At 40.2% G+C, this 286,946-nt stretch overlaps 4 protein-coding genes across 16 annotated transcripts; 1 reads left to right on the forward strand and 3 right to left on the reverse strand.

The window, feature by feature from the left end:
- Nucleotides 1-207: 207 nt before the first annotated feature.
- Nucleotides 208-35,587, reverse strand: CCN4 (cellular communication network factor 4). 2 transcript variants are annotated; one of them, XM_068155498.1, is made up of 5 exons: nt 35,329-35,587; nt 5,825-6,104; nt 3,173-3,430; nt 1,224-1,417; nt 208-720 (listed from the first exon to the last, which is right to left on the reverse strand). In XM_068155498.1, exons 1-5 carry the CDS (start codon nt 35,374-35,376, stop codon nt 421-423), a joined length of 1,080 nt encoding a protein of 359 aa, XP_068011599.1. In that variant the 5' UTR covers nt 35,377-35,587; the 3' UTR covers nt 208-420. The 2 variants fall into 2 exon arrangements, with proteins under 2 accessions (XP_068011599.1, XP_068011600.1); XM_068155499.1 differs by lacking the exon at nt 35,329-35,587 and having other exon boundaries at nt 209-720; nt 5,848-6,056.
- Nucleotides 35,588-77,680: 42,093 nt separating this feature from the next.
- On the reverse strand, nt 77,681-216,104 carry TG (thyroglobulin). The gene is made up of 48 exons (XM_068155500.1): nt 216,017-216,104; nt 214,334-214,442; nt 213,436-213,533; nt 212,818-213,021; nt 212,318-212,477; nt 208,740-208,846; nt 207,497-207,640; nt 205,614-205,799; nt 201,759-202,805; nt 199,588-200,175; nt 198,186-198,428; nt 197,712-197,849; nt 197,354-197,431; nt 196,786-196,898; nt 196,308-196,419; nt 194,558-194,758; nt 190,429-190,638; nt 188,133-188,287; nt 187,205-187,361; nt 184,932-185,156; nt 182,039-182,188; nt 180,391-180,561; nt 177,072-177,194; nt 175,292-175,407; nt 174,269-174,377; nt 172,838-173,035; nt 171,048-171,215; nt 170,444-170,509; nt 169,697-169,777; nt 168,448-168,585; nt 167,171-167,347; nt 166,093-166,204; nt 165,480-165,559; nt 161,662-161,805; nt 158,750-158,815; nt 152,787-152,921; nt 151,481-151,645; nt 149,546-149,768; nt 145,216-145,309; nt 140,549-140,708; nt 134,714-134,913; nt 102,446-102,610; nt 101,569-101,736; nt 96,923-97,104; nt 93,451-93,558; nt 82,982-83,122; nt 82,047-82,241; nt 77,681-78,016 (listed from the first exon to the last, which is right to left on the reverse strand). The coding sequence occupies exons 1-48, from the start codon at nt 216,102-216,104 to the stop codon at nt 77,911-77,913; spliced, it is 8,304 nt and encodes a 2,767-aa protein (XP_068011601.1). The 3' UTR covers nt 77,681-77,910.
- Nucleotides 112,125-133,358, forward strand: SLA (Src like adaptor). Of its 2 annotated transcripts, none has more exons than XM_068155501.1 (8): nt 112,125-112,226; nt 117,073-117,166; nt 122,331-122,430; nt 125,689-125,775; nt 127,049-127,191; nt 128,468-128,599; nt 130,429-130,558; nt 131,506-133,358. In XM_068155501.1, the coding sequence occupies exons 2-8, from the start codon at nt 117,106-117,108 to the stop codon at nt 131,723-131,725; spliced, it is 873 nt and encodes a 290-aa protein (XP_068011602.1). In that variant the 5' UTR covers nt 112,125-112,226; nt 117,073-117,105; the 3' UTR covers nt 131,726-133,358. The 2 variants fall into 2 exon arrangements, with proteins under 2 accessions (XP_068011602.1, XP_068011603.1); XM_068155502.1 differs by having other exon boundaries at nt 127,088-127,191.
- Nucleotides 216,105-227,956: 11,852 nt separating the features above from the next.
- PHF20L1 (PHD finger protein 20 like 1) lies at nt 227,957-276,415 on the reverse strand. 11 transcript variants are annotated; one of them, XM_068155512.1, is made up of 23 exons: nt 276,309-276,415; nt 274,824-274,929; nt 266,925-267,096; nt 266,676-266,760; nt 265,829-265,917; nt 263,381-263,443; nt 259,496-259,703; nt 258,722-258,850; nt 254,474-254,556; nt 250,504-250,756; nt 248,314-248,499; nt 247,908-248,114; nt 241,690-241,908; nt 241,440-241,496; nt 240,003-240,107; nt 237,491-237,655; nt 236,920-237,101; nt 235,071-235,170; nt 233,632-233,718; nt 232,491-232,686; nt 231,914-232,283; nt 228,916-229,081; nt 227,957-228,128 (listed from the first exon to the last, which is right to left on the reverse strand). In XM_068155512.1, the coding sequence occupies exons 2-23, from the start codon at nt 274,904-274,906 to the stop codon at nt 227,986-227,988; spliced, it is 3,348 nt and encodes a 1,115-aa protein (XP_068011613.1). In that variant the 5' UTR covers nt 274,907-274,929; nt 276,309-276,415; the 3' UTR covers nt 227,957-227,985. The 11 variants fall into 11 exon arrangements, with proteins under 11 accessions (XP_068011613.1, XP_068011607.1, XP_068011615.1 ...); XM_068155506.1 differs by lacking the exon at nt 276,309-276,415 and adding an exon at nt 275,912-276,103 and having other exon boundaries at nt 228,916-229,078; XM_068155514.1 differs by lacking the exon at nt 276,309-276,415 and adding an exon at nt 275,912-276,102 and having other exon boundaries at nt 228,916-229,078; nt 258,722-258,847.
- Between the last annotated feature and the right edge of the window lie 10,531 nt (nt 276,416-286,946).

The following is a 286,946-nucleotide window of genomic DNA, read 5'->3' on the forward strand; positions in this document are numbered from 1 at the left end:
AAAGACAGAAGTCTAATGTTGACAAAAACAAACATATATGCCAATGATAATGTTCCAGCTTATAACAAATAATAAAGAAATGAAAGTAATGATGTCTGAATCTCATGTCTAAGCTACTGACAGCCATCGTTTTGCTATCACACTAGTGTGCTACTCTTTCTTTGGGGCAGTTAAAATACTGACCTAATAGACAACAGTGCCAACAGGACTGTTATTTAAGTCCTGGAATCTGTGCATGAAAGAATTTCTGGCTGCTGTTAATAGATGGGGGATTATTAGAATTGAAAATCTTGCTGTTCAAGGCATCTCCAAAAACCCAAACAAACAACAAATGGTACACTTGCAATGGATGAGATTCTCCTTTTATTTTAAAACCTCTGTAAAATCAGAGCAATGGGTCAATTCCAGCATTCAGCCAATCTAATTAGCGATTTCAGAGTAATCATGGTAATGAGCCAAGTCGGCAAAGATGTCATTTGGGTTCTTGCAGTTCAGGTTGCAAAAACAAGCATTGATCCACATGATTTTCCAGGAAAGCTCAGTTCCATCTGGGCACTGAAATCTCACTTCAATAGTTTTGGACTTGTATGGTGTGCAGCACCTGTCGTCTGTGCAGACACCACAGTATTTAGGTCTATAAGGACTTTTGCTCACACATCCTGAGATGGTGTAGTTCATTGGTTCATTGGCCCTATAGACAGCCAAGCACTTCTTCCCAGGCTAAAACAGAGAACACAATAAAAGAATGGTTAATATTATTGATGACACAAGCAGGACATACAAACTGCCTTTCTGATATTTAAACAGTTTTGAAGCCATAACTAAGAGTTTTGCAATCCTGATCTACAGGGCATGACAAATGTACACTTTTAGACAGATAAAGCCAGAAGCTGCAAGTAGAGTACTTGCAAAATACAGTTCACAGCCACGAGCAGTCATGGATCATCACTTTTCTGCTAGCTAAGTCACAGTCTGTCCAAACCAGCAGCAAGCACAGCTGACTTGGCTTGCTTTTCCTTGCAAGGACCTTTTGTCTGGAATTAAAACTCTCAGGGGAAGGTTTTCATACCAGCATGTGGAAGCACAGGGAGGACACATTCTTGTCCTTTCTGCAGCACAGTAAATCCATGTAAAAGCACAACCCTTAGAGGCCTGAATGATGCCAAAGGCTGACCCCCAGATCCAGGCAAAGCTGAAGGCATGCATGAAGAAACCGTCCCCACCTTAATGTGCTTGGTTATATCCACCTCACAGGGCCGCATGTTGCACAGCCGGCTTTCCTTCAGGAGCCGGCACTGGTCGTTGTCATTGGAAATCCTGGTGGAGATCCCTAGCCCACACGTCTTTGAGCAGGGACTCCAGGATGAGGTGTGAACAATGCAGTTCTTCTGCCAGGCTTCATCCTCTCCCTCGTATGCTGCAGAGACCAGATTAACCCCACATTATTCAGATGGGGCAGCTTTCCATATTAAACACTCTCTCCCCAGCTCATTAAACATTCAGGCCACTAACTCAAATAATCAAATCGCAGCAAAGTGGCTCAGCATTCCTGTGAACCTCCTCATCCCACCCCCTTTGCTGCTGACCTACTTGTGTCAGACCCTCCAGTGTTGTGAGTGCCTGGGGCCAGGGCTCATTTCTTTATTTCCCTTCACAGCCTTGCACAACGGGGCCCTTGTGTGGGCCCCCAGGTGCTGCCACAATACAAACACTTAATTACAGAAGCCTGCGCCAGCCGGTGCAGAAAAGGGATGAGATCTGATCTCACCATGGAGGTTTATTTCTGAGCCCATTCAATTGATTCCCTGCAGCAGAAAGCGGTCAACAGTCTTTGCTGGATGGCTGAAGGGCTTGGGAAGCAGCCACAGCCTTTCACTGGGAGGAAGAGCTGCTTGAATAGCTCTCAGGGAGACCAGCAGCCACTTGAAGAAAGTGTGGGCTCTGTTTTGAAAGCAGCCGACGACCCCAGTTCAGGTTCCTTCACAGTCTTGGCCAAAGACCCTACTGGCCTGCAATTTACAGGACACCCCAAAGGCAAAACTCTGACAGAAACCCTGCTGCACTGAGCTTGTGCACTATAATATTTATTATCATATTAATTATTGTATTAAATGCAACAAATGCTGGTCTCACTTCTATAAGCAAACACCATGCAAGCAAAGCTGTGTTATGCCCATTTTGGAACATAGGCCATGAAGCCATAAGGCAAATTTCAGTATCAGATGTTTCTACTATGGATCTGCTTCACAGCACAAAGCTACCAGGAACAGAAGTGAGGGCTAAACTCTGGTAAACTTAGCCCACAAGACAGAAGCTTTGTTTTGTGCAGCATTAATACAGATCAAGGACTGGAGAAACACCCCTTACCAATAAGGGGAAAAAAAATAATAATCCTGATTTACAACAAAAATCTTATGCCTCTTTGAGCTCTGCTTTTGTGAGATAATCTAGAATATGCAGATAGTGTAGCTAACACGACATCACAAGGTGTTAAAAGCATACATTTAAGACATATAGCAATGTGAACCCTTCTTAAGCATTTAGGACCATAGTTGAGGCAATTGGTACCGCCTCTGTGCACTGGGCTTTATTGAACTTCTCATGAGTGTGGGGAGAGAAGATAATTTATGTGATACGTAAAAAAGGTAGTTCAATTATGTCATCAGTCCAGAACTGCTAAAAAAATATACTAAAACAAAGACAATTTAACCTAATTGGCAGTGAACTTTGACCACAATAACTGTTTTCAAGGTCTTATGTAAGTTTGGGGCTAAGATACAGGGGCTTTAAAATCATGCTAGCAATGCAATATAACTCAGACAGAAAAAGTCAGTCCTGAATTAACCTAAGCCAGTTCTGTTTTCCAGAGGGCTCAGACTGAAAAAGCAAATGATAAAGTAAAAAGGAGTTGTGACATCTTCAAAGTGCCCACTGATGTATGTTTCAAAAGGGCTTTGTCACGCAAGAATGTTTAATGAGTCTCATACTGCTGCTAAGGAGTTCAAGCACAGTGCTGGTGTTTGCATGTCTTGCCCTTCACCATGTGTTGTGCAGGAGTCTCTGTGATACGATCACACAAAGATCACACACCTGCTAGCTATGGCAGTACTTTGTAGCCTTTAAATGCAGTTGCTCAATGACAAAGGAGAGGTCCACCTCACTCCCACTATACCTGCAGAGGAGATGTGGCGTGGAGATGTCTTCCTGATTTTCTTGGAGTCATCACAAATCCACTGCTCGCAGCACTTCCCTGCCATCTTAATCAACTTTGGGTTTGGGCACCATACAAGGGGAGGACGTGAGTTTGTGCACATGGGAATACAGCCCACAGCCCCATTAATGCATGTGCAGTTGTATTTGCAGTTGGGCTGAAATGTGTCCCCATTGTTATACCTGACTCCATTGAGGACACATCCTACACCAACAATCTCTGAAAGGAAAGAAAAAGAGAGTAAGACACACAGAGGACCATTAAAACCATAACATGGAGATGCAGCAGTGCTGAGGGGAGATGTGTTCTGTGTGATGTTGAGGCAAATGTGGTCACACCTTCTAGGAAAGGGCTTTCACAGAATCACAGAATTATTGAGGCTGAAGTCACAGCAAAAATAAGAATCTTTTAATGCTTCATGGGAAAAAGGGATTAGAAAATAAAACAAGTTTTATCCACAAATGCTCAAGTAAAAAATCATTCCATGTCATGCTGTTAAACATTATCAGAAGTTGGAACAATCACAGTAATCATCACAGATATTAAGCAAAATTTGAGGTTTTCAGAGGCATATGAGAGGACTACAGATGCAATTACGACACAACTCTTCACAACACCTGAACCCATCTGAAGCAGAAGGAGGATAGGCAAGGTAGTAAAAGGAGCACCTAAAATGGCACCGAATTTCTGTATTTGGGCAACTAGATCCCACCCAGTTTATCACAGAACAATTGTCTCAGAAAATGAAGTAACACATTTTAAAGCCAAAAAAAATTAGTATTTGATGTATACTTTTAACTAAAACACCAAAAACTCAAGCATTTTGGTTGCCCATGAGCAGGAATCACATTGTTTCCAGAAGTAGTAACTCTTGGTTTTTTTTCTTTCTTTCTTTTCCAAAGTCATGAAGATTTATTTGGAACCAGCAGCAGAAATCTTCTAATGGCAAATTCAAGCAAGTTTCTTGTTCAGTCACACGGAGGCAGTGAGTACACACTGAATAGGCCTGGTCAGAAATGGAGCTGCAATGTGGCTGTTTCAGGGCCAACACAAATTGAAAATCCTGCCAATGGTTCCTATTTTTAGAATGGGCTGAGTGAAAACATCAAAACCAAATCCCTTCTTCTGCACAAAAATCAAAGTTGTTGGAATTTGAAGCACAGATCCAGATCTCCAGATCATTCTCAGCTCCAATTTTAATAATGCTTCAGCCTGTGTTGAAGAGACATCACACAGTGCTGGAGCCAGAGCTGGGAAATCAGTTGAAATTCTAGATGTGCACATCATGAGAACATCCCCAAACACAAATAAAGGGGCAGTTGAACACCTTCATGCAGAATCTGCATCTACATTGACAAATTTAGGAGCATATCCTTGTTCCTGACCCCATGCGCACAATGCCAGCCTCCCCATCCGAGCATGTGCTCAGTGCTTCAGTGCAGAGGAAAACCAACAACAAAAGTAGAGCTGACTTCCAGGCAGGTTTCTCTCCAATGTCCAGGTGGTCAGATCCTGGGGCACACCTCAACATGCCAGTCTAGATACAGCCTGAATTTACCACAATTTCACACCATTCCCTTTTCCATCACTGGTTCCTCGCTCTTTCCAGACCTTTATTTTCCACAAATGATATTGTTTCTCTAGTCCTGCCTGCACAAGATTCTCTAGACTTAGCTTTTGGCATCCATCTGCCAAGTACATTCCTCACAGAAGTTAATCCCCAACCAACACCCAGCATTGGAGTCTCACTCTTGCCTTCACTCACCCTGTGGATAGAGCAATAGCTGATGTACTTAGAGGGGAGTGAGGTAGCCTGTATGTGACAGATCGTGTTGTGTGCATCTGTCTGGATACTGAAAGCCAGGGAAAGGCTACAGCTTTCTGTAGCAGCCAGAGTCAAGTCACTTCATAACTGTGGAGAGACCTACTGCTCATACCCCTCAGCTGTGCACACCACAATGCCAGTTGCTGTACAACCATAAATGTCATATAATAGTGATGTGAAAGTGCAGACTGGGAATCCTTCCAGATGTCACTGGGGAAGCTGGGGATCAATATTCCTATATCAGAGTGCCGTTGCCACAGGCATGTTGAATGCCTATGATGTATGGGGAGGGCTAAAAATTTAAAAAAAAAAAACAATTATCCAAGTAAGAAAGCCAGTACTGAAATGAATAAACATCCTATCCTTCCTAGGGATTCGCTACTAGAAATAATCAAAAGCACCTCCTTAATATCATGGTTTTCATGTAGACACCCACATCGCTTGTCTTTAAAGCCGGCTGCATGCCTATCCTTCCTTCATCCCCACTCCATTACAGCATCTCCTCCTGTTATGGGAGATACAGAATCATCTGCTTGCAAATTTGAAGACCGTCAAATATTTTTTCCTCATTCTTGGCTGCAGCCAGCTCAAAGGGAAAGAATACAGATGCCATTCCTCATCCAGCCAGCTGTCCTGAGAATGAAGACCGTTACAAGGAAATGGCAGATGATGGAGAGGTTGATGTGCATACAGCCACAAATCTGATGAGATAAATCTCAACCTTTTCTCAGACTGAGGGAAGCTGCCAATGTATATCTAAGTCAAGAATATATATGTACGTCACTTACGTGCACATACTCCTATTTCGTACCTAGGTCTGTCTCCGCTGTAGTCACAGTACAAGCCCCTGTGGAAATCACAGGTGTCGGCCTCAGTGCAACTTTCTCCACGCTGCTTGGCACAGGTCTTGCAGCACTCGCAGCCATCTGTGACCAGGCTGACACCTACCGAGCACCGAGGTGGGGACTTCGGACACTCGCATGGCCACTTACAGTACTGAGTCCGCGTGTAGGCCTCTGTTGTGGCAGGGATGGTGGGGGTCATGGTGGTGGAGCTCTGGGCAGTGGCCTACAAACAAAGAAACACAGCTTGGAGAGCATTCCAGAAGAAAGGGGGTTGTAAAGCCTGTGGTGATAGATCTCAATTAAAATCCCCTCAGGTCTAAAGAGACTGCAAGAAAAAAAAAACAACAAAACAATAATAAATGCACGAGAACTATGGAAAGGGAGCAGCCATTGCTCTCTTGTAAACCTCTTCAGATACCACCCAAAGGCAAATGCTCTGCAGCTTGAACTAGCTTCCAAACTGCGTAGCATAAGCCTGCTGGTACTCAGCCTTCCTTAGAACACTCCTCTCGAAACAGAGGTCCCTCTGTAGGAACATGTCAAAACCTCTCCAATACATGAGAAGAAAGTGTGAAATGTCCAGCCCATGTCACTCAGTGGTGCTTGGCTCTGGAAGAGGATTGTGTCATCCCATAACTGTTGTACCTGTTGATTGCTAGATGGCTGAAGAGCCTCTTGGTGATTCAAAGGCTTCCTTGTACAGCAGTCACTGTGCTTCAGATCACCGAGCAAGATAAAGGTCTCCATGTTGCAGTGTGAAAACACATGCAGCCCTGTTTGGCCTCATCTTCCTCAAGCTTATCTGTAATTGTGTGGGTCTTGCAACCAAAACAAAGGATCCCATAAATTCATGAGAGGATCAGGAGCAGTCCTGTGAGCCTATCACCCTTGGAGACACCCAGTCATGAACCTCTGTGTTGCAAGAGCAGTCTGAAGGCCATAGGTCTAACACGCCATCATGGACCTCCTGAAGATACTTGGACATTTCATTTCTTCTTGCAATACCACTAATACCACAATAATTGCCACCTTATAATGTCCTAGAACTTTGACTTAAACAGAGATGAGGTTAGAGAAAGGAAAAGATAACCTCTGAAACTAAGAATGTGGCTAGCTGCCTCTGAAAGTTATGATGCACAAGTTCACTCAAATTCACTCACCTCTGCTTGAAAAACATTTTGCTTGTTTCCATTCCTACAACAGAACTCACATGCAGTTCAGCTCTCTGGCAGAACCCAAGTCCTAAGTGATGAAGCTACACTATGGCTATAACATTTTAAGAACATTTTAAAATAGTATTTTTGTTTTTTAAAGTGCCATGTATTTCCCCTAAGCACCCACCCTTATCCATTCTTTGCAGTGTCCAGATTATCATATTCAGTAGAAATGCTTTCTGTGAATCCTAAATGAGTTATAAGGTTCTTAGGTCTGTGATGGGCTTTTCCAGGTTTCACACTATGGTTCCCACGATATTACCCTGGCCCACATCAATCAAACATCTGGAATATTTCTGCAGTGTGCCTTTTGTCACATTTTTTGTTGTACTTGAAGTCACCATAGGGCCTTCAAATCAGATGAGTGTAAATGAAGATTCATGATGTTAGCACTTTTCTCATTAACAGTGGACAAATATTTGCCAGCACGGTGATAAAGGGAGGAAAACTGTAATAGCATAGCATAGCATAGCATAGCATAGCATAGCATAGCATAGCATAACATAGAATAGAATAGAATAGAATAGAATAGAATAGAATAGAATAGAATAGAATAGAATAGAATAGAATAGACCAGACCAGGTTGGAAGAGATCTTCAAGATCATCACATCCAACCCATCCTCCAACACCATCTAATCAACTAAACCATGGCACAAAGGATCCATCAAGTCTCCTAAACACCTCCAGTGATGGCAACTCCACCACCTCCCCAGGCAGTCCATTCCAATGGGCAATCATTCTCTCTATGAAGAATTTCTTCCTAACATCCAGTCTAAACCTCCCCTGGCGCAGCTTGAGACTGCTAGGTTGCCTGGGAGAAGAGATCTACCCTCACCTGGCTACAATCTCCCTTCAGGGAGTTGTAGAAAGCAATAAGGTCTCCCCTGAGCCTCCTCTTCTCCAGGCTAAGCAACCCCAGCTCCCTCAGCCTCTCCTCATAGGACTTGTGCTCCAAACCCCTCAGCAACTTTGTTGCCCTTCTCTGGACTCGTTCCAGCAAGTCAACATCTTTCCTAAACTGAGGGGCCCAGAACTGGACACAATACTCAAGGTGTGACCTAACCAGTGCTGAGTACAGGGCAGAATGACATCCCTGCTCCTGCTGGCCACATTGTTCCTGATCCTGGCCAGGATGTCATTTGCCTTCTTGGCTGCCTGGGCACACTGCAGGCTCATGTTCAGTCTACTGTCAACCAGTACCCCCAGGTCCCTCTCTGCCTGGCTGCTCTCCAGCCACTCTGACCCCAGCCTGTAGCACTGCCAAGTTTCCATTTTCTGATCTCAATTTTCTTGGCAAATACAGGAAAAACAAACAACAACCTCATAAATCAATTAAAAAAAAAATCTGATCAAGGTATATCAGGGTAGAAAAGGGATTTCATTTAACACAATGATGCTCAGGTCACTATCTCTGAAATAATGAATTGCTGGGGTACTAGCAAAACCCATAGAGAGCAGAGGTTCATTGCCTTCATTGCATTCACCAGTCCCTGCAGAACAAATTCTGGATCACATTTAATACCAGCTATGCTTGTGGTGCAGGAAGAATGCAAATCAGCCCAGTGACAAAGAGAAGATGAGTTTTCTGCCAGGATCACTGCACAGAAAACCTGAGCTGCACATGAGGATCAGTCAAGGCACAGTACCTCATGCATAGCTATAAACAGGGTTATTGACAGGCTGTCACCAGCCACAACATGACCCTGCTTGAGCATATGTGGTCCAGAAGCCCTTTCTGGTGACAAGATGTGAGATGCAAAGAATAAGTGTGTAACCCTACAAAGTTTAGTCAAGGAAAGATAAGGTCTAGAAATGACTAAAATAATCCCATCCATTCCTGGCTACCTTGTACCATGTTTGGTCCTCTTTACAGCTTCAGATGTCTCAAATGAAAGACTTTCCATCACCTCTCCATTGAGAAAATGTCTCAATCTAAGTCTTTGTAAGGAAAAGCATTCACAAGAATTGTGGTTCCATAGCCAATGAGCTATTCATCAGGATACTTCTGAAAAGCCCTTTTACTGTCTTCTACAGCTTCTTTCTTTGTAAATTCAAATTTTATCAAAATACATTTCTAAACCTGCTACTGCTGTACCTGGAAGTGTATCTAAGTATCTTTGTAATTAGTTACCCTGTTCTTAGAACATTAAATTGTTAACACATTGATAATCACTGCCAAATAGACAATGTGTTTGTTCTGGTCATAATTCCCAATTCCATTAAGTCCCCTTTACAAACTCTTTTCCTTAAAGTTGGATTAAAATCACCTTTAAAGTCATGTTTAAGCTAAAACATACCAATATATTTTGCTTTCACTTTTAAGGCTCCTTGATGTTGCCAGAGTTGTTAACAGGGGAACATTGAGATCAGTGCAAAGCCCTGGGCTTTTAATAGCAGTATTTTTCATTCCACTCACAATAATTTGAGTAGGTGCAATAATCTGTCACCTGAGAAGAGAGGCCTCTTCAAGTGCAATATACCTATTTACTTTGTTGCTGATCATTAAAAAAGGTGCTTAACAGTCAAATCCAGATACACAGACAGAAGTCACACAACTATTTAAAGACCTCATTGCCATGACCCAACCCTGTAAGTAAATCCCTTTGCAATCCCATGTTTCTATTGTCAACGTGAGCAAACAAAAAGTTTCTACCGTGTGTAGATTTAAATGTGTGAACCAACGCACGTAGCAGGGAGGAATACTGCTAGTCTTACAGTTTAAGTTAATGTGTGAAGGACTGAGGCTGAATTAAGAAGGACTGGGTGGTTGGGAGTCATTTGGGGCCTTGTGATAGACAGGAATTTAGAGTAAATTCCTTAAGAGCATTCTTCTAGGTCTAAAGCCTGAGCTGGCCAAGGAAGATTTTCAAGTGTCCTTATAGCGACTAGTTGTTGTAGTTCTTGGGTGTGCAGGCTGAAATGTGTGGTGGTATGGCTTAGAGAGGACACAGTGTGGATACTATGACTCCCATATTTTACAAATAGGGAATGCATGGAGAGATGGAAGCAGCATTATGTTCTAAGTTTCCTTGCTACCCAACAAAAAGCCCAGCCTTTGGAAACTAGGTTGGATTCTAGAGTCCACTAGAAGTGCACAACCTGTACAGCTTCCAGGCCCTTCTTCTTTGCCTCCTAAGTTCCTCAGACTTTTGCTATGGGAGCAGCAATTCTCTAGATATATAAAATTCTTGACTTTCCATTTCCATGGTCAGCTGCCATCACTGGAATATCTAAATACCTTTGGAAAATTCATCCAGTCCTATCACTTAAACGTCCCAGAACACTCTGGGATATATACATAGACTTTATTATTCATAGCTATGAGGGTTAAGACATCATGAATAATGCTTTATAAATACTACAACAAAACCAGCTCTTTCCACAGGTGCTACAACAGGAAATCACACTCTAATGGTCTTCATCAATGGCCATCCTTAACTAGAAACAAACAAATAATGAAAAAGCCCTCATGTAAATAAAGGTTCAGGAATAATGTCTTAAGTCTTAATGTCTTAAGTCTTAAGTCTTAATGTCTTTCTACACTATAAGTGTAGAAGAGTGATAGCTTGGTAAGAAATCCAAAATGAAAGTGAAGACAAACTTAACACCAAAAAGAACAGTGGTGAGGATTTGGTAAGTTTCTTTTAAAATGTCAGAAAGATAAAAGAATGTGCCTGTTAGGAAACTAGTTTTCCCAAGTACTGTTAGTTGTTTAATACAATTACTCTTTGGTCTTGGGGTCTGTGGATTTGTTGTATTAGAAAATAGTCCACCACAAGTTATTAATTAGCTCTAATTTTGCTACTTTGGGATGTACAACCCAATCTCATTAAACCAAGTTGAAGGCTTTCTCACTCTGCCATGGCTGATAAGTCTTTACTAAAGTTGCTCCTGATTTACGCTTGGCAAACTCCAAAACTTACTTCCTTTTGGCATCTACAGAGAATAGTGTTTTGCTGCAACACTTTCCAGCTAATTTCTGTGGTCACATTGAAGAGAAAGAGAAAATAAAAAATTGCTCACTGCCTGCCATGGCCATGAACTCAATAGTTTTAAAACCCATGGGGTTTACTATGAAAGCCTTAAAGATATGAAATGGACAGAAGCATTCTGGCAGCATGCTCTGTCTATTCACAAAGTATATTTTCAAATTAATGGGAAAAATACTGTAATTGTAAGTTTATTTTAGTTTTAAAAACTGGAAAGACCAAGCTATGTATACAGTTCCAGGTAAAGAGTCCCATTATGAAAGGGTATTTCTCCACCATCCATGGTGTATTTTGATAACTGTAGGTTATAGTATTGTATGAGATCTATTTAACAGAGGATATAGATGAGACGCATAAAGATCAGTAGTATCCTTAGGGCCAATCGAAGATGCCAGACTTTTCCATGCTCTTGGAGGGCCTGATGCTAATTCAGTGTCTGACTGCAGAACATTAGGACCCATTTTGAAATATGCTGTGTTTTCTTACACTTGGCCAGAAAAAAAAACCATGGCAAAAAGCCTCTTACAGCATCTGAAATGAGTCATCTCTACGTGTGCAGAGAGATCAGTAAAGCAACATTTGTACATCAATATTTGTCACAATCTAGTTATCTGATCTGGCTATAGCTTGGCCATACTTCTGTGAGGGAAGCAACTTTTCCTCACAGAATTATGGAATCTTAATGTTCACCTAGAAACTGGAAAGACCAAGCTATGTATACAGTTTAAATTGCAAGCCAGGCAGATATACAGCAGCACTTTCCCACAATACATAATGAAATCTCTAGGTTTGTTTTTAGCAGCAAAGCCCTACATGTATGGCAATGTATTCCTTTGCTCATCTTTTTGTACAGGTGTTTAAAAAGAAATTAATATATATTGATTTTGCTGTTTCGGTGCTGCAAGATTTTACTGTTGAAGTGTTTTTCTTTCAAGTATTTTCCTAATTATGAGAAAGTAGGGAAAAGCTATCCATTCTCCTCCTCTCCCATTTACTGATGGGGGGGAAAAAAAAAAAGTCTGAAAGAATAACAACTTATAAAGTCAATTTTTCTGGCTGTTGGCAGATCTGGAAATCTGCTGGAATATGTCCAGAGAAGAGCAACAAAGTTGGTGAGGGGTTTGGAACACAAGCCCTATGAGGAGAGACTGAGGGAGCTGAGGTTGCTTAGCCTGGAGAAGAGGACACTCAGGGGTGACCTTATTGCTCTCTACAACTACCTGAAGGGAGGTTGTAGACAGGCAGAGGTTGGTCTTTTCTCCCAGGCAGCCAGCACCAGAACAAGAGGACACAGTCTCAGGCTGTGTCAGGGGAGGTTTAGACTGGAGGTTAGGAGGATGTTCTACACAGAGGGAGTGATTGCCCATTGGAATGGGCTGCCCAGGGAGGTGGTGGAGTCACCATCACTGGAGGTGTTCAGGAGGACACTTGATAGGGTGCTTGGTAGCATGGTTTAGTTGACTAGGTGGTGTTGGATGATAGGTTGGACACGATGATCTTGAAGGTCTCTTCCAACCTGGTCTATTCTATTCTATTCTATTCTATTCTATTCTATTCTATTCTATTCTATTCTATTCTATTCTATTCTATTCTATTCTATTCTATTCTATTCTATTCTTATGAGAAGGTGGTGGATAGAGGTCTGCTGAACCAGTAGTAGCTTATCACCTCCTGCAGTTTTCCCATTGGTGGTAATTTGCTCTAAAACAAGGACCTTTGAGCTCACTTTCCGCTCCAAAAGCTGTGTTTTTCAGGGCACATGCCATTGAGTGGACATCTTTTAATTTCCCACAGTAGAAAGTATTAAAAGGCATATTTTTAACCTGCATTTGTGATATTTCCTTTCTGAGCAAAAGCCAGATGTCATTGATGGAGGGATGCAACGTGATCTGGATTATCCTCTGCTCTCCATCTCTGACATAGTTGCAAGAGAAATCAGTCAGTGTGGAACTCTTTTTTAAAATGTCCTCCTTACTATGTGATCAAATCAGCTGATTTGCAGAATGACCAAAACATCCTCACCAGTGGGAGTTCCTACACCGAGGCCTTACAGTATCAGACTGCCACTGTTTAGAAATATCTCCAGATTTTGCAGTTTGGCTGTCCTAAACAGGGACGTCTACGTGAAAAACACAACTTCAAGCGAATGCCTCGGGGCTGTGCATTTGTACTCTCTGCCAGATGACACTTCTGCTTTCTCCTGGTTCCACCTACTGGCTGAACTAGCTAGACAGCACAAGCAGAAATGTAGAGCCAGTTCCCACACTATGTGCCACCTTAATGCTCCCATTAACCAAATTTATTTTAAAAGGCATTGAGGAGACTCACATCTGCATTCACAGAGTTGCAAACATCCTAATATTAACCAACATTGCATATTTCTCAAGGGAACACCATGTGTGGACTTTAATAAAGCAAAAATGAAACTAAAATCAAATATGAATGACCTATTGCATAAAGCCACATGTCTTTCCACCCTTCAGCTGCATCTCCGGGCTGGCATAGAGATTGCTTAATTTCATCCCAGATCAGGCAGTGGTTAACAACTCATAATGCATGTCAGAAACGGGCACATTAGCAATGAAAAGCCAGGTCCTCAGGGTGGAAGTTTTGTTTCTTACTCTTGATCAGTTGGATCTTCTGAGCTGAATATTGCTGAATATTTGCATTTTTATTGTATCCAAAGCAGACAATTGACCAAAAGTCAGCTCTTACAGCAAAATCAGCAGTGATCAGGACTTTCTATTAGACTCTTGATACAGATCCCGAAGTCCCCACGAATGTTCATAACGCAACACAAGGTAATAATAGCGACAAATGAGCTAGCATCAAGACAGAGACATCAAGACAGAGTCTACAGGACATGCAATGATAAGAGGGAAATATGACTATTTAGGGCTCAGCTTCTCCAGAGCACAAAGGAGTGCCTAGGTGCGTCATTAAAATTGATCCCAGACACGAAATCTCCAGAACGTATTGCAAAATAACAGACTCTGAACCTAGAAAAGATAACATAGTTTTATAGATATCAGATGCCAGCTGAATTTATTCTTGCTGTGTACTGTAGGCTGAGCAGAAACAAACATTCTGCATGAAGCATAACATGAGGGAGCTGGGATTGCTCAGCCTGGAAAAGAGGAGACTCAGGGGTGAGCTTATCACTCTCTACAGCTACCTGAAGGGAAGTTGTAGACAGGCGGATGATGGTCTCTTCTCCCAGGCAGCCAGTACCAGAACAAGGGGACACAGTCTCAGGCTGTGCCAGGGAAGGTTCAGGCTGGATGTTAGGAAGAAGTTCTATACAGAAAGAGTGATTGCCCATTGGAATGGGCTGCCCAAGGAGGTGGTGGAGTCACCATCATTGGAGGTGTTCAGGAGGAGACTTGATGGGGTGCTTGGTGCCATGGGTTAGCTGTTTGGGTGGGTTGGATTGGTTAATGGGTTGGACACGATGATCTTGAAGGTGTCTTCCAACCTGGTTTGGTTTATTCTAAATAAATGGTTTATTCAATAGCGTAAGAAAATGAAATATCCCCAGTAAGCCAGCCATTATTATTTGTGTGGATCTATGAGTGATGAATAATCATCTTCCCATAAATTTATTTTGGGAAATGTATCTGTGGGAAGAATGCAGGCAGATGTTTGGAACAGTCTGTTTTAAGTTTAGACAATTACAGAGTAAAGATTACATACATTCACCTCTGCCAAAAGATTGCATATACTGGCAAACTCAGTGAAACCTAACATTTTCTTCATATTTTTCCATGGAGCATTCAGAGCATTCAGAGGGAAAGAACTTCCCTGTTAGAAAGAAACTTGATGTTTCGTAAGTGTTGCCCCAGCTACAGTAGCACCTGCTTAGAATAGGTCAACCTAAAAATGTTTGGACATCATTAACAAAATGACAGTGCAGCCACACTCTCCACTAACTGGGATATTAAACAGCATAGTTGCTCTGCTCTAAGAACATTTTAATGTCTTGTGTTTCTCGTGTTTGGTTTGTGCAGCTAATGAGCTCATCCAGTGAAACTAGCTTGAAAAGTAACAGGGAACATCTGGAGGAGCAAAGAGAAAAGTCTCCAGAAGGGGCAAGCAGACAGACATCAGTTTTAAGGAAGTGGAAAGTGCATTTGGGCCATCCAAGGTCACAGAGTTGCAAATCATCTTAAAACTGTAGAGGACAAGATGTTGACATATGAGCCATGAGTTGGGTAACAAGAGCAGTGTCACAGTCCCAGCTCTCAGACAAGAGTAGATTGTTTTGGCAGAGATTTTGCTTTTCAATTAGTCATGCTCTGCATTTGCTTATCTCTTATTTTTCAGTTATGGCCTTGAAATCAAAAGGAAGAAGCCTTCTGTCCTCTTACTCCCTTGGGAACACACTGTCCCAAGCTGGGCAAAAGAAGTCAAGTAAGTAAAATTAAGAGGCTCCACTTATTTATTTATTTATTTCCATCACAAGTATAGCACAGATTTCATGGAGATTTTCAAAATAATCCTAATTCTCATGATTTTTCTAATAAATAAAAAAGTCTGCATTTTCAGGTATCAACAAGTTTCTGTCCTGAGGCAGAGCATTTTGACTTAAAATGGCTTTAATTTTTAAATTTCACTGTTATTTAAAATTTTCAAATTTGAACTGTTTGCTTGACCTGTCCTTCCATAGAGCTGCTGGTGAAGTAACTTATCCTTATGTCCTTTAAACAGTAATTTCCCTCCCATGTCAAGTTCCCACTGCTATTTCCCCCTGCCTTGCCTTTCTTAACTGATCACTTTATTTTCCAGCTGTCAAAGTGTCTTCCTTCTTGAACTCAGTACTAAGAGCTAGTCCCTTGAGAGTATACAACAGTTTGTTTAGACAGAATTTGGAAAAGAACCTGGTCTTGGTGAGGTCTCGATAGACTAATTTGCTTCCTGGACTGCAATTTTGAACCCTCAGTTTAAGTGAGATATCAAGGAATTGGCAGTCCAGAGGATGGCAACCAAGATGGTCAGAGGCATAAAGGCCACGACCCAGAACAAGATGCTGAGGGAGCTGAACTTGGGTATTTTGGGAGAGGTTAAAGGATGATCTAGTATCTGTTCATTCTTCTCAGTGGTAGCAGAGGGTATATTAATGGGCAGCAGCTACAAAACATAGTTGAGAGATTTAACCTCAACACTAGGAAGTCAACTTCTTCACTAGCAGAGTGGGGCAGTAAGGAGGCAGGTCACCCAGGGAGGTTCTGAATTCTCCATCCTCAATTGTTGGATTAAAGACCTGCAGGGGGCGTTGAAAACCAGTGTTTCTGGAGGCTTGTGAATGTCAAAACCACAAGTGGAATACGCCCATAAACCCAAATGACCAAGGAGATGTCTTCATCAGTTCAGTTTAGTCCTGCATTGTGCAACCTAAAGTCTGGCTCTGGCACAGAGAAATAAAAAATAATCATTTTGTTAAATGATGCATTAAATGCAGACAAAATAATTCTGCTTTCCAGGTCCATCCCATCTCATATCACAAGCACAGCCAGAAATGTTATTTGGCAGCTAATTATTATTTTATCTGATAACAGGAAACCTACCAGGAGTCTGGGTTTGTAGCTGGAAGATTTCAAAAGAGAAGGAATGAAAAATTGCTGCTAATGATACTTTAATGGCCCCTTTGGAACACACGGCATGCATGGCTTCATCTGAAAAGACATAACTGGCGTATAATATAGTGCTGTATCATTATATCAAAGTCACCTCAAGACTCTCAATGAAAGATGAGCAGTAAGACTTACTGCTATAGCCCCATGATTAAGTAAAAACCAGATGGAGCCTACAACTTGTCTGAATGAACAGCAACAGTTCCAGGTAAAGAGTCCCATTATGAAAGGTTATTTCTCCACCATCCATGGTATATTTTGATGACTGTAGGTTATAGTGTTGTATAAGATCTATTTAACAGAGAATGTAAATGAGACACATAAAGGTCAGTAGCATCCTTAGGGCCAACCGAAGACGCCAGACTTTTCCATACTCTTGGAGGGCCTGAAGCTAATTCAGTGTCTGACTGCAGAACATTAGGACCCATTTTGGATTATGATGTGTTACACTTTGACAGAAAAAAACATGGCAAAAAGTCTCTTACAGCATCTGAAATGATTCAGCTGTATGTGTGCAGAGAGATCAGTAAACCTACATTTGAAGCAAAGGCTGTACATCAATGTTTGTCACAATCTGGTTATCTGATCTGGCTATGGCCTGGCCATACTTCTGTGAGGGAAGCAGTTTTTCCTCACAGAATTATGGAATCCTAATGTTCAGCCAGAAACTGACTAGTGCCTGAGGCTGTTTCTAGAAAACCAAATCAGGAAACCACTGAAACCCAGAGAGGGAGAGGGCTATCATCAGACTGAATCTGACACTGAGCAGTGGAAAAGAATAATGGTAATACTGCAGTGCTAAGTACTGGCGATGCCAAACCCCGTCCATGTGATCGCTGTGTGTGCCTGTACAGACAAGTCTTGCACTTTGGTCTCCGCCACTCTGCATGGCCCAGCTTAGCTCTCTGCTTGCTCCTGCCTCCATCCTCTCTTTAGTGTCCCACTCAGAGACAGCCTGAAGGTGTGGGGACAGCATTTCTGCTTTGACACTGAGGATGTGGAGATATCACTGTTGCCTCTTTCTTTTCCCTGGACTGAAACACTTAGTTATGTTCCCAGCCAATTGCCAAGGCAGAGCTGCAGAATATAGAGTTCACAAATTATGAGAGGATATTAAAGGAGATCTTTTGCTCCAAAATAAATGAAATTATTATCAGGAAGGGGAATAACCTTCAGGATTCAGAACTAGGTAAAATCTTGATCAAGTACCATTCAAATCAGACAGATTGGCATCAAGAGACTGAATTAAGGATGAGACATGCAGAAAGAACCTCCCTCAGAGCCTCTAGAAATCACACTAACCCTTGTTCAACATGTACAATAATATTACTGTACTTGGAGGTGTTATCATACGTTCATATCTACATGGTGAAAAATGCAGCTGATATCACCCACCACAAGATCCCCTGTGAATAAAGAAAAAAAAATTTAACATCTAAAGATCACAGATCAATGCTTATTGCACTGAACTTTCCATACCCAGAAACATCTGTGCAAACATCTGCTAAAACATTGGCGACCACTGCGTGCAGATAGAGAGCAGCACACATTGTACCACACAGTGGAAAACTAACTTGGACAGATATAGGGAAGGCTGAAGAGATGGCAAGAGCTGCACCCCTCACTAGCAACTGTGCACACTGTACAAAATCTGGCTGAAGAAAACTCAAAGGCATAAAGGAAATATTTATGGTGCTAAGAGCTTGTTGAGCTAGGAACAGTACTATTTAAATTAAGGAGGGGAAATGGGAGACAATGGGATGCATCCAAACAGCAGGTTGGGCTGATGCTGGAATCTCTGAAAATAGGACTGTAGGGGTGCAAATATACATAGGAAGCAAATGAGTGTCGTTATCACACTGGGGGTGCAAAAGTAAGAGACACACATAGTCAGGAGACAAACTGCAAAACCTCCCTGGAACATAAAATCACATGAAATGAGTAAGAAGGGTGAGGGATGAACTACTGACATGAAATAACCATGAAATAACCACCCCTGTGAACACAAAGAGGAAAAAGAAACAGAACACCTTCTACCTCCTCCCCCTTCAAATTCTACGAGCATCTCATCACATCAGCAGTGGGACAGCAACAGAGCCATGGCCTGAGCTACTTTCAAAATTTCTGTCATCACTGTTATGAAAGTCCCTTCTGCCTCTTTCAAAATCCCAGATAATGTTCCCATTATATTTCTTTGAGTGCTAGAAACTAATTCACAAAAATAGATGCACATCCAAATAACCTACGTGAGGCTGAGCAATCTGAAGGAAAGTATAAAATGATGCACAGCACAGAGCAGATGATACTTTAAATCACTTCCTCAAGGACCTGAAGTATTGAATTCCCTGGGGACACATTATCTTCCTAATCTGTTTTCCTCCTAAAGATGATACCATGCTTTTAGTCATATCACAGGGTACTAGTGTCAAGCAACTTCCTCTTAAGATCCCCCAACAGATTCAATTAGGCATGGTGTCACTATGACCCTGAAGTCCTTTGCAACTTGAGAAGCAAGCAGCAGGATAAGCACACACTTCTGATCATTATTATTCTTCTAACTTAGAAAGCAAAAATCCACAGAACTAAAACACACACACACAGAGTCCTAAAGACTTCTACACAAAATCAGTAAATTCAATAGCATTGTAGCTGCAACTCTGGATGAGTCCACAACATGGCTGGAAGGAAGTCTGTGTCCATGTACACAAAGTATACAAGAAGTCAGAGCATAATGACCCATAAACTAGAGAAATGATGAATTACTGCAAGTATATATTAGAAGTTAATGTGAAATCAGCTTAAATGACCTTGAGAAAATTTTGGTGAGGTTATTTAGCAGAAGTATGATGATTAACTAGAGGCCTCCTTTCCCCAGGAAAGAAGAACAGCCTAACTGGAGTAATTTATTAGCTCAACATGTGAAGCAGAGACATCACTTGCCAAAACATACACAAAGCTCCTTCACACAGATGATATCAGAGACCTTGAAGGCTACAGCTTCAAGGATGGAAGAAGCTGGAATTTGGTAGCTTTTCTGTATTACAGTCAAGACCCTAAAGTACCGAACTTGTAAGTAGAAAGGAGGAGACTCTAAACTGGCTACACTGAATATACTCATTATGAGATACATCAGGTCCAGGACACTCTTGTTCTGAGTTTTTTTATGATCTGTTATGAGAGAAAAGCTTCCCTACATAGTTTATAGTCTTCCAAAAGGAGAATTGTGGAATGAAGCTTCATTTTGATATCTGGGAAACTGAGATTTAGTGATATTCTTACCCAGCCTCTCAGCTCAATCTCAGGGTTAGTCAGGTGTGCAATTTCGTACAGTATCTGAGCCTAAGTGATACATAAAAATACACCAAAATTCCACAAACTGAACACCATCCAGTATGAAACTAATGCTTTAAACCTGGCAACAATCTGAGATGAATAAGTCCTTCACAAGAGACTGTAACCTATTTGAGGACCACATTAAAAATCAACACCAGCGCTGGTTTTAGTCAAGTGAAAAAATAGTAAAACAATTCCAAAGAGAGCATCTAATAAGACATGGAAATCAATGAAGTCTTTTTACAGTACTGTTAATTTTCTGAATTAACTTCACCTGAGCTACAGGCCTACCAACCAACCATTCTGCACTTCTTTTTTTTTTTATCTAGGAACATAGCTGGAGAGAGGAAGATAATGAGAGATTTTGATTGGGACCTGGAGTTGTCAATGCAGTAAGCTGTATTTACAAATAAGAGCGCTTAAAGGAGCCAGAGTAGCAGTTTGCTTTTAATAACAGTTGCTTAAGAGACGGGAAAAGAAGTTCCTTTCTAACCTAGACCACATAGCCACATAGTTATTTTACATGGATTCATCTTGTTCACTTGTCATAGTCACTGTAAGGGATACATGGCAGCCAAAAGAGTTTGACTAATATATGAATGCCTTAGAAGAATATTGATGCTCATGAAACTCAGTTGGTTTGCGGTCAAATTAATTTAGAGCCAGTCAGTATGTAAAACCCACTGTGGAACAGGGGACATAATGTTTCTTTTGCTACGAGAAACACTTACTCAAGATTGTTCTCACCCTTCCAGTCCACAGAGGAACATGATGCTACTATCAAGAGAGATGGCAGACAGAGAATAAGGGCAAGGGAGATCCCAAGATAGCTTCTCTGTGAAGATGTCAGTATGGATAGAGAGAGGTAGGAAAGCCAGAGCTGCCAAAAGTACTATAGGCCTGTGACTATTCTAATGATGTTCCTGGGAAGAACAGATTTCTATCCCTGCAACCACAGAAATATCAGTATTCATCTTGTAGCATATAAATTTTGCTGAATGTGACTTTCAGAGGTGTCTGAAGGGCTTCAGATACAGAGGAACAGCACAGCTGAGTACTTTCCACTCAGCTACTTCAGGAAAAAGATAAGGTTTCTCCATTTTGTTCACATAAGAGGAACAATTGCAGCATATTCCTCAGCCTGAATATATTTTTAGCTCCACACCAGCAGCAGAAAGGTTTCACTCAGGATGCCACAGCCAAATGCAGCCAAGTCCCCACCAATAGGTGTGATACCATCAATGGCGTCAATTAAATCACCATAAAACATTAGAATGAAACCAGACACTGATGTGATGGAGATTTTCTACTGGTGTGGAAGGCTGAATACACTTAGCATGTAATCTATCCCAGTTGAAGGTCAGTAGACACTTTCTCATCTCACACAATAAAAGTTCTCTTTACAGAATTTTGGTACATAGGTCTGCTGATGCCATTGCCAGAGGACTTACTGCTTGAATTTTAATTACTGTGAATTGAGCTTAGAAGTTATAATTAATTTCTCCTCCACAGATACACCACCAGAAAGCAAAGGTTGCAAAGGAGAAAAGTGTTTTCACCAAAAGCAAGAGGAAATCCTGTACTTTTTGAATAAAGTGTTAAACCACAACAGGATGTGAAATATGTGGGGATGTGCAATAAAAAGGGGAAAAATATAAGCCTGCTTCAGACAGAGAAAAGAGGAAAAATTTGCTTTAAGGAGAGAAATCAGTGATACTGAAACAATAGAATTGCACAGTTCCAAGGGTTAAACTGTGTGTTTACTGAGCCATCAGGAGGAAATACAGCTGTATCAATAGGAAAGTGGAACCTGGAGTCAGAAGTGCATTTTTTTAACTTGCCCTTTTCTTCCTCAAATCTACTCAGCAGATTATCAGTGAGATTTAATAAAAAATAAATTAAAAGGAAAAAAAAAAATAGGCCTTGACCATGCAAGTTCTACTGCAACAAAGTCCAGAGAGAGGAGAGAGCAGGCTCCACTGTGCTGGCAGCTGGATGGCCCTTATTTGCAGTAGCAACCACTTTGCAGGCCACCACAACCAAATAAGCCTATTTAAGGTTCAAGAAAATCTCAAGCCATGGGAATTTACTGGCTTGAGGATGATTGCCTGGCCCTAAAGTGAGGCTGAGCCAGAAGTAAACAAATTGCTGTGGACCAGACCTTCACATGACTGTCCATGTCTCAACATACACCTGCATATCTTGCCAGGTCTCCCACTGTCCTTGGCTGAATAACCTCACGAAGTTACTGTTTTGATTTCCCATTTCTCCATTTCCTTATCCAAGCTTTCAGCCTCAGAAGAGTGTCCCAGTCTCATTGGTTTCAAAGTGGATTCAAATACAAAGTATATAAAAATAAAGTGACATTTGAATACTGTCATGGATTTGGTCTGAGGTTTCTTACCCTATACAGAGCTCCCCTTATGTTTCCAAGGAAGCAGTTGAGTTGTAACACACAAAGGCTTTTCTACGCTCCCCACCGCCTGGTTTCTGTTACAGAAACTGTTAATGTACTGTGTAAGCCTGGGACAATGTTCATTGTCTGAAGCACCTCTAGCTCATCAGAACAATAGAAAAAAAAAAAGACAGGAAATGTATTTGGTTTCAGCAGAAAGTGAGAAAAAAAATGTGAATTTTGTTTCTGATATGGCGCTTGGGATATCCTTCCTCCTTAGTCCCTTTTACTAGGAAGAACAAAACACAGAAACACAAGCAAGAAAACCTTTAACAAAGAGACTGATTCAAAATGAGACAGAACATTTTTCTCCCAGACACACTCATTTTGTAAGCCTATAACTAAGAATTTCAAGCCTGCTACAAACTGTGCTCTGTTTGAGGAGAGCTTAAGGTTGACTTCTGAGGACCAGGGTCTCAAACCCCATATTCACAGAGCCCACAAACATTAGCTCCCCAAACCAGAAGGGAAGATACACTGCCTTCTTTTTTTTAGTGGCTTTTCAGAAGAAAATGCCTGGAGTTTACATTCTTTCTGCTACATTTTTCCTTTACTGTTTATCTTTAAGAGTGATTTATATCCACATAAATCCATCCATATACATCCATCCTGTGTTCTTTTTCAGGTGATTATCTGTTTCAGGGTAAATGTTGATTCATCATTTCATGCAGCAGATCTTAGTAGCATCAGATAATCCATATAGGTAGCAGTTTGGCAAAAAAGAGTGAAAATTGTAGGTAGTGTACATCACTTGAAATTTAATAGCAGTAAAAGGAAATAAGATGGCTACAAAATCTTATGAGATTAAAAGATATTAAAATATGCACTGAGGCTGCTGAGAGGCAGCATGTACATTTGTAACACTGAGATCATTCAGAATGACTACTACTCAAATACCTCATCTAGATTTATGCAACATTAGTGAGAGGGAACAAAAGAATGATTGTGTCTGAAACAGTTCTTCAGCACTTAGCTGGGGTTCATCAGGAATTTCCCATCCAAAATTTCCTTTGCAGCTCCAAATTTAAGAGAAGGCCTTTTCTTCTTCTTCTATTATTATCATTAATAGTTTGGCTACTTGATAGCATTCTTTAAAAACAAAACAAAACAAAAAACAACACTCCTTGAATACAGATGTAAAATATTCACCCTGACGTTCTTCCACAATTGTCTTTTCCTTATCTTGTCAGGGACAATTTCTCTACATATTGTCTGGATTTCCATGGAGTGCCATATTTAAATTGCTATGGTCCTGAAATGGAAAGGATCCTTCTTTTGTCTGCTAGCTCATGTCTAGGAACATATTTTTTTTCCTTTCCTGAAAATCAGCAGAGCTCAAAATATTTGGGCAGCAACACTTGGATAAAGTCAGTGTAAGTACACATGGCTATCGCAGCAGGAATTTGCCCATCTCCTACTCTGGGGCCCCACTATGATGAGAAGGTCACCTGAGGATGGGGGTGCATGGACACCCAGTCACCAGTCTAACTGCTTTGGGCAGCCTCACTGCATAGCTGCAGGAAGCAGTGTGTCCTGACAGGATAACACGAGCTCCTCTCACTCACATTTTGGCTGCCTGTAACAGTAACTGAACAAAGTCTGAGGAGCCAGCAGGATCACAGGGAAAGACAGCCAAAGGGAGCTTGGAAGAAAGACCATGCTTGTAAGACTCCCATGCAAAGCTGCATCAATGGACTGATCCAAATGACTTTTCTAAATGTCACTTGCTTTTTTAGCAAGAATTGGTACAGGACAGCAGACAGCAAAGTGATAACTGCATCACTTTCATTTGCTGTGAAAAAGGAGAAGGGAGGTGATGAGTCCCTGAAGAGCAGGAACAGACTATTCCTGAAGAGCTGGAGCAGAAACAGCAAAACCAGCAAATTCAGGCAATGGGAAGTAGGGGGCTCAGAAGAGGTTGGAGACAGCTCTCAAGAAAAGATTGGGGGTTGCACTACAAATACTATTCCAGTTATACTTGGATCTCAGATTCTGTTTAAATATATAAGAGAAAGACCCCAAAAACACCTACACCTTCCTCTTCATCCCAAATGAAGCTGACACATTGCAAATGTGAAAGGAAGGAAAAAAATAAGAGAGAGGCCAGTAGATTTTCCCTTGGATTTTACAAGACTTTGGGGACAAAATCATTGCTTTCAAATTAAATACAGTGGAAACTACAAGTGAGGAAATGAAAACACGGTCTGGCACAAATTCATGAAGAAAAAAGAAAAGAAGTGAAGTTATTAGTATAGGAAAATTATGTATGGTGCTGGAGAATGAATCTTCCTGCCCCTGAAGTCAGCGGAAACAGAACTGAGATTCAGGGCTTTGGTAAAATGATGCCAGAAAATGAACTAAAATAACTGGTCTGAGCAGTGAATGTGAAGGCTTGAAGGTATCAGCTCTCTATGTGGGAATACACACGCAACACTTGCACAAGAAGGCAAAGCATCCCATGTTCTCCTTCCAGGAGGAACTGCTCATGGTGCAAAGCAGCACCTTTCAGAAGGATGAAATCAGTGAGCAACCCTGTTTTGATCTTTGGCCCGAGAGATTAAATGATTGTCCCAAAGCAAGCAGGATGTCTGTGGCAGAGCCAAAAATAGCAGTTAGGTTTCATGTTCCTACGCTGTAACCACATCATGATCCTTCCTACACACAGCTAATGAGCTATATTGTTTAGTTCTTACTGGATGTAAAAAAAAAAAAAGTAATAAATAAATGGTTCCACTGAGCTGGTTCTCAGATCCTGTCACTTCAGCAAAGTCAGCTGCTCAGTGTTTTATCTGTCAACCATCACATGTACCTTGTGCCTGCAAAAGGGCAAGACACTTTCAACTCTTCAATATCTTCAAAGTCAGCAAATCAAGGGTGATCAGCACTTTATAACTTGATGTATCTGTGCAAAGTGAAGAAACGAGTCCTGCACACAATTCACTTTTGCTTGAATGCAGCTATGATACCTGCTGGGGCTCAAGTAAAATAAAATAAAATAAAATAAAATAAAATAAAATAAAATAAAATAAAATAAAATAAAATAAAATAAAACAAAATTAAATTAAATTAAATAAATCAGAGCTTCACCACAACCTACTGATCTGGGGATTCCTGCACCCTAGCACTGAAGTGCTTTGGCAGGTCACAAGAAACTTGCTTGAACTTCATGTCCATGAGATCTATAAGCCCTCCCAAAAACCATACCATGTACAATACTACTACTTTCCATACTAAACAACCCCAGCTGGAAAGTGGCAACATCTCAGCCCTTAAACAGTTAATGCTGCTGTTTTCATAGACAGAGGAGGATATCAGATATATGTTTTGTCTCCAGAAGGATCAAGATGAATATCTACTTATATATGTACTAACATTTTTGCTGTCTTTGAATAACTGGTGTTGGCTGCCTCTAGTTCACAGCAAGCCAAGCAGGAGCAGGAGCCTGCACACAGGCATAGGTTTGGTCTCTGCGATGCAGGACACGCGAGGGCAGTGTTGGTGCACAAATGACAAGGGTGTGGTGCTCCCCAGCAGCCCTTCACAGCACCTTGCTTCCTCTGAGCATCCTCCTGGGCCAAGGCTGCCCACAGACACGATTTGTGCCAGAAAAAACACATTTGGTAAGCGCATGGGGAGGGAGGTGCTAAATATATCTATACATGCACAGCTCCAGCCCTTAAAGCAGTTTTTCTGAGAAAGCATTCCCTGTATTTTACAGGGTGAACAATAAAAAACGTATCGACACCTTTATGGTCCTAGAGTCATGTGGGAATGAGGCAAGTGCAAATATTTAATTATTCCTCTATTTAATGGTACAACCAGCTAGGGTGCAGAATTTTTAAAGGGATCTCAACTGTGCTGCTGTAGTATCCATTTATTCCTCTAATCAGTATTCCAGCTTTCCATACAATACTCTGTAAACCAATTTAATATTGCTGGGAGCAGGAGGGAGAAACAGTTAAATATATGGTGCAAACACCTCCTAGAATGCAAACAGATTGCTTATATGACATGTATGGAAAGATTGAAAGAAAACATAAAAATATAAAGGAGATGTGGGCATATTCATATGTGTATTACATAGAAACATGTGCAAAACAGACAGAACTAAGCATATTATCTTAAAAAAAAAAAAAAAAATTAAAAAATCAGAAGCATCCTATCTGAGCCTGAAGCCAGGCACATAGTGCATTGTTCTACCACAAGCTCGGGAGTTCACCCACACTTGAGCAGCTCTGATGGGTGAGGAATTTGCCAGCCTTTATGAGCACAGACATATCACTTGAATAGAATAGAATAGAATAGAATAGAATAGAATAGAATAGAATAGACACCTCATCAAGTCTCCTCCTAAACACCTCCAGTGATGGTGACTCCACCACCTCCCTGGGCAGCACATTGCAATGGGAAATCACTCTCTCTATGAAGAATTTCTTCCTAACACCCAGTCTAAACCTCCCCTGGTGCAGCTTGAGACTGTGTCCTCTTGTTCTGGTGCTGGTTGCCTGGGAGAAAAGACCAACCTCTGCCTGTTTTTGGGGAACTCCAGTGCACTGAGGAATCACAGTACAGGCTTGAATGTAAAACACAGAGAAATAAGGCAAGTGACTCCCCAAAATCCACTACTTCATAGGCACAAGCTTGCAGCTCCTCTGACCCACATGTATGTTACAAATGTAGTTTTAAAATGTATGCTTGGCACTCTAATGAAAGACTGAAAATGAATGGTGAATGTTCTCCATAAGTGGATTGCAGTGTTAAATAACAGGGGTGTCGTTGCATATTTAGCTACAGTAATTGCAATGTCTAGGGTCAAATGTAGAAGAAAAACTCACAGGAAGAAGCCAACTAAATTTACCCACATTCTGGGTATCAGCCCACACACAGATGCTATGGGTATGAAGTAGTCTTCCAAGACCAAGATCCAGGAGGAAATACTGCTGGTAGTGCTTATAAATAAATCACCTGCTGAACAGCCCAAACTAGTTAATGGAACCTGGATACTTTCCTAATTATTTTCCCAGCCTTTTTTTCCACATAAAAAAAGTAACTGAAGAGTTTTGTAGTGTAATCCACTTGCAGATTCTCAGCACAAGCTGCAGATTTTGTGGTTTGGTCTTTCCTTGCTAAACAGCTAAAATGACCCAGCTGTTACCCTGAAAGCAGGGACTCAATAGCCTGCGGACAGCCAAGTGTATGTGGCAGCCACTTGGATGAGCACTTAATTCCCTACACATGGATTTTGAATGTCTCTGTCTTCTTATCAGCCCAGATATAGGGGATTCTTTTTGTCACAGCAGATATAACCTAGCAATAATAAATGTGAATCATAGTCTGCTTGGTCATCATACACATCAGGATTTTGGTGGATTTTAAAACCCGCAAAGGAGGATCCACAGGGTCAAGAAACACAGGTGAAAAGTGACATCTTACACTACAAATATGATAGTGTCATGGTCACCACTTACCAGGCATAGCAGTGAAATGACACCAGTGTTTAAAGCACAGCCAGGAGATACTTTAACATAGTGATGGCACCTCTTGGTGAAGTTATCGGTCCATCTGCAGAGCCTTGATTCATTAGTTGTCTGCATAGTACAAGAAGTCTGGCCCCTTCATAGAATACAAGTTCACCAGAGTCACTGCTTCAAGTGATTACTCATCCACAAAATGCAACAAATTTGGTTTCAGAGAAGCCATTCTCCCTTCTTTTCTGTATAATCATCTTTCACAAGCCAAATGTATGTATATGGAAATGAGGAAACTTCAGCAGAATGAAACAATCTGCACACATCTTGCTGTCTTTTGTTACTCTAAGAGCTTCAGTAGGAAAACACCAAAAATGATGTAAAAAATCTCTGAGTCATCTAGAATAAATCTGCTCAAAGTTCTGAAATCTCCATGAATTACACAGTTCTTGGTAGCACATACTGAGTTTTTTGTCAGATACTGTACAGAAAGACAAAATTGCTTACTGCTACTGACTTTACTGCCTTCTTTCTGCTATATACAGATACTACATATAGTAGTTCCGTGTTTCTAAATTAATTAACTCAGTCAGACTAGACAATTGCATGACAGAGATGTAATAATAAAACCAATGTTTCATATCTATCTGGAAGCCTTTCAGTGGAGATGATTTCAGTATGCCATGAAGGGAAAGGATGGGCTCATCTTAAGCTGAGCAGATTGTTTCAGCTCTAAGAAAAACATGTAAAAACAGTCAAAGCATTGCAGGCATTGCAAGTTCTGCTCATCTGCGTTGTCAATGATGATGGACCAAGTGACCTTGTTATGCTAACCTGTCAACAAGCATGAGATATTTCTTCTTATAACTCCTTTTGAATCTTCAAGGTGAGTTCTTAGGAGAAGGTCCTTTTGCAGGGCTGGAATTGCTCCATGACAGTAAAGACCAAACTGCGTACCTGTCCAGCAACATCAGGATCCAGGTGACTCACAACCCTTCATGGATGATGTATGAACCCACAGTTATTTCTGAGATACCACTCAGGTTTCGCTTTAGGCTCATGGCACACCATCCTGGAGTTCATGAAACTTGGCCTTCCAACTTGCTCATCTCTCATTTGCTTTATAGGTTAAGTAGAATGACAGATGCAGACTAATAAAACAGAAGAACAACATGGGAGCTATTGAGGAAGAGGAACACAGGGATGACCACAGAGTCCTGGAATGCATTACCAAACCAAGCTATTAGAAATTCTTTATTTGAGTTGTGCTGCAAAGCTTAGCTTAAGTGTTATCTTCTTCCACAGCTGTTTCAGCCTAAAGGCTCCCCTTTCCTTCCTCATCCACAAGAAGAATTACTTGTAGAGCAGAACCAGATGTTGGCACCCACAGAGGTGCCTTTCTCCCTTCTACTTTCCCACACATAGCCCAAATGCAAAGATTACAACTCAAAGCCCAGCAGCAGGCTATTAGAAAGCACAAGGGATTAAGAGGACTCTAGGAGGTTCACCCAGGATGTCAGAATAAGTAGCAGAGGGAAACATAAGGTTTTGGTATGGACTCAATAAATAGTAGAGGCACCAATAAAGATACCTCCCAGAGCTAGGAGACCACCAGAGTACAGGAGATCCAGCTAGAAATCCCAGAGCAACACTGGAGAAAATCTACACAGAGCTTCTAAAGCAGTAAAATCAGAGTTTCTTGACCCAGAAACACATCTGTGAAAATAAATCCGTGTGATTCCCCTGCCAACCTGCATCAATGGGAGGCTGAAGTTAACTCATGTCAGGATATGGCAGACCCTGGGTGGGGCAAAACTTGGAAGAGGGCGTGATGAGGAAACTAAGCACTGTAAACCCACTTCAAAATCCTGGGTCTGAATCCTTGGTGGACATCAGAACATAGAAAAAAAACAGATGGGTAGGCTTTGGACTCATCACTGCCAAGCTGACAGCTATCAGCCAAAGCTTCTATTTAACAGAAACAGAAAAGTCTACTTTTAACATAAACTCCCTAAGAGTTGAGTTATACCATGAGAAAGCAAAGAGGAAATCAGGAGAAGCATTTTAATACCTAGTGCCTACCTGCACCTCATTATGACAAACTTAAAGCTGAAAGAGTGAGGAAACTTTACCCTGCTTTTTTGGGTCACAATGTGAGACACTGTCAGGTTTGATATTTAAATATATCTTCAGTTGAAGCTGTGGGTATTCAACTTCTGCCAGGACACAGTTGCCAATGCTCATATACATGGTGTTTTTGTTTAAAAAAAACCCACCTTCATTTCCACCCATGTATGAGAGCCAGCACTGTCCAGGCAGGAATGCTCAAGACCCCCCTGAGACCCAGAGGCCATCCAAAAAGGCAAGTTCTCAGTAAGCTAAGTGTTGGCAAGATGCTAAAGCAACTCTTAACATCCCCAAAACGGAGTCTAGAGTTTCTGAAAAAAGTCAGACATCCCATGTAGGCATGGACGGCTCCTGAAATTTTTGACTGATGCCTTTTCATAGCACCTGGAGAAGTTAGGAGCAGTTAAACCTGCATGAGTCTTTCAAATAATAGGCTTCCAGCATCATCATGTAAACCTCACACTTTTCCTAAATCTCCAACTATGATTTCTAATACCATTCCCAGGAGAATTCCCACAAGCACTCGAGCTGCAGGCAGGACTGCTGAGTGTGAAATGTGGACAGAACCAGGGGCAGGGGAGGCACAAAGAAGCTGTGGCATAACTGTGAGATGGGTGAGGAAGACAATTCCTGCCCCAGCTCTGTATTAGTTAACTCTGGCAAAGAGATAATTGCACACTGGCAGATGATGGCTATTAAAGAAAATTCAGACACTGATAGGAGAAGTTATGAAGAAAATGCATAAAAGCCTGCTGCTCTCAGCAAAAGCTCTGTGTGTGTGTGTACTTTGGAGGAATCTTCATCAGAAACAGACTTGAGTCTGGAGCTCTGATCTATATGAAGCACATTCAGTGATACCTCCAGGATGTTGCCTTGGCAATGATCTTCTTGAAGGGACTGCCAAATAAAAGATCAAATTTGGGAAAGCCCCACTTATAATGCAGCCATACCTACAGGGATTTTGTCTACCAGCTTCAAGTCACAAGGTAGTCATTTGCATAGGTGAATCTCCAGTGGCTCTAACCAGAGTACTTTTAATTGACATCAACAATTTATGGAAGTGGAGCATATGAGCCCTTCCAAATAGAAGTATTTCAAGCCTGGCTCTGGTAAACAAACACTATCAAGAAACAGGAAATGCTGAGGCAGAGGGATAAAATACATCAACTTTGAACCTATGCTGCCTGTCTGTAGCCTTCCATTAAGAAGCACTCAACAGATAAACCTCCCCTGCCCTCGAGAGCCACAGGATTTTTGCAGGCAAGAATAAAGATGTCTGGGACCTCTAGTATTAGACTACATATGAGGTGGTAGCAAAGCAAATAGATAAATTAATCAGTTCATAGCTTGCTTGTTTGTTTTGTTCACATTGGTTTTGCTTGGAAGAATCCAAAGAAATTTGATCATTTTTTTCCCTCCATCAAATCCAAACATTTTACAAATTAAATTCTTGGCCTAATATCTGTGCCAATAAATCTTCATAGAATCATAGAATCAATAAGGTTGGAAGAGACCTAAAAGATTATCAAGTCCAACTTGTTACCCAAGACCTCATGACTAAACCATGGCACTAAGTGCCATGTCCAGTCCCCTCTTGAACACCGCCAGGGACAGTGACTCCACCACCTCCCTGGGCAGCACATTCCAATGGCTAACAACTCTCTCTGTGAGGAACTTTCTCCTCACCTCAAGTCTAAACTTCCCCTGGTACAGCTTGAGACTGCCCTCTGTTTTTGGTGTGTTTGGTGGGGTTTTTTTGTTTGTTTGTTTGTTTGTTTTGGGTTTTGGTGGGGTTTTTTGTTCTGGTCCCTCCTTATAAGAGGGTGGAAAAAAAGCCCTGCAACTCTGGTTCTTGAAACACTTTCCACACAGCCTGAGGCAGCCCTGAATGTGTGTAATTCTTGGAAACTACCTAGTGAAATCAATGATCACAAGGAGATGGTGTATAGACACTGTTTTTTGAACATCTCTCTCCCACCTCCTACCCATAAAGCCTGATGTTTGTATGCCATGACTGCTCTCACATCCAAGTGTCAATAACTGCTTACTACTTGATGTGATGAAGAACGAATCGATTCTTTGCTATTTGACCTGCTGCTCACCAGTACCATCAAAGGAGAAGTCTGCAGGTTTGCATTCATCTCCTTTGTATTATTTATTTTAGATTTTTATACTCACACACTACCCATTCCTCCACTTCTAACATTTTAGAAACCTCCAGTGCTGTTCTTTTCCCTATATTATGTCCTTTACTAACTTTCTACAAAGTGCAGTATTACTTTTCTAGTCATCATCGTGGATCAGGATATTTCATCCCATCTGAACAGGGGGGCTCAATCCATTGAGTCATCAGGACTAGAGCGTGAAAACCATGGCTGTGATTCCTCAGTATGCAGCATCCAGCCTTAAGGTCTGTACTGACTCAAGCTCTGAGAAATCTCAGCCTAGCTGATAGGACTTGGGCTTCCACTGTCTCTGTCCTTATATTTATGAAAAACAAACCAAAACAATATTTTAAGCAATCACCTTTTGATTGTGCAGTTGTGTCCTAGCAAAAAAAAAACCTGTTGATAAAACTGTTTAGGAGCTCAGTAATTGCCTGTAACTCAGCACAGTACTTGGGGGCAAGGCACGCTCCCACAGAATCTGATAGCTGCCTTCTGAAACACCCTTTGAGATGTGTCTGGCCTTCCCATACCAACTCCTCTTTCTTCATGGAACACATATGTATATTCCAGTTATATTCCACATAGTCATCCCTCCTCTTCCCCAGTGAAACATCTCTGTCCATATTTTTTCAGACATGTGAAAAGTATTAAGTTTTCAGGGAAACCGTGGGGCTTTGTTTGTGCACAGTGTGCACAGCCTTACACTGTCACTCTGCGGATTCACAATATCTCATACCATTTGCAATATTCCCTGCTCCTTCAGACACCCTTCCCTTAATCAGACCAAACTAAGCCTTCTCTTGCCCCAAAAGTCCTTTAAATAATAGATAGACTAATGCTCCCTCTCATCTGCTCTCCTCAGCCCCTCTCATTTTTTCCTTCCCTCCCTTAGGTACACCAGCGAGAAAACTGCCCTCCATCACCCTACCAAAACTGCATCACACATTCCAGTTCAGGTGTGGAGAAGACTTACAGAAAACCTGTTCATTACTGGAGAGAAATGATCCCTACTCAATTATTTCTAATCACAATCTTCTAAGGTCCAACTCTACAGGTGTGATCAGGAGGAGACAGTGCCCCTGGGATGTTCCAGATAGATACAGCTTCACCTGTTCCATTCAAAGGAGAGCTTGAACTGAAACAGTCAAGACCCAGAATTCTTTTCAAGCTATTTTAATACTTTTATGAGCAGTTTTTTCAGATACTCTCAGACCAAATATGCTGCCTGCAGTATTTGGATTGCACTTAGTCACTCACTCCCACAGCAGGCACATGTGTCTGCATGCATTCATGTGTCTTCATGCACTCATACTTACTTTCATGCTATTAAAAACAAGCAAACAAACAAAATAAACCCCACCATTTTTGATACCAAGAGAACCCAGAACAACCACAGTAAAATTTACAAGGCTCACACTAGTAACACTGTCTGGGGAGGGCCCTTCCCTCCCTTTATGTGACTTTTTTCTTGCTCAACAAAAATCAACTGAGGTAAAAATCAACTTACTTCAGAGAACCCAAGAGGAGCTTTTTGTTTGTTTCTTTTAGTTTTGTGTTGATTGTTGGGTTGTGAGTGGGTTTTTTGGTTTTGTTTTTCTTTTTTGTTGGTTTTGTCTTTTTTCTAGAAAAGGCACTATTATCAACCCATCTCTCATGTGCTTATCGCTTTGCCACCTGCCTTCACACAGGTGTGTCTGGTGCACCACAACACGCATGCTAGTTTCTTACTTTAAGCTCCCCTTTATCTCGCCACACACAAGCCAACCTCTGCTGCCAGAAGCCCTGCAAAAGCAAACCCCTTCTGTGCAAAGCAGATGCTGTTACCCCGCACGGAGGGAGCAGAAGCGATGCTCAGACACATCTTCACACGTGTCTGGTTCACGGAAAGCCCCAGCTTCAAGCCGAGCAGCCCAAGTGCAGCCCCGGATCCACCCTCTTGTATCTCTCCTTCGGGGTCCCCTAGGCTCCCCATGCCCCGAGTCCAGCGCTGTCTCTGGGAACGAGGGTGAAGACGAGGGACATTGCAGGTCCCGATGCTGACACTCAACCGTTCGCCCATGGGGGACAGGCGCTGCCCGCCCCCGCCGCCTCATTGCCGTGATCCTTCACCTTCCCAAACCCAGCACTCTCCCGCGAGGCTTTTACACAAGCTGGCAGCACGCACAGGGGGAAGGAAGGCAGAACGCAAACATTTTCGGAAAGGAAAGGTTTTCCCACAGAGTTTTTCTCAAAGAGGAGGGGAGGGAGAGGAGCTGCTGCCTGCGTGGAGCGCTGGCAGCTACAGAGGTCGGAACAGGGAGAAGCAAACCCCTCCTCCTCTGCTGGCCCCGAGGCAGCGGCCGCAACGGCACACCTGCAGGGAGCGCCCGGCGGCACGGTCCCCGGCCCGAGCCCCGGCCCGAGCCCCGGCCCGAGCCCCGGCTCTTCGCCGGCCCAGGAGCTGCTTCGGTCCCGGCCCGCTTTGGGCACCGCCGCCCGTCCGGGACCTGCCCCGTCCCCTATAATCCCTTCCCCTAACAGCTTCACCCGGGCTGTTCCGGGCAGGAATGGATGATCTTTTCCTCCTTCTTTTCCTCCACGATACAAATAGTGTCAATGAAAAGGAGAAAAAGAAAAGGAAAAAAAAAAAAAAAAAAAGGGGGGGGGGGGGAAGAAAAAAAGAAAAAAAAAAAAAAGGGTGGGTGAGGTGTGGGGAGGAAAGAGAAAAGGCAAAAAGGCAAGGTAATCATTAAAGAACCCCAGATCTCAGAGCTTACTCTATAGATTCACCTGGATGATAAGCAGAGGATGAACTCGAGACACTTCTGCATCTCTTCTCTCCCCTTTCCTCTCCCCTTTCCTCTCCCCTTTCCTTTCCCTTTTCCTTTCCCCTTTCCTTTCCCCTTTCCTCTCTTCTTCCATTTCCTCTCCTTTCCCTCCCCCTCACTCACATCTCCCACCTCCCCAAAGCTCACTGCTGCCCACCCTCTCACATGCGCCACAATCGACTCTCTCAACTCACCGTGCATTAAAGCTCGGTGTGTTTGCAGAAGATGAGTCTCTCCTGCAGTTTCCAAACTCACCTGCAAAATGCTGCTTGTTGCTAGAATCCAGGGCAAAAGCCACCTCATCCCTGGAAGCCAGGATTAAATACATTGATTGAACCCAGATTTATAGCCGTTTTGAACAAAAACACCACTTTGGGGAATGCAGAGCAATCCTGTACTGGCAGCCCAGCCTAGGCACTCTGCCTTTTTCTCTTGGCTCTTTAGGGATTTTATTAAAGACAGATCTGACGTCAGGATGAAGGACAAGCCCTGCATTTTTCCTCTGGAGAAACTTTTCCTGCCTTCACTTCTTCATTTTTGTGAGTGGTGTTGTCCCACCTCCTGCATTTCAGTGCATCGCCGTTAGCCAAAGGGCTCTTAAAGGGAAAGCTGCAGTACTGGGGTCCATCCTGCTGTGATTTTAGCAGGGACCAAAATGCTCAGAGCTTACCCCTCACACTGTTCACGATATTCAGAGTCTTACAACTTAGCTAGCACGGCAAGAAACGTTTACTCTGTCTTTACTGACTGTGATTACTCACCTGATGTGTGCAAATACACACATATTTATTTGATCTTTAAAACGGAGTGGCTTCACTTGAAGTGCAGAAGGACACTTGTCCTTTGACGCACCCTGCGACAGGCTGTCTGCTGGCTCTCTCGGGACCCCTGATTACAAAGCAACCCACAAAGGAGAGAAAAGGAAGGGCACACTATCCCCTGCCATGGTTTTGGTGGTGCGTATCATGGCATGAATCAGCTCCTGGGTCTGATACTATTTCTATCCTTTGCCAGCAGTGGGTATAACAAATCCTGCCCAGCTACCTGGAAGTGCAGATCCCACCCTGAGCAGAGCTAAACTCTCTGATCACCTAGATGTCTGTTTGTCATGATTTTAGATGGGTCATCTCTGATGTGTTTTCCTCCACTTACCTAGGCATGGGTGCAGTACTTTCCCTCACTCTTCTAAATCTGAATTTAAAAGAGCTTAAAATCTTAGATCTGTTTGGTTGGTTTTTAAATTGAAAATGAGAGCTTGCAATAGGAAGAAAAAAATTTATTGAACAGGTTTTAAATTCAAGAAAGAGTCAAGACCTGGGCTAAAATAGGTGTCAAGGTAAATGTAAATGTAGTCACAACCTCCTGTTTGATGTGGCAGACTGGGCAGTGATGGGCAGGTGAACACTCTGACAGCCAAACTGCTGAGCTTTGCCTGCCTTCTGTAATGCAGGTGTGCCAGGTTGGATGGGGGAAAGCCCTCTCCAGCCCCCTCAGCAGCCATCTGAGCCCTCCACGGTAGCTGGCACTGTGGTGGAGTTGTTCCCTAGACCCAGCATATATGAGTGCTCAATGTTGCAGCTGATGCCAGGTGAGAGGAGGCTGGGGGAGCTGTATTCCATATTCTTGCAGCTACATTCATCCCATCATGTTGTGTAATGTAACATGGTCATTTTAAAGATTTTTACACCAGCTGGACCAGGGAGCTCTAAAAGGACCTGACTTTTGTGTGATAGTCTGGACATGCAGAGGACCTGGGAAAAGATTCAGATGCAGCCTGGCTCCAAACTAGAGGAAGTGCCACCTTCTGTCTTCCTCTTCCAGCACCTTCACCTGTACCACAGCCCTTTCCCAGGACATACCACACTGAAAACCATGCTGGGGATTGTATTTTCTGTCAGATTCATCCAGGACTGTTTCTGTTCTCTTTCTTCAATATCATGCCTTCTCTTTCTGCACTTCATTTTATGTTCATTTGTTCCACCTTTCTCTGTTGCCATATTTCTCTCTCATCCTCCTCTGTCATCAGTACAGATCCTTCTACGTACACCAGCAACATTCAGTCACAGAAACATTCTTTTTCTGATGAGGAATCTAGAAGGAAGGCTGCTATCTTCATGTCACCCTGGTAGTGGTCATCTGCACATGACTTCCACTCAGTGCCTGACTTTGAGATCCGCATCCCTGAATACTTTGTGAAGTGGAAGGAGCATTTTGAGAGTGCAATTCCTCTGACCTAGGTGAGATGGTTTCTCAAATAAGAGGTGAAACTAGATGGATTAATCTAACGTGATTAGCTCAGATGTAAAGTAGGTGGTGTAGCAGATGTAAAAGGTGCCTTGTACAAGTCATATTTGCTGGCTTGGACCCATGCTAGCAATCCCAGAAAAAGTAGTACTGCAAATGGAAGAGGAACAATAGTTCAATGCTCCTCTGTTATTGGATTATAAAATCAGGGTTAAGAACACTTCATAAATGACAAGACAAATGGCAAAGTGTTGGATTTTTCCCCCACAATGTTAATTTATAATCTCATGCTCTTTTGGCTATTTGCCCTGCATATTTCATTCCCACCAGTGAATTCGTTAGATAATGCTGTGGTCAAGTGTGTCAGCAAGGATGGAGGCTTTGAGATGTGGACATCTGGCTGCTTGCAGCTCCACAGCTCATCTTATGTTGATTATGGGAGTTTGTCATGTGGCATTCACAGCTTGCATGAGACAGAGATCAGGGAGTGGGCCCACAGCTCCAGGGCAGGGGTGCTGAGACATCCAGATGCGCCAGTCACCTTTCTGAGTGATACCTGTGGATATGGCACATTGGTGCACATAGAGGAATAGAGGGGTGTAAAGTTGCTTCATTAAGTTTCAAATGAGATGGGCATTGTTTAACTCAACAGTGGCAGCAGCCTGCATCTTGGCTTCTTCTAGGGGCAATCAGTTCCCTCTAACAATGACAATGCTAAAAGAGAATATTCCAATCCTGTATCATCCTGGTTTAATCCTGGGGAGTCTTGTACTGGGTCCCAGTAAATAGAGGCTCTAAAGACACTGCTCTGTCTAGTTCAAAGACTTCAATTTAAGATCTTCAAATGATGGAAAATCCACTTCATGTTTTGGTGAGTTCAGTTATACTAGCTATTAAAAATTTGTGTGGTATTTTCAGTCTGAGTTTTCTAGTTTCATCTTTCTGCCAATGTCTGCCTGGCTGATGAGAATTCAGTACCTTCTTCCAGTGTGTAAACATACAGGGGTTTAGTAAATCATTGCTCTCTCTTCAATAAAACAAGGAAGCCACATTGCTTTTAAGTCTGTGTCTAACTGGTTTTCTGCACCCTGAAGCAATTTTCTAGCTTAAATGACTTCTGCCTCTTTACCTTTCACCTTCCATGGACATTACGTCTGCAAATGCAACGTAAATGCATTCATTACTTCTCAGTCACACTATCCACAGTGAACTGGAAACAGGTAGCACACCCCAATGCAAACTAGCTCTGCTTCTCTTAGCCTAGCACATTAATATCAGTCCTTCCTCAATGTGTCCCTTAGGCCTCTCGAACACATAAACAGGTTTTTGCAAGTTGACTACATTTTACTGTTTTTAAGACTAAATAAACTGGGAAATGGATTGATTCATTTTATGGTGTTTGGTGTATCTGACATTTTTACTGAAGACTGTAACTAGCCAAAGAACACAGTGACTGCTAAGAACAGAAAGAAAGTTTACGGAGGATGGATGCTGCTCCTGTTTGCAAATGTGTGGCAGGAATAGCTCCTGCCTATAACAGATTTATCTTGTAATAAGTGAGATCAGAGTCTACCTACAAGTCCAAGGGAAAAAAAGAGCACTTGGAATTTCCTGACTCATAAAAGGTAAAGGCTGAGCCATAAATCTGGCTTTTACAAAAGCCAAAGAAGTAACTATGCTAATTTTTTACCAGGTTGCACTTTTTTTGTGCCTTTGTCCATGCCAGGGTGATGGAGGAGACACCTCTTCCATGAAAGACTTGCCTCATCAATAGTGGGGTCCCTGCTGGGCCTACAATCAACAGGAAGGCTGGGAATCTCACCTGCTTCAGAAGGCATGTACTGGAATGAGAATAGAGGTGGGGAAGTCAAAGTGCATCATCTGTTATTGTTGTTGTTATTACTTAGGTAATGGGAAAGAGAGTTACATCAGCCTGGTCCTTTGAAATACCAAAGAAGATTTAGAAACAAGAGTATGAAAACGTCTGTTTTAACTCACTCTTGATAAAGTCAAGCATCTGAGCACTCTGCTAGCCCTTCAACACAGTTGAATATCTCATTTCCAAAATTTACTGGCCTTTGCAGATGAGACTTGACACCACAGAGTGTAAGAAGCCACAGTTTAGCAGGGAGACTCACTCTTGCTGCCTACATAATCTTTCTAAAGAAGCTGATGGACAAGAATCACAATATAGATAGACAAAAGTTTCTTTACTCTTCTTCAGACTTGTGTCCTTGATAGCATGATGTAGAAGGTTCTAGTGAGGAGCTAATGTGGTAAATTCATCACTGGATTCAATCAGTTTCTTAAAAAATACCAAGTGAGGAGAGGTACCTTGAGATGTTATTCAACCCAGGTTTCCATTACTGAGTAAGTACAGACAGTGCTGTATGGTTTCTACTCCTTGTGTTGGCATACTTGTAAGGCTGACAATATACCCAACAATACAAAGCTGGGTCAGATAAACCAGTTTGATGATCAGGACTCCAATGAGCTGGTAGAATTAGATCTACCAATACAGGTGAAGCTGCAGCTAAGTTTAAAAAATGGAACCTTCACTATTTAATTCATTCACACAGCCAAAACAACTTACTGCCTTTGGGAAGACATTACTGTGATTTCACCCCCCAGAAAAAGATCCAGATTTATTAGGACAGGTCTTCAGCTGATGTCAGTGTGTGTCTGCTCATTTCAGCAGTACTAATCTGATTGACAGTGGCTGAGCTTTTCCACTCTGAACAAAACCATGAGGGTTTGAATGACAGTGGCCAAACCCTAAGCCACTAAAACACTAGTTTCTTTAAGTTCTCATTAAAAACAAACAAGCAAGCACATAAAATCAAATAACAAACAACCAAACACCCTCCCCCAAACAAAACAAAACAAAACAACAACAACAAACTGAAAGAACTTTGTATCAATTTACAAATGTAAGTAATATCATATTTTCAATTATTGACATCAGTAACCTCAGATAATGTCTTTTCTCCATTGGCTTCAAAAGCAATGGCATGACTGTGGTGTTCATCTATTCTAAAATTGGACATTTCTATGGTCATTATGTGGGCAAAAAGATATTTTAGTGGTTTTGAACTGGTACTACGCATTCATGACAATGGCAACCGCACTCTGGTGTATCCAGTGTTCTTCCTGAGAAATTGTTTGTCTCAGTATCTGTTCTCAAAAAAACATCATTTTCTTAATGAAAGCTTTCAAACAGAACTTAGAATACAAAAGAAAAAAAAAAAAGAATCAAAGCACTCCCAAACCAACAAATGACCACACAAGCAAGATGCCAACATAATTAATAACCAAAATGAACAGGCCACAGAAATCAGGAGTCTGCCAAACACATGAACAAGCTCTGATAAAGTCTTGCTGTAGAAAATTTGTCTTCTGGAAATAAAGACTTGAATAAGATTTACTAACCAAAAAAAGAACCTGGATTAGTAACACATATTGAGTCTGAGCCTCAGATGCTAGAAAAATGAATTCCTTGGAGTTCCATTGATTTGTGTTATTCGTGGATGTAATTAATTATTCATAAATATTAGTTCAACTACTTGAACAAATGCACAAAGTGCAGGGCAGGAATTAACCTTTGGGTTTGCCTCCTGAAGATGTTTTTCTTGAGAAAGGAAAATGTATTGATTAACAAACCATGAAAGGATGAAGAATCCCAAAAATATTGCACACCCTCTTGGAGAGGCACATTCTGCTGCCTTCATAGGTTGGCCTGCTTCATATCATGGTCTCCTTGACAAGTAATTTTGTCACATGCTCTAAAAAAATTACTTCACCCACTGCAGATAATGGGAACACTCTGGTGTTTCTACTTTCTAGATAATTTGCCACAAAATTACACAACTATTTGTTCATCTGTACCTTTTCTTCTTCTGTTAGTGCAGTAACACTGTCCAGTCTGTGAGATGGAGCTGGGAAACCTTCTCTCTTCTGCTAGAAATTCACTCTGACCAGTGTTGTTACTGCCAGTTAGGTAAGACTGGAATCAGATCTGACTTTTCAATCACATACTGATGCTTCCTACCACTGTAAATATGACAGTCAGTTTCCAATATTGAGTTAGATTGCACATATCTTTGGAGAATATCTGAAATTGTGGTAAATGTAAAAGAATAAAGGCTATCTCAGATGAGCTTGTTTACCTGTTGAAAACCAAGACTATCCTTATAGCCCACATCATAAAAATATTTCGTTAAAAAATGCAGATAAAACTTTTTCCTTTCTTTTTTTCCACCACCCTAAAGAAAATAGGAAAGGAACCTTACAAGATGTTTTAAAAAGTTATGAATAGAGCCCTAAGAAATCAAACCTGTTTGAAACATGAAATATTCAAGGACCGGTTTTCCATGGCCAGAGTATCCAGATTCTATGTTCTAACTCTGGTAACATTTTATTCAAAGTTTCCTTTGGTATTTGGTTAATAAACGTTTCTCTTTCAACAGAGCTGCTTTCAGTCTCTGTTTCCTGGGGAAATGGAGCTTATGCAATCACTTTGTATGTGTTCATGTCTGTCTGTCTCTGTCCCTTTGCAGTAACATTTGAGCCTCTTGGGCAAAACCAAGCCAAATTTGATGGAGAAAGAAAGGTATCCTACCAATTATCACATTCCTGTTCATTCTGTGAAAGAGGGCATGGAGGAAGAAGAAGAAAGCGGCCAAAAGGAGTACCAAACCTTTGGGAAACATAATGTTTACTCATGCACTATTAGATGCCAGAGAAGCCACGCAGCTGAGACCTCTCGGATGGCCAGCCGCAGGAAAACAACTTCATCTGAAGTTTGCAGTCAGCCATCAGACACAAATCTGTGGGGAAAGTGGCTTCATTGCTACTGTGCTCACGAAAATACTGCCACTCTAGACCCACATACTCCATGTGATGTCAGTTTTAATTTAGTTTCACATTTCTTTCAAGCAGCATTTTAAGCTTCCATTTTTTCCAACCCACGCCAATATTTTTCCCAACCTATGCAAATATTTTTCCTTAATTTATTCTTAGTTATAAAAGCAAAAAGTGTGAAAACAAAGATAATCATCTGCACACTACCACCTTAGCAAGTAAAATATTAAGTTTATCATAAATTCTTCTCTGGACTCATTCAAAGTGAAAAGATATACAAACACCTTCCAGTAGGTATAGAATGGTTCTGCCCCAAGTAAAGAATTTGAGGGTCTCATGTGGGCTGTTCTAGAAATCTGAGTAGAAGGAGGTCTCACCTATGGAAAGCAACCAGGATATGCATGTTTTTGTTACCATTGATAATTGCATCTGAAGCATTGAAAAAAAAAGAAAATTATAAGGAAGAAACCACTCTAATTTTTCATGTCCTGGAGGGTGCCCACTATGCTATGCCTGCTGGTGTTTGTTACCCTCAGAAGCATTATGATTTTGTTTGGCGATTTTATTTGGAGCACTGTGGTTTGCCAACCCAAAAGACAGCCCTGAGGCAAAGAAAGGGAACAGGGCACAGGAAGTCATGTATCACACTTGAAGTGCCAGAGCAGATCACTGACCTGCAGATCTGCTGTTTGTGGTTAGTATCCACCTTGCTCCATCCCTGCCTAGTGCAGTAAAACTTTCCACCCTCTTCAGTGCTGTAGGAACCACACATAGTAATCACTATTCCCTTCTAGGATTATTTTTCCTTCCTCATCCTCTCATCAGACTTCTGGAACATGTGGGATGATTCAGAATTGTATTCAACCTGAGGGAAAATGAGAGGAACAGGCTGGAACAAAGACCTGAGCCCACATGGCCAAGGGAAAGGTTGGTGCAGTTGACTACCTTCATTCATCAAATGTTCTTCTTCATCAAGTAATGAAATGGTTTCGCAGGTCCTGGAACAGCTTCTTTCCCTTTAACATATCTTAAATCCATCTCCCTTTAATCATGTCTGAAATTGAGAAGAGAAGAGAAGAGAAGAGAAGAGAAGAGAAGAGAAGAGAAGAGAAGAGAAGAGAAGAGAGAGAAGAGGAAGAGAAGAGAAGAAGAGAAGAGAAGAGAAGAGAAGAGAAGAGAAGAGAAGAGAAGAGAAGAGAAGAGAAGAGAAGAGAAGAGAAGAGAAGAGAAGAGAAGAGAAGAGAAGAAGAAGAGAAGAGAAGAGAAGAGACGAGACAAGAAGAGACAAGAAGAGACGAGACGAGACCAGGTTGGAAGAGACCTTCAAGATCATTGCATCCAACCTATCATCTAACATCACCTAATCAACTAAACCATGCAACCAAGCACCCCATCAAGTCTCCTCCTAAACACCTCCAATGATGGTGACTCCATCACCTCCCTGGGCAGCCCATTCCAATGGGCAATCACTCTCTCTGTGAAGAATTTCTCCCTAACATCCAGTCTTCATCTCCCCTGGTGCAGCTTGAAACTGTGTCCTCTTGTTCTGGTGCTGGTCGCCTGGGAGAAGAGACCAGCACCTGCCTGTCTACAACCTCCCTTCAGGTAGTTTAGACAGCAATAAGGTCTCCTCTTCTCCAGGCTGAGCAACCCCAACTCCCTCAGCCTCTCCTCATGGGGCTTGTGTTCCAAACCCCTCACCAACTTTGTTGCCCTTCTCTGGACACATTCCAGCAAGTCAACATCCTTCCTAAACGAGGGGCCCAGAGTTCCTAAGGAGCTGCTGGACTACACATGTTTAGCCAGGACAAGTTTCCCAAAGGGAATTTGGAGAAAGACATATTTTGGGACACTGTCTGAAGCAGGATCCATAGTGCCACGGTCTTGAGGCTGCATTAGTTAATACTGGTTAAAACATTGGAAAAATACATGTTTGATTGGTTTTTTCTTAAAAAAAAAAAAAAAAAAACAAAAAAAAAACAAAGAAACAAAGAAAAAGAAAAGAAAGCTTAAACCTGTAAATCAGTCATGAAAATCACCCAGTTTTGCTGAAATGGTTGCATGGATTATTCGTAAGTTGGAACTCAATTTGACATTAGTAGCACCATTAGATTCCAAGAAAAGAGAGAAAATTCTCCATCATATTCCACAAAGTAATTTTCTGCCCTAATACTATGGTGATACTTGCTCTTTAACTGACAAGGGAGACTTAAAGTCTTGGGAGGACTAACCTGACTTTGGATATGACAGGCTGAGGATTATGGGGGCTGATTCCAATGAGTCAAAAGAGCCATTCTCACTATTCCTGCTCCATAGCTGTTTCGATTTAGCTGCTCCTTTCTACTGGGAGACTTGGAACTGTTGTTTGGGGCCTATCATAGCACAAATTCAAACCCTGAGTAGTGCATTCTGGCTGCAATACAGTGGGAATGATTTTAGCTGTAGTAAAGCACCCCCTCCCAGCCTGATCCCATAGTGTACTTTAGCTTCATGCAGGCTGGCTTCCATTACACCCACTCACTTTGACTCCTTGACCTCCATTTGATCCATCACAACATGACCCTCATAGATTTTCCTTTGGGCCATCCCACAGAAACTCCTCTCAGAACAAATGTGAATGCTCAGTTTTAAAGGAGGAAACTGGAATTTCACACAGAAGTGGCCACTTTGACCATTAAGGTCTAGCTTAACTTGGGCAGCTCTTTCTGTTGCCTTTTGCACTCTTATCTGTTTGCTTTTTCAATCTCAGATTCATTTCTCTGGCATAACATCCCTGGTTCCTGTTGGCAGCCCTTGAGGGACTGGTTGACTGCACTAACAACACCCAACAGAAAAGGATTCAACATGGAGCGAGGAAAATGCATGTTTCACCCCTATGACTGAAACACCACAATGCACTTGGGAAGTAGATATTTTTATTTATTTTCATTTACTTCAAGTTGTTGCAGGCCATGGAGATAAAGAATTTTCAGTAAGAACCACCCTTCTCTTCGTGCTCTGGAGACTCAACTTATGTCACCTCCCTAGAGGCACCTTAGGAAGAAAACTTTCCAACCTGTTTGAGGCCTCAAGATGTAATCTGTGGCTACAAGTAAGATGTCCAGTTTAGGAGAGGTTTAGTGTTTTAAAAGCCTCTTGGTTTGATTTATTCACCATGTGCTGGGTCAGGGTCCTTGAAATGTGTGTGGAGAAAATGTCTGCCCAGGTGATGGAGAGATCATGCTTCCCTCAGGGTACCAGCATTAGAGTGATGTAGTACAGCTCTTGACAAGAGACCTCCTTGCTGCAGTATAAGTTCACTGTTCCTTGGGCACCCTGGAGGAATTTTTTCTTTCCTCTTTGTTGCAGCATTTAAAAAGTTTTAAGACAATATGCATATTGTCTTTATATATATGGTCGAGGCCCCATCCCTGGAGGTGTTTAAGACCAGGCTGGATGAGGCTCTGGCCAGCCTGATCTAGTGTGGGGTGTCCCTGCCCATGGCAGGGGGGTTGGAACTAGATGATCCTTGTGGTCCCTTCCAACCCTGAATGATACTATGATACTATGATACTATGATATCTCTACTAAAGTCTTCTCTCCTTCCCCAGTTCTTCCACTTTTTGCTAAGACATCATAATTTCTTGATCTTCCAATAATCTTTGGGATGTCCCAAACTAGGACTAGATAGATATTGTTTACATTTCCTGGAGTTCACATCCCTGGAGTTCACGTCCCAGAACTTCACTAGAACTTTATTGTTTCTCTTTGTCCTGCCCCCACTGAGGTGAGTGACTGCCAGGCCAAAACAAGTCAGCTTAATGGTCACAACCTTGTTCTTAACATCTGGAAAAAGAAGTCTTGTCACCACTGCAGCAGAAGAGTAAGGATATCTGAGACATTAGTGCAATCTGCTGGGATAAATTGGTAAACAGTAACAACTAAATCTCAACAGCAGCAGTAACCACCCTTGGATAGGCTGTGGTAGAACCAGTATCAGGATATTATTTCATTCTATTATTTATCCTGTGTTAGCTTTCCTATGGCAAATACATGTCAATCCCATTCCTTCATCCTTGGAGAGAAAAAAGAAATCAGTGTTGTTGATACAACTGAGGAGCCTGAGCCAGCCTCCCATTCATTGTTGCCCTGAACTCCGTTATGAACTGACTATTTTCAGAGGACCTCTATGAGATCTTTTCTTTTCAAACCTTGACTTGTATGATCACCAGATGAAGCTCCTATGTGCTGCTGGCCAGACAAGAAGGTTTTGAAAGACCCCAGACTACAAACCAGGGCCCCATTCCAGCTGTTCCTCCAGGACAAGAAAGCAGCATGGATAACATGGAGGGGGGGAAGGTAACTCTCCTACCTGATGGCCATCTACAGGATTAAACCTGGGCTAGATTTCCATCTCAGTTGAGCAAATGTGATGTGAGGTAGCATCAAAAGTTTTACTACAATGAAGATGAAATGATATCACAGCAAATTGTTATTTTCTACAGTATGTATTCTATCTACAACATCCTCAAAATCTGTCACAAGTCCGGAGTTCTTTTAATCATGTGCTTGGTGTTGCTAAGCTCCTCATCTTCGAAGTGCTCGAGAAGGATCTATTACACTTGGTTTTTTTCAGCATTTTTCTAAGTGTTGAAAGTATGCTGATTGGTTGATAATTCCCTAGTTTTTCTTTCTCTACATCAACAGACTGATATCTGCCCTTTTCTCTCTGTCTTAAGGCTCACATATCCTTCAAGACAGTGGCTACTCAGTTCTATAATTTTAATCAAAAAAAGGTCTGTATTTTCAAACAATTCCTTGAACTTTGATTTTTTTGTAGACTGAATCCCTCTTTTCTACTTATTGGTGTTAACATATTATTCATTGGCTCACAGCAGTTTTAGTCAAGGCTGATACGTGAAAGACATTAACCATTTCAGCCCTCTAGGCATTATTAGCTTTGCTTTCCTACTAGGGGCAGGACCAGCTTGCTTCCTCTTCCTCATTCTGCTGAAATATTAATAGAAAGCTGTTTGTTACCTTTCATGTCCCTTGCTAGTTGTATTCCATCCTGCGCTTTGACCTTTATGATTTTGTCCCTACATGCTCCAGCAATTCCTTTATATGCATCTTTAGCAAAATGACCTAGTTTCCCTTTATTGCATGTCCTCATAGACCATCTGTCTAATGCATAGAATTGCTAGCCATTACCAATGCAGACTACATTTGACCTCCAGTCTGGAGACTGGGAGGATCCTCTGTCAACTCATTTTCACCAAGATTAGGTTATCAAGAAGAAATATTGTAGGATCATTTCTTCTGTGAGCAGAGTAACCTCAGTGTTACACTGGGTTGAAGAAGCAGATGTCCAAGAAAGTATTATGCCATCAATGCCAAAAAGGTATCATCTCTCTGTATTTAATTATCAATGGCTCTTAATCAAAATTGGGATGTGGGAATTCTGAAGAGGAGCAGAGTATTAAACAGTGTCAGACACACACTAGTGTGCGTGAACTGTCTTCCAGCTTTTTTTTTTTTAATGTTTTGCTCTAGAAAAAGTCAAAATGGCAGCACATTAACACCACCAAGCCCAGAGCCTGCATTTCTTCTGTAATCTCCCCTGCAAGCACTCCTGGAAGCTGCAAGTACTTATCGAGGGATAGCTATTTCCACTGTGCGTTCCTGTGGAGAAGCATGGTGAAGAAAGTCCTGGAGCAAATGATCTGCTAAACAGCAGTTGTTGTCATGAATGGTAAAACAGATGTTTCATATGCATGAACTCTGCATGATCTTGGGCCGCAGGCTGGCTAGATAATATGAAATTATATTACAGCATGGAACAAGGAGCTGTAGTGGGCATATAAGTCCCAAATCTAGCTCCTGATGATATAGCTTTTTCCACAGCTTATTCCTTAAGCCACACACATACTAGTCCTTGCACACCCAGCAGCATTTCTGTACCCATTCTTATCTGGAAGTGAGACTTTTGGCAAATTATTTGGAAAACTCCATAAAATACTGTTTCCCCAACTAATGCTAAGCCCACTGGCCTTCAGTGTCCTCAGGGTCTCTGGAAGTTTTCTGGGCATGATTGTCTCTGCTGCTTTCTCCCAGGTGAGAACTTTTGGTTTACACCTACCATTAGCACACCCTAGGCTTTGCAAGAGAAAATGAATCAAACCTTTTTGCATTACCCCAGAGACACAAAGCAGCTATAAAATAAGCTAAACCAGTTAGTTGTTCTGCTTCCCCAAAGCAAAATAAAGCAAAATAGAGGAGTTGTAGTACCCTGGAGAATGTGGCATTTACAGAGTAGTCTTAGTTGCATGAAAGGTATAACCCTTAAAACCATAACACTCAAAGGGTTTGTAGGAAATGACATAGTCCCACTTTTCACACTGAGGTGGGCCCAGGGTCAGAGGTAGGTTACAACTGATGATGTTTGCTTACACATTTTATCTTAAAAACTGAAGGTGTTTACACAGTACTTTTCTGGACACTGCTTTGTACCCGCACATTCAGAATGGCTGAGGTCCCAGAAGAGATTTGCACATCAAATCCTCAGGCTAGTCCTTCTGTCTGCTGTGCAACTTTCATACCTACAGAGTGGTTGACAGGAACCAGTAATGAATAGCAGCAGAACTCCCTTCTCCCAGTAGTCCCTGGGACTTGAACCAGGACTCAAACTTTTTGGTTTGCCACCATATGAAATATTGTAACAGCACACTTGGGAATCAGGCAAAGCTTTCCTCCAGCTACACTGCTGGGAGAGTCTGACGCCTACTGACAGTTGCATCTCCTCCAGTGGTCTTGAGACCATGTAGCAAAGCTGAATATCCCCAACATACTGTAAGGGTTTATCTGAGATCAACCCTAAGCTGTGTAACTGCCATACTCTCTCTCTTTGTGCTGGAGTTTTGGTATAAATGACTCTGATATTGAGAATTCCTTGCAGCACTTCTTTGTATTCACCCTACTAATCATGAGGTTAGGGAGGTAGTACTTGAAGGATGCAGTAATGAATTGGAGCTCAGCACAAGCAGGAAAAAATTGCTCTGTTTTAGGAAATATTGTTATTATCTCATAAGTATGGCATATCTGCCTAGTCTCTGCCTTAGCACATATGGACCACAGAAAAGAAATCATATTACATCATCGCGTTGTCATGTGCATTTGGCAGGAATCTGGGAGCAGTTCCTTAACTCCATGTTCAGATGAGAGGAAACAGGGGAAAGAAACGAGAGACAGGTAGAGCTGTATCAAGGTAGAAGGCTTATTTTTTTAAATAACTCTTCATCTGAGACAGAAGTACAATGAAAGAAATATAAACCCATCTTCCCCAACTCAGCAAAAGTTTCTATGTGATGAGCTTCACATGCAGTGTATGCATGTGTTGAAATCATTTGCCTGGCTGTATCCTAGTAAAACAGACATCTATTTTCCTTCAGCATATGATATAAAATTGCAACACAGGCCAAAGCAATGTACTCAGTTTGGCCCTGACATGCTACTCACAACAAAACTCTCAGCAAAAGCATTGAGGGAAGGTCTGTAAGACTGAAAAAAAGACAGCATTCATCACATCTGCCATTGGAGGAAGTAAATCTCAGCTGGCTGTCTGGGCTGCCATTGTAGCCAGTTGGGTTAGTGGGGTTTATGGTTCAGTTTATCTGCCCACACAGAAGAGAGATGAGTTCAGGAGATGGACCAACCCCTCAACCCCATGGATGGTACGATTTGGTTTTCCATTGACCATAAAGGGAGCCTCAGTTTGTTTGGTCATGTACAAATACCTTATAGAGGAGATATGCACTATGTATGGACTTGATGATCTTTGAGGTCTCTTCCAACCTTGGTGATTCTGTGATTCTGTGATTCTGTGATGTCAAAACCACATACTGACTGCTATGAGAATCCACAGAAATCATCCTTTCATGAAACACCATAATTTTGGAGCTTGATCTCTTTGTTTGTTTGTTTGTGGGGCTTGTGTGTATGTTGTTTATTTTGTTTTGTTTGTTTTTCAGCAAAGAAATACATGACTGATGGATATACACTGCCAAATGCATGCATGAAGATCTGTGGCACCAGCCTCATTTAACATGCTGGACTGCTACCATTAGAGGAAGAGAAAGGGCAATGGACTCTGAAATCTCTTTATAGAAACATATATATGTATATACACACACCTTGTGCATTACTAGCAGCTTAAACCAGGGGCATTTTTATAGGATTTAAGACCACCTTTCTTATTTCCTGTGAACTGTAAATCACAGAGTATCACCCAGTTACCTGCTATCAGGTCATGATAAAGGATTATCTTGAAGAGCACCCAGCCATGGCTGGAAACAGCAGGAGGCTGAGCTGCCACAATTCCTTTTGCTGATTTGTTCCAGTGATTTACTCAGGTTCACTTTAGAAAGGCTGGTAGCCTTTGCCTCTATAATAGCTTGTCTCATTTTAACTGCTAACCATTGTTTCCTGTGCAACTTCACCTATTTTCATTTTCTCCATACCTCTAAAAAGCACCTGTTTGTATCCAGGAGGGCATTGGTCTCTTCTCCCAGGCAACCAGCACCAGAACAAGAGGATACAGTCTCAAGTTGTGCCAGGGGATGTTTAGGCTGGAGGTGAGGAGAAAGTTCTTCACAGAGTTGTTAGCCATTGGAATGGCCTGCCCAGAGTGGTGGTGGAGTCACCATCCCTGGAGGTGTTCAAGAGGGGATTGGGTGTGGCACTTGGTGCCATGGTTTAGTCAGGTCTTGGGTGACAGGTTGGACTTGATGATCTTTGAGGTCTCTTCCAACCTTGGTGATTCTGTGATTCTGTGATACCTGGCAACTTATATATATAGGAACCAAATTTTCTAATAGGTTACTTATTTCATTCTAAGATATTTTCTTGCAGCCTTTTAGGTTTGGAAATTTTTTTAAATTTATTTTTTCTGTGGTTTTAATCTATTTTCTGTATAATTTTTCACCATCCCTTTAAAAACATGGGTAGTGGGCCAAGATACAGCATACTGCTGCTACAAACCAGCAGTTAGAAGTCACATTTCTTTTAAACACTTTCCTCCTCTTTGCATGTCTGATAATCACATCAGTGACGCCATTTTCCCAAGCATTGTTCTAAAGGTTTACATGCACCCATGTAGCCCATATCTCCTTTAGGTGTCCTTTAGTCTGTGCTTCTAGGATTCAGGTACCACCTTTATTGATTGGCATACTCTAAACGGGCCCACTTTACAAAATGCTGGCGGCCAGTCACCAGTGGCATCCCCCAGGGATCAGTGCTGGGCCCCATCCTCTTTAACATCTTCATTGATGATCTGGGTGAGGGGGTTGAGTCAGTCATCAGCAAGTTTGCAGATGACGCCAAGTTAGGAGCAGATGTTAGTCAGTTAGAGGATAGAAAGGCTCTGCAGAGGGACCTCGACAGACTGGACAGATGGGCAGAGTCCAATGGGATGGCATTCAACAAGTCCAAGTGCCGAGTGCTGCAGTTTGGCCACGGCAATTCCATGCAGAGCTACAGGCTGGGGTCAGAGTGGCTGGAGAGCTCCCAAACAGAGAGGGACCTGGGGGTACTGATCGACAGCCGCCTGAATATGAGCCAGCAGTGTGCCCAGGTGGCCAGGAGGGCCAATGGCATCCTGGCCTGCATTAGGAATAGTGTGGCCAGCAGGAGCAGGGAAGTCATTGTGCCCCTGTACTCTGCTTTGGTTAGGCCACACCTTGAGTACTGTGTCCAGTTCTGGGCCCCTCAGTTTAAGAAGGACATTGAGACACTTGAACGTGTCCAGAGAAGGGCAACAAGGCTGGTGAGAGGCCTTGAACACAAGCCCTATGAGGAGAGGCTGAGGGAGCTGGGACTGTTTAGCCTGGAGAAGAGGAGGCTCAGGGGAGACCTTATTGCTGTCTAAACTACCTGAAGGTAGGTTGTAGCCAGGAGGGGGTTGGCCTCTTCTCCTAGGCAACCAGAACAAGAGGACACAGTCTCAAGCTGCGCCAGGGGAGGTTTAGACTCGAGGTGAGGAGGAAGTTCTTCACTGAGCGAGTAATTCATCATTGGAATGTGCTGCCCAGGGAGGTGGTGGAGTCACTGTCCCTGGAGGCGTTCAAGAGGGGATTGGACGTGGCACTTGGTGCCATGGTCTAGTCATGGGGTCTATGTTGATAGGTTGGACTCGATGATCCTCGAGGTCTCTTCCAACCTTAGTTATACTGTGATACTATACTGTGATACTATACTGTGATACTGTGATTATTGCCTAGTCACAGGATAATTTACTTATATGCCAGTCTTTATGTCATTGGGAAACTCCAGATTCAACCTCAAAATTGCTGACGTAAACTTGGCACTTTTTTGACTAATCTGTGAATTCCTCTAGAAGATCTATTGCTTGAAACAAACAAACAAACAAACAAACAAACCCAAAACACAAACAAAAACCAACCAACCAGCCAACCAACCAAAAATCACTAGCTGTCACTTAAGTGTTTTTTTATTTCATTCAAACTGTGGTTCGTTGCTGCCCAAAGAATATTTTACCTTGTTTTAATTAGAATATTATGTGGTACAAAAAGCCTAAACTATTTCTATGTTTAAGCTATTTAATATCCTTATTCAGTGTCCTGCCATATGCAGAATATCTATTTTGTTAGATAAGAGCTATTTTAATATTATCATGTCATGAATGGTCATTAATTGTAGTCCTAACTTTTAACCTCAGTGTTGATTTATGAACATGTCTCTTCTAGATACAAATGGCTGGTTGGCTTTCAGCCTATCTCTTCATTGTCATATTTGTCCTCAGCAAATATTGGCAGAGAATTAACATTTCTCTAGCCATTTGTAATTTCCCCTGTATTGTGAGATTAAAAGGAAACATCAGGGAACCAGAGACTGCGTCAGCTTCACTTTAAGATGCCTGAGTCAAAGCGATCCAAGCCTGCTGATTTTGAGAAGAGTTGTTTCATTTTCTTTGAACCACTAAAGGCTTAGAAAGTAGTTTATCATCCTCATATGATCTTAGTCTACCATCCTACTACTCCCAAACAGACCAGAAGCCTGCTTCTGTTCTAACATTTAATTTGTTCCTGGCACACAAAAACATTCTCCCTGCCTTTGGCCTTTTCAGCTGTGGATAGTGTCTGATGCCTCCAGCTTCCTGATCAGCCATCTATTCAGAGAGAAATCACAAAAAAACCAATTCCAAATTTCTCATTTGCTGTTTTATTCTTCCCACTCATTGCCTTTACTTACCAATTCCACTGTTTAGTAAAAGTGGTGTGGATGTTTTATCATCTTCTGATGATCTGACACATTGGCCTTTGGAACAGGCTGCCCAGGGAGGTGGTGGAGTCACCATCACTGGAGGTGTTTAGGAAGAGACTTGATGGGGTGCTTGGTGCCATGGTTTAGTTGATTAGATAGTGTTGGATGATAGGTTGGACTCAATGAGCTCAAATGTCTCTTATAACCTGGTTAATTCTATTCTATTCTATTCTATTCTATTCTTCATTTTAAAAGACCAATTGTTATTCCTGATGGCTTCTACTTTTTATTTTAATGAATATTAGTGTATTTTTGTTTGCAAGTCACAGGCCTACAGGTAAATCTCACTGGTTCCATTTATGCTATAGGCAACACTGAACAAATAATTTAAAAATGTTTGAAACTTGAACAGCAGAGTCCTAGCATACAGACAAGTTAGCTGTAAGCAGTTAATAAATAAATAAATATATAAATAACCAGTGCTAGTAATTATTGGTGATTTTGTTAAACAACATCAGAGCAGTTTTTAGGGCATCATTTTGATTACTGGGAGAATTAGAGCATCAGCTCACCTCTGCTACTGCATGACCACTGTCAACTTTATCTCTTTACTTGTCCTTTGAATATGAACAGGGAACAATACATCATAGAATCATAGAATCACAGAATCACAGAATTAATAAGGTTGGAAAAGACCTCAAAGACCATCAAGTCCAACCTGTCACTGCCGACCTCATAGCTACGAAGCCATGGCACCAAGTGCCATGTCCAATCCCTTTTTGAGCACCTCCAGGGACAGTGACTCCTCCACCTCTCTGGGCAGCACATTCCAATGGCTAACAACTCTCTCTGTGAAGAACTTTCTCCTCGCCTCAAGCCTAAACTGCTCCTGGTGCAGCTTGAGACTGTGTCCTCTTGTTCTGGTTGCCTAGGAGAAGAGGCCAACCCCCTCCTGGCTACAACCTCCCTTCAGGTAATTTAGACAGCAATAAGGTCTCCCCTGAGCCTCCTGTTCTCCAGGCTAAGCAATCCCAGCTCCCTCAGCCTCTCCTTGTAGGGCTTGTGCTCTAGGCCTCTCACCAGCCTCACCTAGAGAATATTTATGCTCAAGAAGAGTTCAGTGGAGGTTGCGGGTGCAATCACTAATATGACGCTCTTAACGGTAAAAAGTTTTCTTGTGCAAATTTCCTCATTTGCTTCCTTTTTAAAAGATGCTTTTCCCCAGAGATTCAGTGGGTTTATTTAGGGAAGTAGCTTTCTTGTCATACATTGCTGTTTATTTGCCTTCTTTTTTTAATATGCTGCTCCCATGGATTTCTCCTTTTTCTGTGGTAGGCAAAGAATCCCACAATGTATTGCATCAGTCCCTTCACTGTGCACCAGCCACACAGCTTGAACCATGTCCTGAGCATTGCAGCAGAGAGCAGAGATAGAGCTAATAGTAACCACTTGCAGGAAGCATTTGTAAGCCACAGCCAGCCAGGTGTTGTGTAGCTCTGCACTGCTGAGACTGATGTGGTAGGCACAGGTGAGTTTGTAGAGAGATCTTGTCTCTTTTTTGCCTCCCGCTTTCATGTTCCTGAACTACTGGCAGTGTGTTTTTATACACTTTTATTGAGACTAATCTGTGATAAAAATATGATATTTTTTAGTGACTAAATGCAAATCAAAGAGATGTATCTGGAATTCCATCCAATAAAAGGAAACAGTAAATCTCTAGTCCCTAGATCTCCTTGCAGTGAATTTTCAAAGGCCAGCAGATAGCAAGACTCTTCTTGCATTTCTCAAAGTCTGACAAATGTCTCCATATCTCTTCCTGTGTTATGACAAGGTCAAGGTAAATATTTGTATTGCTCAATTCTTATGCTTCATTCTTATGCTTCATCACCATAATGGCTGTTACTGAACATGTTGTGACCCACCAGCTGTGAAGGCAATGCAGAAGACAGAGACCAGAGGGAAGAAAAACTATGTACCCCCTGGAAGCTGCTGGAATCTGTGAAGGATTCCTGTACAGAGGATAGGATTACTACTGGCAGAACATGTTCTTCTCCATAAAGCAATCACTGGCTGATCTTTGTGAGTGACACCAGCTGTGCTCCTCCACTCTGGAACGCTTTTTAGGAAAGTATGAGAAAATGTGATTTCTATAGTCGTTCAGATCAGTCACAGACTGAGCATTTGTATGGGAAACTTAAACTCATGACTGCATTTTCTGATTGTCCTCAGCATTTTATTTTTAATGGATCTTGTTCAGAGGATGCTGGAAAACAGGGGGTTTATGGAAAGATAAATTGAAAAGTTGAAAACAACAAGTCACGGACTCAGAGTCCTGTGTCTGGGTCTATGTGCTTTACAGAAGTTACTATTAATTCCACATTTATTATCTTGTTTTGGTGATTTCAGCTGCAAGGATGCAAAATATGCATGTAGCAGCAGAAGTCAGCATGATATATTGGTTGACTGAAATCTTTTAGTGGTGTCCTTGCCTGTTTCCACTCTTCTTTAGCAAGTATCAGATGATAGATACATGATGTCAGATAATGTGGCCCACAATTTACTTTCAAGTCTCCTCCTTTGATCATTCACTTTGATTCAGTATTAACTGTAACTTCTGCTTTCTTTTGGAGAGAACAATATCAGGGGGATTTGATTAGATGATCTCCAGAGGTTCCTTCCAACTTCTACCATTCTGTGACCTAACACAAGACCTGTCATGGGGAATATTGTTCAGCATAAGGCCCTTCCCAGCACACAGGATGACAGCAAGGTATGTGGCTCCAATCTTCATTTTGCACCCTCCATCATAGTCTTCTAAGCATGTCAGGCATTTTGGCGGTCCATGCCACCAAAACAACTCTGATCCATAGAGTGTTCCACATACTGTTTTGTGTGCCTGAAACAAAAATAATGTACATAAATGGATAAAGATATCTCTGAAGCACAGGGAAAGAGTGGTGCCAAGTGCAGACTAGACTAGACTAGACCAGACTAGACTAGAATAGACCAGGTTGGAAGAGACCTTCAAGATCATCATGTCCAACCTATCATCCAACATCACCTAATCAACTAAACCAAGTAACAAAGCACCCCATCAAGCCTTCTCCTAAACACCTCCAGTGATGGTGAGTCCACCACCTCCCTGGGCAGCCCATTCCAATGGGCAATCATTCTCTCTATGAAGAATTTCTTTCTAACATCCAACCTAAACCTCCCCTGGCACAGTTTGAGACTGTGTCCTCTTGTTCTGGTGCTGGTTGTCTGGGAGAAGAGACCAGCCCCAGCCTGTCTACAGCCTCCTTTCAAGTAGTTGTAGAGAGCAAGATCTCCCCTGAGCCTCCTTTTCTGCAGGCTAAGCAACCCCAGCTCACTCAGCCTCAGCTAGATATTGCCAGCACATCAAGAGAGTTAATTCTCATGCTCTGTTCTGCTCTGATGACATCTCACCTTGAGGACTGTCCAGCTCTAGAGTGTTCAGCACAAGAAAGACTCAAACCTGTTGGAGCAGGTCCAGAGTAGGGCTAAAAAAATAATCAGAGGGGTGGAATACCTCTCCTATGAAGACAGGCTGAGAGGGTTGAGATTCTTCAGCATGGAGAAGAGAAGGCTCTGGGGAGACCTTATCGTGGCCTTTCAGTATTTAAAGGGAGCCTATAAGTAAGTGAAAAACAGTCTTCTTAACAAGCCTGTTGCAATAGGACAAAGGGTAATGGTTTAAAAGTAATAGAAGGGAGATTTGGACTAGCTGTAAGGAAGAAATTTTTTTAAATGAGGCTGGTGAAACACTCAAACAGCTTGTCCAGAGAGATGGTGGAATATTGAAGGCCAGGTTTGATGGGGCTCTGAGCAGCTTACGTAGTTAAAGATATCTGTGCTCCTTGCACAGGGGAATTGGACTAGATGACCTGTAGAGATCCTTTCCAACACAAACAATTCTATGATTCCATGAATGATACAGATATAGGCATCCTGTAGTGCTTGACTGTGGGCCCATATTCACTCCCTGAATGGCTATATAGATATATTTAGCAGCCTGAAGTGACTGTGCCTTGGCTATGCAGCTTATAAATTCTTCCTGCTTGACTCCTCTGTGTCCAGTCCTCTAGATATAAGAAAGAGATACTACCTTTCTGTTCCTCCTAAAATATTCAGAGTTGAAACATCCAAGCAATATGTCTCAATCCATGTTTAACACACACAAATAATACACTTGGTTTTTCACTAAGCCGCGCCCTCAACCCCAGCACTGTAGAATATACTAATGTCCATAAATGGTGAAAGAACCCTAGAATTGCCAGTAACCCTCCAAAAATAAAGAAATGTCTGTTATTATCACAATGTGTAATGAGAATGCTATTTGAGATGCATCATACTCTTTACACACTGCAAGAAGCACTCTTCTGGTGTTTGAATCTCATCATTTTCCTTGGAAAAAAGGTCATGGAATCAAACCCACAAGCTGTATGTTTAAATAACATTGCAAGCCTGGCTGTAACCCATGACAATAATGAAAAATTCTTAATTAGGGTTTCCAGTGTATCTCTAATGCACTCCACATTGTGTAATGACTACAGCATATGTCTCACATTGTTCATACAGTGAGATCTCTCAGGGACTGAAGAGTACCTCTACATCCAGGCAGTCTGGGTGAATTGGAAAGGATTTTATCTTAGTTCTTGAGCTTATTGTCTCTGTGGGTTTCTGAGTGATCTTTAATGTCATTTGAATGCCGTAATCTCGATAATAGAAACTATACTTTACAATCACATCCAAATAATTCAAGGGCAGCCTAAATATGGGAATGTTATTAGCAAAATTGTTAAAGACTACTGCTTTAGTTTTGTTCATTTTATTTTTGTGGGGTTTGTTTGTTTGTTTTTCCCCCATCACTATAACTTTCAAAGATAAAGCACTAAACATAGGTCTTATGAGTCAGAGTATTCTCACAAGGTTTCTGGGTGATTTTGAACAGTCACCTATCTCCAGATATAACCTGTCAGGTTGGATTTCAGGCTTCCTATCTTGTTAAATGACAAGACAGGAAGGAGAGGAAAAATAAATAAGAAAAAAAGACAAGGTAGAGATTTTCAGATAGAAGCTAATTCCATATTAATGAGGATTGGCCAGATGACTGGTTTTCTTCTCTAAAAGATGAGGAAACTTGGCCAGATGTTTTCTTGCTTGAGAAGCAAGTAATCTAAACACTTTGGCATACGTCTCCAGGCAGCAGATCTTTAACTGATGTTGGCCTTTGCACAATGGGGAGCATTGAAGGAAGATCCAGTACAGAGCAAGAGATGCAGTAGCTCAGCTGGAAAGGTGGCTGAACACAATTTCTGTCAGCAGGATATGGTATTCATATGGTTGTAAAACTCATACAGAGGCTAGATTTTTCACTGGTCCATGGGCATTGGCTTCATAGGACAGTAACTTATATCATTAATAAGGTCTGGACCTTTAAAGCTCTACTTTGACTGCAAAGGAAGAGTTAGAATTTTCTGGCATTCAGCACACTTCTTTCTACACCAGGCTCTGCAACAACGTGCCAGAAGTATGGCCTGCCTTGAACTCCCATTGCATGTTCACAATGGCTTGCAACACTGTTCTGGAGAGAGTTCTGGGATGTCATGTAGAGGTGCACCAAAGTTCTGCAGAGTGAGTCCAAGAATTACCATCCTGATTCTGAGAGCTGTGTATCCCAGAGAAGCACAGCAATTCAGATGAAAAGAGATTGAAGATTCACTGTTGCCTGGTTCACCTGGTCTGCTCCAAGATTGTAATTTATTGGTTCATGTCCTGCTGCTCATTGTAAATTACTATTTACCTCACACACTTCTTTAGTAGTGACCCAAGTTTACAACAAATTTAATACAGTCTAAATGAGAAACATGTTTGGCTTTGTAAAGCTGCTTCAGTGTTGTGTTGACTTTTATTGAAATGGTATTTATTTTTCACAGGGATAGCGTTTTTCTTTTCCCCTGTCTTGCAACATGATTAAGAAAGAGGCAGAAGACTAAACCTTCTATATCCAGACCACTAAAATCCAAATCACATCCAGCTAAGATGCAGAGCTATACACAGACTTTTCTCAGGGAAAAAACACTAAGCCTCTGAGGCTTCCCAAAACCAAGGTCATGTTTATACAGGGATGATACATTTTGTGTGGAGAAGGTTGCATCCTTAATGAACATAATGTAGTAAATCATTATTATATACAAGTTTATTGTATATTTGCTCTGGCAACTTCCTCAGTGAGTGGCTTTGCCTAGCACCATCTAGGAACTAATTTCAGTTTTGAAGTGGTCTGTAAAATACATCGATGGTGACTGCATATCATACAGTTACCCAGTTATGTTTTAAATTGTCCAGAATGAGTATCAACACTCCAGAGCTTTAACGTGAATTTTTTTCCTCAGGCAGTTATACTAGCCCACCCCTAGGCTATCAACAAGATGCTTCTAACATCCAAAAAAGAGCATGGGCCAAAACTGGACCAGATTTTGTGCTAGCAATTAAACTTCAGGCATGCCCATATCAGGGTTAACTCCATTCCCCTTTTTTAACATGACAGCTGTAGCTGTACAAACAAGTCTGAATCTAGCTTGGTGTTTCTAATCCTGATGAATGCTTGAAAGTTAGCATACACACTAAAAACCCAGAGTCATTTTAGTAAGACCTCATGTTATTTCATGTTTGTCATGAAGACACAAATAAGTCAATTTGGCAAGAATGGATGTGATCTTTACCACTCCATACACATATCACAGATGTCTCACAAGACAAAAAGAAAAAAATTGTTCTGCTGTGGTGCAGAGAATTCATGTTCCACTTCTATAGTTAAATGTCCTTCCTCAATTACAAAATATTTCCTTCTCTTTCCTCCTTAAAATAAATAAATAAATAAATAAATAAATAAAAACACTGTTTGGGGTGTGTGATGGGATGATGGAATGGCTGTTACTCTGAAAGAGTACTCTGAAAGAGTACTCTGAAAGAAGAGGAGGCTCAGGGGTGACCTCATTGCCCTCTACAGCTACCTGAAGGGTGGTTGTAGCCGGGAAGGGGTTGGCCTCTTCTCCCAGGCAACCAGCACCAGAACAAGGGGACACAGTCTCAGGCTGTGCCAGGGGAGGTTTAGACTCGAGGTGAGGAGGAAATTCTTCACCAAGCAAGTCATTCGGCATTGGAACGGGTTGCCCAGGGAGGTGGTTGAGTCATCGTCCCTGGAGGCGTTCAAGAGGAGATTGGACGTGGCACTTGGTGCCATGGTCTAGTCATGGGGTCTGTGTTGATAGGTAGGACTCGATGATCATCGAGGTCCTTTCCAACCTAAGTTATACTGTGATACTGTGAAATAGGGGACTGTGATGCATGGAGTGTAACTTTTATGCAAGTTGTCATCCTTAAATGGTTAACAGTTGCTACTCATACAGGACGCACTTTTTCCCTGCAGAGTGAGCACACCACAAAACCAGTGGTGCTGAAATATTTTGTTTTGTGGGATAGAGAACATCTCCTCTCTTAGGGTAGGAGATAATAAAAAAATTAACCCATGAATCATTGGGAATTGTTTAGCAAGGGGCAGGGGGGGGGAATTTCTTGTGTGCTCAATTGAGCCCCTACTACATGGTGGACAACATGCTTTTGTTCTGAGATGAAATGCAAATTTGAGGTTCAAAAGTGGAACCTGTGTTGCCAGCATGCATTTTGGAGACAAACTGAAATATAGTAAACGTACAAGTCCAGCCATAGGATGAAGAGTCCATTTTAGACTGAAATTGTCAACACCAGCCCTGTGTTGAAAATGTATTCTCATAGTATCATAGTATCATTCAGGGTTGGAAGGGACCACAAGGATCATCTAGTTCCAACCCCCCTGCCATGGGCAGGGACACCCCACACTAGATCAGGCTGGCCAGTTGGTGAGACCAGTTAATAATAACTAGTTTGTGTCTTCTTTTTATTTTTGGTTCTGTGTTGATGTTTATGGGGAATAGGATAGAGAGGTTTTGTATATAATTACATGATTCTATTGTTCTTAGGGTTGAATGTATTTGGACAAGTTACTCATCTGTGATTAATGATTATTTGTTACAATGCCATGGACATGCTGTTCTAGGAGATCTGTTCCGTCTCTTTTTTTCTTCTTTACTGTGTGCTGAATAGGAATTTCCCCTATAAAATTCTAGCAAGGATCTCACAACTCTTCTTTATGAGTATTTATTAATCACAATAATTTGCTCAGGAGCCAGGGCTAAGGTTACTCTCAGTTAAATATCACATAAACCCAGAAGATAAAAAAAATATGACTCCAATCTGCATTGTTGTGCATGTTCTAAATGCTGCTTTTAATAGCACAGTATCTCAAGCACCGTATGGAGGATGAGCATATCATAGTAAACAGATTCTCTGATCTTTCTTCACCAACAATCCCAGCTACGCCACCGATTCAAAAACCACAGGACAAGGCCAACGCTGATACTTACCTTTTCAATCAAACCTCGAGGGTTGCAAATATACTTTAATTTAAAAGGGCAGGCAAATCCTTGCAACATCACATTACCACAGAAGCTGCCTTTTGAAGAAAACCGAAACTCATGGGTGTTTTATTGATATCATTCTCCTTTTGGTTTTATTCTTCCCAGTTGCCACTTAGTGTAATCCTACATCTCTTGTTAAATATTAAAGATATGATTAAGAGCAAGAGAGGCAGAGTTCATCAGTCTGAGCACACAAAAATGTTAATATGTCCAAGTTAAGCTAATCATAGGCACATTCAAGAGTCAATGGCAGAAGACAGGGAGATCGAGTCAAATTATTGCAAACATCCATCTTAGTATGAGAGGAATTTCCCTCTGGGATTGACCAAAGAGGAGTCTAGTTCACTGTTTGGAATACACACATCAGAGATGCATAATCTAATTATTTTAGATGACCTTAATTCTACCCTATACGCTTTCAGCAGAGCTCCCAGAAGTCATGGTGTGTCTTGAAATCTTCTGGGAAAATACCAACCTTTGCAAAAGGCCAGAGCAAAAACCACACATGAAAAGTGCTTGAAAATAGCATTGAACTGGAGTATAAACAATGTGCATCCTCTGACCAAGGATAAATTCTGCTGTCTCATTTCTGTCCTGTTCCTGAACTTTGGATGTTCCAGCCCTCTGGGATATGATGAGGGGGCTAAAACATTTCACTTACAGAATTAGTACTTACAATACATAGTCATCTTGAAAAAGCCACAATCCTCTGAAACAGTATAGCAAGGGCAGCATACCCAAGATAGAAACAGCTCTAAGATTGTCTATTGATTTTCTACCCTGTGCAAGTAATTCCCAGATGCAGTACATACACAAGGACCCTGGAACACTGCTGAGGATGTTCAGCATTATCTGCACCACAAGTTCCCCCTGTTCTGATGCTGAGGTATAATTAGAGCATATGCTTTCTTTCATCACACAAAGCCAAGCCACAACAATGCTCAGTAATGTGTACTTCCACCTTTATTACTACTGTGGGGCAGACAGGGTCTAGCTCAGAAGCATCATGGTGAAAAAGTGCAGCCCTAATTGCCTTGAAATTGGGTCTAGAGGCAGTAGTTTCCTGTCTAAACCTGCTGTGCTAATTATAGTCCTGCAAAATGAACATGAACTCTGACCCACGTTTGCAGACATAGCTTGAGGACAGCCTGTGGCCTGGCTCCAGCAACAGCCTCCTCATGGGTAGGTCCCAGCACTCATGAATCATCACAAAAGCAGATCCTCCATGTGTATGTTAAAGGAGGTGGAAAAATGCTGGCTGAACAAAATGATTCTAAACAAACTCTCTAATGCAAACAGGGTGGGTGGAAATAGAGTAAAAATGGCAGATGGACTTTGTGAAAGTATATTTATCTAAGCACAGATTGGAACATAAAGATTGTTTTATAAATAAGACAAGACTGAAGGGAATCCAGGTTTAGACTCTGGCTCTTGTAGATGTTTGTTTCATATTTTTCATCAAGACATTGATTTGATCCTTCAGAGCTAATAAAGACTTTAGAAGAACTGGATCCCAGGTCTCCTATCTGCAAGATAGAGAACTTGTAATTCCTCTGCTGGTTTGGGTTTTTTTTTGCATCAGCTGAACCTTCCTGGATCCTGGATAATTACCAAGCATCCTGAAATAGTAGTTTAGTTGATGTTTTATATCCTGTAACTGTGATTCTATAATTGAAATAAAAATGGGAATTATGTTGTTTAAAATTTTTGAACATAAATATAATATCCTAGGGGACATGAAGGTGAGAAGAGAGAGCATATTTGGTCAGCCCTGGTTAGGGGCTGACTTGCTGAAAAGCAGTTCTGTGGGAGAAGTCCTGGGAGTCCTGGTGGACAATGGGGTGATTGTGACCCAACAATGTGCCCTTGTGGCCAAGAAGGCTAATGGTGTCCTGGGATGCATCAAGAAGAGTGTGGCAAGCAGGTTGAGGGAGGCTCTCCTCCCCCTCTCCTCTGACCTGGTGAGGCCTCATTTGGAATACTGTGTCCAGTTCTGGGCTCCCCAGTTGAAGAAGAACAGGGAACTGCTTGAGAGGGTACAGCAAAAGGCTGTGAAGATGATTGGGGTACAAGAATATCTGTCTGATGAAGAATGATTGTGGGACTTGGGACTTTTTTAGCCTGGAGAAGTGAAGACTGAGGGGGGATCTTATCAATGCTTATAAATACTTGAAGAGTGAGTACGAGGAGGATAGGGACAATCTTTCTTCAGTGGTGTCTAGTGACAGGACAAGAGGTAAGGAGCACAAATCTGAACATAGAAAGTTCCATCTAAACATGAGGAGGAAGCTCTTTACTTTGAGAGTGGTAGAACACTAGAACAGGCTGCTCAGAGAGGCAGTGGAGTGTCCATATCTGGAGTCATTCAAAACCCACCTGGATGCATTCCTGTGCAACCTGCTCTAGGCGAACCTGCTCTGGTGGGGAGTTTGGACTAGATGAACACCAGAGGTCCCTTTCAACCCCTATCATTCTGTCATTCTGTGGTTCTGTGGTGGCTCTCAATGTGTAAGAAATGTGTCTGCCATTTAGGTCAGCAGTGACATGTAAATTCACTGGAAGTATCCCATAAATGAGTGGACAAACAGGCTAAATGTATAAAATATTGAGTGGGGGTTTAGCTCATTTCTGATCCTTCTTCTAGTGTATTTGTAGTTTATATCACCTCCTGTCCTGGCAGCTCTGGCTCTGAGATGATATGTGTTACATGGCTGGTGACATGCCGGTATTGGTAAGTAACAAAGGCAGCTAGTCTGCTCGAGCACTCCTTTGCATAGCTAAACACTTGAAGTGGAACACAGCTCATCAGGTGTGGTGTACTGAACTGCTGGCCCATCAAGCTGAAAGCAGGTGTATACCGTGGAGTTACAGCGTATGCTGCTCTAGGACAATAGCTTTGCATACTTTTCTTTGTAAATCCTGGCAATCTAACCTGCTTACAAGGTTATCCCAAGTAATTCAAATTTCATGAACCTCTGGCTGAGGTGAGAGAAGGCTAGGAGATGAAATATACTTGAGGCACTCAGATGAAACATCTCAACTTTTTTTGGCTTAAAATTCCAGGGGCTATGGTTGACCTACGTCACATTATGGTGTCTGAATTTAATAAGATAAAACCCTCCATTGGTATTGCCTCTCAGAGCAATTTCTCACTGTGCATGAAGCTCAGAAAACCCTTTCAGGAATCAATGGTACCACTGTAAGGTGCTAAGATATGTAAATTAAGATAAATGGAGAAAATAAGGAAAAATATCTTTAGCAAGTTCCCCCAGAAAAAAAGCCAACAATAGCAACACGTATCAGTGAAGCCAGGAAACCATCAATGGAATTGTTCACACGGGTCTTGAGGAACAGAAGAACCGTTATGAAGGAGCATTTGTAAACAGGTCAGTTCATCCACTCACAAATCCCAATTAGTTTTCCAAGCCTGGCAGCATCTTGTACACGGCACTGTAAGCAAGGTTGCATGGTTAGACATTGAGTGCTAAGGACAGTGGGCTTTTCATTAAAGAAAGTTTTCAAAAGCATTCCATTTCAAACATGTTCATCATCCCAGGTACATCTGAAATGTAGGATCATGCATTAGTCATTATTTGATTCCAGACAGAAGTAGTAAATGCAATGTGCTAAGCTGAAATGAGGTAGTCCTAAAAGTCTTCAGCCTTCAGTAAGTCTGGTCATTTTGTTAGCAGCCTCAAAAGGGTTATTGTTATTCAGTTCCAAAACTCCAAGCACTGGCAAAGTCTGAGGACTATTTATCAATGTACTGTATTAAATACATCTGACAGTGGCACAAGAACTTGAAAAATATTGCAGCCAGGATGGGATTACTGATGTCTCGTCTGTTACTACAGGTAACTGGGTACAGTAATCAACACTAGTGAAGAGATGACAAGGGGAAATATCCAGAAGTGGACCTCTTATTTCAGTAAAAGGCTCTCTGAACTTGGCTATGTAAAAAATTGGCATGAAAGGAACATCCGGCTTCCAGGTTTCCAGGTTGTGTTAGTCACATTGACATTAATAAGACTTAAACCCAAAATTCTTTCTTGCAAAAATCCAAGTTTATCTTGAGCAAAAATGATAAATGTTTCATTGATGCAGCACTGAGCACTGTTGAGAATAAATCTGTGTTCATCATGAGAGGCCCACAAAGTCTCCAGTACCTGGATTTTCTGAGTTAGGGAACAAAGGATCGTATGACCATAGGCAGGGTGAAATTTCCACCACAACAGAGCAGGAATTCATGTTTTCTTGTCTCAACACTAAATAAAAAATGAACACATGCCTTGGAATTATGAAACTGTGGTTAGATTTCCAAGAAAGCTTAGCAGCTGTGATTGAGCCAAATGCCTCAGGCCTGAAATCCTGGTGTCCACATATTGGAGGAGGAGAGAGTGTTTGGAATGCTTGTGGTCTTCGGGCTCAAAGAGGTCAGAGGGGCTGCTCAAAGAGTGGGGAAGATTACTGTGCTGGTGTGAACAATGTGGAACCAGATTTCCTGCCAAAGGGACTGCAGCAAATAACCAGTTAGAGGCGAAGGCTTCACTAAAGAAAACAAGACCTCCTTGGCATTTCATGCATTCAGAACTGGCTGATGCTGATGAGCTGTACAGCAGTCAGGCAATCAGGAATCCCAAGACAGAACATCCTGATGAAAAGGTCCCAAAACTAGGAAGATGGTTGTAAAATGAAAACTGATCTTCAAGATAACCTGGGTCAGAAATAGATCTTTCAGCTGTGTTTCCTTTAATGTCTTGTCCCTTTCTTAGATGCTTCTCTGTTTCAAACACAGACACTCAGACACCATCATGAATATGGCTCAAAGGAAAAGCAACTATTCTTATAAAAAAAATGCCAAGAAGGAAAAAAAACCAAAGCAAACCAAACCAAAAACTAATAAACCTGTAGCTTCAAATGTTTTATCCAAACTCTGTCTTCAGAAAGACAGGGGGAAGAAGAGGAAAGTGGAGATAGCTAATGTGTTTACTGACACATGGGCAGTCCTCACAGCAGGAGGGATCCTCACGTGGGATCATCAGGATTTCACTCTGTTGGCTCATCCCAGAAGGAGGCCAATCTGATCTGGCAAGTCCCCTGCTCACATTGACATTTAGGTCCTACAAACTGGGGAAGGGATCTTTTCTTCCTCTATTCCTGGGTGTTTCCTAGCGGACTGGGACCAGATCCCTCATCTGTGATAGTACAAATTGATGCTGAGGGTGTTGGATCTTCTCTTTTCTTACCTCACTCCATGAGAAGCACAAAACCAGGCAACTGCTCCTGTGTTTCCTGGACCTGGATTTTCACCATCACTTTACATCATGCTCTCTTTCAGAATGATTAGTTCTGAGGGACAATAAAACAATATCAGGAAACAAAAGAAGAGGCAACAGAAATATTTTTGTTGGGATAAAACATTTCCAAACACTCTGTAGATGAAAATTAGAAACGTTTGAAATAATCCAGACATTTGGAGTAGTAGTGAAATACCTGGCCCCAGATCATCAATGTTTTCTTGCACAATGATGAAAAGTGAGGACCCCCAGCTTGTAGAAGTGAATGATTCAGGAACTCCTGTTTGTTTGTTTTTTTCCCAGTCACTTTAGGGGAAAAAAAGAGGGGGAAAAAAAAAGCAAAAATTATACAATTTCCATTTTCTATTGTGTTTGCTACTCTTTGGAACAGTCTGAAGACTGAAAATTTATTCCTCAGCTTTCATGATGGACGTATGACTGGAGCCTTCACAACAAAATTTCTTCAGACAGCCAAGGGCTTATACAAGCAGGAAAACATTGCCATATCCTACCCCTTTCCTCTCCCCCCCACTTCCTTTTGTACAGCAGTTAGTTCTATCAACACTTTATTTTTCTTCACTGAGAAAAAACCTTTAATCCAAAAGGACCTCTGAATGGTAGCATGAGTCTTTTCAGAGCTTTGAATGAAACAAATTGAAAGAAAACTTCAGTCCTTCATGTGAAGTCTGTGTCTGACTCATCAGCTACTGGAAGACAATCTGGAAAGTTTTACACTCTCCTGACAGTTCTGGCCATTAATAACTGAGATGATACACTCTTTTCTGAAACTGCCAACAACCTGATCTGCCACAGGCTTTAGTCAGAACACTGTAGACTATTTCTATGTCACTTATTTCTTTGTCAATATGAGGATAGTGAAGAACCACCCAGTGGGTTGGTGGATGCCCCCTCCCTGGAAGTGTTCAAGGCCAGGCTGGATGGAGCTTTGAGCAACCTGGTCTAGTGGAAAGTGTCTCTGCCCATTGAAAGGAGGGTAGAACTAGATGGTCTTTAAGGTCCTTTCCAACCCAAAGCTTTTTATGATTCTGCAGAGGATGTTTCAATTAATAAAGTTGTGCACAAGAACAGCCTGGAAAAGTAGTGGACAAACTTCAGCAGGTGTCTCTGACAGGATTGTGCTGTAGACGCATTGGTTTTCTATGTCATCTGCAATTTCTGTAGTCATAGGCAAGCAGAATAGTGTTTTCTACAAGCATGACTGAGAAATCTGCTCCTGCTAAGTGCTTTTCAAGTTCCCCCCCAATGGTAGACTGCTTTGGGAACTTGAGATAAGAGCTCTTGTTGCAGCTTTCACCATCTGCAAGTTATTTCTGTACTCAATGTGTTTGCTGTCTGCAGGGATGGCCTCAGACCTGTAATAAAAAATAACACCCCTCATATACCACCAACTCTGCAGGTTCAGGCTACAGCCAATGAAGGCTACAGCCACTGAGGCAAAACAAATATATGAGAGTAAATTTGATGCTTTCCTGCTGTGAAAGATGAACAGACGATGATATACAAGAGAAAGCCTGAAGACTGTTACCGAGCTGTTAGTCTTGCATCTAATAGTGTTGTAAAGACTTCTTCAGCCACCAGGACCAATTGACACTGTGTCTTAGTAGGGCAAGATATTATCTGTGTGTATGTGTGTGTGTGTATTTAAACATAGTGTATGTTTTCCTAACAGACACTTACCACAGTGCTCCTGCCCAGGATTAGCTGAAAATGCTCTGCCTTAGGCTCTTGTATAAAAAATGCTTGGAAGTGCAGAAAGCATACAATCCAGTTGCACATAAAACTTGAAGGGAAACTGGGCTAATACCTAATTATTTATATCTCCCTGTGTAATCATGGCAATATGCATCATGGCAAGTCTGTAGCATGGCTGCATGATGCACACCCTCAGAGAGAAACTCACAATGACAAAAGGAGCCTCCATGCTACTTGACATGGCTGTGTTCAGCTAAGCACCCTTCCTAAATCTAGCTCTGCTCCTCCTCCACAGCATCACCAGCTGATTCTCTGCATGTAGACGTCTGTCTCCTGTTCATCACCACTACAGATCTCTTCTCCTTTCTCTTTCCAGAAGTGAGTATCCAAATTAGTTATCAAATACCATGACCTGATATTTGATGCTTTTACCTCTTGTCCTGGTTCCCTCTGCACTGTTGCCACAGGGTGATGAGACTTTGAAGTTATGTCCTAGTTATTTCTAAAGAACCCATGGGCCATGCCTAGCCCTGCATCACTCCTTCTTCTTTAAGGCTGGATACTGCTGGCTTTGCAGTACCAGCACTCTTGGTTTGACCTTACCTGCCCAGTAAGACATTGACTTGAAGTGAGAGAGATCTTTGCTATAGGTTTCAGCATGAGGAGACCTGAGCTCTGTTTGATTCTTTGTTTTCTTTCAAAGGACTCAAAGCAAATCTTCAGGCTGCTTCCACAGCCAGACACTTTCTTGGTCGGTTGCAAGAAGCCATCCTGATCTGGCTGCAGTACAAGCAGTCAGAATTTCACTTGGATAAATTGGCCTCAAACAACGCCTCCAATGTATCAGGCAAAAAAAGCTTTCTTTTGATGTCAGCTGTGATGCAGGGTTGTTGTTTTATTTGTTTGGGTTTTTTCTTTTCTTTAATCTCAACAGTCTTTTTTTCACAAACTTATTTACTGTGGTGCAGGACTGAAAATGCTCAGTGGGAATTAACCATGTTGTGCCTCTAGCACAAGCGCAGTGCAGTTTTCATTTGTTTATTTCCCCTCTGTACTATTACCATTAGATTTCACCTTCGATACTGCTCTCGGTGCTGTGAATCAGCCACTTTCTGCAGAGATCCATTCTTTTAATTAGCACTAAACTGACTCCCCAGGCACCTTTAAACAATATAAACACTAAATTAATTAGGAGTTTTCTTCTCTCTCTCTCTTTGATTTTTATATTCAAAGTCATCTGTGAAGCAAATTTCACCAAAAATGGAATAGCTTCAAGCTCCCCACAGCAGTGATGCAGTCCCAAGCAGCAGTGCAACTGCAAAGCATGATGAGTTAGGGTTTGTGGCAGTTAAGGACAGCATCAGAAAATGAGCAGGAACTAAAGTCCTCACAAAGTGTCAATCATCTGGAGAAAAGAGAAGTACCTTGCTGGGATTTTGCACTGCATCCCAGCTGTTAGCTTTGTACTAGAGGCTTAGCTTGGCGATGACGAAGAAGAGTGTGAAATCAATATGGGCAGTCTGAAGAAATGGGGCAGAATGGAGACAAATAATTAGTAGTTAAAAAGAACAGAAAAAAACATCTGCAGAGAGGAGGGGAAAGTAGGGGCAGGAAAGAGACTGTATGCTGGAAACCTAAGCCTCAACAGGCCAAGGAAGGGCTATGGTTATAGAGCAGGACTCCTTCCGTGCAGCATTTTCTATTGACTCAGGGACTGTGATGAAACCAGTATCATAGAGGGAAAGCATATTTCTTGAAATACTTCTGTACTAGCAGGGCCAACACTTTATAGATAAAAAAAGGGTTTTGTTTTTGGTGGGGTTTTTTGACTGTTTGTTTGGAGTTTTCTTTGGTGTTGCTTTTTCTTTCCCCCTCGAGTCTCATGAGCAATAGGAATGCTTCTTCACTAGTAAAAGTTGATTTGTCTGGCTGAACCAGCTACTCCTGTTCAAGTGTCCTTACAAACCTCTTCTAGCATAGACCTGACCTATAACAACATCAAGAGCAAAGTGGCAATATGGTCTCCTCTAATTTATATTTTCCTGAAAGTAACTTACTGCATTTCTAGATCTTAAAATCCACCTGGATTTCCACTCCACCCTCTCTCCTGTGGATGAGATGCCCAAAAAAAAGAGTTAAGCAGGTGAGTAGGGTGTCAGGAATTAAATGTAACCAAAGGAGGTGAACCACTGACTCCAGGCTTGGGTCACTGACAGGCTTGTGCAAAGGAGAACCTGGAATTCTCCACTAAATCCATCTGTGTCAGCTATGGGGAGTTGCAATGGAGAGCAATAATAACAGGGAAGACAAATTTAAATGAGAAGAAAAGGTTGTGGATTAATTAATTAGTAGATTAGATTTGTCTAGGCAGATCCCAAGCACTTGATCCTTGGGAATTACCCCAGGAGTTTAACTTTCAAGTTTTTTTCCAGGCTTTGAGCTTGAGTTTGTGACACAGTGGCCCTACTGAGAGCTAGGCATAGACCAAGAAGTCTATTTTTAGCATACTAAAGTATTCCAAAAAGGTGGAAAAGGGTGTAAATTTGAAACTGGGTTCCAGAGTGGAGGGTTGTGGGCTGTTTGGTTGGGGGTTTTTGGTGAAAAATGGCTCCTCAGAGAAAGTTATCCTTTTGGAGCATTTGTGGCATCTTGGCAGAGGAAGAATTAGTTCTCTCATAAACACTCTTGAGTGCAGCTGGCGTAAATCAGTAGGGCCTGCCACTTCTGGCTCTGCTGGCATTTCTGACTGCAGCTGAAAGGCAGGATCATGGCTTCTGATAGAAAGATCACTGCCAAATTTAAGAGCTTCAGTCCTTGTTCAGGCATTCATTACCAAGCATGAAAGGAGTGCAAACTGCCATGCAAGTGATCTGAAGCAAACACATCTGTCAGACTTTGGATTCTTTCTCTGCCTGTCAGCCCTCTGCTGCCGTTGAAAGCAGTCAGGCTTGTGACTGTATTTCTGACTGTGTCGACTGGGTCAGAAATAATTTGTCATGTTGATCCTTTAACTGGCTCAGTGGGAGTCTGTCTCCTGAGAGTGCTCACCTCTGCGGGTTCCCACAGGCAGACATGGCCCCGTGCATCATGATGTCCAAGGCATTTTGCCATCATCTTGCAGCACAAGTCCTAATAGCTCAGGAGGCTGTAACAAAAACTTGTGAAAACCCAGAGAAACCTGGCCATCAGCAGGAACACTGGATGCTCTTGAAAGTCTTATTTCATTCCCACATCTTATGTAGTATTTACCTACCACAATTAAGGTAAAAGGATGGCTGTAGTAATACACTTAGCTCCTAAAATGCTAAGTTAGCTGCTTAAATAACTTTGTGAATTTGAGCCAAACGGGCAGATGGCATAGGGCTCTCTTTAGCAAATTTTGGGAAGTGACCACCTCCTTCCTGGAGGTTTTAACCCTGCCACATAATCCCTCTCTGGTAACAGAAAGACAGGATGAGGTTCATTCTCCTTCTGCTGTAAGCATTGCTGGAAAAATCTTCACTACTTCTGAAGAAAAAAACACTCCAACAAAGCAGTTCATCCGAAACCTGCAGGGTGGCAACAGTCTTAGGGTTCTTTACAACACATTTTTTTCCATTTCCCCTGCCTTTGTCTCAATTTTGACCAAGTTTGATTTCTAGGCTTTAAAACCAAGGGGACTCCATTTGCTTTTCCGTGGAAAAGCAATTCTACTTCATGCACTCTCTGCACATAATGTGTCAATCTGTGGGAGCTGAACTAAGGAGCAACATCAAGCCTCATTGCTTTTCAGCTTGGGTTCTCATTTAACTTAAACTGCTTGACACATGCAGACCAGATCATTACCTTCAGTGGTATGCATAAAATGCTGCTGTAAACTGATCGTGACTTCTCTCACATTGGGATCACAAAACAGGGATACATGGCTCCCTGTATGTGTATGCATTACTTCTCTGTGTGAGACTACTTACTTGTTAGTAATGGTCAGAAAAAGTGATAGTGGCCCCTGGAAACTGCCCTGCTATTCACATGAAATAAAAATAATAGGTGAACATTTTTTGGTCTGTCTTGCTAAATTTCTTGGTCTTCATCCGGGAAGCTAAGCAAAAAGCTAAGTTCTCCCTTCACAAGCCAGTAAGCTGCTGCTAAATACAATGATGCTTTTCAACATGGCCATCTACTCATTATGAAAGGGCCAAGATGCCTAAATGAGCACTGACCATTGCACAGATGGTGGGTGTGGCTCTCAAAGCCATAATGGGAACCGGGCATCCAAATTCCCTACAGGTTAGTGGAATCTGACTTGCAGAATTCCTCAGCTTTGAAAAACAGCTGTAATGTTTAAAAATACTCATTCCCATCTGAGTTTGATACCATGGCCTACAAGAAACTATTATTTTTGTTGACTTTTGCTCACAAGCCTCTCTGTAGAGTGATTGTGTAGGAAACAGCCAAGATAAACCACTGAGACATTGCCTCTCATACCATGGTAGCTGAATGCATGAGGAATAAAAGCAGTCATGAAAAGGAGGTCTCTTTAAAACAACAAAATAAAAGCCTTTGTAATGACTCAAAATCTGTCCTGTGAAATAGGGTATTTTCCACACCAATCATACATTCAGCCTCCCAAAGAGAGTAAATTTGGCAGGGATCCTGATGCAAAACTGTCTTAATTCTTGACGGCACATCAGCTCTCAGTTGAAGCTCTCTGAGTTTTAGCCCTGCTGGAATCAAAGGGTCTTTCTTAGGCAGCTGGAAAGCTAGAAGAGAGAGCTAACATTATCATGACCAAAGGCCATGCTAGAGGATTCACATCTGCAGGGGCAAGAATGAGTGACCTCTCAGCTTTGGGCCAGATCAACGTCATAGAGAAACAGAAAAAGTTGAAAGCACTGACTATCACCCTGCCTATTAACCAAATTCTCTCACCACCTGAAACTCATAGAAAAGCTCTGCTAGGTGGGTGTCTACGTTTCAAAGACCAAATGAGAACCATGTGGAGGATCTTTGGCTTTGTGATCATGTTTATTTTTTCAACTTCATATAGGGAGGAGAAATGGTCCATAAATCTGTAATTACTGCTATATAAACCACTGCTGTATACTAGAGCTGGAGCAAGTTAGAGAGAATATGAGCCTTTCATATAATACAGGGCATTGGCTGTGATGCTGCTATGGTGAAAGACTGAGCTGTTAAATGTAGCCAAGAGAATTATACCATGTGGATCCCAGCAATAGCAGGCAAACAAGTGTGATGCTCCAGCTGTATGTGTCAAGTACTTATGAAAACAATTAACATTATAGCATTGCCATTTAGTCCATTTTCTTTCCAACTCTGCATGGTAAATTCTTTCTGATAGTCTACATTTTTCCTGTTGTCTAACATCTTCTGTGCAAAAGAATCACACAAAATGCTGCAGGGTAGATATTCAAGAATTTCAGTGCAACACAGCTTCATATACAGAAAGCTTCTGATGACGTGTCTTTCAAAACATTCAGATTAAATAACTTAGTTGCCATTAACTAACTTTGTGTGTGTGTGTGTGTGTGTTCAGAAGGAATTTCTAAAAGATACTGCACTTTCAATAAATTACAGCAATTTCCAGTTGCAGTGAGGAAAGCATGGCTCTAGCCAGCATGCTTCTGTGCATTGTTTCCTTACCAGATCACTGAAGCCTTTGGTATTTCAGCTTAAAGCACAATGACCTAAATAGTCTGAGAATGCATTTTTCTTACTAAGAATTATATGTGGGAGCAGACTTGGCCTCTGAGTATCACTGAGGCTCAAATCTCCTGACCTCTCTGTCAGTCAGCCCACATGAAGGCTTCTCTAATTAAATCTCCTTATTGAATTTGACTGGGCTATTTCTAGTGGTGTGGTTCCCCTTAAGGAGGAGTAGTAAAGTCAGGAAGGTGACCAGATTTACAGTCAAAGACTGGATTACTTGTACTGATGCAAATGTCACTTCAGATTTCAAAGATGGTTGAGCCTAAGGACCCAGGATGGAATATGGGTGAAATATGGGATTAGATGAAGACATGGGATCATGAGACTGCCTTTGTCCTTCATGTGCATCTTGGCAGAAGCAAATTAAATGAGGTATGGAGAATGAACAGGGCTAGTATAAGGGAAGAGGAAGGTACAGAGAACTGGGAAATAGGAAAAAACAAATAGTGGGCTATAGAAGAGTGTGAGGGCTTCTAGAAAACTTGGAGAGAGACAAAACAGTCTAAAAAGCTGCATCCAGTGCAAGAGGGTGGGTTTGAGGAGGAACAGAATACAGAATTAAACAGGTTGGAAAAGACTTTTGAGATCATCAAGTCCAACCTACCACCCAACAACATCTAATCAACTAAAGCATGACTCATCCAGTCTCCTTTTAAACACTTCCAGTGCCAGTGACTTCACCACCCCCCTGGGCAGCCCATTCCAAAGGCCAATCACTATTTCTGTGAGGACTTTCTTCCTAAGATCCAGCCTAAACTGCAAAATTGTTTTAGAAACATAGAATTGTTGGGGTTGGAGGGGACCTGAAGAATCATCCAGTTCTAACCCCCCTGCTAAGGGCAGGGACACTTCACACTAGATCAGGTTGCCCAGAGACACATCCAGCCTGGCCTTAAAAACACCCAGGGATGGGGCTTCAAACACCTCCCTGGGCAACCTGTTCCAGTGTCTAATTTCTTCCTAACATCCAATCTAAATCTATCCACTTCTACTTTTTTTTCTTTCTCATTCTTCTTAGTCCTATCATTACCTGACACCCTAAAAGTCCCTCACCTGCCCCATTTTCCCCTTTTTTTTTCCCCCTCAAATCCCAGAGCACCTGGGCTCTATTTGAGTCTCCTCCCACCCCAGCTGTGGCCACTTGGCCCTCCCCACCCACTCTCCTTTTTAATCGCCCCCAGGAAAGGCAGCAGCCCTAAGCTGAGCCCTTCTGGGCTGAGGGATCCTCCTCTCATCACTGGTGAGTACCCATGGGGCACACTGGGTGATGGTGGTGGTGACAACAAAGGCCGGGGGGCCTGGTGGCCCCCCGGTTGTTAGGAACATGATTCATGACTACTCCAACATCATCCACGGGTGCTGGTTGGTGGTGGGTGAGGCAGGGGGCTTAAATTAAATGATCTTTGGAGGCCATTTCCAACTCTGGTCATTCTATGATCTAGTTCCAACTCCCTTGCCATGGGCAGGGTCACCTTCCACTAGATCAAGTCAGCATCTTTAAGGGCCTATGGTTTTTTTTTTTACTGTACATAGAAATCAAAACATAATACAGTAGCTATGATGAACTGATGGGGTTTGGATTTGAAGCTACCTTATTTTGAAAACAAGCTCTTCTGCATACTGACATAAGCAATGAAATGATTACATGAAATTCAAGAGTGAATAAACATTGTTGGCAACAAGTAACCCCAGAGGAAACCTGAGGAACTAAGCAGTTAATGTTAGAACAATGGAATGAGAGGTGTTTATTTTTTGGGGTTTTTTTCCCTCAGGATTTGATAGTTTAAAAAGCACTTGATATTAATTACTTTTTGGGAAGCTGGCTGTCTAGAATGACAGCATCAAACTGCTACAATCAGCAGGGGAAAAATTCCTTGAATTTCTCTTTATAAATATTCATCTACACAACATAATAATTACAAGTGTATCTTAACACTTTACTAGGATTAAAATGATTTAGATATTGTATTTAGCATTTCAGTGTGCATACAATATACTTTAACATCTCTTTTGCAGGAGCTATGGGATACTAGGATGATTTGTCAAAGCTGTTTGCATCATGGGCTATTTTTCTCCTAAGTATTTGTTTGGCTTAATGTAACAATTAAGACTGGCCCACTTTCCACAGCCAGCAGCCCATTTAACCTCACTATTGTACAGGGATTTGGGTGGTGTTCTGGAGTGCAGGCAGAAGCAGAACATTAGCTGGGAAAAGATGGTATAATGTCAGGACTGATTACAAAGACCAAAATGACCTAAAATAAGTTTAGATCTGCTATAATGCATTTGCTTGATGGATGAAGAAGAACGCTTCTCATTTGTGGAAAACTTATATATATAAAAATGCAGATAAGTGTATATATACATTATATATCTTATATCTACATATAAATCAAAGTCAACAATGATTCAGGGGACATACTGTCAGCTGAGGGTTATTTGTTGCCAAATGAGTCCAGCAATGAACTAACAACCTGGCCCAAACTACCTTCTGCACCGTTACAGATACAATGTTCTTTTCCTTACACTTCCAAAACTGTTCTGTATCTCACCCACTCCTTACAGAAGATAACTGTTCCAAAGGCAGGATATTCTAAGCTATATGTGTTGTGCTTTACTTAATGGTCTTACTCACATTCTTACAGGTGACTATGGGCTGAATACAGCATGTTCATGACTTCTTGTGAACACACTCAATGCATGCTTATGATTCCCCTCTTACATCCTTTCTCCTGTATCCAACTCCTTCCCATCTGGAAGCTTTTTAATTTCCTCCAGAATGCCACTGTGGGACCCCACTCCTATTGGTAGCTTATGGTAGGATGAGTAATAAAAAATAACAAATCAGATACAACATCCAGCAAATTTAAGCCTCATCAGCTGAAGGACTTCTCAGCTTTTCAGTGTATATCAATTTCTGGCTTGGGTAATACAATGTGTTGGGTAGTTGCAAGAAGTAAAGTCCAGTTACACTCAATTGGTTTTGCACTTTTTATTGATACTTCATTTTTCAAACAGCAGCTTCTTTTGACCTAAAATAATAGCTGGAGCTGTAATAGCTGCAAGATTTTGTTCCATATCCAACAATTCTCTTGAAAAACTTTCTTGAAAGATCTATTTTACTTGTTCAGGAAATTAACTAAAGGAAGCACATCTGATATGGCACAGTTGCATGGATGCATAATCATGTGACAAATCCATTCAGTAGCACTGTGATTTTTCTAGCTGCTGTAAGCCACCTCGTCTCCCAGTGGCTGGCTCACCGGGGGCGTACGTCCTTCAGTGGGAGCCTCACTGCTTTCTGCAGATGCTTCTTCATTACTTGCTCTTCCTGAAAAGGCAATGTAGTTACCATTAAAATAAATATCATATGTTTGACACAGCAAGCTAGAAGGTACACAGTTTATCAATGACACTTAACAAGCTTTTTATGCAGCTACAAATGCTCAGGAAGGAATTTCAATTTTGAGTCCATTTGCAAAATGCTCTATGGAAATGGTAGATCACCTAATGGTAATTAAGTACCATGCTTCCAGTGTGCTTTAAATAACTGACAATGGAGTGTGTAATAGCTTGCACTTCACTTGTGCCAGACTTGTTCTCTTTTTAGTATTGTCTCCTGACAATTATCTACCAGGCAGGAAGTACCTGGCTGTCTGGAACACATAAAGCACCCAAGCACCTACTTCCAATAGATCTCTTCTTGCTTTTTGCCTTCTATGATTTTTAGTCTTCCACTCTTTCAGTAATGTAATTGCCTCAACAGTACCATACTGTGCTAGAAAGTGTTTATTTAATGTAGCCTATTCAGAGTGCTCTCATTGCTGCACAGATGTCACTCATACTAAAGGAATCTGTTTTGCAGTGAAGATTTCCAAAAAGGTGTGAATAGAGTGGGCAGAAGACGAATGCTAACCACAACTTTCCTGACTTGGTCTTGAATCGAGTCTGGACTATGAACACTGTTGCTTTATTTGGACTCTTGTTTGGCTACACATATTGGAGCTAATGGAGAACACTTCAGCTTTGCTACCTGTTGAATTTTCTACAGGTGGGGTCTAGCCTGGCTAACTTGGCCATGCAAAGTAAGCCTAAATGTCTAAATTTAGGCACATGAGTGTGGGGCAGACAAGACTTCACTTTGGAAACAGTAAAGGTATCTCCTATTCCCCAGCTGCAACACTACTTAGAGTTACTTTAGGAGGACTGGTTCTGTTTGGTTATCAGTTAGATGATTAAGAGATGTAGAATGGACTCAAGTTTAGCTGTTCAGGATTCAGTGAGTGTCAGGCAGTGCAGACACTCTACTGTACTTACTGCCTGAATATGCATAAACCTTCTGGAGCTGCTGTTTCTAACTGAATCTGAAGTTGTTAACACATTCCCTGTAAAAGGCCAGTCACAATTTTTTTTTCCACAATGGCCACTCTTCTTGCTTCTTGTTTTGATGTTTTCCATAGAAACCATCATGATTCAGAATATAAAGCATGTCTTTGAAATGCAACCACAGGAACTCCATTTACTGAATTCAGATTTTTTCAAACATTGCCACTTCCATAATTCCCCAGGTGAATTGCCCACAAAATGCCAACTCTATAAACAGTTTTCAAATAAAACTCCACCAGATTTATAGATTCATCTGCAATGAAACAGGTTCAAACTTTCCTCTGTGATCTGTAAAGGCACTGCCAGTAAATACAATAAAGAATCATTGCACTTATGACATAACTTTTGTTAACATATCTTCAATTATGACAACATACATTTCAATTACATGCCAGGAACAAATGATACATTCCATCATTAAATATTGCAGTCTGATCACAAAATGAAACACCTACTTTAACTTGGACAATATTTTTACTAAATGGAAAGAAAATTATAGGTAGCAGTTAAGATGGAGATATATATGTGTGTATATGTATACACACACACAGCAGCTTGTAGATCCAGCATTGAATAAACTGAAAGACATGTAACTTCAGCTGTACAACATATTCTAAATATGAGAGGGTTTATTCCAGAAACTGCAATTTTATGAGCTTATGAGTAGCTCAGCTTTCTGCTGGACTGAAAACTAGGGCCTAAGATATTGAGCTTTGAGCCTTTAGTTATCCCTAATTTGACATTTCTCAGACAAGGCATTTCATATGGCAGTAAACAAAGGATCAAGAAAAACACTTGCAAAGCCAGTTTCAGTTAGTTTTCTGGATCACTGTTTTTCCACTTCTCCATTTTTCTGAACTATGTTGATTTAATTTCCATATAGATCACAGATGATATAGGAAGCTGGGTAGAGATTGATTTGAAGGAAGAGATGAAATAGACAAAACAGGATTCATCACAGCTTGTTGAGATTGCATCAGAATAGACCCTCCACAGCTTTGCAGTTGGACAGGAAAACAGGATTGATTCATCACCAAAGGCTCTTGCTGCCACACTCATATACTCCATCTACTTGGCATGAGGCCACAAATTGCAGCCTGCAACAACTGAGACTCATCAGTTGGAATAAACAGTGCACCATACAATCCAAAACCACTCTCATGAAGATTTGTGATTATTGAAAGGCAGAAAACTGAAGGTAGTTGGTGGGAAATAGTTCCCTCTCAGGATGGACTGAAACTTTCATCATCTAAAAATGGTTTGCAGCATTGCTCTCTCAAATCTCGTATCACACCAGAATCCCACACAACAACCAGGAACAGTGCCTGGAGCAGTCAGATAACAAGAGGGTGTAGCACTTCAGCTCTGTCAGGACATATAACTTCTGGTTCAAGGCAGCACAACAACCAAGCAGCAACATGATGCTTAGGGAATTTAAAAGACAACACTTGTCCACTCCTCTAGAATGCAATTTTTGGGTGCAATGCAGGTTTTGAACTTGTACTGACGGACTGATGCTGCTTTGACAAGAATTCAAGCACAAACTCCCCTCAAAAATTAATTGAGCTGTTCATCCATCAGCATCTTAAGTTCATACTATCCTTCACAAGAAGGTGGACTCAAGATTGTTATCATAGTATGAGTTCCTGTAAATTGCCATTCCAGACTGAGGTCTGGATCACAAATGAGTTTGATGTGATACCTATTTATGTAGAAGTTGTATAGGAAGTTTCAGTATTCCAGGGTAGATAAGATTAAAGATGACTATCAAAGCAAGCTGACAAGCTAACATTGCTGTGAGATGGAAGTTACGAGAAATTAACTGCATTACCATGGTGCTGAGGCCAAGCAAACATTGGCTCAAAGAGCAGGCAGGGTGTACTCACTTCTGCCTGCAGAATAATATGTTGACATGTACTTTTTAAACCTTTTCCTTGACAATCTATACCCCATAAATTGCACATGTGGCTTGTTTTAAAAAAAAAATAAAATTGACTCATCTTTGTGAATTCTTTCAGTGTTTTTCTCTCTCTCCCAATTTTTTGTGCTTAACATTCAAATATTTGGGTTTGGCCAGTGATGAGGGCAGAATACTGAGCTAGGCAGACCACTGGACTAGCCTATACACAAATGTGGTTGCGTTTTTATGTCAGTTTGAATGTTTTAAAACTTACTCCATCTCGTAAACTGCCTTCCTTCATAGATATTTTCCCACTTTGGGGCAGATTTCCTCTATGTGCTGGGAACTGCCTCTGTCCGTGGTGCTCAGTTGTTCTGCCAGAGATGTGACTTCAACTCAAGTCTGGCATTACATTGTCATAATGCTGCAAGACAGTCCCCAATGATCTGGGAACTATACTGTTAAACATGAGAATCAAGCTTTATAAATTTGAAATATCTTGATGAGAAGAAAGCCATCAGAGAGATCAAAATATCCCCTCTGAACTTAAAAGACATTGAGGGATACCAGGAAACAGATAAAAAGGCCTAAAGCAATCTCTTGACTCCACTTTTTAATAATGAGCAAGAGTATTGATTTAGTCTGTCTTGAACTAGAGCACTGGTGCTCTGTGTTTGTATGAGAACCACCAGCTTGATGGTTCTGAGACATTGTAGTTTTGTGTTACTCTAACATCAGCCTTAGTCCATTTGAGGTAGGCTGTCAGGGATACCTTTGGTATCTAGTGTCTGGGAGAGTACATTCTGTTCCTTTAAGTGCAACTGCCTCCAAAGCAGAAAAGGCCTGGACTGTGCTCACTGTGAAAATGAGTCCTTAATACATAAGAACCACTTGTAAGCTTGCAGGCCTCCAAGAATAATTTAAAATATCTCTGCCTGCCAAAAAAATAATGGGCTTGATTGCTTTTCTTGAAGCTATCCAAACTGATTTACAAGATGTAGCAGGACTACAGTCAGAGGAAAACATTAGGGAGAGAATTTAGGTTTTATTTAATGACAGGAAATATTCTACTCACCTGTGGATGCTTTCAGTCTTCTGATATAATCTGACCAAAAGGAACAGTCTGCTTTTTTCAGTCCTTTAAGAGTTGGCAAGGAAACAGTGAACTCCTTATAGTTATCACCATCATCACTGGGCAGGTACATAGGCCATGGAGGCATCACCCCTGACATTCTTCTTGAGAAACTGTGAGGATAGTTTGGATTCCTAAGCAGATGAGAGAAATCATCATTAGTAAAACATAATGTGAACAGTCAAATGCAGGAGATCAGCTAGGTCAATGGAAAATGTATCCAATCCCTCTGGCCAGCAGGGGTCAAATTCAGTCCAGACTGGTGAATCATTCATGGTGTCCCACCTGGCAATAATTTGTTAGTCTGGTTGGCATCCTAAGAACCCATATAGACACAGGCTTATGAACACCATCAACCTGTCAACAGAGGGCAAAAGCAATGCAAGGTGCTCCATAAAGCATGTAAAGTCACAGTTCCCACACTAGCTTTCTGGAGATACACAGCACAGTAAAGCAGAGGCTTATTGGCAGAGTAATTGCCAAAAGGTGCACTGTGTCTTCATATGTTTTCCCCCTTCTTCTGGAAATAAGGGAACCCTTAGCCAAGAGACTTCAAAATTAGATTCCTAGAACTAAGCTCTGGAAACAACACTAAGGCCTTTGTAGCCTCCATATATTTAAGCAGGATTTGCAGCCACTCCATGCAGAAAAAAAATCCTATTACTTCTAGCTAAGTGTCATACTATAAATCTTTGTTATCTGCTCGATAGCTTCTCCATGACTTTCCAAAAGCGTTGACCAAAGCCCCCTTTGTAAGATTGTAAATTGCTAGAGGAAATGGGGGTTACTTGAGTGAGGGTAAGATCTGGACTACATCGCCTCTACTTCTTGTGCTCTCCTCAATCATAGAAATTCTTAAATGTCAGATACTTACCCAGAGTTTACAAAATTGGAGATATACTGCATAATTTGCAAGGAAAGGCTCTTTTCTTCCAAAGTAAATTGTTGTTCATACTTGGGGTAGAATGGCAGTCCAAATACATATTGAACGTCCGGCAAGAGCTCCTGACCCGAACTGAAAAAATATTTATGTAAAGACAGTTAAACCCATCATTTATTTATTACAGGGAGAAAGGGAGCTAATTTAATTCAGAGAATAAAGCAAAGTTTTAAATAATTAATTGGAGTGTCATGAGCTGTGGGGCTTCTTCAAATCTAAGCATAAAAGCAGAGCAAGCAATAACAGTGGGGACTTGCCATTAAGTTAATGGAGGGGCTTTAACATTTGTTACTAGAGGAAATTGTGGAAGACAGCAGGGCACATTTTCTAAATTAACTGGGCATGGAAGAGGAAGTGATAGAGGGGGAAAAAAACCCACTTGGCTATTCTTTAAATACCTCTTAAGTTTTGTACAGATTCTCACTAAAACGAAATTCAGAAAGTGGAAGCAAGTGGTGACATGGAATCTGGCAGCCATGACGGAAGGTTAATTATGGTTTATTTCACAGACTTGGAATATAATCCTGGCTCTTCTTAACAGCAATTGGAATTTTTCCATTGCCTTCACTGCATCCAGAATTCTGCCCCAAATCTTTGGATAAGGAAAGATGTAATAGGAGATGTTTATGAAGATTTTTCTTAGAGAAAGTTTTAATCTCATTTTTCTGCTGGCTGGGTGGTTTTGGTTCATACAGTCTGTTCTTCCCACTTCTTATATGGCAGTCAAATCAAAACAGCTTGATCAGATTCAAGAAAGAACAATTGTTGCATAGTTTCATGCAATAATTAACACATATAATAAGGAATATTTGGAATATTTCAACAATTTAGAAACAAGACTCGCCAGGCAAGACACACAAATCAACATCTTCAAGTCCTGCAGAAAAACAGTGGCCAACTTCTACCAAGCCAGTTATAACTAAACTATGTTCAACACTCAGCTTTGAACCACAGCTCAGGAGGAGACATTTTTGCTATAGTCCAATTGCATTTTCCGTATCCCACATTTAGACAAAGGTCTTATTGACTTAGTTAAATGCTGCATGAAGGCAGAAAGCACCAGGGGACCTGGAAGAAGGAACAGATGTCTGTGAGGCTGGAATAAACAAGTCCCAGATCCACTCAGCAAGGTTTCATCCACAGTAGCTACAGAGATTGTTGTCAAAAGGTGGCACGACTGATACTGTTTTATCATATAATGCAGCAGCATTGATAAGACCCTGATACTGCCTCTAATGGAACAAGGTTTGCAGTTCAAATGATTATGGGCAGGTGGACTGAGAGTAAGATGACTCCTTTACATTTTATGAGTGATAACACCAAAGTCTCTGTTCTGAAAAACACACAACTCTCTAAATGAAATATATCTTGGATTGTATTTCCCTTAGTCTTATCATAATACCTCAGTAATACTTTGCATCTGGAAAGTGAATTATTCACAGATTCTTCATGGAAAAAAAAGAAAGGAAAAAAAAGTAGAACTAAAACAAGATTAAAGCATAGTTTTCTTCCCCAAATGTTTATAGAAGGATTAAGCAAGATCATCGTTTAATAATTTTACTTTAAAAATAGTTTGCTTGGCTCACTATGTTACAGCAGTGTTTAGTGTCAGTATCACAGCAAAGGTACTATGTATTTAAAGAGGGTCATTTTTAAATAGAATAGAGGACATAATATTAGTTAGGATGCAGTGAAGGGATAAATGTACCCACTTAGAGAAATCACAGCAGAGGTGAATTTAGTTGTAAACCTAAAACCATTGTGCTGGGACTGGGGTTTTATCCAAAAATTAGGCTTTTTTTCCTCAGCTCTCATCTTTCTAGATGGGAAATCTTTTAAGGCCACAGCCTAAAATCCGGCAAACTAAACAAAAATCTCATTAGGAGGGAAACTATTTGAATAACTGCAATGAGTTTGATTCTGAAACACAAAGTGGTACAAAACTCTGGAAATTCATGGGCTGCTTTCAATATTTATGGCTGACGGTACCATGCTGGCCAATGAGTATTAATAGTAAGAGGATGAGAAAGAAAATATAAGGTTAAGAAGAGAAAGAGGCACATATATATGTGCATAGAAGAGCAGAAAAGACAACTGTGAAACACCTAGATTGCAGCTAGATATCCAGGACCATATTTGTCTCCTCCCTCACACTCTGATTATTATTCATTACAGCCAGAGAGGAGTGTAAAATGGCTAGAAATATCTAAATAAGGATTTTGGAGTCTTGTAGGAGCTCAGAGCATACTCAAGGTAGCATCTGGTAGTGACACTCCTCACTGGAAGGAAAGTAGAGTGAAAGAGAGGAGTGACAGAAAAGCACGTATAGCTTAGCTGTTGTACATTGCTAGCCCTGGTGGGAGCTGAGCTGCTCCAGACTGCAATCCTGATACTTCGCAGTGCCATGTAGATGAGCCAATAGCATCAACTCTAAATGAAGAAATGCACAGCCCAGGAACTGCTGAATTTCAGAAGACAGTTTGATAAAAGGAAGGACTGCAGAAACAATGGCAAAAGGGATTTTGAGAGTGTTTTTAAGCCAGACAAATTAATAGCAACTAATTTCCCATACAGAAACCCCCTTACAAGGAACAGATGTATTATTTTAATAACACCTGTAAATGAATGGTTAGAGTTGGAAGGGACCATGAGAGCTCCTCTACTCCAACACCACTGCTAAAGCAGGTATGTCTAGATCAGGTTGCACAGAGCATCTAGGTGGGTTTTGAAAGTCTCAGGAGAAGGAGAATGCACAACCACTTTGGGTAGCCTGTTTCAGTGCTCAGTCACCCTCAAAGTAAAATTTTTCCTTAAGATCAAGTGAAGTCTCCTGTGTTCTAGTTTGTACTTCTTGCCCCTTTTGCTGTCACTGGGCACCAGTGAACAGAGACCAGTCCTGTCCTCATGACCTTTACCCTTTCGATATTTATATGCATATATAAGCTATGCTCTCAAACTTCTCTTTTCCAGTCTATAGAACTCCAGCTTTCTCAGCCTTTCTTCATAAGGGGATGCTCCAGTCTCCTCACCCTCCAGTATTCTCTTGAACTGGGGAGCCCAGAACTGGACGTGGTACTCCAGGTGTTGCCTCACTAGGGCAGAGCAGAGGGGAAGTTACAGGCAAAGATGAAATATTTGCTTTGGTGACTTCACAGGACTAATGCTTTACACAAAGCTATCATTTCATATCTTCTGTGCACACCTTCTTAAGATGTCAGAGTTTTAAGAAGATTCACAGTTCCCCTTATGTGTCAGTATGACAAAGTGACAAATTGAGCTATGTGGAAGCTAGGGGACAGGCACTACCATTTTGTTCACAAGTGAACTCCCCTTGGAGAATTATTACCTCACTTCAACTAAACTGGAGTTCAGTTGCCCATTTTACAGAAAAAAAAAATCAGAAACTTTGTGAAATTCATGGACAACAATTTAACAGCAGACCTTGAAATATCACTTGCTGGGAATTTTCATTATACAGTGCCAAGCCATTTAATTGGGAAGGCATTGGTTCTGAGAGAATTTTCCTGAAGCTTGAGATGGAGTTTCTATTTAAATGTTCCGAAGTAAGGAAGAGAGAAAGGGATTTCTTAACCTTCAGATGTTCCACTGCTCTATCTATAGGACTGCAGCTGCTTTTGGAACAGATAAAAAAACAAATCAAAAGAGAAAAAGAAAAAAAAATGCTACCCAAAAAAATCCTCAAGAAATCTGAATGTCAAATGGAGTTGCAATTACTATCAATAATCATGGCAGTCAGAAGAGAATATGATCTGACAGACTACCATGCTATTCTACATTAGGACTGAAAGCATAACTTACAGCTGGGGCTGCAGAGACCTCACACTGTGATCCACTGCAAATTATGGCATATATCTCATTTTGAACTTTGTCCTTGTTCTATATCTGGCAACATATTTCACAGTGGAAACTCATTTTGATGATTAACAATTGACTGTGGCCTAACACTTCCCTCTCTTTTTGTTTTTCATTCATTTAAAAATGGTCTTTACTTTCCTAATGTTACAATTCCAACTAATTTCAAAGGCTTAGAGTCACAGCTTCTATTCTTAGCTGCTTAATGCAGTTTTTGGTTCTTCTTTAAAAAAAACCTCTACAGGCAGATAGAAACCAATATAAATTAACTCCAATTTTAATGCCATCCTATACCATACCAAAACATCAAACTTCCCTTTGCTATCCAATCATTTACATTTTAAAATCACAAGAGAAATATAATTCTAGCTAGAATTCAGAGTTACCAGTAAATTACTCAGGATGAAAAAAGCAAGTTGAAGAAGAATCAGTTTGTCATTAGTGACCATACCAAAGGGATATTTATTTATCAATATTTTTATCTGCATTGATCAATCATGATAAATATTTTAGTCCTCCTAAAGCTAACTATTAAAAGAATACTTTTCTAATATACATAGTCTAGAAGAAGAAACTAATATGTGATCATGAGTTTCCTTTGATGCTTTAATTTTTTTTTTCACTGATAACTGGACAAGAGAACCACAGAAATGAAAATGTAAACTTCCTGACAAACCCAACATCACATCTCAAATTGTGTGTGGGAGGAATTTAATTGATGTTTTGATAGGCCTATCAGTAAGAGCCAGGAAAACAAAAACAAAACAAAACAAAAAGGTCACTTGGCTTCAGTAGAATAGATTTACATGCTGATTGGACTGAACAACCCAAACTCACAGAGCTCGTGTTATATCTGCTGATGTGAGACGAGCTATGAATTTGTATCAGCCATGTCCCTGAAGAAGATAATATGATTTATACATGAAATGCCACTGCTTGCATGCTCTTGTGACCCTATTCTCTGTGTATTTTCAATAAATTGATCTAAAATTAATCTTTTTTAGGAAAGTATTGAAAACACTAAAAGTGGTTGTTTGCACACATCTACATTTTCTTCAGATTAATAGCTGCAGGCCTGCAGAAACGTATCAAGTATCCTAAGCTGTCACCAGGCACCATCTCATCTATAGCATGGGAGAGGAGGGGTATACCAGTACTGCACTTCACCTGGACTGAAATAATCATTTCAATGATAAGTAAAAATAATAATAATAAAATATATATAACCATATATCTTAGAAAAGGAAAAGGTATATAGGTGCTGGTAGGAAAAAAAAAGGATAAGATATTTATAGAAACATAATGAGCCAGTGTAAGGCCTGGTGTAACCTCTGCAGTTCTAGAGATGCATTTGGCTCCTTGTGGCTCCTCACATTACAAAGTCTTGCCAAACAATTGAGGGAAAGCATGTGAAAAACAGATGAACATTTTTCTTTCTTTCTTCTTTTCAGGAAAATGAGGACATATGGAAAAAGCTTAACTCCTAACAGGATTAAACTGCCAAGTTTATCCACCTTTCTACCAAAAAAGCCCTATAGATACATGTGACTTGCAAAAGAATCCTGGAGTTTGCTGTGTCTTTTCCATTCAGATTGCTCCCAGTACACACAATGTTCTCCTTTCCATTATAGATGTGCCAAGTGAAGAAAATAAAACTAAAGTAGCAGATAATAAATTCAAGAACCTGAAAACTCACATTAATTGAAAGAAAAGAGGAAAAAAACCACACCAGCACGATAGATCTTAATACAAGAAGAAAGCACATTTATCATCTTGCCAGAATGTCTAAATAACAAGGATTACAGAATTTTGTGAGGGAGTTATTGTATTAAAAACATGCTAATAAGCATGTTAACACTTGAGTGCATCTTTTGGTAACAGAAATTCATCCATTTGTTCAGTATGTCCATGCCTGAGCTGAATGAATTAATTAATTTCCTTCAAGAAGTGATTCGCCCAGTCCAAAGCCCTCAGGGAACCAGGGAAGATCTCTCTAGTTGTATGGACTTTGTGCTTATATTTTTGGTATCACAGTATCACCAAGGTTGGAAGAGACCTCAAAGATCATCGAGTCCAACCTGTCACCACAAACCTCATGGCTAGACCATGGCACCAAGTGCCACGTCCAATCCCCTCTTGAACACCTCCAGGGATGGTGACTCCACCACCTCCCTGGGCAGCCCATTCCAATGACGAACGATTCCAATGACAGATTTCTTGGGACCAGCCTGTCCCAGCACAGCACATGCAGGTCAGAAAATTGCTTTGTATTTTTCTGAGTCTTTTAGCTGACTTTTGGTTCACTCAAACCTGATCTCTGCTTTTTTCTAAAGATTCATTCTTTGCTTTGGCATATTTATGGCTAGTTTCCAAGAAGTGAAAAATCTGTTAAAGGATAAAGGCCACAAAACCACTCTGTGGGAAGAAAAACACAATTGTCTAGACCTCAAGTCTTTAGCAACACAGAAAATGTCTCAAGACTTGAGGAACAGTGATGTGGTTGAATCAGTAGGAGAGTGCTTTCACAGTGCAGCTGGCATAATGCAATATGTAAGGCCCAAGGAATGAGAGATGATTCCACAAGAGCAAAACCATAACTTTTAGGAGTTGAGAGGGAGCAGAGCTTGACAGAGGAAAATTAAAAGCTGTTGTGACAGCAGGTCTGCATAGATATCCAAGGTAATTTTGGTGCCTGCCAAGCTATGGAGGAAACATACATCCTGCCATTATGACAATTATTATGGTAATGTAAATGACTTTAAGATAGAACCTCATTAAGTCTCAGTTTATACCCCTTCAATGACAGTAATTATGTTTCGCCATTGTGCTGCAGCTAATAATCTGGCCTCTTCAATGAGCAGAGCACAGATTTTTATTCAACAGCATTAAGAGAGCACATTTGGCACCACAGCGTGACTTGGGAACTACGCTGTTGTGGCAAGCAGTGCTACTTCATGTGACAGAGAACAAATCACCTAGAAACCACTTGAAGGGTTAATGAGGAAAATCTTCATACAGTTAATAGTATTATTCTTGTCAAAAGGCACTTCTTGTATCACATTTTTTTATTGTAACTAAAGCTGTACTCCAGCCCTCCTCACTAATCCTAGGTAATGCTGAGCAGTCACATTCCTCCTGCATTGTTTAGAATAAGATGTTTACTCCAAGGCCTAAGAGTTCTCCAAAAGAGAGTGAGAAAATGGCATCTGGGTTATGTATATATTTTCACCACAGATCATTAATGCAGGAGTTGTTGGCTATGCATCCCACTCCTTATTCAAAAAGGAACTGAAGACTAAAGCAGACATGGTGTTTTGCCAAGCTGGGAAAAACACTACCACGTGGAAGGAGGTATTAGTTTGCTCTGTGCAAGATCCATTCCTTTGTATGAAAATTCTCAGTTCATGGCTTCGTGGTTTTTTCCACATAAGTTATAGAAGTCACTTTAGTGTGACCTTTTTAATCCTTCTCCTGTATCTATGGATGCTTGACTGCATGTATGTGTGCATATTTCGGAAACATTCAGGTGTGAAACAAACTTTTGCTAATGGATCTGCATGGGCAAAATTTCCTTCCTGTTTTAATAGCTTTTTGACTGCTTTGCATCATTACATTTGGGTCTGCCTTTACTGGTTGACTTCCCCCTCCCTCTTGTTTATCTTGCTGTGAGTTATTATGGGACTGCTCCATGTGAAAGAAGAGGAAATGTCAGTGTTTCTTCATCTCTGTGTTTTAACTCTCTTTTCTGCCACATATTTTGGGAGATATAAAAAAAGTAGGAAAGGGGTGACAGAGTAGCAATTGACTTATTTTTTCTTAGTGAATGATCATTTCCCCAGCCAGAATATTTTATCTAAGAGTAAACAGTCTTCCATTGTTGTAGCTACCTAAACAGAATGTTATTTTAATGTACTCTTTCCAATACTCCTGTGAGGTAACTATTAGTAGGTACTGTAGATAACATGCAATTATATTGTCATCATCTTTATCTTATAGATAACAAATACAAAAAGGGAAAGATCTGTAGCCTATATAAACTGCAATCTTAGCAAGAATTTAGACACCAAAGCATATGCAGACATAATATAGGAGCCTCCAATTTTTTGCAAACAGAAGTTTGTACCTCAGCAAACACAGATATGGTTCAATATTAAATGGACTGAGAAATCATTTTTCTCCCAAATGCCTATGAGTGATCAGGAATATCTAATGAGGCATTCTTCAGCTACAATGCACTGAGAGGGATCTGATCCAGTACATGTACCCACAAAGTATCCTGGATGTGCCTACTATGTGCAAAACTTACTACTGGTTATCACATTCATTAACACAAAGTATTTAGGAATTCAACTTATAGGGTGCCAGCTTCAATTCCTACTTCTGCTGAGCAAGTTCAAACCCACACATCCTATCTTCTAAGCTAAGGTACAGGTTACTTGGCAGAGTTTCTGCCCCTCCTCCATCTAAGAAGAGTCACAACTTTCAGTCAAATTGAGAACTGTCAGTGGCAAGGGGACTCCCTTGAAAGTTGGTGACATGGCTACCAGATCTTTCCTAAAGACTAGTTTATATATTCTACTGAAGGCTGTTTCATGTTCATTGTTGGTTTCAATCTGGCAGGGCAAATCACCAATAATATTCCCAGACACTGCCTTTTATGGGTTCCAGATTCTGTTGGCTTCTCCATTTTTAGCAATTTTGGCCACTCTTCCATGTCAGGCTCCTACCCTTGACAACATGGCATCATTGACATGCAGTGAGGCTGCTGGACGGGCTGCAATTCTAATGCAGTTATACTATGTGGAAGGGAAATGCTGTAGAGAGGGTAAGGGAGGGATGTCACATGGTAAAACCCAGATGAAAAATAAGGAAAGATTCATTTAGGAATGAATGACAACAATGTTTAAACAAAATGTTTGCAATTGTATTCAGCAGACAACCAACTGTGAGGTCCATTGGGAAAATGAGGGTATCACTTCATAAATAGTCACATCATAGTGTCAAATGAGATCTTTCAGCCCATGGATGAGGTGAATTTTGCAATTTCTGTTTAAGTGCTTGCTTTTTAAAACTAAACAACATTTATTTTAACTGTACTTAAGCATAAATAGAGATTAAAGGACTAAGAATGTAAACAGCATAGAAATTTGGACTCATATCTCCTTACAAGAGACTTAACATAAGGCATTTGAGACTCTGCTTCACATTCCTACAAGTTTCAGACAGCCTACTGGTTTTGTTTGTTCTCTCAAAGGGGGTTATGAAAAAGTAAACCAATAAATTTTGCACTAAAATTTGAAGTAATTGTCTTAGAAGAGCACTGACAACATAAATATTATTAAAATGTGTAGCTAAGTGCTATGTAAACTAACACTGCACTGGAGAGCAGGAGGGGAGCACAGGAGATATCCTAAAGAGGGCTAGATAGAAGAGACAATTCTCATCAGTTCAAATTCACTGCCTCAAAAACAGTGGCTCTAAGTTGTGTAAGTACTATTTCACCTGTTTTCAAATAAGATCTTCTAGTAAATGCCTGGATCACTATCATTCTCCAAAGCAAGAGAAAACTTGCTAGCTAATTTGAGAACACATCTTTTCTTTTTGTGGAGCTGGATTTTTGGCATACCACAGCCCAGTCCTGTTTGGAGCCTTGTAAAAGTCACTTATCTGAGCCTATCAATAGCCAAAGGGAGCACCATGAACATACCCAGTGGAGCTGGCAGCGAAATAACTGCTCCCCAAGGATTAACTTCTCAGCTAAGAGGTGTGGTGGGCTGAAGCTGTGTTACCACAGTATAATGACCTATATCTGTAACCTAGGTGATGGCTGATCTCTTTCAAATGCTTTTTCATTATGCTCTCAGGATAGGAATAAACCCCATGTAGTTCACAGAGAACTTCACAGTATCAAATAGTGCCAGTAGAAGGGTTGTGTCCCTCTCCTGACCCATTTCAAAGAAAGTCCAAGAAAAAGAGTCTCAGAAGTCTTTGTTGGGGAGAAGTATGTGGCAGCAGAGAGAGCAAGGGTTGAGCAGTGCTTCCTCAGAAGGAAATAGAAGACAAGCATCCCTGTGTATCCGGCTGCTCTAATGTGTGCATCTAGGGGTAGGAGTGGCTACTGTCAGTGCAGGTTCTGATAGAATCATCAAATCATACAATCATTTAGGCATGCAATGCCTTTCAAGATATCAAGTCCAACCACTCTACCAAGTCCACCAAGCCATATTCCCAAGCATCACATCTACACAGCTTTGGAACACATCCAGGGAGTAGAAATCTAGAACCAGCAAAGGTAAGTAAGTTGGGAAAGGACAACTTAATTTAGGCATCTAACTTGAAGTACCTCAGTTCAGAAACAGCATTCACAGAGAGTCAACAAAGAGAAGTAATCTATTAGAGACAAAACCCCCCTTTGCTATCCAGACTTTATTTAGGGTACCTACATCTATCCATTTACACCACAGAGTGCCCAAACAGAACCCTGGTGTGGCAAACTCTAAATCCAAGAAATACAATAAACATGTACTTACCTGCTCTGTGAGGAGCTCTCAGGTATGTAGTACATGAAGACATTTCCTCTGGAGGCAGCAGCCCAGTGACTGGCCATGTTTATGATGGGACACGTGATAAACTGATCACTGATACAGAATGGAGGAGGGAAGAGACACAGTCACATAACAGGAGAAAAAAAGGAAAGGAAAAACCACCACAACCAACAGAGTTCTCTTTACATTGATAGCCTTCTTTACATCTTCCAAAACAGCTCCTTTCTGCCTTCATGTCCATTGAGAGAAACCACATTTACCCACTATGAGCCCAGTACAAATTAGAATTCACTAATATTGCTGGTTTATGGAGTGTTAAACAATGGTAATGATCTTAAATAACCAGATCTGTTTATTTAGTATCCTGGCCAAAAAACCAATCCTGCTTTAGTCTAGTTTTTAGGGGTCCATGCTTGTAATAGTATAAAGTGCTGCCTTCTCACAATACCAGGTTGTGATGGCATGTACTAAAAGGACTAATATATTTCCTGGGTTAAGCACCAATAACATAATTTCTGCATCTGGATTTCTAGGGTTTGTTTGTTTGGGGTTCTCTGGTGGGTTTCTTGGGTGTTTTGGTGGTGTTGTGGGGTTTTTTGGTGTTTTGGGTTTTTTTTTTTGTGGTTTTGGTTTGGTTTGGTTTTTGGGGGGGTGAGGTGGTTGTTGTTGTTTTAGTTTGGTTTTGGTTTGAGGTAGTGTTTCCAGAGCTGGAAGAGGTTGTATATATTCTTCAGAGCCTTTGCCAGAACTCAATAATCTAGACTACCTGGTGCAGCATGTTTGGGAGAGGAAGACAAAGCAAGGTGAGTGCACTAAGATAGTTAAATGATTAGTTTATCATCAGATATTTCAATACAAAGGCATGAGTGAAGCAGATGTATCCAAACCTTTCTATCTTCCATTGCCCCAAGAAATGGGGCTGGATAGTGGGGTGAGCAGTAGCTGAAAAGAGCACAAGTAGTTCTAGAAGAACAGGCAAAAAGAAGTAGACCTTAGTGCAATGTATTTCATTATGATTCCTCAAGGCAATGTTATATATACACATATCACTACTTCTTATTCTACATGTGCCTGAAGACACAGCACACTCTTTGAATGGTTATATATCCATAACTACAGGAGCACACACTAAATGTATCTGCTGCAGAAGTGGGAGGTTTCAATTCTCAGTCTAGCAACTCTGAAACAGTAGCTGCTCCTTCAAACTGATGGCAAGAAAGAACAGTGTCAGAGAAGCATAAAAACACGTTGCTATATTTAACTGGTATGACTACGAAAGGCACTGTTTGGGTAGCTATCTTGGTTTAGCAAAGTTTTATTTTAAGCCCATCTGTAAGACCTCAAGTTATGGGTTGACTGACCACAATACTCTTTGACAGTTGTGGTTGACAACACCCATATGAAACAAAAATTACCGTTCTTCACATGCCTACCAGTACAGGGTTGAAGAGGAGCAGATGGTCTTTAAAACCTAGGGAGGCTGTGGAGAGCAGTATCTCTCGAGAAATGCTTTAAGATGCATTTCACCACTTGAACTGATTCTCAGTTGGTGCTATGGGGTGAAAAGAGTCAGCTATGCTAGGGAAGCAAAAAAAAACCAAAACACCTAATTTAAACAATTTAAACAAACAATAGAATGGCTGTTTCTTACAGGCATGGAATACAAACAAACAAAACCAACCAAACCAAAAAGACCAAACCAGAAAACAGGGGAAAAAAACAAGCAACCAAACCAAACCAAACAAACACACAAACATGAAAGTCATTTTGTACCTGGGAAGAATACCACAGAATGTCAGCTAAAACAATTTTAGAAGTGGAAATACTGTAAAACCACAAAATACGCACGAAGCATGTAGCTTATAACAACCACTTATGCTGCTTTTTCACACTTTACAATCCGGTTATAACTGTAGCAATTAGTTCTACGTCAAGAAGTTATAATTGTTTGAGGCCTTGAGTAGCTGAGTCTAGTCGAGAGCCCATGGCACGGACGTGGGAGTAGATGATCTCTAAAGGCATCTCTAAAGTCACCTAAGCCATTCTTTGAATTTTTGGGTGGTTACACATCTATGCTGGCAGAATTTTTCTTTTTTTTTGTTAAAAAGACAACAACCAAACAAAAATACTCAATAAAGCAAAACAAATATCCCAAGACTCAAACCTGACTTTTCTCCACCATGTAAATGACACCGATGCAGGTGACGGTTGTACCTGAAGTGCTGTCTCCTCTCCCTTTCTACTGTAACTAGATAGTTATTTCCAAAGGGTTTAAAGCAAAGGATTATCATAGATGATCTGGTTTCACTATTCATCCTTCTGCTTTCTCATAGTGACTCTTTAAGCCATTCACTTCTTTCCTTAGCCAAGCCATTTGCCTCATATGATAAACAAGCAAGTAATCCCTGTGCTCAGAGGGTTGCAGCAGGCGCTTGTAGGGCTGAAAGCCAGAGGAGCTGTTTGTATATTTCATTCCTGGCCTGGATGTGAATGATAAATGTGACAGCCCTGTGTTAAAAGAGGTAATTATGGAGGTCTCCCTGGATGGGAAGAAGGGTTAAAATTTAAGTCCTTCAGTGGTTTATTATGGCTTAAAACCTTTCTGATCTGACTAAAGGATTATAACCCCATGGATAACTGTGGTGATGGAAACAGACTGAAGAGGAGTTCTTGCTTTAATGTCCATGCACCACAGCACTTCCACATCTGCTGTGTGCAGTAGCCCCAGATGCTGCAGTGATGGGTGGCCTGTTCCTTGGACAGGCTACAAGGCAGGGCAAATGTGGCATGGTGCTTCACTTGATAAATGGCATCAAAGCTCAACCCACAGCCTTCTGGCTTGTTTACTCCATTATTTCAATGCACTGGCACACCCAGGCCACCCAGATACCTTCCCCAAACAGATTTGGTCACTACTGTCTAGGATCAAATGTTTCCAAGTGACTCTTGGTTCTTCTTCATCTGCTGCTCTCTGAGCCTCCCATGGAGCAACACCCTGCAACTCTGATGGAGGACTGGAAGAAAAATCTTATCTCTAAGATCTCATATAAAGGTTCACAGTGGCACAGAAAGCTGTAACATTGAGAACACAGATACTGGGCACTTGAGGCTATGATGTCTTGGTTCAGAACAAGGGTGAGACAGGTGGATGGGAAGACTAAGCCTCAAGCCACCATCTTATAAAACACATAACCTTAGGAAAAAGAGTTGGTAAAGAGTTTTCATAACAAACCTGGTGGTGAAGCAGAGACAGGAATAGAGAATTTTTTGGTTTCATTTCATGAGGTCAATTTCTGTTTACTAATGGCACTTGAAACCTCACTGAAAAATGAAGTCATAGTCCCCATTTTCTGTTCCTTTGCAAAAGAATTTCTCAAGTTTTTCAGACACACTTGAGATAGGCAAACAAGCCTTGCTTAACCCAAATTACACAGTTGTATTAGGATGAGTTTCTTACCGAGTGGCATTTTCCAAAGCCCTGGAAAAGGATGCATAATCATCAGTTGAGTGTTCAAGGGAATAATACCATGTAGCAGCATCTTCAATTAAGAAGTTGGAATCTTCTCCTCCAAGAGAATTTTGCAGAGCCTGATAGAAGGCTGTTTTGCTGTTGGCTCTTCCTTGACTTTCTTCAAATTTCTGAGAACAAAATGCATATATGGAATTTAGAAACAAAACCAAAAGAAATAGTTTTAGTGAAACAATATAGGTTCTGATCTCCCTCTGCTGGAATGAGACTTCTCTGCTGTGAACTCCGATTCCTAGGGGAAGTAAGGAACTGTCCCATTGTAGCTTTTCCAAGACTGTCACAAGCCAGCAGTATTGATCCCTTCAAAATGTATTATAGGACTGAGTCTCTAATCTAGCAAATGCAAATCACGCTGCACAGATGTAGCTGTAATACTAAAGAAACCCCACTGGCACTCACAAAAGTAGTCCAAATGTATAGCTCTCCACTATAGGTGTGCCCACTGCTGTCTTTCTGATGAGCTCCCTGAAGTAAGGCTAGAGGGGAAAGAGCAAGATATTGCTCCTTTCCTCTGGAAATTCCAGATAGCTATCACACTACATAACTATTTAATGACTCTTCTGGAAAGCACCTACAAAGAAAAGTGACTACCATAAAGCCTGGAATTAGGTCCCCTCTGGAAGTATATCTGCCTTAGCCCTCAAAGAGAAATCCCCCTCCTTCATACCCCAATGCAAACAGCAGCCATGATCTTCAAACTTCATAACTCCTGGGGCCTTTCAGAGACACCTACAGTAAACTGCCTTTTTCCAGATATCTATGGCCTGAAACCTTTCCTAACATAAATGTGTTTTGCCCAGATCAGAGTTCCCAAGTCGCTGCAGAATTACTCCTAGCAGAGGGACCACCTTCTATACCTAAGTGTGTTCCTGATCCTGTTTTTCACTAAAGCTAAAGACTTCTGGAAGTTTTCAACATATCTTCCTTTGATATTTTTTTTTTAATTTGATTAGTTCAGACTTTTAACTTTGGTGGGATTTTTTTGGTGTGTTATTGTTGTTTATTTGTTGTTTGTTTGTTCTTTTGTTTTGTAAAGAATTTATTTCAAGTCCACAAACTGAGTGACTTCCTGAAAAAAAAAAAAAATGTGGATCAGATCCTTTCTAAAGAGCACACCTTGCAGGTGCACACTGGTTGAAAGTTGGTAGAACTCCAGGGAGAAATATCTAACAAACCACCTGTAGTATCTGGGGCAGTAAATCTGATGCAAAATATCCTGGTGTCCGCCCAGTACAGTTACCATAGATGCTGAATGTATTATTTTGATGGTCCACAGCTGGTTTTCATCATGCTGCTGGAAGGTCTTTCCACAACTGAATACATAGAGTACAGAGGGAATTATTACTTATCAACAGATTCACAGAAATGAACTATGGAACATAAGTCTCTGACTGCTGAGGTCTGTCCTTAACAATGTATTCTAATGCTTTGTGCATTTTGATTATGCGGCTTTACATGAGATTTCACACACTACCAAATATCCCAAGATCCATGAGGATCTTGGCAATTTTTCTTGTATTTGTAATAAAATCTTCTTTTGCTAGATTTTGGTCCATGCACTGTAAAAAAAGTCCTGTGGTGCCAGCTTCAGTAACACAGCTTGCAGTGGTTTGTCCCTAGCTGGGTGCCAAATGCCCACCAAAGCCACTCTATCATTGCCCTTCTTAGATGGAAAAGGAGGGGGGAAATTACAACAAAAGCCAGTAATAAGATAGAAGCAATTTAATAATGACAATAATAATAATAAGCACAAGAAAAGGCCACATGCAGAAGGAAAAGCAAAGAGAGATGTTATTCTCTACTTCCCACCAGCAGACAGTGGTCAGTCTTGGGAAGCAGTGGCTCTGAAGGACAGATGCCATTGACAAATATCCCCCTGCATCCTTCTTTCACTTAGTTCTTAGGTCTGATGTGCCATCATCTGGCATGGAATACCCCTTTGGTCAGTTTGGGTCAGCTGGCTTGGCTGTGTCCCCTCCCAAGATCTTGCCCACCCCTCAGCATACTCTTGTGGCAGGGAAACGTTGGAAAAGCACAGCCTGGGTTAACACTGCTGTGATATCAGCACCCAGCTGCAGCACTGCAAAACGCAGCACTAGAAAGATATTTTGAGGAGAATCAATTCCAGCTCAGCCAAACCAAATACACAGCTTTACTTTGAAAAAGCCCTGCAGCTCACACATGACACGTCACTTCATGTGTGCAAATGCCACTTATGAAACTGCATAGTACACTTGCCTGCAAAAGTCATTTATTTTAAATACCAGGATATGTATATCACTGAAGATCTGACTGCAAGTTCCTTGAATTCAAAAGCAATCTTTCCATCAGTTCAGGTCACTACTAAGCAGCTGAAGCATTGCTGCTATCTAATTAGGAATCTCTCATTTAATTGCTGAGGCTGGTGGGTTTGGCTGGCAGTTAAGGATAAGATTACAGATGCTTTTCCATGTCAAATCTGTTCTGTTCTTGCACAAAGGAACTTTCATGCAACACTTTGATTTTGTTGAGGTCTTTTTAAGGCACTTGTTAACTTATTCTACATGCATCATGGCTACTTAGAATTAGAAAGACAGAAAGTACCCTAGGAACTGATTCTTAACTACCTCATCAACTACCAAGCATCAAATAAACATCATGGTTGAAAGCCACAGAGAAGGAGATGAATCATCATACAATGCATAGTTAACTTGAGGAATTCCTTACCAAACAGCTCTGTGGATGCTAGAATCAGTAAAGATGAGGTTTAATACGTTTTTTTAATTAAAGAGTTAACACCATCAGCTGATGGTTATTAAATACGGAAAGATCAAATCAGGCTAGGAAGTCTCTGAGCGGCAAAGTGCTAGAGGCTTGGAGAGCATTTAGCAGAAGTATCAGATTTGTTTACCCTATTCTTATAAACCTCCACTCTTAGCCACTGCTGAAAGCAGCATTCTGTACTAAATGGGTCTTTGATGTGACTCAGTGCAGTCTGTCTTAGGTTTTTGCTTCACCTATGTACTAGTTTCTGTGTTCTTATAAACACCCCAGAAAATCTGGTGACCTTTCTCAGTGATCAATAATACAGTGTGGTCTCAGTGATGTGTTGAATCAGATGAAAGAGAACTCAGCAGGTGGAGAAGGATGAGAAATAGAAGTGCCATTTGTAAGACTTTTTCAGATTTTTCATCCCACCCAACACTAAAATAGCACCACCTGAAACATGATTTCTCAAATGTGCTGCCTTGGGGCTGTTCAGTGTGCAGAAGAGAAGGCTCCGAGGTGACCTAATTGTGGCCTTCCAGTATCTGAAAGGGGCCTACAGGAAGGCTGGGGAAGGACTTCTCAGGATCTCAGGTAGTGATAGGACTAGGGGGAATGGAATGAAGCTGGAGGTTCTTCACGATGAGAGTGGTGAAACCCTGGAATGGGTTGTCCAGGGAGGTGGTCGAGGCCCTGTCCCTGGAGGTGTTTAAGAACAGGCTGGATGAGGCTCTGTCCAGCCTGATCTAGTGTGGGGTGTCCCTGCCCATGGAGGAGGTTTGGAACTAGATGATGCTTGTGGTCCCTTCCAACCCTGAATGATACTATGATACCATGATACAATATAATACAGTTTTAACATCTGACTTTAATAATGTAAAATAATTTACATTCCGCTAACCTTTGAAGAGGTATTAGCAACTGACCTCAGAGTTACAGGGGGGCTTGCAACATTTTATTAGAAAGTAAGAAAAGAAAGACTGCAGGGGCACCACTTTCTACTGTTCTGGTGATGCAAAATTATCATAAAAGTTGCCTAAATGATAGGTTAAATAATGCTTACTGTTCTTATTGTTGCAGTATAGCTTCTGGAGTATACAAATGAATCTGGTCCAGTGTTTTCTTTAAAAGGAAATTGAAACAGTAGATAGACCAAACATTTACATGTTTCTAGGGGCAAAATGACACTTGTCTGACAAACTGGGACAGTGATAACACTAACAGAGTATGTGCAGATCTTAGGCCTTAAATGGCTTCTGATAAACATTGTTACAAAAGATGGTGAAAGATCTGCCAGCCGTTTAGCAGTCTTTCAAGGATTCCAACTAGTTGCAAGACAAACTAAAGAGCTAGTATCAAAAAACCCCAAACAAACAAAACCAACAAAAAAAAAAACCCACCACCAAGCCAAAACAAAGCCAGCAAACCCCAAAACAAATCCACGGGCAGGGAAAAGAGTGACTTAGCCCAGCTTCACAGGTATGAGTTATGAGTTTGCTTTCTTCTTTGTGAGGTATAACTGAGATTGTAACATAATCAGGATTTTAGAGACAGTAAAACATACTGCCACATATTAACACATGCTAAATCACTGCTGTTCTCTTACCTTTTCATTTATCCTCCTATAATGTTAATTAACAAATAGAATACTGTCATTAATCAGCCTAAATAGGACTGTCTGGAGATGGACAATACCTTTGCATATTTGCATGGAGCATGATTCACAAACTGTGGAAATCACAAAGCCTCTGTCGAGGCTGCATGTGATTAGTGTCATCACTACAAAAACAGTTATACCATCAGTTCATTAGCAACGAGTGTCTTCCTACCTTAATTGCCTTAGCTCTGCTGATCAACCCATCTTGCTGAGCACTTCCAATGACAAGATCTACTTTGCGAATCTGAGGACGCTGGAGGGCTTTAGCTAAAGGTTCCCGAAGGTAAATTCCATCTATCACTGGACCCCAGTACTGGAATGGGCCACTGATAGCTAGGAGCTAGGTTAGCAGAAAAAGCAATGACAGTGCAGTTAAACAAACTACTCATTTCCAATGTATTTATGCTTCAGACAACTAAGTCAATAGCCTTCAAGTGAGCAAGTGATCAGCTACTGTAAGTGCAAACTCACCACTGGCAGGAAACAACACTTTTGCTGATAGACTCAGTAGGTGAAATGAGCTGAACAAGCCAAGAAAAATGAGGGTCTTAGAGTCATAAAAATATTTTTTTAATTAGGGATTTGCTCTGTGGTGGTCTTGATCAGAAAATGTAATCTGTGAGTAAAGCTTCTATCTCTAAAAGTGTTCATACTGCGGCTTTGACAAGCCTCCCACTTATGAGATAGAAGCTGACATAGCTCCATGCATCCTTTTCTGGAAAAAAAAAATAGTTACTGAATCTACAGGCACTTAATTCTCCTCTAGACTAACACCCAGGGGCTTATGAGAGGGGAAAAGAAGGGAAAATGATATTTAAATCAATTTTTGGAAGATATGGTAAAAGTAAAAGAAATTTAATCTAAAGGAGAATCAAGCTATGAATATTCATAAGTCAAAAGTGGATGGACATCAGCATCACTGCACCAGACAGTTCAGTTCCTCTTTCACAAGGATTCAGCCCCATGTGGTTTTTAAGCTTCTTTCTAGCTTTGTGTCAATGAAAAATTTCTGATTCTTTGCCAGTGGTATGTACTCTGCTACGGTGTACCTTAGTCTGTGCATCATTGAGGATTTGAGCAGGCAACTGGCGGAGGCAAGATACTATTTCCTCACTGGTGGACGAAGAGCATCCTACATCTTCAGCCAGGACTGCTGCTTGAGTCTGTGCTCTTCTCTTTGTGATAATGGATGATGGGGAAAAAGCTGAGCCTCCCTTGAAGAGAAAGACAATATCAATCAACACATGCTGTGAAAGCACCTAGTCCCCTGGAGCACGTAAAAAAGGTGAGATAAAAAATCTGCTCTGCTTCAGAATGCAAAACACTGGCATTTAAACGTAAGAAGCAAGTTCTAATGATCAAAGCAAAGAGGACAAGGGTAGGCTTGATCAGTTCCAGCTCTGCCATGATTGTTTTGGAACACCTCTGAGAAGTGGCCATCTTATGTGTATAACAGTCACAAATCGTTCTGAAAACTTTGCTGGAAGGAGTGGATATTTGCTGTGAGTGACACCAGGGAATGGAGAGCCCATCCTGCAAGGCGAGACTAAACAGAGTTTTGCTTCCTTAATGCTGATAAACAAGAATAGAAAGCAGACATGAACTTTATAAATGAATTCATGAGCCATTTATACCTTAGGACAATGTTGGCATAGAGCCAAATGGGTGTTGTCTATTCAAATTGAGTGCAAACAAATTTAGGCTAGAAACATTAAGATAGCTAAACCCTATGGAGTAGTGAAGGTTTAGAAGAGCTGTGAAGAGGTAGTAAAACAGAAGCTTAAACTGAGCTGCTGCAGACCAACCAGAGCCAGAACACATCAAATCCAAAGCACAGGCTACAGTCTAAACTCTGTCCCAGACTCTTGTTTCTTTCCTACAGCTGTGCCAGCATGGAAAAGGTCCCCACCAAAAACAGATGAAAACTACTTATTGAAAATGCAGGTAAATTAGCATAAATCAGATAAGATCTGACCTAGAACAGAAAGATTGGAACAGTTCTGATGTGGTTCAAATGATTAATTTCCAAACATTTACACCAATTTACTATAATAACTGTTAAGAATAGCTTCTGTCTTGTCAAAAAAAAACCCAAACAAACAAAAAAAACCAACCCCAAACTCTAGATATATGATATGAAAAAATCTTGATCTACTCCACCAATTAACTCTTTACTGAATTTACTCAAAGCATAACTGCAACTCTGAAAAAAGCATAAAACCAGGAGCAAGTTAAAAGAAACAAAACAAACAGAAAATCCTTGAATTGAAATTGTCTCAAACTCTGAGCCTGAAGAATTCTGTACAGGCCTGGCCAGCACCCAGGACATTTTTTTGTATTTGAAACAAGCAGACCCATTGATACTAAAAGGATACTGTAGCTTGTAACCAAAGAAATTGGTTTCCAAAAATAATTAGAAAGAGGCTATTGTTTGGATGTGGAGACAGCCTTTTAGTTCATTGTATGTAGATTTTCCAATGCTGCTTTCCTGAAAGTTTTCCCTTCTTTTTTAAGAAAGCTGGAAAGAGCATCGTTATTAGCTTAGTAACCAAGATGCAGGTGGCTACAAATGAGCAAAGGAAGAAGTGATTGTTGTCAGTCCTGGGGCACTAAAAGAACCATCTCTGGTTTTAAGAAGGCAGAAGAATGAAAGAAGAAGAAATAAACACCACTTGGTCTTATTCCTCACATCCGCCCTCAATTTAGATGAGAATTCGAGTGAGCAATGGGTTTTATCCTCAGGAGGGGTTTGTGGTGGCCTATTTTGTGTTTGCAAGGCACGATATTTGCCAGATGCTGACTAGGTGCGCTGACTCAGCTGGTCATGAGAGAGAAAGAAAATATCCTTGATGAGAATATTTCAGTGTGTGGGTGTGTCTCCCCAGGATGTAGATGAGAACATTGCTTCTTTTGAGTGGCCTTCAGAAGTGCATGTTCGCCAGAACTAGGATGAGACTAGAACATTGATAACATGGCTTGCCACTTTCTCTCAAAAGAGTAGCTTCCCTGTTGTTCATTTGGAGAAAGGAATTATGTGCCTCCTTGGCATAGCAAAGAAACTAGATCTAGGATTGCACAATATTTATCCAATAATTTGCCAAACATCTTCCTTAACATCCCATCTGTACATGCTCAGCATGTTTTATCATGCTTTCAGTACCTCCAAAAGGCACACATTTAAAACAAAAAAGGTAAAACCATAAAAAGTTTAAAGGCTTCTGTTCCCCAAATTCTGAAAGCTTCACAAATTTTGAAAGTTGCAGTTTCTGTGCAAATTCTGAAGCTGCCTTATTAAAGACTAAATTTAGTCTTTAATATCTGAGATCAGATGACTTGTGGAATTCCAAAGTTCACTGGGACCAAGCTAAACATCCTAATGTGTGGTTGATTGTGAAGATATCTCCTCTCCAGGATCTTAAAAGCTGTGCAATGTTCCCCTGTCTCTACAGACTGAAACACTGCCTTTGGGTCAAGCACTAAGCCAAAAAACGATTTTAAGATGTTCTGGATAGGAGTGTCCCACAAGACCTCTGCAAAGCTTCATGCCACAGCACTGCATGTGTATGGGCTAGCAGAGATATGGTACAAGATTGACAACTAGAAAAAAAAACCGAAACAAAAATCCAACTGCTGTGAATATATTTGAGAGGTGAGGACAGTTCTTGTTTTGAGCCTTACTCTAGCTGTGGATATTTTCTCCTTTTTGCAGGTTTATGTGGTCTTTATCCGATTCTTTTTTCCCCTTTTGTTTTCCATGGTAGTGGCCACTTCCTCAGTTTGCCTTTTTTGATAACAACCACAGCCAGGAAGCATGTTTTGTGTCTGGGGTTTGAGAGAGATGTGGTATTCACAACTGTTACTCATTTTTAATTTTTACTGGGACTGGAAGTGGGTGATAGAGGAACTGGGGACATCATTCAAGCAGTATTTGAAAGCAATACCCTCTTGTGCATCTGAAATATGTTCCAGGCTCTACAAACAAGGCTCTTCTCACCACAGAAGTTAGACAAGCAAAACTGTACCAATTTTCTGTTTTTCAAATTCACAGCACAATTCTGGCTCATTGTTTGCTCATCTTCACCAAAAAGGCTCAGGAGCAAATAGGAGAACAGATGCTGGAGACTGCCCAGAATCACATTTCTTCCTTTTCAAAACTGTAGTTTTCACATTAGATGGAAATCTTCCCTAAACACTGTAGCCACATTAGAGCCAGGCTCGGGACACAGAGGATAACATAGCTATGCTCAGCATTTCCCTCTTTCCCTATAAAACCATAATTTATTTTTGTGTTTAGTCCCAGCTACCAGTAATGAAAGAGCTGTGTGCTTTTTAAAAAAATAGGGCTATTTAGACAGAAGCAGAAATAGAGGAGGAATTGTTCATTTCCATTACACGACACCCATATTACCATCAACATGATGAAATCATGAACCAGGAAACCAAAAATCATGAGATCAGCTCCAAAATACAAACACTGTGTTCTTTTTGCTAGTTGTCTGTTTTTTGATTCTGCAGAAATTCTTCTGTATCTATAAACACAGGAGTTAAAAGCTTCACATTTTAAAGTAACAGCTGAGATCTTCAGGTAATTCTCAGAGTAGTTTTTTTGGAAGCATATCTTTATACAATATGAGATATACAATAAAATAGAACAGAATAGAATTAACCAGGTTGGAAAAGGCCTTTGAGATCATCGAGTCCAACCTATAATCCAACACTATCTAATCAACTAAACCATGGCACCAAGCACCCCATCCAATCTCTTCCTAAACACCTCCAGTGATGGTGACTCCACCAACTCCCTGGGCAGCACATTCCAAGGGCCAATCACTCTTTCTATGAAGAACTTCTTCCTAATATCCAGCCTAAACCTCCCCTGGTGCAGCTTGAGACTGTGTCCTCTTGTTCTGGTCGACTGGGAGAAGAGACCAACCCCCATGTGGTTACAACCTCCCTTAAGGTAGCTGTAGACAGCACTAAGGTCTCCCCTGAGTCTCCTCTTCTCCAGGCTGAGCAACCCCAGCTCCCTCAGCCCCTCCTCATAGGGCTTGTGTTCCAAACCCCTCACCAACTTTGTTGCCCTTCTCTGGACTTGTTCCAGCAAGTCAACATCTTTCCTAAACTGAGGGGCCCAGAACTGGACACAGTACTCAAGGTGTGGCCTAACCAGTGCTGAGTACAGGGGCAGAAAGACCACTCTGCTCTTGCTGGCCATACGGTTCTTGATAAAGGCCTTACTGTTCCTGATACAGGCCATACTGTTCCTGATACAGTCCATACTGTTCCTGATACAGGTCATCTTGCCACCACTGGCTATTTCCTCTTGCAGCATCACTCAGAAGGGTTTGACAGGGAACTGAAGCCACAGGCAGTTCTTGTTTCAGCTATCATTACAGACTGACCTGCTGACATCAGAGGAAGTTTCAATGATATTTTTGACAACAACTCAAATGAAAACCTTTAGTATTGAACTGCTGAGAAGTGATTGCAGCTATGTTGCACAACCCACAAGAGCAATATTACACTGTCCTGAATTCACAGGAATAGTGGGAACGTTACAATGTTTGGCAATAGTAGCTACCATAACAAGTGATGGCATTGGAATCAGAAGGCACCATACTAGGCAGTTCAGGGGCTAACAGATGTGTAAGCATTTATTATTTTTTGTCTAAATCAGAGGTTAAGCTAGGCAATACAAATTCAGATGCTAGGAAAGGTTGCAGCTCACAATGGTGAGATGCCAATGAATGCAAACTGGTATGCAAAGATGAATTTTTGCTTTGGTATCAGGCTGTGATTGCCTGAATTGAAGTTTGCAGCTCTTCAAACTTCCCTCTTAGGACATCATTTCTCACACACCTGCACTAGTGCTATTCTGTCTATCCCAATTATTACTCCATGAGCCTTTGCTTCTGTCCTGATAAGATCATAAAAAGTAATTTATGGACTTGTATTGCGTTTGTGTGGCAAGGTTTAGGTAGCAGCGGGGTACTGGGGTGCCATCTGGGAGAAGCTGCCACAAGGGACCCACTCTGGAGCAGTTTGTAAACAAAATCACCCCCTGGGAAGGACTCATATGGAAGAAGTTAATGGAAGACTGTCTCCCATGGGAGGGATCACAAGCTGGAGCAGAGAAAGAGTGCAAGGAGTCTTTCCCCTGCAGAAGAAGAGGCATTGTGTGATGAATTGACCATAACCCCCATTCTTCACACACCTGTGCCACTTGGGGGAAGGAGGCAGGGAATTTGGGAGTAAAGTTGAGCCCGGGAAGAAGGGAGGAGTGGAAGGAAGGTGCTTTAACTTTCAGATTTTATTTCTCATTATCCTATGCTGCTTTGATTAGTAAATAAAGTAAACTTATTTTCTGGTTTGTCCATGTCAGCAATTGGTGAGTGATGTCTCCCTGACTTTATCTCAAACCATAAGCCTTTAATTTTCTTTTCTCTCCCCTCTTAAGTTAAAATGATAGAGCTGTTTTGGTGAGTATCTGGCATGCAGCCAAAGTCAACCCACCAGGTGTTCTTTTGTCTCCCAACATACCTGGAGAAAAGAATTGCAATATAAGCTGCAGTGTTGAATGTCTTTTAATTCTGCATTTGCTCTGGAAACTCACTTCTGCAAAGTTTTTTTCAGAACTGATTCACAACAGATCTAGCGATAAGAAACCTCACTGCAACTGATTTTTATCACACTCATACTCTGTAAACCCAAATTATTCCTCTCCTCACATCATGACCTCTTGTTTTTCCAACATGATTTGAAACGGAAAATCCTGCTTGAGCCATGTTTGTCTCTTAGAGGCATAGAGAATCATAGAATTGTTAGGGTTGGAAGTGACCTCAAGGATCATCTAGTTCCAACGGCCCTGCCATGGGCAGGGACACCTCACACTACATCAGGTTGCTCAGAGCGACATCCAGCCTGGCCTTAACAACCGCTAGTGACAAGGCTTCTACTGCCTCCCTGGGCAACCTGTTCCAGTGTCTCACCACCCTCATGGTGAAGAACTTCTTCCTAACATCCAATCTAAATCTACCTGTTTCTAGCTTTCATAGAATCATAGAATCAATAAGGTTGGAAAAGACCTCAGAGATCATCAACTCCAGCCTATCACCCAATACCTCATGACTAACTAAACCATGGCTTAATCAAACCCACACATGCACTCCCTTCGAATTAATGCAGTTTGTGTGATGGCTTCAAGGCTACTGATTCCTTTGAAAGAAGGATTTCTGTCTGCCCAGAAATACATTATAGACAACACAAGCAGCAATAATAGTAACACCACCCAAAAACTGAGATAGAAAAATATCTAATGGAAATAGTCAAACCAAAGAAATGTCACGGCAATTCTACTTTCCCAAAAGAGCCAGCTATACAGTAATAGTTGTAGTTGTTGTTAAAGAGAGGCATTCTCCAGACTGAGAAGTACTCGGTTCCCAGTCAGAAGTATTTGTCACGCCCTCTGGTTTGACCTCTGGGATAGCCAGGAGTCTTCCATTTTCTGACTGCTGAGCTGAAATTCTTCCTATCACTTAAAACATGTCTTGTGTCTGACTAAAGCCTCATCTTGCTTGAAGCATTTAACCTGGGCTGACAGACACTAAGAAGTGGATTCCACAGTCGTCTTTGCAGCTAGTGCCTGAAGATGATCACTTTCCTGACAGAAAACTGTGCCTTATTTCTGTTTATGTCTTCAGTTTCAGTTAACATCAGATTAAAGAGATTGGTTATATCATATTTTTTCTTCCTGTAAAAACAAGAGATTTGCCACTAAATGACCCATAACTCTTCTTTCCAGTTAGAGTAACAGGTTATTCATGAACAGACTGGATTTAAAGTATTTTCAGAAGGTTCTTTGTTTGTCTGTTTGTTTTTCCCCTGCAGAATTGGTTTTCAGTATCCTTCATTGCTTTTCCTTCATTGCTTTTCCTTAGACATGCAATTCTGCATAGCAAAAAGAAATATTTCCCCCCCCCATAATCATCTACTAGAAGTACTACTCCTAGATAAATAGAAAAGGAGGAAAGGGAATGTCCTCTTTCTTATATTCATAATTGCATTTTGAAGAAGGAAAGGATCATTTTTATAAATGATTCCCAGCAAATCCCTTTGCTTTAATCAGAGGCAGTCCTGCAAGTGCAATGTTTCTCTCTCAAGTGACTCACTGAGTGCTTGTGTCAGTTTAGTGACCTGAAAAACAGGATATGAATACTTTAGAGATTATCATAAACTAGTATTTTTTCAATTGAAAATGACCTTTAAGATCATTGAGTACAACTGTGAACCCAACACCACCATGCCCACTAAACCACGTCCCAAAGTTCCAGGCCTGCACCTTTTTTGAGCCCCTTCAAGGATGGGGATTTCACCACCTCCCTGGGCAGCCTATTCCAATGCCTCACCACTCTTTCAGTAAAGAAATTTTCCTTAATATCCAATCCAAACCTCCCTTGGCCACTTCCTCTTATCCTATTGCTAGTTACTTGAAAGAAGATAATAACCCACCTCACTACAGTCTCCTTTCAGGTAGTTAACAACAAAATCTCTTCTCAGCCTCATCTTCAACAGACTAAACAATCCCAGTTCCCTCAGCTGGTCCTCGTAAGACTTGTTCTCTACACTCTTCACCAACTTTGTTGCCCCAGCAACTGAATGTCCTTGTAGTGAAGAGCCCAAAACTGAACACAGTACTTGAGATACAGCTTCAACAGTGCCAAGTACAGGGTCATGATCACTTCCCTACTCCTGTTGTCCACATTATTCCCAATACAAGCTATGATTCATAAGATGGCTCATGTTCAACCAGCTGTCAACCAACACCCCTAGGCCTCTTTCTGCCAGGCTACTTTCCAACCATGTTGTCCCAAGCCAGTAGCATTGCATGGGGTTGTTTTAATCCAAGAGCAGGACCCAGTTCTTGGCAATGTTCAAGTTCATATAACTGAGCAACAATTTTGAGCAGCCTGGTCTCATGGGAGGTGTATGTGCCCATGGAAGGGGGCTTGGAACTTGGTGATCTTTAAGGTCCCTCACAACTTAAGCCATTCTAGTCTATGATTCTATAAATTGACCTTGTCCCATTATTCCCAGTCTGTCCAGGGAAGTGGAGCACTTTCTTTGCCTCTCTCCATTGCAAACACATCTATTCCTCTGCAAGCATGGTACAAATAATGGCTGACATTTATTTTGTTCTATCAAGCAAGTCCAACCTCTTCTTTAGTGTGACCAATCTTTCCTGCTCAGTCTGAGAGCTGTCCCATTTGTAAGTGCATCTTTGGACATAACCTTACTTTTTGTAAATGCACAAAGACTGAGAGCCAGGCTAAGGCAGGTACTGGTGAGAGGGATCAGGAGAAGATGAAGCTCTGCCCCTGCCTGTTCCCACGTGTGGTGCAGACATTTCCCAACTCACAATTTTTTAGTAATTTCAGAGACATTGTACATCCCTTCAGTGGATCATTAAGGAATATGCATGCCATGTCCCTGTGATTGGAAGAAAGCAATAAGTTCCTAAACAATCAAATTATAACTGATGGGGATAATTATAGGGCACTATGGTAAAACCAGGTGCCCGGAGCACTGGGTATAACACTGTCATGGCTCTGTGTTGAGATTGATTTGCTTATCAAGCTCCCTAATGCTTTCCCATCCCTTCAAAGTAAGGACTGCTAGCACAGCTCATCAAAGAGAAAAGATATTCTCCTGAAACTACTACAGATCCAAATTTTGGCACTGCTTTGGGAATTTGAGCAGTATCTCCTGATTATCAAACAGACTGGCATTACAATGCGCATCTGCTCAGACCTACTCTGATGTGAAGTAGGAACACCACTTAGGTTTGTTGTGTTCCGACTGTTTTGTCCTTGTTTTGTATTTTGTTTTGCTTTGGTCTTATTTTACTATATAAAATAACATATATGAGCTCCTCAGATCATGTCTTGATTATAGAGACAAAGAGCAAACCTTAATAAATTTCTTTTACTTCTATATTTTTATCTGTAGGACTACATTCCTGAGTGACTTCAGTCAGGTTGTATCTTGGTTTCCCCATCTCAGACACTGAGATGAGAGAGGTCCTGAGGGTCCTGGTTCTGCTCTTTGTATGACTTATGTGAATATATGCTTCACAGACAGGCTTTCACTCCACGTTCTTTCATTGTTAATGTTGAGCTTCAACCACTTGCAGACAAAAGTATTTTGGGGTACCAAGTAAAGAATAAAGCAAATATTACATTCCCATTCAGGCTCAGTAGGAGTGGGAAACAAAGTTTTGTGTCTCTCTGGCTGGCTGGCAAAAAAACCCCCAACGTAATACAAAACAAAACAAAACAAAACATACAAACAAAACCCCAACAAACAGCAAAACTACATGAAAGAAAACAGTTGGGGACTGAACATTACTGAATAAATATATTGGGGGGGGGGGGGGGAGTGGGGAGAGTTAAAGAGAAACCCTTTTTGTGTAAGTAATGTAAGCCAGGTAAATTTGCTCATTTTTTATATCTGCTAAAGCCAGCATATGCAATATGTTTAAAACCTCCCTGCTTTTCTCAACCCATAGATAAAAATCGTCTTGAGTAGTGACTTGCAACAGGAACCTCATCTGTTGCTAACACTTTGAGCCTTCCTTATTTCTCAGAGAGGAAGTATGTGGCCTGTTTGGCAAATGCTGCTCTACATGACAGTGTGAACTTCACAACACATTCATTCGACTGGCTGCTCCTCGACTTGATCAGCTAAACCTTGCTGGCAGCATGAGAGCAGTATTATGACTACGGCTTTTATGACAAATACTGCAACCTGGAATATCGTGCCTAGCATTTAAAGGTAATCATTGCTTTGATGCATTTTAGATTATCTGCATATGGGACCAAATGTTTCAATTTTATTTATGTAAGAGGAAGCTCTATTTTATTAACAGTGACAGTATTCAGACCATGGATTTCAAGTGCCACCAGAGGTAGAAATAGAAAAGCCTGCCTTGATTTTTTCATATGGAGTGGTACTAAAGATAGAAGGGACAAGGAGCATTTCTGCTGAAAGCTCACAGTAAGATAGATATGCAGGACCTCATGCATTTCTTTCTAACCCAAAATACGAGCTCACATATTAGTGGGCTTTTTATTCAAAATGTAAGAAGTTTGCATTAATGTGATGTTTCTATGTTGTTTCGTAGCTGTGTGTTTCATGAATTACCTTGATTACAGTGTTATGTTGTTATTTCCAAGCACAGAGCTAGAAGTGTCTCAAAACTGAAAGGATATTCATTTTGATTAATGGCATTCACTAAGTGAAACTCACCAAAAGGGATACAGCTTCTGAAATCTAAGATGCTTTCCCCCCCCACCTACCCCACCCTACATGAAAATTAACAGGATGCTGATGCTTTCATTTTCAAGCTAAATGGGATTCGGACAGTACCTGTAAATCCTAGTGAGAATTAAATTATAAGGCCTAGTACAGATGTGAATATCAGGCAACAAAATAAAATAGCATATAGCACATCAGGAATAGTGAATGTCTTCATTTTACTAGCCTGCATTTTTCTGTCAGAGGGGCTTTACTCAGGTGCTTGTCTTGCCTTTTTATTTCTCTTACTATTGTCATTTCTTTATCTTTATAAATTCTTACTAATTTGAATATAACTTTGAAAAAGTTATTTTAAAGTGACAGACTTTCCTATGCACCATATTATTCAACTGCTCCAGAAGTGCGTTTTCTCAGAGATCAGATTCTGAGAAAAGGAAATTATTGCTATAGGTGTTGCAAGCAGGAACAGGAGGTGTAAACTGTACCACTGTTTTTTGGGACCCACAACCTAAGTCAATCAAATTCCAGCCTTGACAAGTGAAGATTTTGTATCTGCTGAGATCTCCTCACTAATAAAATGGACAGATAGCAGGACTAGGGCCATAGATGGTTCCTCATCTTTCTTTTGGCAGTAAAAATAAAACAGTAAACATCACTAAACCCTACTAGTTATATATTTGCAAACAGCTATGGCTGCAGTAAGTGGGTGTCCTTAAACAGCTGTGCAGAAGAGGAGGAGAAAAAGCACCCAAGCTTTCAAGATTTCAAACATGATCTTAATGGTTGAAATCCAGTTCCCACACAGGCCTCAGGTGGTGGCCTGTGAACAGGGAAAGCTGCATGTAGAATCTGGTTCGCAGAACAGAAGCACAATGGTTACTGTGAGCTGAAAAGCAGCTGCACGCCTCCATGAAGGGCTTTGGGTGGACAAGAAAAGGAGATGTCAGTCTACCACCTCTCCTTAATTCTTCCCAAATCACCCTCAGTGAATGATTTTCTTTGGATCTGGCATAATTATCTGTTTCTGTGGCAGAGGGATGTCACCTCCACTAGTATTCCAAACCCTGTCACCTGGTTTAAGTCAGATGCAGTGCTTGGAGTAGATGTGCCATTTCAGAACAGTATCATCTATAGAATTGTTATTGTTCTACTAATGAGTTAAATGATAAAAACTCTTTCAGCCACAAGGTGCTTTACAATTTCCTGTAAGTTGTTTTTTTTAGAGTGACTCAAAATTTCATAAACCCACCCTATATTCTATTATATCACAATACAATGGATTTGTGTTGCACTGCCAATACCTGACACAAGCACAAGCTCCTTGAGACACTAAGCTCTATCCTACACCCAATAGTCCAGTGCACTGTTGTTTTAGAAATACTTAGGAAGGCAAGTGGCCTTAGTGATAAATCTAGTCTGATAACTGTCATTTTTTCTTTAAATCACTTTGGATTAGTGAATCAGCAGTAGCAAAGCTTTTCATGTGCTTGTTTTTACTGAACACTTGTGCCATGAGTCTAGAGAACGCCTCAAACTCTCTGTCCCTTTCAAGACCTCATGCTGCCACCAATGGTAATTAGAGACAGTGAAATAGCATGGAAAATGTAATGAGACACAGCAAGCAAGCGAGCAAGGAAGCACTAGTGACATCAAAGATCAAAAATGCCATTGCTCTTCACTGTTACTTTAAAACACTTATATTTCCCAAAAGTCAGATTCTTCCACATCTAAAGTAGCAGCACTGAGCTTCAGGCCCTGTCTCGTTGACTTCAGAGGCCCTTAGAAAAGCACAAACATTTGTAGGGCAGAAGTGAGCCAGGCCAGTTTTGGATGCACTCTGCAAAAATACAAACAGCTTATGGCTGTTGTCTGGTACCTAAGCCATCTGGATTAGAGAGCAAGAGTTTAATTGCAAACTATACATAAGCAAACCTTCAAAAATAACAATGTTTAGAATTTGGACCCCTAAATACCTTCTAGGAGAATGAAGATGCCTTGCTCGAATACGCCAGGCTTTTACAACTTTTCTGAGAGCTAGCGTTTTCAGAAGTCTTTCCATGATGTACAAATGCTACGTATCACTTTCCAAAGTGACTCAGGCACACCTAAAATTTTCATCTATTCCATCCTATGGGTAAGAAAAGTAGCCCTTGAAAGGACAGAAGTCTGATTGCTAGTAGTATGACTTGCTCTCCTGGCCTTCAAATGCTAGGACTCAGAATAAAGGCATACATAGCGGTAAGCCTCTATTTCCCTTCTTCCCCCCATACTTTTGTGAACAAAATTCAAACATATTCTATATTTGTGCCCATCTATAGATGGGCACAAGAATTTCAAGCTGCCATGCTTGTCACCTATCTGGAATGGCACAATTTTTTGGTAACTGCAGTTTACTTGCTATACACTTAGTTAGATTCAAATTAGCCTTTTCAAGTACTGGAAAAAAAGTGCAGCCAGTGCAGCGCAGAGCTCAGCAGAGGTTATCTGTTCAGGTGTTTATCCCACTTCTTTGGCTGACTTTTCTAGCCCTCTTGAGCTCTCTGTTGTTATGCCCAGGAAATATTGATGGGTAATCTAAAGATGAGACAAGAACAGATATAATATCTGTAGCCAAAATACAGGCTGTACTACTTCTATGACTGTATCGCTTATTCTTGATGGGAGGCAACCGAGGAAAATGTTGAGGAAAATACAATTGAGTCTTTCCAAAAAATATTCATAGTTAGTTCAAGAAATTATAATCCTACAAGTAGACAGTGCCTGCCAAAATAAATTCTGGTTTCAGTTTTAGAAACTCAGGTACATTTAAATGGAGAAAGATTTTGTGTTTTCTATTGAGAGACCCTTTTATTCAAATTTGAATACCCTAAATAGAAAGCTATTTTTTTTATTCAGCTTCTAGACTTGTTCCATCAGCCCATGAAACCGTTTTTTGTTCTTGTGAAAGCAGATTTCAGACACTTGTCAGAAAGACACTGGCACAGCTGCATCCTACAGATGTGCCACAAGCTAGTTCCTGAGTGCAGACAGTGAAAGGGTAATGAGCCATTTGGCTGGTGAAATAGAGATTCTAGCAAAGAGCCTTTGGGAATAAGTAGTAAGAAGCTTGAAAATCAGATGAGGTGGAGTCAAACTGTGCATTACCATCTGTTTTAGCACTGATCTGTGTGCATTTTTGAATGCCATTTTCTTCTGTAGTGCGTCTTCCTAAACTCAACATAAAAAAATTTATGGTTTAAGCAGTACATTCAATTCTGAAGTCTTACTCCAAAAGACAACTAGTAATAATGTCTCACTGATTTTAGCAGTACTGCTTCTCAAGTTGGATACCTCTCCAGCTAGTGCTGTCAGGCTCTTAACTTCTTGTGAATAAAGGCAATAACAATTTTTTAAATACTTCAGCTAGAACAGCTTGAAAGATGCAAATATCTGCATGATGCTGCTAGAGTTTCTGTTTCTATTTTCACAAAGCAACTGATACAAATATATTCTCTAAAATAATTTCTTCTCATGTAGTGATGTTTAGTTATTCTGCTGAAACGTGCAATAGCAAACAGTATAGATTATTCTCCTCTGTCTCTGAAAATATGCCATAGCATGAGACACCTTCCACATTCAAAAGGTTTTTCTCTCTTTCCTCTGTGTGGGAGAATGAGGATGAGTGCAGCAATGCCAAGAAAAGGAACTGCTTTTCTCACTATACTAGTTCCACAAATGTACTTTTAAAGGCAAGTAACTGACGGATTTGCACCAGTGGCTTTATGCAGGAGGAGTGTTTTGAGACCAAATATTTTGAGGCAAAGTGTTACTAAAAACAAAAAGAAAAGAAAAGAAAAGGAAAAAAAAGAAAAAAAAAGAAAGGAAAAGGGGGGACAATGTTACCCATGCTCACTGAGAACACAACTGCATCAGGAAAAAATCCACCAGAAAGGTTCTTAGTGTTGGGCAACAAAGTGATATAAGACACACAGAGAGCACTGAAAACCAGATAGGTCAATCTAAGTAATTTCTTTGTGGCTTCTGAACTCCAGATGCTGTAAAGAACATTGTGTATATGAAATGACTGTATGGGCATGGCTTTGCTGTGACTTCCTATTGTGCTGAGGTACTGGTAATGGAAACTTTTACTACACTGTGTTCTTCTGAGCAACTTCCCTAGCTGTGGTTTTCTGCTATTCCCCTGATAAAAGTGCCAAAGTGGTAAGAGTTTAGCAAGTATGTAAAAGTCTCACATGAATTTGACACGAGAGTTCTCAAAAGCAAAACTGCATAAAATTGGAGACACCCAAACTAGGTCATTTCTCATCCGCTGGCACAGCAGGTGTTATTCTGATATTTCGTTTCAATGTCTCCTTTGATTTAGTTCTGAAGAACTTTGACAGAATTAGAGAGCACAATGGGAAATACTGTGAAAACGCCAAGAGCCTCGGAAGACACAAATGTGCTGAGCCAAACGGGTAAGCACTCATTTAATTTCTTTCAAGAGAAAATGATGTTCAAAATACATAGTACATTCATCTACACGTCTTCCTACATCTGCCTGATGTAGTAAAAGCAGGTAAGCGTATGACTGCTATGGGAGAAGAAGGGCATTCTCTGGACAGTATTTATTTTTAGCTCAGTTCTAGCTCATTTTCCAAGAAGTACATTAATTAAAAACATCAAATATTAAAAATATTCACTGCTGGTTCTCCTTGACAGATATTCCTTCCAGTTCAGAAAGCATCAAAGCACTACCTCAGAGACAGTAGTTTCTGCAGGAAAAAAAAATGTATTTTGACATACTTCCATGTGATATTTTATACAAATTTGTTCTTGAAATTTGGGGTTGCTTCATTTAAGGTTAAAAATCTTAATGACATTAAGTTTGCACCGAATCTGAAGTCCACTCTTAGCTGCATTAAAAGTAGCATACAGACAACTTGACACTAGGTTGATCCATACAGGTTATACAGAAGTACACTTTTCAAGCTGTCAAAGGGGCATCTAACACACCTGTCCTATGCATCTGCATGTGGAAAAAAATGAGGCTGCAAATTCTCCTGCCCCTACTATAGGCTGGTAGAGGTCATGGAAGAGGAATTTAGAGACCTGCTACTCCCAAACTGCCAGTGAGTAGATGGAGTCAGCACAGCCTAAGCTCTCATGCAATGCAACGGACAGCTGGTCGAAAAGCAGCAATAAATCACTCCCCAAAGGTGAGGAAAACAGTTTGGAGGTTTCGGGGTTTTTTGTGTTTTACAGAGGGAAGGTATGAATCAAAATGTTAGGGCTTTCCATGAAACAAAATGGGTGGAGAATCAGCCTGCCTTCATTAGTGCTGGAAGGAAAGCCAGCCCTGTTTTTAACATGGTCAAGAGCTAGCTAAAAGAGGCATCCATGTAGACCTAAGTCCTTATTGCAGGGTATTTGGATGAGGTGGCCTCTAAAGGTCCTTTCCAGCCCAAACTCTTCTGTGACTGTGATTTAACAGCCTGCATATGGATCTCTTAGTCTGGATCACACCAGCGTCTCCATAATAGTTTAGATGTTTCTATTCAAAGTTGGGAATACAAATATCAGTGCTGTCATTCAAATCCTATGAAAGTGGACTTTGGAAAGGGAATTTCATGATGAAAGTATATATTGTGGTTAATCCAGTGAGTTTACAGATATTTGTATTCCTGAGCAGATCAAACTTCAAATCACATCACCAACCGTGGAATATTCTCCCAGGCCAGGAACAGCTACCCTTGATTTAAGTGCTGGAGGATCCAATCCATGGACTTAGAACAGTACAAATAATTATTAGGAAAAAAGAAGTTTTACAGTGGTTCATTTCAGTAAGACTGAATAAATGAAGGACTAAAACAGAAAGGAAAGAAAGAAAGAAAAAATATTCAACAAAAAGGGGGAAGAAAACAGATAACTGGAGTCTGAAGTCTTGATCCACAGTGTGTATATGTTTATCGGACTCATGTAAGCCCCTTGTGCTACCTGAGAGATGCACTGAATGCAGAACTTTGCTTTATTCACCATCAGTGTATCAGTCTTGGTTCTGAGAAGGGGAACAGTGCATAACTTGCATTTCCCAAAGGAGTATTTGGATTCCAAATGTGACATCACTCCATCTGAAATCAGCACTGTGTGTACATCCCTGGCATAATCTAGGTACTGATAACAGAATAGAAGCAAAGGGTTGTGAGCCCCTCTATTTCTTTCTTCCTCACTTAGGTCCTTGAATCAAAGGTTAATCTTTAGTGAGCTGCACCTGCATAACTCTCAGTTCCCAAGATGGCTAGTTCACATCTGATGTGGGTATGCCAGTACAACTCTGCAGCCACACCTTTCACTGCTGTACAGACAGTCTCCCAGACACACACCAGTACCCTCCATTACTGTTTCTGGTATGTTCCATGCTGTAAATCATAGTACACTACAGTGGTGCACAGCACAGCATTTTTTGAGGGTGACGAAATGGATCTGGATGCTCTGCCTGTGCTTTTCTCATCTCTCTAATAGTGCCCAATCAACAATTTGAAACATGTAGCATTCAGTCTCTCACATTGGAAGAAATGCAGGGATGCAGACATCTAAAACCAGCATATACTTCATATTAATTTCCTACTCATAAAAAGAACCCAACAAAACAATCAATCAACCAGAATTAACACTTGATTCAGTGGAAATGATTGTGCTTCGATCTTTCCACTCTAACCTCTGAGTTGCTCCATTTCATATGTAACCTGCACTCACACTGCAGAGGAGAGGTTCTGTTAGAAGCATTCAGGCAAATCTTTTGGTTTTTGCTTTTTATTTTACAACTTTAAAGAGCTGGGAGTGCATCAGATCAAATCTATTAGATCACTGTGAAATTTGGGTGTGGTGAAACACTGTCATTTGTTTAGTCCTGGTTTGGAGGCTTTTGTGTTTGAAAGGATCTAGTATGGATTCTGTGAAAGGCTGTGGAGTGCAGTGGGGTATTTTATATGACCAAAAAACCCAATGAGGTTTGTTTTAAACACTTATTAAAATGAAGTCTTTTTTCTGTGGATTAGGAAGATTGAAAGATTTGGGGTAGTATAAAATGCTCTTGCTCAGAATACAAGTACATATAATTTAAGAGGTAACATTAGCATGGATGTGGCAGACAACACTATGATTAATTCCTTCCTCTTCAGAACACCAAGTTAAGTAAAATTGAAACAAAACTGAATATAAAGATGAAAGAGTAAGCAAAGTAACACAGATCATGCTAAAGCAGAGAAAAAGTCACGCACCCCACAGTGCGTAACGAGATGCAAACTACCGGTACGCAAGGAAGGAGAGCAGAAAAACACTTGTTTTCCACCCTTTCACTATGGAAACAAACCATCTATAAAGTTTAAAAATAGTATGGTTAAAGGCATTTTCATTAAGCTAAAATAAATTACATGCTCTGTAGAACTGCTGTCTAACAATCTGCAATGAGAAGTTAGGGGATGGCAGCTCACCCTCATTCTGCAGTTCTCACAGTCTATTTTGTTTCTTGTCATCCTGGATAAAGATTTTGCTTTGTTGGAAAAGACTTAGCACCAATACTTAGGTCTGGTTAGCCTCAGGTACTAAGCAGTTTCAAAGACAGAGAAGTGGTCATAATGCAGAACAGGGAAGTAATCAAAGGCATGCTTATAGCACAAAATTTCTGCAGTATAGTTGAAGTAATTGTATCATAAGTCACAGTAGAATAATCGTGGCAATTGGTTGATTAATACAAAGGTACTTGACTAGCCCTGTTTAATTTAGTAATGCTAAGCAACTATGAAAACTATGGCAATACTAATAGAAATACACTGTCAAACCAATCAATGTCTATTCCAGACTCTACACATCTATGTATTTGTTTAGCCTGGAGAAGAGGAGGCTCAGGGGTGACCTCATTGCCCTCTACAACTACCTGAAAAGTGGTTGTAGCCGGGAAGGGGTTGGTCTCTTCTCCCAGGCAACCAGCACCAGAACAAGGGGACAGAGTCTCAAGCTGCACCAGGGGAGGTTTAGACTCAAGGTGAGGAGAAAGTTCTTCACCGAGCAAGTCGTTCATCATTGGAATAGGCTGCCCAGGGAGGTGGTGGAGTCACCATCCCTGGAGGTGTTCAAGAGGAGATTGGATGTGGCACTTGGTGCCATGGTCTAGTCATGAGGTCTGTGGTGACAGGTTGGACTCGATGATCCTTGAGGTCTCTTCCAACCTTAGTTATACTGTGATACTGTCTCTATAAGGATGCTCATGGGTCTACTTCAACAGGCAAGGGTTAGCAAGACTAAAAATGCTTACAGTCATTTTGAATATTAAGTTAAAATGACTGCTTTGCATAACGTGTCCCTATAACATAATAACAATCAGGTACTCAAAATCATGTAAGAAAACCCTGTTTTCTATTTCCTTCAAACCTCATATGGAATGTTTTCCCTAACACTTATACTCTCATTATCACAGCTGTAAGAGTAATAAATGTAAAATCTCTCCTCTTGAAAATATTTTTCTGCAGACCTGCATGTTCCCTTCAGCCTTTCATCATTATGACTGTGAGTTATTTGTAAGACCCTGGGACACAGAGGCTGAAACCACCAAGCCAGCCTATCTCACTGCTTACTTTTTTTTTTGTCTGCTGAATTAATTTTCATTTTTGCACATCTTGAGCTGCACAGACTGGACATCAAACCACCTCTGCAAATGTACTGCTAGATAGTATTACTAAGGAACCAGGCACTAGTCCTGCTGGCAGAAGATGGGAAGCTTCATCTCTCTGTGTGACAGTGGAGGGTACCATGACTTGCAGAGAGAAGGGACCCACTTCCAGGAGAAACAAAGGCAGCATATTGCATAATCCCTCTTCCCAAGACTAGTGCCAAAACATTCAGTATGACACATTTCTGAATCCCCACCTGTCAACATTTACTGGGCACCAGAGATTCCTGCTGGATGAAGAGCTCTTGATAGTCCCAATCTTGTGCAAAGTGCCTCCATCTTTCAGAAACCCGGAAGACCCAGGATGTGTCCTACACAGTGCTACAAGGCCCAGAGTCATGTCAGTTGATGTAAACAGTCTTCCTACCTCAGATCCACAGTTCTGACCTCAGTTCAGCAAACTGCAGTTGGACACTGATTTAGTTACAAACCCCCTTGTCACTTCTCTTCTTTAACTGAAGATAAGGGCATGCTAAATGATGGAACAATTAACATGCATCTTTCTCTCCTTAAATGTAATCCATCAATTTGGCTCACTGTTGTGACAGGAGGCATTCAGAGAGAGTGGCATTAGTCAAATTGAGTTACTGCCTAATACTACAAATACTTATTTTACTAGTTTCAAACTGAATATGTCCTTTAAATATGGTAATTGCTAGAAAAAGTGGTCTAAATTTAGTTGCTTACAGTTAACCAAATGACTTTTTTTTTCCCCTTTTTAAATATCTTCACATTCTTCTTGGAAAGTTATGGGCTCATCTTTAGCGCTTTATGTTTATCAAGTGGCATTTCAGAGTGATATTTTTTTTCCCACTTGACCTACTACATAAAATATAATATACATAATGAAAAATCCATTTCTGCTTCAGAATTCTATCTCATTTTTAAATGACATTTGCTTTCTTCTTTAACAGGTCAGGAGAGTGATTTCCTGGCTGTCCTCTATGACTACCCTTCAGCAGACATAAGTCAACCTATATTTCACGTAGGGGAAAAACTACGTGTGCTATCAGAGTAAGTTGTTCCTTTGGGCTTTTAATCAGGGTTTGTTACAATTGATGCAAAGCTGTCTCATGCACCTGGCCCAAATTGGATGCAGTTCAGGGAAAATTAACTGAGTTCACAGTTTTCAAGGGAGGATGGATAGTCGTGGTGTGAATTTGCCCATAGTTTACAGATTTGGGATTTCAGATTGTTCTTTGGTCTTTGGATTCCTCTGACATTGTTTCTGGAGCTGGGTGCAGGCTCTGTTCTAAAGCAGGACTCAAAACAGAATTCTACTCTGAAAACCATGTTTGATAAAGTATCCCTCCCATTTTAGTAGAAAACAGAATAAGAGCAAAAATAGTTTGAATCACACAGAAAAGGAAAACTATTCTGAATTTCTTTGTCAGGTGTGTCTCATATTTTCTTCCTCTCTTTTTTGTATTTAACAATTCCTTTATGATTAGGTTTTTAGAATTTCACCCTAGATTTGAGGCAACTTTTTTTTTTAATCAACTGTATTTTCTTACTGGGGAAGAAAAGGTCAAAGATTTCCTAGCCAGTTCCACTCAAAAATGCATAACTTCTAGAAGGAAGTAGGCTTGAAAGAAGTAGTTCAGTGACCTTATACTTAGTGCAAATATTGCCACACACAGGAGTGAGCGAGCAAACTTCTTGAAAAATAGAAGCCAGCAGCCCTGATATTTTATGCACAACTTGTATCAGCACACAGTGACCTCCGAGAACTTATTAATTTGTACAGGCACTGTTTGCACCACTGAAACAAAAATGAAAGATTTTATTTTTGCAGCTGGTGGAGCAGAAAGACCCAAAGCAAGCCCAGACATTCATAGCAGAGAAATCCTCTGAGAATTTCTAAATTCATTTAAAAAATTCTCTAACTGAGCAGCATCAAATGGTTGGAGGACAAAAGTACTCAACAGAAATATTACAGACCATTGATGAATTCTCAGACTCTTCTGCAGGCCACTGAAGCATGCAATGGCCTTTATCAGCAACAAGATACGGGGCTACATGGACCTTTGGTCTGACCTAGAGTAGCTTCAGTTACATTCTGCTGACAAAGTGCTTTCCCTGCCTGCCTGAACCTAGAGATCACAAGGCTCAGACAATACCACTAGATGAATTTTCCTGCTGATGGAGAGCTTCCCTAAACCAGGGGAATTCTTCTCTGGTAACTTCTAGCTGTTTTAAAGTCGCTGCAGTCTGTGTAACATAGCACCACATGGTACAACAACTGTTACAGCTTGGAAATTCCAGCTTAAAGCTTCACCCCTACCTTTCATCAGCTATGATAACTGCATATGCCTATATTCATGGGAATTACATGTGTGCCATATCATATGCATCCATATGCTGCATAGTATTATCCACTGGACAAACAACTTCTAAAAGAACTAGGCTTCTGTAGCAGCAGGTTTTATCATGTTTGATGTGCCATGCTCAAAATTTCCTCATTGTATGTAAGAGCCAAACCAAGCCTTGATGGGATCTTTCCTCTTCTTGTTTTGAAACAACTTATTCACAGAAGATAAGACACTCCTATGGCTTATATAAAACACAGTGTCCTAGAAGAAGACCTGTGGAGTAGGTACAGATGTTAATAGGAACTGCTTGCCTATGAGGCTCTTTCTGTACACAAGCTGTAGGCATAACCTTTTTCTCAACTCATTCAAAGAAGCAAAATGCAGTGGAAGAGAACAACAGCCTGGCAGACACAACCAGAGCATAAGTGATGTGGAATCATCACGGAGAAGCCAGCATATGCATGCACTGCTCTGACAATGGCACCTTTCAGCCTTTTACTAAAGCAATGATGTGTAGTGGCATTCATCTCCACCAATCCTGCCAGGAACATGATGTATGGAATCCCCACAAAAAGTAAAATTCACATATATTTGTAACTGTGCATGGTTGGCAGGATTAGATATGCAGCTTCCCACTCTCCACACTTGTCAAGCATCTTTTGCTACCAGAGGAACCGCATTTAGCTGTCAGTAGTCAAACCAGATGTCCTCCAGTAAACCTCTCAGTCTGCATAATTTCTGTGGCTCTTGCCCCAGGACAGATATGCTTTTCTGGGACCTTTAATCATCATAGGGATTTTTCAAGGTTAGTAATATTACAGTTCAGAAGAAGGGAAATGCTAGGAGTTGCTAAGACTCTCAAGGTTTTTTTTCGTTATTCAATTCTTGGTTCTGTCTGAGAGAGTCGAGGGGGGAGGGGGAAAAAACAACCAAGAAATGAACCTAAATTTCTTACAGATTACATGGTAGATAGAAAGCCACAAACAAAACTTGTGAGACCCTGAAATTTCCAACTCTGACCAGCAGGCATTTCTCTTTTTCCCTCAGCGTATACAGCGTATACATTCTGGACCATGATCCCAGCAGCTACAGCTCAGGGGGTTTAACCTAAATGTTTTCAACTAAGGTGTTTTGAAATACACTGATACTCTGGTCTGCAGCCCACAGATTACTTGTGAATACTTATATAAATGCCCACAAAACCAGCTTTCAAACACAAGTTGCACTTCTATTTGGATTCAGACTCTTAAAAGAAAAGTTGGGGTGAACCCATTAATCATCACCATCCTTACACTAACCACTAAAGTTCCAAAGCAGCCTTATGAAAATTCTTGTCACCCTGCCTTCCTAAGATATCCAAAAGCTAAAGTCAGCATTCAGTATCACAGCAAGAACCCACAATATATCAAAGATAAAACATGTACCTAGTCATCTCATTTCAGCTATGAGGGTTTTTTGGGTTTTCTTTTTGTAATCTGGTCAGAAACTTGTTGAAGAAGAGAGCAAACCATGAACCAAGTTCTGTTAAACTGAAAACGGGTTCCCAGGCAGGCAGGGTGCATTTGCTGAGTATGTCTACCCTGATGTTACAGAAGCAGCTACTGAGCTGTCCAAACACAGCATACTCAGCCTAATATCTTGGATACCAGTACAAGTCTGGCCGTGGGAAGGCAGAGCACAGCATGGTTTAACCACTGAGTATTTACTCTTCTTCTTTTAAACACAGAAAAAATATTTTATTACTTACGTAATTTAAATGGAACAAATGTAGCTTATTTCTGCATCCAAATTTAATCCTGATGTAGGTTTAGAAATAGAACTATTCTAAATGAAACAAATTAGGGTCCCTTTCTGAACGCAGACAGAAGGTTACAGGATAATCTGTCTTAATTAATTTCTAAAATAAGGACAAGCTCTGAAAATTCATTGGAACATATCCCTTCTTCTTGCTTTCACACAGTGAAGGAGGCTGGTGGAGAGTCCATTCCCTTACAACAGGTCGAGAGAACTATATTCCAGGAAAGTACGTAGCAAAGGTTTATCATGGGTAAGTAAATGCATTTCCCACAGCCTTTCAGCTCTACATTTCCACATATACTGCCCTGATTAGTTATTCAATGTCAGAATCAAAACATTGCAAATAGTAAGTAGACAGTAACTTTAGGTATTGACAATCCAAAATAGCTCCTTTGAAGCAGAAGAGCATCAAATTCAAATCTATGTTTACATTATCTAAAAAGAAAAAATCCTAGTTCCACATGTTGGAAAGGGTGAAAAAACCCTGAAATGTCATATAAGGTACTTAAAATACTTCAAATATTTCTGTTGCATTTACTGATCTCTAATTTTAAGACATTGATAAAGAGAGCCTATTTAGAAAGGATTTCTTATTATTTATAAAGAATAAAATTTAAGATGGAGTTGCTCATGAAAAGCAAACCTAAAAGAACAAACAGGAAGACTAATAAGACATCCAAGAATGTAAACTCTCACCCAGGAAGAGATAAAGAAGGTTTGGAGGTTTCTTGTTGCCCTAGACACCACTCGGGGGGGGGGAAGTAAAAATTAAAGCACACAGTTTAAACCTTTCTGGTAAAAGTTTTAATACCTGTTTAATTTTAAGCATATGAACTGTGAACTTCACTGAGATTTATGCAAGTGATTAAACTCTAATGTGCTTTTGCATCCGTCTGAAATACAGATGCTTTCCCGAAGGCAGGACACAGATATAGTAATGGAAGCTACTGTCTCAAGCTTCCCCATGACCTTTTTACTGATAGCAGACTGGATCAAACACACAAGAACAGCCTTAAAATAAAGTGCCAGTAATCCCTACAACAGCTGAACAAGCTCAGTTACATGGTTAGACACTACCTGTGACAGCCAGGCAGTTCAGCAAGCTGTGGTGAAACCAGCAGGACTAATTCTACTTTCCCTTCTGTAGGGCTGGACTTAACAAACAATTAGGCTTTTATTTTTTTGTTTTGGTTTTTACAATAAAATACAACTTGGGATTATCAGAAGTAGTTTAAATTCAAAAAAGAGAGAGATTTAACTAATGCCACAGATATGTGGCATCAGTGCACCACATCCCCTGCAATCCAGATTGAGGCAGCTGGAAAAATCCAGACTTTATTCACTCTTCATCTCACAAAAAATTAATGGAAGTCAAACAGAGCAACATTTTCTACATAAACAGGGAAAATATGCCTGGACATAGTTGAGAGAATAACTACAGAAAGCCACAGTGTTATTTTTAAAGTCACTTTTCCTGGCTAATGCAGCACTTTCATGGCCACATGCTGCTCTCTGTTTCACAGGTGTCCAAATTTAAGAATTTGTTTTTTCCTGCTTCACAGCTGGTTATTTGAAGGGCTGGGAAGAGAAAAAGCAGAGGAACTTCTACAGCTACCCAACACCAAGGTTGGCTCCTTCATGATCAGGGAGAGTGAAACTAGGAAAGGTGAGAAAAAGTGACTTATGTTCCTCACCCTCAAATTCAGGCACTAAGAGATTTACAGCTATTTAATTAATTTCTCATCCTGCTTCACACAGATCAATTTGAAAACAGAAAATATACGTAATAGGAAGGCAAAGGCACCCAGTGCAGCACACTAGTCTTCACCAGTGCACCTACATAACCCTGGCACCAGGGCTAGTGATGGCCCTGGAAAGTTCCACAGGCATCAGCAGAAACAGACACAGTTGTTCAAACACTACTATTTACTTTGATCACATGCAAAGCTTATTGGGCAGTGGGACTTTTCAAATGGAGGAAAGGGCACAGCTTTGCCTTGATCCACAAAAGGTTGCTTGAAGAAACTATAAAATACACACCAAGCAGCAGGGGTGGCTGACAAGCACACTTCCCATATAAACAGTTGGTTATTCTATTTACTTTTAAAAAATACAACATGCCCTCAATTTTGTTTTCTTTCACAGCAATCCTGTTGCTTCAGGGGAACTGTATTGTACACACTTTACACTTTTATTCTCTTCAGTGAATGCACCTCCCATTACCCATTGTGACATCTTCCCTTTTTATCTGAAGCACCAAAACACATCCTAATATCCTGATGCTACATTTAGGATGGATTAATAAATCATAAATCATCATCTCTAACCTCCTGTGTGCCAATTAATTTCATAATACCTCTACTAAATTCAGAGTCTTTTAAGAGTAACATTCAGTCCTTACCAGCTAAAAACTACACAATACTTTTAAATCAAGAAATAGGAAAATCCAAGTTGTCATCTCCTAACAGGACTGCATCACCAGGGATCAGCTACTGCATCACTGGGTGCTGACTAAGCCTGTGTCTGGTCTCCCTCTTCAGAGGAAGGAAAACAACTTCTGCAAAGGCCAATTTCCTTTACACTATCTTTAGAAAAATCCCATACCAGGACTGAAAAAAAACCCAACAACAAAACCAACCAACCAAAAAAACCCAAACCCCCCAAACAGATAAAAAAGTAAAACCACACTGGAAGTCTAAATTCAGTCAAAATCTCAGGCCCTGATGTTGGGCTCTTTATTACCATTGTTATACTTAAATATATACACACATGTAGTACACTATGTAAGTAGAAATTAGGGTGGTACTCTTTGTTTTGTTTTGTTCAGCTCCTTCTGTGATATTTTGGTTTATGGCAGCACATCTTATATATGCTGTGGCTGTAGTCACTGCTATCTATCCATAATTAGGGCCCTACTTTAATTAGTTCTCCTCTTTCTCCAGGGTTATATTCCTTGTCAGTGCGGCACAGGCAAGTGAAACATTACAGGATCTTCCGCCTTCCAAATAACTGGTATTACATCTCTCCACGCCAAACCTTTCAGTGCCTTGAAGACCTTGTGAATCACTACTCAGGTACTCAGAACTTCAGAATACATATATTTTCCATTGGCAACTATAGGATTATCTATCAAAGGTCCAGAACATAAAGTTTTGCCTGTGTCTGAGAGCTGCAACTACCACCACGGTACAAGTAATGGGAAAATTTTTGGTTTATGTATTTTACTTTGGTTTTGAGCCTAGACACAACTATGCTACCCTTAAGAATACAACTGAAATCAATCACAGAACTCAGCTAAATAAAGACAGATAGGCTCTGCCAGTATTGGCATAGGATATTGTATGACCATGTCAATAATAATATTTGGTCCAAACACTAGTGTCTAGCAGTTCCCTAGACAGCTTTCAAAAACAGTTTGGAGGTTAGCCCACATCAGGGATGTCCAGCCCCTCTCAGAGCACAGTTAAACTCAAAATTTGGGTATCCAAAAACTGTTAAGCTGTACAGATGCAGGTCCTGCATCTGGGTCTCTGTCCCAGAGTTCAACTCTTGACTTAGTTTGTTTATCATGACGGACATCTTTGCCATTTATTTACCATATAGACAGACAGATAGAATCAAGACACATGAGACCAGGTTCTGTAATCACATTTTTCTCTGGAACCACCGCATCACACAACTTTATCTGTAGCAGGAAATTCTTAGAAGTGTTACTTTCTTCCCTGCTTGATTTTACCAGCAGAAGTTATCTCGAGGGGCTCAGCCTGTTAGCTCAAATCTAGATTCAACTGTCATTTCTAGTAACACCTGGTGGATGATACCTGTTTTGATGTTAGTTTTCCAGCTTTATGGCAATTTAGCCTGTGTCAGAGAGGTAACTAGACAAATGAAACAATGAAGTAACTGCAGTTAACATGCCTTAAAGTGAGAGCATTCTAAAATGAGGAAGGAAGATTGCAATAAGTTAATTGCATAAAAGTTACAAGAGAATAGGTTCTGTACTTTAATCATGTAATTTTGAAAGTGTAAAGCTACCATATCTAAGTATTTCATAAGTAAATCAAAAAAGTGTGTTGCCCAAAGACTACTCTAATAATCTGGGGAGAAAACACACAGTCACATTCCAAATGAGCAAAAGAAACTTTAAAGTCCAGTGATTAAATAAGAGTATGAATTTGACAGGATTTTTTTTTTCTTTCCACATTTTAGTTAGCTGACACCCTTCTCCATTTAGAAAGAAGTAAACCATCTAAACTTAAAATTCAGGGTGGTAAGAAACCCAAAACTTATAACAATTAATATTTTTAGTTGAATTATAGGTATAAGAGGAGACAAAGTAAAATGTAGCTTTCCTTCTTACCCCACCATGAGGTGATAGAGGATCTCACCCTGAAATAAGACTCAGAAATGGAAACTACTTGGGCAGAAGAACTATGAAATGCTCTTAGTGAAGAGAGAAAAGGACCAAGAGAAGAAATACAGATGAAAGTAAAATGTGAACCTTGATTCTTTCCATAGTCTTGTTCCACAGCAGAATATGTGCACATACAATCCAATTTGAATGGTGGCATTGTGCATGTATTTCACATTCTGACACAATGGGAAGCCAAAGCAGAACTCACTGAGTACTCATAAAGCCTTAGTTCAACTCTCTGCTCTTTAACAAACTTCTTTATAGATTTTGGGCAAGTCACTTTATCTTTCTGTGCCTCAGTTCCTCACTTGTACTGTGATAAATTTAAGGACAAAGGTGTAAGGAAAGGAAAAAGTTGCACCTTGCTAAGAACACACATTTTATTGACTACTAATAGCATGCCTGAAACATTATTTAAGTACATATAGGGGAAGGAAAGTGCGGAAGTGGGCAAAGATTAATTGTCTGTGTATTCGTTTCCCTGTTCAGAAGTTGCTGATGGTCTCTGCTGTGTCCTTACAACACCTTGTCTTACCCAGTGCACTAACAGCAGCATAACGAATCGAGTTCCTCCTGTGGTGATGCGGAATAAAAACTTCAGCTGGAGAAATATTCACAGGTACCACATACAACACAGGCTGCCAGAAGCAACAAGGTTATTTTCCAGCCTTGTGCTTGCTTGTACTTACAACACAGAAGAAATAGCCATTTACTTCTCCTGAGACCAGTTTTAAGATCTTCAAAGCTTCTGACAGAGGCTTAATCTGTGAAACTGAATGTCCAGCTCTCTAACCGTTAATCTTGGTCTAACTTTGAAAGAAATTATTTCCCCTATCTTCTTCACCAAACTGACAGAAGTAAGAGCCAGGCCATAAAGCCTAGTCAGATCTACCATCAGTTGCATGCTAACATACAATGGCTTATAGATGAGCCCCAAAAGTCAGAAATTGTTTCCCCTTTTTCCTATGGTGGCCATTCATGAAGCAGCTCAAGTGCAGATAACATATTGCCCAGTACAAATGTTTCCTGAGGACACTCTGTCAATATATTTTGGACTTGATGATCTTTGAGGTCTCTTCCAACCTTATTGATTCTCTAAAGCCCAAACCAAGTTTCATAAGTTTTCTAATACCATGACTGTAACTAGAGAAAGTAGGTCAGGTTTCAGAAGCTGGTGAAACAACCACCTCCAGAAACAAAAGTATGCCTTATTTTCAAAGTGCAAATTTCCCTCCACTATCTTCCTTCACAGAGCATATTTGTTTGATTACAAATTGAAGAAAATTTTGTACAGTATTGAGGCCATTTTTCCTACAGGCTAAGGAGAATGAGAGAAGGTATATAGATGCTATTTCCTTTTCGGATGCTGGAAAATATTTAGATGCTGCTATTGTACTGATTGTTTTGGAAAATGGCTTGGAGACAGAAATGTTTGATGATCTGTGAGACTGTAGAACATTTTTATACAACAAAATTAACATCATTTGGTTTAACAACTGTTAATATTATACTAATAGACTTGGCTCAAGTAGCTAAAAATTGTAACAACATTTTCTTCTTTTAAAGACTGGAGGTGACTGAAGATACTGAAAGCACCCTGGCAGCAATGGATGATTCTTGTCTCAGCTATGGCCTGAGGGAAAGCATTGCCTCCTACCTCTCCTTAACAGGGGATGACCACACTTCTTTTGCAAGTGCCAGAAAGAAGAAAGCCCAGTCTCTTATATACACAGGGAGCAAACGTAAAAGTGCCCTTCACTTGTCACCTACATATTATGAAGACTAAGTGTAAGACAACTAGGGGAATTATTTTTTTTTTAAAGAAAAGAGTGGTTAGAAGAGAAACCCAGCACATCTTGTGGTCCTGCAGTCCTTCAACAGCTGAGAGATACCAGCACACCAGCTGACGATCAAACACTGGCAATGCTTCTGCATTTCCTCTTCTGAATGTTAACCAGAGTCCTTAAGGATGCTGTTTCAGCCATGACATATGCTGGGAAAGTTCCCAGTGCATCTGAAATTAGAACTTGCTCACAAGCAGGATAAACTCAGACAAGACAAGAGCCAAGTAAGGCAGATGACTTTTCATCAAGGGTGATGTCCATCATTATACAAAGTTACTGCATAGAGAAGGACTAACTACAGCTTAAAGACTTAAAGACTTAAATTCAGTCTTAATCTGGCATTCTTCACAAAGCTGGAACTCATCTTTACAGAACTTCCCTGCACTGACAAAAGGAGCCTTTTTCTTTTCCATATAGAATTATCCAACGAATCAGAAAGTTGTCAGCAACCCTGAGAAATTACCTAACACCCATCATCCAAGAGCCATCTGATTATATGGACTCCATACTTCTGTCACTTTTGCCTTTTACCTTTAAAATCATTGACTTTCTAAATGGCTTACAGTGTCACAAAGCAGTGACAAAATTAAGAATGGGCTTAACTTATTGAGAGAAGCAGTTCCTCCTTAGGCCTGAGCTGAGAGTGCAGGCATACCCAAAAGCTCAGCTGCTGATAGTCCAGTAGATACACAACAGAGAACAAAGGGTGTTTAAGTGAAAAATAGTAGTAATGTCATGCCTAACTGCAAAGGTAGGCTTGCAAAGGCATGACCTTTTATGCGTAGAGGAACAAATTTTAACCTCACCTCCTGAGAGCACTCCCTTATTTATGTATAATATTTATATGAAGAGCATCCCTTTTTAATAATTAAACCCAGAGAGCATATCAACAACAGTGGATGTTAAAGAGTTTTCTGAATTTCTTGTCTGCAGAGAGTTATGCCAAATAGTAATGATATGTTTCATCAAACTGATGAACTAAGCTACCTGAATTGTCACAAATTGGAGCATTTCTCTCTCTATATATGTCCCCTTGTCAAGTGATAAAGGATCAGCTGTTATGGCCGTTTGAAATTAACTTCTGATGGCTTTCTAAATCAAGCAGTCACATATGGGGGTGTAAAATGCTGCAGTCCATGCTAAGTCCATGTTAAGATCTTTTCAATCTAATATTGTCATACTTTTTTTTTGCACAGATGTAAGTAATGAAAGGTTTGGAGAGTTAGGGAATAGGGTCTATAACCTAAATTTTTCTTTTGTAAAAGCCTCTTAACACAAATGTGTGTGCTCTTCAAATCTTGTAACAGATCATTCACACTAGCAACAGATTCAGAGATCAAAGTATTTTACGTCCTATTTAAACATACTTCAGAACTAGAATGATGAATATAATTTGGCTCTTAAATACCATAATGCTAAGTGAACTCAGGAACTCCAGCTGTTTGTATGATTTCATTCCTGTTACTGATTACTGATATATTACAGTGACTACATTTTATCTGGTGAAATGTGTGTGGGAGCATTACAGATTCCTAAGTCATGACCAGTATTTATTCATTAAAATAATATCCAGTAGCTACTTTTGTATTGCTTTTGGAAAATGTGTGCTACAAGTACAAACACCCAGTCTTGCAATGACACTGCTGGAATGCACCAAACGAATCCAACAACTCATGTAACTGGGCAGCACTTGGAACATACTCTGTAGGAAGGCAATAGGACATATTCTAATGGTGACAGGTTCATACAATCATAGACTAGCTCAGATTAGAAGGGACCTCTGGGGGTCATCTAGTCAAACTTCCTGCTCAGGTACATGCACTTAGAGGTGGTTGCCCGAGGCCATGTACAGACAGCTTTTGAATGTCTCCAGGGATGGAGACTTCACAATCTTCATGGTCAGTCTGTGCCAGTGGTCAGTCACAATCAGAGTAAAGATCTGAGAAGATGGGAAAAATTAATGAATTGTGCCATAAGAGATTGCTGGATTTCAGAGATGGCATGAGGAAATTCTGTGAGGTCTGGCTGTTTCTCACAAATAACTGAAAGACTATGTTTGGGACCCTTTGGGAAGGATAGTCTTTCAAGGGCAAACAGCACTGAGATGATTCAATACAAATCTGAGATTACTTAAAAAATATATGAAATAGCAAATTTCTAACTGTTCCAAGTCAAAACTGCTAGCAGAGAGATAATTTTGTCCCAGCAGCATTTCTAATGGATATATTAACCTTCATTGAAAATTGAGCCTCATTTCAGTGCACACTAATCTTATTTGAGGCTGTAAAGACCAATGGTAATGTCAACACTGACAAACCCAATCTCTAGAGTCCTGTGATTTGACCTGGGAAAGGCTGTAAAATCATGGATTACTTGAGGTGTGGTGGGTTGAAGTTTCCCATTCACATTGACTGTGAAAATGCTCTGAGCTGACAGCAAACAATCCTGTGGCAGGTAAAAGGATTTTTACTCTTTCTCTGAAACTTGCTTTTTCTTTTAAATGAAATCTGTCATGAGATCAGATAAAAAAGTCGGATACTTTAAACATGCGGATGTTTGTCTCATCAGTTCTAGAATGCCAAAACTGCCAGTCAACAACTGCATTTATGGAATGGAAACTAACCTGTTGTACCTATGAGTTATGAAACAAGGCTATTTATATAATCCACAAAAACCCACACTGACGGCAAACCGACTATTACTATGACTACATCAACCACTAAAGTGCATCTCTTGTACATGCTTGCCAAGCACCCAGCTCCTGAGGATTGCAGTCACAGGTGAGATGAAAAATAACTCTAGAAATAGCATCTCTGTTAGTGCTGATGAGGTATGGATGAAATAAAACCAGCACCCCCACAATGCAACATCCACACATTTGTAACAACATGCTTTCACAAAGCAGCTCAATTGTCAGGAATGGGACTTACCATCAACAACATCCTCCTGAAGAGGTCCATATCTGCTGTCTCTGTGAGTAGGTGAATGCTGGTAACATCTGCCCCACCACGGTCAGCTCCCAAAGAAACTCGACTTGGATCTCCTCCAAAGCTAGCAATGTTCTGCTGCACCCACTTCAAAGCTGCCAACTGATCCAAAAGGCCAGCATTTCCACTCACCTCAGAAGAACCTATTGTGGAAAACAAATCACTAAGTCTGAAAAGAAATAAAACCACAAACATTCGGTTTTTTGATTAAATGTTGTATTTTTAGTAGCTCTTGCAGCTGAACCTTCACAAAACTGATACCAGAGTTTAAAAATCTCAAGTGATGTTTTCCAACAATGTCTTCCAAGTGATGTCTTCTTTCATCACTTTACACACTGACTCTGTTTCAGTTGATACAACTCCACCAGGTATCCCTGGAGGTGCCAAGCTGTCTACCTTGATGATAGAAAATTAACACTTCAAATTCTGAACTTAATTTTGAAACATGATGGCAGGAGACTTGAAGCCAGGCTCAAATATCCATAAATTCAGGCCATGAAACTCCTTTTCTACATAAGTAGCTTGATCATCAATGAATTGAAACTGAACAAAAAAATCAGAGTGTTTGTCTAATTCTCAAGCTGACAGAGACCCGTCAGGATCATCAGCTGTTTCCCCAGAGCACACCTAATTACGTGTTTGCTTCCTATATCCCTTTTACACTTACCCCTGTCTGACCAATCATTTATAAATGGCATAACCTTTTCCTTGTATTTCTTTACACATGTACAGATATTGTTTTATAATATCTCCATATATATCTTTTGGGACTGGCCTATGCTTAGATGACAGAGATATGATTTACATGCTTTGATCTTTCTGTCCCCATGAAAACATAAGAAAAATAATTAATCATGTACTTCTCATGCTTAGGTATCACCATTGAAAAGAGTATTTTCAACACTATTCAGTGGGAACCTGATATTTTGATGAATAGGAAACTAATACTGAAAGCATCTAATGGTGGAAACCTCTAGGCAAGCTTAATTTTGTATCAACAAAAGCAGAAATAAGTAATTCCTACACAGTCAATAGGAAAGTGGAATAGAAGATTGTTATTCACTGTCTCTTTTTAATCCAGAGTGCACCACTGATTTTTTAGTGATTTTAAATTCTCCACATTTAAAACTTGGAACAAAAAACTGTGACAGAAAATGCAAGAATAGAAACACATCTTCAAAAAGACAAAATAGTTTCTTCCTTTGCCAAGAACAATAGTGCAATTTTAAAGGAAGGGTAGGCTGAGAAACTGGTCAGTCAGAACAAACAGTTAGTGGAATAAAAAGCTGACACTTTGTGGGCAGGTAGCCTGGCCTTAGGCAAAGAGCAATTGAAATTATACATCCTGTAGTAGAAATCCATATTCCTACTGGGATGAATTACTTGAGATATCATAGAGACCAGTTTAGCAGCAGAAGAGAGAGAACAGATTACCGATAGCCTTGCAGATCTTACAGATGCCCACATCACAATAGCTATCATTCTAAGTGTCCTTTTAGTAGGGCAGCCAATAACTAAGTGGCCCCCAAAACTACAACCTTCCAACTACAACTTTCCACCTACAACTGTAGCTTCAGATGATCGGACCCAGCCACACCAGTGAAACAATAAAGGAAGAACTTTCCCTGCTGTAGTTTTTAGGGTCTTTGTACTTGTTTGGCACACTAGTTCTAAGGGTTCTCAATCCAGCAATAAATACACATTACACTGTTAAAAAGGAAACCCCATTTCAAGGCTTGTTGCATTCCTCATGAGACCTTCCCAGAGGAAGTGAAATCCATGTGTTTCAGCCACACAATGTTGCCTCACTACTGGTGTACTGATCAAGACTAATGAGGGAAATAAAACCAGTTCTTCTTGCCCTGGCAAAAACCACAGCCAGGTTCTGAAATGTATCACACTGAGGAACAGATGCATGTATGGATATTCACAGTAGTTAGACCAAAGAAACACATCTACCAGAAAACTTTCCCACTGCGTGAGATAGGCCTGGACATAAAGCCCATAAGCAGTCTGTGATCAGGAAAAGATTACATTCTTGGGAACCACAGAATAATGAAAATAAAATGAGTTTAGAAGGAAGAAAACAATGACAAGGAAAGGCATTTCTGCTGTTACTACACTGGAGAAGAGCAATAGTGCTAAATTTAAGCATGAAAATCATCCTGTTTTATATGGCTTCTTGGACTCTTAAAAAATCAGGGTTGAAAATATGAACGTCTTCTCTACTTTCTTGCCATCCAGTATCACAGGCAATTCACCTTTGCTATTCTGGGTATAAAATGAGAGGAGAAGACACTAGTAATAATGTGCATCACCTTTTGCAACATTAATGAGTGAAAGTAAATTCAGTTAAATATCCTTCATACTTAGAAGAATAAGAGCTCTCCGATTGTCTGGAAATACCCTGTCAGTGAGAGACCAGAACACCTATGCAATTAACAAAAAACAAGCATACAAAAAAGAAATCTTCTTTTCACTACCCTTCCTTCCTCAAAATGTCCATTTAACTTCTTCCTTTACAGCTCTGCAATTTATGACAACTCAACATGAAAGGATTCAGCACTTTTCTTAGTTGGATAATGAAAATTATATTGCTGAGAGAATCATAACTTTTATTTGTAACTTCAGAACCTTCTAACTGTCCTGTCCTCACAATCTTAAGGGTGAACTTCTGCTCCCTTTGGAATTGATAGGGAAACTTCCAAAGGACCAGGATTTGTCTAAGACTTTACACTCTTATTCAAGTGGAAAACATCTCTGGATGTGGCCTGAGACAAGCTCTTATGGTATTTGACCCAGTGTGATAATCTTCACTGAAAAACCCCAATGACTACTGGTTATGTCCAGAGCAGTCAGAGATACTCAACCTACCTATGGCAGACCAAAGAATAGATATTGCAGTAGGAGCACTGCTCAACAGAATGGGTATGGCTGAAATTCCATGCTGATAGGGAGGCTGCTACAGACATACTGCAGCTTATCACCTTCACATGGACGAAAGGGAATATAGGGGAGACAGGAGTGTGATACTGAAGGAATCTTTAGGCTTCTCATGAATGTGGTGCTCAGCTTGTTTCAGTGACACTTGCAAATTGCAACTTTGGCCCATTTGCTCCACTTCCATCTGGAGCAAAAGGATTTTCCCAAATGTACACCAAAGTTTTCCTACAGGTGAGGCCAGGAAACACTGCACTTGTCTTTAGACCTGTGTCTCAAAGCTACAGAAGAGAAGGTCTCTGAACACTCACTATGTATAATGGACCACTTCCATCTGAAGGAATGCACTCATCTCATTAACTGATGTTTTGGGCCATGTGCAAGAGTCCCCATTAAAAAGAGGATGGAGAATTCATCCCATTCTCTAAATTATGAACCATCACATAAATACTGCTATATAATATTTAGTTCAGCTTGCAGTTTCCACCTAGGAAGAAACCCAGGTGCGATTCACAGGGCTGAAGGAGTTTAGTGGGTAATGTGTGGGCTATGCTGTGTAATGGAAGCTCCTGTTGTACATATCCACTCTGGACTGGGCTCTAGCAAAAAATGGAGCAACAGTATCACTTTCATAAGCATCTGGTTTGCACTGATGAAAACAGTGATTCTTTCCCCAGATACACCTGTTGCCAACTTCATATTTAAATGAGTAAAGAGTTTGTAGTGCCAGCACTTAAGGAGTTTGTAGTGCCAGCACTCTAGTTACTGAATGAAAAACAGCTGGGAGTGAGCTTTGAGGGGAAAAAAATTATATATAAATAAATAAACAGTAAGAGAAGGCAAGCAATAACCAGTAGCTGCAGTTGTAACCCCAAACTAGGCAAAAGCCCTCCCGTGTCACTAGCAGTAAATACTCAAAAGAATCAGGAGACAAAGTACGTAGGCCTGGTATTTGTAAATATGGCAAATACAACCTACTGAAGGTTATAAAATAGAATAGAATAGAATAGAATAAACCAGGTTGGAAGAGACCTTCAAGATCATCGCGTCCAACCTATCACCCAACACCACCCAATCAACTAACCCATGTAACCAAGCACCCTGTCAAGTCTCCTCCTGAACACCTCCAGTGACAGCGACTCCACCACCTCCCCAGGCAGCCCATTCCAATGGGCAATCACTCTCTCCGTGTAAAACTTCCTCCTGACCTCCAGCCTGAACTTCCCCTGGCGCAGCCTGAGACTGTGTCCTCTTGTTCTGGTGCTGGTTGCCTGGGAGAAGAGACCAACCTCTGCCTGTTTACAACCCCCCTTCAGGTAGTTGTAGAGAGCAATAAGGTCACCCCTGAGTCTCCTCCTCTCCAGGCTAAGCAGCCCCAGCTCCCTCAGTCTCTCCTCATAGGGCTTGTGTTCCAAGCCCCTCACTAACTTCGTTGCCCTTCTCTGGACTCGTTCCAGCAAGTCAACCTCCTTCCTAAACTGAGGGGCCCAGAACTGGACACAGTACTCGAGGTGTGGCCTAACCAGTGCAGTGTACAGGGGCAGAATGACCTCCCTGCTCCTGCTGGCCACACTGTTCTTAATGCAGGCCAGGATGCCATTGGCCCTCTTGGCTGCCTGGGCACACTGCAGGCTCATGTTCATCCTACCATCAACCAGCACCCCCAGGTCCCTCTCTGCCTGGCTGCTCTCCAGCCACTCTGACCCCAGCCTGTAGCACTGCATGGGGTTGTTGTGGCCAATGTGCAGAACCCGGCACTTGGATGCGTTAAATCTCATGCCGTTGGACTCTGCCCATCTGTCCAGCCTGTCGAGGTCTCTCTGCAAAGCCTCTCTACCCTCTAGCAGATCAACTCCTGTCCCCAGCTTGGTGTCATCAGCAAATTTACTGATGATAGACTCAATGCCCTCATCCAGATCATCAATAAAGATGTTAAAGAGCATGGGGCCCAGCACTGATCCCTGGGGGACTCCGCTACTGACTGGCTGCCAGCTGCTGGCTACTGTCTTAAGCTGGCAAATCTGACAAAAGGCAAAATGGAAAAAAAAATATTTTAAAAAATATCCCAGAGACCAGATGGCACTGTCACAAAGGTTCAGGGACACAGGCATGTTTACTGTCATATGTACATGCTTATTTGCACAACAGCAAATTATGTATGTAATAGGAATTCGCATAACCTTTAGTGGCAACTGGTATCAAGAGACAATAGGAGAGCAAAGGTGCTCTTTACACTGGAGTGAGGGGAAGGGATGCAAACAGAGATGTCACATTCAGCCATGCCCGTGAGATAACAAAACTCAAACACACCAAGTTCTTCAGAGAAGTCAGGGTGAATTACTGAGAAACCACTCAACTATCTTTGTGCTAGACTTTCCATATTTCCAAGGCATTCTTAGATTCAGCTGCAGTTATCCCTCGCTGCATATTCCCCTACTCTGATATGGGCACAATCAATTACTGGGAAAATTTCAAGGATGGACCACCTGGAAGTTGGAGACATTGAAAATTGTATCCATAATGACAAGCCACTGAAATTAGCAGGAATTTTAATGCCTAAGCTCTCTTGGGGTTCACAGTTTCACCTGCAAACAGAAGTTTAGCCAGTGCTTTGGTATAGATGCTTGGAGTTTGTTCTTGTCCCTCTGCCTCCAGCCTTTCCCCTTTCTCTTCAAACCAAGTCCCCACCATTCATTGGCCATTTTTCACGCCCCAAAAAATACAAGCAGTGAAAGATACAGGTTGCTCAAGTTTAAAAATTAACTTTTTTTTTCTTTTTTTTTATTAGAAACAGCAGGGTTACAGAATGCAATTTAGTTCTAGAAATCCATGACTTACCAGTACTAAGGAAGCCAAAAACACCAACCCGATAGTGTGCCGTCACAACAATGATGTTACTGATGGCAGCCAGGTATGATCCATCTATAGACGCCTTTCCCGCCTCAGCACTGTAGCTTCCTCCATTGTGGAAGAACAGCAACACTGACATGTTTTTGACCTGCCATGACAACAGCCAGGTTAATATTCCCATAACCAACTAATTTTATATGTCACTGATGAGAACACAAGCATCTTCTCCATTAAAATTCTCTACACTATTCTACCATAGTGAGAGGATATGTGGCTTATCTGAAGATTTAGGGCTAAATTGTCCACAATGGCCTATATACCATTAAAGAGTACATCATCTCCAGTTTAAAGAAGATGTAATGGCACCACAGTGTTCCACTAGCCAGCAACTGCACAAGGTAAGCCCAAGAGAGACCTATCCTGCTGACTCAGCCATTGATCTTGTGGTGCACTCGGCTTTGATCTAACATGTCTGCTTTAGACAAATACACAGGAAAAGTTCAATCAAGTGAGACTGAGAAAGAAACTGAGAAGGAAAAAGCCTGATAGCTTGCTTCACCTTGAGCAGGACTAACTCAATAGCTGTGAGAGGCTACTTCCTACCCTGAAATCTTCAGTGCTTAAACACTGCCTAGTCTCAAAAATCTCAGCTGAGAAGAGTTCCTCATTGCTTCTTCATGCCCTATGGAGGTTTTCCCCTAGTAGATATACATTGGGGTCCTGCATGGAAGAGATTTGCCTCTCATGAAGCACACAGGGAGTCTGTTCTGAAAGAACCCAGCAGGGCTCCTGGGATGGGAAGGAGCTACAGTAGGTCACCATCCACATTAGCACTCTTTGCAGAGCTAGCCAATTTTGTGCAGAAATTGAGGTTTTCCCCCAGTGCAGCACCTCATCTGTGCAGACCCTCTCTGCACACACAGCAGAGCTGCAGCTGCAGCTGGGCTGCTGCTGCACAAGCAGCGCAAAAGCAGAAAGGCCCCAGAAGACCTCAGCATTTACTAGGAGATTGCAGCTCCTTCAAGATGACACTTGAAATAAATATCAGTGAAACATATGAAGAGGTTCTGGTTTGGGGGTGTTTTTTTGGTTGGTTGTGGTTTTGGTGTTTTGTTTTTGTGTGGTTTTGTTTTGTTTGGTTGGTTGTTTTTTGTTGTTGTGGGTTTTTTTTCCCACCATTCTGATGCACAAAGCAGAATAACCTGCTCTAAAAGTGTAACCTCTATTTTCCATTCAGTACTTTGATCCCTTATTGGCCACTTCGGGACTATCTTGAAGGAGGCTCCTCTCTCAGCAGGGTCACATAGACCCACCAGTCCAGATTTCTGCTTTGGCAGCTGGTGGTGTTTTTCAAAGGACTGGTGGCCCCTGCCACAGCATCAAAGTACACGTGAGGTTTGTTTTTCCCTGCAGTTAGAGGGCATTGGGCTGTGTTGCTGTTATTTTCTGGATGGAGCTTAGCTAAACACAGCAGTTCCATCTGCCCTGGCAAAGAATGTCTACAGCAAAAATGTGACTTTCTGTACAACAGAAGCAGCAGAGAAGTAAGAGTTTGATGGTTACAACCTCCTGCAAAATTACTGAATAGGAGACAAACTCCCCTCAGTATACTCCTCACATGTATTCAGAGAATTGTTTCAGAAGCTTCTTGTGAATATGATAATGTTACCAAGAAAAAAACAGAAACTGTGAGTATTGAAGCATGCTGCTCTCTCAGGAACCTCTGCTCCTGAATAGAAATTGCCTAATTCACAGTGCCTTAACTCTGGTTCCCATTTGTGCACTGCTTGTAGCACAGAGAGAGATCAGGGTAGAGAAAAAAAAATTAAGGAATCTCTTTTCACATTGAAATTCATTCTAAAATGCAACAACATTGAGACAAGTCAGCTACAATGGTATGCTGAGCCTGCTCTGTCCCCTCAGCTCACCATGGTTAAGCCTGAGGTTCAAACCAGGCATTTACCATGCGTCCACAGCCTGCACAGCACCATGACCTCCAGCTGCTCTGTAACTTGTATGCTACATTATGCTGAGTGACTTTACCCAATACTGTAGTGAAAAAAATCTTAAGAAAGGCAAAGAAGGGAGATAAAAGTTAAAAATAGCAAAATCGCTGCAACAGATACAGAGCAATTTGATGGAGCATTCAGCACTGGGGAAGTAAAGATGAAGGTTCTTTAACATTATTGCTTTCCCATTTCTTCTTAGATATTTAACAGCATAGTACTATAATTTTCATGCTGTAAATGAACTATACCTCACAAAATGTGCTATTTCCTGTCATCCATCTATCTGTCTGTCTATCTATCTATCTATCTATCTATCTATCTATCTATCTTTGGTAGACAGTTAATTTTATACCAAACATTAGCTGCTGGATGATTTGTTCTGAACATGTGAATTTCCCCCAAGTCAGCAACTCCAGTGTCCATTTCAGGCAGCTGTGGGGAACATGCAGCAGCTGGGCAGAGTGAGGCCAGTATGTTCCTCACAAAAAGGACACATCTGCCATGCGGCTACTGCCCAGTGCACAGTTTTCCTCCAGACAAAATGCAGTTGCACTTTGAGGTGTAAAGTCTGTACAAAGACTTCCACCTGTGACATGGTCAGATGGTCCGCTGGCTTAGCACAGCAGAGTGCTCTGAGGAGCCCAGCAACTCCATCATGGTCTCATGTCTGCAGCAAACTAGGTCCCATAGGCAAAACCTCAAGGAGAACAGTAGTTCAGTATTCACCTAGAGGGTGCAAGTCAGCTGGAAGTCTGAAAGGCTTCATAATACTCAGAACTATCTTCTCTGTTCTTCTGTAAAACTTTTAATAAGCTACTTGGCTGAGATAGATTTTAAATTTACCAAGCCAAGCAACTTCCAGTGCTTTTACTGCTCTACAATATTACTCTGTAAAGAGTTGAGTGCAGTAGGGATGATGCAGTAAGGATGGAGATAACACCTGCAGGGGATGGAAAAAGGGTAGAGAGAGTACATTTTCTGTTCTTATTTAGTGTAGAGATTCAGCTCTTGATCTTGTACTTGAACCCTTTGTAAATCAAGCTGAAGCACAGCTTGCTGTGCTAGTATGACAAGTGGTGATGGGTAGAAAGAAGTCTCTCAGAAACGCCAGTTTTACATGGAGTTTGACATGGTACACACAGCTATAGAAGCAAAAGGAGGTGATGTTATTCTCCTTCTTCACTGCTTGACAGAGTCCTTTGGTGACAGACAGCAGTCCCTACACTGTGCACTTGTTCAAGCTCAAAATGCTCCTGAACAGCCTCTGCCTTTGCTCCAGGAGATTTCTCATTCAGTATTTACCAGCTAATTTAACTTTTCATCGACTGAAAATATGTATGTCTCTGTGAGTAAAAAATAGAGCTTGCCACAAAAAGAAACAGGAAAATGCCATGCCTTCTGCTCCCAGTTACTTCTGCAAAAACAGAAGTTTTGGTTCTCTCTTGGGGTAGACTTACACATGTGAAAGTGATTGACTTGATCAGACCTTCTTCTAACTTACATCTCCACAAAAGACAGGAGGAATTCAGTTCTCAGTACCAGAGAGGAGAAAAGACTAGCCTATTTAGTCTATCAGATGGCAGAAAACACAATGCCTTCAAATAAGCTGTCTTGAAAGCAGCACTTATGCAGAAATGGCAAACTGCCTGGGACAGTGACCTGATGTTTTCAGTAAGCAATGCCTGCCTGACAGTCTGGTGCCACAGGAAGAAAACAGAGGATCTGCAAGGGATCTGCTATGTGCTGCTGTCAGATAGCTAGACTAACTCTATGCGGTATGAGAGAATCATAAATTTCTATTATAACCACCATCACCTTCTTAAAATTACCAGCACCATGGAAAAAAATAAAAGAAAAAAACACCCAAAAACCCCCACAACCATAAACAACTCTGATCCCCTCTGATCTGAGTGTGCTTTCCAATGTGATTCACATGTTATTCAGCATCTTTGTCCCCAGGGGTTTGGCCAATCATCTAAGCTTGGCTCTAACTTGAGGCTTTAGTTTTCATCTGCTTAGAATGAGAAATTCAAGGGGTTTCAAATGACCATTTCTCAGATTGTACCACTGGCTCGGTCAACTTTAAAATGTCTACCGTTGCTTGCTAACCTCATTCCTCAACAGAGATCCCAGAGGTATCAACAGGATAACAGTGAAGATCAGTGTGAAAACATCTCAGCTGCTGCTACTCAGCTAGTGGTAAGTATTGATGTAACATGGTTTATATTATCATCTCCTGGTTTAAGGATCTTATTTCAGTGACATTCCCATTCTTGTCCTTATTTTCTCTTCCTTTGCTACCAGCTTCTTGTGTGGTTTGTTTCCCTTTTTGTTTCTCTTTTATCCCTAGGTTTTTTAATTTTCTGCTCTCCTAGCTACTCAAACACAGCTAACTCAAAGCCTATATGGAATACCCTTACACCAGTACAAATAACAGTGTCTCATTTAACCTTGCAGGGCTTTGTGAATACCACAGGAAAAAAAAAAAATACTTAAAAATCATTCATGCCAATTAGAAATACTTGGAAAAGAGACAGTGCTCAGCTACCCCAAAACAAAAACAACCCCCTCCCAAAAAAAATCCACAACAAAGCAAAGCAAAGCAAAGCAAAAAACCACACCAAAAACAACTCAGCTCCTACTTACAGTGGTGGCAGGAACAAAGACATTCAGATATAGGCAGTCTTCACTGACAGAGTATGAGGGGGCATCTCCTTCTCCTGGCTGCCAACAAGCTGCCCTGGGGTCATGATTGAAAAAAATTACAATTAAAAGGCTCCTATTTTTTTTTTCTCACTGCTGCTATTTTTATTGCCTTATGTAGATATTGATGTACTAAGTTTATCAAATCCTTAAATCTATGCCCATTTATACCTCAGTAGCAAACACACAGGTTTGCATACACACATACAAATGCAAAAAAACCAAACAGACATTGCATTTTTATGTCTAGCATCCTTCCCTCAGAAGGGAAGGAAGCCTCATTTCAAAAATACTAGAATTTGAAAATAAGGCTTTGGAAAACTCACACTTTACATAAACTGCACGAAATTAGCACCAGATGTAAGGGGAGCGGGACTGGAGGTCCCAGACACAGGTTTCCCACTGCTATTGCTTGCACTCCTATGTAATCCACTCTTGCTAATATGCCAGTTATTTATTTTGATTTCTAATAGTCTGTGGGCTACATTTATTTATATTTATTTTAATTTCTAATGGTATGTGGGAAAACATGGGAAGTTCAACGTTTTAATGACGTTTTAAGAATCTGCTTGCTCAAAGCCTCATAGCAGACCATTAATAGTGTCAAGCAATGTTAAAAATAAGCTTTCAATAGGAATTCAACAGACAGCCACATGCAGAAAATAATTTTCTGGCCATCATCTGTATGAGATTCATGTGTTTCAGCTCTCTCCAAGAAAAGCATCAAGTGAACGATCCTTGCAGTTCAGCTATATGCTATTTTGAAATCAGTTCCTTCTACTTCAGGGACATAGTTATATCACATAATGGATAAAGCATTGCAATTAACTAGAGAAAGAACCAGAAGAGGAGGCTATAGGAAAGAGTAATGTCTCAGAGAATTCCTTCTAAATTATGATTTTAAAACCCTTGCAAAATTTTACACTGAAGCTGTGAAGAATTTAGTAGAAAGCTACTAGGACAATGAGGAGGTTTAATGCAGCTCTACAAAATCTTTCCATAAGGGAGGTTATTAGGATGGTGATATCACTCAATAGCTTTCACACTGACTCAGTGAAGCACATCATCTCCAACCAAAACTGGTAGAGCCATTTGAGACAGACAAAATACAAATTTCCAGGTAGGAGCCTATCCAGGACAACAGGTCTAATGCTATTAATCATACAGCTTTCCACAGGCAGCAGGAATCATCACCTTGCTGCTGGACAGACATAGGACAAGATTTTTTTTTCCTTTTTCTGTTTCTGACAACTCATCAAGCAACTTCAGCTCCCAGGATCACCTCATTCTAGGACTGACTCCAGGGAAAGGCTGCCACCTGCTGAAACAAATCCATAGCTCCTCCAGCAGCTGAGTGGGTTCTTTCATTGGTTCTCTTTGGTTTGTTTTGGGGGTTTTTAAGTCTTTGATTAGGTCCAGACTGACAAATAAATATTCGTTCTCCATTAATAGTGCTAATGTGAATTTCTTGTATACAAACATTGTGCAAGCCCAGTACAGAATCCTCAAAAATACAGTTTTTAATGCTTTTTTACACATGGAGAGTGAAGCCTCTCTGATTTTCCAAGTGCACCTCTACATCACTATGCTCAAAGAGTTACTTTTTTTTTAGCCTTAAATAAATAATAGCACATACTTGCCATGCTCTTCATTGGCCTAAGGAGCACTGAGAATTCAAAAGATTGGAGCAGATTAACTAAGGTCACTAAACTGTTTTGAAAATCTCAGCCAGGCTGCTCATTGCACCATTAGGCCTTCAAAAAGAGACCACAGAGGCAGATGGCTGTTACCAGTGTCTCAGCAGACTCCATGCTGTGGCTATAGATCAAAAGAGCTGATCTTGTGTGCGCTAACTCAACATCACTGTGAACCTGAGGAAACAAAAAGCTATGCCCCACAGGATCACTCCAATGCACACGAGGTGCATGTGGCTACTGTGATTATGCTGATAACATCTCCACAACTCAGGTGCAACCCGAAGGATAAGACCACAAAAGGTCAGATGCTCATTCAACTCCCCAAGACAATGCCACACCTCTTTTCACTCAGTTCATTACAGGCTTTGTTAGAAACCTCTGGAAACAAATTCTGAGTAATGGAGACACTGAATAGCTTCCAAATAGCTGGCAGGTCTCTAAATCTGTAGCATCAGGGTGTTTCCATCAAACATCTGGTGACTCACATCAGGCCCAAAGGATGTGAATCTCTCATCTCCCTTGCAAGGTCATTTACTATGTAAGCTGTTGGCCAGATCACCCATCTCAAGTAGTTAATCACTTTACCACAGGAAGACCCTTCTCAATGCCAGGAATTGAACAGGCATGGCCAGCCATGGCTGGAAGGATAACAGGATGTCAATAGACCTCAGGTCTATGTTACCTAATGGAGGTCCCTAATAGCTTAGGAGGCGCTCAGTTCCCCTTTTCTTCAACTTTCTCTACAGAAAATTCACCAAGTCCTTCCACCAGACTCTCTCCTTTTGACTGTGCTGCTCCTCCAGTCTCCTCTTTCTTGTTCCTATCACTTTTTATTTCCTTGCAAGTCCTCACGTCTGCCACAATCTGCCTTTTTCTAATAGGACCATGACTGGGTACCAGCTCTCCTGTATCAGCTTCCTCCATGTGTGTGTGTCATGGCTTGCTCAAAGGGGTTTTGTGTGCTCTGCAATCTGGCCTCCATTGTGCGGAGCAGGGAAGCTCTGTGAGACAGACCACATAAAAAGCACTCTGCATTGATATCTTGTTTCTTGTGGCTGCAATTCTCTTTGCTGCAAGCTGTTTTTAAAAGAAATTCCTCGTCCTGACACGTTCCACAGAACAGATGCACTAAGTAGTGTCACCCAAACCCTCTTTTCTTTACAAAATGCACACTCACAATCAGCCATTTTGGTTCCCCAACACAACAAAATTAAGACTCATATTGAAACACTACATGAAACACAAATGTGCACACAAAGGCTCTGTCCACGGAGTGCCTGCAGCCTAAACCCACCAACAGTTATCTTTGTACAGCCCTGGAGAGTCAGGACCAGCCAGCAGGAAACATCAGACACAAGGAATTAAGAGAAATGTAGCCCAACTGCTAATACAGTTCCTAGCACTCCTCTCCTTTTATGGCAATATCTAAAATGTTTATAACTTCTCTACTTCTGTCCAAGCCATTTGGCCAGTATTGACCTTTTAATAGTTTTTGGACAGAAAATACTGTCTGGGTCCTTCATCCTGATGTAGATACCACTAGGCAACAAATTTCTGTATGAGGCCCATGGCTTCTGTTACATTCACATTAGAGCACATGCACGTGATTAAATATTCTACAAATGAATGGCTCAGAAGGAATAAAAATATACTTGTATCAGTATTATTTTCCTAACATCTCTCCTTTTCTCTTTTCTTCTAATTAAACAGAGGGAAAAGGGAGGGAGGGGTTAGGGAGCAGCAGGGCAGTGTCCTCCTGCCCAAGGAGGATTTCAGTGCTGTTTTCTTTTTGTAAATACTTGTATAATATTGTAAATACTGTATATTTTTGTACATGTTCATTGCCTTCCATTACTGCTTGTAAAATACAGCTCCTTCTTTTGCTTCTCTGACTTCAGCCAAGCAATAGAATAGAATAGAATAGACCAGACCAGGTTGGAAGAGACCTTCAAGATCATTGTGTCCAACCCATCATCCAACACCATCTAATCAACTAAACCACGGCACCAAGCACCCCATCAAGTGTCCTCCTAAACACCCCCAATGATGGTGACTCCACCACCTCCCCAGGCAGCCCATTCCAATGGGAAATCACTCTCTCTATGAAGAACTTCTTCCTAACATCCAGCCTAAACCTCCCCTGGCACAGCTGGAGACTGTGTCTTCTTGTTTTGGTGCTGGTTGCCTGAAAGAAGAGACCAACCTCTGCCTAACATCCAGCCTAAACCTCCCCTGGCACAGCTTGAGACTGTGTCTTCTTGTTTTGGTGCTGGTTGCCTGAAAGAAGAGACCAACCTCTGCCTGCCTACAATCTCCCTTCAGGTAGCTGTAGACAGCAATAAGGTCTCCCCTGAGCCTCCTCTTCTCCAGGCTGAACAACCCCAGCTCCCTCAGCCTCTCCTCACAGGGCTTGTGCTCCAAACCCCTCATCAACTTTGTTGCCCTTCTCTGGACACGTTCCAGCAAGTCAACATCTTTCCTAAACTGAGGGGCTTTTGTTTGAGGTGGGTGGGTTAAACCATCACACAGGCCTAGGTGGACAAGCAGTTCTGCAGATGATCAAAGGAGTTTATTACCGAGCCACAGTAGCATTCCAGGTTTCCAGCCAAGCAAACGGCTCTGGAGGACTGAAGCGTCTCTCTGCAAGGGGAGGTGCAGCATAAGGGATTCCCAGGAACTGGCTGACATTTCTCCACTCCAAGCCAATACGTATCACCTGAGATCTGCCGATCAGATCTCCATGGGATGGGATGTACACAGATGGGGTTAAATCCCATTCAGAAATGGGCAGGAATAAATCTATTGGGAGGGGAAACAGAGGAAAAATAATTTACTTTTCCAAGCTAGTACTGTTTCAGGAATAAAAATTAACCCCATTTCCCTTAATTTTAAAGTGCTATCTAATTCACCACTTTAAATTAAATACAGATAAATTGATGTTATTCTCTCCCTATGAAACACTTCATGCTATGCTAGCTGTTAAATATACTGGGTATGAATATTTAGCTTTCCAAACCCTTACTCAAACTTATTTTTGCAGATCAGACATAAAATTAGAACATAAATCTTAGCATTTCTAGAAAAAGGGGGAGAGATTTTCAGTCTTTCATCTCCTCAGCTCTAAAAAGCACAATGTTAATCCTTTAAACATTTATAGCAAGTCAGAGAGTGGAAAGATAACCACACAGCTCAATGGTTTTACTCTTGCCAGGAAAGACTTGCACTTCAGTCTCTTTTCCAGTAGTTTTTTCATCATGAGAGACAGAAGCACTTCAACAGAAAGCAACAAGCACAACACATTTCCTACAGTCCTGTATAGGCACTGCTGTTCTTCAAGTGGGCATCACCAGTATCACTTAGAGTCAGGCACACACATGCCTTCTACACGCCCAAGAAGGGAATGCAAGAGTATAGGGTACCAGATGGCCTTCCATCATCGTCTCTTCCCTTACATTCTTTTGTGAATACTGATGTTTTCTTCCACAGAACCATCCCAGTATCTACATTTTGGATCAAACACCTGCATTTATTTTATTCAAAATAATATGAAATATTAGGAAGGTATAATCTGACCCAATTTTCCTCTTTTTTTGTGTGTATGTATAGAGAGTATCTGAATCATTGTCTACCCAAATAAGAGGTTGTACATTTATGACTTACTTTAAAACAGAACTAAGTGATACCTTGCATAATTTCTTTCCTAAAACAATATACTTCATAGGCAGTGACTAAAACCAAAACTGTACAGAAATATAGACATACAAGTCTAGTTTTTATGTCTCAGCCTGTGATTTTGCATTACTTGACAATGATAAATTCCTTCTTCTCTGTCATCATATTTGTTGTACCCAGAAGGTTTTCACTGATTTGTCAGTTATTCAAAGAAATTTCAGTGAAAAGGAAATGTCTCTTCTCTTGCTTTTAATTCTTAACTGGTTTCTAATTAGATCTGATTAAGAAATAATCAGTATGACATGACAAGAAAACAGTTTCTTTTATAATCAAGGGGGAAAGCAATAAAACTTACAGTTACAAATAAGTACATAGTTTAACAACAGAATGCACTATCTGTCTACACAACTTCTAGTTCTCTCTTAAATAATTTTCACTTCTTTAAAAATTTGTTTCATCTTCTTTTAGTTTTTTTTGGTCAGTCAGTTTTGATTCCTTTTTCTCCAGAGATGGTCCTTAAGACTTTCAACTGACAGTGTGGTTTCTACATTCCTTGTGTTATTCTCAGGGTTTGAAAGGAAGCTTTCAATATACTTCCTTTGGTACACCTGCTTCAGCACTAGATGGTAACACTGTGATTCCATGCTCTTTTATCATAATTATGTGGGAACCTATCCTACTTGGGTCTGATTTCAACAGAAAAACAGTGAAGAACTGTCTAGGAGACAACCATATTGCATTTTTGTCTGTTGAGGACTTCCTAACTCTTACATTCATAAAAATTGTGCACAGACCACTGTGATTGAATTGTTCCTTCTACAGCCTTGACCTGATCTTACCTTGCCTCCTGTAGATATATGTTGCTGGCTCTTTGAGTAAAATCCAGCATCTATGTCCTTGCAGGCTATGTGCGCACATCTGTGTATCAGGGTAGAAAATGCACCTTATTGCTGAAGGCTGGATTTCCAGTGTAACCACTGTACATGACTGGTTCTTTGAACAAGCTATGAGGTGAAATATCAAGAAAAAGAGCAGGTCAAAAAATGTAGTCTCAAAGTACTTTTCATGACATTATTATAAGATGCTTAAAAGAAAGGTTTTACAACAGGTCAAGCAACAAGGACATGAAATAGCTCTCAAAGAGAATAATGAGACATTAGCCTCCTTAGATTCTCAGAACATTCTCCAAAATAGCCAAAAGGCAGAGGTTATACTGGCTTTAAAATAGAGCAGTACAGCAAGAGAACTGGTATCACAGGCTTTAAGAAAGAAAAATATCTTCTAATAAAGTACTGGGGACCTCAACTGAATTCAAACAGTCCCCAGAGAACCCCAGGGAAAGGTTTCAGAATAAAAATTGTGATCATCTCCTCATCCCAGTTTGTACTCTGCGTTTCTCTCAGAAGGGCTCCTTCAAACAGTTACAGGAGAAGAAAAAAACAAAACAAAACAAACAAACCCCCCCCACACACACATACATATACACACAAAAAAACCAACACCAAAAACCTAGAAAATAGCACTGCTCAGCTTCATAAGGCAAGGACCAAATGTACTGCAAAATGTGGGCCCATTCTAAGGACCATCTTCAGCAGTAGGCAGGAAATGTTCCTTATTTCTTCTGCTCTGTGGCATTGAGGATTTGCCAGTCATGTGAAGGTAAAGGAATATGCTGTCTAGTCAGGCTACTGACTAAAGTTTGTTTTTCCTACAGCACAATTTCTGCTTCATCCCAGCTCTCAATGATTCTGTCCTCATGCACCACAGCTACAGGTTACTTTAGAAAACAGTAGGCAGCTCTACATCTTTCTCACACAACGAACTTCCCTTAACTGTTCTTTAGAAAATAATTACATCAGCCCTTTAATTATTCACTACAATAGCCTCCTATGCCTGGAGACAAGATCTCTGTGTCCAAAAGGTGTGAAAATTATACAATCATTACATGGTATTTCATATGTACCTTAACTTTCATTAGATAAACTATTTTAGTTCCCTTCTCTCAAATTCAGAAATATGGAAGTGGACATTGAAAATAAGTAAAATCAGAGTATCTAAGTCAGAAAGGGCATGGGGAAGTTGTTCTTGGTTTGTCTGGTTCACAAGCCAGTATTTTCTCTAAAGCTATGAATAACCATTTCTTACCAGATAGACAAAAGCCTCTGGCAGTGGAGAAATCACGGGATACATCTCTACTAACATGTACAGCTTCAAAGTTTGTGATGGATGGATCCAGGAGGACAGAAGACATATTTAAAGGTTGCCATATATCCAAATATTCTGTAAAATGAACCATAAAACAGTAATATAGCTGGAGGGATCAGTGAAAATATAACACAGTATGAGCATTGAGGATTTCCTCAATGAAGGACTTTCACCTTGAATCAGCTGGGAATAAATGGAATAAAATTCAAAGGCCTCTGATTGGCTAGGGGGTCCAGTCCCATTTTCAAAGGTATTCAGTACAAAGGTATTTAAAGAGATAAATCTGGAGCAGACCTGTCCAGCTTTGCATGTAAATCCAAATGATTTAAATTAAAGGTCTGACTATGCCTAATTACATTAAAGAGGATGGATCACAATGCTCATACACACAAGTTACTGAGCAGTTAAAACCACTAATTCCTTGAAAGGCAAGTGGTAACCCTGCATGTGACTGAACACTATCATAACCTTCAGCAAATATCCACATCTGTATGTAAAATAGGATCTGGTTTCCTAAGGTAGGCTTTTCTCCCCAGTCACCTGCGAGGTAGATGTCTATATATGAGTTAATCACACTAGACTCCTTGTACTATCAGGAGGAACAGAGAGTTTTATTGTACACTATCTCCATCCTGGTTTAGCTGTCTGCTTTAGAATGAAACAAATCACACCCAGGAATCCACTGATTACATGAGCCAGATGTCCATGTGTCTGAGCCAGGTGTTATCTGTACAGGGAACTTTGTGTGAGTATCTGAGATGAAGATGTCTGTGTTGCCTATATGCATCTATACACAAAGGGCAAGTCCCAAGCTTACACACTAAGTATAGCTGAGACAATAGTTTTCACAAATGTTATAGTTTACCTTCACTTCCTTTACCAGCAATTGACCAAATACCCACAAAAGTATATTCAAGGTCAAGGGGTAAGGGTTTAGAACTAAAAGAGGGTAGATTTAGACTAGATATGAAGAAAAGTATTTTTACAAAGAGGGTGATAAAACACCAGAACAAGTTGCCCGGAAATCTGGTGGATGCCTCATCCATGGAAACTTTCAAGGTCAGGTTGGAAGGGGCTCTGAGAAACTTGGTCTAGTTAAACAGGTCCCTGATCACTGCAGATTAGTTGGACTAGATGACCTTCCAAGGTCTCTTCCAACCCAAAGCATTGTATAATCCTGTGATTCTATGATACACACACACACTGATTCTAGTAGTCCTTAAGAATCGTTCTTGTCTCAGGGTGGATTTTAAAAAACGCCACAGACTGCTACAAGGGCAAAATAGAATTTTCCACATCTGATCTAAACCTGGCTCATCTAGAAACTGCACTCACAAGGCACACAGCTGCAAACTGGCACTGCTTTACCAAAAATGTGTACTACACCTGATGGGCTGGAAGGCATTTATGGTTTATATATAGGTTAAGCTTTGACCTTCCAAACCACATTTTGGCAAATGCTTTGATTGGATAATTGCAGCACTCTGAAACGAGCCAGCCCTGTAACTTTTATTGCAAAATTATAGACATCCTATACAGAGAGACTCTCTCTTCCAGATGTTCCTGTTTGGGTAGGCAAGGTTTAAGACTGGATTTGCAGAAGGACTCACACTGGTCTTACTCTATTCTCACTCAAGTCACAAGATCACAAAACTGGAATAGATTTCCTGAGGGCACAGAGTTCAATCTCCCATTTTCACAGTCAATGATGCTATAAAATCCTTTTCACCAACAAAAGTTTCATCACTGACTTCAGTGGAAGCAAAGAGGGGTCAGTTCTGAGTTTGCTGTAAAATTTGACATATGATATAAGGAAACAGAGATAAAGAAGTGCAATGAAGGTAAATTTAGAAGAGAACTTGTGAAGTTGAGGACGTACATAAATCCAGTAAGGTTAATATGAGGTTAAGGACACACATAAATCCAATCTCTGGATTCAGTGTACCTAATTTATGATTGAAAGAGAAATTCTGATCTTAATTATGAAATTTGAGAGGCATATTTGGTACCTCTGACTCAAGCCAAAACCATGTTTACAGACTTAACTTGGTGCTTTATAATCCCAGAGTTCAGAGGGTTTTTTTCAGACTGCTAACCTGTCTGCATGCCATCAATCTCCAAAATCAGCAAATCGTCAACTCAGAGTGGATCTGCAGAAAATACACTCTGCCTAAAATATAGTTGCTTCTCATTTTTCTCCATCCACTGAGATTTAAACAATACAAAATGAGTAATTTTCTTAAAACTGCTGCATATTACCTATAATCACATTTCAGACAAACATGCAAAACTAACAAATGTGTTATTTATGGCCTTTAGCAGTGAGCAATCTTGCTATGCTCATGTTAAGTGTGAGCTTTCAGGCTCCTTCAGTACTGTAAATTACAGCAAAAGGTATAGTAATAGGATGCTAAAAATGTACCAGATATTTACCCAGGTTTAAAATAAGCTGGTTTCAAAAAGCTAACATCCTCAAGTTTAAAAACAGAATGAAAATCAAACTTTAGGTTAAAGAGACAGGACCAGTATGCTGTATGGGACCATGGTAGATCAGTTCCCAAAGATGGATTTAGAAAGGCTGCATGTGTTTCACATGAAAGATCTCTCCTACATATTCTCAGCATTGGGGGGAAACAGGAAGACAAATGATACTGTTAACCCCCAAAATCAGCAACATCTGTACTTGTACTAACACCACCATCTCTGCTGAGAATGGAAAATCCCCATGTGCTGAAACAGCCTGATGGGAAACTTATCCCCACATTGAAAAATCCTGTAGCCACTGCTCAGTTCTGCATCAAGGGAATGATTATAAATCATTAAGAGATCACAGAAGACAGGCCTAACAGATCATTATGCCCATATGCTTTGGTGGTTTCCTAATGAATTACTTGATTTGAATGGAGTGGGAATGAAGCTCATATGATCTGTATATGATCTCCAGTCCCATGTAGGGACCCATCAGGCCCCATGGGTTTGTGTGTCCAGCTTGTTCCCTAACCTGATGCTCCTCCACTGACGATAAGTATTCCTTGCTGCAGTCTTCCTCCCAGGTCTCAAGGGTCTGGAGCCTGGACTTACCAGTAACAATTGAGGCAAAGAAGCACCTCAGATCCTTTGCCATCAGGTCTCCTTGCCTCATTCAGCAGCAGACTCACATTTTCCCTACCCTTCTTTTTGCTGTCCTTATGCATGCAGAAACCCTTCTTGCAGAAACCCTTGTCATTGACTTTTTTTCTCTTCTACTGTGGTCCCACACACCTCCACTCTGTCATTTGAGAGCAATGAATAAAATGGACAAAGCATTTCCTTCTCACAAAACTGAACATAAATCTGTCGGTATTTTTTTTCACAATGTGTTGGGGCTGGAAACACCACAGACTTGGAATGGTGTTGGCATCCTGACTGAAAAGTGCTGGGCATTCAGGTCCTGAGCATTGCATACTGGCTAGTTAGAAAATAAGGCAGTCAAATGAATGTCAGTTAAAATATAGGCCTTCACTGAAAAGTCAGGCTCTGGGGTGGACATAATATTAATTTCACTATTTCACAGAGTCTTCTGATAGAGTATTCAAATTTAAGTATCTTTCTGATGTTTTGATGGGAATTTTTACATGAATATGTATGTATCTTCTTTTTAGATATAGGCATAAATGCTTACATGCACACATGCAACAATATCCTTTAAGAAGTGTATTTGCTCACACCTACCAGGTGGTTACCACACAGGAGTCACAGTAAACTTTTTTCCCCCACGTACAAGCAGTACCAAAATGTAGCAAATTCAGTCACTACCAGCTTTTTTACGATTCCCAATTAAAAACCTGTTAATCTTCTCTAGCATATATTAATGTAACATATATAATCATAAACGGCTTGGAAATGACATTTTTGACAATTTTCCAAAACCTCAGACAATGTGACATGGGCAGCAATCCGAACTAAATAGCCAGGCTGGTACTTTTACTATCAGAATGTGGCAGAACATAATAAATGCAGATGGTGACCAGTTGCATTTTGAATGCATTGCTGCACCCACTGGTGTCAGAAACCCAAAGAATACAAGATAGTAGTGCTAATTTGACTTCCAGGCTAGTTGCGCTCTTTGTAATTTGGTGTCTTCTCCTTACTGCTGTTCCCAAGTCATCTGCTCTAATCCACAGTTCCTCCTTTTCTGTGGGAGGCTCTGCTTGTGTGGATGGTTAACCAGACCTCTGCAAACCAGTTGCTCTGCATTTGGAAAGACAATCTGAAAATGGGTGTGATAGATCAAGACTGTTACTTCAGGTAAAATGAGCATCTCACTCGCTGCGGCTAAATTCTCAGCAGTCTCTAGAGTAGGGGAAAAAATTACAGAAAGGCCTAATATTCCTAAGTGCTGTTTAGGTCACTATTTTCCTATATCTTAGAAAGCAAGAAAAACATAAAAGCAAAATTACAAAATCACTGCTAAACTCCAACCTAGGAAGAAGAAAGCTTTAGTAAAAAGGTTTTACACATCTCCTAGAAAAAAAGTTGAATTGTGCAATCCACACATTACTCCACTAGCATTTCACCCAAAAACTCTCTCTGCTGACTTCTAAAGACAGGGGCTTTCATTAAAATGACCATCAAAAAAGCAGAAATTCTACTAATAAATAGTCTGCACATGGTCATGACTGGTAGTCATAGATATGATGATAAAACAGTCAAAAATAATTATTTGCAAATACTAACCATCACCCAGTTTCATATGGTTTTAGGAAAGGCAGACAAACAGATTAGAAAATTTGTTCAGATCAAACAGAAAATTAAGGGCAGGGATGGATTAAACTTCTCCATTTCCATAGAGCCTGAGGGTTAAACTGCGTTATCTAATGACTAGTCAGCCGGCTTCCTTTCCACTACGCACAGCAGTTAGCAGAGACGCTGTGTATTTCTGGAAAGGACACATCAGGGAAGTCTGTAGCTGTTGACAATTTGCATATATTTGTAGGGGGCAATAGATACTAAGCCCTGAAAGACAACAGTTAAGCTTTACTCCTTGTGAGGATCCACTCGTTTTTAAAACAACATATCTAAGTACGATAAGATTCATTCACTGCAAGACTGAAACAAATTTTCTTCCCAGTGCAAAGAAGATAGTATCACAGCAAGTTACAGCATCTCTTTAAAAGGCAGCCCAACACACACATCAAATGCTACATTTCTTGTGATCCACCTCTGAATAATCTTTGAGATAATTTTCCCACCCTTGCAGGAAGTAACAAAGAGGGACTAAAGTCAGTACAATTTATTATTCTTCTATATCACTAATCATAAAGTAACATAATCCTTCATTAATTTCTGGAAGAATTGGCTTTTTCATCATCTTGGGTTCTGGGAAAACTGGATTTGCTAAACTTGACTTTGCATCTCCTTTGCAATTTTTTGTATGTATTTGAAAACTCATTGTCACTCCTTGCATTCAGCATTGCCAGCAGAAGCTGATGGTTATTTCTCTAATCTAACATGCCTTGCCATCCTGGCAAGCACTATGAGCTACAAGAAAGGCACTAGAAATCCTACAGCAGTGGACAAAAGCACAATAAAGAGCTTTTCTGGAGGCTACCCTTGCAGAGCTTTTCTTCACTAGTATCTGCACTAAGATACAAAGATTTACCCATTGAAATGATGTGATATCTACACTTATGTATGATACACTTATTCATCAATCCTGGCAAATATTTTGCCTCAGTGACTCCCTACATCAGTGAACTTGAGAAATATTAGGCTACCACCATAGATGACAACAATTCTTCCCTTTAAATGATGCACAATTAATTAAACTGAGTAAACAGGTGAATGAGCAAACTCATGGGGAGCACAACCATTTCATTATCATGTAATCTTTCAGCATTGGCTTAGTAGATGAATATACTTACCACTCTCAGGCCCAAGAGGCAAACTGACAGGTGGACACAGTTTAGGGATGGTGTTCTTCAAATCAGCTAAAAGCAGGAGAAAAAATAAAATTGTAAAACAGTTACACATAAAGGTTTAATATGTAATGAACACCTCAGTATCTCCAGCATTACTTCTGGGATCTAATTGTTACATCTTCTCACCACAAACATCAAGAGCAAGAGTGCTTTGCTATCTAACCTTTTTGAGCTCCTGCAGAAAACCAGACTTCTTAAAATTCTGTGTTTATAAACATTCCTACAAATGCTTTTCAAAATGAGCAACTCATTTCAGTAGTTCTGTGGTTTTCTCCATGCTCCTGTCCATAATTGGTTTTCTGCATCACAAGAGATGAGATTTTCTCTGCTTCCTGATTAGCAAACTGGAATTTCTCAAAATAAGAATTGGGAACAAGTTGTTTTCCAGCAGGAAACTTTCCAAACTACAATTCAAATAATCACTCATGCTTTACACACACACACACACACAAATCACATTTGCTAATAATTCCCTTAAACATTTTGCAGTTTTAAGTAATAAACAAGAGGTTTTTCTTCTTTTGTAAAACACTTCAGATAGTCAGTTACAAGTTCACAGATTCACACAGATTGACAAATTTCATTGGGTTGGAAGGGGCCTCAAATGTCATCTTGTCCAACCCTCCCCGTAAACATCAGGAACACCTCCAACTATATCAGGTTGCCCATGCCACACCAAGTCTGACCATGAATGTCTCCAGAGATAGGTCCTCAGTCACAGCACTAGGCAGCCTGTTCCAGTATTTTACCATTCTCCTTGCAAAGAAATCCTTTAAGACAAAACATTTAACCATCCCTGCAGAAGCTGAAGACCGGATTTTCTTTTTATTTCTTCCACTTTGTACTGCCTGTGCATGTAACCAATAGATATTTCTAAAAATTAAGGAGTTCTACCGTTCACATTGACTGGAGTGAAGAACTGGGGTTATCCAGAACTTGCTTTAAAAAGCTAGTATGTTCCTCACTGCCTGAGCTGCAGTCATGACTATACGTGTGACTTCAAACTGCTAATGAGCAGAGCCACAAGGATGAAGAGTGCACACAGCAATTTAACAGATTATGAAATGTAGAGGCACAAATATCTTCCTACATCAAGACTATTGTAGGACTAAACCTGAAGACTTTGCCTCATACCAACATCCCACTGCCTACAGTAAATTCCTCCTTCATATTTTTGCTCATTTTCCCTTTTAGGTTCAGAGCTTTTTTGTTTCTCTTCCTGGTGCCTAGACACCCCCCCACTCCCCCACCCCCAACAGAACAGCACAACTGATACAAATTTTTGTCTGCAAATACCTCCATTTGCATAGACATCTGTGCCTTGTTATGTGCTATTGTGGAAACACATCTGAAGCTTACTCATTACTTAAGGAAATGTCACCATCTTCTCTAACATTCCCCTCTGCAGACACATCAGGCTCCTCTTCATTGTCCTTCTGTACATGACCATCTTTTAATTTTAGTTGGTTCTTTGCCAATGAGAGGAAAAACAATTTCAAGAAGTGGAAGTGTATCTACACTTCCAATTCTCCTTTCTACCATTCTTCATTCTTACCCCTAGTCATCTCTCAGATCCCTCTGCCCACTGGCTCCTGCCTACTTTATCAGGGCTGGTGTTCTTTTCCTCAGTGCTGGACTCTAAGCTCACACCTCCTTATAAGCTTAGACGGTACCTCGCAGCTGTGTGCTATTTCTACTCTTTAATGGGGGTTGCCCTGCTAGAGGAGGATGCGGATAGTCTAGTGGGCAGATTGCCAGTGCAGACTTGAAAAGATCAGGGTTGAGTTCATATTTCAGAAACTTACAGTGTGAATTAAGATTTTCTTGATGCTTAGCAACAGCATAAAATGCAGTGTAGTGCCAGGATATATGATCTAGCACTACATAACTTTAACTAGGTTGTCTTTATATCACATGCCCTGGACAGCACATCTCTACACTTCATGCCAGCTCTCTCCATTCAGATATCAGTCCTTCTCAAATCTGCAATAACTAAGCAAGTTGAAACGCAAGGAAAAGTACTCCTTATCCATTTTCCCCCCTGATTCTGTCAACATCAGCAGACCTGCCCCTGCAGAGCTTTGCTGCTCACAGTGAAGTTGAACAAGGTTCTGCCTATGTAGACTCATAGGCCACTCTCCCATAAACGGGGATATAGTCAGGCAAAGATTAGTTTCCCTTGGAGTTTCAGTTATGTTAAAACAAAGCTTAACAAAGTAGAACTATATCTATGCAAAAAGAATGTGGCAAATGACACAGCAAAGCAATGGAGCCTTTGTTTTGCCATGGAAAAGAAAATTCACTTTGTCTAGGAGTAGTTTTGATTCCTCTTGAGGAAACAACCTAATCTTTCATAACTTCTCTCCGTTTAATTACATGAGGGTTACTTACTGCCTGAAGAATACAGTGCTACCTTGGAATTTGGTCTTGGCCCTTTTTCTTGTCAAAACAGTCAAAACTAAATTTTAAATTGCATAACAAAACCAAACCTTTGAGGATGTACATCCACACAGACTGTTAAATGATAAGTCAAGCAGTGAGGAACAGAATGATGTCCTGACCAGGACTGTGGAGTGGGACAAAATATATTTGGATTCCAACACTGGCCACAATTCTCTCATACAATATAAGCAATTAAATTATACCTCTTTGAGGTATTTCTACTTCTTCACCATTGAAATGAAGGTTAGATTGCACCTTCCTTTCTCTTGCAGATACTTGTCTCTCACATTTATTTATAGTGCTTGCAAATGGGTCCTTCTTCTAAAAGATGAAGCTTCTATAGATTGAAACTAAAAAATAAACCTCAGTTTGCAGAAACCAGTCAAAAAGGGCATGTACCCTACACCACTTACCAGGCTTTTGATACCAGCCAAATGGGTGGATTCTGACTTCAGCATCTGGTGAACTACAATTTGAAATGTGCCAAGAACTTCTTGTATCCTCAGCACACGTCTGAATTCCTAGGCTGTTCAGAGTCAGGCACACAATCTTTCCACCTGCCAGGGAAATACATGGCTATAGAAATTATGGGGAAAATGTTCCTCTTCTAGATATTAATTTGAGGAAAATGATAATACAGCACAGTTCCAGTGAGTGTTGAAAGGAATTTCACTGACTTAGAAATCAAAGGAGGGAAATAACTAAAACAGGACAACTCTTACTGTTGTTGAAAATAGTGTTGAAAAATCACAAGTAATTCAGGGTGAGGGAAGGTGGGTAACCAACATTATAACATTAAAGTCACTGCGAGTATTTCCACTGAGCAAAGATCAGGACACCTTATTTGAGCAAGCAGCCTATTCTGATTAATGAATTCCTAGAAATAGAAATATTTATCTCCATTGAAACATGGCCTCAACTTACATCAAGATAAAAATTCTGTCTTTCAAAGACTTAATGTACCTAAACAGATGGGGGTCCTGAAACACAGATAGCAGTTTTATTAAAGATTTTTTTACTAGCTCATGGTAAAAATCACTACTAAAAGTTCTCTTGACTATGTGAATTCCAAGACTGGATGTCTGGAATGCCACAGATAATAAATACTAATTAGATAAACTGAGAGGTATCAGGTTTGCATGTTCAGTGCTTGAAAACCTTTAATTTATTTTAGCTCTATTTAAAGAAACTTAAAATCATATTCAGTTGAGACTTCCAATTTTGCATGGTCATATGGAGTTATGACAACTGCTAGCTGTTTTTGATGTGTGCAATAATTTCCATATAAGCTACATTGGATTAATTTTCCAATCTATTTCTTTTAGACTGAGTGAAAATTTTGTCTGCTCAGTTAAAAAAAGAGAATTAAAAAATTATGAAGTGTTCCAAATTCTCAGATGAAACCAGCACATTCTAATGATCTCAAGGAGGCTGGTTAACACATGAAACTTCCAAAAGCAAGGCTGGCCACTTCAGTGGCCTAAATTTGAATTGGAGAAGAAAAAAAACCACACAAAAACATTAAAAACTATTTAATTGACTTTGATCCACATAGTATTCAATGATAAACATCAGCTAAGGACTTCCTTTTTAACAGAGCAATTCCTTTACATGCACGGAGTAGAAAGAAAAGTACCTATAGAACAGTATTCAGTCAGCCAAAGCTCTTGATAACCTTACAGCTGTGTCTGTACATCTCTCTGCACAACACCACTTAGCTATTTCAGGGGAGCAAAATATTTTGTTTGATTTTCTAATAGCATCTTTCTAAACATCTGATTTCCTCAGACTAATAGTAATGCTACTTGATATGTCTTAAGTGGATAAAACAAGAAGATATGCATCTTCTATCCCCAACCAATCTTCCTGAAGTAAAAAAATAAAATGTTTGGAAGAGAGAAGTTCAGACACCCAGGACAACCGAGGTACCCACAGACATTATGTGTTTAAAAGGCATTCAATTTTATATTTAGGGTTCTATATCCTATAGGCTTTAAAAAATGAAATTAATCAAACAAAAAAATCCAAACAAACAAGCAAACAAAAAGCCCCCCACAAAAACATTTCAGCCAACATAGAATCATAGAATCAACAAGGTTGGAAAAGACCTCAAAGATCATCAAGTCCAACCTGTCACCCAAGACCTCATGACTACTAAACCATGGCACCAAGTGCCACATCCAATCCCCTCTTGAACACCTCCAGGGATAGTGACTCCACCACTTCCCTGGGCAGCCCATTCCAATGGCTAACAACTCTCTCAGTGAAGAACTTTCTCTGCACCTCCAGCCTAAACCTCCCATGGTGCAGTTGGAGACTGTGTCTTCTTGTTCTGGTGCTGATTGCCTGGGAGAAGAGACCAACCCCTTCCTGGCTACAACCACTTTTCAGGTAGTTGTAGAGGGCAATGAGGTCACCCCCGAGCCTCCTCTTCTCCAGGCTAAACAATCCCAGCTCCCTCAGCCTCTCCTCATAGGGCAGATGGAGCAGGTTATCCTGGTGGCAATAACTGCGCACCTGGAGGATGGCCAAGGGCTCAGGTCCAGCCAACATGGATTTAGGAAGGGCAGATCCTGCCTCTCCAACCTGATCTCTTTCTATGATCAGGTGACCCGTTTGGTGGATGTGGGGAGGCCTGTGGATGTGGTCTACCTAGACTTCAGCAAGGCCTTTGACACCGTCCCCCACAGCAAACTACTGGCTAAGCTGTCAGCCCATGGATTGGACCACTACACTCTGTGCTGGGTTAGGAACTGGCTGGAGGGCCGGGCCCAGAGAGTGGTAGTGAACGGTGCCACATCCAGCTGGAGGCCAGTCACCAGTGGTGTCCCCCAGGGATCAGTGCTGGGCCCTGTCCTCTTCAACATATTCATCGATGATCTGGATGAGGGGGTCGAGTCAGTCATCAGCAAGTTTGCAGATGACACAAAGTTAGGGGCAGATGTTAGTTAGTTAGAGGGTAGGAAGACTCTGCAGAGGGACCTCGACCGACTGGACAGATGGGCAGAGTCCAATGGGATGGCTTTCAACAAGTCCAAGTGCCGAGTGCTGCACTTTGGCTACAGCAATCCCATGCAGAGCTACAGGCTGGGGTTGGAGTGGCTGGAGAGCTCCCAAACAGAGAGGGACCTGGGGGTGCTGATCGACAGCTGCCTGAATATGAGCCAGCAGTGTGCCCAGGTGGCCAAGAGGGCCAACAGCATCCTGGCCTGCATTAGGAATAGTGTGGCCAGCAGGAGCAGGGAGGTCATAGTGCCCCTGTACTCTGCTTTGGTTAGGCCGCACCTTGAGTACTGTGTCCAGTTCTGGGCCCCTCAGTTTAAGAAGGACATTGAAACACTTGAGCATGTCCAGAGAAGGGCAACAAGGCTGATGAGAGGCCTTGAACACAAGTCCTATGAGGAGAGGCTGAGGGAGCTGGGATTGTTTAGCCTGGAGAAGAGGAGGCTCAGGGGTGACCTCATTGCCCTCTACAACTACCTGAAAGGTGGTTGTAGCCAGGAAGGGGTTGGCCTCTTCTCCCAGGCAACCAGCACCAGAACAAGGGGACACAGTCTCAAGCTGCGCCAGGGGAGGTTTAGACTCGAGGTGTGGAGGAAATTCTTCACCGAGCGAGTCATTCGGCATTGGAACGGGTTGCCCAGGGAGGTGGTTGAGTCATCGACCATGGAGGCGTTCAAGGGGAGACTGGACGTGGCACTTGGTGCCATGGTCTAGTCATGGGGTCTGTGTTGATAGGTTGGACTCGATGATCCTCAAGGTCCTTTCCAACCTAAGCGATACTGTGATACTGTGATACTGTGGCTTGTGCTCGAGGTCTCTCCCCAGCCTCGCTACTCTTCTCTGAACACATTCAAGAATCTCAATGTCCTTCTTAAATTGAGCGGCCCAGAACTGGACACAGTACTCAAGGTGTGGCCTGACCAGTCTTGGACCTGAAGTTGATAAACCAGAAGTAAAAGTTCCCTAGAGTTCTATTGGTTTGACCTTCATGCTATTGGAACTGCAGCCTCACAAGGACTCCTTTTCATGATGATTTTTGTAGAATTTCTAAGATGTGGAGTAGGTCATTGAGCTGAACTCCTAGTAATGGCTATGAATACTCACAAACATGTTAAAGGGAGTTGCATGAAGATTTCCTGCATAATTTGTCCCTCACAGCAAAAGAATGGTAAAATTTGTAATAATGAAGACGGCAAATACTTGCGGAATACAAACAGTGAAAAAGTACCTGGTATCTGGGAGTCATTAAAAAAGCCAAATCCCGTGCAACAAGGGTCAGCATCACACCAGCGCTCACACTCAAAAAACCTGGGAAAGGAAAAATATCACTACTTTTGCTATCAGTAGCAACTTCTCTCTGCCTCAGAGGGGGGAAGGGAGGATATTGCGTAAGGCAGAGACATTGAGAACCTGCAGAGCTGCCTTTCTCAATAAGACCACTTCCTGGTTGATAGTGCACAGAGACTTCCACAAGTTTTCTATCTGTAGATGAAATTATGGTCTACCAGTACACATCTGCCAGACTACACCTAGTCATTTAGATAAGTGTTTTGATACATGCCCTAAAAAATATCTAGGAGACTTAGCTGGCTGACAAGCTATTTACTAGTGATATAAGGAATAATTCACATATATATAATTACTAATTATGCACATTACTATTTATAACTTCATTATAAATTTCTTTTAAATCATATGATTTTTTTTTTCTTTATTAAATATTCTCAAATAATGCTTTTTTCAGAACAATATATCTGATCACACTCATCTGCATAACAGGGCCTTGGTATCACAGGCATGATCAAACTTCCATTGAAGACAAAGGAGCAGTCATGTCCTACCCATCCGAAGCAGTTTTCCTGCTCATGTCAGTCTTATTCCTCACTGAGATCCCAGTTACTTTCTGGAATGATACACGTGTGTAGAAGCTCTTCACAGAACTTTTCAGAGTGACTGGAAGGAAAAAGAAAATCAAAACTGGAAAGAGAAAAACCAGAACCAATTTAACCTTGTAATTTACATATGCTGGCCAAGTAATCCCATGGTAAGTGTAAAGTTTATGTTCCTATGCTACAATGGTCTTGATCCATCAAAATGTAATTTTTACACTATCACAGTAAATTTCTGAAAGATAAACCTGAAGGTAAACAAAAATCCACCAAGTGAAGACTCTGAAAACTTGTAAACATATATCACCAAGGAAAGACTTTCAACACAGGGCTGCTGTTCCTGAGACCTGGATCAACATTACTCCTTCATCAAGGTCAAAAAACCTAGGGACAGCACTAGCTTAGGAAAATCCAGTGTACTCATGCAGGAGCTTGTGGTGCACTTTGAACTCCCCAAATGCACATAATTAAAGTTTCCTTCAGTGACCCTCTGCAGTTTTCACAGGAAAAGTATAGGTTCCTGTGCAGTGATAACAGGTTTGTTTGTCAAAAAAAACCCACCCATTCAACTTCAAAATATTCAGAGGAGAGGTTAAAATCCACATCTATAACTCTGAATATGCTAAGATGAATAAGTAAATAAAAGTATTGCACTGAATTCAGACTTTTGCATTTGTTCACTAGCATGGAAATTGTAATGGTCAAAGATGGAACTGGTAACATCTCAATGATATTTCCATTTCATCCACAGTATAAAAATATCTAAGACCTGGAATACAAATTATTTGAGTTACCCCTGGCCTCTCTGAATTGGTAACAACTAAGGTGTAGAGTGGAAATCATGGTTAATATCTTTTCATTCTGAACTGAAAATGAAGAATCATACCCAGAACAGCCTGACCTTCCCTTGCTCCATCTCATCATAAGACTCATTGACAGATTCAGACTTATTTCAGAGTCAAAAGCTGAAACATTAGCTTCCATTAGCATGGCCAGAGCATACATGACTCATTCAAATCTCCAAACTTGCCTATTTTATGGTACAATTTCTGTGGCTGTTGGGGTAGCACGGTCCGACAGTTTTCTGGTATTTGATCAATGCTGCCATCACAAATCTGTGCCTCTGGATAGAGGGTGCACACAAAGTATGTGTCTGTAGCATTTTGAAGATCTGCTATTCGACAAAACTCATCTTCCTGTGCACAACCTAGGAAGCAAAGTTGCTAAGAGTTACACATTTGAAGGTTTCTTCCCTTCTCTATTCCTCTATATGACCTCAATGCACTTAAAGCTGCTCATCACCAAACAGCTAAGAGATAGAATGTCAGTGTTATGCCATCACAGTGTAGAGAATCAGGGACAGATTCTGTTTCTAGTAACAAAGACCAGGTTTACTTGGAAAGCAAAGAAAAGGAGCTATACCACAGCTAACTGGAAAGGAACATTCCTCAGCTGTGACAGGCATTAGTCTGTGGCATTGGTGTCATTCTAACACTGTGATTCACAAAAAACCTCTCTTTTTCTTTTTATTAAATCTGACATACAAACTGTACATAGAATAACTCTCCATTAGTTGTGGTTCTCTTGCTTTAAAGAATAAAAAACACCTAACATAAAATATTTTCTACCATGTCTTAGGAATTTTTTGCAAAATATATTTCTGAAGTGTTCATATATTATATAAAATATAAATAACTCTTCCAGAGCACACAGTTCAGGCTTGTAGCAACTTGCACTGATACTCACCTCAGGGTAAAAATATGCCTTCAGAAAAGAAACAAAGCCATCAAGCTGATTTCTTCATTACTGTAGCAATGGCCTGCTTAATTGTAGATGGGTATAGGTCTACTGACCTCTTACAGTGATGTCTGTGCACTGTTTAGTACTCTTTGTTCTGTCTTCCTGGTAATCAGAAATAGAACCTCTTCTCCATTTATTGCATCAAAATCTAATTTATCATTAACCTAAATATCTGTATTTTACCTTCTTTTACCATTGTCCCTTCTGTCTATTTGGAGGGTACTTTTCCAGAACAGCTGAGTATTGCCTAAGCTGTGTCTTCTACTTCTCTCTCCCATAACAGGGATATCCTGAAGATGAATGATGGATACCCTTTCTGCTGCAGTAGACAAAGATTGTAAGAAAGAAATAGGTGGCCCCTATAGGTGGTCAGCAGCTTCCATGAAAATTTTCTGAGCTTCCTCTGAAAATTGTTTATGTCCAAGAGTTTTTATTCATCATTATTATATTTTTTGTTTCTAATTAATTGTTATTCCCTACAGCATAGCAGTCTCCAAGATGTCTTACGTGTCAGACACCAAAGCACAGCTTCATCTGCTGAGTACTTTGGTCTGAAGATCCAATACTGCTGGTAAGCAAGAGAAATGTTCTGGTCACTTTGTATCTGGCTGTTGTCCATTAGGTAGAAAAGATCCTTTGTGGAATCTGAGATTCAAACAAACAAACAAACTTCTCACATGCACAGAAAAGTTAGGTGTGATCTGCAATAGATTAAATTTATATTTTATTAAAAAATCTGCTTTTCATTGTAATCCAGCTGCAACCACTTTGTAGGGCTAGCAGAAACCAAAGGTTGCTTTGAATAACAGAGTTGTCCACCCACAGCTATTGAAGCTGACGTAGGCAATGTCTCCTCACTAAGCTGCGCTCCACACCACAGCCTTGTCAGCCTATTTCCACACTCAGGTTAATGCAAGGGAATTCAACTAATCTATTAAGTCAATTTCCTGCCCACCCAACCCCCCCTTTATAAGTCTAGGCTTCAAAATACCACTAATTGTATAGAAGTACCACTAGGTAAATGGGCATTTTAGTTTACCTTCCTTTCAAATTGCATAAGCAGAATCAGAAATTCACTTTATGTTAGGATTTTGTGTGTTTTAAATCACATGCCCAAGTATTCCTCAAGGCTCTTCAGCAAAGATTGTACATCATTAGAGACAAATCAAAGTGCTCTCAATAAGTTCCACCACTCTCTTTGTTTCAGGATTACAGTTCTGAAGGGCCAAAATGAACTCTAGTGACCTAATACAAATTATTTTGGATATATACATGACAGAATAACAAAAATCTGACCCAAAGGAGCTAGGTCTCTCACTTTCATCATGCATGCAAGAAACCCTTGTGACTGCAGTTTCATCCTGAATCTTTCTAAGCATCACACCTAGAGTCATATTGTCAGTATCAGTAGATATGCCCAGGTACCCAGGCTGAGTTTATGTAATTTTTCTTCCCCAACAATATTTCCTTAGTCATCACAGCTCAGTAAATCTGAAAGAACAAGCTTTCATATAACATTTTAACTCTTTCATCTCTAGCCTGGCCTGGGAAAGTAAAAACCATAAAGACAGGCATCTTGTATTTTGAACTTTCTCAAAACCTTTATCGGACTTCCTACCTGAGAGATAACCTCTGGACTTCACAATGCCTACATAATTATGATACATGTATGCCAATATATTGTATTTTCTAGTTAAAATCTGCAATTCCCTTTGCTGTCTTCTGCTTCCTTCTCTGTTTACTTTTACTACAATACCTGATAATGCTAGATCACTCTCTGTCTTCAAAGCAGCAGCATCGCATTCCGAGGTTTTAGTCCGGGTGACCATATCAGAGCCTGGAATGCAACAGGAATTAAAGAGCTTAGCAATTCCATTTATCTTTCTTCCACAAAACAAGATCATCCTTAGTTGCTGACATTTTGGAAAACTCCTTAAGTACCTCCACCAACTGTGGAATTTGAAATGAGTAAAACCATCTCTGTATAAGTCAGAGAAAAATCTAAATGAAAATGTGCTGTTTGGAGGATAAAAGGAAAAGCCATATCCACAATCACTATGCATTCAACAGGAGTGCTGTATGCATCTGTAAAGCAGCATCATAAATTTCTGTAGGTCTTGCTATGTACACTGCAACAATCAAAAGTAAACTTGCAAAGATGACACATGCCAACAAAAAGAACGAATTTAATTATGCATAAAGTGCCAAATTATTACAGTATGTGGACGCTGGTGGGACAAAGACAAGTGTCTCTATGATGCCATCGTCACAGGTAAAAGTTATAAAGTATATTCTCAGACACAAGGATATACACAAATCTCATGAAACTGACAGCAGAATTACACCAGATAATACCCACCCCTGCCAGAAAAGACTTTCAGGTAGTGACTCAATTTGGACAGTATAAACTAAAGAGAAAATGGTACTTCCATTACAGAACACCTCTCTGCCACTGCCTACAGCTCATCATAAGTTTTGTAACAACTTCTGCGAGATAACTCACCTCTCCACAGGTAAACTTGCTGAAACGTAGGAACATTTCTTTCTGCTTCTTCTACAAACTTAGAAGCTAATAAAGAACAAAGTTTGTTAGAATAACTGTTCAAATTAAACAGCTAGTATTAAAATGCTCAGAAATTGCCTTAAAAATACATGACTAAGTCATGCATCATCCTATTTACAGTAAGAGACTCTAAGATAGAAGGCCCTGGTGTTCTGGTGCTAGTCTGTGTTCAAGGTACCATGGCTTTACTCTATTTTCCATCACTGCTTTTTCTGTGCAGCTCTGGGCATCTCTCTTTTTGTCTTTTCTCCACACTTTACCTTTCTTACAGATTATTGGCTTCAATCTGCTTGAATTAAATACTGGAAGTATTATAGGGTAATACTAAACACGTTCTTGATATTACTGTTCACACACTAAAGCATGAGAAGTCCATTAGCCTAATAATACATCCAATTAGAGAGCCCTTATTCTGTTGTGATTGTACAGATACAGATTTACGTGAGATAAAAGCATTGAAGTACAAAAGCAGGTGGTGAACAAGGCAGAGTCTATAAAAGAATTAAAGAAAAGCAATGTAAATTGAGATAATTTATTGACATACTTCCACTGAAGAGTTGTCCTCCCAGGGTGAAGGAATATGCCTTCTCTTTTTCATTGTAGCTCACACCTTTACATATCCCATCTATGACAGAAGTTGATATTGGACTCTGGCCGTTCACATTGCAGAGCAGCACGTCTGGGTAGCTCATCAAACTACACAAAATGGTACCTAGGTTCAGGCAAAGACAGACTTGTATCACTGCAATAACACTTTGCACCTACACAGAGCTTTTAACCCAAGCATTCCAATACTTTTTTTAGATGCCAATAGAACCTGTGTCACTGAGATTAGATACCCTTTAGTATTGTTGCCAAACAAAGAAAAATCAGAGACATACGTACAAATTGAAGTATTAAGTCTAGCTATAAACATTTGTAGCCTGCTTTTCAGGGATTCCAAGCACATACTGTTACCACTTACTAAAATATTCCTGTTATCTGATAATACCCAACAGTATTCTCAGCACTTTATAGCCCCATGGAGACACATTCAATCCTTTGGCGGTCTTGCAGTCTCAGGCTCTGAACCAAGAAAGCACTTATATTTTTACTGGGATGGTTTCCTGGATTGGTGCCTGATTTCAGTCAGCCCAGGCCTGAGCTTTCTCCAGCATCGTGATATGAGTCAGGGGGACCAGAATACTTAAGGCCAGGTGTTCTGGCACAGGGCTGTCATGGTTACGTCTAGACAATACTCAGCTCCTGCTTTGTTCTTGCTCTCACAACTCAGGAATTTCTACGGTTTTACAATGTCCTCTGTTCTGGTTATGTTGTTTTTTTATAGGCTGGGTAGAAGAGATACTAAATATGCTACTTCTCCCTTCTTTATTTGTTGTTTTTTTAATAAAATTCTTGTCCAAGTACCACATTTTCCTGCAGTATTGATCCATACAGGTCATCCCAACTAATCAGAGTTCTACAACACTCATCTTTTCCACACCCACACTCACAAGGATGGAGAACTCCAAAATTTTGATAGATAAATAGAGAAATGGATTTCATGCCATCACCTAGTACATTTTTATGCAAAAATAATGGGATGCCAAACCAGAAAATAATTTTCTGGAAACATTTGCTTGACAACTTCTACATAGAAAGCTTTCTCAAATCCAGTGTCAGATTCCACTCTGGAAGAAACTTCCAAACTGGAGAAGTGTTTGTCACATAGCAGCCACCACTACATGCCTGGATTAGTAAGAGCTCATATTTAAAAACTGGAGAAATCTCAATTAGAACTTCACTTTTTCTACAGGAAATGCAGCAGGAAAGTTAATCCCATTTAAGACCAAAAGCAGTCTACAAAAAGCAAGCTCAGACATTAAGTGCTTAAATTTTCTGGCAGGAATCTGGACTTTGCCTAATTCTCATCTTTGTCAGTCTCTGTCCATCCCACTCTCACTTGCTTTCCTAGCTAGACACCCAGACTGAAGAAATAACAGGCCAACAAGGACTCTGTCTGGAGGCACTGTCTTAATTCCATCATCAGCTAAAAGCCACTAACATCTGGCAACTTAGCTATGTTACATAAAGAGAGAGGCATTTTCAGAATGGTTTCTCATCTGGATGCTGATGTCTAAAGCAGATTGAAAGAATCATCCTTTCAAAATGTTCATTTCTATCTAAGACTACCTTGCTACCTGATGGCTTTATTTCTGTTGCTCCGGGCCAGTCCTGGGCATTACTCAGATCCTGCTTGCATCAAACAATGTCACTGTCACTGATGTAGAGGTAGGCTGCTTACACCAGTATAATGTAGAAGTGGGTGCACTGTGTCCAAAAATTAGACAATACCTCCATCAAGGGCAATCTGAGTCAAGATGAACCCATCACAGCAAGAGTCCCAGCTGCAAGTTTGCCGACAGAAGAGCTGAGCATCGGTCAGAGATGTGCCAGCTGCTGAGAGCACCATGAAGCGATATACTCCAGAAAGTACATTCTGAAAATCAGTCCTTTCAAAGGTCTTGACTCCAGATGAGTTAAATTCTTGTCCTAGGCAGACAGCAGAGGAAGAAAGTGTTCAGAAGAGCTCAAGAGGAGACTGCAGACTGGATCTGGTTGTAAGTTTTATGATAAAAACTCAGCTTTATAAGTTTTTTTCTTGATGGAAGATATGATATGTCTGGTACAATTATACCTGAGCAGCTGGACAAAATATACTGACAGAGTAGGAAAAACAGTCCATTGTACCAGCAAAGGGCTCCTAAATTCATGTGTGCAGCAAAGTTGGTAATGTTCTGCTTTCAAGCACTATATTAATAACTCCCAGGCATAAGTTAAACAAACATATCTCATTAAAAAGGAAAATGTGTAATTTGGCCAACATAACTGCATCTGCAATTAAGGCCTTTGCTGACTAGTCACATGTGTAAGAGGACATAATTCATATACTCCTGGATCTAATTATCAATATCTCAACAGAAATCTGGAGCAGATCTGGTATCAACAATATTGCATTGACTGCAACAAGCTCAGGGGACTTACCTTCTTTCAGGTGAGACTTAGCTCTTTATTTTTATTATTATTAATAAATGGTGACTCAGAGGTTTGGATAGAAGTGAAAAACAAACACTTAGAGCGTTGAGTTTTGACTCAAACCTTGCAGCTGTCTGCATTTAGTTGTCTTGTTTCAAATTTGGCATAAGGCTCAAAGTTGGACACACATTAGATGGAACATGCAGTGGTATCAATCACACTTATGACCAAAAAAAAAGTAATAATTATCTTGTACATTCATTAGTTCAGTTGAATTACTTTGGAATTCACTGCAGAGCAGGTTAGTTCTTGGAGTATATTAGTAGGACAACTCATAATCAAAATGAATGTAAACTGTCAAATTATGTGCAAGCAGATCATTAATAATGCCTTAGATATTCAAATAACAAACTGTTTAATAAAGAGAAATAATGATAGAATACAATCAAAAAGAATAGAATAATAGACCAATAGAATAATACATTGGCTAGAATTTGAGGTTTTGTGGGACTGTCTGCTGGAGAAAACCATCAAAATGTTTTACAAAAGCTGTATTCCTAATTTCTGGGGAGTGAGACATGAAGGGAAGATTTACTGAGGTTTCTGGGCTATCACTAAATGTTCAACTTCAGAAGAGTACTGTCTGTTTAAACAAAGATGCTCTCCACATGTAATTGTGATCCCACATAGAAATAAGTACAAGTTTGGGCACAACAGCCTAACAGTAGAAGAGTGATTCACATTTGGTACCTCTCTTCAAATAGACCATCACTGCTTCTCCCTCTGGATTCCTGACATGGAGCAAGCAGCTGAGCTGACCGATGCTAGTGGCAGTGGGGTTCCCCAAAACACCTTGCACCTGAGATAGAAAAAAAAAGTATGCATAATAAGTACACCTAATTGATTCCCTCTCCTAAAACACTCTTTAAAGCCACACTGATGTGTTTAAAAGCTATGAATAGGAAGATGTTACAGCACTAAGGAGGACACAAGGCAAACCCTGGGCTAGAGGAATAGAATAGAATAGAATAGAATAGAATAGAATAGAATAGAATAGAATAGAATAGAATAGAATAGAATAGAATAGACCAGACCAGACCAGACCAGACCAGACCAGGTTGGAAGAGACCTTTCAGATCATTGAGTCCAACCCATCATCCAACACCATCTAATCAACTAAACCATGGCACCAAGCACCCCATCTAGTCTCCTCCTAAACACCTCCAGTGATGATGACTCCACCACCTCCCCAGGCAGCCCATTCCAATCACTCTCTCTATGAAGAATTTCTTCCTAACATCCAGCCTAAACCTCCCCTGGTGCAGCTTGAGACTGTGGCCTCTTGTTCTGGTGCTGGTTGCCTGGGAGAAGAGACCAGCCCCCGCCTGTCTACAACCTCCCTTCAGGAAGGGACTGGGAAACTCTGACTGTTTGGGGTAACCTGGTTACTGGCCTGGATACTTCTAGTTTGGATTATGGAGATTAGTCCTCCCTTTATGTTAACCCAGTTTCCTGACTGCAGGAGCTCAGTATGTTTCAAAACCAAAATGTGCTGTGTGGTATTTCAACCTAACACTGGGGAATTCAGATGCCATATTTGGAAACACCTGGGTGTAGGTTCTTTACCAACTTGCAGGAATTCATTACTGCCATAGTGAAAAGCAATGTCTGAGGGGCCAGGTAATAGCCTGCCTATCTTCTGTGATGCCATCTACTTTTATTGAAAGTACAGTATTATAACAAACACATATTTTAAAGTATGTTCATTTTTACCAATCCAGAGGAGGTGCAGTTGAAATTTACTTCAGCAGCACTGTATAATTCACAAAGAACTTCAGCACCAGCAGGAGTTACAGTCGCAAAACCACACTTCTCTTCCATCTCACAGGCTGAATAACAGGAAAGAGACCTTAAGTTTCCTAGCATTTCATGTGCAAATTTTCTGATAACAGTTCCATTATTTACTGACATTTGTCTAGTTTTTCATACAGACTGCAAGCACACACCTAGTTTTTCTACCAGTCTGCAAGCACATGAATTTTACTAGCCAGATGAACTTTAGCATTCAGTTATTATAGTAGTGGATTAGGTTTTCAAATTAAGTTACATGCAAAAGGTTCTTTGTCATCTGATGATACAAACAGATGAGTTAAGTCTAACCACCCACCCAAATATTTAATGTCTGCTGGATAACTTTGCCTGAGGCAGGATAAGTAACCCCATGGCAAACAAGATGTGACAAATATCAGAGTGATAGGAAGGAGGGAAACATCAAATTCTTCAGTTGCACCAGCTGCCTCTGCAACGATCACCTGGCCAGTGTAAGGAAGCAAGCAGCCACTCCCTCTGGATTTAGGAGTGGTGAAGATCCTTCCACACTTACACACTCATAACTGAGTTGCTCCCACAGCCCTGCTCCTAAAACAAGAGGTGAAATTGTTTCCAAATATCTCTGGTATAAAATCAACCAGCTTAGATCAAAACATCATCAGAAATGTTAAGCTAAGCTGTCTGACTTCATAGGGAAGTAGAGAGGGAGGATTAACCCTTACCCTTTAGTAAGCATCCCAGCTTGTAATATTTCATAGTACTGCTGCCATTTGACAGTGGGTGTAACGTACAACAAAAATACAGGTTCTGTACTGTACAATCTGAATCAAATTGTTTGTCAAGGGGCATCTTTTCTTCCCTAAGTTCATCCCACAGTTCTCTCAGCTCAGAGTCTTGCTTTCAAAGACCTTGCATTTCAGAGGAAGGTCTAAGAAACATTGCAGTATACAGCTGTGGAATGATCTGGTGCAGCAAAATCATTCCAGTAACACATGTAAGGATTCATGTATCCACTTCTATGCATGAGAGATGACTGCTCCAGCTAGAGCACAGCATGTGACACTGACCTTGACAGACCTTTATGATGTCTGTGCTACAAACAGACCAGCTCTATTATTACTGTCCATTTGGTTGGTTTTTTTCAGTTAAATGTAACCCCTCTGCCTCTCTTCACAGTCTGAGCATTAGGAGACAGAAAATGAGACTGATTCAAAGCATCTTGAAAGCAGTGCAGTGGTTTCCCTTGCTTTTAGATGACTCTGAAGCAGAGTAAACCAGTGAACATCACGTACACAGATGTAATATAGTACACACGCTGTAAGGCTGAGCAGAAGAAAATCTCTGCTCTCCCTATAATGTCCTTCTGATGGAAGCAAGGATAGTTTTTCCTCTTTTATGTGCCAATCAGGTAATTTGGGGAAAGGTGAAAGCTTGGTTTCCACATGTCCTGAAAGGCTGATGAATAGTTCCTGGCCTGAATCCCATTTTCTAAGCATATTTCAAATGACACCAATTTACTTTAAAGTCTGATGACATGTCTGAAGTGGCTGTAAAGTCAGAAGCCCTCTTTCTGAAAGAAATAGCAATCTCTTCCCTGAACCAAGGTCACCAGAGTTATAAATATCTTACAGGAAATACATGTTGAACTGCAAAATGTATACTTCATCTCAGAACTTTAGTATAAATTCACCACATGTAAAGATTTTCTGAGACCTTTCCTCACCTGAAATGCACTGGAAAGCTGGACTTTGCAGGTCTCCCCCAAATGACTGAGACTGAAAAATCTGAGCTTCTTCTGACCCATAAATCAGTCTGGAAGCAGGAATTCGCTCAAATTTTCTGAGCACTAAAAACCCAAACAAACAAACAAACAAAAAACCCCAAACAGATATTATTATCAGTTCCCATGTTGCAGAGAGACAGAAAAAGAAAAAAAAAGGTAGAAATAGAAATTGAAGAGTTCTGTCAGGAAAGAGGTTCATGCATTAAATGGCATACCATAACTTCACAGATAACACAGGAGACATCTGGACTGAGGATAAAATTTTCTATTTTGCCTAAAAAAAAAAAGGTGTCACAAGATATTTTAAAAAACAGCTAGCAAGGAGTGGGCTGGGAGTTTATGTTCAAGTGAGACTTCCAGTAGCAGACTGGCTCTCTCCCATTACTTGGTCATGGCACTGAACCAACTATTGAGTCAATGGGGGAACAAGGTTCCTGCAAGACAGACACTGAAACAAGAGCCAGCTACAGCAGAATTTGGTTAGAGAGGAAATCTAGGAGCCTTATCGCTTCTTTACAGCAGCACAGCAGCCTGATCACCACACACTTCAGGCTATAGGATCTATCCAAGGTATCACGTCCTACATGCTCCCTTTTTACTGCTTTATTCAACCTTTAACTCCAGATGGACAATTTACTTATCAAACCCTTCTATCTGCTCTCTCTGAACTGGTCCTGCATTCATAGATGTCTGACAAGCAGCACTGATCATGAACTGAGAAAAGCTCATGAGCTCTAGAGATTGAAAACTCAAAGGTCATTAAATGGATTGAGGAATCCAACTTAAGCTCAAGAAGGTTTGGCCCTGTCTATGCTCTAAAGGTTATAGTGTGGTGAAGGGGGACACAGTAGCACCACCACTACCCTGCTCAGGTTGCTACTACCTGTACTACAAAGAGGTTTTGTTACAGTGCGTCCATACCATGATATACCAGTATCTTTCGGTGAGTGCCGGGTATTAAGGAGAAGGGAAGAATGTGGTGACTTAGCATCACTCTGTGGTGACCAGACCTCTTCTCTAAACACCCAAAAAGAAAGCCATTGCAGCCCATGTCTGGTCTAAACCTAAAAGAGCTAAGAAGCATGAGCCCTGGTCTGATCTCAGCCCATGGGATGTGCCTGAAGCTGAAAGAATTGGAGACTCAGCCCTTCTCTCTCTTGCACACATGGGTACAGAGGTCCAGCAGGGGATCCCAGGCCTCTCCCTGAAATGTCTGGATAAACCACAAAATAAACCTTAGGGATAAGTTCTTAAAACAATCATCTGTACTCCTACAGCAAAATAGTCAGGACTAAATCAGAAGCAAATGTCCACTGTTGTTAGGGCTGAGTCAGCAGGTGCTTTTGATAAAATTATTGTTTCTGCTCAGGAAAAACATGAGGGTGAGGCAAGCAATACAAAAAAATCTTTGCATTCCATCTCAGCTGGGGAAAGGGCTGAACGATGGTGTAAACAGAGGTGGAAGTTTTTCCCTTCCTACAAATACAGGACACCAAATTGTTTTTTCTTTTCTTCTCATTTTCCCCCCTAATTATGACATCCTTCCACCTCTCCATTTCCTCTACAAAAATGTGGGGGAAAAGTAGGTAAGAGAGAGAAATTGTAATGAAAAACTAATGTGGAAACATTTCAAAGCTAGTACAAAACTTGCCTTTTGCATTTTTTTTTAATTTTGGGGTTTACTATAAAGAAAGGTAAAAAAAAAAAAATGCATTCATAAACCTACTCTGTCATTAAAAAAGAAACAAACCAACATTCCACCAGCTCCCATTTTCATGAACTTGTTAGTTCTCTCTGCCCTCTTTTCCACAGTAATATAACTACTTAGCCATTTCACCAGCTTAGTGAATAGCAGATATTAGAATAGAATAGAATAGAATAGAATAGAATAGAATAGAATAGAATAGAATAGAATAGAATAGAATAGAATAGAATAGAATAGAATAGAATAGAGTAGACCAATCCAAACCAGGGTGGAAGAGACCTTCAAGATCTTCATGTCCAACCTATCAACCAATCCAATGCACCTAATCAATTAAACCATGGCCCCAAGCACCCCATCAAGTCTCCTCCTGAACACCTCCAATGTTGGTGACTCTACCACCTCCCAGGGCAGCCCATTCCAATGGGCAATCACTCTCTCTGTATAGATCTTCTTCCTAACATCCAGCCTAAACCTCATCTATTCTCTATCTCACTATTCTCCATCTCACATAGTACTAAAGATCTAGATCTGCTGTTGCAATGAATGTTAAGTATGCCTTCAAACAATAAGAATGAGCATGGGTTGTTACAGGTTATTACTGTGCACTCACACAAGAGACTTCTCCTAAAATCTGCAGATAAAATCTCAAACAGATGGCATATTTATTGACCCTGCCCGCATTCTAGCTTCCTATCAAAGCAAGATCAGTCTTCAGACGCTGATGTCTTCTTGCATGTTAAGGAAAAATAGATATAGAAAAGGTAGGGGGGAAAGTAAAAATAGAGATAATCAGTGTCACTTCATATGATGCTTTCTGGAAATGCAGCATGATCTTTGAAAGAAATGAAATAAAATTAAATTAGCCTGTAAATTATTGAGGGGGAAAAAAATCAACAAAACAAACAAACAAATAAACAAACAAAAAATCCCACCAGAATCCTCAGGTCTTTTGCTGTGGTTTGTTTAAACCCTGAATTGTCAACATTTATAAGTATTAATTTGTAGTGAAATCTTCTCACATGATCCACTAAAATAAGCACAGACATCTGCAATTCCTCTGTCTTGGACACTCAGAAATGCTCATGGAGGAAGGATCAAGGTAAGCAAGTAGCAGAAGAATTAAGCTGAAGTGAGTTCTCTACCCAAAGAAACATTTCAACTGCCCCATGACTGAAAGAAATAGAGACCATTACCTTGGTTTCATAACTATGATCAGTCTCTGAGTATGCATACAACAAAAGCTGTTAGCCATCTGAGAGCGCAAGATACCTGTTTCTCGCTTTTCCTTTACCAGAAACAGTCTCGTGGCCATGGTGGTCCTGGGTTGATGATTGAATTTGCTTATCTTAGAGGTATTTTTCAACCTTCATGATTATAACATTCTATGAAATGACTTCCTCAATGTAGTCAAGAAATACAAAACCAAGGCAGAACATGTCTTATGGCAGAGGCCACAACTATGGAAAAGTGAATCCCTATGACGTAATGAATCTTTTCATAACGAGGTTTCACTTATATAGGATCAAAACATACCCAAAATATTCTGAAAGTTACCTAGGCACTGATAGTCTGTAAGGAGGTCGTCTGTTTCTGTCCAGTCCAGTGCTGCTCCAAAGCTATCAATGCAGAAGGATTTCTTAGTGTCAGAGTCTTGCTGGGAAGGTCTATACTGGCCGTTTTCATCACACTGCAGACCTTGATCATTGCTTTGACAATATGTGATGCCTGTTACAAATAACCAAGAAAGAAAAAAAAAAAAAAAAAAAGGTTCTTTGATAATGCTGTCACTGGGTTTTATAAATTGGTTTTGGTTGGAAATGACCTTTCAAGGTAATCTGGTCCCACTCCTCTGTTTAAGTGGGTTCACATGGAGCTGCTTGCCCAGGACCACGTCCAGATAATTTTATAACGTCTCCAAAGCTGGAGACTCCATAGCCCCACTGGGCAACCTGTACCAGTGCTCAGCCACCATCACAGTAAAAGATGTTCAAAGAGAATCTCCATTTACTCTGGTCTTGTAAATTCAGTAGGACAATGTTTCAGTATTGGACAAAAGTGCTCTGAGCACAGCAGACTTCACTGAAAATTAATCTATAATTTGCATAGTATTTTATGCTCTGAAGCATGGTAGGCTCACTGCTACAGTGTTACTGCAATTCATATTCCAAACATTTCTAGGATTACCTGCTGTGAATCAAATCTCCTTTTATGCTAATTACTGCAAAGCAAAGAAGTACAGAGAAGGAAGTGTACCTTCATACAGGTTTGCTCAGTGCCTGTTGCAATGGTTCTGTGAAATGTTATGAAGAACAGCAGCAGAGTCATTACATCAGTTAATTCAATGAACTCTTCAGAATTTGTGTGGAGACAGCAGGGAAGGACAGAAAGGAGCAAGATAACTGTGTACAACATGACCTTTTGGAAAGGGCTGGCACTGAAACAGCACACAGGCGATATTGAAACCAGACAGGGAGCAAGTTGAGATGCAGGCACTTGCAGTAAAGAAAATCTAAAGAGCAAACATTTAAGCATGGGAGTCCGATACCTACACAGGGAACAAATACAGGATGGTTTGGGTTGGGAGGGACCTTTATAGGTTGAAACAGAATAAAGCAGACCCTACACTCACCAATACTCCAAAGAAACCCACTTTTTTTTTTTTTTTTTTTTTTTTTTTTTTTTTTTTTTTTTTTTTTTTTTTATCCCTGGGCTCATTATGCAGACAAAACTGAATTTGGTCTTAACACAAGACTTTCTTTATGGAACTGCATGCAAAACGAAGTCATTTAAACAGAATACACCAACTTTAGTGAACATCAGTAGTTGCTTAGTGAGATTTATTTGTATCTGTAGGGGAAAGAGCTGCATAAAGTGTTCATGAACGTGACACTAAATGAACTACATAAGATGTTTCTCACTGACACTGAACACCCAGATACCATTCCTGAGGACAACAAACATGTCTAAAGGAACCGCAACATCCTGGATGAGACTGACCACTGGTTTCTCATGCCTTTTTGGTCAAAACACCAGATAGTTTGTTTTGTCTTTATATGTATGCAGAAGGGATCATATCCATCCTAAACACCCCAGAGGGAGGATCTTTTTGTTTTTTTTAAACCTACAGCTGGAAAAAAAAATCATCCAGTAGTTATTTGAAGCCAGAATACAAAGTATAAGGAAAAATATGAGCTCAACTTACAATGATCAGCACTGATTGCCCCATAGGAGTTGGTAGTTTTGCCCACAGGACACTTGATACATGAGGAACGTCCTGTCTCATACTGATAGTAGCCAAGAGGGCAGGGAATGCATTCATCATTCTGGAAATGACTGCCCGGAGGACAAACAACTGCAAAGAGAACAATCACCTTATTGCTCTTTTGGAATGCAACCAGTTCAGGCATTCAGGCACATATGTGTGTGTATGTCTATGTATCACATTGGCAGGCTTGCCATAGGTTTTGAGCTCTTAATATATGTATTTCTAAGTGGTATCACAAAGGTAAATGCTCCTTAAATGTCCACTAAACACACCAACAACTGTGTCATTTTTTTTCTCAGATCACCCTAAAAATATTCTTGAATTAGTGTACCTCAAGCTATCTGGAAATGCCAAGTCCAGGCCTGATTTCCATTTGTCAAATCCATTTGTAACAAACTTAGGCATTTAGTGGATAAGTTGTGAAAGAAAACAAAGGAGCACAAGCTATAAACAGAGTAACTTCTAACACTACAGATAGAAACATAAAGGCTCCTGAGAATAGAAACTCCCAAAACATCATATAGAAACACACTGTATGGTAACACTTTCATTCAGAATTCCTGGTAAGGAAATCTTTGGTAAGCACTTCCAACCTAAACAGTAATGGCTGGATTAACAATCACTAGTTGTGCACATGACAACCCAAATGAAAAGCATTTCCAAACAATTCTTAGTCTGTACATATATCATTTCCAGAACAATTAGGAGTAATAATTCCAGCTGACCTCTTGCATATTACAAAGAAAACTTTTTTTCTTCAGAGAGGTCATGAAATACTGCCTTTCCCTCCAGATCTTTTGAATAAATATTGAAGCACTAGAGTCGCAGACAAATTTTCAGGACAATACCTTTGCTTGTTACTTCACAGCTGCTTTCCAGATGTAGATTTCCTTCAAAACACTATCAAATGTATATTTTGGGACCTTGACAATGTGCAAAACTTCACTTCTGTTCCTGCCCTACCTCTTGACAGCAATTTAAGCTCATATGAGAGAGAAATGGTATGGAAAATTGGCCATCCCCACTGAAATCCACATGATGGACTACTGTTCTGGCCAATACAGAGAAGTGAAAATTAACTTAACCTAAATTATAACAGACTAAAAAGACAATCAATAAAAAAAGATATCAAATCTTCCTTCACAGGGTCTATATGGGAAAAGGGGAAGGTCTAGAATGAGACAACTATGAGACTGAAATTTTCTTTCAAAGCAAGGCAATTACTCTAGATATAGCACATGTCTAAAATCAATTAGAGAACTGAAAAACACAGGATCAGACAGAATTCTCCTTTCTCAAGCACATTATTTAATACACAAGAGCGTCTGATACATTTTAAAGACATTTTCCAACACATGCAAAAAGGATCATATTCTTTACAGATGAACAGCGGTAGGAATCAAAATGACATGAGTAACCCAGGCCCAAATGGAAGATACAATGCAAAGGATGAGGGAGACTAATTAAGTAATTAAAGTTTTTAAAACTTAACAAATTGAGCTTTTGAAAGCATTCTCCTGTTTTGTTTGTAATTTTAATCACAATGTGAAAGTAATATCTGTGTCTGCTATCACATTTTAAGCAGGTAAAATTGCCTTCTGTTTCACAAAATTAGCTTAACAGAAGGGCAGAATGAACAGCAAAGGGAGTGGGTGCAGAGATATATATTTTATAGATTCTATACCTCTTGGAGGTATGGATAATTTCATCCTTAGGTTACACTCAAGAGAGGATAAGTTTGAGTACAGAAGTTGGACAAACCACCATATTTTACTTCTTTCAAGCTTTAATATTCAAACATTTTAATGATACAGAAAAAGAGAGAACAGCTTTGAGTCAAAGTCCCAGAGTTAAGCAGTAACACAAGGACCAAACTTTGTACCCTTAAAATAGGAAAAATAAAATATAAAAATAAACCTAAAACTTAATCCCTTACTCCTGAACATGAAATTTGTAACCTGGTCTCCATTCTAACTAGATTTGAGTTTCTGAGTACCAGAGAAACAACATGCTGAGCAGTAAATTCTAGGCCAAAGTACAACTCACTGGAGTGACAGTTCAGGGACACCACTCCTTACAACAGTCTTCTTTTACATAGAACCAGCTATCACTGTCCTAGGCATGCTAAAAAAACTGTCACAACTGATGAGTAGAGTAGAGTGGAGTGGAGTGAAGTGGAGTGGAGTGGAATGGAATGGAATGGAATGGAATGGAATGGAATGGAATGGAATGGAATGGAATGGAATGGAATGGAATGGAATGGAATGGAATGGAATGCACTGGAATGGAATGGAATGCACTGGAATGGAATAGAATAGAATAGAATAGAATAGAATAGAATAGAATAGAATAGAATAGAATAGAATAGAATAGAATAGAATAGAATAGAATAGAATAGACCAGGTTGGAAGAGACCTTTGAGCTCATTGAGTCCAACCTATTATCCAACCCTATCTAATCGACTAAACCACGGCACCAAGAACCCTATCCAGTCTCTTCACCTCCAGTGATGATGACTCCACCACCTCCCCAAGAAGCCCATTCCAATGGGCACTCTCTCCATGAAGAATTTCTTCCTAACATCCAGCCTGAACCTCCTCTGGTGCAGCTTCAGACTGTGTCTTCTTGTTCTGGTGCCGGTTGCCTGGGAGAAGAGACCAACCCCCACCTGGCTACAACCTCCCTTCAGGTAGTTGTAGAGAGCAATAAGGTCTCCTCTGAGCCTCCTCTTCTCTAGGCTAAGCAACCTCAGCTCCCCCAGCCTCTCCTCATAGGGCTTTATAATGACTACTAACAACATTAACGAAGGGAAAGCTAAAGGGAGACATACCACATCCTTGTGAATTTGGGGCTGCTTTGCCAGGAGATGAATTTCTTCGGAACCCACTTTTGCATCCTAGCTGCACACTCGGAGACAGATCAAACTCTTCATCCTTGGCAAAATCAATGAAAGAATCTGCTAGGAATTGCTCAGAGTCCAAATGCAGCAGAAAACCACCATCCTTAATCTCTTTTATAAATGCTCCAATGAGATTTTCTCCAACAATTGCATTTTCTAAAGGGGGAGGAAATAAAACAAAATAACATGAAAAACATATCCAACATGGGAATAGATAACCACACAGAAATTAATGAATTTTAAGTTAAAAATACAGGCAGATACAGAAATAAAAGCCTGATAGTATGTTGTAGATAAAAATGAATCTGTATGGAGTCTAATACTAAAGTCTTAATCTCAAGATATGCAGAGGGTACTAACCCAACACAAAACAAACTAAAAAATCCTCAACAATACATCACACTGAAAAACTAAAGCATCAGAGAACAAATTTGATTTCTGAGTTACAAAGATTCATCAGATGAAAAAAAAGGATTATCTGACACTAAGATTGCCTTTATTTATGACTTTTTTTCAGTGGGTATCATTTGCTTCTTTTTTAGCACTTTGTTGGTTTGGTTTTGAAGGACGGATTTGGCAATTCAAGCTACTACACAGCTCATACATTGTTTAGACTTCTTGAAAGACAAGGCATGTTTTCACATAGAGAAATATCCTGTAAATTGTTGCATCTCGTGTTGTGCAGTGGGAAGAAATCTGATGTAAGGTTTTGCTTCTGTTGAACAAAACCCTAATTTCAACAGGAAAGGAATCATTCTATTACCTAGAGTTTATATTGGCCAAATGAGAAAGTAACAGAAAACAGAAAGAAAAGAAAAAAAGAAGTAAATGTGTTCTTTGTAAAAATTGTCTTTAAAAGAAAACAGACCACAAAGACACAGCTTAAAATTGTTGACCATATAGGGCAGGGATTGATTTCCTCCAGTGTGGATGACAGGACTGTTTACTATATGTTCACCCACCAAAAGCTCACTTTTATAATTCACAGTCATTTTGCCTGTTGAACAGAAGAGAGAAAAATCCCTGCAAATGTTCCTCAGTATTTCACAGCAGAAGTCTGAGCTATGAAGCCAGATGGCATAAGATCCTTCAGAAAGGGATTTCCACAGCCTCAGAATTTAGTATATTTTTATCCAAGATAAAAAACCAAAAAAGGTAAGGAAGCATTCACAGGTGATTTAGATTTGAGGGGCTCTGTTTGGAATATATTTATGCTGTGCTTCTGTTTAGCAATTTCTTTCTCAGCTACCTAACAGAAGTTTAAAATAAATAAATAAAAGCAAGAGTTTTCATTTACTTGTAAAGAAGCAAGGAGAAGACAAAGTTATTATGGTAATGTAGATTTTCAGATCAGAGGGTAAATTTGCTCACTTTGTGTAAATACACCAGAAAATAACTCGGGTGGAAAGACTCAAAGCTGCCGTAGAAGGTAATGGAAGTTGATGGATTCAAGAGCATACAGACAGCAGGTTCTGATCTGCCTCTCCTGAACCCAGTCATTCCCTGAAAAGCAATTTTAGTATTGCAGGGAAATTATAGTGTGGAGAGGGTCAAAAATGTAACACTTTCTAAGTAGAACACCCTCAAAATTAATGTTTCATATAAAACCAAGCACTCTTGTACTTTGATCCCCCTTCTGCAAACTGCTTGAATATTTATGTTTCCCTTATAATCTGGAGCAACTGAAGGGATGTAAACATAAACAGACTGTAAAGCCAAGAACCACAAAATCACTGCAGCTGCTGTCTCCACTGGCAAGGCTTTTGAATTTGTTTCTCTTGAGTCTGACCCAATAGGAACACCATCATTTCCACCGCTGAGGGCCTGCCCAATGTAAATTACTATCTGGGACAGCCCAGCTCATGCCCAGTGAATTAATTTTAAATCTCAATTAAAGTAGTTGGGAAAGGAAGACCCATACAAAAGAAATATTAAATTATAGCTCCTTTCCACTGTGCAGTCACAGCCTGAAAAGAAAAATGTATCAATACCAAAAGCTCAAATCCACAGCTCCAGTGTTTTAAAGACAGAATATTTCAGTGGGCACTTCAAATACTGACAGACTATTTCAGTGGGCACTTCAAATACCTTGTTAGTGCCTCCTAAGAGTAGACATGGGGAAGCAAAACAGTTGAAAGTAGGTTTAATTTACAGAAATATCAGAAGTGAAAAATCAGCCAAACCACCAAGAACCCAAAACTTACCAATATCATGTAAATCAGGGAAAGAAGCTGCTGGGATGTTTTCCAGCTGAGTCCTCCATGTGATATTCACCCCGAGGCGGTCCATGCTCAGGCATTCGACATAGACAGTGGAATCATCACAGAGAGAAACTGAGCCCGTGTTTCCAAATGCATTTACCTCAAATTCAGAATTAAATTAGCCAACCTGAGAACTTTCTAGTTCTTGCTTTTCCCTATTCATTTGCACTCTGCTATGCTCAAAAGCAACATTTGGCTTACTGTAAGAACAGTCAAAATGTTCTCTTCCAGCAAAACCTACTTGAAATGAATACTGGACTGATGTTACATGACTTCTATGGCTATATTTAAGATGATCTGCCAATGTGGGGTCATAGATTCAGAGAATATCACATTGGAAGGGACCTCAGAGATAGAATCATAGAATCATAGAATTGTTAGGGGTGGAAGAGACCTCAAGGATCATCCAGTTCCAACCTTTCAGGGTAAGAATATAGTTTAAATGAGATAGTCCAGCACCCAGTCAAGCTGGGCCTTGGAACTGTCTAATGTAGGGGAAACCACCACCTCCCTTGGGAGTTTATTCCAATGTTTAATAGTTCAAATGATGAAAAAAAATTTTCTTGCATCCTTATCTCCCTGGTAGCAACTTGTTCCTATTGTCCCTTGTCTGTACCATATGACTCTTTGTAAAACCAGAGTCTCCCTTCTCATCATAGCTGTCCTTCATGTACTTGACAGTGAAAAATATACATCCTGTTTTTCCAGTCATCTACATGAGGGTACTGCCAATCCTGACACATTTCCTGGCATGCTTTGTTCTTCAAGCAGGCAAAGCTCTACCTTGTGTCTCACCCCTTGGTTTCTTATAACACAAAATCCCCAACCAAACAGAAAAAAATGACACCAGCCAACAAGGAATTGAAATTACCTGGAGGTGACATAAACCACGAGCCTTCAATTCATCTAAAATAAATATCTGGAATGCCTGGAGTAATCCAGAGTAGTCAGAACTACATTTCTTCTCAAGAGGCAGTAGTATTTGAAAGTGTATTTGAGCTTGGACTGTCTGAAATAATTGGAGCTCTGAAAATTAAGTAAAATGGGCATTTAGTAGCCTCAGTAATGTAGACATTGGATTTCAAAGTTACTCTGAAAAAAAGACAACACCAGTTTTTATTTTCCTTGAATAACATCTCCTCATTTCTAGGTGATAGATATATGTGTTTTGCATTAGGGGACAAGCCAAGTGGCATATAATAATAGAGAGGTATTTCAAACTTGAGCACTAACTTACAGAAGGGTAAAGAAAAACCTGAGTCATTAATGACAATTTTTGATAAGCCTTAGCAGATACCCAAGAACTATATGAAAGCTGATCTTATGCCCATACTTAGAAAAGAAACAGGAAGGCAACCTTCTATCAACCTTTGCCTTTCTTAAAAAAAGAAGTCATAAAAATAGATGTCATAAAAAGACTTCCATTTAAAAAGGAATTAAAAATTAAAGCAATTAATACTAATTCAAAGGGGCTTTCAGAAACCTAGCTCATCAAATTAACTGAGAATAAATTTGCTTAATAATAATGCTGACATGGACATCTACAAAGGCCTTCCAGATCTTTGATAGCAAATCAAAGTGATGAGAACCACACAAATTAATGAGAAATCTGTGAGCTCATCAATCACAAAATGGAAATCTATTTAACCATTTTTTAGCCAGAAAATAAAAAGGTATTTGTCTCCACTGAGTAACACCAATCCCAGGCTTCACAGAGAGTTTGTTATCTCAGACTCAGCACAGTAATAATGCTGTCATGCCACCTCCAAATGGAGCTTATTCCAGAGGCCTGGACAAGCTACAGAGCTCTCAATCATTCATCTTCTCTACAGACCCTCATTCCATGTGATACCGTTGTCAGTGCTGAAATGCAGTTCCTAGTCCCTCAGCTCAAAATCAGTGTGGGAAAGCCTGTAAAACTTCTAAGGCAAATGGTGCTCCCACCAGAGGACAAAAAATTCTGCTTCTTCCTTCAAGGCAGAAAGGCCTCTATCTGTTTTGTTTATCAGAGAGTACAAAAAAGTTGACTTAACCACAATCTCTAAGTGCACACATAAAGAACAGGAGATAAAACTTTTAAGAGTCTGGATAACTACCCATAGGAACAAATTACTAATTGTTGTGCTGGACTCTCCAACAGCACAAAGTATATTCAGCTGCCTTCCAGTGTGCTGGGAATTTTTTTCTTTCTCCTTAAAACCAAGCTCTATTTCAAATGCAGATTACAAGGGGAAGTCCTGAGCTTGCATTAAAGTGCATCTTGTCTCAGTTTGCCACACACTCCCCTCTCTCTGATTATTCAATCACCATCAGGCAAACATGGGTTACTTCATAACACACTACAAAAATGTAGAATACATAATTATAGACAGACAAAAGCCTCCATCTGAAAGTTAAAGCTTAAAATAACTTACATGTGGAGTAGAAGACCTGGCTAACTGGAAATGTCTCTATACAGGGGTTTCTACAATGGATTTCACCCATCCTGAGATGAAGAGTAGCTGCAAATTTGGCACCAAGATCTGCATTCTCAAAGTTCAGCACTGCTACAAACTGAGATTTTGATCAGAATGTATGTCTACTTGAAATAATTGAAAAGGCCAACATTAATATCTAATTATATGAGCTCAGAATACACAGCTGATTCTTTCAAGATTTAAAGTGCCATTTTTTTCTTGAAAGAAAAATGGTTTGAAAAGTATCACTAGTCAGCCAACAAAGACAACAATAAACCTAAAAGAACAGACTGCTGCAAAAAGATGCAGAAGTAACAGTGACTTGATTATGCAAATAAACAGTCCAGTCCTGCCAAATTCAAACATCTGGTGCTCATCTGTTCCTCCAGGACTAAGTGGTTCCATCAGAATCACTTCATGGTGCCAGCATCTTGTAACTAACAAAGAAAAATCTGCATATAGATTGAATAACTATTTATAGCTGTATTATTGCAGAAAAGAAGGACTTTTTCTGGCATAGGAGCCAGCCAAGAGACAGATGAAGATGGCAGAAGACAGGACTAATATGCTGCACCTTAACTTAGCAACTACCATAAAATTGTTGCATCCAATTATTGTCATTCACACAGCAGCTTTGCGATGAAACTGGATTTCTGTACATGTATTTACAGGGCTCTGCAGCCTCCCCAGTTCATGACAGTTCAGACTTACTCTGGCAGGCCTGGGAGAGTGGGGCAGCCGAGACCCATCGATGCTGTTGCACATCGCACTGAAAGGATGTGTTAGAAGAGGCACTGTGGAAGCCCTGGCGACACACCAGCCAGCACTGCTGAATGCTTGAAACTTGTCCAGAGACGTCTTCACAAAATACAGCTCCATTGAGAACAGACGAGGCTCCGAATGGCAGAGCACACTGTGGACCTTTAGGTACATGAGAACAGGGATACATTAACGGCATACTATGAAGCACTTTGGCAAAGAGACTGCAAACCCTCCTATCAACAGAGAAAAACTAGACAGCATTCTGTTCATTGCCCACGCATATCAACTTGGATCTATTTTGATGTCAGCAAGGTTCAATTTACTAAAGCTGATGAATATACATATATTGACTTTGATGGCTAATGCAATGAGTCCAGAGAGTTACATGCATCATTTCTAAGAACAGGTATGTTTAAACAGTCATGAATAAATTTAAGCAGGAAATGAGAAGTAGGTTTGTAACCATCAGCAGAACAAATCTTTACAAATGATATCCAGTGGAAATAGGCAGGACCCAAAAAAATTAATATCTCAGTTCCTTTCAGAATGAATTTTGGAAACTAAGATCAAGAGTTCAATATTGTAGCATCTTCAACACCACCAGGATGTTTCTGGTGACCCAGCAAATCCTTAACTATAGTATACAGCTTTGGAACTGGAGCTCAGAGTTTACCCTGCCAGCTCACTCTGCATCAGGCCAGTCATTTCAACCCTGATAGGACACACTTAAAGACTGTTATAGGAGGCTAACTACAATCATAACTGATTTCTGCTGACCAGTACAAGCCAACCACTTCACTCAATATTAGCCAAATCCCAACCTAATTACTGAATATATCTAGTAATATTAAACTCTTATGAGTTTTAGAATTACTAAACAGGGAGGAAAAGCCAACTTCCTCACTTATAAATAATTATAATGGCAAAGATAGTTTTATATCATACAATTCACTTGCTTGGTGTGTGTATATATATAATTATTTTCCAAATAGCAATGCTCAGATCAGTCCCAACCTCCCTAGTCACTGGAGAAAGGCAAATGCTGCTGGTAGTTCAGGTCAGAGCAGCTTCTCTCTCCTCTTCTGATGGATATATGAAGATTAATTCCTTTCCTTAACAGCCACTTCAGCTAAAGCTTAAAACATTGCAAGATGAATCTAGGATCCAGTGCACACTGAGCATTTCAGGATTTCCTATCTGTCTCTCTGAACTGCCAAACACAGTTTTTTCCTAAGTCTTCTTTGTAGTACATTTTCTGCAGTAAGTCTGTAAATGGGGCCACTAGATTCCTTCTCTTCACTCACTGACACTATATCCAGTCACTTTTTCAGTAAAGGTGGCAACCTGGCATCCTTGCTTAACAAAATTTCAATAAATTCCTCAAGAGTTTAGAACCCAAATATGTTACTTCACCTGACCAGTATAAACAACATCACACATTATGTATAAGTTACAATACTATCTCTTTATATAAAGTGTATAAGAATCAGCCTGTGGTCTATTTCTCTAGCACGTTCCTATGTACAGCAAGTCAAATCTAGTCTTAACTGTATGCTGTCTTCTATTTTCTGTTCCAATGAGAGTTGGTGTGCAGACTTGAGATATAACCAGTCCCAAAATATAAGTGATGAACAGTTTCTTGGTGTGGTTCACAGGTTTCAGTTCACCACTGGTAATTTGCTCATTTATCCCTCTGTAGATGTCATCTCACTTCTTATTATCAAGTCTGTCATTGTTCTAACAATGTTTTAGAACAGTAACTATTGTTACCATTTTGTCATTGGTCTATTTTTGCCCCAGTTTCTTGGTCCTGTAGAAGTGAACCAGAATCCAGATGAATATTGACATTACTTTCATAAGTGTTTCTAAAGGTTTCCATATGGAAATTATTGTCTCAAGGACCTTCTAGGGAAGGTTTTTTTCCTCCTGTTTCTACTCAGAGATGTGGAAAGTGAGCATGAGCATGGGAGATCTGTGTGAGGACAGCTAGGATATTTGGCATCATCTCTCCAGTACATGTCAACTACAAAAAGTTGGATTCTATCTCTGATGGAATGATTAAGCTAATGAAAACCTCATTGTGTGCACTATGCACTGTGAAGTTATCACTTGTTTACTGTCTGTTCTGATATAGGAGAAGTTTATTACATCTTCCCACAACAATACCTTCTTTTGCTAAATAGACAAGATCTTCAAGACTGTGAGACAGTACCCCTTTCCCTTTTTACTAGTTCCCAAGACCAAAGGTAAAAGGCTAGACAGACCAAGGGGGGAAATATCTATTTCTTCTTTATCCTTACACAGTAACTAAATTGTTTAGAATGAAAAAGCTCCATTACTATTCTAAAATCCAGGAAAATCATTAAAGATTATTTCAATGACATTTTCATGCAGAAAATAGCAAATAGCTTTCAGTAAAGCCAGGTTTCCGCTGTATTTTCAAAACAGTTCTCTCTTTCAGCTCAGTCTTGTAAAGAAGAAAGGTCATTAATCATTCAGTCACTATTTCCTCTAGGAAAAGTACAGCATTACAAGATCCCAAGAAATAACAGATGTGCAAGTAAAATGTAAAATCATCTCAGGGTACCCTATACCCTCCTTAGGACATATTCCACTAATTCCTTTGGAATTTAGAGGGAAATCTACAAAAATGAGCTTTCAAGGACAGAAGGAGATATCAAGGACTTAACACTAACAACTAGTTCTGGTTTTTCTCTGGCCTACTAGAAATGCTTCCACTTTCCCCTGTTCACCTTCAGAGTCCATGGGAACACCAGTCCATATTGTCGAGCGATGGGTGCCACACAAAATTAATATCACACAGCAGCATATTCTACAACATATCAGCCTATAACCTGAAAGCAGGATGGCAGCTGCACTGTATTTATTGGACTGATCAGCTCTGCTTTTCTGAAGAGTTAGAGACACATATTGGATAGCTACACTCACTGGCTATGCCACTCTAGCTCTGCAGATCATTTCTTCAGAGCTTAGCTGGGCATCTCCACAGAACACCACAACACATGGGGTAGATACAACCCTGAGCTCCCCCTGTGGCTTTTCATAAAATCCATCCACATAGATCTCTATTTGTAGAAGACGGTTCAAAAAAGTTATGATGTTGGTGGTTGCGAGCTGGCTGAGGAGATATTTAATTGAATAAAATGCATTATAGCCAGCTGGGCAGATAGGGTCAGGTATTTGGTTGGTGAGCAGGCATGGCTCTTTGCATAGCAGAACCACAAAAGGAAGCTGAAGAAATTTCTTATCATGTGGTCTCATTTTCTTAAGTCTACCAACAGCTCTCATTTAAAAAACAAAAGTCAACAAACGAACTATAGAAACAGCATCATCCTGCAGGCACTAGTTGAAGGGTTTGGGTGTTTTTTTTTCCACATCTCTGGTTTCTACTAATCATTACTCTTTGGGGCATAGCCTTGTAGAAAGTTTAATTTGATTTGCTACACTTCAGTGATGGGAAGATGTTTCAAGGCCATCGTAAGTTAATTTTTTCCAAATGTTTTCCATTTGGACATCTCTTTGGAAACCATGAGTGAATTCCAGTGCTTCACAGCTCTGGTCATGCAGAAAATACTCTGTGAATATGTAGCATTTTTGGCATATTCTTTTCACAACTCCAGTCACAAGCCCAGAGCTGAAATGGCAGAAGAATACATTTTTCAAATTTTATCCTAGACAGTTGAAAAACTTTTAATCCCAAAGCCAACCCAGAGTGGAACAGGTTCAAGCTTATGGCAAGTTGTTCCGATTGACTCTTCAGCTAAGTTTCATAGGCCAATTGCTTTGATTTAATCAACTTTGTAAACAAGGAAAACCCAAAGATCCATTTCCTTCTCCTTTCTCCCTGACAAAGCACTTGAAGAAAACTGGACACCATGCCTAGGTAGGTCTGAAATCCGCTGTAGCACAAAAATAAGCATACTGGTCAAGCAAAAGTCTCTATAAAGGTGTGAACAAAGAAGATTAAATAGAACTAAACACTGGAAAGAGTTAAGATCTGGGTTAAATTCTAGACCTGCATTTACTCAGAAGCAATGAACCTCAAGCAGGAACTCACTTGCACATGAAGGTCTTCCCCCACTTATTCGTGTCCCTGGCACCTCTTCTCCATTGTCAAAGACACACCAGCAGCTGTCTTGATCCTGGCTGCACTGCACAGGTGAGAAAGTCCCATTGTCCCCATCACACTGTGGGACATAGCCTTTGCCAGCTTCTTGTAAACCAGTTTTAGACTTCAGGATATTACAGAAACTAGGACCTTTAAAGAGAGAAATTAATTGCAAGACATAGAATTGAAGACAGCAAACTGTCCTAAAGACTTTAATAGTAATGCTTGCAGACTGTTTTATTAGAAGGAAGACAGACAAGTGATCATGAAACCATAAAAAATTCAAATCATTATTGGAACAGGGAAGACTGTTTTATTAGAAGGAAGAGAGACAAATGATCATGAAACCATAAACAATTCAAATCATTATTGAAACAGGGAATTACTTCCGCTAGTACAACAGTATTTATTTCTGAAGATTAAAATATGTGTTATATGGCTTTGGATACATGAAATAGTTGGGGGGAAAAAATAGTGATAGTGAGAGTGGTGAAGCCCTGGAATGGGTTGTCCAGGGAGGTGGTTGAGGCCCTGTCCCTGGAGGTGTTTAAGACCAGGCTGGATGAGGCTCTGGGCAGCCTGATCTAGTGTGGGGTGTCCCTGCCTATGGCAGGGGGGTTGGAACTAGATGATCCTTGTGGTCCCTTCCAACCCTAACTGATATTATGATACTATGATTTTGCATTTACATGTTTGTTTTTTTTTCTTTGCTGTAAGTGTGATACCATTTAGATGCTGGTCTCCCACAACTAACCAAAGCAGGTATATTAACATCAAGTGGCACTTTCTGACAAGAAGATACAAAAGTTCAGTCCAAACCCAGGTCAAATGCATTACTAATTTTATTTATCTGCAAGTGACATAGTAAGCTTGCAAACCTGTGCAACAAAGCATTACCCAACTAATTTCTCTGTTAATGCAGTTACTTATTCCTTATCAGGCTTGCTGAACATCTTCACAGAGTTTTTCATTAGCCTACTAACTCACTACAATCTTCTGAGTGACTACCTACTCTGTTACAGATGTTCTAGGAGAAGGTTTGCCTAAAGACAGAAGATTATTCTCCTAAACTTTCTGTGGGAGATGGCAAGCAGAAAATCACTAGCTAGAGAACTGAAGAATAATGTCCAGCAGAAGTATAGGTTCTTGAGCTGCCTATACTGCTCAGAAGAGTCAGTGCATGTAAGGGCATCTCAATTCCTATAAGCAGAGATTCTTCAGTTTTTTGGATTAACTACCTCCTATGAGATTTCAACAATTCTCTGTCATTATTTGAAGACAATAAAAATGTGTTATAGATGTAACTGCATTCCACATAGTAGATGTAGTCTGTGTTAAATGGACACACTGACAGCACATGGCCTAGTTAGACAGCTCAGGATTCGCTGCCTTAGAAGACTCATACATGAGCACAAAGAATATTCTATGGTGAAAGAAAAGGAAAGTAAAACCAAAATTCATAGAAGCCTGTTCATCAGTTTTTCTGACTGTTTTTTTCCCCTGGTGTTATGAAAGTAAAGGATAACTATTTTCAGACATTCTTTCAATGTTGATGAGCTTATATGTACCATATTACTGAGGAATTCAACTATAAGCTCCCTGTGTGTCACAAGCATCATTCTGGAAAGGAAAGTACTCGTGCTGCAAAGCATGAGGCATTCTCACTAGCACCACAGGCTGTGGGTAAAGCATTACTCACACTGAGGATCGCCATCCAAATCTTTGCTGCCACGCTGAAATACTTCTCCTGACGCAGGATCTACACACCAACTATCTGTGTCAGATCTCTGTAGCACAGCATATTCTCCAGTCTACAAAGAATCAACTGCATGTCATTGCAGAACAGTGTATATTAATACAGACATGTCACAATACATACTACAAAGTTTGGTTAAAATATTTGATTATTTGTCCATTAACACAACACATTGAAGAAAACCACAAAGTATTAAAATAAAGTCTATCTAATCTAATACACAGACCAGGCCCTGAGAGTCTGAAAGCCCAATGAGATGAAGTTTTGGCATAATCTTGGTTTGAAATGTCTATTCCTTGCCTGTCTACTCCTCAATTTCATGGTTTGAGAGCATCACAGACCCTATTTTGGGACATCTGCATCCAAGTTAATAGGAATTCATATGGGATGCTTAAGGAGCATGTTGTTCATGTTAAATCACCTCAAGGCAGTAGGGGATGAAGAGATCAGCTGCAGAGGCACCCAGTTTTGAATCGCTTTGTCTCCAGCTGGAAAGTAAGGCATTGGTGCGAGACCGCTGACATGATGTCTGGCCTGTAAGAGGAAAACATACATGCATGTCGAAATACAGTCAGCTTCTCAAACCTAAGACAGAGAAAGGGGTGCATCCCCAGCTCCTTCACACATCTGCATTAGGTTCTGCTACAGCCTGGATTCCTGATTGGTGTTTGAAAACTACAGAATAACAGGAACATACAGGTTGGAAGGAACATTTGGAAACCTCTGGATGGACATCTGGTCCAGTCCCCATTACTCAATCAAGGCCACCAGCAGGGTCCATTTTCAAATCATGCAAGCCAAAATCACACATAGTGAAATTAAATGAATTAGCAAAACAAGTATAAAATTCCTCATTTGTTTTGGTTTTTTTTTTTCCCAGTGGTTAGAAACAAGCCTTGCTTAATGCATACCGTACTAGAATTTTTGATGAATAGTAAAATCTGTTAAAAGAGGCAAAGGCAAATATTTAGGGAGAAAAAACAACTCACATTTGGGGAGTTCTGCTGAGCGTGAGACCAAGGAATCTATGACATAGAGTCCTCTCTCATCCACACACCAGCAATGACCTGGCCAGAGAAGAAGAGCAGTTTAATTTAGATGCTGTACTGCAGTATTCTTTGTTGCATGCTGGGAAGATTTTCATCCTCGGCAACATTGACTTTTGAGCCCAAAAGAGCTGCCAGTTTTGTCGCTCACTCCATTCAGTTTTCCACCCATCTTGTAGGTCGCTTCACCTCTCTCTACTTTGGCTACAAGAATATAAGTTTTTCCATCCTTTCTTATTAGAATTCTGCTTAGATTTTGTTTCTTCAGAGATCCCAGAGTATCTTGTCAGCAATTGCTCACCTGTGCTCTCATAGCACTGGATTGGCTCCCAGTTTCCCAGGCCATCACACTGTGGGATGTAAGGGAGAAACCCCAGCTGCGTTGCTTCCCCAGCAGAGCGTTTTGAAGTGATGTGATTGCGCCAGTAGAAATGCAAGACTATAAGAGACAAGTTAAAAAAAAGCCATTAGTGGCCAGTGCAAGATATATTAAATGCACATGTCTGCAGATGCCTGAATGCTCCCTGTAATTTGGAAGGCAAATTAACACTGCAAGTACATAAAGGCTGGTAAGCATCCAGATCTTACATATGCATCTTGTCATACATATAAGACATTTGAAATCAGTTTGTGGCTGGCAGGTTAATTACAATGATTAATTATACCTACTGAGTTGCATCTACTCTTCAGCAAAGTTGAATTTGACACAGAGTACTCCTGCACTGAGTCGAGGCATTAATCTATTTAATTAAGCTTTCATCTCTCTTTTGCCTACCTGAGTGTGCAGCCAGCTGGAGAGCATAGTCACTGCCTGATAACAGCTTTTCAGAGACCACCACTTCTGACTCATAGAGCTGAGAAGAACGCAGGAGGTCCTTGTCTGTAAGCTGTATTCCATTTGCCATCAAGAAACTCTCTCCAAAAGCAAAGTGGGAACGATTTGATGCTAGGATGAGCTGCTCTGCCTCCTCCAAAAATTTCATGGCTTCCTGCTTAACGCTTTCACATATACCAGGACCTGAAGAATCAGATTAATGACTTTGATTTAAAACCAGCAAAAATGTGAAAATTAACTGGCCTTTTAATTAGTATCTTCTATTTTCTTCTGCAGTCCACTCACTCAGTTTTTAATTGTGTAATGAACTAAGCAAACAAATGAGGCTTGTCAATGCTTAGTCCAAGAGTAGTACCAAGAACCATCCAGACTTTCTCCAAGTCTTGTGCCAAATCCTTGATGATTTTAAGCTACTTTCTCCTCATTGGTTACAAGTGGGGTTAATATGTTTCTACAGAGCTGTCCCTCAATTTCTATCATTTGAAAAAAGTGGATAGTCAGAAGAGAGAGAGAGAAAGGAATATAAAGATACTATCCTTGGGTCCAGAGTGGCAGCTGACACTTGGCCTGTCTTCTCCATATACCTAGTGGCTCAAAATGGCAATTCAACACACTGAGCCAGCTCAGTGAAAGTTTCTCTGCTAAAATAACTCTCTGCTGATGTACTTCATCCTTTTCATCCCTCATCTGCCCACATCTTTAGTACTCCATGTCCATTTGGAAATTTGTTATTCATTGTCCTGTCTCTTCCTTCCTGATGAAAAGTTACTATACCATGAGAATGGGTTTAGTGACTACATTCATAATACAGGTCACCTGCTGAAGTAACATCAAAGACACCCCAACAGGTTTGGTAGAGATCTCTAGAGAGAGGCTTATCAAATTTCAGTGCTAGCCTCACTTTTCTCCTAGTTACTCGTAAGAGATATCTGTCACTCTTGACTGTGCAGTAAGAAACAGTAAAGAAAATTCCTTTTGTCTCATTTTAAGGCATTCTTGGGAGTAATTTACAGCACAGTATTATCCTGAATTTCCTATATAAATCTTCACGCACTGTTTCCATCTTCAAAGTATCCTTTGCCATCTGGCCAAGTATTTTCTGCAAAAGCATTATGTGTCCAAATTCCAAATTATAAAATCTACACAAACATGATATGGAACTTTATTCTCCCTTATTCCCAAAACTGAGTGACCATTTATTTACCAGAAATTAGTTGCCCTGCCTCTCGTGGCCAGTGACAATGATGATCTTTCCAACAATTTATTGTCTCCAACATCACAGCACTTGAAAGGGCTTTCCTCTTATTTCATAAAACTAAAGACCAGAAACACTGTTACTTACATGCTGGGACCTGGTTCACTTCTGCCTTTGTTCCTTGCAGCTCTTCCCCTTTGTTATCAACACACCAACAATCACGAAGCTCAAAGTGGCTTAATGGATTGCTGAAATCAGTATAGGGTCCTGGGTAATAGCTTAGCTGTTCATTTAGAAGCTGCCAGAATATATATGGATCCAGTAAAATGTTCTCAGATGCATAGATCACATTTCCTTCCAGCACTTCAGGTGGAAGATCAGTGAAGGAGGAATATGTGGTGAATGCTGGAAACACATTCTGGTGCCCAGCCTCATACAAAGCTTTAATAAAAGCTGGGAAGCCTTGGGAAGATGCTTCTTTATATCCAGTTATGATGTTCTGTAGACTAGCAACAGGCAAGGGCTTGCCTTCGTTGTTCTCTGCAATCCACCTTTCATACCACTCAAAGGCTTGCTCAGGAGGGCCACTGCACTGCACCTGCCTCCAGGCACCATCAGCATCACACTGTGGGAGGTAAATGCTGGAAAGCTGAGACAGAGCACTTGGATCTGACAACAGGAGTTTCATAGCCTTTAGAAAGTCCTGACCAGCTGTTACTTGGCAAGCACTTGGGCCTGGGGAAAAGAAAAACATGCATACCACATCTTATGAATGTGTTGAGGATATACAATACCCCTTACTCTCCTAGTACTATAAACACCATTGCTTTAACTTGGTCGCTTATCCCAGTGCTAATAACAACAACGTTTTTGGACAGCTAATGCTATTAAGTTCCCACGCTGAACCAGGGTAAGATTCCAAAGGTATGTGAGCACTGAAAGATGTATATAGACATGACTTTAAATAGGGTATTTGAGCACATTAGGTGCCTGTAGTTCTTACTTGGGCAGGGGAGGGGAATAGGTGCTTGATGTCACTAAAAGCCTTCCTGAATCTGTTCATAGCAGCTTGGTATTTTCTGCTACACCTGGTAATCTGGCAGTTCTTATTTAGCCAACCCCTGAATAACTGACCATCTGAATAGCAGGATAATGATTTTATTTCCCCTCAGACCTAACCAGAATATTCAAATTCTGTTGTACTCTCTATTTTCTACTGGATGTTGTTGCTCAATATAAAAATACCATCCCTCAAAATGCGGGAGTGAATTTGTTTTGGAAGCCTTTTCTGCCATCTCCGGAGCCAAATCTCATTTTGCCAATTTAATTTTGATAATTTTCTACAAACCTAGCAAAACATAGGAGCTCATTGGCTTTTTAGCACCAGAGAATTATGAACCTGTTTATTTTTTATTTCATTACAGGTGGGCTTCTAGATATAATTTCCCTATCATTTCAGCTTATTGTAGTAAATTCCCCACTAATTCTGCAAGTTGCTATTCAAAGGAACTTCTCCACTATGTACCACTAGCATCTTGCTGGACACTGCTATTAATTTTGAAATTAGAAACAGTGTCTTCTCATGCTCTTTTCTCCCTGTTGATGCATTCAGCTAACAGAAATGTGAAAGACCAGGCACTTCCTTCTTCTTTTTGTACTCCATTAAAACAAAAGCAAGAAAATGCAGCTGATGGTCTATAAGCAAGCAACAATGACAAATTGATGTCTGACAAGTGATGTGCAACTCACTCTGGCCTGACTGTGTTTGAGCTCCTGTGACATCCTACAATGTTGAGCATATATTCTTGAGCTAAAAGACTAAAAGATATTCATGGTTTAAGGCACCGAAGCTCTTCAATTATCAGAACAAGGATGAGTCAGTGACAGTGCCCAGGTGACCTGGTCCTAGAACTAAAAGGGCTTTTTCACTTGACATGGGTCACATTCAGTTACACAGATGCTCCATGTCTCATGGGCATCATGGATGTTATACACACTAGCTACCCACTTAGGTAAAGACATTTGCCAATGACATGCTCATTAACAAGGAAAGTTTCCAGGCTTCTCTATTTCATGTGTGACTACCCTACACACTGAGAGAACAGAGGAACGTCTTTTAAGGTTTAAGATATCAAGGTTTACATACACTGTATTTCCCACAATTCCCCTACAACTGTAGGGCTGACTTGCTTTACTGCTAGGTGAGAACATTGTTTGCATATGTCATCCATATATTTCCAGATACAATCATATATGAAGAAGGAATAATTTCCAACACAGTATGAAGCATCCATGAATTTGCAGTCCCTAGCACTTACATTGTGTTGAGTTTCCATCTTTTTCCCTTATTCCTGGAATAGTCTTGCCATTCAGATCAACACAGAAGCAATTTGTTCCATAACACTGGAGTGGCAGAAAGTCTCCATTCTTGGTACAAGATGGAATAAAAAGATCTGATCCTGCAGACAGGCTTTGCTTCAAGTTTTGCAGGTTTCTCCTTTGCTTCTCGCAATCAGTGGGACATCTAGGACGTTTGCCTTGAACTCTTGAGCCTGGAATTTCCCTGCCTGAATTGTCCAAACACCAGCACTCTCCTGCATAGCACTGAACTTCTTCATATCTCCCTTCCTTGGTGCATGTTGGCACAAACAGGTCCCTTGGCTCCTCAACACAGTCTTTGGATCTCAGTGCTAGTTTCACCACTTCACCTAAATCTTCAGCAACACTTTTGGGGACAGAAATCACTTGTTGAAGAAAAGTAAAGAACTCTGGTAATTCCAGAACAGAGGAAAGGAATTTCATCATATTCTGATTGTCCTGTAGAGTTACCATGCGGCCAAAGCTGCCCACGAGAGGTGTGCTCAAAATAGAGCTCCCCTTTGATACCTCCAGGGAAAATGCCTCAGCTGATTCCAGGTCTTGGCTGTTATCCCTCTTTTCCTGCTGTTGGAAAAATTGGCCAATGCTGTATTTCCCACTAGGACCTAGTGCCCCTGTGAAGTTAAACTGAATCAAATTCTTCAAGAACCTTCCTCCAAAGAGGTTTTCTTGAAAACGCTTTGGATTGGCAGTAAACTGCAGTGCCATTTGAGCCAGTTCCCTTGATGGGAACATCCCTGTGATGGCTTCATTAAGGGTGGTTTCTAACTCAGGAATCTGGCTGCTTTGTGCAAATGGGGACAACAACCCAGAGTCCAGAAACAGCTCCTTGAAGGAGGGAGGGCAGGGTCTTGAGAAGCCAGTTATTTTTTCCAACTTTATGTCTGGCATGGAAAAGAAATTAGGCTGATTGAGGTACCCAGCAGGGCCATAAAAGATTCTTGACAAGGCCTGTCTCCTCTCAGAGATGCAGACTTGTTCTTCACCTAGACAAAGAACAGAAAGAACCCAAAATAAAACAAAATGTGTAACCTCCAAAATCTGTAACTCTATGGGTATCTTTCAAGAAGTCTCAGCAGAAACCACCACAGTTTAACCATGCACACCAATAAGGAAGTTTGAAGTTGTTGAATATGGTCTAGAAATAAAATCTTCCAGTGAAGACACAAAGTGGAAGGAAATAATCCTTCACCATTGCTGAGTTGTCTGCTCTGTGGTCTTTTTCTGGTTCTATTGTTTTCCAGTGTAAGTCCTCATCCTTGTTCCTACAGCAGAAAGAATGAATGAAGTCTTTTCCAAATACTTTAACTCTCTCACAGAGCGCCTGCTGCTAACAAAAACCTCTGATGATTCAGCTGCAATGTGTGAATCTAAGGAAGAGAAATAGACTGCAGAAAAACAGGCAGTTATTTTAACCAATGCCCACTAATGTGGCATTCATGGAGGCTTCCTACCTAAATCTTCAGTTTCATAGTGAAGTGATCATTACAGGAGGTCTGACAACAAACTGTTAAGATTAGCAATAACAGAGTGCTAAGAACCAGATGGCATTCAGAAATGAGCTCTAAGGTAAAATACATGTAAAATTTCAATAAGATTAGTCAAATGGCAGGATACTTGGGGTACCAACACTGGCCTTGGTTTCCCATACCCTGAGCCATGTCATAATTGTATCTCTATCCAGCCCCATCCATATGTGCAATGGCTCTAAGTTAGGATGCAACACACCACTGAAGAAGGACCTCTATAAATGACAAGTTAAGGCTCCAAGGACATCAAAAAAGGAAAGACTTGGTAGATAAAAAGACACTGAGGAGCAAACAGACATTGTGGTTATGGCACTGACTGGATCTCTGGAATGTATGCAGCAGCTTGAATTATGAGCACAATGGTCTGGGTTCAGCCTCAAATTTGGGGCCTCTGCTGCCTGCAGAAGCATATATAGAAGCTCTGTATTTTCCCCATGTTTCTTACACTTTCTCACTAAGCACCACAGCTGTCCTTGTAGGGGACAGAATGATGGATAAACAACTTTGGTCTGCCTTCCTTGAGCTCTCTGTCCTATACCCACTCATTCCACTTTCAGGCAATATAATAAAGCAGTAATAAATCCTGTTAACAGCATGAATATAAGGTGGAAATCTTAAAAGCTGCTAAAATAGATTATCAAGTAATGTGAGGCTCTGTGATCAGCATCTTTCTCACTCCTCCTTTCATACCCTTGTCCTGCTCTGCAATTCCTGGCAGGGTTCAGGGTCCATCACAGTGGTTGCTTTGTAAAGACATTTTCTGTAGGATGGGCCCCTTCTGTTCTCAGTGTTGGCTCTTGGTAAGCGGAATGAAGAACATTCCTCCAGGGACCAATGCATTATTGTAAGCCACAATCCCACAAGTACGCTAATATAAAACAAATGTAGGATTACGGTCTTTAAATGCTCTCCCTTCCTACCCACTGTTGAAATCAAAGCAAAGCAAACTAAGAAGGAATAAACAGCAATAAACTGCAGGGGTGAATTTACTGCAAAAGGTCTGAAAATAAGTCTGTCCCTATGAGGACTGCTTGCTGTCTCAGGTCATGTGAGTACCCTGCGTACTACCCACACCTAGGTCTCAGCCTCCTCCCTTGTTCACACTGCTGGGTGCGAGAGCTGAAGATATTAAAGAGAAAGAAAACAGAACTGGAAATACACATGGCATGTAGCTGTCTGAACACAGACTGAAGCTGTATCCTCACAAAATACCTTCTCAGGAGTTAATTTGCAAAATCCCTGCAGAAATTTTTCGCTGCTTAAGTTTCATCAGTCCACCAATAAAAACTACAAGCAGCCTCAAGTCATCACCCGCCTCCAAAAAAGAATAAAAATCATCAGGAGCACTCAGCAAAGCAGATTCAAAAAGAAAACAACCAGGGCCAACATATGGTGAGGCCTCTCGGAGGTTCCCTTGCAATATCCTTGGTGAGCAGCCTCAGAGGCCTGCTAACATTTTCATTTCACAGTAAGTCTACGCCCAGAGCACGCTGAGTGACTTGGAGCCATGACACCCAGGGCAGGTTTCTCCTTCTCTATCTCCATGCTAAGACTGTGTCAGGAGACAGAGCAATTGCCTTCCTTGAATGTGGCCCCCATGTTTAGACCCTGTGCCCCAGCCCTCCAGCACAATCCTGAACAGTTAGGTAGCGCACTTCAAAGTGAAGTTTTTTAAGTTTCCTCCTCCCTTCCGGCCCTTGGACATTTCTGCTGTCATTTCCATTTGGGGCACTGATTTGATGGTGTATTCTTCATGGAAGCTCTGAAAGCCCAAACCCATACAGCTTTTCTGTGTTGTTTGGGGCTTTTTGTACTGCATTTTACAGTCTTCATGGCCAAATATATAGACACAGGGATGGGGAAAAATACTGAGGATGAGAGATGCCTAAGAAATTCTGTAGCATTTCACCAAAGGAAGGAAGCAAAATCCCAAACCACAATCCCTGGTTTCCTTATATTATCTCAGATATACTGTCTTAATGCCCCACCTCCTGGAGTCAAGAGACATCATGGCTGCACAGAAAAGCCTTGCTGGTATGCAAAACTAAAAGGCTAAAGAAAGGTCATAAAGGAAAATAAAAGGAATATTGTATTTAGTAATTTATTTAAATGCTAGAATACAACTTTTAACCCCAGGGAGGATTTTTGAGCTCGATTTTTGAACACCAGAATCTGTTAGAGCTGAGAAGTGAACCAGTCCTTTGGCTTTCTTTCTAAAGACACCAAGAGATGTGCTATTTTTCCTTTTCCAGACCTCATACATACCACAGGTTGGGGGTTGTCCTCTTTTCTTTGTGCCCTGGACCTCTTGCCCTTTGGTGTCCACACACCAGCACTGCCCTCCCTGCTGACACTGCAGTGGTGTGTAGCCCCCATCAGCATCACAAGATGGAACGTAGGCGTGCTGGTAACGCAGGGCTGCATACCGTTCAACCTCGCACTTGGACGGGCCTGGAAGAAAAGCAGTATGTGTCAAGGAGGAAAAGCTTAACGTTTCAGAGCCATTTCTGCTTGATCCCATTGCCTGCCTGTTTGGGCGGGGGAAGGAAACAAACAAACAAAAGTTTAGTTTCCTGACTGTTTTCAGTGACACTTCAAGTAGCAGCCCAAAATGCAAATCCACCATCCATTTTTCCCCTGGAGTGTTGGCTCCAGGGTATTTTACTTTTTATAGGCATTCATTCTGAAAACTAAACAGAAAATAAAGCCTCAACACTCTCCTGAGACACAGTCACATCTATGCAGCATAGCAGCATGTCTCTGAGGGAGCTATGCTGGAAGCTAGGTGAGCTCTGGCCCTTAGTGAAAATACAGAGCTAGACAACACAGACAGATGTGCATCTTGGGAGCCTGAGACAAAGACAAACATCAAAACTTCTGCAGAGAGCAAAGCATTGCACCTGCAAAAGCATGTGTACTCAAATGTGAAGATCTGGGTTGCGTCCACTCAGTTTCTTTATTTCCCTCCACAGGGATCTGAAGATTCTATTCCTGTCAAACTGGCCTTGATGGCAGAGAAGCTAAAACACCATAAAGCAACTCTTCTGAGTTATGATCTCTCCAATTCTAGACTGCAACCTCCAAAGAGAAATTTTGGTTGTTAATATAAACCTGCAGTCTTACAGCCTAAACACTGTTCATCGTCAAGAGCTTTCCAGCTACACTCAGCTACCAGGCTGAGGCAGCAAAAGCATCACATCAGAGCAACCTGCTCATCCAGGGAGTCTGACAACTTTCCTAACGTGTGCGGCTTAAGGTGGCAGCGTGAGAGCTGGGGAGTCATCCACGAAGTCCGCAGCAGCAGCTGGTGAACGTGGTCACATCTCCACCTTGTGGCTGCTACAGATTCGTCTCTGCTAACAGAACTTACTCCACAGCACTGTGCAACGGAAGAGGAAAGACTCCCCAGAATGATCAGTGTGACCCAGAAACAGAAAAAAAGCATGTAAATATGTGGCCAGAAGACTTACATCTGCATCTTCTTAGTATCTCTGGTGATGTAATTCCTTAGTGAGTGTCAGACAGCAATGTCAGAGGAATTTGGTTGGGAGGATGAAGGGGCTCAAACTCTGCTCAGCCAAGACAATTCTCTTGGGCTCTGGTGTAGGAGAGGAGAGGGAAGGAGGCACTTGATCTCCCATCCCACAGAGTTTACTGCCTGTATGCAAAGAAGGTTTCTCTCCATTTGCCTTCCCTGATGAGAGAGGGAATGGACCCAAGGGCAGATCCAGAAGTTCAGTCTTCTGGCACTACAAACTCTTATGTAGCCTCCTGAGGACTGAGTGAACTGTGGTCAGAGTAAGATCATTCATGTTTCTGACTGTACCAACATACATTAGGGAGCACTTTCTCAGGCCTTTAATTTCATAAATGATCAGCTCCATCTCTATAGTATCAGGGGAAGAGATATAGAGAGTTCATGGGATTTCAACTAATGAGAACTTCAAGTACATAAGAAAGTGCTGATCAGATTACAGATACAATCTGCTGTTATGAATGTACAGCCCAGAGGCTAAAAGCCAACTGCAACTCAGAGACCTTGATTCTTACACTGGAACTGTGATACTATATGCTTTCTGTGACAGCTGTCCCATGCAAGCTCCAAAATTGCCATCTTATTTACAGGCCATCACTCAGGTGCTACTTACATCTGAATTTGCCAGAGGTAGCTAGCTGGACCCCCAGGAACCGTCTCTGCAGGATCCGGTACATGGTAGTCTCTGTGAACGTGCGACTGGGCTCCAGTGCAGAGAAAACTGTGTCATAGACTTCATCAAGCAGCAGTTCCAAGCCTGAGAAAGAGAGACTTTTATCACACAGACTGGTTTTGAGACAGAAGTCACCTGCTTTACACCAGAGTAGCAGAACTGGAAGCCTGTCAAGAAAAAGAAAGGCAACCCTCTAAATGGGCCAAATGTGAACCTATGCTGGAGAAACCCCAAATGCATTGCATCATATAACCTGCAGCTGAATGCCCACTCACTAGCTTTATGGCTTGACAGCTACCAGAACAAGCAGAATGAACATCCTGTAACTGGCACGACGCTGTGGTTTTGTTAGGTTCAGTCTGCAATAGAGGAACCAATGGAATTTTGGAACTTGTTGTTACTAAAATCTCAATCATTTTAGTTGAACACCAGTAAAAAAGATGTGCAGAAGTTTTCCTGAGTACACAATTTTTTGAGAATTTCTCACCCTCATGGGAATTAAATGTTGAACTTCTCATATACCATCTAAATTTGAAGCTATCATGCTTTCTTTGCATTTTTCCTGGGGCACTTGGGCTTACTTCATAGGAGAGGTGTTCCATCCCTCGTTTTTGTGGCTCCTCTCTGAACTCACTCCAATTCTTTCTTCTAAAGTGTCCCACCAACTATTATCATGCCTAAAAAGTTTCCTGAGGCTATGAAAGAAAAGCAAGGACTATCTGATATCTACACCCATGGCAGGGTAGTTGGACTAGATGGCCTTTAAAAGTCCCTTCCAAACTTTTCCATGACCCTAGCTGAGCAAGAAGAAAATAGTACAGACTCCAGCCCTTTATATTCACTTGCATTTACCAATTGGACTTTTCAAATGTGATGCAGTTTTCTAGTGTATGGAGAGGTGGACATTCAGAAATCCTATTCCATCATCCCAAAAAGAACAGGATTAGCTCCCAGGTAGTAAATCCACTTGCTACTGACTGAAGAGCTACTCGTAAGGGTAGGATTTCATTAGTGAGCTCCAGCCCTTCCCATGGGCATTGCACTGGTCACAGCAGTCTTAATTCTTCTAAGAATTAAATTGAAGTCCCTAATGCATCTGAAGACTGAGACTCTCCTACCTGTCCTTTCCCTTGGGAAATCAAAGTCACTCAAGTTAAAGGATGAGATGCCAGAGTGTACTTACCAGTGTCTGCTAACTCTCTCCCCAGGCTGTCTGCACAGTAACAGTACCCAGAGACCTCTGGAAATGTCTCCCGCAAGGAGCTGAATGTTTGGAAAGCCTTTGGGAGCCTGGAAGGAAAAGCAGCCCTCTGTGAAGAGCTCAGGGAGGCTCAACAAAAACAACAGATCATCATCTGTGTTTCATTCCCAAATTTGTTTGATAAGGATATCTGCAAAGCACAAAGCCATTACAAAACCCCTTGGTCTCCTTGTGGCAACCAGGATCTGATATGATACAGACTGGTGTTTCAGCAGGCTAATGAGTCTCCTAGAAGTGTTTTTTTTAAACACAAACTCAGGATAATCACCTTTCAGACAGATTTCTGACCCTTCCTAAAGAGATTCTCAGCATCCAACATTCATTTTGTTTTCTGTTCTCATCTTCAAAAGCCTGTCAGAGAGTGTAAAATAGACCAACGCCAGCTTATTGCTATTCCGACACCCATTCAGTAGCTCCTTCCACAAATCTGCACAGGATGGCAGAGTGCCTAAACAAACAGGTTGCTTCCTCTTCCTTACATGCTACATACACTTTCTGCACTGAATTATGCACAACAGCAGATAAAAACCTCACTAATATTTTCCATTTTCGGAGCATGGCCCAGCAGATTCGGGAGAAGTGGGGTTTAACATATTACAAGATTGACTCTTACTTCTGAACCCAAGAGATGCTAGTTTCATGTATAATGCTCTAGGTGTGACAATAGGCAGATTCCAGAAAAGAAATGGATCAGAATTGGAAAAACAAAACCATAATAAATGTGCTCTTAACTGACAGACCCTCCAAGCAAACAGAAGATGAGGTTTTTCTCTGTAGTCAAAGTACCAAGTTCCAAAACCAGTCATTATTTTACAGACACATATTCGTACCCTGAAATACAATAAAAGCTTGGTATCCCAGCTGTATGTAGCTTATTTGGGAAATCTACCAACAAGAAAGTGGAGCTTTATTCTGAAGAGACTCAGAGAACTAAACAAATTCACTTTTTACTATATTTTAGCAGTACGAATTATAGTGGATTACATCCTGGTCATCTGGGGAAAAAAAGTCAGCACACCAAGGCATTTTACAACAACCCTCTGAAACTGGTACTGTGACCAGTCTCAATTCCAGTGCCACCCTCCTGCAGCCTCAGGGCTGCTCTAGCACAGTTTGTAGTGCTCCTAAGAAACACGGCAGAAGTCACATGCATAATTATATAGGGCAGATGTGTAGTCGTATCCTGTCATTTTGGTTATTTTTGTTCTAGGTTGAAAGTACATCTAAATAAAGTACAGATATAAATTAGTCCCACACAATCAAGAGAGCAGAACTTTTCTCACCTTACTTGGAAAACTCACTTTCTAATGCTTCTTTCCTCAGACTCTTCTCAAACATAGCCCTCTAGATAAGTAGTGATCACACAGAGGACCTCATCTATCAGCCCCAGTACAAAACAACAGCTGAAGCAAAGATGACTACATTTAAGTTATGGATAAATTTATAGTGTATCTATGTGTTTCATCAAGACTGTTCAGACTTAAAAATATGGTAAAGTAAATAAATGTGAGGTTGTTAATCTTTTCTTCAATCTGGGAGTCTCTGCTTTTGGCTTCTAGCAAGGACAACTAAACTAAGAGCAAGCGTGCAAGTCACCCCTCCTATGTTTCATACACGCAGCTCAAGTTATAGCTGCATTTCTCATTGATTATTCAGAAACAGAAGGAGAAAACCAAATTATGTTTGTCTGGGTTTTTTTCCATTAGTGGTGAAATCACACCTAATAGGACAGAACCTCCACTGAGCTGGGATAAAGACACCAACATAAGATCTTCAGTCTGATGAAAAATATAGCAAGAAAGTAAAATGATCTTCCTTGACTTTTGCATTTTTGATCATTCCCATAAATCACCTACAAGGCTCTCTACATGGCTGCTCATTTTAATACCACCTGGGCACAATCTGTATAAAAACCAGCAGCCAAGCTGTCAGGAAATTTGGGGTTGTCTTTCTTTACACAAGTCTTCATTTTGGGAAGCTCTAAGTTTCTGAATTTCTCAGGTTTGGGGGGATTTCAACATGGTGATTTATTCTGGAATATTTATGAAGGTGTAGAGGAAACACTTGGGAAGAAAGTTAGAGTGACATGTCTAGATTTCAAAAATTAGTCTGTGGAACCAAAGACAGTTGCTCCACTGGCTCCATGTGAACACAAAACACAGGTTTAAATCCCTGTTCTGCAATATTCATTTGCTGTGGAACTCATCCCTTCAACTCCATATTCTGGCCTCCTCTTTGTGGAACAGTATAATGACATTTCAGGCAAGAATAACATGAAAATAAATATATTAATGATCTAAGAGACTCAGATATGATGGCAAAGCATTAAGTCAATGGTCATAATTAGAAAGGTGCACAGCTGGTAGTAAAATGATCCTGCTGTGATTAATTACATGACACACACACAAAAGAAGCCAAATTTTTGCAGGTCTTTGCAGACAAATCTCCCAGTGGAATTTTTCAAAAAGTAAATTTAAAGCATTGCTTTCTCCTCTGCAATTGCTTTTTCAGGATTTTCACTTCACTGGCCAAATGAAACAACCAGAATATTTTGCTCTTGCCAGAACGACCTCTCCCAAGTCTCTGACGAATTTGCACTGTGCATTTGTGACTGCCTTTCTGGTTTGCTTAAATTAAAAAGAAAATCCTCAAAACATCAAAACTGACATTTACAATACAATGCCTTAGCTACTACAGAGCCAAGTCAGAGCACGACATTACATTTACTTCACTATCCTCTATCAGAGAAATGTGTTGACTGAGATACCAAGATAATGACACTTCATGAGAAACCAAAAGGTTTCTCTGGATAGTGTGAACATCTGCACCAAAGCAAATGCATCTCCCTGCAGTTCCCTTTGATTCTTCACCTGAGCTTTACTTCCCAGCTCTGCCATGGGACAAGGGCTTCTTGCTTCCATGGATAAGGACCTGATCCACAGTTTTAAAGTCTTATCCAACCCTCTCCAATCACTCAAAGTCAGTTGTACGTCAGCAAGCCCTTTCATCACTTTTCTGGTTCACCTGTGTGAGCAATCCTGGCACTGCTGAAAAGGACAAGAGTTTCCCAATGTCACATGGAACTTGCTCATTGCAGTTGCTACTTGTCCATCTGTCCACCTGTTTTCGTGTCCCTTATGGAATCATATATACATCTGAATTACTCTGTCCTTGCACATTTATCTCATTTGCTTTTGTGTGTCTGTCTGGAAAGTCCTTTGTCAAATACATATTGCAACATGGTGTTCTCTGCTGTGTAAGGACACACTGACACACTGATTACACTGCAAGGATGGAATATCTTATTCTTTTCTACATGAGAAAATTTAATCTAGAAGAAGAAGGGTTTTTTCCCTTGGTCCTTTCATTAACAGAAAATAATATCATCTGTAGTCACAGAAGAAGGGCTTTATGTGGAGAAAAAATCCCAAAAGCAGTAAGATAGTGACTTGAAGAAATATGCAGGATTGGTTTTGTGTTTCAGAAGCCTGTGCTCTTACCTATTATAACTATGAATGAGATCAAAAAACATCATGTCTGTAGTGTTGACAAACTTGCACTGGACAGGCAGAAAATCTCCATCTGCTGAGCACTGTGGTGGGCTCTTCTCCCCAAACCCGTGCAGAATGCGACGGTCTCGGATCTCACAGTTGCCTGGACCTGAAGGGAAACAAAGGTAATATTTATTGATGTTTTAACTTCCCATGGGCAGCTGAATAGCCGCCCCATGGCTTGGAAGAGTTTTAGATTCATTCCATTTAACAGGAACACCTAGGTGCTTTGTATTATCTTTATGGGAATCAGGCAGTTGGACTTGATGATCCTTCTAACTTGAGATATTCTATGATTCTACAAAGTAGAGATTTAAATGCCTTAGTTAACCACTTACACTTGTATAGGCTAAGTATAGGCTGCAGTGTCCAAGTTCTGATCTGCACCTTTAATTCACACCAAATCCTTCAAATCTACAAACCTCTCCATTTTGTTGAATATTACTTACACTGTGTTGGCTTTCCTCTCTGCCTGGTGCCATAAATCTCCATTCCTTCTGCATCTACACACCAGCACTGACCCAGCTCTGTATCACACTGCACTTCATCAAATGCCCCTGAATCCAGGCACTGAGGGATGTAGGAGATGCTACTGCTGTTGATGTATCGGCTCAGCAGGATCCTCTGCTTTTGCAGCTGGCAAAAAGATAAGCCTGTAATACCAGAGAGGGGCACTGTTAGAAGGTACTTCTTGAGTACTGAATCATCTGAGTCTTCTCAGTGCTCTAAGTTCTGATTCTGCTACACAGATCACATGAGGACATTGATGGACTTGAGTTTATGAAACCCACAACAGATGGGGTTGAAGCTCTCCAACTCAAAAGCTATCTTTTGTTACTAATTTACATTATTGTGACTTTCATAAATACAAATCATCCAGTTGTATCAGGTTTCCATGATTAGCCCTGAAGAAACTCCAGAATATCCAGTAGAAAGATCCAGAAATTTACTACAAACTAGAGCCCATCAAAGTCTAGGATTAACCTATTCTTGATTTTAGCAGTTCAAATGCAAATGTAAATAGTTCTTTACCCAATAGCAGGGGCAGAGGGGGAAGTATGACTTACAAGAAACAGGATATCCATTCTGTTTACTGCCAGGTACCTCAATGCCATTCTCATCCACACACCAACATGAAAGACCATTCCTACTGCACTGAACTGTCCTGAAGGAGATCACAAGTAACATATTTTATTTTGTTAGTGACAGTCCTCAGTCAGTGTGGGACATACACAAAACCACAAAGCAAGTTCAAGTAATTTAACACCACAAATAATGGAATCAGAAAGGGCTGTGTTTCTAGTGGTAGGGGCTCTTAATTCTAGCAGTTCTCTGAAGTGTTAAGGAATTGCATGTAAATGTCTTGAAGTCATTCAGGAAGCAAGCAAGCTGGACAGAATCTTGATTCCCACTATTTGAGATCTACCATACATTTTCTAAGCTAAATCCAGGATGATCAAGGTCCCTCACCCTAAGCAACAACAATAAGACAATAGTAGAGAACATTACAACCTGTACTCTGCCTCTGCTTTAACTCCTTAACTTGTATCTTCAAGCAACATGCTGCTCCCTAAATCACTGTTCTCCATGTGCCTTTTAGCTCCTTTAGTGGCTTGAGAAGGAAAACCTGCTGTGCCACACTGATCAGACCATGCCCCCAGGAGCATGCATAGGAAGACAGATTACATAACAACCTGAACCAAGTATTCAACATGCAAATAATGCTGCCAAAACAGCCTATTCATAGTAGACTGACCTCTTAACCCAGAGATTATTTCCAGCAAAGGGTATTGATTCAGGAGATACTGCATCTGCAGCATGGCTCAATGAAGGAACCTCAAGTCTCTTGCACCCCTTGCTCTCCCATCCACTGATACGGAGACTCTTCAAAACAGAGGCTACAGCTTTCAATAATAACACAATATGACATCACATAACAGCAGAATATTAGTAGGGATGAATTACCTGAACTGGCCATCTTCTGAGCATTGAGGAACATAGGTTTCTTCTCCTGAAAATGCCTTTTCTCTCTGAAGTTCACAGGGACGTAATGGTTGGGAATCTGTCTGATACTCTGAAAGCAGCAAGAAGGTAAACATGTAAGGGTGGGCTCACCACAATCCTGTTCTTATAAAACCCCTGTTAGTGTCAAAACTGCATGGTAATAGTCCCAACCTCTGAAGTCCTCTTTGGTTGTTACCCCATTGCTTTTTCTGTGCACTTCTGCATGGGACAGCACAGTGAGGTACTGAACAAACCCACTGGGCAGGCAGTTGCAGGATAAACACATAACAGAGATGTTCATGGAAGCCTTTCCAAGGCCTGCATTTAATTAGTCTCACCTCTGTTCTGTACTGGTATGGCTATCATTTTCTAGTACCTGGGGGACTTTGCCTAGAGTTAGTTGTGCCTATCATCACAAAAGAGCTCTTTTCCATAACCATTATTTAGTCTTTCTTGAAACTAAATCACTCACTATTCCACCAAATGAGAGGTATTTCTTATTAATCTCATGAAGGACTTGAAAAGAATCAATGATTGGCAGTTAGCATCAGACTAAATCATATTAAGAGCACCTCTCAGTTTTTACCAGGTCAAGTGATCAACTACTGAAGCCACCTAATATGAAAACAGTCAACTCTTCAGTTCTTAATCCATTCAGAACCAACTTTGGATGCTGTTTAAGGAGAATAATGACATTCAAAGGTTCTTTTCACAGAACAGAACAAATTAGTTGATCTGACACTCACCCTGTCCTCAAGATCTGATGAATGTCATGCTCTTAATTCCATTCACTAGTTCTACAAAAATACTTCCCACAAACAAAACCATAGCTACAGCAATTTAGACCAATGGTTCACTTAATCCAGCATTTGATCGGAGTATGACCACACATAGCAGTGCAATTACATCATAAATATTCTGAATGCTTTTCAGCCTTTAACAATTTCCAGCTCAGAAACTTCTTTAACCACAGATGGTTCCCATGCACCCAAGACCTCTCAATCACTCCTGTTTCTGTGAGTTTTTACTGTGTCTAGTTAAGCCCATGTGAAAATTTCCGTGAGACTGTAAAGGAGTTTTAGCTTAGCTCAGCTGTGAACATCCACATGTAGGCAAATGTCATCATTTTCATCTCAAATGTGACTCAGTTTTTCTGGGATGTGTGGAGATCCCTCTGTACAGTGGTAGAGTTAAGAGATTAATTCAGTGGTTCAAATTGCTTGTTGTTCATGCCTATCAAACTCATACAGAAGAACTGGGACAGCTCTCAGACTATCCAGTATCTTAAAGTTTAAGTCCAAATTGGATGATGGCACACACAAGTAGAAGATATAATCTTAGAACCTTTACATCCCTGCAGTAAAGTTCCATCTGTAACCCAGACTGTTCTTCCAGACACCTCCTTCTTTTTTGTTTTTTTCTTTTATCCCCCACTCAAAATCCAGGTCTACAGAGCTCAGATAACCCTTACCACTTAAAGGTCTTTATAGCTTAGTATTTAACTTGGAGCTCAAACTCAGTTTGCACAGCACACAATACCTATCTAAATATGCAATGTGTAATGATATACTCCATCAGAATAACAGAGCAGCACACAGATCACAGAAGCACTACTGGACATGGGCAAAGAACAAATGTACTTACCAAATATATTGGCTGCTGCTATGCTAACAAAGCAGCAAAGAAGGGTGCAAAGTGGAATGGAGTCCATCTTGTGATGGAAGAGCTCCATCCTCTTTAGTTTGTGAATCAGCTCTACGCAACCCACATAGCCTTCACCTGCCTTTTTATAGCACCCATCATGCAGATGGGTTCACTTATGTCCTGGTAGACTGGCCCTCAAATTCGGCAAGTGATGCATACAGTGCTTCTGAGAAAACTACAAGAGGCCTGTTCAGCTGGAACAGCCCTCGTGGTCCCCCTCAGAGAGTCCTCATCTTTGCTCCAGGGAGCACTACTGAGCTCAGTCATGGGAGAGAGCAAGCAGCAACAGGCAGAAAGAGGCTTAGTTAATTCAACATGCAAATTAAGCATAGTGATATGACCCCAGCCAAGAGCTCTGCCTCTCACTCATGCTGTGGTACAGACACATTTTTGGTTCTGTATCAGAAATACACTTTTTTTTTTGTTTCTGGAGAGTCTGGCCAGCTGAGGAGACAGGCAGGAGTCAGGCCTTCAAGTGCTGCAGGACTAGGAACAGATACAATCCATAATGTGTTTTTTATTACGTGAAAAACAGGATGGATGCAGCTTTACTGACTGTGAAGGCAACTAAGGGTCAGAGTCAATTGCATTTGACCTTTTGTGTTTACTCCCACTCACACCAGGCACTTTAATACAGTCAGGTACCTGATGAGAAGCAGCTTAGGTTCTTCTATTTCATCCTCCAAGCATACAATCAGTGTAACTGCTAAGCACAGATTTTTAGTACTACCTTCATGCAAAATCTTTGACTTAAAATATATCAGAAATGTTATTTCCTTGGTTCCAGAACATCACTTCTTACTTGTCCACTTTGTATTTCTGACAGCATTTATTTGTACCAGGAGTTATGCGAACTCAGTATTGCCTGTGCAAAGGTGGTTGGACAAATGTATTCAGGCTAATTAGCTAAATAACAACAGAAGCACATGTTTGACACTGGACTTAGACTGATTCTAAGAAAAAGTGACAGCACCACTCCTGTGTATGATCCATGGATACTAGACAGTCTAGAACAACTCTCTGATACTCTCTTACAAACCAAGATTGTGCTACCAGTGACACAAGAATCCTTCTGCGTAGGCTGGAGACCACCTCAGAGCTACAGTTTGTTATATACAATGTGCTCTCAAACAGTGTCACAAGCTTGCTTTAGCAAGACTAGCCTTTTTTAAATGAGTGGATTTAAAATCTGGATTTTAATTTCAAGCAACCTACTCTGGACTTGAGGAAAGTCAATAGCCCACAGAAATATCAGGAACCCAAAGTGGTATCAAGGGCACTGCTCACAGAGAGAAGCACAATTCTGCAATGTCTGCATAGTGTTGATTCCCACATTACTTTTACTTCACAGAATCACCAAGGTGGTAAGAGACCTCAAAGACCATCAAGTCCAACCTGTCACCACAGACCTCATAACTAAACCATGGCACCAAGTGCCATGTTCAGTCCCCTCTTGAACACCTCCAGGGATGGTGACTACACCACCTCCTTGGGCAGCACATTCCAATGACTTAGTGAAGAATTGCCTTCAGAAAACAATGAAAGGCAATAACAACAAAACCCCAACACAAAAACAGTGAGAAAGTGAGTTTTGGCCACTGGCATCACTTAAACCACTTCTAGATATGCGTCAAACCAGGATGCGAATCTCGGTACACGCACATTCAATGGGATGTAACGATCTGTGGACTGAGAAAAAAAACAAACAAAACACTACAAAATATGTAGTTCAGAGAGCAATATGTGCAATCCACATTCGTCAGAGAAAAGAAAAGCACTCACGAACTATGGCTGCTCAAACTCAGAGTAAGAAAAGCCTCACTGCACAACCTTCAGTGAAGGGACAATTGAACAGACCTCTATTTTTAGCACCTGAGAAAAGATGGAAGGTGATCTTAAATTAGCTCACCAATGAAGGGGAGAAAAGGAGTAAGTGGAAAAGGTCCCTGGGGACAATATGGCCTTAAAACTACCATATCTGCAAAATCATTTCTCTGGTGCTGGACATGAGGGTTTAATTTGTTGTACACTCTGGCAAAAGGCTCCTCAATCTAGACTTTAATTGTTGTAAGACAAATGTCAGTGTGATTAAATATTGAAATGACAAACCCCGTGACAGAAGCATTGTCCTGGTTTTGCTTATGTTTTCTTAGCAGAAAAGATTGTTTGGACAACAGCAGTTTTTAGATATTGAAAAGCCCAAGGGTAAATAATTCCTGTGTATGAATACAAATATCTACACCCCCAGAAAAGTTGCCCTCACCCAAATAAAACATGAGCCTGAGAAGTCAACCTTAGTTACAGAAATGAACTTAAGGGACCCTCCTGAGTGAAACTGCACATTACAAGCATAGCAATTAGTTAATTAATTTTTAAATAATAATCTGCTTTTCTGTGATAAATAAATCACCCATATTGGACAATCCTCTCACATATTTTAAGATAACTATGCAAAACCACAGACTAACACCTTGTGTTATTAACTTATCACACTTGCAGATAGAGCATAACTATAGAATCATAGAATCAACAAGGTTGGAAAAGACCTCAAAGATCATCAAGTCCAACCTGTCACCCAAGACCTCATGACTACTAAACCATGGCAATAAGTGCCACGTCCAATCCCCTCTTGAACACCTCCAGGGACAGTGACTTCACCACCTCCCTGGGCAGCCCATTCCAATGGCTAACAACTCTCTCTGGGAAGAACTTTCTCCTCACCTGAAGTCTAAACTTCCCCTGGTGCAGCTTGAGACTGTGTCCTCTTGTTCTGGTGCTGATTGCCTGGGAGAAGAGATCAACACCCTTCTGGCTACAACCTCACTTCAGGTAGTTGTAGAGAGCAATAGGGTCTCCCCTGAGCCTCCTCTTCTGCAGGCTAAGCAACCCCAGCTCCATCAGCCTCTCCTCATAGGGCTTGTGCTTGAGGCCTCTCCCCAGCCTCATTGCCCTTCTCTGGACACATTCAAGAGCCTCAATGTCCTTCTTAAATTGAGGGTCCCAGAACTGGACACAGAACTCAAGGTCTGGCCTAACCAGTGCTGAGTACAGGGGCAGAATGACTTCCCTGCTCCTGCTGGCCACACTATTCTTGATGCAGACCAGGATGCCATTGGCCTTCTTGGCCACCTGGGCACACTGCTGGCTCATGTTCAGCCAGCTGTCAATCAGTACCCCCAGGTCCCTTTCTGTTGTTTCTTCCCAATTAAGAGACATGCACCTCAATCTTCTTCACATGATTTTGGCACAGATGGCAATAAGATGACTTAATAATCTCTGATTTTTTAAAAAGTCTTCTTGTGATATATGTTAAAAGCTGACACTGAGAAAAGCATAGCCCTACCAGGTAACACCAGTCTCAGACACTTCATGTCTTCATGTTCTTCAGCTTGCAAGAATGATGGGGAAGTTGCAGTAATTTCTGTACTAAACTTGGCTAGGTCAGAAAAGTGAGGAAAGGACTTCTCAGGATTTTTTTTCATGTTATAATTTGCTAGCCAACAAAATGTCTTTGGTAACAAAAGAATCTGAAGAATTCCCTGTAAGAACATTTGAATTTGCTTTTGACCCTGTAGAATGGAAACATTTCTTGGACAGGTGGAATCCCTTTTTCCTTACTTATCCATTGGAGACAACACAGTTTTCCTCTATCAAGTAGTACCACAGTGATACAAGGTCAAAAAAGATTTATTTTATTCTCATGACATCTTGGTTGCAGGTCGCTTTGAAACTCCAGGCAGAAGTGAGTTCTGCAATGCAAAGTGGAGAAGCATAGGTTTGCACATTGAATGGATTTGGTGTTTGAGAGAACCAGGTTAATGGAGTGAGAAAAGACATGGCCAGACACACAAGGAAAACACAGTGCCAAATTTCTGGTGTTGGTAGGACAAAACTACTTTTGGTCTTTCTGATAATGCATTAATTCACCTTCTCTGAACTGAAGGCATCAGTATAGAGACAATGGAATCAGAAATAAAGTTCAAGCACAAACATGCCTTCTGCCACACAACAAAGCAGTGGGATTTGGTTGCCACCTGATGTTGTGCAGAGAAATGGAATGAAAAGAGAGACTTGTAAAACTGATGGAGCACAGATGTGTCAGTGACTGATAAAATTTCATAAAGACTTTGGTAAAGGAAACATCACTTTACCAGAAGTAGAAGACACATTAAGGGGAAAAACAATTTGTACAGATCTTTTATAGTCAGTATGTTTCTACAGATGCTGTGTTGTTATCTGCTGAAGACAAGACACTGGGCTGGCGAGATGTTTGGTGTGAGTCAGGAAAACTTCTCTTTAGTACGTCTGCTAACTAGAAGGGTTTCAGTGTATTACTCCAAGACCTGAATTTGGCCTTAAAACTCAAATTTGAGAGACTGCTTTGAGAAAGTGATGCTTAATGATGATTAAAAGATGTTTCAGAAGTTAAATTTTGAAATGTTACATGGTTATATCCATCTTTGCGCTGAACAACAGCACAATTTCTCTATTAGTAAATCATTGAGATTCTGTTCAATTTCATTTATATTCTGCTTCTTTTATGCCTGGTTCACAGGATGTCTAACAGAAATTTCTTAGCATCTTTTGCTTATTTGTTGTCTACTGCAGTAGAGTCCTGAACAACAGCTTGTAGGCAAAATTGAAATTAAGCACTGAAAGCAAATTTTAGTTACTTAGTAATGACATTGTACAAAAGTACAAAACCTTTGCCCACAACAAGAGATGCCATCATGGTGAATATTGTGAATCTATCAGGGAGTGTGACAGAGAAATAGACTGGTAGAGCTACACCCTGAGGCAAAAGCAGCAGAGAGGTTTGCCTAGCGGATCCTCTCCCCTCCTACCACCAGGCAATAGGAGGAGACCTAAAAGACAGGGGGGGAGTGGAAACACCTCCCTGCTCAGGGAGACAGGCCTCCCTCATCTTCCCAGCTGCCCTTGCATAACAGTTATGGGCTCTGGAACTGCAGAGCCAGACTACAGAGAAAGTAGATGAAGGTCCATTCAGGGGGTTGTCTGGGGTGACTCAGCCAGCCCCATGCATTAGGACTACTTGTGTTAAGAATAAAAAGGGAGTAATTGCTGTAGATGATTCCCTTCTAAGTGGAACAGAGGGCCTCATATGCCAGATTCATCCCACAGGTCAGAGATGTTACTAGGAAACTCCCTAGCCTGGTATGGCCCTCTGATTATTATCCATTACTGGTGATACAGGTTGGAAGCAATGAGGTTCAGGTACAGAAGTACAAAACCAATTAAATAGGACTTCAAGGCACTGGGGTGACTGGTTGAAGGATCAGAAGCACCAGGAGTATTTTCTCCAATACCTGCAGTGGCAAGGAAGACTGCACTGACAATTGAAAGGAATAGGAAAACACAGCTGATCAACATATGGCTCAGGGGCTTGGGCTGCAAGCAGAATTTTGGTTTCACTGATCATGGGGACACTTATGTGACACTGGGCCTGCTGCAGAGACACAAGAGTTCAGCTGTTACAGACCACCCAGCCAGGATGAGGAGGCTGATGAGGCATTCTACAGGAGATTGGCAGAAGTCTCCAAATCACCAGCCCTTGTTCTCTTGGGGCGCTTTAATTTACTGGATGTCTGCTGGAAATACAACACAGCAGAGAACAACCAACCTAAGAGGTTCCTGGAGTGTGTGGAAGAGAACTTCCTGACACAGCTGGTAAATGAGCCTACCAGGGGAGGTGCCCCACTAGACCTACTGCTTACAGAGGAAGACTGGTGGGTGATGTAGTGGTCAGAGGTCATCTTGAACTTACTGATCACAAAATGATAGAATTCTCAATTCTTGGTGAAGCAAGGAGGGTTAGTAAAACTGCTACCATGGACTTCCAGAGAGCAGATTTTGGACTGTTCAGGACACCTGGGGTTGTTTAGTCTGAAAAAGAGAAGGCTAAGGGGATATTTGATTGCTTTCTACAACTACCTGTAACTGACAAGAGGAAATGGGTTTAAGTTGTGCCAGGGAAAGTTTAGATTGGACATTAGGAAAAATTTCTTTACTGAGTGGTGAAGCATTGGAAAAGGATGCCCAGGGAGGTGGTGGAGTCCCCATCCCTGGAGGTGTTTAAGAAGTGTGGAGATGTGGCATTGCAGGATATAGTTTAGTGGTCACGGTAGTTGGGTTACAGTTGAACTCCATCTCAAACCTTCATGATTCTACGATTGTATGCTGTTTGTCTCAAACCCTGAAACTCTCAAACACCAAAGCAGCTCAGGAACAGAAAAAAATTCTAGCAACTTTTCCACACAATAAGTAATTCTTTACTGTAAATAATTTACTGAGTGAATAATTTCCCTAGAGGCTAAAGTACAACTGAAGATTCCCTAAAGCTTTTTAGTGTATACAAATAAATTAGTACTAATTACTATATACAACTGACTACAGGTTAAAAGTGCAACTGAACATTCCTGCATGCTTTAAAATGTACACAAGCACTCACTAGCTCAACAGAACACAAGTTCACTGAATGGGAGCCCAGGCACGTAACAATCTCAACAGACCTTTATTGTGAGTATTAGAATGCAGTCAACATTATTGCTATTATAAAAAAAATGAATCACAGAAGAAAGTAATTTGCTTCTCTCATAGAAGATTTAATAATAGTGTACTGCTGCCCCTCAGAGTGTTTAGTGACAATACACTGACGCATGTGGCTACAGCTGAACAGAGATGGCTTTGGCCAGTTTTAAAGAAAGGAAGGCTGCTCTTTGAAGTAAACAGCAATTGAACTAGCTTTGGGGTTTCAAGCCACAGGAAAAGGCTGGCTCATATACTGCTTACACACAGGCCCAGTGTGTGTGTGCAAAGGGAAATTCACTCCTGAATGATTTTTCATGCTAGTTCATTTTCTCCATGTGGTCTCAGATTTTTTATTTGGGTTGTTCAGGCTGGTGCAGAATGGCTGCCAAATGCACAATCTGCTCTCTGTGCAGTGTATTTTCACCACCATTACATGCTCCATATTTGTTTTCCATACATAAACAGATATACACATAGTGTATAATACTTATTGCTAAAGACAGACCCCCACACCCAGTGCCTAGGACATAACATAGTATAATGAAAACCATTAATGAAGTGTTTCAAACATCCTCTGTAAAAGAATCATCTAAAGCCATATGGGCATGTAACACAAGAAAAACTGTCTGCTAATAAAATGTGAGTATAGCAATGGGCATTTTGAAAGTGAGTAAGCTCCCGACCTTAGTAAGCACTCCAAAATTAAGGTGCACACACTGTAACATTCCTAAGAAGTAGAGAAAAAAACCTAGGATTCCAGTATTCTAAACTGCTTGCAAATGAATGGCATCATTGCATGCACCCCCTTTACAGAGAAACACCTCCACATAACTACTAACAGGGCAAGGTAGTCAAGATGGCCTGATTGCACACTTGTTATGAAGCCCCTGTCTGTAGAATGCTTCCCACACCCTACTTTGGATACTGATGTTTACATTAAGCTCCAGTTCTGTTCAGGATCTACTTTCCATCTATTAAAGTGTCAGTGAAAACAAAACAGAACAAAACAAAGAAACACCAAACAGAAGAGTTGCAGTTTCCCTTCAAATACAAAGGAAAAATATTCTGGTTTGCAAACGTAAAAAGACTTAGACAATTTTACTGTGGTATTTGAGCAACTCCTTTACATCTCTGCCTTCAGTTTTGAGTAGTGGAGCCAAACAGTGCCAGAGGGGCTTTCCTGTAGTATTTATTGAAATCTAGTTTAAAATTAGAAGCCAGATGGGAGTAGATCACTGCTTGCACAAGACCATGAAAGGGTCACTAAAGGAAGGTGGCAAAAATAACTGAAGATTTTGATCATGGGACACCCTCCAACTGCACAAGCTCACAGGACACACTGGAGGCTGAGGACAGAAGAGCAGAGATCTTTCCATCAGACTGCTTCTCATAGCAGTCAGAAAGAAATGGGCACAAGAACAGAGGACTGAAACCCTCCGGACATCTCAGAAGAAGGCAGAGTGCAGAAAGCTGAAGAACAAAAGGAGTAACAGATGCAAGCTGCAGAATGAACAGATGAGGAGCACATGTAGAAGCTCAGACACAAAATTAAGAGACAGGTAGACATCAGCCATACAAGAGGACTGCATCCATGGAGGAACAGTTTCAGTTCTTTGCCACCCAGACAAGTACATGAAATCTACCAGAAAACTGGAACCTTGCTTGACTATTTTAAAGAAGATGACAGGTTTCTATCACTGTAAATTACTCAACAGCTGAACAGACCTATGCATCTAAGGCCAGAATATCCAAAATATGGACACTATTCAACTTAGAGCCACCCAAGAGAAGGGTTAAAAGGAAGCATCTTTCAACTCGTTCTTTGCTATATGACTTGGAAGTACCTCCATTTTGTAATTGCAACAGAGGCAGCCCCATCATGCGGTGTCTGGTTACCAAAACTACATGTCATTTATGACTGCTTGATGCCCTACTGCAACTGAAAACACAGAATTTCTGGTGTAGATGCCTACCGTAGAAGACTTTGAAATGAATCACCCTGGTACCTCCATGAAAAGAAAAAAGTAATAAGAAAGAATCAATCCTCAAACAAAAAGTTGAGTTAAAGGCTCCACAACTTTCCCATTTAGCCCAGCAAAATCACAAAAGGCTTCAGTAAAATGGCATTTCCCTTCTGTTTATTACTAAGAGCTTGTACTAAGTTAAAAGAAGGCTGCAAATTTGAAAAGTTTACCCTTCTGTGCATGTGTACCAAAACCAGTCTTATACCAACTTGACAAGCTATTTCTTCCTCAGAGAGGGTCTGCCTCTCTCAACATACAGCTCCAAGAACGGCAATTCACTCCCTGACAAATGACGTTGCAAACAGACTGTGCGTAGACCCCTGGCACATTTACAGAGGAAGCAGGAAGACAGATGGAAAATGATGCCTACAGGAAAAAGATTCTCTTGATAAGGCCAACTGAAAGAAATACCTGTACAAGCCAGATCAGACCAGGTTTAACTGTCAAACAATGCAATCAGCTGTAGGTTACATTCTGTGCAAAACACTTAGCATTTTTATGGCACTTAAGTGTTTAAGGAAAAAATAACAACTTCAAAAGCATTCCAAACCTTTGAATACTTGAGAAACTGGGGCCAAAATTAATGTCACTTTACAGACTAACATCACAACTTAAGAAAGCAAACTCAGACAAGCTTGTGAAGCATTCAAGCAATACACAATGTATCATAGCACTGTCCATAAGGACATTGAGATTGTATTTCTTAGAAGATATGAAAGTTTGCTGGAGTTTTTATAACATGTGACTACACATAAATGAGGATTAAAAAAATACTGAACAGGTTGGTTTTGTAAGCACAGTCCATCCTGAATAAGGCAGGATCCTGAGTGATTAAATTTCATATTCATGTAAATTTAGATACCACTACATATATAAACAGAAGACAAGTTAGAGCTGCAAAGACAACTTTAACTGACCTTATGATTTCCTTTTCAGGATACCATTCCTCCACCTCTGCACTAAGAACAAAACCTCCTTCCTTCCACATGGAACCTCTCAGTCCACCTCCACCTTCAGTAACATTTACAATTATATTACATCACACACATGCACACACATTGCATAATATTGCTACAGTGTATGCTGTATAAATTAGGTAAATACACTCCACTTTGTTTCAAAGTAATTCATCTGGATTTACACTTCTCTTATACAGTACACACAGTACCACATTCATGGATATGCAGCAAATGAACAATATATACGTCTCACATATCCAAAAGCAAGTAGGTCACTCAACTGTTCAAATTGTTTGAAGCAGTTATTTAAGCATCCAACTATATAACACAAGTATTTTATTTCTTAACAGTTGCTATAAAAACGTCAACAAGTTCTCAGCTCTTATGTTCTTTCTGTGTTATGAAGTTGCCAATCATGATTCCATAATTAACTTCCATGTTACCATGCAGCTCTGTAATGACTCCTACAAGCTTGATGTGGCAAGACTTTTTAAATAGCAACCACTCTGTAACAGGGGTTAACATTTTGCTTTGGACATCAAGAGTGATAACTTGCTTCAGATATGATAGACAGATGGGAAATGTCAGGGTAGGTTTATTTTAGCAATGAACCAGCCATGCTGCTTTCATTTTCAATAATGGTTTTATCACGAAAGTTCAATGCACTGGCTGCAAAGTCTTTCCCAGATAATCCATCTTTGGCACATTTTTCAACGTTATGCATCCTTGAAAGGCATTCCAAGATTTTTTTGATGGTCTGTACAGTGTAACAATCACTTCTTTTTTGACATTGTTTTGCCGATCGGGAAGAAAAGTGGAAAATGTGGAGTATGCAGAATAGTTTTAATAAACAGTTTTACATACAGTACCTTACATATAGAACAGTGTGTTTGCAAATTTAAATAATTTTTGAATGTACAGTGGCTTGTACTTTTATCAAAAGGTAAATTCAAGTGTACTGTCTATCGGTTCTAAAATGCATTTATACAGATAACTAGAACTGATAAACAGATGTGAGGCATAAAATGTTCAAGTATCTTAATGTCATCAGTTAAATAGCCTCCTTTTAACAGTCATATCTTACAAATTCCAAAACCTGTACATACATTATTTTCAATTTTAGAAACTGCTTGTTAAAAGGTAACATTTCATGTTAACCACCACTTCTTATTGTCCATTGTAACAAAACTAGCCATGTGTAGTTAGAAATGTGTATAGTATGCATGTATGTACATGCATTCCTATACACACATACACGCACACACACAAACATGGATGTAGCACTGGGTACAGCGGCAACTTAGAAGCACAGGGAAAGTCCTGGGCTCAAAATCCAGCAAGAGCTAACAGAGAAAGAAGGTTGCCTTTGGTTTTGTGACATTTTGTTCACTGAAGCTGAAAGGTTTTATAAATAAATGTTGGAGAATGTGTCATGTGATTTTTATTCTAGTGGTTTACTATATTCACAGCCACAGACATTTTTGCTGCTCTTGTCATTCCTCAACCCAGCTGAGGATGGTAAGTTTCCGGAGGGCCAACAACAGAACAGAACTGCCCAGGACAAAAATTGTACCTTGAATCGTGAATACTGAAATAGAACATAAAAAATATAAACCAGATACATTTTTGGATGGATTGCTGGCACCAAGTAGGACTTTGGAAAAAAAAATACAAAGCCTTCATGTAAATCATAATCAAACTCTCACTCCAGTGTTTTGAACGCTATTTGGCACATCTGACTACTCTTTGCCACTTGTGTCTTAAAGGAGCCTAAGGGTACTGCAATAAGGATATCTATTTAAAAAAATATCTTAAAATGGAGACCATGATAAGTAATTTCTTTCAAAAATCAAAGCTAGTATGTTCACTTTCCTGAACATTCATGAGAAGGGAACACCTAAAAAACCTTCCTTGTAGAGAGAATACAGAACTCTCTGGGTCTACCTTTTGCTAGCAAGACAAGAGGAATTAATTCATTAAAAAAGCAGTTCCCAAAAATTTTTAGTCAGCTGAATTCTGCTGATTTATAATTTGTTGCCAAAGGCTTCAAAATGGTCACATTGTTCTTCATAGCTTTTGTTTGTTCAGCTATCTTGTATGTGGGGATTCTCTTGTTTATCATCTTAAAATCGTTATCAACATTTCTCAGAATGCAGTGGTACATTCTGAAGCTTGGACACTGAATATGCAGTAAAGAATCTGTGACATTGAAAATCGGAGAGTTTGCCCCTCCTCCCTCTAAAGCTTCAGGCTATTAATGTAATCAGAAAAGAACCAGATAAATGCTCAGCTTTTTGCTGTCTTCCTGTCAGTCTTGTGGCTAGTAAGAAAATTCACTGTAAGGAACCTATTTTTATTTCTTTATTCTTCCTTTTTGTCATACAGAGCAAAGTGTTGCTATTTGCTGTACTTTCCCCATGTCAATTAAGAGCTGTTTGATACGTCGCTTCAGCTGAGGCAACCTTGCCAGAGGATCTGGTGGTTCCAGTTCTCCAGTGAAATCAAGCCAGCTTTCCAGCACTACAGAAGGAAAAGGAAGGAGCTGGTTAGAATAAGTTTTGAAGAAACAGTTTTCATAAAAAATTAAACATTTATTTCTTACTCTGACATTTCTAAGAGGACAAAACATACTGAGGCTGTGATTTTTATTTAACAGAAGGAATTTTTAGTAGGGAAACACCAACTAACTCTATGTTTCACTCAAACAGTTGTTGCTAGAAAAAGGTACCCAAGAGAAAATTATATCCTTGGATAACAATTTTCACAGCCTTTTGTCCACTGCAGTTCTGCAACAGAAAGGGCAATCTCTAAAAGCAAGGCTTGCTTCTGTCACTTTAACAGGTTGCTGTTTACAGAATGGTTTTCCAATCTTCACAAATGTTTTCAAGAAATGTCTATGCCCATAGAGACAGGGAAGGGCAAAGGTCAATCCTGCTAGCCTAGAAATATTGCCTAGTACAAGCAGGAATACTGGCAATTACTAGAACCTACTCCAGGTGCAGAGAAAAAAATCCAGTGATTATCCATATCTGGACCAACGCTAGACAAATTATCTAAGCTTTCTGAAGTCTGTCTAATATCATAAACTTGAGCTAAATTTTCAGGGTTCCTGAATGCTTAAGCTACTTCATTGGGCATTCAAAACTTGTGAAGTGGGGTGATGGGATGAAGGATGCAAGCCTTGGGGTACCCAAATTTGAATACAATACTTTAAAAAAAAAGAATTCCATCTTTGGTGTCTCAGATGACCTTCAACACAATGGCTATGAAAGATGCTGTATTAGTGAGTATTTGGCAGTGTAGTTACCATCAACTTCTTTTTCTATCAGGTCCATTCTGCTGGTGACTTCATTCTGTACATTCTCTATGTGGGTAAGGAGATTTAGCTGCCATTGAAGATGTGTATCCACTTGTTCTTCTGAACCTCTTCTTTCATTACAAACAAATACAGTGTTTCCTTCAGCAGAATTCTTCTTCATAGAAGCAACAGAAAGAAAAAAAAATATTGCCATTTAAGAGGGTTTTATTGTTGTGTTCTAGGTTCTGGTGTTGATTTCAACATTTGAGTCACATGTTAGACTATGCTAGTTTAGAACTGCACTTCTTTTTACTTGACCCAAAGCATACTGAAAAAGCCATGTACCATGACACACCAACGGACAAAACCAAACAAAATGCAAATTCCATACAATTGAGCATGTATCACACTGGAGGAGTGAGGCAAGAAGTAAAGTTTAACAGCTCAAGCACCTTAATGCAGTAAGACAGACTGCATTTCTGTGCCCATTTTATACAAATCGTGACTTAAATCCTTAAGTGCTGAGCTGCATAGGAATACCACCACCACAAATGTGCAAGCTCCTAAGGTACATTTCCGCTTTAGACAGAGAATGAAGGAAAACTCCCCAAAACACATAAACATCCAAGATGTAAAAAGTCACTATTTTGCACAAGTAAGACGACTATTCTATTTGATTAGGACAACAGACTTCTCTTCCTACCACTGCCATAGTCCCATGTAACTCCAAAGCCTGAGTCTCAGACAGAACTGAACATGTTTTCCACCTGAAATAATTCCATGATTCTATGTTTGGGGATAGTTATAAAGGCAGTAACAAGCAAAGTTATGCAAACATAAGTCTCTGAGGAATAATGAATTAGTATCTTCATAGCAAGACATAGACATAATATATAAGGCTCCAGATATTTCTGTATCTGACATTTCAACTAATGGGAACGACCAAAGAAAGTATACCAGATTTAATGAATTAAAACATTCAGCATCTCCAGTAATTAGCAAGATCCATAGTTCCCATTTTGTATCAACTGTGACTTCATCCTGGAGTTACTTTGCTACTGATAACATTATTTTATGGACTAGAATCTGTGCTCACGTAGTGTCGGTTCATGGCCAGTACCAGAGCAGGGACTGAATTTTATCATATTAATACACTTCTCTGCTCAAGTGCTCAGCTTCTATTTTTTTCCAAGTCATACAATAACAGACTTAACACTGATCCTTTCTTATTTCTTCCTCCAGACAAGAACAGAAGAGAGAGGAAGAAGAAAAGAGGGACTTCTTAAGAGAAAACCCCTAACTTTTTAAGACTTAAAACTAGTTAAAAAAACCCAAATCAAACTGGAACGAACCTGCTGGGAGCTTTATGAGCAAGTCCTGGAGGACAAGCACTGGTAATACAATGTTCAATAAAGGAGTTACAATTATTTATCAAAACCAGAGTACTTCATGCTTGAGCTGTTAGAGGGAAGAATCCAAAGCCCCCATCAAAACTTTGACAAGGAGAGGTAAAGGTGGTACCTTACAGAGAATTCAGTTCATGTAGAAGTGGGACTTCGGTGTCAGTGTAATCATGGTTTTAAGGCAAGTACAAACAGATTCATGGCTCCCTACTGATGATAAGGTGTCCCAAAGCAGAGTACCCTGACAATTCCCCAAACAAATTGCTTCACAGAATCACAGAATGGTAGGGGTTGGAAAGGACCTCTGTAGACCATCTAGTCCAACCCTCCCACCAAAGCAGGATCACCTAGGGCAGACCACACAGGAACATGTCCAGAGGGGTTTTGAGAGTCTCCAGAGAAGGAGACTCCACAACCTTTCTGGGCAGCTTGCTCCAGTGCTCCATCACCCTCACAGTAAAGTTTTCCTGGTTTAAAACAGAGAACACATAACTTTTTAGACATATGCTTTAGTCTCTAAAGGAATCATCAAGTTTTGTTTCACTGCTCACATTATTTTAATTCTAAATGTACTCATACTGTTTACAATGACAATTTAAGCTACTGTTGGAAGATAAGTTTATTTTACACTGCTGAGCATCTCCTTACTACACAAATGGTATATAATCAACATTTCTAATTAGAAGAAGCTCAAATTTCCCATTGAGACTATATAGCTTACATGCCACATTTAAAACTAAAATTAAAAGAAAAAAGACATATCTTACTCATTTCTTCCACACCAGAAACTGTACATCAAAAGGGGGATGAGTTGGGCGATTTATTCTCAGACAGTTGGTATTGCAGAAAACAGAAAGGTTTGTTTCATTTTGTTTTTTTGGTCAAGAGAACTCTTCACTAAAACCAGACTAAAAAGTTTCAAACATTTTCCACAAAGTAACAGATTCAGATAATTAATTAAAACCCAAGAAACAGATGTTTAAATAGCCAAATACAATCCTGACTAAAAACCTGTGAAACATTTAATAAGAAGAAATATGCAATATAAAAGACTCAAAAGAAGTTGCACATGAAGACAAGTTAGTTGTTAGTTAATCATTACTTGTGGACAGGATTCTAGTGTTGCTATTTAAAGAAGAATATGGTACAATAAACAACACCATTACAAATCTCAGTTTAACAAACAACAAAACCACACAGATAAAAAAACCACCAGAATTGAGAAAGAAAAAAAGAAAACTTGTTCCTATTTTCTCACCTTGCAAAAAACCAAACCAAAACAAAAAAGATCCCAACCAAACCAACCAACCCATATGTATCAAGGGCTTGCAATTTTAAACATAGGAAATCTTTTTTGCCTCTAAGCACTGGATTGAATATAAACAGTTTTAGTACAGGTAGTACTTTAACCATGTTTTGTATTTTATTCACCAGTTGAAATGGGCTTACTGTACCTGAAATAATTTCAGTGATCAGTTTTGCTTCCAGAGATTTCTGCTGACTTACAACAATGAACATTTTAAAATACTTGTACGTGCTTGAGTTTACCACACTGAAAATATTTTTCCAGCTAAGAAGCTTCCCAGATGAAGAATGACACTTACCTGCTCATTCATGCCACCATCTTTAAAAGAATATTGTAAACAGTTTTTATTCTCTGTGTGAAATTCCTGATCTTCCTCAAAACTACTTGAATCTTCATCATCTGAGCTCATAGGATCAGTGACTGTTTTGCAGTCTTGACCAAAACTCTGTGGTTTTTGATAACTGTGCTCACTTGTGATGTATGTTTCTTCCATTTTCTGGGGTAAACTGGGTGGCTCTTTATGGTTTTGACTGTGACATGTCCTTTCAGTTGTATTAACAGAATCTGGCAAAGTAATTAATTTTCTCTCTACCCCAACAGTTACTTGTTCTTGTTCTTTTCGCATCCCTGAATAAGCCCAGAGATGAAGGTCTGGGTGATGCTTATTTCTGCAGTAAAGGGAGAGAAAATAAGCAAGTTATAAAGAGTAGCACTTACAGCACTTAACTCCTACGGAAGCTGAGCATACTCCACATATTGCACTTGAATTATTTGAACTATTATACAAGTAAGACGTTTAATGTGAGAGAATAATACATATGGAATACTGCTAGTCTCTGCTACCTAACTATATATAGATGGAGAATGACACTTACTTTAATATCCCAATCTTCAACTGCAGTCCATGCAATATTTCAGTTACACCATATACGTCTGCCAGTAGGTGATGTGTTGACACAATCTTTTTGGCATTAAGGTGAGAGTAGTTTTCTTTCAAAAATGATAATCCACACATGTGTCCATTGTTTAGCCAGTCTTTATCATAAAGATATTTGGCACTCCACCTTTGACCTGAGGAAAGCAATAAATAAACTGAGGTCCAGCTAAAGCCACTGTAAAATCACATTTAAAAGTAGAGTGCTATAATTATGTACTCTCCTAAATAACTCCTAACATCCAAGAAAGAATGATTCAAGGTTTTGCTATTTCAAAACCTAGTTTTTAAAGATTAAAAGGAAATTTAAGAGTTAGAAAAACAAATGTGACATCTCAAGATCTCTATAAATGGCATTAGGAAAGAATCTAATCATCTTCGCAATCAAAGTACAGGATATTAGGAACTGCACTATTGCAATCTAACTGCAGTAAAAGTGTTAAAATTGGCATTTGTCTAAAAACTGCAGCTTACTTCTAAAAAAAAAGACAGAAAAGAAAAGCCTAAGTTACCATAAGAAATGTTAGAAAGTGGGGTTTGTAGGGACATATCCAAAACACCTAGCTTGTTTCTGAAAGACAAATATTTTGCTTTAACACCAAAGTAAAGATCTATTTATTAGAAGCCAGAAGAAGGCTTCTTCACAAGAAGCAGTCTTTAGACTATCCTTTGAGAGACCTTTTACCAGACACTACTAGATAGGATATTGATGTTAGTGGGCCATAGGGCTTCCATGCTATGGCAACATCTACAAACCTGACCCAACAGGCATGAACGTGTATTTAGCTAACACTTCTACAGCAACTTCATTAAATGTGTCAAAAAAACCCCCAACCAACCAAAAGAACCAAAGCAACAACAAAAAAAAAAAAACACAACCAAAAAACTAAAATGAAACAACAAAAAATCCTTATCAAAACCCAAAAATAGAAATGTATAATGCTAATTATTCAGATATTCTTGTTTACAGTGAGGGACCAAGACAAACAGACTGACTAAGACTGCAATATCTTACACTCAATGTCATATCAGACTATCATCATATACAGAACACATAATGGGTTGATGGAAGCCCTCCATACCTTTCAGGAGAATACCCTGTCTATCTCCTTTCTGCCCATTATCCCAATACACTTTAAAATACTGACATTGTGAATGACCTTTTTCTCCTGACATAGAAAGAAAAGAAGTAATGGTTAGGAAGGGAGAGAAGAGAAAAATTAGGGACACAGTCTCTGCACAGCAGAGGGATAACGAAGTACCTAGTACAGTGCAGGAAAGAACACAAGACAGATTAGTTGGTTTTAGTAAGAAAAAGCTTGACTGCTTAAAGAGTACACCACACAGAAGTACCAAACAAGATTCTATTCCATCCATTTAGATTTAGACTGGGGCAAATGGATGAAGTCACATCTTTCCAGCTTTATATTATTAAATTTTCTTCCTGAAAGTAACTAATAAATACTGTGGTATCTTAGTTTCATAGTTTCATAGTTTCATTCAGGGTTGGAAGGGACCACAAGGATCATCTAGTTCCAACCCCCCTGCCATGGGCAGGGACACCCCACACTAGATCAGGCTGGACAGAGACTCATCCACCTCTACAGATACTTTTTCAATTTCATTCTGTAACTTCAGAACCAAATCAGCCTTTTTTTGAACCAGCTGGACTGTTGGATATTTCACCAGAAGACAGTTATGTTCATTTGCATCAACTGGCAGGAAAAAATACTCAGAACTTTTGTAGTTTTGTTCCAAATAACTGCTAAGAAAAATGAGTTTATGGACAGAATAGTTTTTAAATCGGTATCACAGTATCACCAAGGTCAGAAGTGACCTCAAAGATCATCAAGTCCAACCTGTCACCACAGACCTCATGACTAGACCATGGCACTATCTTCTTACTCAAACATATTCACTTTGAAAGTAAACAGACATCTCCTAATTCTTGCAGTATCTAACATCCTAGCTGAACTTAAGTTCAATATAGCTTGTACACTATGATTTACCACAAAAAGTGCTGATTTTTTTTTGTATTTTACACATTCGGTTCCACACCTTCATCTACACAGTACTGGACAAATGCAAACATGAAAAAATTGCAGTTAATATAAAATGACATCCACAGCATATTTGAGTGCACTGTAGTAATGAGTCCTTTTTCTCAAAAAAAAAAAAAAAAGGAACAGATTTGATTCCAAGTGTAGGCAAAACACATCGCTGAACAAGAATGATTTGTTTAGAAAGGCTTTTCAGACTACATCGGCATGGAAAAGCTCTAAGGGTCTGGGGGAATTAAGTTTCAACAATTAATGTGATGGCAATTAAGATCATTAATAACATTTAGCATACCTAATGGGAAAGTAAGTTTACACTCTGAGCCAAACTTTGAATCACTTGCCCCGAGGAAGTGTAACAGACAACACAAAACACACAAAATTTTAACCACTTAAGCAATGCATAGTATCTCTGCCCAAAAATCCTAAGCAGACAGCTGAAGATAAAAGTGGTTCACCCATACCTGGTGGATCTCTGCAGATGTAACAGATGTACTGGTCTGGAATACTGTCCTCTAAGAGTCCCATGCACACACTGTGCTGCCAACACAGGCACTCTTCACACTAACATCAGAAAAAAACAAACACAAAAGCAAAAACTAGAACTGAGATAAGTGGATTAAAAAAGACAGAAGCTATTTCTTGTATCATCAAAATGAAGAGAACAGCAGTTTAACTTCAACAGCTGATCTGAATAAGATTATTTTAGTTGGGCAATTTGTGTTTGGGTAGACAAAGACACCAAGCTATAAAGAACTCTGAAGCTTACCTCAACCACGAATTCCAGACTGGGAAAAAAATTGAAGATAAAATTTTCAACAGTATTTTATTACAACATTCAGTATTTTAGCACCTAAATATTTAGTAGTGGAACATAAGACAGGAGTATAATATTACAGTAAAGTAGAAAGATAATGTAATACATTACAGCATAACAGTGTAAAGTAGAAAACTCTTCAGTTTAATTATTTACATTTACAAAGCATCTCTCCAGTGCGCTAGAAAGATGTGCTTTTAATATCGCACCAATGGAAAATCTAAAAGAAAAAGAAAATGAAGAGAAAAAGGAAGATGAGAAACAAGAGAACAGGAGAGCAAAATAGAAGTGGTAAGATATAAGGACCTAGAAACAGCAAACTACTTGCTCTCAGTGAAGCAAGGAAGCAAAAGGAAAAATCAGGCTGACATTGGACATTAGAAACAAGCAGGAAACTACCACTTAAAAGTATCATTCCCGTTCTCAACTCAGTATTCACCCACATTCCAAACATTTGCTGGTTCAGTACTGTTAAGTCTCTCCTCTCTGCTTTAGCATGCTTTTCAGCATCAACCTATTTAAAACACTGAGGTCACCTTTCCTCCTGTTACACTAGGAAATTCTAGCCATATTCTCTCTCCAAAGGCTTCTACACCAGTTCATTGTTTTCATATTATTATCACATGTGAACTCCCTTCTTAGTTCCTCCAACACAGCACTGTATTCCAGCATGTTCCCAGAGACAGTCTTTGGGTCTTTTACTTTCAGGTCTTTCTGTCACTTCCAAAAGACTTTCAGTCTATTAACACAGAATAGTCGTAACTGCTTCCTTCAAGTATCAACTAAAAAGTCTCCATATGTGTGTGTGTCTGTGTGAAACAAAACAACAAAAAAAACACACAGCAAGTTCATGACTTTTAGAGTCACTGACAGCTGAGGTCTTCCTCTCTGTTGCCTGCATCTGACCTAATCACTGCATTATGAATTCCTTGAGACAAAGACATCAAATTCTTCATCACTAGATAGGAAATGCTCCCCTTGTTGGAATACAAATAAATAAGCAGCCAGAGCTGCAATCCATCAGGGCCTGGATGCTGTGATTTACATTCTTAGGGCTGTTCCAAAGATGAAGCATGCACACCACGCACACAATTACTGACAAGACTTGCATATAACTGAGGTACATTTACAGGGAGCAGAGTGGTTTCTATAATTGGTACTGCTAAACACAAGGACCAAAGCAAAAAGGCTGGTATAATCGGGATTGTCTGTGGACAGAAGTGACAATGTGTATGTGGGAGAAGAAACTCCACCCCAAACTGATCAAGTGGCTATAAAGAAAAAAGGTTACCTTTCCTTACAAACCTGTTCTACATATTGAATTGTTAGAGAAACCCCATCCGAGAGCAACAGTTCTGCATATAAGAAACACTTTATTATTGCTCACTCCTATTTACAGCTCTTTGCATAACTTTGGTCTTCCACATATCAGAAGTGCACCATCTCAAGCAAGACATTCATGTGGAAAAAATAACCTGCTCTTCAAATTTCTTTACCTGAATCATAAAGCCATTTTCTTCATCCAGTTCACAGATGCATCTAACAATTTCGTTGAGAGCATCATCTTCATCCTGAGACTCTTCAAAGTTAGTTGAATCAAAATCCTGATTGTATTCATCACCACTAAGTAACAAACTCTCTGTAGAGGAATCATCCAAGAACTCCATATCTGAAAGGTCTAGTAAAAACAAATACAAAAGAAATTGTGTGTGCAGAGACAATAGTTTACAGAAACGTAGGGATTTTCAGACGTTAAACTCTTAACTTGCATATAGCAAAAAAAAAATGTAAAAAAATTGTTCTCATACAGACTGCTGGTAGATTTCTTGAGAAATTCTGCAAAATGCTTTTAATGTGACCTCCTCAGAAGCAGAGTAGCAACACTTAACCAAAGCAAGTACAATGCAGAACAGCTTGAGAATGTAAGCATTCTGACTTAAATAGATGAAGTATAAATCAATCACCAATTTATAGCTGCAATCTCAAACACAAACCAAATTATTTCTTTTAAAATTATCTTGGAAGAATTAAACCTACAAACTGAAAGCTACTGTTCAGTCAACCTACTTTCTCCACTAAGGTCAACAGACAAGATAGCTCTTGGATACTGGTATGATGTATTCTTCTCTGAGAACATGCTGCGCAAAGTCAGAGAGCTCCCTGAAGACCGTGTTAGTGGGGAGGAGCACCTGTCCAAGTATTCAACAGAACTGTCTTCATAATCTGAATAATCTGAAAAGTTAGAAGAAAACAAGTCAGTGCTACAAAAGTGAAGACAACTTCATGACAAATACAAAAAAAAAAAAAAGGCAATGTACTTCAACATTAGGTTCCTGCGTGAGGGGATCAACAGTTTGGTATTGGGATGATGAAACTGTAAATATTAAATGGCTAAAGCTTTTCATAATACATTTCATCAATTTTTCCAGTCAGAAACATAATGAAGTCCACTCAGGACATAAGTGTCTCTCTAAGGGTGAGAACCAGGAGGGCTATGGAGACCAGGGAAGTCCTGGCCAACTTCAGGAGTGTGCAAGACTACACTTATGAGTGAGATGGGGCCACAGCTCCAGGGGCTCTTATCTCCCCATGCCAGCAACTGGGAGGACTGGGATCCAGAGGCAACTACTGGGCAGTCTGAGCCCAGCTGCTGGAGGGATCCACACTGTACATATATACATCTATATATTGTCAGTAGCACACACCAGACTGGGGAGCAGGATGAGACATACAAGCACAGACAGCATGGTGTGCTTGTGTCTACTGGCAATACAGCAGTATAGACACTGACACCAGCATCATGTATTTTCCTCTATCCTACACTATTTGCAATAATCTCAAGGAAACCATTTGCGAGCCTGTTCTTAATCACAGTGACTGGAGAGCTTGTCTCAACTAAGTCATGGAATGACAAAATAGTTTGAGTTGGAAGGGACCTTGAAGATCATCTAGTTCCAACCCCCATGCCCATGCCACAGGCAGGGACGCCTTCCACTAGATCAGGTTGCTCAAGGCCTTGAACACTTCCAGGAAGGGGGCATCCACAACTTCCCTGGGCAACCAGTCTTTGGCAAGAGGAAAAGACAGAACAAGTCTGCATTTGCCCATGCTGTTATTTTTACTGCCTCAATGCTGCAAGACAGCACTGGATACAAAAAGTGAGGTAAACCAAGAAATTTCTAATGTCATTTTGAGGAAGACTAAAATAACCAAAGACACAGTACAGCTGTTGTCAGCAGGATAGTTATCTTTTCATTAAAAAAAGAAAACTGAAACATTGTTCAGTTTACTCCACAGAAATCATGCCAAGGAGAGCTACAGAAAGGATGACTTTAAACCACAAACAGGGAGGGGAAAAAAAGTGATCTGAAAGGCGTTTCTACTTTGTTTAAAAAAACCCACAAGCTATCTAGAGCCTCATAGCTAAAGGCAAATACTTTTTGTCCCTTTAGGGAATGGAAAGAACAGAAAGAAGATAAGAAATATGATTGAAGAATCAGAAAAAGGAAGTGAAGCAAAGACAAATGGAATCACCATTTGTCAAGACAACAGACAAGCTTGTTACAACATAATCACCAACCTCAGCTGTTAAGGAGGGGCTGCATTTTATACAGTAAACCAGCAAAATTTAGCAGACTAAATTCTAGAACAATTTTAATATCCAAGCAAAATAGGTAGAACACATATATGGAGCTTCAAATGACGAATTTGAATAGATGAGTGAACTTATCTTTTGAAGGAAGAAAAATCATCTACCAAGTTTCTGCGTCTATCACATAGAAACACGCTATAAACACAAAAAGGAGGTCATAGACCTAAGTATCTTTCAACATTTAAGGCCCGCAAAGACAATCAGATCCTGGGCTGCATCAGGAGAAGTGTGGCCAGCAGGTCGAGAGAGGTGATCCTCCCCCTCTACTCAGCCCTGGTGAGACCCCACCTGAGTACTGTGTCCAGTTCTGGAGCCCCTATTACAAGAGGGATGTGGAGGTGCTGGAACGTGTCCAGAGAAGGGCCACAAGGATGATCAGAGGGCTGGAGCACCTCCCCTATGAGGGCAGACTGAAGGAGTTGGGGCTGTTCAGTCTGGAGAAGAAAAGGCTCCGAGGTGACCTAATTGTGGCCTTCCGGTATCTGAAGGGGGCCTACAGGAAGGCTGGGGAAGGACTTCTCAGGATCTCAGGTAGTGATAGGACTAGGGGGAATGGAATGAAGCTGGAGGTGGGGAGATTCAGGCTAGATGTGAGGAGGAGGTTCTTCCCCGTGAGAGTGGTGAAACCCTGGAATGGGTTGTCCAGGGAGGTGGTCGAGGCCCCGTCCCTGGAGGTGTTTAAGCCCAGGCTGGATTTGGCTCTGGCCAGCCTGATCTAGTGTGGGGTGTCCCTGCCCATGGCAGGGGGGTTGGACCTAGATGATCCTTGTGGTCCCTTCCAACCCTGAATGATACTATGATACTATGATAATATGTACTCTCTGAAGTTTCTAATATTTGACATTCTTATTGTTTAGAAACAAGTTTTAATATCTAATGCCAGAAATGCCCTAATTTTGCTTATGAAAAGCAGTAAACTGAACTTACCATGCTGTTTAGATTTCTTCTTTTTTTTCTTCTTCTTTTTCTGTTTTGGTTTATGATCTTTCTCCTTTTTTTCTTTTTTCTCTTTTTCCTTTTCTTTCTTTTTACCTGAAATAAAAATCCAGCACTTTGAAACAGCAATACCATTCCAAACTGCTCACTTCATTTGACTTAAACATGACACCCCAAATTAAGTATTTCAGTGGCCTAGACACATCAAAATGATTCAATTTACTTTATATCTTGGGCATGTCTCTCACTAATTGCTACTTCAAAGAAATCTCTCTCCACAAGTAACATTTTACTATTTTAAGTATTTCCAAATGAGGTATCATAGCAAAAGACATAGCAAAGCACAGAAAACAAGTGATAGCATTGAAATAGCTTAGAGAATCTATTTTACTTACAGTTTATGAAACAAAAACAAAACAAACATTAAAAAACAGTGTGGACAAGGGACAAAGCTCTCAAAAGTGAGAAAATTTAAACGAAAAAAGGTAACACTGTCTTAAAAACATGTTAGCCCTACAGAAAGTCATTTGAAGGAAATTTCAGTATCACAAAACTGCTGATGCTGTCAGCACTTTCTACTACACAGCAACATCCTCAGAGCAAAATGATACTGACTAAAATTTATGACACATTTTTCACACTGAAGCTCACTTCTGGGCACTGTTGGTACATGCATGAGGACAAGTACTCTGTCTCAAAAGTTCTATTTATCCTGTTAATTCTCCTCAGACAAATTACATCCTTCAACATTTTCACTCCATAATAATTTTCTAGGTAATCAGCAGTGAGATAAATAATGAGGAAATTGACTTGTCACACAGAATAAATCTTTAAAGTCATTATTTAAGGGTGGTTTCCTGCACACAAATTGGAATCTTATCATATTCTGGGAGAATGCAGAAACAGAACTTCTACCTCCTCGAAAAACAAGGCAGAATCACTTATGAATTCTTGTCCATCTCTAATAATAATTTTTATGTGTTTTATATTTAAACACTTGCTAGTAACACTTGACTACTTTCTTCCCCCCACTCCAATCAGTCAGTACAAGGAAATAAAAGCAGTATTCACTATTTCAACTAACAAAACAAAAAAGTTTTGTCGTTTTCTGTTTGTTTGGGGTGTTTTGTTTGGGTTTTTTTCTTTTGTTCTTTCACCTTCCAGGCATCTCACAGGTACTTGGTACTTTTTTTTTGATCCTTCAAAATCCTTGTTATGGGCACTTTCTTTGTCTTTTTTAAAATCATTCTTCTATTATAAACTTTTCATGTATATGTAAAAATGGTTTCTAAGACCTAACCAGACCAAACCAAAGCAGCACAGCTGGACCCAGGAAATATGTGATGCTTTTACATTTGCTCTTCAGAGACATCAAGTGTTGGAGTATTTTTCCTTTTTTCCTAAAAAAAAATGTTACTCTTTACATACCATATGTTGAAGGAATTTTCTCGTCCAGTTTTCCTTTTCTTTCCATTCTCACTGCACCTGCAAATGAGGAAGACATGACATCAGTGGAATGTCTGGCTGATGACCCACTTTCTTGTAAAAAGTCATTAGACCGTAAAAAGTCTTAACGGTGCACAATAATAAGAAGCATACAAACAAAATTATTTTTAATGTCACTTTACAATTATTTTTATTGCTTAAAGCACTGGAAACAAAAAGTATTGTAGTTTACCAACTTCTGAATGCTTGTCCTTCTCAATCACGTTCTTTAATATTTTCTCCTTCAGACTCTCAAAACACTTCTCCTTTATGGGCACAGAGCATTGTATCTCTGTCCCTTCAGAGCTCACTGATGTGGAAGACCTCTTTTTTCTACTATTCCCTTTGGGCAACCTTAGACTATTGGTTAAAGGCATTTCCAGATGTAAGGCATGTACATGGGACGAGGGTGCTGAAAACAAGAAGACAGATTTACTAGGCATTCCATAAGGACTGAAGCCAGATCTCTGGCTGGGTCAGATCACTGAAATGTCAAATACTGGTAATAACATCATCACATTTAACATATGATTACATCATATGAATGCCTAGGTCTTACATACAAGACAATACATGCCACAGAAGGTTTCTCCTTTGTTTTGGAATTTTGCAGTCATTTTTTAAACGAATTGTACTGTTTAAAATTTTTGCTGCTACTCTTAAGCCTTTTTGTTTCCTTTTTATTTCACTGTAATGGAAACCCAGAACAACAGTAGCGGTTAAAAACTGCTGACATTGTCAGTAAGTTCGTTTCATTAGGTAAGCAGAGAAACCAAAGCCCTGGTACATTTTTAGTGCTATGCATAACATTTACGCTTCTTATTGTATTTCTTTTAATAATATTTAAATTATTCACCATCTTTCAAGTACTTGTTTAATCTACATTTGAATTACATGTAAAACACTGTGCTAATTTGTTAGAATTCAGCATCACACACTGGCAGTTCTAATCTTGCACTTTTCTTATCAGAAAAGTTTATTCAGTGAAATACTCAATTTCTTTTTTATCTTGATCTGATGTAAAGAAATAACATGACAAAACTTGAATTATAATTTTCATTGCTAATATTATAATCAAATTGGACAACAGAATTTCCAAACGAACTAGAAGTTATTTACAAAGAGTATTATTAATTAAAAATTCCCCTATTAATGTTTCCATCAATGTTGTAAGAGCTTAAGTCTCATTTAAATGTAATTAGCAAAGCCCAGTTTTCATCAGACCACTGAGGACATTTCAGGACCATGCTGAGGACACACTGTACAAAAATGCAGCTCTGCAAAGTCCAAGGGGTTTAGGTTTTTCAGTGCCAGCTGTTAACACTTGGAGGCACCAGCTACCTTTGATGTCTCTCAACTTGTGTCCAAAGAAGCTATCAGCATGTAAAAAACACTTGTGGACTGAAGTGCTGAACTGATATCAAGATATTAAACAAGATCAGACACAAAGCTGATCTGGAATAGGTTATTTCAGCTCTCTTACAAAAAAACAAACAACCTAGTAATAAAACAAAAAACATTTAAATAAGCAATGTTGCAACAATTTAGAAAATTCATCATTCCTAAAAGGATTCTGGTAAAAAAGGGAAGGATGTCTCAGGTTTGACTATCTAAGGCAGCCCCTGGGGCTTGGACAAACCAAGCCAACGCTACCACAATTATAATGCTGCAGAGTGAGAAAGCTACAGTGGTAGCAAGAGCAATAGAAATCAGTACATCACTTACTATACTTCACAGCATTTTTAAATGCCAGATGTTACCAGCTGCAAGATGCAAGATATCACCGTAGCATGCAATATACCCAGCAGCAGGAAGCAGCTTCTCAGCTCTGCGTGCTGGCTGCTAAACAAGACATGAGCTCTATGACTATGGATGAGGCTACCTGAGCCCTTCCACTCCCTCAAATCAACCTTGTCATCTAATCCTGTCAAGACTGGTCCTCCATACAGGCTCTTGTCTTTGTCTTTTGAGTGGACTTAATTTGTGGGGATACTTATCAACATAAAATCTACCCAGATTATTATTGTCTTGGGTTTCTTAATTAACATTTCTCTCTGCTACAGGACTAAGCTGCTTTGCCATCTGTGAAGCAATGAGTATATTTTAGCACCTCAGTAAAAGAAAAAAGTGACACTTCTCCACATCATCGTGCTATCAACGTCTTGTCTAGCTTCCAAAAAGAGCACAAAAAGATCACCCAAACGCAATTAATTTGGTTAGGTCACCGCTGTTTGGATGAAAGATGTGATAATACTCTATCCAAAGAATTTCAAGAGAAATTTAGTCTATTAAACAAGTTACACAGAAGAAATCCCTACCTCAGACATTCAAACGTGCTCTGATACTGATAGCCACAACACAACAGACTTCAGTATCTCTATAATTTTTAACACAAGCAATCAGCTAGACAATAAATAAGTGTTTGAGGGAAAGTTTATGATGGGCAGAAATCTGCCACAATCACACAAATACCCATCTCAGTGATAGAGCTCTCCAGAATGCTTGTCTATAGTAACCCGAGAAGAGACATTGCTATTATGCCTTTATATACTGAAATGTTATTCTTGGCTTCTATTAATCAGAAATTATTCTAGACTGAGAACCCTGAATTCTCAAATCCTAAATAAAGTGTTAAGGCTTGCAACATCTAATTTTTAAGTGTGCAGTTGCTATGCCTTGTAAGTAACCACAAAATCAGTCAAAGTAGACAATGACAGTCTGAAGGCTAAGTAACAAATATGGCATGAAAAAAATACTAGTTTATAAAAGGTTTCCTTCATGGAAATACTATCTTTTTTTTTTAACTGCTACTTTTAATTGCAATGTTACTCCTTCTGAGGAGTCTAGTCAGCCACCTCCCACACAGTGAAGTGTAGGAGGTCTGCAATTAACATTCAGCAGAGAGAAAGATGCTTGGAGATTATACTTGATAAACTGATTATGTCATTGTTCTAAGATGAATTTTATCACCAGGAGACTGATTTCAGATTAAAAAGAAATGCAAATCACAACACTTTCCAGTCTAGTTCATGACATGTTTCCAATGCTACATCTCCTGGTCTGTCATGAAGAAATGACAGAAACAACAGAGAAAGAGAGGATGTTGTGCTAGGAGTGCATCAGCACAGACAGGCTTTTAGTGGCACTGCTTATTGCAGTTGAGCAAATTAAAACAAATTGTACCAATGTGAAGTGACTTATTTTGAAGCATGATAGTCTGTTCCAAGGCTCTTGATGTTTCAACTTCCCTAAATAAGAGAAATATCATCATCTGTATTAATATACAAATTAAACCATAATATGACCACCATAATTCATAGTTCTATAGTAACTAGCTTTGTGTTTTGAATTCCCAGTGCACAGGATGAATTTTTTTCCCCTTTAAATACATACTATAGATTAATATCAGATCCTCCACAAAACAATCTCTTTAGGAAGGATGAGGACTTGCTTTCCTTCACCTAACTATCCCAACCCAACAATCTGCTGGCAACCTCAGGGCGGAGACTAGAATGGCAGACACAGTTGAACCCGGAGAGTAAACCTGACTGCGAACAGATGGGCTGAGTGAAGCAAACAGGTCCAAACTAACAAGCTTTAACTCACTAGAGTCAAGCAGGGTAAGCAATAGCACCAGAAAGAGTATAAGAAAAGACTGATCTAATTTTCTGAACAATTTTTACATCAGCCATTTCTTTTTCCCAATGCAGTAAACTGCTATCAGTAAAATTACACAAGAGTCTATAAAGTTTCTTCTTTTAGCATAAGTACAAATTTCTCCCATATAGTTAACCTAATGTTACCCTGCTAGCAAAATCATCTAGACTGAGGTAGAACAGGGAATAGCAGATAACTATAATATTGCTATTACTTTTACTAATCTTACTAATATTCCTGCATTAGTAAATGTAACAGTATTTTCCTGCTAAAAATTAAGCAAAATCCATATAGTTAACTGAAATTAAGTTTGCTCAATATGTAACAGTTAAACCAACGAAGGTGTGCAGAGCTACAGAAATCAAGAAAAATAAGCATGGACTTAAAAGAAAATTCTAACTACAAAACTATTTGAACTTCACGCAGTCAGAACTGGAAAACTGCAGTGTTTTGCATGCATTCAGACCAGCTGCAAATTAAAGTCTATGAAAAGCTAAATGACAAAAAGGTCAATTATCTTCATTTTAAGCAGTCTGACAAGTAAAAGCAAGGATTCTCAGTTGTGCGTGCAGTACCAGGTGATCACAAATAGCTCCATGCACCTATTTAGGCAAAACAGTACCACTGTTCAATAATTAACTGGTAGTGTACCAGCATCCACCAAAGTGCACAGTATTTCCTTGCAGCCTGTGGACTGAAGGAAATAATCACAGTGCTCCTGTGCCACACTTATGAAATAAGCTGTTCGCTCTGTACAATGATTTTGAGAAGGAATCTACACGTTAATGAGTTACCATTTATGCTTCTGCACTTCAGTGCACCCCATCCCTCCCCTCTGACTAACACCAAGTTATTAAGTTTTCAGTAAAGAAGTCATTAAGAGCTTCATTAAGCTTTAAATAACGGCATAAACTGTATCTTCCAGCATCAGTTGCAAGCGTTTCCATCTTCTCATTCTGGAGTCAAATAGCAATACCACTTAATTTTGACAGGGAATGGTTTCCACTGACACAAAGTATGTGGACACGTCAATCATTTTTGACTCACAAATAAAGGTGGCTATAAATAAAACATATTATTTCTTTAATTAGCTGTGGTCAAGACCAAGACACAGCTAAACAACTAAACATGCACAAGTGTACTCATGAATGCTGTGTTTCGAACCAGCTCACTCAGAATCCAAGGCAGTCCAATGTCAGAAGCAGACAACAAAATACATACCCATCAGCATCACCAACTACACATTGAATGATCTAGAAAATATGTAAGAAAAGCCTAGTAACTGAAGTAAGTTGTAACAAAGAAGAAACAGATGGCAGTTTGAAGCTGCTAGTTTATGATCTTGTCCTGTGAGTGGGCAAATTGAAAACTCGCCATGGTAGAAGACATGAGATAAAAAGGACTTTCACAGAAGTAATTTCCTCAGGAATCTATGATTCTACTGCTACACAATGGAGCAACAGCAAATGAAGACTGTCAGATTATTTCACTCAAGAAATTAATATTTTTAAAAGCTTAAGTGGCAACTCATTAGAAATTCCCTTAGTCCTTATTTTGACAAGTTTAAGACACTAATGGATTCATTTTTTGAGAGGAATAATAATGACAATAATCTATTTTAATCTACACAATACTGACCCAAGAATCTCCCTGTCTTTTGCTGCATCTGATTAAAGAGCTATGCTACAACTTAAAGTGATCACCTTACACTTTCAGTGGGAATATGTGTGGGCAGACATCCAAGGACGTGTTGTACATACTGAACAAAATGCTTTACTGATCTATTGAGCATTGCAGCTATACTATCAGCTTAATGCAAAGTTGTTGGCTTGGTTTTTTTCTCTTCCTCCAAACAAAACTGTTATAGTTTTGAGTTGTCATAATTACATATTTAAGGTCATGATGTCCTCCCTTACTACTGATCACATTTACCGAAACTTTCCCGTTTGACTCTTTCCTCCTCTTAGTTTATTAAATAATTTTTTCGTTTAATGTAACAAACAAAGAAGTATTTTTTGGAAGCCAATTAAAAATTCTCTGATACTCACCTACGTAACACATTTACTTATGAAGTAAGCATATGGACACCTAACACACAACTGGATGAAAACAACCCACTTTTAGAGTCTGCAAATCTGTATGGAAGCCTTTCATCACATTTCCTAATTGCCTCTATCCAGACGATTCACTGAAAACACAGCAGCCAGTAAACTGTTACAAACTGTGAGGCCGCAGAGAGACCTAGTATTGGGCTCTATGCTAATTCTGTAAGGGTAAGACAAGTCTATCAAGTTCTACAGGGTTTTTCAGAAATATTTTTAAGTAACATTCGTAGCAAGCAATTGACAAAACTCCCACTGCAAATGGAAGTAGAGGAATGCTGATTGCCTTGCAATGTGCTATACATCTTTCAAGCAGAAGCCACAAGACCAGTGAGTACATCAAGATTCAGTACATATTAGTATGTTAGTAAACAACTTAATTTTTACAAGTTTTAACATATGAAATATTTTTGAAATACTGCTTTTTATATTCCACACTCTCATTCTCCTTAAAGCGTGTTAGAAAGTGCTAATGTAGCTCAAAGTCAGCGGAAGATGAAGAATATGCAGATGGATGGCCCCCATAAAGAGTGGCAGGTTTGTGAGTGTGCAGAAAGGAAGAAAGTATCCCCTCCTTCTGTGTGACTGAATACATACAATGTTTTTACCCTACAACTATAAACCTAACTGGTTGTACACCCAATCTCTTTACCTGACGCTGTTGTAGCTACTCTTCCATCAGTTACTGCTTTGGAAGAAAGATATGTAATCATCTGAATATCTTCCTTGTCTTTACTGGGATATTCATTATGGAAAGTGGATTCTGTGGATAATGGCGCTGTAACTTCCGAACTACGGCTTAAATCAAGAGGGAGACACGGTCCACGCTTCTCAAGTGATATATGAGCAACAGCAGGTACTACATAAAAGAAAAAATGTAGTATTAAAAAAGATACATAGGTCCAGCAAACAACAGTTTGGTTTGCAGTTACATAACAAAAGCATACAGCTTTAGGTACAATCAGTCAAAATATCCCATTAGATGAAAACCATGAAAGGTCCAATCGTTATGATTCAATTTCTCTGGGGCAGTTCTTTATTAGATTAAGATACATTACCCTCCAATTTTGATGACTGTTGATTTTGACCACTGATGGAGAACACTTTTCCATCAGTAACTGAAGAGGGAGAAGAAACTTTTTCTACAGAATCATCAGGCAAGGAGCAAGTTGCTAAACGCTGTGATCTTCTTCTCCGTTGGCTATGTTTGTAGGATCTAGGGGAATTCACTGGCTGTGATGGACCTAAAAAGAGATCTTTCAATGTTCATGAAGCAGAGAGATATACCACAATCTTACCGCAGTATCTGAGATTTAAAGATGGGGAGTGCTTTAAATAGCTCTTATTTGCAAGGCTGGTAAATCACAGCAGAACTGGTGAAAGTAACTAAAAACTGTGACTACCAGGAGTACAAAAAAGAGTTACGCTCAAGATACGATTCTGCTTTTTGTTTTATATACATTATTAGGCCATCTACTTCCCCCACTGATAAAGACTGCTGTTTTAGGCAAACAGTAAGTTACAATAAGCAACCCCCCCCATATAACCCATGAGAGTAGGCTACTTATAATGGAAGGGGGCAATCGGATTTAACAATAAACAGAACAAATGATCACAGTTGAAGATCTAAAAAGTTATGGATAGTGATAATATACAACTTAAAAAAACATAACCCAAAGTCATTGTTAATTTTATATCTCATCATCTGCTAACCTGATATCAATACTCCAACTATATTTCAGATGCACACATGGCACAGTAAGAAGGCTCAAGAAGCCTTTTTGTTGTTTGTTGTTTTTTTTTAAAGCAAGGTGATGGAGGACTGATATAGATTAAAATAGGCCTGATTCATTAAAAACAAAAAAACCCACGCTCCCCTACACCTCTCAAAAGTTTCACAAACCTTTGCCTTAGAAAAACATGTATGTCATTATTACACACTGAAGCACTGCTCTCTCCTTTTCTTAAGCTGCTTTTGGATTCAAAGATGTACAGATTTACAAATAAAGACACAACAAAATTGAATTTCCATTAGAGGAGGTAAACACCTGGAAGCCAGAGACTACAAAAACAGTACTAACAAAACCTAATCTATTAAGTAGCTGTTTTTTTAAGTGGCTGATTTTTACGTACTGCTAGGCAGAAGCCTAACTTGGTCAAGAATACAAACATGTTCAAGGAAAACTACTTACCATTATTTTAAGGGTGGGGAGGGAAGGCATATTACAACATAATGACTGCTAATATTTTGTGGGGATAAATACAATTTATGTCAATGTGTCCTGAACAAAGATGGCTTAATTTGCAGCCCTGTCTTGCTCATTCATTTAAAGGTATCTGTGAGAAAAGACTGAAGGGAACTTATGTCCTAAGGTAAAATATCAAATCAAGTTAAGGGGAACACACAATGCAGTTTTAGGCATCTATCCTCAAACCTATTCTAGAAATGGAATAAAAATATGGCTTTTGACTTTGGAGAAACTCATGTTTATTTTAACTCTTGGCCTCATCATTTAATGCGTTTCAGGCAACAAAAATCCTGACTAAGTAACACTGAAAATCTAACGTAATCTCAAAAAAAAGTTATAAAAATATTTAAGTCACACAAAAACCTATATTCAAGTATGCAGTAAGAACTTTTCCCTGTTCTCCTGATAACCAGTATTTTGCTACTTTGCAAATCAGTTACATGTTAAGAAAAATAAAATTATGGTATGCTTCTGAGACAATTTTTTTTAGTATTTCTCAACCACAGATCTTGAACAACTCTTCTCCTTCACATCATATTGGAGGAAACGTCACATAAGGTAAAGAATGCCACTGCCAAGAGGTACAGTGTATCAGCCTGCTGAAGGCAGAATTTCTAAGAGGAGGGAAAGTCCACAACCAAGGTTATGTCTTTTCTTTTTAATGAATCAGGCCCCTTCAGAAGAGAGGTTTGATTTCCCTTGTATCACTGTTAATACTGAAGTGGAGATTTAAGCTGGAGGGAAACCCCTCCCCATTAAAAGCTACATGTCTATACATATAAAGGTATTATTTAGATGTATTATTTCTGGTAGAGTAATTCATATACCTTATTATATGATTTGACTTTTAAATTACTGAGCTACCCCTAATTCTCCCACTTGGACCTTTTATTTAAAGCAGATTAATTTTTAAAAGCAATAGCCATTTACAACAAAAAGAAATTTCTGCATATCTCTTATATGTAATTACAGTATTTGTTTTAAAATGTCTGTGCTCACTAGTTTTATTTATCACAGAAGCAGGAAGCTGAGAGACCAGCGTCAAATCCTCGACTTGTATTAATTCTGGGGAAAGTGGCGATTTAGGGGGCTTTATACACCCAGAAGAATCTCCAGATTCTTGTTTGCATTTCTTGCTGCGAGCCTTTCCTGAAGACAAAGTTGAGGATAACAGTGCAGGTTTCTGATTGTTGGCAGAACTGCTAATATCAGCTTCATTTTTTTTCTGACTTTGTGGTTTAGGTGAAATCTCCTGAATAAATAATAAAAAATTGATACTTTTATTTCAGTTTCTTCGCGGTAGTTCTTGTATTCTATTTTGATCTTTTTTAAAGCAACTTCAGTATTCAAAACACATTTTAAAGCAACACTATTTGCAGTACAAATGAAAACTATCAGATATGTATCACATTCAAATTCTTTTAAAGGAGCACTATCAATTATTTTACAGTATTCAGAATATCCTCATTTCTTACTATTTGAAATATTTAAGGCAGAAAGCCTTAAAATGAAACATTTTTCTCTATTCCCATTTTAATTTTTGTTTTTCCCTTTTTTTAAGGTTCTGTCCCTTTCATCTTCAGCAGACCAGCACCAGAGCTGTCTCAAAGTGTAACTTGGAGAACACTAAGCTAAACGGCAATTACAACACAACACAAAATTACAAGCTAAAATATTCACACTGATGTACAATCACAGATTCATAGGATATCTGAAGTTGGGTTATAAGGACCAGAGTCCAACTCCCTGCTCCTCACAGGATGATCTAAGCTATATGACTAAGAGTGTCATCCAGACACTCCTTGAACTCTGACAGGCCTTTGCACTGCTATGAAAAATGATCTAAAACGTTTCCAAAATTTTCTCTCTGCAGTCACTTCCCTGACCAAAGCAAAAAACTATGAGCTTCATCTATAGAGAAGAACCTGAAAAAAAATTGATAATGCTCCTTCAAGGAATGTCTGAAAACCGTAAAAAGTTTCCAAATACTGAACACCATTCTCACACAACCCTTTTCAGTGCTGGGAGTCTGGATTTCACCACATTATGTTTGTGCATACACATGAAGAAATCGCAACTTCTAGCACCACAGGGTTAAATAGATTGCTAACTGCTGGGGAAAAATGAGCAGATAACAGTTAAAACGGTCTTTGAAGAACAGGAATTATCAACCATATAAATGCTTTGATTGTCATGAATGCTCATCCTTCTCATACACAGATACTGAAATACTACTTCGAGACAATTAGCATGCGTTGACGAACATTAGTAGTTTAGATTTTTAACTGGAAGTTCTTCCTGCTTTATGGAATAAACTGTGTGTGTGTCAAAACTTGCCCAATCATGGCAAACTACAATATCTGAACATAATTTCTTAAATCTGTCCCCTCTCTTGTCCCAGTAGCATCACACAGCATAGTACCATCTAATAAAACCATAACTAAGAAAGTAGATATTTCTACAATGTGTGCACCACTTTAACCAAACTAAAAGCATCACACCTCTTGATGATTTCAGGGTATTACTGGGCTTTGTTATAAATTGCAAAGTTATTTTCCACTGGAAATTTCCACAAAGGCAAAATAAACAAACAAACAAACAACCACTCGTGCACATTCTGTTTGTAAAAGGGAATCCCTGAATGCTACATGAATAGCTTGCTGGAATTATCCTGTAAAGATCCGGTGGAAAACATTCCGTTCAGCAGACATCAGTTCTACCTTGAGTAACTCATTTACACATGTACTAAGTGCAGTTTATTCATTTAAACAAAATATTCCATGGACTGTTGAGTATATCTATGCTGGTTATGAGAGGCATTACCAGAAATTAATTAGAGTCGTAACTTGTAAATAAACAATTTTATTGTTCATCTTCACAGATGTGAAAGACATTACTACAGCATCCAGTAATTTCAAATTACAAAGTTATTTAAACAAGATTAAAAAAATTAAATTAATATTTTGATAAGGTGCTTAACCTCTTAACAGGACAAATTAACATTAAAAACCTTAATGAATTAATGTTATTCATCTAATCAGGTCTTGGTCAAAAGGAAATAGAACATGACATACCCTAATACAGTCAAATAAACTATTGTTTCTGCAACTAATTCTCTGAGGTTCTGGGTTTAAGACAACTGTAAACTAAAAATATAAGAATATAAATAAAATAAACTTCCATCCACAAAGTCAGGTTTTGGCTACTGGCCTGAATACTTCTACCATGTTCTGCATTACATTATTAAAAACTCCTACAAGACATTTTATCCATTCAATTTTATAGCAGTAGCAGACAAAACCTCTAAGGAATGTCAGCTTTGCTATTGGAAAATCTTTTGGGGGGGTTTGTAACTCGGCCATTTGAATTTGAATTCAGGCAGGAACGTAGTGTAAAAAAAATCTTAAGCTCAAAAATTTTCCTCCCCATAGTAAATAATTCAAGTGTTTTTGAGGTTTCTTGTTTTAGTTAGAAGCAAAGGAAATAGGACAATTTGGGATTTCAGATGCCTCTCTAAAGGAACTTAACTATTATTTCCAAAAATGAGGTTTTTCAGACCATTAGCATGTAAACAAAGACAGAGACATCTTTTTAAATATCTAATCCATAAAACAGAAACAGCCGAGTTGCTAAGTCTAAGTAGTAACAAAAAATGTTGAGTAAATATGCACTGTAGTTTATCCTGTTGCATACAAAGTCTATGTAAACCACGAAGTCCCATTCACTGCAATGGGATTCTGCATGGTAAGATTTACATTGTAATGATTCCTCCAAGAACAACATGCTGTAAGCCATTTCACAGTTTTTTGCACATTGAAAATATCACACACAGTAGCAATAAAATCATAGCATCTTTAATATGCAAAAATTTGAGAAATGGAATGTCATGTCAATACACTGTAAACCTTTATGCAAAGTATCAGTCAATGCATTGACCCCGTAGTGGCTCCATAGGCCATTACAGCGACAGCATTAGAAACAGAAAATCATGTTCCATTGACCAGACTCGCATCCAATGCAGTGTCAATGGAAAAACCACAGCAATGCAATTATATATCAGCTCTAAAGAACCAGTACAACCAAAATATCAAATAAAGTTTGGGGTAGGGGCAGTTCATAGAGTGTGCCGGGGCTTAAGAACAGAAGTGCTCCTTTAAAATTGCAGGCAGCAAGGCTGCTGTTGAAGAATGAAAACTAATACAAAAAAGCTGTATTAAAACTACATTAAGGCTCTGATTTAAATCACTGAAAAGAAAAGATGTCCTGAATCAAGACTCCTGTTCATCCTTAGCTTGCTTTACCATGCTTAGGCATTCAGCCCTTTTAATGTGCAGGACAATGCGTAACTTGGAGTTACAAGCAATGCCTCAACACAGTGGAGTAAGCCAAAGATCAAATGGCAGCCTTCAGGTCCTGCAAATATGCAGGTTTAAAAATCAGACCCTTAACATCATTTAAAAGTTTCTTTTTTGTATTTATTAAAATACACACCCTTGCAAAAATGTATGGCTCATTGAGCGGTTCATAAAACACATACAAGCCTACAACACCAAATTCTTACAGTATAAAAGAAACTTCTTTTAAAGGAAGTTCTGTGAGATGTCAAGAGCCCTGTTTCAAACACAAATTAAATTTGTGTAGGGGCCTTTTCCTATGTCAGTCATGGTTCCAGCTGTAAAACTGGACCTTGGGACACCGGTCTCCTATTTGTTGCAGAGAGACTTCATTTTTCTATTGTGTTCTGTTAGTTTTCTAACATAAAAAGCTCATTACTGAAATTCAAGTCAACACCGTGTTTAGAGACAATTAAAATTCCATACTTCTAGCTCTGCCAGAAATGTAAACGTAAGATCAATTTTCAGTTCCCTGTTATACCTGAAAGGGCAAATTTTAATGTTGTAGGTACTATATCTCCATGGCACACTCCAGTGGGAACCTTGCAAAAGAATCAAACTCTACCATTTCATACCTGCTCCAGGACTGGAGCTGTTTCTTTGTTGCCTTCCTTTTTTTCAGCACCATCCGCAACAACAGCTTTGGATGCCAATAAACCTTGGGAGAAAAGTTGCAAAGATTTTTAGTTAAAAGCAGCTTGCAATAGAACTTTGTAGAAACTAAAGCAAAATAGTGAGAAAGGAAATACAAACTGCTTATATCTACTGCATCATTCTCTCTGAAACAGCTGAACATGAAGCTGGACATTTTACATTAGGTGGAACAGAGAATTAAAGGTTGTTCCCACGGTGGTGTTCTTTCACAACAAGACACTTCTCTGGCATTTCCACTTGCAAGATGAAAATGAAATTGAAATTATTAATTTCAAGTTAAGGCCTCATCTTTCTACTAAAGCCCAAACACTTAGGCCTTAAAGCCTACGATACCTAAATAACTTTTGAGAGATCAAAGTTATTTATAAACCTTTTCTATATCTTCCCTTCACAGTCTTCATGAAATTCCCATCAGATTTTTGTATTACTACTTTTAACACATGCAAACCTTTCTTAGAATAGAACGAGGGATTTGATTTCCAAATGAATATTCTCAGCAGTGAAGCTCCCAAATTACCACAATAACAAGACCATATTGGCAGCAAATGAATCAGAAAAATGTCTCCTCATTCAGGAACTCATATACAATATCAGTACTACCATCACACACACACAAAAAATCTGTGTAAGACAAGGCAACATAAGTATGAAAAAGCTTTTTTGCAACTTTAATTACCTAATTATGCACAGAAAGAAAAAGTTCTGTGCCACAATACGAAGCAGGACTGATAAACCTGCAAAATGAAGATCTGAAGTAGTTACTACTACATTCCCTGAGGATATCAATATTGGTGGGCAGAGAGCTTAAGTTCTCAAAAACAACTGCAGCTAACCAATCCACAAGAAATTCTTGTAGTGTTCCATGAAAAATTAGATATGCTCAAAACTAACTTATAGTGCAAAATAATCAAGGAATTACAAACTAGTGAAGCTCAGAAAGCATTCAAGACATTAAAAGTAGTAAACAAACAAACAAACAAACACACACAAAAAATCCCACAAGCAAACAAAAAACCCAAACCAAAAAGCAAAAACATGCACACAAAGAACAGTCTGGTATTCTGCTAGAGAGCTACCACATTTATTTCACAATAAATACCAGGTGTTTTGTTTCATTTGCTCTTTATGTTAGATAAACCTATGCTTCAGTTTACTGGAAAGCAGTTACGTTTTAAATATTCAGAACACCATGTCCACAACAAGAGGGGTGAATAAATGGATTGTACAGCTAAACAGGTGAACAGCAGCCCCACTACATTAATATCAATAAAATTATCAGGCAAGATGTTAATTATGAATTAGGCTTCATGAAAGATTTAGATTTCATGAACCTAAACAAACATTTGTGACACAAATTATCCATTTCAACCAAGCTGTGAAATCAGCAAAGTTCTTTATACTGACAATGATGCATCTAAAATGAAAAGCATGAAATACTTTTCAAAACTGAGAATACCAAAGTTTTAAATACTGACCAACAAACTGTCATCTAAGGCAGCTTGTACAGTTCTACAAACAATAGGCTGACCAAAGGTGGTGTATGCCGTGTAATTGGCAGTGTTCAAGGTCAGGCTGGATGGGGCCTTGAGCAACCTGATCTAGCGGAATATGAACCTGCCCATGGCATGGGGATTGGCCTAGCTGATCTTGAAGGTCTCTTCCAACACACACCATTCTATGATTTTTATTTCCAGCTAGATGCTCAGTGCTCAGAGAGTAAAACCATAAACCAAACCTAGATTCTGCCAGATCTGTGAATATATGACCCTTAATTTCTTCCTCCTCTACCCTATTAAGTGTCTTTCTAAACAACTACCATGCCTGTAGAAAAAGACAAAACACATCCACAAGCTACTACAGCAGCAGAATTACATGATCACCATTCTCTATCAGTAACAGCACACACCAAATTAGCATGGAGGGCACAGTGAAACAAAGTGTTTTGTTCTGTAAGCTTACTGCAGATGATATCTGTTCTTTTAGGTATCAACACTGCAGCAGGAAATGTGGAAGTAAGCATTGAACAGAGGCAAAAACTAATTGAAAAATTATATTAATACATGCTTTGCAGAAGACACTGTACACATTGAGGAAATAACATTTCCCCCCTGCAGTGGTAGCAGAAGACAAAGGGGAAAAGGAAGTAACTGTATTTTGTTGAATGGAGAACAAAGAACACCAGGTGCAGATGAGGCCCCAGTGGCAGATAAGAACCTTCTACAACATACTGAATGCTGAACTGAAATCCAGAGAACAGGTCTTTTCAGATTGCTTCTCACAAGCACATTATTTGCTTTACTTCCACGGTAAATCTCTAAGACGTGGTAAAATAATGTTTTTCTAACAGCTACAATGCTTTAGGATTCGTGTTTGCCCTTCTGATAGGTACACCACTATGACCCCCAAGCTTCCTTCAGATATAAAACCTCATGCCAGAGACACACATAACAACTTCAAGCATGTATCATCAGCAGTTAGTATTTGCTAAATACTCCATTTTATGGAACAACAGAAAAAATCTATCACAACATGAGTGGCAGAAGTGTCTTGAGAACTGTTACACAAAGTAACTACCAAGCATGACAAATTTCATGTTGTGATTAAAGGATTAAATTGACTTTTGCAGAAAGGCAACACACACTCTGCTAGCAGAGTATTCTCTGGTGGAGACACGTTTAGAATGGTAACAAAGTCAATGGTTGAAACATTATGTTTCTGACTATGCACTTCAGTCTATATGAGCCTGTCCAATTGCTATTCAAACTGCTCCTCAGGAAAAGAAAATCTACCCACAAGCACAGAAGAATATAATTTTTAGAGCTACATGTTTTTCAGCTGGTTTTGGTATCTTCTGCTACTAACTACTATAGGAAGAAGTGAACAGGACTTTGTAAGTATGTAGCATTAGTATGCGTGTGTATGTAGTACAGGCAAAGGAGAGTAGTAATGAGGCTGACAAATTAGACACTGTTAACTAAACTAATAAGGCACCAAATAAGAAGCCTTCCAGGAAAGAAACTCCTGGAGGCAGAATATATTTTTTCCCAAGGATTGCTTCCTTCATATCCTGTTCCATACTGGTCCATTTCATTTACTTTCTCCTTTAGACTAGAGTACTGATTGAGTGACTGAAATGGAACCACACTCAAACAGACTAAATATCCTCTATTGCTGACCTATGAAAGGATGGATCAGCCAAAACAAGTCTGGAAAAAACCCTGATCACATGGATTAGTGAATCAGGTTGTTTTCATCTTAAAGAAACAGTTAAGCCTGAATGACCATACTTTGTTTACTACAAAAAACAACCAAACAAACAATAAACCCTCTCTCATCTGTAGCACATAAAAGTTTGCCAGATTCACACCAAATATTGTTTACTAGAGGAGTGAGTGGAACGAATTTCTATCTTTCCAAGGGCCACTCTGTTAATAGGGGGATGTAATAACTTTCTTCCCCCCATATTTTGAAATGTATCCAGTTCCTTCCCAGTACAGGTACAAACATTTTTTTGATGCTGGCAACACAATTTGCTTATTGAGAGGCATGGGGAAGCAGGGATACAAATTGCAGTGTTTTTTTCAGTTAAGTACATTTCTACCAAATTTTAGAATAAAATGAAGGTAAGACAATTTTTGAAAGTAAGACAAATGAACTATTATTATTCTGTTTCCTGCTGTATAAAGTCTACTCTACAGCTATGTACTTGTTTTCTAGAAATACCTTTGAGTAACAAACATAAGGAATTAATTTTTCAGATCCTCACTGCTTCAATCCGTAGCTAGGTTTGTCTACCTTTAAACAACATACTGTAAACTCTTTTTCAGGAGCAATTTTGACTTCATCCTAAGAAGTTGTTAAGAAGTTATACAAACAAATTCACTCCAAATGGAGAAAATTGTTTATCTGGAATTAAATTATACTCAAGAAATTAATCAGTTCAGGGTGGCTACCTTCCTGCAAAACTAAAAAGATCAAGTCAAGGCTGAGAATATTATCAGAATTTATGAAGAAGGCAGGGTTTTCGAGCATTTACAGATTCCTTAAAAATTCTAAACAAGTAGAAGACTATAGTGAGTATCTGCCTCATGAATGTGCTTTTATCAATCTACTTCAGTACCTTATCTATAAGCATGTATACTTCATTATAACTGAAAAGAAAATTTTACCAGTGATCTTGTTAAGACGAGCTCTCTTTGCCTGAAATGAGTTGCCTAGATTACTTTTCCTCTTGTGTGATAGTGTGCTCTCTGCCTGCACAAAGGCCATCTTTGGAACATCCACTACAGGAAAACCTAGTTGTAAACAGAAGAGAAATCTAATAAACATACAATTCATAATTATGTAGCATCATCCAACATACCTAACTATTTCAGAACTGCTCTAAGAATATTGCAGTAATTATACAATTCTCTTTAAAGTTAAAATTACATACTCTGAAGATTATTAGACATTGAAGCATTAGATGCAGATAACCTTGACATCTGTGATTTTTACATTTGTGATGAAAAATCAGTACAAAAGGCTATTAAAATGAACAAATACTTATCAACCTAGAAATGGTTTCAAACATCCCTGAATATAGATATACCATGTATAGCAAAACATTTTTTTCTTAGGATAAGATCAGGGATTATGTCAAAGTTAACAGAAAATGTAGGAATATGAATCAAAGCATACAATGGATAATTTAATAAACACTATGTTGACTTTGTTAGAGCCAGTTAGGAGTTTTGCAGAAGTACTAAATGTTGAGTGAACTAGATTCATCAGACAAGGTTTTTTTCTGAATTGATTAAATGTTTTGTAGAGTTATCAAAATACCCAATGAGACATTTTACTCTAGAAATGATAATTATTACTTAATTGCAAAATTAACAACAGCAATTCTTCTTCAATGTTACTGAAAAATGTATTTTATCTTCCATAGAATTTGTTTTTACCAAATGTGTCACTAGATGTAGGCTCCTCTTCCTTTTTTTGGACTTCCTGCATGATTGTAGAGGTTGAGGTTTCTTCTTTTTTTGAAGGAACTTTTAGCCATTTTCTGTCCTCTTTATCTTTATTGCTGTTTGCGCTGGTTCTAGGTTTACTTCCTGCTTTGTTCTTGGCTGCTGCTGCTGCAGCAGCTTTGACCAAAGCTATCCAGTCCTCCAAAAAGGAAAAAATGTTAAGTAAGCATTAAAAAGTGCCTGAGATACAAGTAGAAAATACTTATAAACCCAGTGAAAATTCTCTAGAAATGTTCAGGAGCAGCTGAATTTATGTTTATGGCTACTACTCAAAGAGTGGCAAAATTAATTTCCCAAATTGCCTAAATAAGCTCAATGTATTATCAGTGTGCCACATGAATAAAAGGAAAAAAGGGGAAAAAAACTGAAAAAAACACTGGGTATAGAATTCTGGCTGCTACCTATTTTATGTGTCATAACTTTAGAAACCCAGAAGCTCCCAAACACAGAATACTATTTTCTTACCCTTCCGGCTATGAAATTCACCATTATTCTACAATCACCTCAAAGCATGGTCCAGCCAGCTGCATGTTTGGGGCACAGTTCTTCCTGAATTAAACTCATAAAGCAGAGATAACTCTTAACTAATTATATCTGTGTCTACAGTAACTAGACACAGCACTTTTTTGGTAATACATGTTAAAAGTTTTATCCCAAATGTTCAATAAAGTGCTCCATTAATATGATTGAATTTCACAATTCATATTTAGGGTAATATAAGTGCTGGTTTTGCTAATGACATATTTGACCATACAGACACATCCAAGGAGTTAACAGAACATGCAGTCCAGATTAATCTACTTTTTTGCACATAAACAAAGTCTAGCCACCTTATACATCAATGGAGAGAACCAAATACTTCTAAGACTGAGCCAAGCTCTTTCCACTAGTTTGGAGTGATCAGACTCCTGCTTTACATCACTTAAATGCAGGGATTAACCTAACTGCAAAAACTGTAACTTGATCCTTTTTACTGAAATATTTTTTCAAAATTCTATAACACCACTTGCACACAATTTTTACACAGAGAAGTTGTATGTGATATAAAACCCAGCAGCAACGTTCATCCTCCACCAGTAAGAATTAAGCATCTTAGTGTTTTGAATGTTAATTCATTTACTACATGGCAATTTGGCTACAAGAGGATTTGCAGATTCGTACTACTGCATACAAAAGAGGTATGATAAAGACTCTTTGTCTAGTTCTGCATGACTGTTTACAAATACTATTTTTTCATTATTTTTTCCCCAAGTGTAGAAAGACCACACTGATGGTTGGACTTAATAATCTTAGAGGTCTTTTCCAACCAAAACAATTCTATGATTCTGTACAGTAACTTGGACTGTTTTCTTGTTATGATATGTAGTACCTAAAGTAGCATGCTTTTATAAATCTTGCTTCCATTCCCACTTGTGTGTTATGTCTTTCAAATTTCTGTTCTATTGATGGTTTCTTTGCCTTCTGCAGTGTACGTAAAAAAGCATAACACAAAATACAGAACATTACTCTTGTATTATGCTTTCCCCTTTACATATCTCAATGTTTAAATCACTGTTTTACATGGATTATGCTCCTATATGGCATCAAGCTATGCGCTTAGAAACACAGTTTTGATTTCACTAAGATAGTGTTCCATGTCCAAACTATCAATGCAAGATGCATACACTCATCCCAGCTAGCCACAGGAAAGTTTGGAAGCACTTTGGCAATGCTTATGTAACAGACAACTACCAAGGCCATTTGGTGACGTGCCAGCCACAGAGAGTGTATCTAACTGCCAGCTGCATAGTCAAAAACACAGATACCTCTTTTTGGCCAACCCAAACTAGCACACACATGAGCTCCAGTCCATCCAGCAGTGTTGCCATCCATCCAGCGTTGCCCATCCAGCAGGACAAAAATAGGATGGAGCAATTTGTGCCATAGAGGAGTTAGGATATCTGAGAGTAAGAGTTTTACACTGTACCCCAGCCAAGTGATGAAGAGGATCAGTAGTACTGATGGAGCTTGGGTCTTATGAAAAAAGGGGGAAGCAAAGGATGTGCAATTTGCATCAAAAGAGCTCTGAACCAGCATTTTAATTTTCAGCCAAGCTGAAAACCCTGAAACTAGAAGCTCTGCAGTGATAGCAAGCTTCAAGGACCACACTGAACAAAGAGTTCAAAGAGTAGCAGTTCTTGTGCAACACGAATGGCTTTTTGTTTACATTTTATATTGTTGTTTGGGTACTTAATACATGGAGCTTGAAAAGGGTAGCAGGACATAAACAACAATGAAACAAACAAAGATTAAACATTCAGAAGCCAGAGCATATAAACATTAATTATGGCAATAGCTACATTACTTTTTTTTTCTAGTTTTACATGTAAATTCAAGCTCAGTGAAGAGAACTTGAATGGGGGTGTGGACAAGGTTATCTCAAGAGGTCCCTTCCAACCTCAATAATTTGTGATCCCAAGTATGCCAAAACTCTGTGGGTGCATTTTTAATTTGGCTCCACAGGTGCTAAAATGACACAGGCAATTCCTCTTTTCAAGATTGAAATCCTACTGAGTAAGTATGTAAAAATGTTTAGCATCTCAGATGCTAAGGTGACTCTGTTACTTTTGAAAAAGCACAGGAAGTCCTCCTTCTGAAAGATGCATTTGTGCCTTTTCAAAATTTTTACAAAAAATTAACCAAAAAAAAGGGAGAGTAACAGAGGGAGTCTAAAGCACGATGGATTCTGAAATCTGTGTCCAGATTGTTGTACAGTATCTACTCTGTCAGAGATAATGGCAGGACACTAGGTATCACAAATATTACAGAAAATAGCTGTGAATCTTTACTAGCAGGAGCTTTCCCCTGAGCATTTGGTATCCACAAAGCCAAATCTGAACACATTACAAATTAATAAAGGAAACCCAAAAATCCGCCTGACAAGTTTTTCCCTGCTTCTCGCTTGTGTCCTAACCTTGCCCCTCTGCTGGCTGTGGTTTTGCAACTCTGCACACCACCCATCCTGATTTCCCACTTCCCACAGCATCTCATCCCACTGAAAGTTTCTCATATATGTGTGTGTGTGTGTAAATATATATATATACACACAATTAAAGCACAAACTTAAAGCACAAAAAAGTGTACTTCCTTTTTTTATTCTTACTAAAATTTGTCTTTCTAGAACGTTGAGAAAACTGACAGGAGAGAATTAATATGACACTGTAGTTAGAAGACAAAACATTGCTTTATCACTGCTGAGAAAAAAATGGTCATTATGCTAATTAGATTCATTAAATCAAAGCACAGAAAGTTGCATTACCAAGAAATATGTCAGTGGAAATTACCCAACAGCCTCACACATCTATTGGCTCAACACTTGTATTTTAAAATATTCCTTTGTGTAACTTTAAACCTGCAACTGTGGGAAAAGCAGAATCATTTCTGAAATCCAGCCCTTGTGCCAATAGCAGAATCACACATACATGGTACTCCCTTCACCTGCCTACAACCACCACCTTTTTGCTTCTCTACAGTACTAAAGATTCAGACGTTTTTCCTTCCCTGACACATCACAGCTCCCAATTCCCACACATTCAAACATACAAATACATAAAATATCATTCTATTGACTGGCTGATTCCACATCAAGCCTGGATTCCTTACCCTCATCTTTCAAATTCTAAACAGGCTGCCCCACCTACATCTTGGCTCACATTGTCTCCTGTCACATCTTCTTTTTTCCTCTGTCCCAATTGCAAATCCATGCTTTTTCCTCAGCTTCCTCTTCCTGTGTGCCAAGTCCCCTCCCTCTCCTTCAAAACCCTCCTCAAAACTCACTTCTTTTGGTTCGATTTCCGTGACTAATCTCAGCTCCGGCGCTATCTGCTCCCTCTCGCGCGCCTAATTACATCGAAGATAAAACAAAAAACATGAAACAGAAAAAGTAAGTTATCTGAGTACTTCACATGTGCTCTCACAAGGGCAGTCTCAATATCCCCATCTTTTTTTATTTTCTCTCTATACTACATTAGCCACATTTCTGTGTGATTTCAATCAATTTGCGCTTATCTGCAGAGCAATCTAACCTACAGTCTTGATGCATTACATCCCACCAATATTTTCCACTCTTTAAATATTTCCCCTTTCCACCTTCACAGCTGAGTCTTAGTAAAACACACTTCTGCTGCAACTCAAAAACGGTTTGAGTGCTACAGAGTTCACAATACCATCTCTTCCTTTAAGACACGCTATGCTCCAATCAAAGAATTAACTAATCTATATGCCTCTTCCTCCATGTAATTCAATTTCTGCATGCTTAGCACACATCTTCCAAACAGATCCTTATGTTTGTTAAATTTGCTAATACGCTAGAACTTAAGCTCACACTCATCTCTTGAGAGGTATTTTTTTCCTCTGGAAACGGATAAAGAACAAGACATAGGTTCAAACTAGGCATAAAGTTTTGGATCTGCCAACTCAACCATTTTTCAAACCAAGTTATATTCTTGACAACTTTTTCTTTTTTTTAAAATTTATATGTATTTTTAGTACATATCCTCTTATTAAAATAGATCATGCAAAAAAAAAATTCAAAGATACTGATTTTGAGTTCTAGGCTTGGAAAAATCTCAGTTTCAGGTAACTGGTTTTTCAAACAAAATTGCCACAAAATATTTTGAAAAACAAATGTTTTACCATAGTATAGCAACATAGGAGATGCTGCAGAAAACAAGTATTTGCTACAGAACTTCATGCTGATCTCTAATTTTGCAAAACAAAATGCCAAAATTAGTATCAATTAGCATTATAGAAAGCATAATTAGTGTTGTTGCTGCAAGACAACTTAAAAACTCTAAGTTCATCTCAGAAAATGTAAATTTGGCCCCCTTACTCTTTAAAGACTTCACTGAAGCCACCTACATTCAGCCTCTGAGATGCACAGGACTGACAGAACAACTCTTAACTACTGAGAAAAATTAAGAGATCATAGATGAGCTGGATTTCTACCAAGCATGTCTGGACATCAAAATGGTTGCTAAGAAACGGATTTCTGTGACCTAAGAGTAGTAATTCAAGATTAGACACAGCATAGCTCCCTAGAAAAAGTACAGGACAGAGTGACTTAACATCACAACTACACTATCCAGGTTTTCCTTTTAATGGAGCAAATAAAGTACTCTACCTTTCTAACTTACTGTTATACTAAAAGAATTGATTGACATATATACTGGTTGAACTGAGTTACTCTAATACTGCTGCAAGATGCAAGTGTTGGCATTATTATGGATTTCAATATAATCTCTTTAAGAAAACAGCTTAAATTAAACTGCAGTGTTGCCTGAATTAAGTTCCAATGTTCTCTGCATGGACAGATGATCAACAGTCAAACAGAACTACCTGCAACCTGGAGGCCAGAATACAGAAAAGCTTTCAAGCCATTTCACTTATCCATTTGACCTTGTCACAGTATGGATAAATATAACAGTAATTTTGAAATACGTGAATTGTGTTTGTCAAGTTAGGAGTATTCTGGAAAAAAAATTGGAGCAAATTTCAGCAGGGTTCTTTTCTTATCTCTGAGGCTCAAACAGTACCAGTGGATTAGCTATGAGATTATGGTTATCATGCAAGATAAATGCAGTGGCACTTCCAGGGTTTTCAGTGTTGTTTTGCAAGTAAAGATGTGCATACTACTTAAATCTTCTCTTATACTCCATAGCCTCTCTCAACTTCTACTCACCATCTCTTCTTTAACAGCAACTGGTTACCAGAAATACAAAAAACATTTCTCCATCAGAATCCTCAAAAAGTTCTGGATATAGGGGAAAAAAATCCCCACATAACAGTCCTGTTAATAAGAACATTGGGGCTAAAAGCTACCATAGTAAAAAATGAAAGAGATGGGGTGGAAGATGGGTTAGGAAAAAACTAAATGAAATAAAAATCAGCACCACAGACTACTGACAAGTTAAATCCTTTTTTTAAAAGACACCAGAGGAAAACACCTCTTGATGGCCCTGGTTTTGTAAACTCTGCAAGCTAAAAGTCTGTGAACAGATTAGTTGGCAATGGAGCGTATAGCACTGAGGCATTTCAGAGGCAAGACAACTTGAGCAGCACACTCTGAGGTATCCTCCACAAAACTGGTGAAGCAAGGCAACGCAGGACCTACAAAAGAGACTATAATCTAAAACTAGTGGTGCTAGATGACATTTTTATCATCTCAAGACATAAAAAAAAAAAATTCTACAAAATCTAAGAAAGAGATACCCTAAGTATTCTTACCTGCCCTTTTGCATCTTCTGGCATAGATTTGATATGCATCCTCTTAAGACATCTAATAACACCATCATAGAACTGTACTGTGAATGTTCCTAGAAAAGGATTGATGTAATCACTGTGAGTTGTCAAGAAACAAACACACCTCGTTACTATGAAAGCTTTAGCAAAACATTTTGCAGGCTGTATGAACAAAGAAACCAGGTATTACCCACAGTTTTGAAGAAAAAGCAAATGACAGCCTCAATGAAACTCTGCTTTTATATTGCTCTTTGTCCATTTGGACAACTTCAAGCATATTTATGATACTGTGTCACTTTCACACAGAATTCATGGAAAGACTTTACACAATATGAAAACAATTCAATTCACAACCAAATCCTTGTTTGCTTTAAATTGCAGTAACAACTCCAACTTCTACTTATGTTCATTAGAAATATCATCACATTGTAAAGTATTGCAACTGAAGTGCTCCTTTGCTTCCCCATTTCCATTGTTTTTCTTTAATACACAATTTTAAAGAGACAAATCATTCCTAAAACAATCACAAAAAAATAAATATATCATTAGCTCCTATCAACAACAGTACAAAATATTCCTAACACTGTGCACAGCATTTTCTTACCACTGAGGAAATATTAAGCATTTTGTCTTCCAGGACAAATGCCAATCTTCTAATTTCACACACATAAAACACGAACCTCTTTAAAAATTGGTAGAATAGAAACATTTTCACTTAATACAAACACAGTGAAAATAATTTTATACCTATACAATTTTCTGAAGGAGACTACAGCTACAGCATAGCATATTCAAGCAATCCTTACCAAATGGACCATGCACAAATACATACCTTCTTTATTAATTGCTTCAATCTTTGCAGGGTAGTATCGACAATCTGTCCAACGAGCTAGAACCTCTTCTCCAGGTTTAAAATCCTGTTTTATACAAATTAAATCATCAATATTTAATCACTTACAGTTTTTTTCCTTAAAAGAATTAAGCATTATGTGCTAGAGAGATTTAAGACAGGAAAACATGTAGAACGGTTCACCAAAAAACAAAAAAAAGAATCAAAGGAAAAATCAAACATGCTACTTACAACAAATTCTTCATCATCTTTCAGCCCTTCTTTCCTTAATGATGGTCGCTCCAAGGGTCGCAATCTATTGCTGTCCCAGTAAATCCACTCATCATAGCGGTGACTCCAACGTTCAAAATGAACCAACATCTTCCCCTCTTCGTAATCTATCTTCTCAATACGAGATGGATACCTGGTAGAATAAACATAAATAGATAAAGCTCAATTACTTTTTTTTTTTTATGCAACAGTGCTTACATGGCCATTCAGGAAGTCCTATTAACACTTTGTACTAAGAAATCTCCAAGTCTGAAAAAGATAAAGCTACTAAATTGTTAGTAGGATGACATTTAGTTTAAGAATAATCTATACACATCAGTGATAAGTCATTAGCTTCATCCTAGTCAGATGATTACATACAAATTGAAGCCTCAAACTCCTCAACCAAAGCTGTCTGAAATTGGCAGTAGTTTGTGCGTAACAGTTTTAAAACCTGTGACTGTCTAAACCAAAGGTCTTCAAGAGTTTACTTGGGGATGGAAGAGAGATGAAAAGTAATTAGAACATTCACTCCTAATTATATGAAAGATTTCATCAAACTATACCACCGATTCCAAACAAATCCAAGCAACTATTCAAACCCAGAAATCAACAGAATATTCTTACTTAATCTAAGCCATTTACTAACTTATAGACCAGCTTCCACGATTTTATTGCCATTGAGTTTTATTCATAGCAGCTGTTTTTAGCAATAATCTCTCTTTAACTTCATACGCACTAAAATAATTATTTCATTCTTAACACATGAATTTTACTCTCAGCAAACACTGTATGTGCTCAGTAGAACTAAACAGGACTGAGCTGCGACAAGATCAAGTCTTAGGCATCTAATTTTGGGTGTGGCATAGATGTAGATTAGGAACCATAAAAGTTGATTTTACACTTGTAATCACAAATTTTGCCAACTTCAGCAAATACTATTCAGTTTTACTATATACACACTGAAGTGATGCATTTCACAAAATTGTAGTAGGAGGGGGAAGTAATGTACAAACCAGTTTTGCCACACTACTGCCTCCACCAAAGGTATTAGATCGCATTAATTCCACTGCATGAAACAGGGAAAATTGGAATGAGGAAGAATGTGGCTCCTTCTGCCCTTAACAAAAGTACTGAAATGGATTAAAAAATGCAAAGAAAAGCCTAAAAAACTAGTTAGATATTAAAATCTTTCTACAGAGTTTATATTAAGGATCATTTAAAGTTAACTAAACATATTGAAATGGAAGACCACAGCAAAAGGACAGCTGTCTTTCACTTTCATTAAGACGCAATCTGTTTTCTTAACAAAGTGCTACTGCAGAGCATAATAAGACAGTGGAGCTTGGGCAACGAATTTTCAGTTCTGCTGCAAATTCCATCAGCTAGAAACACAACTAACATACAGGAACCCTGTCAACATTTTCAATTTTGAAAACTGATGGTGCTGATAAAGGAGTCTTTAATGCCATGTTCAGATTAAAATCTAAATTCTCAGGAAGTACAAATTTCCTTATTTCCTGGTGACTTAAGTAAGCCATTAAAGGCATCAATCTCAACTTGCTCCTTAATTTCTTCAGTCCTACTTCTTCAGCTGCAGCAGTGCATACAGATTCCCAACATCTAAGTATCTTGAAAGCTGCCAAATGAGAAAAACGCCCTCATTTTCTAGGTTACTACTGCAAGCACTTCAGCTATAGTACACCCTTGGATGAGAATGTATAGTCCAACCTCTTGTAGCATTTCTCTCATCCACATATTTCAGAAATGGAAAGTATTTTCATAGCCATTCTTTAACTACCCAACTTCTTGCTGAGCTTTAAAACAATAGTCTTAGTTTCATACCATAGACTCATTTGCCACCCTAATAAAGTATTTTTCAAGACAGAAGAACTCCATGGGACAAGATCAATCCCCTTCCCCCTCTCAAGCAAGCTGACAATAACAATCTACCAAATCTAACAATGAAGCTGAATAAATACTGTATGAATACAGAAAGTTAAACTCCAAGGTCAAAATCTGTATCACATCATCACCATTCTGGTTGAGCTTTGAACAAGGCTTCAAGAAGAAAGCCAAGGGATGGTTTTCTATAGCCCTGCCTCTGGCGATCCTTTCTCCTTAAATCCACATTCTGCTACCAGTTTTTTCATTTTTCTGTGTGTTTCCATTTCAGATTTCTCAGAACCAGACACCAAGTGCCAGAATAAGTAGGAATAGTAGCAAAGCAGAGGAAGAATTAACACTACTGTTACCACAGTAAATGTGCAAGTGCCTAGATGAGTTCCAAATAGAAGTCAAGGATAACTTAGCATTTAACAGAGGAAAGGAAGGAAAACCATCTTAGAAAATCAAGAGGACAGGAGTCCACTTTGTAGCACTCAAAAATGAGATCTTGTGTGCAAGTACTGAAGCTGCAGTAGTGAAGTGTAAGCCAAGAACGACGGTCCTCTTTCTTGCTGCAGTTGGAAATACCAAGTTTATCACAGGCCAGCCAGGTAGTGATGCAAAACTACAGCTACTTTACTAATGAGGGGGCCATTAGCCAAAAGACAGAATTCTCCTTTTCCTGTGCATCTGTAATCCAAACACTGTTCCCATTATGGCACTACCCTACAGCACTTCCCTTGCTACATTTTTATTGTAAGGGCTGGTAGCTTTCAGTGGCCATCATCAATAAAGTCACCATTTCAAGCACTGTGTGCATAAGACAATGGAAGGAATAAACAGTCAAAATAAGGTACACTACGGTGGAAAGAGGAAAAATAGTAAGAGAGGGAAGTAAAATAGAGAGTATAGTTTAGAGACAAACATAAAAATGAAAAACTATTTTAAGGAAATTTTAGCAAGCCAAGCGTCAAGATGTTAACATACGTGGAAAGAAAAAAGAGCAAAGGTAACATCATCTGATGAAGAAGATATAAAAAACACTGTCTCATTTAAAGATCACTTGGAGGAAATGCAGCATCAGATAATTATTAGTTAATTTCTCTTTGATAAATACAATTCCTGCTGTCAAGGTCTTTTTTCAAATGTCATTACTAGCTCTGAATCAAAGTCCCTGACATCAGTTTCACACCGTTCAACCTTGTAATAATTGTACCATCATATAATTGCTTTATTCCAGTATTTCATGTTTCTTCAATGTATGTTAAGACAGTGGTTTGAAGATGCAGAGAGCCAAAACCTGCACTCAATTCCAATCCTCTGAGATGGAAGATTTAGCAAATCCCTGAACCACCCAAACTATATAGGATTGGTTATTAGGCAACCCAAAAATAAGCAACAAGCTATTACCCTAAATACTAAGTTGAGCCACACAATGTGGTACAAATACGTATAAACCAGAAATATTTCATAATACTGGTTCCACAGTGGAAAACAGTGGCACATACATATAGCAGAATTTACTGCTGAAAATTTTGCAGCACATGGAAGCATTTTTCCAGTGTTCTGGGTTTGGTCCTTCCACTGAAAATAATCAATCTCATAAAGTTCAAAATCATACAAATAAATGCAAATATGCAGTTCCTGCTAGTAAAAGATACAATAGCAACATTATTTTTTTAATACACCTTTTGAAAGATTTCACTATGGCCAACAACACAATGTATTTTTGTTTTTTAGAAAGAAGATTAATATGAAGATAGTTATGTCTCAGACACAAGAGACTTTATATAGAAGTCCCTTCCATTACAAGCTACAAGCAGGCATTATAGAGGGGATACAAACATCACACTTTCCAATACCAAAGTGTAATGATGTCTAAGGCCCAAACAAACTCCCAGTGGAAAAAAGTCTTTACTCTTCACTGAAGATTAAAAAACACAGACCACCACACTCCAAAGAAATAATGTAAGTGTTCTTTTTGTGTGAAGAAACAATCATCTCCAAGCTTTGGGTGATTTTTTTCAGAAGCATGCTGAATATAGCATTTAATAACCTCAAGCAGAGTCTTACCCACATTTCAGGAGGTTTTGGATTTGTTTTTTGAAGAGAACAAGAAAACTATTGTCAGCTGACGGTTATCTGCCCAGTTCACATATTGCATGCTCTCCATTCTCAGGTTCCAGTGATTCCAATCCATAAGAATTACGCAATGTTTTTGTAGAGCTGCAAATTTTACCACAGCTTACAAAGTTTACACAGTGAAGCACTGGTCAGACAACAATAACACTCCACAAATACTCTTCTGGTACCTGTGAAATCTGCAGACTCCCTACTTTTTGCTGAATATATTGTATTCTATCATTATAAAGCAGTATCTTCACAGTCCTTTCAAATTCCTGGCTGTTTGGCAACCCAGTCAACTGAAATTCAAAGCGAAGACTGTACAAAATAAGATTTCCCAAAGTCTTACATGGAAAAACTTCCACACTGGAGGGAAAAAAAATAATTTTAAAATTATCCAGATAATCACAGAATGCATTGGGTTGGAAGGGACCTATAAAGGTCACCTAGTCCCACACCCCTGTAGGAACAGGGACATCCCCAACCAGATCAGGTTGGGGATAATCTAACATACCAAGTCGAAGTGCTGTTCTGATAACTAATCTATTTTAGCGAGCTGTTTCCATCACAGAACAGCATCAAGTGCCATGTATCACTACTTCGTTCATTACCTAACCTATAGTTCAGATCAAGCAGATTAGTGAGGACTATGGTCTCAGAAAAGTAACAGGAGAGTCTGGCACTTGTAGGACAACCAGTAGACAGCTAGAGGCACAACAAAACAGAAAAAAAAGGAAGAAAACCACCTTAAAATACAACAGCTTTGCAGAGACTGTGTCCTCCTTGTGGGGGGCTAACAGCTTAAGAATCAGACTTACATGTGGGCATGTATCTGCACATAGGTGCAATTTTTCTGCTGTTACAATTGTTTTGTTGGTGAGAGGCATAGGGAGGTGTGCACACATACATCAATTTTGTTTGAGATCATTCAAGTTGGAAGTGACCTCAAAAGACCTCTCGTCCAACTTCTTGCTCAATGCAGAATCAGCTATGGAATCAGACAAGGTTTTCCAGAGTTTTACCCAGTTCAGTCTTGAAAGCTTCCAGTGTTGTGACACTCCACAAATTCTGGGCAAATTGATCCACTATTTGATTGTCCCATGGTGAAAAAGATTCTCTTTGCACCTAGCTGAAATCTCTCATTTCAACTTGTGCCTCTTGTCTCTTGTCCTCCAACCATACAGTACTGTGGAGAGCTTGGCTAAACATTGATGACATCCCTGTAGGCACAGAAATGCTGCTAGTGGATTTCCTGAAGACTTCTCCAAGTCAGTCCAGTTTCCTCACCCTCTCTTCACAGGTCACACCTTCCAGGCCCCTGATCCTGTAAATACCCTACACATTTAATAATTTTCTGCTGTCAGTAAATCCCATCTCATTTACTGTCTGCTGACAGATGATCCCATTGATTTCAATTAGAGTTGCATTACATAGTTTGCTTTAGTGAATGTGAACTTAACAACTGGTAAAAATCCATTACGGAAGATGACCTCCCCTCCAACTGCTGCACTTGACAAAGAAGCAACTGAAGTTATGTCTGCAATATAGAAGAATAAACACTCTCTCTGAAAGTCTGTCTTTGATGATCAGTTTGACCAGGTTCTCTTCTACTCGGTAATTACAAGCATCAGTGATACCATCGGCCCAAACACTGTCTGTAAAAACTTTCTCATTTAGAAGTACAGGGGTTTTAAAGCAATAAACACATCAAGGTACAATGACATTCTCTCCAAAGTCTACAGAAATCAAACAAAACACCAGATTCCATAAGATGCATGTCAACAACTACTACACAGAGGACAATTTAAGAACTACCTTTCTCAATTAACATTTTAACTGGTCACAAATACTAGATGTTTAAATTACAGTAGGCTTTCAGCAAACAGAGGAAAAAAAACCCAAACTTTCAAAGACTGTTTTACAGCAAGTGTTACCGCTTTGTCACATAAAGAAAGGCTGGACTAAGCAATACTATGGCACTTCAACTTTGGTTTTGTTCAAGTATATGAAGAACTTTAATGTAAGTCCAGCAACTTTCTTTTCTCTGAAGCATGTACAGCTTAGACTTTACAAAAAACCAACATTAGCCACCCCATTAAGCAACAGAAAGTTATGAAATAAAATCACATGGACTATTATTCGGGCCTGGAATACTGAAAAAACAACCTAACAGTAAGCTTGCTCTTTGGACAAGTACGTGAATATTATTTCATCTGAGACAGAGTCATGTTTTCAGTTCTCTTGTAACTGCAAAATTTTAATACTAATTCTTCTACCAAGTATGTCACCACAAAAGTTTACATGTGTATAAACCTGATCTGCTCTACCTGGTCCAGATGATGACTTAGTTCATAGAAAGATCATGATAAATTCCATTTGGTGTGAAAATACCAAGCAACTCATCTTCCAGAGTTTGCAACAGGACCCATGTGTAACAAGGCCGAACTTAGACATTCCAAAAATGACATGTGACCCTTCCCTGTGAAAAGGCTGGGAAGATCAAACACAAACTATATACTGGTTATTTATCAATTCTTCTTTCTTTTTAAATGCAATTAAGCTGAAGCTGGTTTTATATTTTAACTTTTGTCATTTACATTAAGCAATGACCTCTAGTCACAGAAGATGTTATAAAAAGTTCTATTAAAATGATGTTATTTTTCTAGCACTATTCAGACAGTTACAGAACCAGTATGTTGAAAACCCATTCTACAGCAACAGGTAAGAACAAGAACTAATCTGTAAACATTACGTTCCTTTAGAGATCACTTTTGCTATAATTAAAATCAAAGTTGTACAGATAAAAAGTTTGTCCTAACTTTTTACATAGAGCATATAACTACTGGAATAAACATGTAAATAACACATAGACTCCTCTAACACTTAAGTTTGAGTTAGCTGGAACAGAAATTTACATGAACATGCTTAGCTCTCCAGCAATGCAACAGAAATGCCGGCACAGGCCTCTAGATTTTCTAGCTCAAACTAAGATATACTAAGATAGCAAAGATAAATCTTCTGGGTAGAAGCACCAAGATGCTCTGTCATCTATTTTAACAAACCAGTTGGTAGTGCATAAGACCCTTAATGGGAAGATCATGAGTTCAAGCCTGCAGTGAGCAGTAGTGTCCTCCCTACTCTAGTCATGTGGTCTGTGGTGACAGGTTGGACTCGATGATCCTTGAGGTCTCTTCCAACCTTAGTGATACTGAATACTGAAACCCAGAGATTTTTCAAACTGAAACAGTGTGGCCAGAACACATCATGAAATTTAGTGTATTAATAAAATTTTCACTAACAACTTTTTAAAAGCCTGCTCTTTACACAGGCTTTGTAACATGGTCCTTGTGCCTACAGATTTCCACTTTATAGTCTTGGCTCTTAAGATATGATTGGGTGATGCAGCATCAGAGTTCTGAGCACTTCATTCCTCCAGCTGTTTGGTAACACAATCATACTTGCCTATTCCAGTTTTGTGAACCTATTAAGTATGATAACACGAGTTTGCTTGCATGCTTTCAAACTAAAACAGAACAAACCTTTAGTCACAGAATTTTGTCACATTAAGGCACACAGGTTGGGTTTGCACATGACCCTGCATTTCGCTCTACCCTGGAAATGCTCTCCTTACTATGAGAAGCAACTAAACTGAAAAAAACAAACTGGAGAAAAGTTTAGTTTGATTTCTGATGAGAGGGTATCTTGGTAAAAGCTAACAGTTTTAACAGACTTATGATGTGTAAACTCATAAAGTTCACACATGTAACAGCCAATTAATAGGTGAAGCATTTTTTATAATTTGACATAAAAACATAGAATGCACACAAAATAATTATGCTCTTAGCAAATACTGAACAGTGTCTTTCATACCATTTTTGTAAGTAGTCCAGTGCTTCCAAACGAGCACCAATCTCAAATGTGATTCCAGGACGATTTGGAGGCTTTTTACTCATCTTGATATTTTCTTTTGCACAAGCTTTGGAGGAAGGAAAGAAAAAAAAAATTAAAAAAAAAAAAATTTAAAAAAAAAAAAAAAAAAAAAGAGAGAGATGTTAACATCCATGTCTAAATCATGTTAATAACAGCAAATATATTCCAGAAAGTAGATACTTCTATCCTGACTTTCCATTAACTGCTTAAGTATCTGGTGTGGAAAAGACTAAAAGCAGGAATAACTTACCTTCCCAAAAATCAGAAACATAAAGAAAAACATGACCTAAAGGCACTAAGATAAAAACTTGCAAAAACAAATAAACAAGTCATCTTCAACATTCCTGTGCACTCTCGAATCTCATTCACAGTATTATGTTTCATTCACAAATGCTTTTCAATGCTGTTTTTTGACAATTAAGTCACTAGTAAAAGAAAATAAATCACTTCTCTGTCCCACTATCACCGCTGTTACCGTGACTTTCTAATGTACTGCCTTTATCATCCAGAAGCACAGCGTGGCTTGCTGCCGAGGCTGCAGATGTCTGGTGCATGCCTACTGAAGCACAGGGGTGCCAGGCTGCAGGGCCACTGCCTCCTCGGTTCGGACCGCGACAGCGGCGGCATCCGGACCCCAATTTTTAAGAGAGGCTGCCCTGACAGCGGTGAAAGAGCGATCGCGGACAGCTGCCTCCCAGACAGTTGCCGACCTGAGGCAGCCCACACCGCTCCCCGAGCGCAGAAGACACAAAGGGGTCCACCCCAGCCAGGATCGGAGCGCGGGCGGGTCCCCGGCCGGCGGGGGCTCCGTGCTCCTGCAGGCCCAGGAGAGGACGCGAATGCCCGCGGCCCACCGGAACCCGTTCTCGGTCGCGAGCAGGGCTGTGTGGAGTGGGCCGCGGGCACCGCCCCGCCAGGCCCCGGTCGCCGTGAGGGGGGCGTCGGAGCCCCGCGCCGGGCCGGGCCCGGAGGGGGCCATCGGCCGGGACCGCCCGCCCTGCCGCCCGCGCCCTCCCCGCGTTCCTTACCGCCTCCTCCGACTCGCAAAGCAAAGCGGCGGGCCTGTTACACCCGCAGCCCCGGCGCGGCGCCTGCTGCTCCCGCTCGGCGCGGCGCGGGGTGTCCGGCGCGGCGGCCGCCCTCACAGCCCCATCCTCCCCGCGCCCCGCCGCCGCGTCACCACCTCGCGACGAGCCCGTGAGGCACCGCCTGGCGCCGCCATGCCACCACCCCCGCCATGTGACTGCGGAGCCACCGCCGCGTGACGCGGGCGAGGGCGGGCACGCGCCAAAGCTAGGGAGACAAAGAGGTGGTGGGGTGCGTGTACGCCGGCGATCCGCGCCGGGCCCTGAGAGGCGGCCCGCGGGCGAGGCTGTGGCTGAGGGGCACTGGCACAGCGTCCCGGCTTCTGCCGCCATCACTCACCGTCACACACAACCAGGAAAAACACAGGAGAGGCAGAACGGGGTCGGGGTGGCCCCTGAGGTGACCGTAGCTGCAGCCCGTGGGCGCCGGTCTGCCCGTAGGCACAGAACAATGGCCTCCTCGCGGCCTGCGTTGAGCTCCGTCTTTGCCCAGGAAACTAGCTTGATCTGGAGCACGGCCTTGCTCCCCTTTAGTCTTACCGGTCCCCCCAGCTCGCTGGGAGCGGGGACGTGAGCAGCTGGGTGGGCACTTGGCTGGCTGCTGACAGGACCAACCCACTGATGTCCCAGTTGGCACCCAGTGTGGTGCTGAATATAGCTCCGTTTTGGTCAGAGTGCTGGTTGCATAGCCGATACAGCTGTTCTGCTGCTACTTGCGGGCCCCAGTGCTGCTGCATTTGCTCCTTGCAGCACTTGAAACTGCAGGACTACCTAATGGTGGCCATCAGCTTTTGCTGTTTGCCGTGCTGCTTATCAGTCCGGTTTGCTGTGCCTGGGAGACCTGCGATAAAAGTACTGGCCTTGAGCCGAGTCTGGCATTTGGCCCTTGCATTGCTGCCATTGTACTATTCCAGGAACTGTCTCCTGTAAATCCTCCTCTCCTCTAGGATAGATGTTTGCAACTTTGTTGTAATGGCAAGATTGGCACCATCATATCCCCTGGGATGTCATCAGTAAGAGAGCAGTCAAGTCTCCATAACCTAACAACAGAAACAGCTTCCCTACACACTGTGTTTCTGGAGACTGCATGTTCTGTGTCAGCTTGTTATGAAGTCAACTGAAAGAACCGTTTCAAGTGTGTAAGGTTTGCCTGGCAAGTTTTTGGTAGTGAAGATGACTATAGAGGTAGCTTTTGGGAAAAGCTGCTGGAAGGTTCCTTCCTGTCCAATGGAGCTAATGCCAGCTGGCTCCAAGACTGACCCACCACTGCTGGAATCTGGGCCCATTGGTGATGGCAGTTGCACTTCTGTGATTGATGTATTTAAGAAGGTGAAAAAAAAAACTGCACAGCAGCCAGAAGGAAAAGTGAGAAAATGTGAAAGAGACTCTGCAGATGCCAAGGTCAGTGAAGGAGGGAGAAGAGGTGCTTCAGGTGCTAGAGCAGAGATTTCTGTGTACCCATATGAAAACTGTGGTGAGGCAGGGTGTCCCCATACAGCCTGTGGAAGTTAATGGTGGAGCAGATATCCAGCTGCAGCCCATGGAGGACCATATGCTGAAGCAGGTGGATGCACCCGGAGGAGGCTGTGACCATAGGAAGTCCATGCTGGAGCAGACTCCTGGCAGGACCTGTGAACCCATGGGAAGAGGAGCCCACACAGGAGCAATCTTGGAGTCAGGATTTGTGACGTCATGGAAGACCAACACCAGAGCAGTTTGCTCCTGAAGGACTACACCCCATGAAAGGGACTCATGCTTGAGCAGTTCTTGAAGAACTTCAGCCTGTTGGAAAGAATCATGTTCATAAAGCTTGTGAAAGACTTGTGTCCCATGGCAGGAACCTCACACTAGAGCAGAGGAAGAGGAAGGAGTGTCAGAAACAAGGTGTGATGAACAGACCACAGCAATCATGCTCTGCTTCCCTGTTCCACTTGAAGGAAGGAAATTAGAAAATCAGGAGTGAAGTGAGGAGCAGAGAGAAGGTATTTTAAGATTTGGGTTTATTTCTCATTGCCCTGCTTTGACTTTTGATTGGCAATAAATGAAGTTCCACAAGGCAAGTTTGGGTTTTGCCCATGACAGTAATTGGTGAATGATCTCTCCCTGTCTTGATCCAGAGCTTTTAATCATGCTTTTTTTCCCCTTGTCCAAAAGAGGTGGGGGAGTGACAGCAGCTTTGGTGGGCACCTAGTGTCCAGCCATGGTCAATCCACCAAAGTCCCTAAACAGTAGCAGGATAGACTGGACATATTTTGTGTGGTATCCCTTGGTCCTGCCCAGGCAGGACCAGCTGTGAGAAACATCTTCTGCACTGTAGCTGAGTGTGGCCTCACCTGGAGTGTCTTGCAGAAGACACCCAGGGAGACCCAAGGTCAACCTTCAGGGGTTCTGGTGCTGGTCAATCAAGGATCCAAGGTGCTTGTGCTGCACTAAATGTTCATAGGAAGGGTCTCCTCTACACCTTATGCAACTGATATTATATGGAGTGAGTAGCTGTGATCACAAAAAGGCTCAGGTGGGAACCCCCATTGCCTATGAATCCTGAAAGAGATCATAGTTTGGTCAGGAAGCAGAGATTTTGGAGCATAATCTGAGGAGGTGGCCCAGGCCCAAGAATATAATAAATTAGCAGAAAGGGAAAGGCCATATGCTCTGCTTACCAGTGGATCCTGTTGTGTGAAACCATCTGAAAAGCTGATGGTTGAAGCACAAGTCATGGACCAAATTCAGCAGGTGTCCCACAGACTGAGGGGACAATATCTGTGTGTATGTCAAAGAACAAAGAGGGGAGCATTGATTGATGGGGATGTACTGGAGAGTGTAGGACCTGAGTATTTGTGACAGTTTTAGGCTGTGCCTTTAAAAGTTGGCTGCAGATTTTTGAGCAGAAGAGTGAAGAAGTATAAACAAATCCACAGTTGGGTGTAAAAAGCAAAACAAGAGATTATTCTAAACAAATTTCATTGCTCGGATGTGTGAGATGTATTCTAACAATCTCACATTCTACTCCATTCCTCTCTCTTTTGGCTGTTGAGGCTGCTTTTCTGCTCTGCTCAGCTGGAGGACCTCATCAGCCTAACCTTGAGATAAGCGCACTAACTGAGCTTGCTAACATTTCTTACTCTTTTCTTCTAATTAAATAGAGGAAAAGGGGGAGGGAAGGCTAGGGGGGAAGCAGGGCAGTTTTCCCCCGTTCAGGGGGGTTTCCATGCTGATTTCTCCCTGTAAATCTCTGTAGAATATTGTAAATACTGTATATTTGTGCATATTCATTGCATTCCATTGTAGAATGTAGTTTTGCTTGTAAATAGAGCTTCCATTTGCTTTCCCCAACTGAGTTGAGCCGAGTTTTTGTTAATGCTGGTGGGCCAAACCATCACAGTATTATGTAAATGGTATGGAACAAGATGTGGAGATTGTAATGGGTCTGACTGGGATCGAGTTAGCTTTCTTCATTGCTGGCCATATGGTGCCACATTGTGGATTTGTGGCTAGAACAATGTTGATAACACACTAGTGTGTTGGCTAGTGCTGAACAGCACTTGAACAGCATCAAGACTTGCTTTGTTTTTTCCATTCTGCCCCTCCATCAGGTAGGCTGAGGATGGGCAAGAGAATGGGAGGGGACACAGCTAGGACAGTTGACTGAAACTGGCCAAAGAGATATTCCATACCATAAAACATCAACCTTATGAAAAAAAACAACAAAACCAAATACAAACAACCATGGGACAGAGGAAGAAGAATAGTGGGGCTTTTGCCTTCCAAGGTGAACCCTGGCTAGGCATGGGTCTTCTGGTGGGAAGTGGTGAGTGGCTGCCTTTATATTGCTTGGGTCAGGGGTTGGGGTTAGGTTGTTTGATTTAGGTTTTTTGGTTTTGTTTTGGGTGGGGTGTTTGTGTTTGTTTGGTAGGTTGTTTTTCTGTTTTGTTCTTTGCTTTCCTGCAGTTCTTAAACTCTCCTTACCTGGGTCTATAACCATTCTCAATTTTGTTCTTTCTATTCTCTCTCCCTTCCCACTGCAGGGTGGTAGGGGAAACTGGTGACTCTAGGGGCATTTGGCTGCTGTCCAAGGTCAGCCCATCCACTTTGGTTAGTCTCTGTGAGGCTGCCTCCCACTTGAAGACTCTTTACAGGGAGACTGTGTGGTGGGATACTTTAGGGTATTTATTCGCTATGGAGTTTTTATTCTTCCTTTTTTTCCCCCTGTTCCTGTCTTCTGGATGGTAGTGGCAAGCAGGAGAGACTGAAAAAGGAAGGAGGCTTGAAGAAAACCAAAGTAAATAAAACAAAAAATTGAGGGGGGAAGGAAAAAGAACTTTTTTATCTCTTTAGTAAAAATGTTGCCATTGCGTTAATTTCAATTCTCCAGCACTTATCACCATGACTGTAGCTTTGATTCAGCCTTCTATGTAGAGGGTTTGTTACAAGATGGTGAGAGTTGGGTTGACAGTGAGAACTCTGAGTGCCAGTGAACTTGCAGCAGCTGTTAGAAAAGTGAAGATGCTTCCACCCAAGGAGAACGGAGATGTAGGAAAGATAAAAGAAGTATCAAGAATGTGTCTGGGTATATGTGGGTGGTTGAGTCATGCTCTGTTGCCTACTGGAAGCTGTCTGGGTTATGCTGTGGTATCAGAAGGGCTCAGAGCAGTATGTGGCACCTTGAGCATCACCTCAGTGCTGATGAGGGAGGCGGTGCTGATGGCAAACTGCAGAAACAACTTGCCCCAGATGTCTTCAGAACAGCAGAAGTTCACTCATGGTACAGCAGGACATGGCAACATTTCATCACAGTATTATCAGAACAGTTAGGAAATCAAGGAGTCACAGCCAGTGTCCCTGTTTCCTTGCTGCCATTTTGGGTATACCCACCCCTGCTCTGCTGTTGCCCTGAGGGCACTCACAGACCTTGACTGGCTCTGACCTGACTACCCTGGTGCCTTCCATGTCCTGCCCAGGACCTGGGACTCCATTTCCACTACTGTGTTTCACCATAAGACTAGTGAGGAGTAACTTCAGCCAAGGATGTTTTTTATTCTTTTAACTCAAAATGTCTTGCACAAAAATGTCTCTGATATTTAGTCTTTTCTCCTAGGAAAACAGGACTTATGTAGTCATATTGGATGTCTGCTTTCCCTTTCTTAGCTTCTACACTTCCACCTTACTTCAAGCTTTACAGAAAGACAAAGGTCTCATCAGTCTATCCCAAGTGGTTTTGTTAAAATGCTCAAATGGGCAGGGAGGAGTGACTCTGTCAACCTCACCATGATAGATGGGCTCAGTGCTTACTCTTCTTCAGACAGCAGAACATCTCAAGGCAGAGATGCAGGGAAGGAGATTTCATTACTTTTGCTCCTCATGAAACCTGGTGTTTAATCGAGTCACAAAGCATGTCTTTAGCATTGTGAATATTATGCAGACCATAAATTGGAAACCAAACTGGAAAGAAGATTTTATCTTGCCAGTCAGTGACTCACAGAGACTTGGAGGAAGAAGGAGGATTTCATAATCAGCTGAGCATGAGCTCATGATGTGCTGTTGATGCTGAAAAGACTAATGCAGTCTTTGCAAAGCACATGCACATGGAAATACTGAGTAGGAGTAGGGAGGTGACATTATCTCTACACTTGGCACCAGTATGTTGTTATTAAAATAACTTACTGTTTGGAAAAGTCATCCAAAAACTGGAAGAGTTCAGAAAAGATCTTGGAAAATGATCAAACACTTGGGAAAAAAATATATTATGTTGAGAAACCCAGACATTAGTTTGTTTATTTTGCTGTTTCTTTTCTCTTGTGGCCAATTGGATTGTTCCATAAAAGAACTACTTCAGATGTCAGATACTGCAATGATGAGGTGTCAGTCAACAGAATCTTTTTATTTTTCCCCTTAACCCTTATTATAGTAGAAAGACATTTAAAGTGACTGCTGGTTCTTGTATTTATACAAGCTCAGCTGAGCAAACACACAGCAGCACCTCTGACCCACTCTATCAGTCTCTGTCGGGAGCTCGTCCTCATTCTGCTGTCATCATCTGTCCTTTTCCTGCCACTTCCTTGGTCCATTTTGATGCCCTGTCTGACATCAGTTCCAATGTCCTCCTCTTCTAGTTTCTCTGCCCTTCTTTTTGTTTCATACCAGAAACTCCCAGAAATTCCTTCCTCTTTTAGTGAAGATTTCCACTCTCACCAAAACCATGTCTTTACTTTTAAAGTCCTATATTTTCCAGATGCTGGGAAATATCCTAAAGTGGCTGAGTTCTGGAACATCATGGGAAAAGAAAGTAGCTAACACCCAGTGTCAGGGACACCAAACAAAATAGTAACCCCAGAGATTTGGGACACCAACCCCAGTCTTTTCCAATTTTAAAAGACACTGAAGCTGGGCATTTTTCACTCAGTTGCTCACTGGTTCTTTACAGGATGCCTTTGACTCCATAAATGGTTCCTCCTAGAGGGCTGGCTGTTTGCTGACAGGTATTGCAGCCACCATACTCTATTTCACTGCACGCTGGAGAGATGACATGGAGCTATAAACCAGAAGTAAAGTTCCCAGCTAGCAGTATTGTAAGGGTGACATACAGTAAGATGAGGTCACTAAGGAGTGAGACCTGCTAAGGCCAGGTGGGTTAGAAGTTTGTATTTATGCAGGTAGTTCCAACATCAGTGAGAGAGTCCCAAGTCCACACAAAGAAACAGAAGAAGGGGCAAACACTGACAGTTGATGGAGGTTAAAGGAAATCCTGGGAGGCAGGTAAAGTTGCTGCTTACCACAGTGGTACCTTCTGATGCTCTGCATAGCTGGAAGGTAGAAGCTGGCCATTCTGGATGAAGGCAGCTTTGCTGTGCCATATTACAGCGTGCTTAAACCACTCTTCGTGTATCCATCTGATATTCATTGGGAGCATATTCAACATCCACTGTGCTATAAATATTGCTTTGCAATGAATGTTAGACCTCTTGAAATTTAATCGTGCTTTTGCCTCAGAAACAGTGCTAAGCAATTCTTGCTTACTTTGACTTACAGATTGCAGCCATATGTCTTGGATTGGGTTTTGGTTTTAGGCAAGATTCTCTAGATTGGAACACATCAGTAAATATTTTACTGAGGTTTGCTTTAAAGCCTTGAACAATACTGAACAAAAGTATTGTAGTAATACATGCTCTGATTGTGCACTGATTTCCTAGATTATTTCCCTGGGAGATTGAAATTCATCATCTACTCACATCTACCCAACCTGCTGGAGTCCAGCAGTGAGAATGAAAAAAAAATCCACATCACATCTTCCAGCAGGCAACACCAATCACTTTGTAGAACTAAAGTGGCATTTTTCTGTCTCCTTTGTGGCCCTGTATAAATCAGGGTGTCTTTAAGGGTTGAAGGATGGCTGTCAATTAAGGGATTATGCCTACCTGTAAAATGCTTACACAGCATTTGTTTATGGGAGGAATCTTCTTGGTACTTGACCATTATGTCTGTGTTGGCATTGCATGGACAGGTTCCTGGAAGGCTATCAAGAGTTCTGATCTCTGTCCTCAATTGCCTTGTGGGCCACATTTAAATCCCTGATCTTTATGCAATGCTGGATAGCATCCAAGCCTCTAGCGTATCATGATTCTTCACTGGATACCAGGGCTGCCTGTGCCTTTTTCTCTCCCTAGCAGTAGAATCAGTCCAGGAATCTGAAAATGCGACAAGTAGGTATGGCACAGGCATAGCTGGGAAAATTGCAAACGCTTCCAGAAAGACCAGTTCCTGCTACAAGCTTCACAGGTTTAGCCTTTGCTTAAGTAGAGGCATACAGACAGAAAAGAACTTAGTCACTGTCAGACTACAGCAGTTATTTACATAGAAGCAGAGAGGCAGCTGATAAGGATGCTGTGTAAGACAGCATGGAGGGCAGGCATTTTAAAGAGCATTACTAGTGTATCACTGATGATTGTTATTTGTCTTCATTTGTGCATCAGTCAGCTTGATTTATTATAGAAACAGCTGTGATACCAGTGTCACCACTATTTTGCAAGTACCATTGTCTCAGGAATCACTGGTACCAACATCTTCTCAATTACAGATTTTCAGTATATATAAAGCACACCATGATCCTTTAGAGTTGTATGTCAGCCAAAAGCTGTCACTGCACATCAGTGCGAGACCCTGCACCATTGGTTCCTGCAGATCACATCAAGACTGTTACAGAAGTCATCTAGGATCTCAGGTACATTGATTAGCAGTATGTCACTGCCTCCAGAGGAATAGTAATTTTCATTTAGGGACTCTTAATGCAACAAGAAAACTCCCAACCAAAGACTGAGATTTTATTTGTGTTATTTAGATCCTTTTAAAACACTTTTTGTCTATCTGGACTATGTGTGTAGTGTAATACAGAAGTAGCTGACATAGCATTATTGCAGGTAAGCTCTTGGTGAGATCCAAGAAGTGGAGATGTATCAGCAAGCTCAGAGAAAATGCTGAGCTTTACAGGTCCATGTATTGTATTCTACCACGTAAACCAGGAATGCCCTTTGTTGCCTGTATTGAAGGAGCAATTAAACTAACATAATGAATTGGGGAGGGTGGGGGGGTGGAATCAAGCCTGAAGCTTAAGAAGTCTCTGATAGGGTGGAGTGGGATTTTCCTCTGCTAACATTAAAAATTAATTTGCTGCTCTTTTAAAGCCAATTAATCTTTGTTCACACAGCTGACCTGGTACAGTTACTAAAATCGTGTATGACGTGTCAGTTCTGTAAACTGCAATGAAATACTAACTTTATGCAGGATCAGCCTTCTCTTACAATTAAAATGTCTGGATTTGTGAGGTTTGGTTTTGGTTTTGGTTTTTTTTGATTACTAGAGTACATCAAACATTGCTAAGTGAGTCTGCTTCATAAAGGAATGCACTTAGTTTAAAATGTTATTGTTCACAAAGATCGTAATTTTACCTGCAGCTGGACTGCAGGCAGGGAGTTTCATAGACCCAGTGTGGCTGCAGTGAGGTTGTTACGACCAGTCTTTCCCCTGCTGGCTTTTTTGAATGTTTCAATTAACTTTCAGATATCTCAGAATATTTTTTACCTGTGAAGTACTGTATGAACAGCATTAGGAAGAGAGCTGTGGTATGGACAAATGACCTGATCTGACAGTAAAGAAGCTGGAGGAAAAGCTAAAGGCTGTGAGCTTTCCAGGAGGTTTAAAGAGTTACAGAAGCTCAAATTATTCTCAATTGCATTCAGTCCATAAGCACTCTACTCCCTCCACCATGGCCACTCATTTCACTCTACTAAGCAAAATACTCTTTTTGAAAATTGTGTTTAGCGTAATAGTGCACTGCATGGAGTTGCAGTGGGTTGCTGAGATTGCAGAGTTATGCTGTAATAGATGCTAAAAACTCATCTTCACACCATTAAAGGAACACAGACAACAGCAGCACAGGGACCCCAAATAATGCCCTGCCTGAAGTATCCCATCCCAGGAGCCATCAGTCCATCAAAGGGCTCTCTGCAGCAGCCCAGGTGAGCAAAGGGGCATAAAGGCAGATGTGAACCCAAATAAAGGACTTGGAAGAAGGGAAGCTCTGTCTGGACCCCTCCCAGAGCTGACCTAAAGGAGCCTCAGCTTCTGTGTCCAGGCATGAAACCCACCCAGATTAGTCAGCAAGAGGTCACCTTTGGGACTGATGAGGTTTCTGCCTGGGAACATGGGACACGTAATTGCCAGGGATGTGTCTTAAGGGCAGTGCTACAGGGAGTGGACTGCTGAGGAACAGGAGCATCCCAGCTAGCTCTGTGTTTGGTGGTCTGTACTAGCAACTGGAGCTGGGACTGTGGCTTTGAATGCTCAAATGTCCACGTGCCAGTAGCTGGGGAGAATGGGATCTAGATGCAGCTACCACAAAGACTGAGTGTCTAAACCCAGCTGCTGGAAGTGTCCAGCTTGTACAGAAGTGTATATATCTGTATATTCTCTATAGTGGACCTCCACCCAGCTCAGCCAGAGATGTGAGAAGGGTGAGGCTGTGGGTGCTATCTGTTTGAGTGCTCTGTATGTCTGGCTTTGTTATCTATGTTGCCAGCTGTGTATCATATGTATATATATGATGTATGCATGTGCTCTGTATGCATGTGTGTACCATGTGTACATGGCCAGGCTCAGTGTTGGTAGGACCTTAGGCATGGAGCTGCCCCAGCCTCACTTCTCTTGAACTGCCTGATCCAGTACAATGTTTTCCACTGGCAATACAGTTTCCCCTTTATTTGTCGTGTTGTTGAAAGCAGAATAAGCCTGGGAAAAGAGTAGAAAGATAGGTGGTACATAGTACTGTAATTTCTCATTTCCTTCCTTTTGTGGGTTGAACTTGTATGCAACAGGCATAGATCTATTGCACAGCATCTTGTCGGTGTATTCATTTCCTAGAATTTGAAATCTCAACGGTTGAGATAGGGTTTGGGGTGGGGTGTTTGAGGAGTGAGAGGGAGGGCAACAGGAACAAAAAACAAAAGCTGTATGTAAACCCTTGTGTGTATGTATAAACTAGGGCAACAGGAACAAAAACAAAAGCAGTATATAAACCTTTGTGTGTATGTATAAACTAGGGCAACAGCAACAAAAAACAAAAGCAGTATATAAACCTTTGTGTGTATGTATAAACTAGGGCAACAGCAACAAAAACAAAAGTGGTATAGAGACCTTTTTGTGTCTATATAAACTATAGGCTAGCACCTACTTATGAAATACTTACTAATGCACAATGTTTATGCATCAAGATTTTGTGAAACTGAGTTTCAGATAAGAATGGTAGCTACTGAAAAGGGAAAAAAAAACCCACCAACCTCTAAATGTGATATAGGCACAATATACTTTACCTGTATAGACAAATATGAAAAAACAATGTCCTTCAAAAAAGCAGCCAGAGCTCAGAATTAACTTCTTCCTGTTGAGAAGAATATGAAAAGGAAACAAAATTACTCCCGAGAAATAACAT

This window comes from Melanerpes formicivorus, unplaced genomic scaffold, assembly GCF_026170545.1.
Source record: "Melanerpes formicivorus ecotype bairdi unplaced genomic scaffold, bMelFor1.0.p_v2 SCAF_32, whole genome shotgun sequence".
Classification (NCBI taxonomy): Eukaryota; Metazoa; Chordata; class Aves; order Piciformes; family Picidae; genus Melanerpes; species Melanerpes formicivorus.

Coding starts and splice junctions, on each gene's coding strand:
- CCN4 (XM_068155498.1), bottom strand. CDS start 35,376: ATGAGGTGGCTTTTGCCCTGGATTCTAGCAACAAGCAGCATTTTGCAG. Junction 3,431..5,824: donor CGAAATAGGAGTATGTGCAC/GTAAGTGACGTA, acceptor CTTTCCTTTCAG/AGATTGTTGGTGTAGGATGT. Junction 1,418..3,172: donor ACGCCACATCTCCTCTGCAG/GTATAGTGGGAG, acceptor TGGTCTCTGCAG/CATACGAGGGAGAGGATGAA.
- SLA (XM_068155501.1), top strand. CDS start 117,106: ATGGGAAATACTGTGAAAACGCCAAGAGCCTCGGAAGACACAAATGTG. Junction 117,167..122,330: donor AAATGTGCTGAGCCAAACGG/GTAAGCACTCAT, acceptor CTTCTTTAACAG/GTCAGGAGAGTGATTTCCTG. Junction 130,559..131,505: donor AGCTGGAGAAATATTCACAG/GTACCACATACA, acceptor CTTCTTTTAAAG/ACTGGAGGTGACTGAAGATA.
- TG (XM_068155500.1), bottom strand. CDS start 216,104: ATGGAGCTCTTCCATCACAAGATGGACTCCATTCCACTTTGCACCCTT. Junction 202,806..205,613: donor AGGACAACCCCCAACCTGTG/GTATGTATGAGG, acceptor TTCTTTGTCTAG/GTGAAGAACAAGTCTGCATC. Junction 165,560..166,092: donor AGGAAAACTGCTTCGGATGG/GTAGGACATGAC, acceptor TTCCTTTCCCAG/GTTTTTTGAGTGTGAGCGCT.
- PHF20L1 (XM_068155512.1), bottom strand. CDS start 274,906: ATGAGTAAAAAGCCTCCAAATCGTCCTGGAATCACATTTGAGATTGGT. Junction 266,761..266,924: donor AAGATGATGAAGAATTTGTT/GTAAGTAGCATG, acceptor TGTATAAAACAG/GATTTTAAACCTGGAGAAGA. Junction 232,284..232,490: donor TTGAAGATTGGGATATTAAA/GTAAGTGTCATT, acceptor CCTTTACTGCAG/AAATAAGCATCACCCAGACC.